Here is a 285683-nt window from a genome sequence, read left to right on the forward strand (position 1 = left end):
ACCTGGGGGTCGCCCTCTGGCACCACAGCAAGGATCTGACTCCCCAAGTAGCAGCGGGCCCCAAACAGGAAGCTGCGGGGAGAGTGGGCCAGGGGGAGAGGCCACTGGCAGCCACAGCAGCTTTGTTTCCCTTTCCCTCTGCTTGGGGGCGGGCTAGGGGCCTGGCACCCCTTCTATGTCCCCCTACCCCAGTCTGGTCCAGTGTATGTGCCACGCCCCTCTACGGGCTGTTTCAGTGAGCACCTACTGTGTGCCTGGCATGCTCAGCGCCGGTGCACGAGGAGGTGAGGGCCCGCCTTCAGTTCCAGCGGGAAAGAGCGCTGCACACAGGTGCCACCTCCACCCTGTTGCATGAAGTGTGGCTGCTGGCTTCTGTCTAGACACTCGAGGGGGTCTGGGGAGTGCAGATCTGTGCCTGCGGATGGTACCTGTGAATGTACGTTGCAGGCATGTGTGCAATCTGAGCGTGTGCCTGGGTTGCACATGTACGTTGACGCATGTATGTGAGCATCACATGTGATGCATGTATGTGTATCTTCATCTGTGTGCGAGCCTGTGTCTCTTGGGGAGTGATATGTATATAAGATGTATGTACATGTGTCCAGGTGTCTGTTAATGAACTTGCATGTGAGTGTGCATATCTAATGACATGCGTGAGCATGCATGTACCTATATGTACAGGTGGATCATACGCACACATGTGCACATATATGTGTCCCATGCCACATGTGCACAGGGATCATTACATATGTGAAGCTGGCTTTCCTGGTGTGTGCTAAGCCATGGTGGAGCAGGAAGGCAAAGGTCGCATCTCGGACAGTGGGTGTGAGGGGGCCCCAGTCTGCAGGGCTCCCCCAGTGTCCCAGCCAGTTCTTCCTCCCGGCCAGGCCCAGTGTAGGAATCCTCGGCCCTCCTCCGGGTTCTGGGAAGCCAGGGCTGTTTGGGGCTGAGCTGCCAGCTCGGGCTGTGGTGTAATCTGCCCGCCGAGCCCCTTCCGGAGCTGCGGGTTCCTCTGGGCGTGGGGAAGCTGCCCTCTTCAACCTCCCCTGCTTGTCTCAGTGCCTCCCAGAACTCAGGACACACCTCCTGGCCCTGTGGCCTCACCCACAGGAAGTACAGGTTGTGGGGGCAGGCCATGGGGGAGGTGTCACGCTGGGCGCCCCGCCCTGCACTGGTGGCCCGTTGACCTGCTGCACCGAGGGCCCCTCGCCGACAGCCCCAGGAACATCGCTTGGACCTGGGGCCCCGCGGCCACAACCATGTTTGGCCGGAAGCGCAGCGTGTCCTTTGGGGGCTTCGGATGGTGGGTGACAGGTTGGGGGTGGTTGACGGGATGGGGGCGACTAGCTGTGCAGTCTTGTTGAGCACTGTGGGTGCCTGTGGGTACAGGGACCTCAGGTTATGCCTGAACCCTGGGTGTGGGGGAGCACTTTTAGATGCCAGCTGATGGAGATGGAGGATCCTGGCAGGGGCATCAGACACTGTAAGTTTTCCTCACCGTCTGTTGGGTCTAATCTTCTAGGGAAGTTGGAAGGTTGGAGCTGGAACCAGTGTATGTGACTGGTTGAATGTGTGTGTGTGTGTGTGTGTGTGTGTGTGTGATGTGTTCCCATTTATGGGTAGGCACCTCTGTGATGATTGTGCATGTGTGTGCGTGCCTGAGACTGTGCGTGAAGTGTGCCTGTCTGAGTGTGAGGTGTGTGCCTGGCTGGGAGGGTGTGTCTATGCGTGAGCCCACGTGCACGCCCTTTGTTTCCGAGCAGGTGCCAGTCTGTACCTCTGGCGTTCTGTGCCTGTGTGTGTGCTTGTCTGTGCATGTGTTAACGCTCCTGTCTGTGTCTCCTTTGTGACGCGGTGGCAGAAGGAGCCTGTGGCCTGCTGACCTTGGGGCTGCCTCCCTCTCTGCAGGGGGTGAGCTGTGAGAGGAGGGGGCAGGCCTGAATCTCCAGGTCCCTCCCCTCTGTCCCTCAGCCTGGACAGCCAATCCTAGCTCTGTCCCAGCCTGAGCAGCTGCGTCTGTGCTAAGCCTATGGCCTGGTGCTCTGGGCCACCCCTTGCCTCTAAGTTACTGTCTGGGACAAGGAATAGGCTTTTTCCTCCGCAGGGGCCACAACATGGGGAGATGGAGGTCAAAGGCTTGTCTGGTCAGCAGCTGCTGGCAGCGTCTCCTCAGCTGGGGAGCAGGGTCTAGTGGTTTTCATTATCGGTTTCCTTTCAGCTTCTGGGCCTGGGGCGTTGTCAAAGCCACGTTCCCCATCTTGTAGAGAGGGTGGCCGGGGGTGTCCTGGTGTAGAAGCTGGTGGGCTAATGGGGGGCCCAAGAAGTGAGGGAGACCGGGAAGGAGGTCTGGGGGCTGGGAATAGAAGGGGTCTGTTCCTCTGGCTGGTTCCTTGACCCCATATGCACGCAGCTCTCCATTTCCCCTTTCTCCTCTCCGAAAGCCCTTCGCCTCCCATCCTCCGGCAGGAAGGCCTACGGGTGCTCTGTGTTTGGCAGATGAGGCCAGAGGATACGGAGCTGCCAGGAGTGGCCCAGTGTGGCCTGGTGCCTGCTCATGGCCCTTCCTGACACTCACACCAAGGGCTCCTATCCTGAGGCTGGGGTTTGTGCTCAGATCCCTAGTCTGCTTCCTGGTCAGGGGCAGTGTGCGAGGCTGGGCTGGGATCCATGTAGGGCTGGACCCCGGCAGTGACACGGTGTCCTCTGAGGCCCACCCTTCAATGGGGGGCCTGGAGCAGAGAGAGGGACTGTGCTTGGCACCGGGTAAGCGCTCAGGAGACGCTTACGGAATGACTAAGTCAGGCGTTTTGTCCTGTTGAGCTGGAGAGAATGGCAGGGCTTCCTGGTAGGCTTGGAGGTTTGGGGAGGGCTGTCAGCTGGGAGGGGATATCCATTGGTTGGGGGCTAATTTACAGCTTCGTGGAGCCTGGTCTACTGCAGACAGTGAGCGGAATCTCGGGGGTGGTTACTTGAAAAGCCCCTTTGAATGCCAGAGGTAGGCCAGGTGCTGGGAGTGAATGGGATGAGGAGAAGGTCCCGGGAGAACCTGGGGACTTTGGCTTCCGGGAAGGGAAACGTCCAGTGTCACAGCCACTGCCCTGTCTTCTGTCTCAGCCCTGCCAAGGCCATAGGCCCCGACCTCCGGGGCCCCGCCCCAGCGTGGGAACCCTGTGTGGGTCAGGCTGCTGGGAGGTGTGGATGTGGGCGGGACGGGGTGCTGGGACCCAGAGTGCGGGCGGGCGGTGAGGGGGTTGGGCTGAGAGGGTGCCACACCAGCAGTGCAGGTTTAGTGCTGACTCCACCCTGACTCGTGGAGGAACTCAGAGGGGACACTTCCCTTCTCTGGGTCTCAGTTTCTCCATGTGTAAGTGGGGCTCTCTGCCTTGCCCACAGCACAGGGTGTTGGAAGAATTAAAAGAGACTCCTTGAGAAAATGTAAAATGTAAGGGCTTATCGTTTGGGGTTACAATTGGGTTGCTCTGGGTTACAAATATTACTGCAGAATTTGGGGATCTGACTCCTCCTGGGTCCAACCTACCTTCCAATGGCGGGTTGAATGGGAGGGGAGGAGGGCCGGCATCCAGAGGGGGTTGGGGGCCAATGAGAGCTGGGGGACCAGTTGTGAAAGCCCCACGTGGGGGCCAGGAGGCACGTGGAGAAGAAGCTGGAGGGACCTGGGCCAGGAGCCGTGGGGTGTGGCTTGTTTTGCTGTTGGGAACTGACATCAAAAGTGCTGGGAGCCCTGACCGGTTTGGCTCAGTGGATAGAGCGTCGGCCTGTGGACTGAAGGGTCCCAGGTTCGATTCAGGTCAAGGGCATGTACCTTGGTTTCGGGCACATCCCCAGTAGGGAGTGTGCAGGAGTCAGCTGAATCGATGTTTCTCTCTCATCGATGTTTCTGACTCTCTATCCCTCTTCCTCTCCCTTCCTCTCTATAAAAAAATCAATAAAATATGTTTTTAAAAAAAGGTGCTGGGAAAACAAAGCTTTTGAGGAGTCTCAGGGGCCCTTCTGGAACACCCCAAAGTTATTCCCAGGTCAAGATTCTTACTTATAATTAAAACTAGAGGCCCGGTGCACGAAATTCGTAGCCTTAAGCGGGTGAGCTGGGCCAGGGTGTGTGGAAAGCTTTGCTTCTCCTGTTGCCGGCGGCAACCCTGGCCTACTCTCTCAAGCTCCATTCTGCGGCCATTTGTTTGAATTTGTTTACCTTCTATAATTGAAACTTTGTAGCTTGAGTGGAGGCTTAGGCCTGGCAAGGGCAGGCGGAAAGCTTGGCTTCCTCTGTTACCTAGGAAACCTTGCTCTTTGTGGCTGTAGCCATCTTGGTTTGGGTTAATTTGCATGCTCGCTCTGATTGGATGGTGGGCATGGCTTGTTGGTGTGTTGGAGGTATGGTCAATTTGCATATTTGTCTATTATTAGGTAGGATTTTAGGAAGTTTGTCAAAATATATCAAGAGGTTTAGACATTTGACTAAATAGGATCATAAGACATTATGAAGCAATCCTTAATCATCCATTTAACCAAAGTGGCAATGAAAGATTAAAAAAAAATACAGATGTTGACATAATTGTTAGCAAAACTTAGTTCTTACTATTGAGGAGATTCAGTGTTTTTTTTTTAAATAATCAAGGACCCAATTAAGACAACATAAAACAAATTATTTTGATAAAATACTGAATCTTTGCTCTCTAGGCAGAACATTTTTTCACAGTGTCAGTAGTAGACCAACAGTCCTTTTAGCAGAGAGAGAAAACCAAACTCTAACTTTGCTTCAGCTTACTTTTGATACCTTGCTTACCTTGGTTCACAGTGGCCTTTCCAGATAAGAAACGAAGGTTGCAAAATAAGAAGCTCAGGATATATGGGGACTTCGAGGAGAGAGGACTTAACCCCAAATCTATAGGTAGTGCAGGCGAAGTCTGATGGCAAGAACGTGGCTTAGCTTCTTAGTCTCAAGAGGACTTTTAACATTCATCCTGAACATTCCTGAAGAATTCCAGCAAAGCAGATTTAAAAGAGCCTATGTGGTTGACACTATTCTTGCTGGACTTAGACAAATAACCAGGCCAAGTTTATTGAAACTAGACTTATTTTGCAAATAAATTAGTCTGAATTTGGCTGTTTTTTGATAAAAATGAGTGTCATCTTAGAGAGAAAATGGTTTCAGTAGAAACTGTAATATACTTTGGTGGATATTAGGTTCTAGTGCTGTTCATTGTCTTTGCAGTTAAAAAATTTTTTTTTCTACCTGTAAGCTGGATTGGATCCTGAATTTTTCTAGTTTTCTTAAGTACTTGGCTGCAGCTCTCCAAACGAACATTTTCATTCTCCCATCCATTGGAAACATGGAACTAGCACTGCCTGTTTCCCAAGACCATGCAAGCTCAGGCGGGACAGTTTGATGTAGACGTCAGAGAAATCACCACAACAGCTCCACTCTGGACAGTCTTTGTTCCAGCTGCAAAAGATCACCAGAGACATTCTCACTGAGACCAGGAGGCTCTATCAGACTATGAATGTCACTCCATTGGAAGAGGATTACAGACAGACGTCTAGAAGTCTTGACTACCTGCTTTCAAACATAGAAACCAAGGTTACAGTCTGCTCCAATCATTGACCTTTGCTTTTCTTTTGTTTCCATAGAAATGCCTCTTATTATATACTAGAGGCCCGGTGCATGAAAATTCGTGCACTGGGGGCGGGGGGATGTCCCTCAGCCTGGCCTGTGCCCTCTCGCAGTTGGGGACCCCTCGGGGGATGTCCACCTGCCAGCTTAGGCCCACTTCCCCAGGGGATTGGGCCTAAGCTGGCAGCCAGACATCCCTCTGGCAGCCAGGGAGCCCTCGGGGGATGTCTGACCTGGGGAGCAGGCCTAAGCCATTAGTCGGACATTCTTCACACCGCTGTGCTGGCCAGCCATGAGCTGGCTTCTGGCTGAGCCGCGCTCCCCCTGTAGAAGTGCACTGACTACCAGGGGGCAGCTCCTGCATTGAGCGTCTGCCCCCCCGTCCCCAGTGGTCAGTGCACGTCACAGTGACTGGTTGTTCTGCCGTTAGGGTCAATTTGCATATTAGCCTTATATTATATAGGATTTGATTGCTTGCAAAAAAATTAAAAAAGGGTGCTGGGAGTTCACTCAGAGTGAAAGGATCCCTCCCCCACCTTGGTGCTGATTTGTGATTGCTGAGACCTCCCTTAAAAACTTTTAGGAGCACCCCATGCCTTTCCCCTCTGAACTTCACCACATGGCCCTGAGACCACTCCCCTACCCCTGATGGCCCCAGCAGTCAAGTATATGGGAAGAAGCTGTGGCAGTTCTGAGCTGGATGGACAGGGGTGGCTGAAGAACTTTCCAGGGTTTCAAGCATCTTGGAGGTGTGGTGATTTTGGCGGCACTGATGGTGTTACTGATGCGGTGGTGACATTGATGGTGATGGTGACATTGATGGTGATGGTGACATTGATGGTGATGGTGGTGACATTGATGGTGATGGTGACATTGATGGTGATGGTGGGTGGTGACATTGATGGTGATGATGGCACCAGTGTTGATGGTGATGGTGATACTGGTGGGGTGGTGACACAGATGGGGTGGTGACACTGATGGTGATGGTGGTGACACTGATGGTGATGATGGCACCAGTGTTGATGGTGAGGGTGACATTGATGGTGATGGTGACATTGATGATAATGGTGACACTGGTGGTGGTGGGGACACTGATGGTGACAGTAGTGGTTGTGACCCCTCAACAAGAGGAGACACCAGCAGTGGCAATCTTGCCTACCTTTCTGTCTCTGGAGAGAGAAAGGGGCCTCTTTTCCCAGCCATAAGGGCTGACATATGTAGGGGGTAAAAATAGAAGCTTAGCAGCGCTGCCTTGTCTTCCAGAGAGGCGCAGGCTGGGCGGAGGCGCTGGCTGCCAGGACAGTCTGCCGCAAACGTGATCTTCCCTGTGCTGAGCTCCTGGGCGTGACTGGGCCCACCTGCCCGCGCACCTGGAGCCTGCTGTCGGGTCTGTCCCAGCTGTGGGGCCTGTCTCCTTGGTTGGACTGGCAGTTCCCAGAGCAGGAGGGCCCTGGGTGCTGGAGGTACTGGGGGGGCCTGGCATCTTTTCAAAGCAGAATCCTAGGAAGTATCGATGTGTGGAATGTCCAGTTGCCAGGGACTGATGGATCTGGGTTTCAGAGTCTTCTTGTGGAATGGGGGCCGTGAAGGGAGAGGCTGCCCGAAGTGCTGACTATCCCTGGGTCTGGCGTCGGATACCTGGCTTCAGGCTGGGACATTGATTTCGCCCTTCTGAGCCTCAGTTTCCTGACCTCTAAAAGGGCGAGGATAACTGTACCCGCCTCAGGGTTCTGTGTGGCTCCAGCCCGCCCAGAGCTCACGGCCCTCCCTTCCGGGGCCGGAGGAGAGCTCCCCGCGGGAGCAGCTGTCCCTGCAGCGCCTTCGCTTTCGTCGGGCTGGTGGTTTGGACCTAGGGGGGAGCCTTCAGCCCTGGCACTGACCGAAGCCCTTGCTTTTCTCTTGGCAGGATCGACAAGACCATGCTGGCAAGCCTGAAGGTCAAGTAAGTAGCCACTTCCTGTTATGTAGAGGTCAGAGGGCAGACCAGAGCTCTGCTGGGGCCCTCGTTTCCCCGCAAGTTGTGGGAAACATGGGTGGGGCTGGTGCATTTGTCAGGTTCTGCTCCTCAGTCCGGGGGCTTCTGGACTGGAGGAGGCTGGTCAGGCCCTCGCTCCCTGGGGTATCTGGGGAGCAGATGCTGGAAAGGAAGCGGCGGCTGGAAAGGAAGCAGTGGTGGGACTGTGTTTAGCGCCGTGACTCTTAGCCTACAACTTAGGGGTGTAAGGAAGAGAAATGTATTTCCTCCCTCCTTAGTTTTTATGGAAAGCCCTACTCCCATAGGCTGTCTTTCTGGCATGCCCACCTACCTAAAACTGTGCTGTGTAATTCTAGGACACCATAAAACACCCCGGTGTGTGTGTGTGTGTGTGTGTGTGTGTGTGTGTGTGTGTGTGAGCTGTAGGTTATTGAGTCCTTTGGTACCAGATGGTGCCATGCTGGTCGGCCTGGCCCTGGGGCTCTCCGAGGCTCCCAACACCAGATTCTGGGACTGGGAATTATCTGCTCCGTTTACCATGCGTGTCTGCTTGTCTGTCTGGGAAGCCCTGAGCAGACACACCTCTCTGCTCGAACCTCCCACTGCTCTTCCTCACCGCTGTTGTTCCTTTTCTCTCCATATTTCTGGCCAGTCTTGTCTGTATCCTGTTCCTCTTTCCCCTTTGAGACTTAAACAAAAGTCACTTCCATCTGCACCCTTCCTTTGGGCCATGAGTACTGACCAGTCCCCTGCCCCCACGGGGTGAATTGAAAATGAGGGAAATTCTAGGAGGGAAAAACAGCATTGGTCACAAGCTCAAAATACTATCGTGCTGCACGGGAATTAGCTCACGCATGAAAACCCCCCCTTCGCGGCAGCTCCTTCTGCCTACAACTCCCCCATCTTAGCTGAAAGGTTTCCCAGGCCAGCCTGCCCCTGCCCTGCCGTTCAGTTGCCAGCACTGACTGTGTATCCCTTGGGTACAGGTCTCTGGGCAAAGCACAGCCAGTCTTGAGGGTTGGCATATGAAGTGGTAAAAAATGAGGCCTCCCACGCTGGTTTGTTTTGTTCAGAAAGGCGAGGGTGGGCAGTTAGGGCAGGGATGCATGGCAAACTGTTCCTGCCCTCGGAGAGCTTTTAGTCTCTTTGTAGCATTGACGTCAGAGGTGCAGTGGGAGCAGTCCTGGAAGACTGGCAGGAGGAGGTGGCTTCTTTAAAAAAATATTTTTTTTTATTTCAGAGAGGAAAGGAGAGGGAGAGACAGATAGAAACATCAATAATGAGAGAGAATCACTGATAGGCTGCCTCCTGCACACCCCACACTGGGGATCAAATCCGCAACCCAGGCATGTGCCCTGACCGGGAATCAAACCATGACTTCCTGGTTCATAGGTCAATGCTCAACCACTGAGCCATGCTGGCTGGGCAAGGAGGTGTCTTCTACTAGTAAAGCAACTTCTAAAGATGGGGCGGGACCATGGGCCCACCAGTGCATGTACATGGGATGCACATAGTACAGCCCCGTGTTCAGGGCCAGTCACTCTCAGGACTTCAGTTCCTGTATCCTTTGTCCAAAGGGCACAACAATGTTTGGCCTTCCTGGAGCTTCTTACCTGCCTATTGAGTGAGATATGAGCATGAAGTGGAGATACTAGGGGGTGTAGAGTGGTACCAGTCTATTTTGTGGTGCTGTCTTGTGACATCTTGTTCAATTTCACAAGCATATATCAAGGGCATGTTTGCTTTAACTGGTGAAGTTGATATATGTAATCTGGAAAGGAACTAGTTACAAGGCACAGTGAAGGGCTGGGGTCAAGGGCCATCGCTGAGATTGGGACCTCAGTGGGGTCTTTGGATACTTGGGGGACAGTCTGAGGGCTTAGGCCCTGGAGAGGTGGTGTTGAGATGGTTGTTTGAGACAGTGTGTAGGACCATGTTCCTACTGTACCTGGTTATGATTCTTTTGATTGCAAGAAACAAAACCTAGTTTAATCTGGTTAAGCAAAAGATGGAAATTTAAAAAAAGTATTTTTATTGATTTCAGAGAGGAAGGGAGAGGGAGAGAGAGATAGAAACATCAATGATGAGAGAGAATCATTGATTGGCTGCCCCCTACATGCCCCCTACTGGATATTGAGCCCGCAACCCAGGCATGTGCCCTTGATTGGAATCAAACCCGGGATCCTTCAGTCTGTAGGCCAACGCTCTATCCACTGAGCCAAACTGGCTAGGGCAAAGATGGAATTTATGGAAAAGATTCCAGGGTGCCTCAGGGAACCCAGGGGGAGGAGAGGGAGTCGAGGTTGGGAAGGGCTGAACGGGAACTAGAAACCCATCCTCATCAAATCCTAGCTGGCTTCTTTGCAGAAGTGGATAAACTGATCCTAAAATTCACATGGAAATTCAAGGATAATCTTGAAAAAGAATAATATGATTTTAAAATTTACTGCAAAGCTATAGTAATCAAGACAGTTTGGTACTGGCACAAGGATAGACATACAGATCAATAGAATAGAATTTCAAGTCCAGAAATAAACCCTCACATTTGTGGTCAATTGATTTTCAATGAGTGTACCATGACAATTCAATGGAGAAAAACAGTCTTTCCACACATGGTGTTGGGACAACTGATAGCCTCATGCAATAGAATGAAACGGAACCCTTCTCCCACACCATATACAAAAATGAACTCAAAATGGATCAAAAACCTAAATGTAAGAGCTAAAACTAAAAACCCTTAGCAGAAACATAGATAAAAATTGTTGTGACCTTAAATAAGCCATCGGTTTTTTTTTTAGATGTGACACCAAAAACACAAGCAACAACAATAATAACAGATCGATAAATTGAACTTCATTAAAATGAAGAACTTTTGTGTTATAAAGGACACCATTAAGAAAGTGAAAAGGCAACCCACAGAATGGGTGAAAATATTTGCAAATCACAGATAGGAGCTTGTACCTAAAATACATAAAGAACTCTTATAGCTCAGTAATTCCAAGGCAACCCAATTAAAAAACGGGCCAAGGATCTGAAGAGGCCCTTTCCCAAAGGAGATCTGCAGATGGACAGTGAGCACATGAAAAGATGCTCAACATCACCCGCCATCAGGGACACGCAAGTCAAAGCCACAGTGAGATGCTGCTTCACACCCACTCAAATGACTATAATAAAAAAGACATAATAACGAGGGCTGGCGAGGATGCGGAGAAATTGCCACCCTCACACGTTGCTGGTGGCAATATAAAGTGGTGCAGCTGCTTTGGAAAAACAATAAGGTAGTTTCTCAAAAGGTTAAACATAGGATTATCATCAGACCAGCAACTCCATTTTTAAATATAGATCCAAGAGAAATGAAAATGTATGCTCATGCAGAAACTTGTACACGAATGTTCATAGCAGCATTATTAAGAGTAGCCCACAGTGAAAATAGCCCAACTGTTCATCAGCAGATGAATGGATCAACAAAATATGGCACATCGATGCAATGGCATGTTATTTGGCCATAAGAAGGAATGAAGTACTGATACATGCTACAACATAGATGCGATGACTGTCATCCAGGACTGGCTGCCGTGGGACTGGGTGAGCACAGGGTTGGCTCAGTGCAGCCTGTCTCCAGCAATGGGAGGCCACAGTGTCGTGCACAGCCCCAATGATGGAGAGATCTAGAACCTCTGCCTTGTAGAAATGACATCTCTGAATAGAGAGAAAGCTTGTGATGGAGCCGAGAGGGGTCGGTCCTATTACTTCTTCCTCAGGAGAGGGGTGGAGAGGGCCGGGAGGAGCCGTCTTCCCCACAGCCTGGCTGGGCAGTATTTCAGCTGTCCTGTGGTGTGGCCAGAAGATGACACCACACAGTCACGCTTACTCTAGCTTTTAGATTCCACCAGCTCAGAATCCAGAATCCAGTTAGAAATGAGGTGACCACATAGGGCAGGAGCAGACCCCCTGGGGTCCCTGATGGCAGCTGCTGGAGCCATTGTGCACGCAGGATTGGGGAGCAGGGGTTGTTGTTGCTTCTAGAAAGCTCAGATCTCTTGCCATGTCATAGCCCTTTTACACTCAGGGCTTCCATTCCCATCCTATGAGAATGACGCAAAGATGATTACCTCTGCGGGCATCTGCTTCTCCTGGTTCTCTCGGTGTTGTTAGCAAGGTCACCTGCTCATGTTGGGGGGCGAGAGCAGAACCAGTGTTATGCATCAAGTCTGTGCATCCAGCTCTCCAGCCTTCTTTCCTTCTAGAAAGCCCATCCCTCCACAGTCTACTACTCAGTCCCAGTTTAATGGCTTTTTTTCATGTGCTGGTCGAGGGCCATGATCACCAGTCCATCTTCCACCAGCTCTTCGTTTACTGTGGATTACAAGGATCCTTGAGGCGCCACAAAGATGTTCTAGAACCTTCTGGGAATGCTCCATCTTACTCAACTCCTCTCTTATACACCTAGGACATGTGCTGAGAGTTTGCTGGGGTTGTTAAGGAGAGCTTGATTTTGGGGGTGGGTGGGAGGGGTGACAGGCTGAATCAGTTCAGCTCACATTTACCTGGCACCTACATTCCAAGCCCAGTGGCAGGTCCCAGGATTGTGGGGAAGCAAAGATGAAAAAGACAGTCTCTGCTATGAATCCTACACCCCCGCAGGGAGACAGACATGTAGACAGACAATCCCAATGGAATGTGACAGGTGCTCACAGAGATGTTCTCAGAGAGGGTGGAGGGGGCTTCCTGGAGTCTTGGCGCTGCCCGGCTGTCTCCAAGGGTGAGTGAGGTCAGGCCGGGGAAGAGAGGCACTCCCCAGCCGCAATGCGCCCAGGCAGCGGGGCAGGAGGGATCTGGGTGCGGTTACTATCATCAGACGGAGAGCGGGTTAGAGTGCCGGGACAGGAGGGGCTATGCCTAGGAGTGTAGGAGGGCTGTGTGGAGGCCTGGGCTGGCTTCTCGGGGGCCAGCGAAGGGTTTTAAGCGGGAGAACAATGTGGCCACATTTGAGTCTGGGAGCTCCCGGACTGCCCTTTGCCAACTCATTGGAGAGGTTGGCGGCCAGGGCAGGGGCTGTGGGCTTGGGGAGAGTGGACTGACTGGGAAGCTATCAGGGTGGTGGAGTCCCCAGCCTGGAGCTGGTTTGGGTGTGGGAGGTGAGGGCACGGGAGGTCAAGGTGAAGACTGTCGGGTTTCCCAGTGAGCCCTTGGTCCCATCTGCGGAGACTGAATATACAATCTCTGTTCCTTTTTTGCTACTGTCACCTCCTGTGTGGCTGGCTTAGATCCTGACCCTTATACCTACCTCTTCACCCCTCCCCCCCAGAAGGGGACAGAGGAGGGGACGCAGGCAGGCAGAGCTGGTGGGGGTCCTGGGCTCCGGCCCCGCCCTGCTCGGCTCCTGGAGTGCCTTTGGCAGGTGAGCCCCAGGTCAGTAGTGGCTGAACTTGAAACTGACAGCCGGCCAGACTGGGCCCTCGGGGAACCTACTTCCAGACACATTCTAGGTGGGGCCAAGGGGAAAGTCGGTTTCTGTCCCAAGTCTCAGGCCCTGGTCCACTGGTTTCTTAAGGATGGGCCTTGAGCCTGAGAACAGTGTTGGCGTGTGAAGGCGTGTGTAGGCATGTGGTATGCTTGCCTGTGCAGGTGGACATGAGCTTTGAGGGCCCATGTGGGTGATTGTGTGGTGCCTTTTTTGGCTTTAGTGAGTTCCTATGGTAACCACGAACATGTCTGTTTTGGGATCTGGAGTCCGCGGGGCGTGAGTGGCTACAGGGAGAAGCAAGGCGGGCGGGTGCTTAGCTGGCAGTTGGGCTGTGGCCTGATTTCATTGCCAGGCGCTGGGGAAGCACTGAGGGGCCACTGCCAGGCAGCAAGGGCTGCAAACTCCAGGGACTTGTGTGCTCCTGGCCCGCGTCCCAGCCCGTCCCCGACATGCCCAGGAAGCCCTGGTGAGTCCCTGTTCTGATTTCTTGATGGACACAGCTCCTGGGGTCTTCACCAGGTCTGGTGGGTATCTGCTGATGGGCAGGCAGGGAGCCAGCTGGCAGCTCTGCCCAGTAGGTGCTGGGCATTGGGCTCTTCCGAGATGGGCGTGGGACCGCGGGCCGGAGGCTCCGTTTACCCTGGGGCCCTGTGCGAGCGCCTCCCTGTGCCGCAGAGCTGAGTGGTACTTGTTGATCCCATGGGACAGGGCTGACTGTGTTCCTGTGGGAGACAAAGGCAGGGGTGCAGGAGAACAGCATGCGGGGGGCAGCCTGTGGCCTGCAGCCCGGGGTCAACGGTCCCTCAGCTCATCCAGCTCCCCACAGGAGCCCTTGTGGACCCCAGGTCTCTGGCCGTGCATCACCTTCTCCGCAGGTCTCACCAGGCCCAGAGGCCTGCTGGCCTCCCTGGATGGGAAGACTCAGGGGCCCGTGGAGAAGAGGCGCTGGATCTGGCCAGGGCTGGGAGGAATGGCTCCCGCTGGGCTTTGGGGAGCGGCTCAGACTCCCACATGGGCATCCCTTGTGCTTCCCGTTCACACGCTGCGGACCCCTGGGTGCGCTGGGCTCCGCCCGGCCCGTTTGGAGAGGCTCATGATTGGACAGGAGCCCCGGCAGCACTCGGAGGTGTCGGGAGGATGCTTGCTTTTATTCCTTCTTCCTGCTGCTCCTCTAGGGCTGGGAGCAGGGAGTGGGGAGGGGAGGGTCAGGAGGGGGTGCTGGGCATTGGGCCCCTTCTGAGATGGGTGTGGGACTGCGGGCAGGAGGCTCTGTTTTTCCTGGGGCCCAGCTGCTCCCTCTGCCTCTGGGGCCTTGGGACAGGGTGGGCAAGCCCAGTGGACATGAGGATGGGCAGCTAGAGGTCATGGGCCTCAACCTCCCTGTTCACAGATCAGCGCAGGAGACCCCAGGCGGGGACCGCCTCACTGAGAGGGCGCAGCACAGAGGCGGTGGGTGCGGGGTCAGGACCCGAGAGGCCGGCAGCTCTTGTCTCTGCAGCGCCTGCCCCTTCCTGCTCCCCGCAGTCCCCCATCTCCGCAGCCTCCTGGCTGAGCACCTCATCTTTTCTTCCGAAGACAGACTTGCTGTCTGCAAGGATCTGTCGGGCCCGAGCACCACCGTGGTGAGGCCCCGGGCGCTGGCCAGCCGCCTCGGTGCTCTGCTGAGCGCCACCTGCCTCACCAGGCCTTCCACTGAACCAGAGAAGCTGAACATTTGGAGTTTTAGCCGAATCTTGACAATTAACTCAAGAATGAAAAAAAAAACAAAGCCCTATGTGGCCTATCCCGCAGGCCCGGTCCGCCCCTGGGGTCGCCAGCGTGCCACCTTGCTCCCACGCGCCCGGCATCCCTCTTGGGTCCCCGTTCCCTCTCCCCCTGGCGACTCCCCAGTCCCTCTGCCCAGTCACCCCCCTCCCCTGGTGCTCTCGTCCCTCAGCTGCGGACTGGTCGCTTCCTGCTCTGTCCCCAGATTGGACTCACTCTCAGCGAACCCTTTCTCTCTTCCAAATCCAGTTCTTTCTCTGTCAGTGGGTTGCCATGGGGTTTGGCCCCCCTCCCGCCCTCCTCCCGGCTTAGGCCCGTTATCTCCTGCCCAGACGGTGACGAAGGCTGTCTCATTAGCCTCCCCCTCGGGGCTGGCCAGCTCTGACTAATTCATCATCCCCAGGCCGCGCTGGCTCTGCCCTCCGTGCTCCGAGGAGGCCCGACCTGCCGTGTCCACCGCAGACCTTGTTCGGGCTGATTCCCCACAGGCGCCACTCCCTGTCGGCGGGGGCTGCGCGGGCTTCGGTGGTGTTGGCTCCCCAGTGACTGCTCTTTCCGGCACTGGCATCACTCCCTGTCCTTGGTCCACACCAGATAGTGCGAGCCTCTCCCTCTGCCCCACGCAGCAGCTCCCACACCTTCCTGCCCCTGCTGTCACCCAGGAGGCTGTGTGCAAGGCCTGGTGCCCAGGTTGTACTCATTCCAGAACTGGAAGACAGAATGTCCGGGGTCGGACCAGCGTCTGTACCGCTTAAAGATCCCGTCCGCGTATGAGATGCCAGCAACCTCCCGCCTAGCAGTGATAATAAAAAATGTCTCCAGACATTGCCACTCCTGGGGGCAAATGTAGAAGCTCCCCCACCCCGCCGAGAACGGCTGAGAGCAGGCCAGGTTCACCTTGTCAGCGTTCTAAAATATGCCCAGAAGAAAGGGCCACCAGCCGTGAATCCATCTTAGTGGCCAGGCAGCCCATGTTGAAATCCTGACTCTACCAGCTGGGTGACCTTGGGCAAATTACTTGACCTCTCTGTGCCTCAGCACCACTCTAGTTTTTCTCTTTCTCTTCTTTATTTCTCCTAACTGTGTCTCCTCTTGACCTTTGGCTCCAGCTCGATGATGCGACTTGCTTTCTGGTACTTTGTTTTCTGGCACCTTTCAGCCTGGACATCTTTGCTTGTGCTGTTTCCGGGCGTGAAGTGCCTTTACTTCTTCCTCCTCCATCAGCACCCTGTGCCCAACCTTCCAGGGTCAGCCTAGAGGCTGCCTCCTCTATGAGCACCTCCTTCCCCCTGGGAACCAGGTGCTTCCTTCCTCAGGCTCCCGGGGCAGCTAGAACCTCGGGGCTCACGGTAGCTCTTCCTGCCTTGCGGTGTCCTTCTCCCCTGGGGGTCAGAGGCAGTGGGAGCCTCTGGGGTGCCCCGTCCAGGCTGCACCACTGTCTTGTTGTGCAGGTGAGGTGCTGACCCCTCCCTGCTTGGGCTGGGCTGTGAACCAGCAGGTTACCGCAGCGTCACCTTTCACCCCACGCCCAGCTCATTCTGAGAGGGTGGAGTGGGCGGAAATCCGTGCCTGGCAGGCCACAAAGCCACACAACTGACTTTCGGGGCCCTGCCCTGGGAGGTGCGTGTGACACGGCGGTCATGGCCACCTTGTTGGTTGTCTTGCCACTAGCAGATGCCATCAGGAATTGAGGAACTTGGGGCTCTGGACTCTCCCAGGCCCATTTATGGGCCCAAGAACAGGCCTCATAGGGACACAGGACAGCCCTGTCCTCACCCTGCCATGCTCAGTCCAGGCTGGCCCAGTGATTGACCCGCCCCCCCACCCCCCCTCCCTGCTGCAGTGCAGACCCACGCTGGGGACGCAGCTTCCTCGGGCCTGGGGGGGGCCAGGAAACCTGCGTGTTATCAGGGCCAGAGGGGGTACCTCTGAGGCAGCTGGGTTTGCAGCTGTTTGGGAACCAGTGACATTTAAAGCGCTCTCTCCCCACAGTACAGGTTCAGTGGTTGGGTTCATGTGGTCTGGGTGACCTCAGGCAAGTTACACATCCTCTCTGTGCCTCAGTTTTTCTATCTGGGGATAATAATAGTACCTACATGTAGATACCATTGTGAAGTTGGAAGGCGATAATCCAGGGGAAGCATGGAGCACAGTTCCCGGTACATAATGCTCGGTAAATGTTACCTGCCTTAATAGTTCTCATATTAGTTCATATTAGTAATAATAGTGCTGGGCTGTGTGGACACACATGTAACCACGTGACACAGCATGCCTGCAAGCATACCCACCCCCGGCACACTGGAACGATGGGCACCCAGACCCAGGCCTGCTGCTGAGCACAGACATGTGCAGGTGGTGGTATGACTGTAGGCGCACACGTGAACACACGGTTACTCGATAAACATATCAGAAGGGCAGACGTGTGTGTGTGTGTGTGTGTGTGTGAAGCCTGGTAGATATGGGCTTTTATTTTATTCACACTCTGACATTATTCCTAGAGTTAGCAGCACCTGGGCTGAGCTCTGGGAGCCCAAGGTGCCCCTTGTTTCCATAGCAACCACAATGCAGTAAAAATAGGAGGCAGAGGGAAGAGACTGGAAAGGCCTGAGCTGCTGGGAGGGGCGCCCCCGCCTGCCACGGCCTGTTTCCACATCCTGGGCAGACAGGCCCTCCCTCGTGTTGTTTGTTTGATTTTTACAACAACAACACGGCAAACCTCCGAGCACGGATGACTCAGAACCGACAGTTGTTAACATTCTGTTGCGTTTTCATCGAACCTTTAACAAATTGTGGTACAATATACATAACGTAAAATGTGCTTTTTAAACCATTTTTAAGCGTACCATTTAGCGGCATTAAGCCTATTTATAATATTGCACACCTGTCACCACTCTTCATTTCTAGAACTTTTTCATTATTCCTGAGTTTGTACCCATCAAACACTAGCTCCCATTTCTCCCACCTCAGCCCCGGCAACCACCGTTCTAGTTTCTGTTTCTGTGAATATGACTCTTCCAGGAACCTCAGATAAGTGGAATCATGCAGTATCTGCCCTTTTGTGACTGGCGTATTTCACTTAGCATAATGTCAAGGTTCGTCCATGTTGTAGCATATGTCAGAATGCCCTTCCTGTTTTTAAAATATATTTTTGTTGGTTTCAGAGAGGAAGCTTAGAGGGAGAGAGAGATAGACACATTAATGAGAATCATTGATCGGCTGCCTCCTGCACTCCTCCTACTGGGGACTGAGCCCACAACTCAGACATGTGCCCTGACCTGGAATCAAACCATGACCTCCTGATTCATAGGTCAACACTCAACCACTGAGCCACACGGGCTGGGCAGAATGTCCTTCCTTTTTAAGGTTGAATACAATTCCATGGTATGGACATACCACATTTGTTTATCCATTCATCTGCGGGTGGACACGATTTGCTCCCACCTTTGGCTGTTGTGAGTAATAATGCTATGAACGTGTGTGCACAAATACCTTTTTGAGACCCTGCTTTCAGTTCTTTTGGGTGTGTATATTCACAGAAGCTGAATTACTGGATCACATGGTAATTCTATATTTAACTTTTTGAGCCTTATTTTTAAACTAGAGGCCCGGTGCATGAAAATTCATGCACTGGAGGGGGGCGTCCCTCAGCCCGGCCTGTCCCCTCTCACAGTCCGGGAGCCCTCAGGGGCGGGAGGTGACCCAGCCATCAGGGGAAGGTGACGTCCCCATCACACCTCTGCTGCTGCCACTGCCAGCAGCACAAGCCTCGGCCGGCCCTGCTTACCTGAGCCTTGGGCGGCCCTGAGTGGCTAGGCAGCCGCCATCCGAGGCTTGCCTGCGCCTTGGGCTGGCCCTGGTGGCTGGGGGGCTGAGGGGACTGGGGAACTCCAGAGGCAGGCGCGTGGAGCAGCCGGGCCCGCCTGGGGACTGGGAGCCGCCATCTTGTGGCTGTGGGTGCTGCCATCTTTGAGGGCGTGGCAGTCAATTAGTATATTCCCTCCTTATTGGCTGTGGGCACCCTCATCTTTGAGGGCGGGATAGTCAATTAACATATTCCCTCCTTATTGACTGTGGGTGCCGCCATCTTTGCGACAGCGTGAGGGTCAATTAGCATATTCTCTCTTTATTAGATAGGGTAAAAGAAATAAAACATCATAAATTTAAGTTCCTGCAATCACTCCTTTTTGGCCCTATTACCCTGTCTCCCCATCCATGGAGGTACACAGGAATTGGTGTGTTTTCTCAGTCCATGTTTTCAGTACTTGTGCATGTACAGATAGGTGTCTAGAAACACTATCTAGCTCTCTGTGAGTATTAAAAATCCACATGCATGATGTCCTTTTGAATCTATGTGAGTGTCATGAGGGTGTTCTGGCATCAGACTGCTGGGGTTCAGGTCTAGGCTCTGCCACTTACCAGCTGTGAGACCTCAGGCAGGTTACTTAATGTCTCTGCACCTCAGTTTACTCATCTGTAAAATGGGAATAATAGTGATACCTGAAACCGTCTTGTGGGGTTATTTTGGGGACTGTGTAAGCTTACCTATGCCAAGCGTTAGAACAGCGTGGGGAAGGAGCGTGCACTCGACGTGAGAGTCGGTACCCTTACAGTCCTGCCTTTGTGCCCTCCATGTGGATTTTGGAATCTGTCCACGGTGTCGAGTTCCTTCTTTTTAATTGCCATGTAGCATTTATTTGTACAAACATATCACATTTCCCCCCTATTGCATCGCCTGTTGTTCCCATTTTCTTATATTGCAAACAGTGCTGTAGTGCAGGTCCCTCATGTGACCCTCTGCACATTTGCCCAGAGAGGTCACGTGGGGAGGGCCCGGGAGCCGGGGCTGTTGGGTCCCAGCTAGGCCAGATGCAGCCAAATTGCCCCTCAGAGACGGTTGACCATTTTTACTCCTGCCCGGGGTGTGTGATATTTAGTTTTCACATTGATTTGACTGGCCAGAGCACATGCTGTTTTATTCTTTAGTCCAAACTCTGAATAAGCGAATGAAAGACTCCTGGAGTCTCTCTCCACAGGCCCGGGGGATGTGTCTGTTCTCCTTTTTTCTGCCTGTATCGCGCGCATTTCCCCATATTGGTGCAGTCTTTTATCCCCCTTTTAAAAATAGCTTCTTTTTATGATTATAAAAATAGTGCATGCTCTCCGTGGAAGAGTTAGAAAATACGTACAAATATTGAAATGAAAAAAGTAAAAACCCATGGCTCACTGCCCAAATATGTCATCATTTTGATGTGTTTCTTTACAAGTGTTTTTTTTTTTTAGTTTCCTTTAAGAACTTACTATATAATGACATTTTCATCACCATTAAATATTCCTTAAAAACATGATTTGAAAAATTGTATATCATCATTACGATGTTCCGTAATTTATTTACCCATTGCTTTATTTTTAGATATTATGGCTGTTTATAATTTCAGACTATTAATAAATAATGCTGCAAAAAATCCTTGCATATAAATCTTTGTATGGACCTTTGATTATTGCTTTTGGCTACCACTAAAGATAAAATGTTTTCACATATTTATCTTTAAATTTTTTTGAGAAAATATTTCTTAATGACTCTTGCCTATTTTTCTATTGGGATGTTCATATTTTTCTTGTTGATTCATTAGAGCTCTCTTTTAATTAAAGCTGTGAAGCCTTTGCCATTTATCTTTTTATTTCCAAATAATCTTTCTCTTTACCCTTTGCCAATAAATTTGACTCTGTTGTTTTTTAATGCAAAGGTTTTACATTTTAAGAGAGTAAAACTGCCTGTCTTTTCATTTGTGACTTCTCTTGTTACTTTTATGCATAGAAAAGTCCTTTTCCACCCAGAAAGTTGATGATTTCCTATATATTCTTTTATTTATATTTTTAACAATTTCATTGCCTTTTCACATTTAACTCTCTAATCCATTTGGAATTTAGCTTGGAGGAAGATGAGAGATGAAATTATAATTTTATTTTTTTCCAAATAATCAGGCAGTTGTTCCAGCACTGCACTTTAATTTTCAATTTCTACCACTAAATTCTTACAGATCCAAAGATGTATGCCTGGGTTTCTGGTTGATTCCATTGACCTATCTGTGAATCTTGTAAAAGCTCAGGGGTAAAAAAGAGCACAGTTTGCCTAAGTATTGGATAAGGCCAGAGTCTCGGAAGAGTGAGGATTCAGGTTCAAGGGGTGGTGGCGGGCTTGTGGGTTGTGGTGATGGGCCTTGAAGGTCAGACTTCAGAGTGTGTGTTCAGTTCACTGGGGAGATGGTTGGAGGTTTTCTGTAGAGCTATGGAGGGACTCCATCTGAGCTCTATAGGAGGGCCACTGTGCTGCTAGGATAGACCCAACGGGGCCCTGTGGAGGTGGATGGACAAGGACCAGCAGCTGCTCAAGGGAGAGGTGAAGGTGGCTTCAAGTGTGGTGTGGAAGCAGACAGATGACCACAAGATGCTACAGGGTAGGATCTGTGAAATGTGGAAGCTGGCTGGACTTGGGTTGGAAGGAAAGGGGGAGCCAAGGCTTTGCAACTGGGTGACCCAGAAAATTGTTCTATCAATTAGGCCTTTTTATGTTGCAAAAACTTACACAATGATGGTTTAATCTATATATATAAAAGGCTAAGCGACTGGCTGGTAGGCATGACACGCACTGACCACCAGGGGGCAGACGCTTAACGCAGGAGCTGACGAGCAATGCAGCTTTGCAGAGTGCCCTCTCGCACTCCGGGACCCCTCGTGGGATGTCAGACTGCCAGTTTCCACCCAATCCCCGCAGGCCAGGCCGAGGGACCCCACCTGCCGGAGGGACCCCACTTACTCTGCAGACGCCCTTTGAGCCCTGTTGCTGCCCCAGGTGTGGCCAGCTGGGGAGGAACCATGGGAGATTGGCTCCAGGGCGTGTCCAGCCCGTCTCACCCAGTTCCGCCCCGCTGACCACCTTCTAATTAATTTCCTTTCAATGTGCACGATTCCATGCACCAGGCCTCTAGTATAAAGCTATATTGGGGAATAATAATTTTAGCAAACACTGCACGCTTCTTCTGCATAGCCACACTGTGTATAATGCTCTTATATGAATGATCTTTAAAAAATATATTTTTATTGATTTCAGACAGGAAGGGAAAGAGAGAGAGAGATAGAAACATCAACGATGACCGAGCCCACAACCCGAGCATGTGCCCTGACCAGGAATCGAACCATGAACTCCTGGTTCATAGGTCGATGCCCAACCACTGAGCCACACCAGTCGGACATTATATGCATGATCTTGATCCTTACCCAATCCCTGTGAGACAGGTGCTCTGATTCCTATTTCACAGATATGGAAAACTAGCCTCAGAGAGCTGTGGCAATCGGCAGTCCAGGCACCGAACCAGGTTTATCTGTCTCTAAACTCATGCTCGTGTCTGCAGGAAGGAAGCACAGAAAGGCCCTGGGTAGCTCTTCAGCCACGCGGCACCCCTGCTCTTCCAGGTCTGGGGTGTGCAGCATCCTAGAAGCATGTCTGGGATCTACTAGCAACTCCAGGATCCCAGTGCCTGTCGTCTGAAATAGCAGGTGCACATGGCTTCCCATTGCCTTTGCTGAGCGAGCTTGTATCCAGGGGCCCTAGAAGAGGATCTGATTAGTCAGGACTCTGTGGAAGTGGCCAGAACCCAGGTCAAACCAGCCTATGTGACGTGTCCCGGTTCTTATAACTGAGAGGTCCAGGGAGTTGGTCTGTCTGGCCTGAGGCATAGCTGGCTCCCACGATTCAAACAGTCCTCCAGACCAGTGCTGTCACGGTCACGTGTGTCAACGTAAGTAGAAATGAATTAAGATGAATTACAATTTACAATTCAGTTCCCCAGGCGCACTAGCCACCTTCCAAGTGCTATAGTCACATAGCTAGTGGCTACTGTGCTGGACAGCACAGCTACAGAACATTTCCATCATCAGTGAAAGTTTTGTTGGGCAGCTCTGGTCAAGATCGAAGGCCAGACACCCCTGGCGGTCTTCTAAGGCCGAACAAGTCCAGAGATTCTACCTGGTCTGTGACTTGTCACATGCGGCACAGATGGTCCCCAGGCCAGATGTCTGAGCTGCACAAATCCAGTGCCACTAGGTGGCGCTGAGGAGGCGGCCACGAGCGGGTATCTGGCAGCTGGGAGCTCGCACACTGGGCCTGTGAACAGAGAGAATTGGTGGACGCCCAGCTCAGTAAGTCGTGCGCCCTGGCTTCTCCTGCACCTGCACTCAGACACCTACCATCAGGTACATGCAGTCAGACATGACCCACACACCTGTCAGTCAGGGTCTCACACACACAGTCACATCCACTCGCACAAACACATTCCCCCCAAAAGGCACAAGCATGGCTGATGCCACATTCCCGATGACGGCAACAAAAAGGGCACTGGCCGTGCCACCTCACTGCATCCTCACAACCGTCCTGGGAAGTGGCTTCGATGTTCTTTCCCCTGCAAAAAGGAAGACACCAAGACTCAGGGCGGGGAAGTGACCTGCCCGGTCACACAGCCGGCTCGAGATGGAGCGGGATTCTGTGTTCAGAGAGGACACACAGGAGACCTATGCCTTAGGTGTTTTGGTCTCTCGCTCTGGGGCCTAAATTTCTTGGGGTGAACTGGGACCCAGGCTTTGTTTAGGGGAGCCCTAGCAATGTCTGCACGCCCCGCCTCCCACCTGGTGTGGGTTCAGGAATTTACAAGTGTCTGAGAAAGAAAAAAATTAGCATTATAATTCAGTCACAACACCGGCTTTTTCCTGATGTCACACAATCCACGCCTATTCAAGTGCAGATGTTGAGTATGTCCTATTGTGTCTGTTGTGGCGGAGCTGTGAGTGTACAGAAAAATGCGGGCTGACGGCCAGTTCTCAGGGCGCCGCACGCCGCACGCTCCCCTCTGGGGTAGCTGCCCAAAACTCTCGGCTCACATACCCATTGAGTCAAGGTCAAAAGAGGTGGCCCTGTTCCTGAATGGTTGTGTAATATGGAAGGCAGCTAGAAATAATGCAAAACAATGCTAGAGCCATTACCGACTAGACAGAACGGGGGAGCAGCAAAATGAATGGGAAATCGTGTATTGGTCACGGTTGTTGACTGAGTGGAAGTAAGGAGATTGTGCTCGAGAAGAGGAAGAGGAGGTGGGTGGAGATGCCTGTGGCTATTCTGAAAGGAACATCTGGAATCTCTGAAGGCTGCCTCTGTCCGGTGTCCAGTTTCACCTAAAAACGTATCAGGCTCCCCCCTTTTAAATGCAGGCTTATCACGCGTGTTTCTCTCACCTGTCCCCGCAGAGCCATTTTGAGCTCACAGTTTGGACGGGTGGGAGAGGAGGAGAGAGGAAGAAACTTTGCAGATATAACTGGGTCAGAATTGGAGTAGAGAAGGCAAGAACACAGGCTGGTCATGTCTTGGAGCTGTGAACACCAAGGTCTGATGCAGGAGACAGGAAGGTGTTTGCTCATCTAATGAATATTCACTGGGTGCCTGCCTGTGCCAGGCACTGTTTCAGGGGCTGGGAATCATGGCTCTGCCACTCAGTAATGAGGTTCCTTGGGCAAACCCCTGAACCTCTCTGAGCTCCTGTTTCACCATCTGGAAAGTGAAGATGATGCGAAGCCTTACCTTACAGGGATGTTTGAGGGTTGAATGAGCTCACACACGAAACACACTTAGCACGTCCTAGTGCTCACAACCGTGGCTCTTACTGAGAGTGGTTAAGTGACTCATGGCCTCGTCCCTGTGCCCCGAGAACTCCAGTCTCTGCGGGAGACAGATATCTCAAAGCCAATGCCAGTAGAGATATGGGACGAGCAGTGAATTCTTCCTGGTGGAATCAGGGAAGGCTTCCTGAAGGAGGCATTTGAAGGTTTAAAATAAATCCCCTAGGAGGGAAGGGCTGCAGGGGGCATTTCAGACTGAGGGAACGGCAAGAGCAAAGGCCCAGGGTAGGAAAATGTATGGAGCTGTTAGAGAAACAGTGAGACGGGTACCCAGGTACTGAGGCAAGAGAGGGGTCTGCTCAGGGAGAGTCTGGAATTGGTGCTGAGGAGGCGGTGGCTGCCTTGGCAGAGTGGGATGGGAGCCCCTGTCACCAAGGGACGTTGGAGTTCTGGGGATGGAGTAGGGAGGTGAAGAAATGGTTACTGCTGAGGAAGAGGGGGGTGGGGCACTGGGGCTGGAGGGGAGGGGAAGGCTGGGGCTGAAGGTGGAGTCCTCAGATGGGGAGTCTGACCCACGTGAGGAGTGGGAAAGGAGTCCTGTAGAAACTGGGGTTCGCCTGGAGGATTTGCAAAGCTGTCCCGTGGATCGCGGGGGAGTGTGGGAGGAAAACCCAGTTTGCAGGGGGAGGTCATGATTCTGGCCTTGAATACGGTGAGTTTGAAGAGCTTGTGGGTCCTCCCTGTGGATTTTGAAGTTGGGTTTTTGAGCTCCGAAGTGCTCAGCTGAATGAATATGGAATGGTTTATTCAACAGTGTTCATTGCCAACACCTGTTCTGGGTGCACGTCATACACAGTGGACCCTTCAGACCCGGTGGGGCCGCGTAGTACTTTCTAATGCGGGAGGCAGACTGGAGCAGAATAAAGAACCCAGGTGACCTCAGATAAGGCCCAGGCCCATGAAGGAAGCAGAATAGGGAGGTGATAAGGGGAGGGGAGCAGGGGGCTAGTTTAGGTGGGTGATCAGCAATAGCTTTGTGCATAGAGGTGACGTTTGAATGGAGACCCTGAAGGAAGGGAAGGAGCCGACCATGAGACACAGAGGCCGAGAGGCAGAAACAGGCTGGGCAGGTGTGAAGATGGGGAAGCAGGAGGGGTGGGGATGGGATGAGACAGGGCAGGCATGTCCCGGGTGGTGGGCAAGATGGGAACAGGGACGGTTCTGGCTCTGTACCAGCAGGTGGCACTGTTAGTCCAGGATTGCCCGCTCTGGGAGGCCAGGTGGGCGAGTGGAAGAGTGGGTGCCTTGACCTTGGGTTGTAACTTGGGGATGGGGGCTCCCACTGTCTGGGGAGATGAGGTCAATGCATGTGGGAGCCCGGGTCAGGGCTGGGCGAGAAGGTGACGATTTCCCGACTGTCTGGCTCCCTCTGCGGCGCCGTTTTCAGTGTTTCTTTGCTCATCTCCCCTCCAGCGGTGACTTTCTCGGTCTCCGTCCCTTCCCCCTCCCGTGGCTCCTGGTGCAGCTGGTTCCTGTCTCAAAGATTAATTACCTGCTTTCCGGATGTAGCGCTGACGGAGGGCCTGGTGAGTTAGGGTCAGGAAGATACTGTTATCTTTTTTTTTTTAAATCCTCATCCGAGGATATGTTTGTATTGATTTTAGAGGGAAAGGAAGGAGGGAGAGAGAAAGAGACAGAGAGATAGACAGAGAGAGAAACATCCATCTGTTGCCTCCCGCACGTGCCCCATCAGGGAATGAACCCGAAACCTAGGTATGTGCCCTGACCGGGAATAGAACCCACAACCTTTTGGTGCGCAGGACGACGCTCCAACCAACGGAACCACCCGGATACGGTTTTCTTATCTCTGCTGTCTACTCCTCCTCCTTCCTGGGGCTTCTCCAGGAAAGGCCGGGTTCTCCTAGTGACCCCAATCAGCAGAGAATACTGCTGGGGACCCCTCACTCCATGACCCCTTGGGTCTGCCTCCCAGGGCGATGCCCTGCTCACCTCTGGCACCTCCAGCAAGCAGCTCTGGCTGCTTGTCATCCCTGACGGTGGGGACGAGGGCTTTAATGAGAAGGGAGACCTGGACAGCAAAGCATATGGCACGAAACAGCCGAAGAGCTCACCACAGAAACTGTTATGAAAGCGTCATTTTTTTTTAATCTTTAAAAAAATATATTTTTATTGATTTCAGAGAGGAAGGGAGAGGGGGGAGAGAGAGAAACATCAATGATGAGAATCACCCATCCACCGCCTCCTGCACACCCCCACCGGGAATCGAGCCTGCAACCCGGTTGGGCATGTGCCCTGACCGGGAATTGAACCATGACCTCCTAGTTCATAGGTTGATGCTCAACCACTGAGCCACACGGCCTGGGCGGAAAGGGTCTTTTTTTCATTTAATAGAGAAGCATCTACCCTACCCCGGGTTTAGGACACGCCCTTGGAGTGATTTCTCCGTGGAGACTGAATGGCTGCAGCCTGGTGTTGACCCTGGCTGTCATCTGTCAGGGTTAAGGCTCTAGGTTGAGCGCAGTGGTGAAGAGCTTGGTCTCTCACAGCCTCCTCCTCCCAGGTGGGCAGTCTCCTGTGGCCAGCAATGCAAGTCCCTTCCTACCCTCCCTGGAGTAGCCACTCTTCAGAGTTTGGTACATATTTTTCAAGATATTTAAAAAATATTTTTATATGCATCTTAAGTAACCATAGATACCCACACACATAGACTTGGCTCATTCCTCCCAACCATTTATAGTGTCTAGCTGATGAACACATCCCACCTGCTTACCTGTGTCCCTCTACGCGTTTGTTTCTGGTGCTCTGTGCTCTATCGAGAGCGCCTCAGTGCACATCCTCATGCGTGTCTCTACACAGCTGCGTGCGTTCCTCTCGGCTTGAGTAAATCGTAGAGGTGCTATTGCTGGGTGATAGGGTAGGTGACTTTTTGTTTTAACGATACTGCTAAATCGCCCTCCAGTTTCTACACCCACCACGAGTAGGTGTGAACATTTTGCCAGTCTGACGGGGGGGGGGGGGGAACATCCTGTCTCTTTGTCGTGATTTCGTTTCCCTGGTTTCTCACCCTCTGGGTTTCTCCAGCTGTTCGTTGCCTGCACAGCCTCTGCCCACCCCGCACAGTCCCGGCAGCCAGTGGACTGCTACGCTGCACTCGCTGGGATCTTTGCAGGCTGGCCTTTGCTGAGAAGAACCTCAGCCTCTCCCTTTGCAGAAGCCCCAGGGGTCCAGAGGGCTTTATTGACTGGAGGGGTGGCCAGCGAGTCCATGATGAGGATGAATGCACGGACTCCTCCAGCCAAGTTCAGAGGGGCTGACCTTGGCCTTTCATCCTTTCACAGGCTCTGCCCTGAGCGTCCCTTGGGGGAAGCCACAGCTTGGAGCCCAAAGGCATTTCATTTGCTGATGGAACTGAGAGGCCTATTCTCCTGGGGCTAATCCAGGAGCATTGCCTGCCAATTTCAAACCCAAGGTCAACTTCCAAGGACTTGGTCCCCTGAGACAGTTACCATGGAGACAGTTACTGTCACCTACGCCCACCTTCTTGGAAAGGGCCTTAAGATAGAAAGGACCATCTCTTCTAAGCCTCTGCCTTCAACTCTTAACCCCTTCACTATAGTGTCCCAGCCACCTAAATGCCCATCCCACATCTCATGGATGCGCCAGCCCTCGCTTAACAGCCAGGAAAACAGACTAGGAAAGGGATGCGCTGAGAACGACTGGACCGAGGTGCTACAGGAGCTGGTTCTGCTGACTCTGGCCCAGGGCTCTTTGCACACCAGTCCGCTGTGGGTAGAATGCACGCATGCATGTGTCCACACACATGGTCACTGCACACATGCACATATGTATGTGTAGATTTCAGGGCAGGTACAGCCAAGGGTGATGTGTTTTTTCAACTTTTTATTTTGAAAATTACCCACCCGTGCAAAACTGAGAAGAACAGTACAATGAGCATCTGTATCCACCCAGGTTCTCCACTTACTAAGATTTGCCACAATTGTTCGCTCTCTTTCTCTGAATCATGATAGTCAAATAGAGAAAGGAAGTTTCAGACATCGATACTCCATACTAAATACTCAGCAGGTGACTACCAAAAATAATGTCATTTTCTGACATGACCATCACACTGGTATCACATATTAGATATTAATATTAATTTAGTACTATTACTTAATATGCACTCCATATTCATATGTTCCCCCAATTGAAATATGGGCTATATATTGGATTATATTACTGACATTATTAATGGCCACTCACTGTGCTTGATTGTCACATCTCTTTAGTCTCTTCACATACAGAACAGCAGACCTGGCGAAATTGTTTTGTAGACTGTCCCACATTTGGGATTTGTCTGAATGTCCCTTTTTAAAAAAAGTTTTCCTTGAAGAGTCCTTGATTTGACTGAAGAAAGACAAAATGAGTGACCCACATGCTGATAGCAAAGAGGAGGGGAGAAATTCCTGTTTTATCTGCGGGGTCAGATTTGTGCACCCTGCCCGCTCCTTGAGTAGGGTTGAGAGGTCTGTCCCCAACCTGTCACTCAAGGGGTGGGTCTTGTTGGTGATGGGGAAGCGGCTGCAGGGGTTCTTCCTGGGAAGGCGTCTTCATAGTCCCTTTGGGGGCTGCTCCCTCGGGCGAAGGAGTGGGGTGGCCTTTTCACTTGCTTGAAGCTGCTATTTTGTTCTTTCATGTGTTTTCTTGCCCATTGTGTAGAAATCGGGTGTGTTAATTAACTGGACTATTAGTGACAGAAATCTAACTCAAAAAGGCTTACGAAAAATAAAAGACAGCAAAAGAAGAGACAGTCAAGAAAACTTTCGTAATTGATGCGTTTAAGAAAAGTGACTTCTGTCCTAACCGGTTTGGCTCAGTGGATAGAGCGTCGGCCTGCGGAGTCAAGGGTCCCAGGTTCGATTCCGGTCAAGGGCATATACCTTGGTTGCGGGCACATCCCCAGTGGGGAGTGTGCAGGAGGCAGCTGATGGATGTTTCTAACTCTCTATCCCTCTCCCTTTCTCTCTGTAAAAAATTAATAAAATATATTAAAAAAAAGAAAAAATAAAGAAAAGTGGCTTCAGGAATGGCTGGATCAAGGTGCATCAGAAAATATCATCAGACAATGTTTGTTCCTGTGTCTTGGCTCTGCTTTCCTCTGCATTCACTTCACTCACAGGCATCTCATAAGACGGCCACTGACTTCAGAGACCCCAGGGGGTAGTAAACTTCTTTCAACGCCCGGTGCCAGCAAAAACTCTGGTGTTCATTCTGTTTGGACCAGCGAGGTTTTTATGCTCATCCCTGAAGCAGTCACGGTGGCCTGGACCACGTACTCACCCGAGAGCTCAGGATGGGGAGGCTGAGAGAGGGCCAGTCCCACTTGAACCACAGAACCCAACAGTGGTGTCAGGGTACTCCCAGGGGAAAGTCAAGATTTGTCAACCAGAAGAAGGGGCCTGAGTACTGAGCAGGCAGAAAAGTAGACTCCACTTCATCTGGAGACAGGCACGGCGAACCTCTGATTGGGCGAGTCATCTCCTGATCTCCTGAGGTCTCCAGTCTTCTTCATTTTGGATTTTGTGGGAGCCAGTGTCTATAGGGACCATATGTGTCTGGGTCCCGGCTCTGCTTCTTAGGAGCTGTGTAGAAGAGTTAACCTCTCTGGGTCTCAGTTTGCTCATCTAGCAAATGGGAATGTTACTTGTATTCCTGCCTTAGAGCTGTGAGTTTCCAGAGGAGTAAAGGTGTGGAAGTGCTTGCCACTGTGAAGTGCTGTACCGAGGGGGAGGGGGTGGTGCAAACTGCCCTCAGAATGCTTCCTCTGCTTCGGGGCGAGCAGGGCCTGCCCTCGGAGCTGCTCCTCCAACAGGCGGGATGGTGACCTGCACCAGGACAGGGGCCCCTCGGAAGGGGTACGGTGCTTCCTCCACAGCGGGCCACAGAATGGGGCAGAGCACTGTCCACAGGGGACCTCTGAGTCCTTTGCTCATTCTCTGAGCTTCAGAGGAGGAAGGGAAGAAGGGGGAAGTGCATGGACTGGTGCAAAGATTCCCAGACTGCACCTGGGAAAGGTGACGTCACTGGTTCAAGGACGCAGCATTGCCTGACACTGATCACCAAAGAAGCCATTCCCTGTTCAGTTCTCTCTCCGTGGCCCTCACCACCTCAAGAAGAACATCTCATCGGGCGCGAATGCGTCTTCAGCGCCTCTGGAACACCGGCTAGCCGTCCTGGTTCACCGAGCGTGGTCTCAGGCTCAGGGCCTGGGCAGGCAGCAGGGCCTGCTTCTGGAGTGCAATACCATTGTTTCATTTTCGTTATGCTTGCTTTAAAAAAGGTAGACAATTTTTCTTTCTTTTTTTTATTGTTTAGAGTATTACATATGTCTCCTTTTCCCCTGATTGACCCCCCCGCCCCCGCCAGCCATCGCCATCCCTGAGGGCAGGCCCCCACCGCCCAGTGTCTGTGCAAAGTAGACAGTTTTTAAAGGTCAGTTTTAGATTTGCAGGAAAATTGAGAAGACAGTACAGAGGAGTTCCCACCTACCCCGTAATCCAGTTCCCCTGTTATTGACATCTTGGATTAGTGTGGTACAGCGGCTGTAATTAACGAACCAATATTGATGTTATTTACGAAAGTTCCTAGTTTTTACAGGTTTTCTCAGTTTCCCCCCAATGTCCGTTTTCTGTTCTAGGACTTCCTTCTGGATCACACATTACATGTAGTTTTCACATGTCCTTAGGCCCCTCCTGGCTGTGGCAGTTTCTCAGACTGCTTGATTTTGATGACCTGGTAGCAGTTTCGAGGACAGTTCCGTGACAGTTTTGGCCAAGTGGGTGATGGGATGCCCTTCCAATGGGATGCGTCTGATGCTTCTCTCATGATTAGACGGGGGTTACCGGGTTTGGGGGAGATCACAGAGGTAAAGTGCCATTTCCATCACATAATATCAAAAGCACATGTGATCAATATGACCCATCACCATTGACCTTGGCCTCGATCACCTGACTAAGGCAGTATTTGTCAAGTGTCTCCACTGTAAACTTAGTCTTTGTTCCCCCGGTCCACACTGCACTCTTTGGAAGGAAGTCAGTATGCACGGCCCACACCCAAGGAGTAGGGCATTTATTATTTAAAAAAATATATATTTTATTGATTTTTTACAGCGAGGAATAGAGAGGGATAGAGAGTTAGAAACATCAATGAGAGAGAAACACCGATCAGCTGCCTCTTGCACACCTCCTAAAGGGGATGTGCCCATAACCAAGGCACATGCCCTTGACCGGAATTGAACCTGGGACCTTTCAGTCCGCAGGCCAACGCTCTTTACACTGAGCCAAACTAGTTAGGGCAGTAGGGCATTTATTATATTTAGTTTTATAGTTACTTTATTTGTGGGAAATGATTCTATCTATTTATGGTATTAATACAAAGTATTTTTTAAAAGTTGGTTGCTTTATAGAAGAGTATTAAGTCGCTAAAGGTAAGTACTATTCAGTGGTAAATTAAGTAATAAGTAAAGTGGTAGATGTTAGAGCAGTGGTCGGCAAACTCATTAGTCAACAGAGCCAAATATCAACAGTACAATGATTGAAATTTCTTTGGAGAGCCAAATTTTTTAAACTTAAACTTCTTCTAACGCCACTTCTTCAAAATAGACTCGCCCAGGCCGTGGTATTTTGTGGAAGAGCCACACTCAAGGGGCCAAAGAGCCGCATGTGGCTCGCGAGCCGCAGTTTGCTGACCACGGTGTTAGAGGAATGCTGGAGGCAGGTGGATATGGAGAATAAATGCACAGGCCTCGGGCTCACCTCCTGGCCTGTTCCCAAAGTCCCCTTAAGACAGGGAGCGGGAAGCAGGTGTATATTCCTGGGCAGTGACAGATGTGGCCCCTGGGAAGTTCCAAACAGCCCCAAAGAGCTGTGGCCACCCCAGGGATGGGCGTGACGACTCCCTGGACATGACCTTTCCGCTCCCTTTCTCCCCTGGTCCTCTTGATCTTGCAGCATTTCTCACAGACCAGCTCGGAGACCCGGGGTGGGGAGAGCCTGTGGCAGCCCCTGTGTGGGTGGCCTCTGAACAGGTCGAGGCCTCCAACCTCCCTACAAGCTCAAGGTCAGAAGGGCCCTTCACGAATGTTCACTCCACAGCCCACGTGTTGTTGGCATCTTGTGTTTATAGATGGAGCAGGGCCCTGTCTAGGTCAGCGGCCGGTCAGGGCCGATGCTGAACAAGCACACGCTTGGCCAACAGGTAGGGTTGGCCACACACCCTAAAATGTAAGTTACCTTCATTTTTATTTTATTTTTTAAATATATTTTTATTGATTTCAGAGAGGAAGGAAGAGAGAGAGAGAGAGAGAGAGAGAGAGAGAGAGAGAGAGAGAGAGAAAAGCAATAAGGATGAGAGATCTACTGGGGATCGAGCCTGCAACCTGAGCTTGTGCCCTGCCCAGGAATCGAACCGTGACTTCCTGGTTCATAGGTTGATGCTCAACCACTGAGCCATGCCAGCCGGGCCATTTTTCTTTTTGTAAATTCTTTTTTTTAAATGGAATTTATTGGGGTCACATTGGTTAAGCCAATGTGACTACAGGTTTCAAGCATATGTTACGATAAAAGATCATTTGCATGCTGTATTGTTTGCCCATTGCCCCAAGCAAAGACTCTTTCCCTCTCTATTCCCCCACCCCACTTTGCCCACCTCCACCTATCCCCACCCCCTCCTTCATTTTTCTAAAAATACTTAAAAAAAAATCCCTCTAGGGCCCTGGCCGTTTTGGCTCAGTGGCTAGAGCGTCGGCCTTCGGACTGAAGGGTCCCGGGTTATACTCCCAATTAATCCCCCGTGTAGACCTCCGCCCAGCATCCCGCTGCCCTTTGGGGCGGGCGGGCTGAGACGGTTTCTGCTCCAGGTTCTCCAAAGGCAGGACCCCTTGCTTGCCCAGCATCATGAAGAAAGCGTTCTCATAACGGACACGGGGCCACCTGAAGGTGACCGCCGGCCTTGCCTGGAGACAGCCTTACACCTTCTCCACGTGTCCCCAGCAGTGACAGGGTTGATGGATGGTGTTCGCACAAAGCTGGCTGCTGAGCCCAGCCCCCCCGTGACCTTGACACTGCTGGAATGTATGAAGAAGAAGGAATAATTGGGAAACTCTGGTCCTTCAGTTATTAGCTGTGACCCATCATTTGTGACCCGTCTTGCTTTGTGACTATGAGTGAGGGGGGCTGGGGCAGGAGAGAAAATGGGTGGAAGCCAAGAGTTTGTTAGGGTGGAAGGAAATCGGGTGCAGTTGCTGAAGCTGCTTTGGGGCTTGGCGTTTTCCCTAAGGGTGGAGGGGAGCTGCTCACCCAAGAGCTTAGATTACAACAAGAGTGATGCAGGCTAGACAGCTGGGAGAACTTCCCTGATTGAAAGCAGACCCAGTGAAAAGCTTGCAAATTGCAGACCAACAGCTGCTCAGCAGGAGGCGCAGAGCTGGGGAGTCTGTGCCCACCCGGTAGCTAAGCTTTGTGTTTGCCTTGGAGGTAAAAGGACCTGATGCTGGCGGGAAAGAGCCATTAATCCATCAGCAAGCGCAGCCGAGTGAAGGAAAGCCCTGGCGGCTAAGCACAAAGGCTTTGATTCTGCCCCCCAACAGGAGCAGCTTCCTCTGGAAAGGAGGTCCCACACATAGTTCTTTAGGGGCCTGTAGAAGCAAGAGATTAATTAGTTCAGACAACAGGAAAAAGAAAAAAACGAATTTCTCAGGAATCAGGTAGGTAGGGCTCCGACTTTTGAATGTTCTGCGTGACTAGGCTTGTGAGTGATCTGCTGTGCTTGGCAGCACACACACACACACACACACACACACTCACGCACGCACACATGCGCACACACATGCACACATTCACACACACATGCACACATGTGCATGCACACACACATGCACACTCGCGCACACACACACACACACACACTGTGCTGGAATGCGAGCACATCTCACTGGCCACACCGTGGGCATCTGGGTGTCAGTAAACGAGCCAGACACAGCAGGAGCTCAGTCTTTCTCACAACTCCTTTAAAAACGTTTTTAGGAGAATGTGGCGTTTATTCGATGGGACATCAAATAAAACCCACCCAGAGCTCCCTTTATCCCTACGGGCTCTCCTACCCCAAACCTCCGACAATCATTTCGCACCACAAGATGGCTAGCAAGGACTAAAACGGTGCCAAGCTCCCCAAAGTGACAGATGCTCAGCTTGAGGGCGATGACTGGGTCAGAGGACCCCGTTTCTGGAGGAGCCCACCCTTGCTGTCACAGCAGCAGGTCAGTACTGCAGCCCCCGGGACCAGAGGCTGATGTCAGGGACACCCTGAACATGGGATTGGCAGGCGCTGCTGGTCGAGGCCGACCGCTTACTCCCTCTGCACGTGTTTCCATTGCTTCACTGTCATCCTGCTGCTTGCTGCTCCGCTGGTGCTGGAGAGAACCGATGCGTGGAGACTTCTAGGCTGGGGGGCTTCTCCGAAAAAGAGGGGGAAGCAGCCAGGCTCCTTACACATGTAGGACTTGCCGGGGGACAATAGTAGATTGTCCAGAAAGCAGTGACAAAGGAGCAGCTTCCCCTCAAATAAGCATGGGGCCAGGTACTCTGTCATGCATGTTGATCCAGACACAGAGGCCAGAGCCTTATTGATGTGTGTGTGTGTGTGTGTGTGTGTGTGTGTGTGTGTGTGTGTGAGAGAGAGAGAGAGAGAGAGAGAGAGAGGGAGAGAGAGAGAGAGAGAGAGAGAGAGAAAATCAGCCACCCCTTCCACATGCCCCAACCAGGTAATATGCCCTGACTGGGAATTGAACCTGCAACCCTTTGGTGGGACAATGCTCCAACCAACAGAGGGCTCCATCCTTTTTTGAGGTAAGATTTACATACATTGAAATGCACACATCTTAATTGTACATCTTGGACGAATGGATCCCACCACCCTATCCTGATAGAGAACATTTCCATCCATCTCTCCAGAAAACCCCCCACAGCCACTGCTCTCATTTTTTGTGCCTCAGATGGTCTGGCTTAGAACTTTGTATAAATGGAATCATACAGTGAGTATATTTGGCATCCGGCTTCTTTCACTCAGCATCATGTTTTTGAAATTCAGCCATGTTGTTGCATGTGTCAGTATTTTGTTCCTTTTTGTTGCGGAGTGGCAGTCCATGGGGTGGATATATCACAGTTTGTTGATGGGCTGTCTCTTGGATAAATCTATGAACGTTTCCACACAAGTCTTGGTGTGGCCCGTGCATGCTCATTTCATCCTTGCAAGAGCTCTAGGAGGATGGCACTGTTCTTACCCCCATTTTATAGATGACAAAACTGAGGCTCAGAGAGGCTACATTTCTAGCCCGGGGCCACAGAGAAAGTAAAAGCTGGAGATGGGATTCTAGCCCAGGTTTGTCTGACTTCAGGGTCTTTTCGTTTTTGCTCTCTTACTAGTATCTCTGTACCACAGCTGATGGAGGCCAGTAGGTATAGGGACAAGTAGGTCCTCGCCTCAGTGGCCTGTTAGTTCATAACTCAGTTTTAGCTCAGTACAACAGGTGGTATTGATAATAATGGCGTGATTCACCAGGAAAAGGTTACAAAAGTAGGGAAGACATTTCAGAGAAATCTGTAGCCAAGGTCACGACAGTAAAAGCGAGCAAGCAAACAAGCAGAAGTTTTGCTACTTAAAGCGCTGCTGTCTGGAAATCTCACTTAGGTGTGATACGTCATCTCCCGAGGAGGCCAGGCACACAGGCACAGAAGGCATTAACTGGGCATATAAAATAGTATATAAATAATACATGCATGAGAAACCACTCTGTGTGTTTTTTTTTGTAGAGCCAAACAGAACGGATTTTTGGAGAGCCTGCCGGTTCTTGCTTTGAAAGATGTTGCTAAGCAATGTTGCTAATATTATGGAAAGACAGCTTCCCTCCCCACTTTTCCACTCGGCCCCAGAAACCCTAGAGCTGGAAGTGACTTGGTGGTAGCAGCAGCTGGGGAGGATTGGTAATCAGTGGGGAGGATTGGTAATCAGTGGGGAGGATTGGTAATCAGTGGTGTGGGGGCTGGTGGGACCCTGGGTCCTTGGCCCCTGACTCCCTTCAGGGACCCCTGGCAGCCTCCATGCAAAATTCACTTCTTCATGTTCATCAGAAACTTCACACCCAGAAAAACCCCTTTGACTATTTCTACTGTGGTAAAAATTATAGTCATGCCACTTAGATTCATGGATTCAAAATTCCACAAATGAACCCAAAGGAACTATTTTAAATACCCTCAGTAACCCAAGGAAGAGAGGAAGAACTCCTTTCTTCTCCCTCCAGCCCCCAGTTTGTAACCCCTGAAGGGGAAGCAGCGAAGTTCGGGTGGACATGCGTTGCAGGCTCAGGGTGCCACATGAAGTGCAGTCCACAGGCTGGACGCCTGCCATCGAGTGGGATCTGTGGGTTTCCTCGGGGCATGGCTTCCTTTCTCCCAGGACTCGGAAATGCCACACGAGTACACCAAGATGTCTTTCCAAAATCTGAGCCAGTTTCTCGCCAGAACTTCAGTTCCGTCTGATATGCGTGGCTGCGGTTCCCAAGCTTGGCTTTTAGGCCTCCCAGCCCAGCCTGGGCATGGCCTGATGCTGTCACTGAAAGACCCTGTTTTGGCGGGACAGACCCGTGTGGGGTGGTCGGCCTCTGAGAGAGGAGGTTAGGAGCCGGGAGGAGAGTCAACATGTTGGCAAAGACTCCTGTCGCTCTCTCTTTTCAAAATAGAAACGGCTTCCCTACCTCAAATGACCTTCTCAATGTTTCCCTTACTCACCCCCTCCCCCCTCTCTCCCTCCCGTGCTAGGTCTGTCCTTCCCTGCCCTCCCTCTCCCTCTCCCTCTCCCCCTTTCCTTTCTCCTTTTCCTCTTTTGGTGGTATTCCAGAAATGCAACTGTAATGTGGCCCAGCAGGGGGCGCTGATGTACCAGCCAAGCATGAAGGGCTGTCTTGGAAGCACAGGTGTGAGTGCTCTCTGCAGAAGTCAGAGCTGAGGGGGGCTGCTGAGTGATTCCTCCCAGCTGGTGTGTGTAATGGGTGCGTCTCCAAAGGCTTACGAGTCAGGATGCCCGCCTGTCCTGAGCAGGTCTAAGGTTATGTGTTTATAACCCTTGAATTACTCCAGAGTTTGTGTGATTCACGGATGGATGCAGGCGTCGTCCCTGCAGAAGGGGAGGGGTTAGGCATCTGAAGATCTCTTTCCCTCAAAGTTCCCACCCATTGGCTCCAAAGCCCCTCTTGCCCCACATCTACTCCCAGTCCATTTTGTAGGGACCTAGAGGCCCTGGGCGCCAGGTGGTGGTGGTGGTGGTGGTGGTGGTGGGGGAACAGGGAGGGAGCACGGCCCCAGGCTCACTCTGAGACTTAGGCTCCAGCAGTGGGGCCGATGCCCAGTTTCACACGGATGTGTCTCCCCGAGCCGGTTCCCAGGCACAGAAGGCCCTTTTCTTCAGGACCAAGCATGCGTGTCTGCCTGTCTCACCCCACTGGCCCCTTAGGACCGGGCTGTGCAGCTGTCTGCCCTGTGTTCATGATTAACTTCCCTGTCCCCCGCTCCACCTCCACTCCCACCCAGGCCCCCCGAGCCTTTGGGTTTCCCCAGATTGGGGCAGACACCCAGGCTGGCAGCTGCCTGGCACTTTGTTCTCAGGGACTGTGGGCTGGGGGGAGGAGGGCTGACATGGCCTTTGAGGTCCTGTGATCTGGGACACTGCTGGGATAAGCTCTGCCGGGGAGAAGACCTCACTCCCTGTGGTCTGAATGTGTCCACCCAGCTCAGTCCACCCCAAAGTGACCCCTGGAGGAGGCCTTAGAAGCCCTTTGAATCACTAACGTGAAAAGTGTTCCCTTGGGTTCTCTTTCAAACGTGATTTCTTCAAGGACCGCGTTTTTGTTTGGTGCAAGGGTGTGGCTAACAGCTAACACTTATCCATTTTTCTCTTTTAATGAAGGTGATTCAGGCTCAGGGTCTTTGCCAGGCAATAGCAGGGAGCTAACATGTAAGAAATTTGTATTTGTTTCCATGGTGTGAATGACAAGTGATAATGGATTTTCATTTAGGATAATAACAGTGTTTTCTTTTAAAATTAAGTAAAGAATGAGTTGATTTAGTTAAAGCAAAAGAATAAGTAAACATTATTCTATGGTGTTAAGACAAAAACTTGTGAAGGCGGTATGCAAATTGCCTCATTTTGGGGGAACAGCGGCTGGGCCACATGGCACAAGAGAGGTGGGAACGGGATGGTTTGTGGCTGTGTGTGTATTAGGCCCTGTTTGTTCTGGGTGAGGGTCATCTCCCATTACCCTAGCCCAGTGGTCGGCAAACTGCGGTGGCTCTCAAGCCTCGGTTTGCCGCTCTGTTGACCAATGAGTTAGCCGACCACTGGGATAGGGGCTTAATCACAAGGAACAACAACAGCCTGTAATTATTGGAATCGAGAGTCTAGGTCAGTGGTCGGCAAACTCATTAGTCAATGGAGCCGCAGTTTGCCGACCACTGCCCTAGTCTCTCGCACAAGCTGGTGGCTTCCTGATGGTTTGATGGATGTTGGTGGGATGGGCAAGTCCAGCATAGACAGCCATTACCTTCCCCGCTGCGGGTGGGTTCCTCTATGCCGTGGAGTTTCCTGTGTGGGTGTGGGCAGAAGGAAGCCTCTCCACCCGCAGGAAACTTCTGTCTCTTAGGGCCCCCGGAATCAGGTCAGGCTGTGGTCTTTTGGGGACAATCTTGTGTTCCCAGCCCATTAGGGCTGGAAATAATCGTGGTCACAGAGGAGCTGAGAGGGCCTGGGACCCCAGAACTACACTGAATCAAGTTACCTGCCTGGTGGAAAACATTTTCACCTTCATCCCAAGGTCCTGTTGCCCACTGATGCATTTGACTTAAAATATCTCCTAGACAGTGGGGGGGGGGGTGCGTAGGGCCACCCACACTCACCCACCTGGGGGAGAGCCAGGCCTTGCCCTGAGACAAGCTGCCTACCCTTGTGTGTGGATAAAACATACCCATCGCTGGGGCTAGACCTGTGGCCGGTGCCCCCGGCATCCTCCCTGCCATTGGGCTGAAGCAATCCGGGAGCTAACCGGTCAGTTCCGTGTACTGCTGGGCTGCCGGTGCCGGCTCTGCCCTCTTCCCCACTCAGGACAATCATTTCCCCATTCTTTTTCCAGACCGACTCTCAGGTCACTCCTGGTGTGGTCCTTGCAGCTGGCCTAGCTGCAATCCCAGGGGTGGGGCCTCGGTCACTCACTGTCGGGCTATAAGTAGATGTCCATGGCAACACTCGTGACCCCCCATGTCCAGGCAGGCTCAGGGGGGCTGAGGGCATTGTTCATGGATGCTTCGTAAATAAACCAGGCACATTTTGGCACCAACCCGGTGCTCCCGCTCCTCCACCCCAACTCCGATGCCAGCAAGAAGCTGTGCCCACATAGAAGTGGGGTTGAGGCCTCAGGCCTTTGAGTTTATCTGTAGCTCCTGTCACCTCTCCAGCAAGGCCCTCGTGCCTGTCTGGATTTTGTGTGCTTGCTTCAACACTAGACTTCATTAAAAAACAAAACAAGGCAAATTGCCTCGGGGACCTCCTTGGCCCCACCAGAGCTGTTTCCAAGGATGGACTAATTGTCTTGTTTTAATTCCCTCCAGCCCTCTCACGGGTTGTCTTTCCTAGGGGGGCTGGAGGGAGAAGCAAAGCCAGTGGATACGCTCAGGGTGATGGTAGGGGTGGTGGTGAGAGAGGGCAGCAAATGGAAGTGGGGCTTAGGAGCCACCTGAGTTCATAGCAGAGACCAGGCCAGGACCCTTTTCCCACGAACTGGCGTGACATTGGTGAGGATGAAGCCTGCACGCGGTGCGCAGGAGCAGGGGAAGAACCGGACCCAGAGTGTGTGCGGCGGTCAGCGCTAGCGCCAGGGATGCTGGTAGGGTGGGATGCTACCCCATCCCAACCCCTGCGTCTCCCTGGCAACCTGGGATGCGTGGCCCAAGTGTAGCCTCGGGAAAATTGACCATTGACCTTATGTTGTGTCAAACTCCCGGGGCCGGGAAAACAAATATTAACGGGGGACTGACCCCAGCCCACTAAGGCGCCCACGCTGGAGTGAGCCCCCCCCCCCCCCCCCCAGTCCTTTCCCGGACGAGGGGAGAGGGGAGAGGGGAGAGGGGAGAGGGGAGAGGGGAGAGGTAGCCTCCGCCTGAGTCAAAACGCCTGGGAGCCGCGGGCCAGGGAGGGCGGGCGCCCCTCTCTCCGCCGGGCCGCCGGGCCGCCGGGCTTGGGGCAGGGAGGCTGCGGCGGTGCCCGCGCGCGAAGGTAGTTTCGCTTGGACGGAGGACGCGCGTTTCCTCCCGGTGCCTGTGTTTTCTCCCTGTTTTTAAAGACGGTGACAGCATCGGAGAAGTATCCCGGCGGGCCGGGCTGGGAAAGGCGTCAGCCGCCTGCGCCTGGGGAGGGAGCCCGGCCCGGCCAGCGGGGGCGGGGAAGGGGTGCGCAGAGGTGGGGACGGAGAGGGAGAGGCGAGAGTAGGGCGGCAGCCCGGCGCGGGGTACGGGGCGAACGCGGGCGCCGAGACCCCGAGGGCGCCGAGCTCGAGCGGACCGCCTCCTGGTGCTGGCGGCCGGGCCGCGGGATCCGCTCGCAGCCGGGGCGCCCCGGGCCGAGCACGGGAGGCGGGGTCAGGGCGGGGTCCCGGCGCGGGCGGCGGGTCTGAGCGGGAGCCCCAGAGCCGCGCGTCCCGGCCGCGCCCCGAGCGAGCCTCGGAAATGCCCGCACCGGGGGAGCGGGCGCCGGCCACCCCGCGGGCCCCGAGGAGACGCTGAAGGTCGCCGGGAAGTGAGCGCCCAGTCACCTGACGCCGGGGCGCACCTAGGCGGGGCGGGGTCCATGCGAGGCGGGCGGCCGGGGGCCGGCAGCGGGCGGCGCGGAGCGCGCGGAGCCGGGCCGACGGGGGCGCGCGGCGGGCGGGCGAGGGCGCGGCCGGGCACCGGCGGCCTCGCCATGTCCCAGCCGGCGGGGAGGATGCATTGCCGGAAGGCGGGGATCCGCGCCGCCGTGGTGCTCATCGGACTCCTGCACAAATCCCGAAAACAGAATAAAGAGAAAAGGTAAAGCCTGGCCGCGCCACCTCCTCCTCCCCTCCGCTCCTGGGCTAAAACCCCGTTTTCTTTGGGGGCCGACTTTTCCCAGAAGGGCGTTTGGCTCCGAGTTGGATTGGAAAATGCCTTTACCCCAGCGCGGTCGGGGAAGCGAGTTCGGAGCGTGGCCCCGGACACCGGCTGTTAGGAGGAAGCCCAGGCAGGGCAGCTGGGGGGGCCCTCGGGGCTTCATCCCCAACAGACGGGCACCGGGTCCTCAGCCCCCGCTCCCGGCGTTTGCCGATGGGGCCCCCTGGCCGAAGCCTGCAGCGCGGGTAGCATTGATCCAACCCGGGCGACACAGTCCAGGACGCAGAGTGGCTCCAGGCGCTGGGGATGCCATTTGCTTCTCTGCAACTTGGCTGAGCCCGCGAGGTGCCCGCCAGGCCGCGGTCTGCTCGCTTTGAGGATGGTTCTGGTCGGCAAGGAGCAAGTTTGGAGGTTGCTTCAACCCCTCCCTCCTCCTTCCCCCTCCCCCAGGCCTCTCTGTCTTTGGGTTTTCCTGTCTTTAACTCTTCACTTTTCTTGGGGTTACTCTCCTGATTTTTTGCTCCTGGGTATTGAAAATCGTTCTCCCGGGTTATTTTAGAGTCGCAGCTGGACCACCTGTGAGACGAGGTGGGGGGTTTCCGGTGGGCCCAGGAGCTTCTGGGGGCAGCTTCCTCTCTCCTCTGCTAGGGTACAGGAGCCCCAAGCTTCCCCGGAATTGGGGGTTGTGGGCGCTGACTGTTCACAGAGATGTGTGGAATTGGGGTAACCTCTGGTGCCCCTGCTGGATCCTAATTTCCAGGGGCGTTTTGGAGTGGTCAGTGCTTTGCTCTGTATTAGACAAGGGTTAAGATAAGGACGGAGGAGCCGGAGACCAGAGACACCTGGGTGGTGACTGGGGCCCTGGGACTTGCCCCAGAGCTGTGTGTGCCTGGGGGAGGTGGCAGGCAAGGAACGGGAGGACTTGGAGAAACTGGCATGGGTGGTCCCTGTGGTTGTCTCCTCTCCCTCCTCTAACGCAGCCCTCCTGTAATGTGGTCCGGTGCAGTGCTTCCTGCAGCACAGGGTGAATGAATCTCCAGTAAAATGACTTCAGCTGATTAACCATGAAATGACATTGAGTCGCCTAGTGAGGAAGTTCTTCCCTTTTCAGTTCTCTGCAAATCCCTGTGATTTCTTCAAGGGGAAAGTTCCTGGCTGGTGCTAGTGTGGCTTTAACACTCTTTATTTTTGAATATGTTTTTATTGACTTTAGAGAGAGGGGAAGGGAGAGGGAGAGAAACATCTATAAGTGAGAGACACATTGACAGGCTGCCTCCTGCACAACCCCTGTTGGGGACTGAGCCACAACCCAAGCGTATGCCCTGACCCAGAATCGGCAGCCTCTTGGTGCATGGGACAACGTTCAACCAACTGAGCCGCACCAGCCAGGGCTGGCTTTAACACTTTATAAACACTTGCTAATCTCCTGTTTATAACAAAGCGCAGAACTCTGGCTCAGGGCCTTTCGAGGGCTGCTGGACACCCCGGGCCGAGCACTGGGGTGTGGGGTGGGGTGGCTCACTCCAGCGTGGGCGCCTTAGTGGGCTGGGGTCAGTCCCCCGTTAACATTTGTTTTCCCGGCCCCGGGAGTTTGACACAACCTAAGGTCAAGGGTCAATTTTCTCCGAGGCTACACTTTGGCCACGCGTCCCAGGTTGCCAGGGAGACGCAGGGGTTGGGATGGGGTAGCATCCCACCCTACCAGCATCCCGGGGTGCCCAGCAGTTCAGAATGGAAATGCTATGCAAATGCGATAGGAAATGGCAGGAATCCTGCAGGTGACCTAGGGGTGACTGCTATTGAGGACACACATGTCTAACAGAGAAGCTGCCGGTGAGACTCTGGAGTCCAGTCCAGGTCCGGGCCCCATTCTTCTCTAGATGTAGATTCTTTTCCATTCTCTGCCCTTCAGCCTTTTATCTGCAGAGATGGGATGAACAAGCCAATCCTCTAAAGTCAGGAGGATAGGGGATGGCTGTTCTGGGTCAACCTGGGCCCGTTTTGAGGAGTGAGAAGGAAGACGTACTTGATAGCAAGGCAGATGCATCGGACCAGTACCTGTCTCTGAGTATGGGATGTGTGGTTGGGGAGAGGGGCGGGGTAGTCCCTGCCTGGGAGCTAGAAGTGCTAGTCCTGTGATGTGATAGTATAGATTTAATCTCCCTGAGCCTCAGTTTCTGCATCCACACGAAGGGCTTTCGAGGCTCAAGTACTAAAGATAATGGGGGGGAAGATGCAGCTGAAAGGTAGGAAGGACCGCGTGAGGATGGAGGGGTTCATCAGGGCTGTTCTCTCTGGCCTGTGCCTCCAGAAACCAAGGTAAGATGTCTGATGGTGACAGCCCCACTAGTAGTCAAGACCAGCCAGGCAGGGCCCAGGAAGCTGCAGGCAGGCCTGGGTCTGGGTGGGAAGGACCTGGACAGAGGACGGGAAGGGATTGGTCTGAGTGAGGATGCCCCCGGCTCGTGGCGTCTTGTCCTTCCTCCTGGACGTACTGTGCTCTTTCCTGCAATGCAGCAGACATTGGTGACCCGCCCAGCCCCTGCCTTCATCCCATTCTGCTGTTGCTTCTGGCATTCTGATCGGTTTGGCCATGGACTTACCCTACCCGAGGGGAGCGAGTGATTGATTTCACGTTGGCGTTAAATGACCTTTGCCTCCCTTGCTGTAATCTGGAGTTTCTTTTTCTTTAAGCATCTGAGATCAGTTCAGTGCACACTATCGACCCTTCCTCTGCGGCCACCGGCCATGGGGAGCCTGGAGCAGGCTGCAGCTGATCTTAAGCACTCCCCAAACTCCACGCCAAGTGTGAAATTTGCTGAGTTCCTCCTTCCTTCCCCCTCTCTTTGCAGGGTCAGGTCAGACTAAGGCCCCTTCTTCATTTTCCCCAGAAGCTTGATCCATCGATCTTCCTGGCACCTCTAATTGACAGGCGTGTGCAGATAAAACTACTGGCTGTTGGCCATAAGGGATGAAATGGTCTGTGTGACTTGCAGTGACGGCCCACAGCCCTTGTCATCTTCCTGCTCTCCCTGGACCACCTAGAACTAGTGTCTGTTGGGGCAGGCAGCTGTGCCAGGGAGGATGGTAATGACACAGGTATCCCAATATGGGCCCAGAACCAGGACACTCCCAGGCACTCAAGAATTGGGCTCAAGGTTCCAGCTCAGTTTGAGCTCAGTTTGCCTCCTGGAGAAATGAGTGTGGTATGCATGGGCCTTGACGTGACAGCTCTCTTCAGGGCTTGTGGGAGAAGCTGGAGGTTCTGCTTCTTTCTGTCTTCTGGGGATGCCATCACCTGGGATCCTGAAAAAGCAATGGTGTGTTTGAGGGGATGGGATTCGGGCCTGGTCCTAAGGAGGCACCTGAATGAAGCTTTCCTTGGAAGCTGCTCTAATAGAGAGCTGCCTTACGGGCTTTGGTCTTCAGAGGCTGTTTTCTTACAGACAGGGCAGATCAGACCAGAGCACCCCTTGAGAAATGGCAGGAGTGGGTGGTGGGGCAAGGGGTGCCCTCTGGGGGGCAAAACTTGAGGCGGGAAGGAGTGAGGCAGGAACACAGTCCAAAAGTGTGTGCTCTGAAAGGTCGTAAAGTCAGCGTGGCCTCAGGTGTGGATTGGAGAGAGCCCAGTTAGCATAAACGAAAAAGAGCTCCAGTTCTCACTGGAGGTCGTTACTTTGGGATAACTCCCAACAAAGGGTTTATGAGGAAGAAAATAGGAATTCACTGATCATTCAGCACATCACTGCATGGCAAGCTCTGGAGGGCAGAACAGTGAATCCGATGAACCTGATTTCTCTGTTGTGGGTAGAATGTCTAGTGGGCTATTCCTGGGTAGGTTATTAGAAAAAGCTCATTCCTAGATTTAAAAAAAAAATGCACTTTTATTGCAGAAATTTTCAAGTGTGCATAAGAGGAGAGGGAGTAGTGTAATACAATACCCAGTTTGAAGTAAATCCCAGACATATCATTTCATTCTTAAATATTTCAGGATGGATCTCAAATATAATTCTTCTAAAAATATAACACTGCCATTATCCTACACCCGAAATTAACACTAATTTCTTAGTATCCTATTCAGTTAGTGTTCGGTTTTCCCCATTTGTCTCATAAAAGTTTGATTGGTGATTTTTCTCTTTATCTAGAAATGTTCTCTTCCAACCCGCCCCCCGCCGCCCTTATAATTGTTGAGGAAACTGAACTGTTGGTCTTAGTGAGTTTTCCACAGTCAGGATTCGGTGGGTGGTGTCTCCGCGTTCATTTAGCATATTCTTCTGTCCCTTGTGTTGCCCGTGATAGGTATTTAGTTTTAGAGGCTCTATCAGATGCGGTTTTTTGTTTTGTTTTGTCCCCTGCCTCCCCCACAAGACTGTGCTGTGGAGGTTGTCTAGTTGTGTGTTTTTGTGATGTTGGCAGCTGTCACTTGGTTTGTCCTTAGGGTTTGAAGGCTGGCACCAGTGGGGATATTCGCGTTCTCCCATGGGAGAGCCAGCGACAGCCCTGGGAGCTGGCTGGGTAAGGGGTCTGAGCCGGTCGGGTGTCCAGCAGCCCTGGCCTTGTCGTCCCAGAGTCCCGGGGCTGGAAGGGGCACAGAGCGGGAGCTGATCCACTCCCGGCCCCAGAACAGATGGCCGCTGTGTTCTTCAGAGGAGGTGGCCGGGTCCTGCCCTGAGTGCAGGGGCCTGTCACTCGCCCTCTTTTGTCTGAGGTTTGAATGCCACCCGGTTGGCTGTCATTGCTTTAAAGAACAAGCATCTCCCTTGAACCAGCTTTCCATGTTTAACGTCACCGAGAGTCTGAGGAGTTAGACTCAGAGTTAAGGGCCAGAGTTTATTTGATTCCTTTTGAGCCACTAGTTTTGTCTCTTCTTGGTGTCCTTGCTTCTTGTCCCCCTTATCTAGTCGCCTTATGGTGGCCAGAGTGGAGTTTTAAAAATTCAAATAAGATCAAGTCTCTCTCCTGCAGAAGGCTTTCCACTATACCTTACATGAAGGCCGGACTGGGCAGCTGGTCCTGCACCTACTGCCTGGTCCTCTGACCTTACCTCCCACCACTTTTCCTCTCCCGCTCTTTGATCACTCTGAAGCTGCTAAGGCCTTCTTTCTGTTTCTGGAACATGCCAAGCTCATTCCTGCCCCAGGCCCTTTGCACATGCTATTTACAGTGACTTAATTGATTTCTTCCTCGTCCTTGTGCTTACAAGTCAAATATCATCTGCTACAAAAGGACTCCTTTGGCCATCCAATCTGAGCAGCTCACTCCAGCCATTATTTCTTTACCCTGATTTATTTCCAACATGGCACTTACCCTTAACTGGCGTCATCTAGCTTTTATAATAAACAATTTATTGACTGTTCCATCCCCTAGAATGTGAGCTTTCTGAGAGCAGGGACTTTACCTTTTTCACCTCTTGGTTCCCGTTGCCCAGAATAGGAGGTGATCAGTAAATATCTGCTTAATGAATGAACGGGTCCTCAGGAGACTCACTGACTCCCCAGGCGAATTGTGCCCACTGCCTGTTACCCCGAGGCAAGCCTCTTAATACTGCAGTGCCCTCTGACACAGGGTTCTCGGCGCCCTTTGTCTGAGATTGGAGATGTTTTCCTTTCCCTCTCCTTCCTTTCTGGAAGAGATTTTGCAGGAAAATGCAACAGATCACTTGCACGCATGTTGCTCCAATGTTATCCCTCCAACTCCTTCCCTGCCTCTGTGTGGTTTGGGGACCCGTAGATGTGAGGCTGCAGGCTCAGTCCTGACCAACCTGAAGCTGGGGCTGGGCACCTGACTCTGGGTTCCTAGGTCTAGGGTCCTGGAGCTGCTGTCAAACAGGCAGAGGCAGATCCCTATCACTCGTGTCAAAGAGAGGCCAGTGGGTGTGTGAATTAGTGAACAGTCACCATTAGTGATTATACATTTTTTTTCTAAATGCAGCTTTCTCTCTGTGGAGCCAGTGTGGCGCACAGATGGCTGGTTACCAGGATGTTGCCAAATAGAGGGCTTGCCAGGCCTGCTCGGTTAAACCCACGGAAATCACTTCTGGGCGAACGGGGCTGCTGAAGGCGCTCAGGAAGTTTCTCAGTCATTTTAAGCAGATGACCCCCCCCCTCCCACCCCCCAAAACTGAGTTCCCTTGCCTCCCAAATCCATAAAAAGTAAACCAGGTGAGCAAGATGACTTCAGGTGGATAGGTGATTTTTATTTTAATAGCTATTTAAAAAAATGAATTCTGACAAGTGGCACTGGTTTTCCATGTACGACAGTTACATAACATTTTAAATAAAGTAAATGTGTTTAAATACAAATTGCATGTCAATGTAAAGAAAAGTGATAAGAAAAGTAGTAGGCACGGTACATGGATTTGGGAAAGATTGGGAAGACGGTGCGGAAATGCCTGCTGTTTAGGGAAGGGAGGGAGCACGTGTCTCATCTGTTAAAATGGCCCCTGTAGCACCAATGTCCTGGGGTTGTTGAGGAATGGCTGTAACAAGCTACACCTGTAAAGGCTTACTAGCTGCTAGGCCAGTGGTCGGCAAACTCATTAGTCAACAGAGCCAAATATCAACAGTACAACGATTGAAATTTCTTTTGAGAGCCAAATTTTTTAAACTTAAACTTCTTCTAATGCCACTTCTTCAAAATAGACTCACTCAGGCCGTGGTATTTTGTGGAAGAGCCACACTCAAGGGGCCAAAGAGCCACATGTGGCTCGCGAGCCGCGGTTTGCCGACCACGGCACTAGGCCCTGTGCTAAGGAAGGGCTTACATGCATATGTGTCTTAATTCTACCAGTTGTTATATTTTTATTTTCCAGACAAGAGACAGAGCCTCAGAGGCCGAGGAGTGGACTGGGGGCAGACTCAGAGGTGGAGGAGCAGGGGTTTTTAACCGGGTCTGTTGAGGTCCAGAAGTTATTCTCTTAACGGTTATGTTATTTGGATGCAGTGCCTGGCTTCTGAGAAGTGCTTGATACTTGAAGCAGAAGTGCTCCGGTTTTTATGAATGTATTGAAGTGTAACTTCCATATGGTTAAGTGCACAGTGAAGGGTACAGCTCAGTGAATTTCTACATATGTATCCACCGGTGCAGACACCACCCAGATGAAGATGCAGAACTTCCCGGCACCGGGCAGGCTCCCTCACGCCTCTCCACGGTCTGGGTGTAATCACTGTGGGTCAGGTCCGGCAGCTCTGACACCGTGATTAAGGGAAGAGCAGTCTGGGATTTCCTGAGTAGGGTTTCTGAGTGGGAAGTAGTTCAACCTTGAAGAGGTTGGTGTCAAAGAATCCATGCCGATGTATTTTTATTTTTTCTTAAGAACTTCATTTTATTATCATTTCTCCTATGCTACAACTCTTATAACACATTCCATTTAAAAAAATTATATTTAAAAAAATCTTTATTGTTGAAAGTATTATAGATGTCTCCCTCTCCTTACCCCCTACCCCCCAATTACCCCCTTCCACTCGGTTCCTGACTCACCCCAGGCCTTCACCACCCACTTGTCTCTGTCTATAGGTAATGCATCCTATATAATAAAAGTATGATATGCAGATTGTCCCCTTGGGAGTTCCACCGGGAGACTGCGAGTTCGATCGTTCACTATGATGTGTGCTGACTACCAGGGGGGCGGCACGGAACATGGCCGGCGACTAGTGGTGGCAGTGGTGGGGTGCTCAGGGAAGGACTCGGGGAGGCCGGGAGGTAGGGAACCTGATTGGCCCTGATCGTTGGCCAGGCCTAGGGACCCTACCCGTGCATGAATTTTGTGCACCGGGCCTCTAGTATATACATATAAGATCTTTGGTTAATCTCTTCCCAGCTCCCCTCCCCACTTCCGTCTGAAATTCGTCAGTCTGTTCCATGTTTCTATGCTTCTGATTCTATTTTATTCATCAGTTTATTTTGTTCATTTATTTTAATTTTTAGATTCAATTGTTGATAGATATGTATTTATCACCATTTTATTGTTCATATTTTTGATCCTCCTTCTCCTCCTTCTCCTTCCTCTTCTTCTTAAAGAATACCCTTTAACATATTTCATGTAATACTTGATTTGGTGGTGATGAAGTCCTTTAGCTTTTTCTTACCTGTGAAACTCTTTATCTGACCTTCAATTCTAAATGATAGCTTTGCTGGGTAGAGTAATCTTGGTTGTAGGTCCTTGCTTTTCATCACTTTGAATATTTCTTGCCACTCCCTTCTTGCCTGCAAAGTTTCTGTTGAGAAATCAGGTGACAGTTGTATGGGAGCTCCCTTGTAGGTAACTAACTGCTTTTTTTCTTGCTGCTTTTAAGATTCTCTTTGTCTTTAACCCTTGGCATTGTAATTATGATGTGTCTTGGTGTGGGCTTCTTTGGGTTCCTCATGTTTGGGACTCTCTGTACTTCCTGAATTTGTAAGTTTATTTCTTTCACCAGGTAGGGGGAGTTTTCTGTCATTATTTCTTTTTTTTTTTAATATATTTTATTGATTTTTTACAGAGAGGAAGAGAGAGGGATAGAGTCAGAAATATCGATGAGAGAGAAATATCAATCAGCTACCTCTTGCACACCCCCTACTGGGGATGTGCCCGCAACCAAGGTACATGCCCTTGACCGGAATCGAACCTGGGACCCTTGAGTCCGCAGGCCGACGCTCTATCCACTGAGCCAAACTGGTTTCGGCATGTCATTATTTCTTCAAGTAGGCTTTCATTATCTTGCTCTCTCTCTCTCTTCTCCTTCTGGCATCCCCATAATGCCAATGCTGGTATGCTTGAAGTTGTCCCAGAGGCTCCTTACACTCTCTTCATATTTTTGGATTCTTTTTTATTTTTTCTCTTCAGATTGGGTGTTTTTTGCTTCCTCATATTCCAAATCATTGATATGATTCTTGGAATCCTCTACTGTACTGTTGAATCTCGGTAAATTATTCTTTATTTCAGTTAGTGTATGCTTAATTTCTGACGGGTCCTTTTTCATGTTTTTGATGTTCTCACTAAGGTTCTTGAAATTCTCACTAAGATCTTTGAAAGTCTTACCAAGTCCCTTGAAGCTCCCATTAATATCCTTGAGAAACCTTCTAACTATTGTTTTGAATTCTGTATCTAGTAGTTTGGTTGTTTCCATTTCATCTAGTTCTCTCTCTGGAGGTTTCTTCTGTTCTTTCATTTGTGACATGTTTCTTTGTCTCCACATTTTGGCTGCTCCCCTGTGTTTGTTTCTATGTATTAGGTAGAGCTGCTTTGTCTCCTGGAATTGGTAGTGTAGCTTTGTGTAGTAGATGTCCTGTAGGGCCCAGTGGCTCAGCCTCTCCAGTCACCTGAGATGGGTCCTGTAGGTGCACCCCTGTGTGGGCTGTGTGCACAGTCTTGTTGTAGTTGAGCCTTGATTGCTGTTGGCATCACTGGGAGAAATTAACTCCAGGCCAATTGGCTGTGAAGACCAGCTGCGACTACAGTGGAAGAGCTGCTGTGCAGGAGACACCCTTAGGGAGAAGGACTTGCTTTAGTGGGGCTTTGGTGTTCACTAAGTCTGCCCCTTGAGTGTGTTGCTTGTGGATGTGTAGAGTTGTAATCTGGTATGGTCTGAAGCTGTCCACTGGATGCACCGGCTCTGGGGCCTCCCTGGAGATGCAAAGTCAGTCACTGCCTGGGGCCACCCGGCAGGAGCCATAGAGTGATCTGCAGATGGCTGCTACTTGTGTTGAGCTTGGAAGTACCCAGGTGAGGCGAAGCTGTGAAGCAAGGCAGGCTGGTGCTAGTGTAAGGTCTTGGGCCTCTTATTGATAGGTATGGGGCATGTTTGAGAGATTTTAAGAAAGTCTGAAGCCTGAGCCAGGACAGACTATTCATATGGAAAAGCAGTTGCAAACAGCTTGGATGGGGCTGCTAATTGGATGGGGAGCGGTCTCAGGGAATCACCAGGGTGGATTGAACAGTGTGGTCCATGCTGATGGAAACTCAGATATGGCTGCCAGTCAGTTCTGCAATGGGGGAGGTCTTAGCATAGGAACAATGACCCCTGTGAGCACCCCTGTCTGGGAGAAAGCTGCTCCAATGCCAGACAATCCAGTTCCTCACTATATATTCCTGGGTCTCCCCAAACCACTGCCCCAGCACTGGAGCTCAGAGAGAGTGAATCTAAGTAAGTTTGTGTGCTGGCCCTTTAAGAGGAACTGCCTGGGTCTCCAGCAGCCTCTCTGTCACTCAGCCACAATCCCTGTTGGTTTTTACAGCCCAAAGTTATGGGTACCTCTCTCCCCAGCTCTGGAACCCTGGGCTGGGGATCTGGTGTGGGGCTGGGACCCCTTGCTCCTCATTTGGGGGGGCGGCCAGAGCTGGGGGTCTGGTGTGGGGCTGGGACCCCTTGTTCCTCATTTGGGGGGGGCGGGCTTTGCAGTGGAGCTATCCCTCCTGACACCTGGGTGTCAGGCCAGCTTGTTCTGTGCCTCCACCCCTCCGACCAGTTTCAGTGTACTTTCTTCTTTAGTTCTCTAGTTGTAGGACTTCCATTTAGCCAGCTTTCAGGCGGTTCTGAATGATGGTTGTTCTGTATTTTAGTTGTAATTTTGATGTGGTTGTGGGAGACAGTGAGTACTCGCGTTTACCTACACCACCATCTTGGTTCCTTTCCCCGGAGCTCTTTTTGATAGAGTATTTGAAGGCTTCTCTGGCATGCAGATTTCTAGGGACGCGTGAGCTTGGTTTCACCTTCCCCTGTCCTTCCAGACACTCTCAGTGGGAACCGGGAGCTGATGCTGTGTTTATTCACTGCCCTTGGAGCAAGGGTGGGTTGAAAAATTGTCACTTGCTTTTAAGCTTATCAGTTATGAACACTGTTTTCATGCAAGCTGGAACTCCAGCCAAGTCCTTCCCAGAGCCCTTTGGGGGGTGGGCTGACCCAGCTGGGCCTCACAGTCCACTTCTGCAAAGGCAGGAGGGAGCAGGCCTCTTGACTGGAGCCGCCCCCTCCCCTGTTCTTCCCCTCCTCCCCCCTTCTTTGTGTTCCTTTACTGCAAAAAATTTTACAACCACACGGAATCACACTGAAAGTGAGTGGTGGAAAAAGGGCGCTGTGATTGTCCTAAGTGCTTCCAACTCTTAACAGGTCTCCCCGTTCCCCAAGGCACAACTCTCGCCTCCTTTACAGGACAGATGCCTCGTAAGGGTGCATTTTTCACTGTTATGAGCTCCAATACCATGCTGTGCTGTCTTAGAGAAGGGGGACAGCAGCACCCCTAGTCCCTGGGAGTTTGCAGTCTGCGGCGGAGGTCGGAATAGGCCCCTGCAGATTCGTGAAGCCTCTGCTCTGCCCCAGACCCTGTCCCAGGCGGCTGCGGAACAGCAGGGAACAGCACAGACACAAAGCCCTGCCCTTTGTTAGACCACACACGTTTCCCCCCCTTTACACTGATATTTTAAAATTGGAAGGTTCCACGCTGTGAATCTGGATTACAGTCTTTTCTTGAGAAATCAGAAGCTCTGGCAACACTGACTGGGCTTGCCTTTCTGCAGCATTCGTACCTGGCCACACCTGCGTCGCCTGCCCCGGCCCTGAGGGATGGGGCGTACAGTGTGAGAAGCAGGAGCGTCAGGGTTGGGGGGCTCTAGGTGTACCTGAACAGGGAGGCTGGAGGCCAGGCCCCAGCTCGGCATGTCCTCTGGGCTTCCTTGGTTTGGGGCAGGTCCACTGTGACTGGAAATACAGTGTCTGGGCAGTCTGGCTGGGGGTCCTGTGGGACCTGGGCTGCAGAATGGCCACAGTTAATTTGCTGTTAGATGTTCTCCCTCCTAATTACCCCCAAATAAAGTAACAGAACTGATGGGAGGCTGGGTATCACCGCAGGAAAACTCAGGAATCCCAAGGGAAGGGGCAGGGATGGGGATTTGTACTGAGCGCCACTGCTGAGTGGCGCTGGGCTGGCACTCAGACCTCACTCACCTCATTTCATTCTCTGCACGATGCTTACCGTCGTCATCTTCATCTTTCCTAGAGGAGAAAGCCGAGGTTCAAAGGGGTGACGCATGCAGTGTCACTCAGCTTCTGCAGCAGAGCTGGGACTCAAACCCAAACCTGTCTCTTCTTGTCTGTCTTGGTGCCCAATCTTATGCCTTTTCTCCCTTGCCCGTTACGGGGGGACGCTGGCTGAGTCACTTGACCTCTCTGCCCTTGACTTTCATTTATCTGTGAAGCGGACTGCCATGCAGTTCAGGTGTATTTTGAAATGCATACCAGGCGTATAAAAAAGCTCCAAAACATCAAGGACTGTGGTATCTTAGCATATTCTCATTTTATTTGTTTACTTACTTTTGTATTTACTTATGTTTTTATGTACTTATTTATTTCATTGGTTTTAGAGAGAGGAAGGGAGAGAGAGAGAGAGAGAAAGAGAGAGAGAGAGAGAGAGAGAGAGAGAGAGAGAGAGAGAAACATCTATGTGAGAAACATCAGTTGGTTGCCTCACCTCTGCACCCTGACTGGGGACCCAAGCTGCAACCTGGGTATGTGCCCTGACTGGCAAGTGAACCCGTGACCCGTGACCCTATGGCGCATGGGACGACGTTCCAGCCAACGGAGCCACACAGGCCAGGGCAGTATATTCTCAGTATTTTTTAAAAGAAGGCACTGCATGGGTCTCTTGGGCTTCTTTTGAATACTAGGCCTGAGCTGGGGGTACGGTGGCGCCTAGAGTGGGGGGAAGGGTCTGTCCTCCCAGGCTTCAGAGAAGCTGAAAGGTCTGGCTGCAATCCTCACTAATTAGAACAGAAATTCCCGCTTCCCGATGAGAACGGGAAGCTCTGGGCTGGAGCCTGGCTTACCCGTGCCATCTGTGTTTTAATAGAACATTTATTTTAATAAGCTGTCTCATCTGAGATGCAAAGGCAGAGGCCGTGTGTAAATCAGGAGGTCACGGAAACAGGCTTTGTGAAACCTGGATCTGCACATGTGCCGGGAAGGACTCTTGAGTGTGACATCAACAAAGGCTCGCAGTTCTGAGAGCCGAGAAGGTCCCCCAAGGGCACAGCCACCGATGCCGGTGTTTGGCGCAGGCGATGAGAGCAGGGACACCTGGCTCCCGCGTCTCAGTTCCCCTGGCCTCCCCAGGCCCCTCTCCACTTTCTGGAAATTGCTGTCCCCCCCGCCCCCGGCACGCGCCCTCTCTTTCTCCTCTCTAAATGCAAATGCAGGCAGCAGTCCTGCTTATTAAAGGGTTGTGTTCCAAATGTTCCTTCGTGCTGTTTCAATTCACTCCCATCAATATTTGTGGAGTGCCAGATGTGCACCAGGCCCCCGACAGCAGGGCCCGGGAGAGAAAAGGACGCGCCCTCTGCCTCACGCGGCCTGTGCTCCAGGAGTGACCAGGAGATGGTGGCTCCGGGACAGGAGCTGCCAGGGGCCCTGGATGTCCAAAGAGAGGAGGGACCACCCAAAGCCCCCTTTTCCCCGAGTTCATCCGGGACATTGAGGCAGTTAGACATGTGACTGCACTGGACTTCGTCTGGGAGGACAGGCTGGCCTGGCTCAGGGTTGGCCCTCAGCTCTGGGGCTGGAGAATGCCCCCCCCCCCCACCTCTTCTGTTGATGCTCAGTGGGGCCAGTTGCCCCTCAGCCCGGCAAGTCTGGATTTCTTGCACAGAGGTTATCGGCCATCTAGCCACAAGAGCCTGGCTGAGAGTGGTGCTGGCTCTCTGTGCTCCATCCCCCTGCTGGAGCCAAGGCCCAGCAGAGATCTCAGGGGTGTGAGAGGTAGGGCCCCCTAAATAGCAAGAATAAAACTGCGGATGGGTAGCCTGAAACCTCTTGGAAAAACCCAGGGAAGCAGCGCCATGTGCATGGTGTTCAACCGGTGGCCCTCAGTTTCCCTGTCTGTGAAATGGGACTAGGACTAACGAATGATTTTCGCTTGTTCTTTAATTGAATATTTATGTAAATAAAAATCTTACTCAGCAGTTCCACTCCTCGGTGTATATACCCCAAAGAACTGCAGGCAGGGACTTGAACAGATACCTGTACACCTGTGCTCACAGCAGCATGATTCACAACAGCCCGAAGTGGGAGCAACCGAGTGCCCGTCCGCAGACGAATGAGTAAACACAGTGCGGCATATGCAACGATGGGATGTTATTCAGCCACAGAATGGGATGGAATTCTGGTACAACATGGACGAACCTTGAACACACGGTGCTATGTGACCTAAGCCAGGCGCTAAAGGACAGATAGTGTATGATTCCACTTGAGTGCAGGTGCCTAGAAGATGTAAACCAGATAAGAGAGTTTTTCTCTGGTTGAAGAAAGGATGGGCAGGTAAGGATGGCTTTGTGTTTGACCATCACTCCAACACACAAGATGGCCGCCCCCATGTGGACACAGATGGCCGCCACAAGATGGCCTGCAGGGGAGGGCAGTTGGGGGCGACCGAAACAGATGCTTTTGGAGACAGTGCCTTGGGGATTCCAGGGAAGCCACAGCCTCTCTTCCCTAACAGCCTGAAGTTGAAGGTCCCCAAGGCCTCTGTCCTGCCCAAGCCCACTTCCCCCGCCGATCTTCATGTGTTGCTGGGGAAGGTGGGTCTAGGGAGCAGGTGCAGGAGGCCTGGGCCACCTCGTGTGAGCTCTCCTGTTAGGCCGACGTTTTCCTTTCCTGCAGCTGTGGGCTCCTGGACAGGCACATGCCGGTGCCTCTGGGGCTCTCCTCGGAGGCTCAGGAGACTGGTGGTGGGTGGGGTCTCCGGTGGGTGGGGATTTTGGAGGCTCAGCATGGGTTCCAGGAGGGGTGTGTAGAGAAGAGTTTTGGCTCCGGCTGATCTGTGGACATACACCAGAGCCCACCGCCTCGTGATGGAGGGCTTGGGTTTAGTGCACGCGATGTGGATGCCCTCAGCGACCTGCCAGCTGTCCCGGAGAGGAGCTGTGGCCACCCGGGGGGCACTGACCTCACAGAGCAGGTTTCGGGGGGAGCCATCCCTGTTGTCCTTGACCATGGCATGGGCTTAGAACCTTCCTCTCAGCATTCTCTGGGCTGCTTCTTGCCAATCTGATTTTTAAAGGAAATGTTTATTATGTTCAAAAAAGTCTATGTTCCTTGCAGAAAATTTGGAAAACACAGAAAAGTACAAAGACTAAAATAAAAATCATCTGTAATCCCAGATGGGGGTTTGCAGAGATAATCACTATTAACATTTAATAAGTTTTCTTCTGTGTTTTTTTCCCTACCCAAATACATACTCTCCCACACAATGTATTCACATCTGTACCTACATCTGTTTCTCTATAACAAAATTGGGGTTACACAATGTATTAGTCAGAACTCTGGGCGGCAAGTGACAGAAGCCCAGGTTGAATTAGCTAAGTGAAATAGGGGGATCTATTGACTGGCATAATCCCTCTGTGGAAAGGGGCAGGCATCAGGAACAGCTGGATCCAGGACCAGGAGCAGTTTCTCTTTCTCTCTGTCTACTGTATCTGTGTCTGATGGTATCGTCTTCATTCTCTTGGGTCATCTCTCCCCAGGATGTTGCCATCATGGTTGCAGACCCCTGTGGTCTTAACATGGTAACCTCATTTCCTCCAGAGGGAAAAAGCTCTTTTCTGTCAGCTCTAGTTAGACAGATCCCGAGGAGTTGTTCTGATTTCTGCATGAGTCCCTCCCTGTATAGGGTGGGGTGGGGAACTGGGATTGGCCCAGCCTGAGTCAGGGGCTCATTCCAGTGGCCAGTGTGGATATGGTGACGACAAGATTTCTTTCCAGGGGGGGACGGTAGGTCCCTAAAGTAAAGGGGGGGGTATTATTACCAGAGGGAGGGGTGAAAGTGAGTTGGGCAGGCAAAAACTACAGACAAAAAGCTGCTTTCCATTGTTTCCAGCCATGGGCTCATGGACAGGCGTATGCCAGTGCCTTCTGGGGCTAGCACAGTGTGTTGGGTGGGCATGTGGGTCCTCATTCTGGTACCAATTTAATGGGAGATCAATCGGTACCATCCCCTAAGCAGTACAATTTGGCAATACCTGTCACCATTTTGCATATTCCCTTCGACCCAGTGAACCATGTTTGGGAATTTATCCAGCATGTATATTTCTACACACATGGAGTGATGTAGATCAAGGTCATTCACCACAATATTATTTGAAACAGCAAAACATTGGAAACAACCAAATACCCATCAATAGAGAACTGATTACCTAAATTATTTCACATTCATGCACTGGACTATGTATTATGTTACTTAAAGAAAAGAATGGTGAACTTTCTATGTACTGATAGAAAGTTCTTTCAAGATATTTTGGGTGGCCCGGCCAGAATGGCTTAGTGGTTGAGCATCAACCCATGAACCAGGAGATCACAGTTCGATTCCCATTTAGGGCACATGCCTGGGTTGCAGGTTTGATCCCCAGTAGGGGGCGTGCAGGAGGCAGCTGATTGATGATTCTCATTAATGTTTCTCTCTCTCCCTCTCCATTCCTTTCTCTCTCAAGTCTTTAAAAACATTAAAAGATATTTTGGGCAAAGAAAGCTAGGTGAAGAATAGAATGTACAATATACTACCTTTTGTGTAAAAAAAGGGAAAAATAAGACTCCATCTTTGTATTGGGTTCTATTTGCATAAGGGAGCTGTAGAAGGATGTGTAAAAACCATTTCACATCCAGCTGGGATCTGGGCGGATTGGGAAAAGGGTAGGACGAAGCCTTTTCACTGAATAACTTCTGATAATTTTTTGGCTTTTGAACTACACTAATGTATTACTCATAAAAAAATGAACGGATCAGTTTCCATTTGGAGTGATGAAAAAGTGCTGGAATTAGGACTTCGGTGGTGGTGATTGTTGACCATTTAAAATTTATTTTATTTTATTATTTTTTTGTTTTGTTTCAATAAAAATTTTTATTTTTCAATTACAGTTTACATTCCATATTATTTTGTAATAGTTTCTGGTGTACAGTGTAATGGTTAGACAGTCATATACTTTGCAAAGTGTTTTCCCCCAATATTTCCAGTACTTATTTGGCACCATACATAGTTATTACAATATTATTGACTTTATATCCCTGTAACTATTTTGTAACTACCAATTTGAACTTCTTAATCCCATCATCTTTTTCACCCAGTCTCCCCACCCCCCTCCCTTCTGGCAGCTCAGTCTGTTCTCTGTCTCTATGAGTTTGTTTCCATTTTGTTTTGTTCTTTAGATTCCACATATAAGTGTAATCATGTGGTATTTGTCTTTCTCTGAATGACTTACTTCATTTAGCAAAATGCCCTCTAGGTCCATCCATGCTGTCACCAAAGGTTAGGGGTTCATTCTTCTTTATGGCTGAGTAATGTTCTATTGTATATGTATGTACCACAGCGTTTTTATCCACTTGTCTATGGATGAGCACTTGGGTTGCTTCCATATCTTGGACTAATAGTGGCATCGGGGTGCAGTGGCATCAGGGTGCATATATTTTTTTCGAATAAGTGTTTTGGGTTTCTTCAGATATATACCCAGAAGTGGAATGGCAAGGTCATAAGGCATTTTTTATTTTTTGAGGAACCTCCACACTGTTTTCCATCGTGGCTGCACCAACCTGCATTTCTATCAACAGTGCACGAGTGTTCTCTTTTCTTCCCATCCTCGCCAGTACTTGTTATTTGTTGATTTATCGATGATCACCATTCTGACAGGTGTGAGGTGATATTTTATTGTGGTTTTAACTTGCATTTCTCTGATGATTAGTGCCATTGAGCATCTTTCCATGTGTCTCTTGGCCGTCTGTATGTCCTCTTTGGGGATGTATCTGTTCAGGTTCTCTGCCCATTTTTTAATTAGCTTGTTTCTTTTTTTTTGGCGTTGCATTGTATGAGGTCTTTATAAATTTTGGATATTAACCCCTTATTAGATGCATCATTGGCAAATATCATTTTCTATCCAGTAGATTGTCTTTTTGTTTTGTTGATGGTTTCCTTTTGCTGTGCAAAAACTTTAAAAAATATATATTTGTATTGATTTCAGAGAGGAAGGGAGAGGATGAGAGAGATAGAAACATCAATGATGAGAGAGAATCATTGGTTGGCTGCCTCCTGCACACACCCTACTGGGGATTAAGCCTGCAACCAGGGCATGTGCCCTTGACCAGAATTGAACCTGGGACCCTTCAGTCCGCAGGCTGATGCTCTGTCCACTGAGCCAAACCAGCTACGGCTGTGCAAAAACTTTTTAGTTTGATATAGTCCCATTTGTTTATTTTTTCTTTTGTTTTCCTTGTCTAAGGAGATATATCAGGAAAAATATTACTATGAGAATATCAGAGATTTTACTGCTGCTTTTTTTTCTAGGAGTTTTATAGTTTTGAGTCTTACATTTAAGTCTTTATTTTGAGTTCATTCTTGTATATGGTGTAAGAAGGTGGTCTAGTTTCATTTTTTTTTTTGCATGTATCTGTCCAATTTTCCCAACACCATTTACTGAATAGACTGTCTTTACCCCATTATATGTTCTTGCCTCTTTTGTTAAGTATTAATTGACCACATATGTGTGGGCTTCTTTCTGGGTTCTGTATTCTGTTCCATTTATCTATAAGTCTGTTTTAATGCCAGTACCATGCTGTTTTGATTACTATAGCCTTATAGTATAGTTTGATATCAGGTAGTGTGATTCCTCTAACTTTGCTCTTCTTTTTCAAGATTGCTGCGGCTATTTGGGGTCTTTTGTGGTTTCTTATAAAATTTTAGATTATTTGTTTTAGTTTTGCGAATTACACCATTGTTATTTTGATGGAAATTGGGTTGAATTAGAGGTTGCTTTGGGTATAGATGGCTCTGTAGTAGTCTGTTGTATACTATATATGCCGTTCATCCCTCCAAGGACTCTTAGGTTGTTTCCATATCTTGATTATCCTATCTAATAATAGACAAATATGCAAATTGACCATACCTCTGACACACCCACAAGCCACGCCTACCATCCAATCAGAGCAAGCATGCAAATTAACCCAAACCAAGATGGCTACAGCCAGAGAAAGCAAGGTTTCCTAGGTAACAGAGGAAGCCAAGCTTTCCGCCTGCCCTTGCCAGGCCTAAGCCTCCACTCAAGCTACAAAGTTTCAATTATAGAAGGTAAACAAATTCAAACAAATGGCGGCAGAACGGAGCTTGAGAGAGCAGGCCAGGGTTGCCGCTGGCAACAGGGGAAGCAAAGCTTTCTGAACACCCTGGCCGGGCCCACCCGCTTAAGCAACAAAGTTTCAATTATAACCCCAACACAAATGGCTGCCGGCCTCAGAGGGAGTCCCAGGCTTGGCTCCGCTCCAGGCTACAAAGTTTCAATTGTAGAAGGAAAATAAATTCCAGATACCAGGGCCTCCTCTTGGGTTGCCAGGGGGCGTGGCCGGCCTGCAAACAACCACAGGCCCCTCGCTCAGGCCGCCCCACACCCCAAGGGAACCCCCACCTGATCTGGGACGCCCTTCAGGGCAAACCAGCTGGCCCCCACCCCTGTACCAGGCCTTTATCCTATCTAATAAAAGAGTAATATGCAGATTGATCATCACTGCAACACACAATATAGCTGCCCCCATGTGGTCCAAGATCCTGCCCCCATGTGGACACAAGATGGCCACCACAAGATGGCCAGCAGGAGAGGGCAGTTTAGAGGGACCAAGCCTGCAAGGGAGGGCAGTTGGAGGTGATCAACCCTGCAGGAGAGGGCAGTAAGGGGTGACCAGGCCAGCAGAGGAGGGAAGTTGGGGGCAAACAGGCTGGCAGCAGAGTGGTTAGGGGGTGATCAGGCTGGCAGGCAGAAGTGGTTAGGGGCAATCAGGAAGGCAGGCAGGCAAGCAGTTGGGAGCCAGCAGTCCTGGATTGTGAGAGGGATGTCCGACTGCCCACCGGGATCGGGCCTAAACGGGCAGTCGGACATCCCTCAAGGGGTCCCATATTGGAGAGGGTACAGGCTGGGCTGAGGGACAACCCCCCTCTGTGCATGAATTTCATGCACCGGGCCTCTAGTCATAAATAATGCTGCAATGAACACAGATGTGTATATATCTTTTCCAGTTAGTGTTTTTGTGTTCTTTGGGTTTCGGTGTTTACCAAAGAAGAAGGTTGGGGTGGGGGGATGGAGGGATGGTGAAATGGATAAAGGGGGGGTCTGTGTTTTTTAAAATTAAATTTATTGGGATGACATTGGTTAATAAGAGTTCAATTGTATGTTGATGGATAGAAACTAGACTTGGTGGTGAGCATTTATAGTATATACAGATGTCTAATTATAATGTTGTACACTTGAAACTTTATAATGTTAAAAACCAACGTTCTCAATTAAAAAATAAAAAAAAAGGTGAGGATTACCAAGGCTGCTCAAGTCAGGCTTTCTCCCCTCTTAGCTAGCTGGGACATTTGCACTTTAATGGAAAGTCTTGAAGACTAAAACATTCAAGACTCCAAGGGAGGAATGGTTGGAATTTCAGAAAAATTTATAATTCCACCTGGGGAAAATGAGGTCTTTTCTTGAGGAGAGTTAAACTTTTACCTTGTCTTCACCTGTAGCCCTAGATGGTTGAGTTGGAAGCATAAGAATGAATGACCTGCCCTAGCTGGTTTGGCTCAGTGGATAGAGCGTTGGCCTGCGGACTGAAGGGTCCCGGGTTCAATCCTGGTCAAGGGCACATACCCAGGTTGTGAGCTTGATCCCCAGTGTGGGGTGTGCAGAGGGGAGCCAATCAATGATTCTCTCTCATCATTGATGTTTCTAACTCTCTCTTCCTCTCCCTTCCTCTCTGAAATCAATAAAAATCTATAATAATAAAAGCGTAATATGCTAATTAGACCGGACAGCTGAACGACCTTCCAGACATCATTCTGGACATCCTTCCTGACGAAGCTATGGTGGCAGGGGCTGAGGCAGAGGCGGTTAGGGGTGATCAGGCAGGCAGGTGAGCAGTTAGGGGCAGTCAGGCAGGTAGGCGAGTGGTTAGGGGCGATCAGACAGGCAGGCAGAGGCAGTTAGGGGCGATCAGGCAGGCAGGCGAGCAGTTAGGGGCGATCAGGCAGGAGGTGAGTGAGCAGTTAGGAACCAGCAGTCCCAGATTGCGAGAGGGTGCAGGCCGGGCTGAGGGACCCCCCCCCCCTCTGTGCACAAATTTCGTGCACTGGGCCTCATCCTACCTAATAAAAAGGTAATATGCAAATTGACCGTACCAGCGCTACACCAACAAGCCACGCCCACCAGCCACGCCCACCAGGCAATCAGAGCAAGTATGCAAATTAACCCAACCAAGATGGCTACAGCCACAGAGAGCAAGGTTTCCCAGGTAACAGAGCAAGCCAAGCTTTCTGGGAGCTGTTGCAGGCCTAAGCCTCCATTCAAGCTACAGAGTTTCAATTATAGAAGGTAAACAAATTCAAACAGAAATGGGGGCAGAACGGAGCTTGAGAGAGCAAGCCAGGGTTGCTGGCGGCAACAGGGGAAGCAAAGCTTTCCGCACACCCTGTCCGGGCCCAGCCTCCACTTAAGGCTACAAAGTTTCAATTATAGAAGGTGAATTAACTGCCACAGAAATGGCTGCCGGCCGCAGAGGGAGCAGCAGGCTTGGCTCCGCTCCAGGCTACAAAGTTTCAATTGTAGAAGGAAAATAAATTCCAGATACCAGGGCCTCCCCTTGGGTTGCCAGGGGGCGTGGCTGGCCTGCAAACCACCACAGGCCCCTCGCTCAGGCTGCCCCACGCCTCAAGAGAACCCCCACCCTGATCTGGGACACCCTTCAGGGCAAACCAGCTGGCCCCCACTCCTGCACCAGGCCTCTATCCTATCTAATAAAAGAGTAATATGCAGATTGACCATCACTCCAACACACAATATGTCTGCCCCCATGTGGTCAAAGATCCTGCCCCCATGTGGACACAAGATGGCCACCACAAGATGGCCAGCAGGAGAGGGCAGTTGGGAGGCACCCGGCCTGCAAGGGAGGGCAGTTGAGAGGGACCAGGCCTGCAAGGGAGGGCAGTTGAGAGGGACCAGGCTTGCAAGGGAGGGCAGTTGGAGGTGATCAACCCTGCAGGAGAGGGCAGTTAGGGGTGACCAGGCCGGCAGAGGAGGGAAGTTGGGGGCAAACAGGCTGGCAGGGGAGCAGTTAAGCATCAACCAGGGTGGCAGCGGAGTGGTTAGGGGGTGATCAGGCTGGCAGGCAGAAGCGGTTAGGGGCAATCAGGAAGGCAGGCAGGCAGGCAAGCAGTTGGGAGCCAGCAGTCCTGGATTGTGAGAGGGATGTCCGACTGCCCGTTTAGGCCCAATCCCGTGGGATCGGGCCTAAACGGGCAGTCGGACATCCCTCCAGGGGTCTCAGATTGGAGAGGGTACAGGCTGGGCTGAGGGACAACCCCCCTTCGTTCACGAATTTCGTGCACCGGGCTTCTAGTATATATATATATGAGGCCTGCCTGATCATATATATAGAATGACCTGCTAATGGGATGGGGTGGACTAGGAGAAGGGAGGGATCCACATCTGAAGGTTTGAATTTAGAGAAAATGAGACATCCCTTGTAAAAAAAAACCAACAAGCTGTGGACCAATCAATAAAAAACCCCACCCCAACCTCCCTCAACCCCATGTTCACCTCCAGCTACTGCTCTCTCTGCTCCCCTTTACAGCAGAACTTCTAGAAACTGACCCAGCTTTGCTCCCCACCACGGCACAGTGGCTGCTCTGGTTTCCAAATTTAGTGGTTACCTTTCCTGCCCACAGCTCAGAGTTGTTTGACACAGCTTAATGCTTCCTCCTTCCTAAAACTCTTTATTTTGCTCATGAAGACTCACCTCCCGCCAGCTTTTCCTACATCTCCTGGCTAATCCATCTCCCTCTCATCCTCCTTCTCTGATTTCTATGTGTTGTGTCTGGGCCGCTTCCTCTTCTCTCTCTTCATCAGTGAGCTCCATTTGGCTGTCTGAAAGGCATTCTAAAGCGAGCATGCCCAAAGTGGAATTCTTGGTCTCTATTCCCCTCCCCATCAAACTGCCCAAACTCATCCCTCCTGTAGCTTCTCCCATCTCAGTTGCTTGGGCCAAAATTCTTGGTATCACCCTTGACTTCTCTATATTCTTACTCCCCACATCCAATCCATCAGCAAAGCCCATTGGCTCTGCCTTCCTACTGCATCTGGAGTTGGACCACTCCTCACCATCTCCATGACTGGCCATCTAGTGCGGCCCATCTTCAACTCTCATCTGGGTCATTGAGGTAGTCACCTTTCAACTGGCCTCCCTGCTGCCACTCTTTGCCTCCTTACAGCCTGTCTTCAATACCGCAGCTGGAAGGATCCTCTGAATCTAAAATCACATCTCTGTTCTGCTTTCAACCCTCCCTGCCATGGCCTCCTGTTTCCTTCAGTAAAAGACAAAGTTCTTACCGTGGCCCTAGACCCTCCAGGATCTGCCCCCTCCCTGTGATTTCTTTGCCTTTCAGCTCCTATTCTTTATCCTTTCCTCACTCTGCACCAGCCACACTGGGCCCTTTGCTGTTTGCTGCCCAACTAAGCTACGCTCATACCTCAGGACCTTTGCACTTGCTCTTCCTTCTACCTGGAATGTTTTTCTCCCAGAAACCCTCATCACTTGCTTCTTCACTGCCTTCAGGTCTTCCCTCAAATGTTACTTTCTCATTGAGGTCTCTGATGACCCTATTTAAATTAGCAAACTTTTCTCCACTTTATTTTTCTTCATTGCATTTGTCACCACTTGATATACATTCAAATAAAGCAAGTTTTGTATTCTTTTAAATATTATTTAAAGTTTCCTTTTTTACTTAACATTTTTATATTATTTAAAGTTTTTCTGTTATTAGGTATTTATTATCTCTTTTCCCCATTGGAATAGACGCTCCAGGAGGATAGGGGTTTTTGTTTGTTTTGTTCACTATTCTCTGTCTGTTGTCTAGAACAGTGCCTGGCACATACAAGATGCTTAGTTAAAATGTCTCGAATGGATGTATGAAATCTGGTCTTTATAGTGAAGGTAATGGGAAGTCTTATGTAGGGGGCTCATATGATCAGATTTGCATTTTTTTTGGGGGGGTTAATCTTCATCCAAGGACATTTTTCTATTGATTCTTAGGGAGAGTGGCAGGGAGGGGGAGAGACAGAAAGAGAGACACATTGATTGGTTGCCTCCTGCATGTGCCCCGAACAGGGCCAGGGATCGAGCCTGCAACCGAGGTAGCTGCTCTTGACCAGAATCGAACCCAGGACCCTTCACTCACCGGCTGACGCTCTATCCACTGAGCAAAACTGGCTAGGGCCAGATTTGCATTTTGAAGGGTCATTTTAGCTCCTGGGGGAGAAGGTGTTCCAGTGAGACAAGAGTGGGATTATGGAGATTGGCTGGGAGGATGTCAGTGGGAGATGGTGGAGTGGGGATGGGAGGGAGTGGTGGACCGGAGAGAAGTGTAGGAGGCAGAGGAAAGCATTGTTGATTATGAGAGCCGCGCTTCTCATGCTTGACCGTGCACACAGGTCACCTGGGCATCTTGTCGAAGTGCAGGCTCCCATGGGGGTCTGGGGTGGCCTGATAATTGCATCTTAAATGAGCCTCCAGGCGACACCCCTGCTGCTGGGCCATGGACACTCCTTGGGGCTGGATGGCAAGCGTAAGGCAGGGGGAGGAGTCAGGAGTGCTTGGTGCCTTTAATGGAGAGGCAGCGCCTGGGAGGAGGAACAGGTTGGGGGAAGTGATGGGGTTCCTTTTGGAGTTTGAGGTGCTGTGAGATCCCAAGGGGAGAGAGATGTCTAGTTGGCAGGGGTGTGTGAAGCTCAGAGCAGAGGCCTGAGCTGAAGATGGAAAAGGGGGAGGTGATATCACCCTGTGATGGTGGCAAATGCAGCTCTGGCGTGGGTGGGACTGGGTGGGGAGAGGGTGCATCCCGGGAGGTCAGGGCTGTGAGGACCCCAACCTGTCCTGAAGCTGTATTACTACCACGGCAGATCAAGGGAAGGACATTTGTTCAAGTCCTCGGCAGGACTTGGCCGCACCAGGCTCATTCGGCATGGCTATGGCCTTGCTGGTTTAACAGCCTGGAGAGTAGATTGAGGGGTGCAGTGGATGGATATGGGTTAGGAAGGGGGTGCCATTGTCCAGGTGAGAGATTGGGAGGTGATGGGGTGACAGTGGCAGTGGGATGGAGAGAACAGAATCGAATGGGGAGGTGGAGAGGACTTAGTGATGAGGGGAAGAGGGGCTCAGGCACCACTTATTCCCATCGTATCCCTAGAGGCTGGCACCTAGTGGGTGCTTTATAAACATCGCTGAATGAATGTCAGATTTTGAGAAGAGGGGGCTTTGAAGCTCTTCAGGCCCTTGCTGAGGGCCCCTCCCATGGCTGCTTCCTGATGGCACCCTTGGTCTTGGAGGGGCGGGGGAATGAGAGGCCTGGGCAGCCCTTCGGGTGGGGGAAGCTGCAGGTTACTCAGTGGGAGGATGGGCGGCAGAGCAGCCTCCTGCTCTGGACCGTGTCTGTCCTCTCTGATTTCAAGGTCACCATGTTGGATGGGGCTGGGAGCTGGAGAGATGACCTTTTGGGTGAGGATCTGAACTGGGCTGGGGAGGGGGCGGGGGACAGTCAGTGGCTAGACTGGCAGCTCTGAGGGCAGCAGGGCCTTTTCTGAGTTCCTAGGGCTTGGGGTAAAAGCACTTCCTGTCTGCGGGTGGAGCTGGGATGCCACATGCAACCCACAACCCCGGCAACCCCCCGCTGCTCCTCTGGGGGACGCCCAGGGAGCACTCAGAGGTTTCCTCTGAGTTTTCTGGCAGAATTCCAGGAGGACCCAGAAAGACCTGGCCCAGTCCTTCGTATGGTTCCACTGATGCTCCTGCCACAGGCCTTGGCTCTGGGTGGCCCCGAACTGCTGGGCTTTACCAGCTTGGCGGGGGTGGGGTGGGGGTGCGGGTTTAACTGATAGATTTTGGGGTCGATGGGGAGGGAAATGTCTCCAATCTAAAAGCTCTTCAAGACTTCCATTTTTCTCTTCTCCTCTCCACCCTGTCTTTTCTCTTTCCCCTTTCCTTCTCTGCCCTTGTTTCCTCCCCCTTTCCCTCCTTCCCGTTAAATCTGTAAAACAAACCTATTTAAAAAATCCCACTTATCTGTTCCGTCTGCAGCTGGGAGCAGGATAAAGCTGCTGCCTCCCTTGGGAGTTGGCTTTTGCGCTCGGGGCCTTAGTCAGCTCTGTTCCCGCGGCAGGTGGCGGAGAATCCCAGGGCGCTGCTGCGCGCGGCCTGGGGCCCCGTCAGCCAGGCCTCCGAGGCTCTGACCCAGATAGTCAGGAGGTAGCCCTTTCTCTACTTCCTGCTCAGGGCCTGTGGGGAGGATTTGCTGGAGGCCACATCCTCCCGCTGGCTTGGGTTCCTGGACTCCGGCGAGCCATGCAACAGCACCAGGTGCTACGCCAACAAGGTCATGGCCGTGTCCTCGCTCAGCCAGACAGGAATGGATTGTTCAGCACTGTTGGAGGTGCCGGGGGGATGTGAGGAGCACAGGCCGTGGTCCCTGGAAGCTTGGAGTGTGCACAGCAAGAGAGAACCATCCTCACGTGCGGGACCCTGATGGATCAGGAAGGCTAAGTGTAGTGAGCCCCATGCTCTGCTGGGGGGCACGGGATGTGTGCTATGGGAAGGCAGAGTGGGGGGACTCGGGGGGCTGCAGCCATCCCTTCATTCATTCTTCCCTCCACCCTTCCACTCATTCACTTCCACACAAGCGGGATAGCTTGGACCACACGGTCTTGCAGTCACAATTCTTGAGTTTGAGTTCTAGTCCCCCCGCCGCTAACTAGCTGTGCTTCCTTTGGCAAATCAGCCTTCCCCAAGCCTCAGCTGCCTCACCTACATGTAAGAAGGAAACATCACTCCCTGTCCGGACCATCTTCGCAGAGCTGTGGTGGCAGAGAAGGTGATAATAAACGTTTTTAGTGCAGATTGTTATTCAGTGTCAGGTCTTAACAGGCAGTTTTGAGGGCCTGCGGTGTATGCGTGCGGTGCTGGGCCCCACGCGCCATACGGAGCCGGAGCTGGAGCCGGCTGAGACAGTGCCTGCCCTCAGGGCGCTTGCAGCCTGGTCAGCAAATAGGCACATTTCTTGGAGAATCTGTCTAGAAGCTTCTGTTCATGCTTTCTCTTGGGGCACTGACCCCATACAGCCACCAACCTCTTCAATTCACTCAACAGATAGTTGCCCAGTGCCCTCAGGAGCAGCTCATGTGCGGGGGCCCGCGGTAGGCTGCCAAGGCTCCAGGTGCCCCCCCAGGACTTAAAGCTGCGCTTGGCTCCTCTGGCGGGAAGGCTTCGTGTCCTCCCGTCCCACCACACTCACTAAGTTCTGCGGCCAGGCCTCTAGGAGCCTCTTCATTGGCTGGTTTTCTGGCTGGCCTAGGAGTGGCCTCTTCCTGTTCCTGTTTGGTCTGACCCACTGGGGCAGGGAGGAGGTCTGGGAGGGGATGACAGAGGCCCTGGGCAGGGACCCTTAATTCTCAGAGGCCCCAGCTGCCTGGCTGCCTGCAGAGACGGACTTCCTCGTGCCTCCTGGGAGAATAATGCTGTGTCCATGGACAGAGCCTTCTAGCCTTATTGACATTGATGCATCATCTTGTCACTTAGTTGACCAGGGCAGCTGGAAATGATTCAGCGGGAAGCGAAACAGCAGCCTTTTCTAAGCCCGGTTCCCTGCGGCAGGTGCTGCGCCTGCTCCCCGGGGCTTTGCGTGCTCTGGTTTGATGGGCTGCATCAGAACAGCAGAAAGCAGGTGTGACAGGGCCCCTCCCCACTCCCAGTCCATTTCGCCAGATGCCTCTGGAATCTCTCTATTTTTTAAACCAATGAGTATAACTATTTACAATAAAATGTAAAAGTCAGAAATCGAATGATGGTCTCTCACTCAGTGTACCCTTTGAAACAACCCAGAATGGGGTATCTGTACTTAAAAGGATGTTTTGTAAGGCATTCAGCAAATGAAAAATAATTTTCTCAAAAAAACAAAAACAACAATAACAAAAAACCTCACCTCATGCCCTTTTCCAAGCAGCTTTGCTTTGGGACCTCAGGTTGGTCTAGGAGGGCACTCTCAGGCCTTTGAGCTTCACTTTTTCCGAGAGAGGGTTTAATAAATGATGCCAGTGACTCAGCTGCCAGCTCTCAGAGACCAGGACTGCTGGGTGGGGAGTGGGACTCACGCTGAGGCCTCCAAAGCAGGAGTGTGACAGAGAGGAGCCATCCACATGCTGCCATCCAGGGTCTCTTAGAGTCCCAGCTTTGACACTTACTTGCTGTGGGACCTTCCATAAGTCACATAACCTCTCTGAGCCTCAGTTTCTTCATCTGTAAAACGGGAGAATAATTCTGAATCATAGGGTTGTTGAGAAAATTAAATGAAATAATGCATGTAAAGAGCTTCACATAGTGCTTACTAAATATTAAGTTGTATTCTGATGATGATAACCTCTTACTATTAAAAGCCTAGGTGGTCCTCATGCTGTCATGCCGTCACAAGATGGCTGCGCGCACAGCAGGAGCAGCTGGGCTTGATGCAGCATGCACGACATATAGCCTGCCTAGGAGTCCTGCCTCCTCCCAGCTCTGCGCACGGCCAGGCATGGGGGGTCCCATGACTATGTGTGCGTGGCGTGGAGGAGGCGGGTCTGGCCAGTCCCCACGCAGCACGGAGGCCTGCAGCTCCAGCCTACCTCTTTGGGGCAATCCATCGAGGAGCCCTGGATGGGTGGGCAGGGCCTACATCTTTGGGGTGATTGATCGCAGGGCTCCCGCAACATGACAGGGCATAGGCTAGGCCTGGGGACCCCCCACGAATTTCGTGCACTGGGCCACTAGTATAATAATAAAAGCATAATATGCTAATTAGACTGGACATCCTTCTGGATGAAGCCGGGGCTGCGAGGGAAGCCCGGGACCCGGGTGCTGGTGCTGGCAGCCGGGGGGTGAGGGGGGGGTGGGAAAGAAGGCCTACTCTTGCACGAATTTCATGCATTGGGCCTCTAGTTAATGATAATGATGGAAGATACTTCTTTTATCTCTACTATCCTTGTCCAGAAGAGTAATGCAAGGCCAGGAGAAGAACCAGTTACCAGGGAAGGACATGAGTTGAGTAACAGATCAAACTGGTGGGGATTGGGTAAACTGTCTCAGATACTTGATCGGGGAGTTAAGGTCATTTAGAGCAACAGCCGAGAAGACCTAATTGCAGTGGAGATAAAGGCTTGCCCAGGACACTCTAACTTAGTCCCTGAGCTCTGAGCGTTTATGAGCTCCTCATCTGCTTATTCATTCTTCAGTTCATTCAGTGCCAGCAGCTCTGTTGGGAGCTGGGCCTGTGGGCAGGGTGTACATTGGAGTCCAGTGAAGGGGCCAAAACGGTGGCTCATCAAGGCCCTGTGTTCTCGCTGAGTCAGGAGGTGAGCCTGGCCCGGGGAATAGGTTCCTGCTCACCACTTGGAGATCTTGGTGATCCAGTGGTGCTCCAGGCTGCCAAGCCCTTTCCCCGAGCCTTCCAGCCATAGAATATGCTGCAAGAGTCATGCTCAGATTCTAGGATGCCGCTGCGGCTCTCACCGTGATCCTAGCCTTCCTCTCCTAATGACCCCGAGAAAGCAGCCAGTGCTGGGAGGAGGCAGGAGGTTTAACGCCGCTGGGTTTGGTTCACCTGCACTGGGCTCCGTAGGCGGGGTTGGAGCATGTTGTTGGTAAGATGAGATTGCAGTCCTGGTTCTTGGGGGCCGAGTCAGCTACGCTTAGTTGCTTGGTCACAGGTGGACCCCCGTGCCCTGGACATTTATCTCCCAAAGATGCAAGAATGAGGATGGGCCACGTGCCCTGTCTGCAAGGTAGCTCCAAGTATTTGTCTTTCCAAGGAGTGAAACAGATAGGGAGGAGCATTATTAATTGAATAGATCAGACATTATTATTCGAATAGATCAGACATTATTAATTGAACAGATCAGACATATTTGCCCTGAAGTGCTAAGATCTGAGCCTACAGAGACTGTCATTTAGTTTGAACTAATGATGAAAACCACTGATCTGGTGACAGAGTAATAACTTATTCAGAAGAGTTAAGACTTGAGAGGCAGAGTCTTGGAATAGGGTGGGGAGATGGCTTAGCTGGGCGACTGGTCCGCTCTGTGATAGGGTGACCCCCAGTGCTAACAGACTGTTGGGTGGTTTCTGAGCACGGATGGTTTCACACACCGCTGTGCTGGGCACTGTGAGGGGGCACTTCTTCTCCCCCAGGGCTTACTAGGAATTCAGCCAAGACCAGGGACCACTTTGTAAGCCATGTGTCCTTTCAGGAGCACCATTTTTTCGGTTCGATTCAATAGTTGATTTTTATTTATTACTAGGGGCCCAGTGCACGAATTCATGCACCTTGAAAGGAACTGTGGGCACAGAGGTGGGTCTTGGTCCATCCTCCATGCCCCTGCCTGTCCCCTCCCACCACTCCCCCGCCCGCCCCATCCCCTCCCCCCCTGTCTGCCGGCAGCCCTCCAACCGCTGCTGCTCCCATGCACTGATGGCGCTGGCCCCGCTTGCACCTGCTGACAGTGTGGAGTGATTGGGGCTGGTGCCAGCAGTGGGTACGAGCAGCGGCTGCTCCCCAGTCACCCCTCAAGAGCAGGGGAAGGTGGAGAATCTCTCAGGGGTGATCAGGGCCGGTGCCGGGCACTGTCAGGAGAAGGGGGAGGTGGAGAAGCCCCGAGGGGCAATTGAGGCCGGCAGCCACCGCTCGCACCTGCTGATGGCACCAAGAGATTGGGGCTGGTGCCAGGCACCAGCACTGGATGTGAATGGCAGCTCCAGCGTCGGCAGTGGGTGTGAGTGGGGCCAGCCCCGGCAGCAGGTGCAAGTGCCGGGTGGGACTGCGGCGTGTGGGAACAAAGAATTTTCCTTAACCACCATAGGCTCGCCCCGATGACAGTGACTGGTGCCCCGCCTCGGTCTGGTGTCCCTGCTCACCTGCTCCACCATCCCACCCTGGCCGATGCCTGCCATGTTCCGCGCTCTGCCGCCTGCTGCCAATGCCTACCATGTTCTGTGCGTGCCCCCTGGTGGTCAATGCACATCATAGCGATTGGTTGTTCGGTTGTTATGCTGTTCGGTCTATTTGCATATTAGCCTTTTATTATATAGGATGACTATCTAAATATTGTTTATTGTTGAGCCAAAGAGGGTGCTATAATTAGGTTTTCTTTTTTGTTTAACCTTCCCCGCTTTACTCCCCGAGTTAGTGATTAACTCATGTTCTTCCTATTAGCATAGTTTTCTATGTACCTATATTTTTCTATTTTTAAATTTATTTACCATAATTCCTTAATTTTTTTTCTGCCCAAAGCTTGCACCCATTAGATATCCTGTCAATTCCATTCTTTCCATGGGGAGATCTCACGTTCAGAGCTCGTTCTCCTCTACTGGGCTGTTGCTTTTGAATGCAAGAAAAGGTGCAGGGAGTAAAATTTTCTGAGCTCTTGCGTACTCTAGATAGTCTCTTCTACTCTCACACTTGGTTGATAGTTTGCCTGGGTATAAAATGTTAGGTTGAAAATAATTTTCTTTCAGAATTTTGAAGGTATTACATTATTGCCTACTAGATTCTAGAGTTGCTGTTGAAAAACCTAATGATCTGATGATTTATATTTCTTTGCTTATGGTGTGTATTTATATTTTCTCTCTGGAGTTGTTGAGCATTTTTCATTTACCCAGCTGTTCTGAAACTTGCTGACAATATTTGGAATACCTCTTTTGTCATTCATATGCTGGGTACTTGGTGGACCCAGACTCAGGTCTTTCAGTTCTGGGAAATGTTCTTGTACTGATTCTCTGATAATTTGCTCGGATTATGGTGAAACAACACCCATTTTATTGGTTGCCTTGGCAATGGATGGCTCATCTCTGCTTCATAATGTCTTCCTAGAACCTTTATTGGTTAGATATTGTATCCTCTGATGTTTTTATCTTCTCTGTTTCATTTTCCATATCTTTGTTTCTTGTTTTACTTTTGGGGAGACTTCCTCAGCTTAGTCTTTCAATCATATTTCTGTTTTCTAAGATCTCTCTCTTTCCTGACCAATCCATTTTTATAGTACTCTCTCTTTATGTCATGGACACAAAATGTTATCTCTCTGCAGGTTTTAATTTATAGTATTTTTGAAGTTTCCATTGGTTCCTTACATTGTCTGTTTTCTTCAGGTTCCTCTTGATGTCTGGACATCCTTAGCTGTCTCTCTGTACCCAAGAGCAAGGCACTAGATAGTGGATTGGGGACTCTGTGTGTTTGGGCAGGTGTGCCACCTGGGGCGTCCATGCAGGGTGATTGTTGGGTAGCAAGTTACCTTTCCATTGGAGGAATCCCGGTGTTGTCTTTTCTGACGGATTATTCAGTTTCTCATGGAGGTGAGGGTTGAGAGGTCATCTGGCTGGGGAAGGAGGGATAGGTTGGCGGGAGGGGGGGGGGGAATGGGGTGGTGGGTGTCCAAAGCCTAGTGTCTAAGTCTTAAGTATCAAGGATTCCCCCAGGTCTGTGGTCGGCAAACTGCGGCTTGCGAGCCACATGCGGCTCTTTGGCCCCTGGAGTGTGGCTCTTCCACAAAATACCACGGCCTGGGCGAGTCTATTTTGAGGAAGTGGCGTTAGAAGAAGTTTAAGTTTAAAAAATTTGGCTCTCAAAAGAAATGTCAATCGTTGTACTGTTGATATTTGGCTCTGTTGACTAATGAGTTTGCCGACCACTGCCCGAGTTCATCCATCCTGGTCTATCTTCCGGGTGCCTGTGATCTCGTGTAGGCTGAATTTTTCTTTCCACTACATTTGCTTTAGTCAGTTCACACTTTAAAAATAAAAAACCCCACACTATTCAGAGAAGCATAATAAATGCATGTGGTCAGTCTGATATGTTCATCATGGAAGTCTCAACAGGCTTAAGACGATACCTATTTCTTTCTCTGTCTCTATATCCATATTCATATGCATAGTTATAGATGTCGCTCCTAGGGAAGTGAGGGAGAACTACTTACAATTACTTTCTATTGTGATACATGTCATACATCCAAGCCACATCATAAAATAAGCACCCATGCACTTGCCATCCAGGTCAAGAAATACTAGCAGGCCGGGAAGATGCTGCCATTCTGTGCTTTTTGACTCCATAGTTTGGTGAGTTTGATTCTGATGCTGTCTGAGGCCGTGACCTTGGGAGCTGGCCGCCTTTGCTCGGGCCATGATGTAGCTCCCTCAAAGGAGACCAGGCAGTGCCAAGCAGAACCGCTGACCCCGTATCGGAAGCTGCTCGCGTGGCAGTTTCCAAGGGATGCGGCGCGTAAAGGGCTGGATGAGACGTGCACGTAGGTTAGTGGTGTCCTCAGTGCCGGGGAAATGGGGCCTCTGTACAGTGGGGTGACTCACCTGCCACCACCCCTAGGCACCCGCCCTTCCCTCAGCTTCCCCACTCCACTCCGTCCCGGCGGGGTCCTCTCTCTCTCACTTCTCCTTTCCAGTCCCCACTAAGCACTGCTGTTCCTTTCTGACTTTTCAGCCCTACCTGCCCCTCTCCCCCCGCCCCCCAGCCTCTCCTCCATTGGCCTCGCCTCCACCTTTGTTCTCCTCACCCCGTCTCTCTGTTTAGGCTTCCGTTCTCCTCGGATCCCACCTGCGTGTCCCAGGGGCCATGCAGTGTGACCAGAACGAATGAGTTATCAGCTGCCTCTTGCAAACCCAATTCTCCTTCGTCCGTGTCATGGTTGAAGCACTGATCATTCCGTTTTCACAAGTCTTTTCACGTGTTTAGCGCTCTCGTCCTCCTTTACCCTCAGTCACCAAGTGCTCTTCATCTTGCCTCTGAGATGCCTTATGGATCTGACCCTCTTGTTTCATATCCATGGCCTTAAGCACAGGCGGGCCCCTCCCATTCAGTCCTCCCTCCGCCTCCTCCCCTTCCTGTCCCTCTGTCCTCCCCTCTGCTGCCATGGAGCCCTCCAGCAAAGCCCCGCAGGTCAGCCAGCCCTGCCTTCGAAACCGGCTGCTCCCCTTTCCCACAGATACAGTCAGATTGCTTAGCGCCTGTTTCCCAAATTCCAGGCGTCAGCAGCCACCCTCACTGTTTCCACCACGTCTGTGTGCCACCTGTGCTAGTTACGTGCTAGTTTCCGTTAACTGGCTCCGTGTTCAAACCATGAATAAACTGGTTTTTGAAGGCCGTGTCACTACCATAAAAGGAAACTCAGAGTGGCCTTGTCACAAATGGAAGGTCGCTGTGGAAGATCAGTAAATAACTATTACAATCAAGACCACCCCAGATCACCTCGGCTGCCAGCCGGGCAGCATGCGCCCCGCTCTGGGCAAGTGTGGGGGGCGCCCCTCTCAGTGGGCTCCTCTCTTCCCCACCGGCAGTGCGCACAGAGGTGTGCATTGTGGACTGTGGGCCAGACTGCCTGGTCCAAGCTCTGCTCTGCTACTCTCCAGCGGTGGGAACTTGGGCAAGTAACTTAACTCTCGGAGTCTCAGTTTCCCTATCTGTAAAGTGGGATTAACGATACTCGCTGCAAAGGCTGTCATGAGTATTAAATGAGATAGGATATGGGGGTCACGTCAAAGAGTACCTAGGACATGTTAAGCCTTCAGGACTGTTTGCTAGTTTTCACTTCTTCCTGAGGGCCTACTAAGTGCCAGGGATGTTTCCTCTGCATCAGGGACATCAGCCGGTCTCCCCATCGGGCTCTTTGCCTCCCCTCCCCACCTGCTCCCCAGGCCTCTGCTGCTGTGCCCCTCCTCCTTCCCCCCTCCCTCCTTCCTTCCCTCCCTTCCTTCCTTTGTTAAACCTCACCCAAGGATATTTTTTCCATTTGATTTTTTTTAGAGGGAGAGGAAGGTGGTTGGGGAGAGAGAAACATTGAAGTGAGAGACACATTGATTGGTTGCCTCCCACCTGTGACTGGGGCTGGGGGTGAACTTGCAACCCAGGTATGTGCCCTTGACCAGCATCCAACCAGGGACCCTTCAGTGCATGGTTTGACACTCTAACCATTGAACAACACTGGCCAGGGCTCTCCCTTTCCTTTCTCTCTCCCAGGCAGCTGCTGGCCCTTCCCTCCAGGTCTAGCTCAGCTGTCCACTCCTCTGTATACCTTAGCTGATCCCCACAGAGACCTGGCCCTCCCTTCCCCGTATGCTCATGCACTTTATTCTGGACCCGCTCTAACCCATAACCCACAGGTCACGTTTGGGAAATGGGCTTTTCACGTGGGCGTGCTGTGCCTTTCACTTTTCCCGCCTTGATTGTCTTCTCAGATGCTTGCACGTGATAGAGGGGCCATCGCCCACGCCAGGGCACACAGCCCGCCTTGGTCTCCAGGAGCTAAAGCTTGGAGGACACGAGAAGGTGCTGTGTCCTCTGTACCTCCTGCCCTGGCCCTGGGGCCGGGCCGAGCTGGCTTTGTCATTGTGTCGGGAAGAGCCGTGGATTGGAGTCGGGGATCTCAGGGGTTGAGAGCCAGCTCGGGAATTTTTTTGACTTTGTGACCCTCAGGCCCACACTGAACCCCTCGGAGTCTCCGCGTACTCGTGTGTGAACAGCATCAGCCGGTTCTAACAGTTGTCTATTCAGGAAAGGCTTGTTTTCTTAGCAGTGTGGAGATTTGCCTCTGTGTGTGTGTGTGTGTGTGCTGTGTGTGTGTGAGTGTGTGTGTGTGTGTGAGTGTGTGTGTGTGTGTGTGTGTGTGTGTGTGTGTGTGTGGTGGTCCATCAGCTCTGAGACCCGATGCAGGAGGAGGCTTAGTCGTGCCACCCACGGGCCAGGGCTGGGTCACCCTGCTGTATCCTGGCTCCCCTTGGCGCCTGCCCTTTCTCCCACCCTTGGCCCAGTTTAGGGACTCAGGGCCTTCCAGGGAAGGGCAATGTCGTCCTCACCCGTCACACCCAGAGAGAAGCCAGCATGCCCTTTGAAGCTGCTGGGACGGAGTGTCGCCCAGGCCTCCCTTGGTCCCCCATGCAGCCACAGCTTGATGCCCAGGCCATGGCCTGGGGTGGTCAGCCACCTGGCACACCTCCTTTGCAGCCCTGGCCTCTGCCGTCAGTCCACTCCTTCCTGGGCACCCCTAGAGCCCTTGGGCCCCTGCCCCTTCCCTCCCCTCACACAGGGCCCTGGCGCTCAGGCTCTGGGTGGAAACCAGCGGTGCTTCCTAGTGTGACTGCTCTCGTCCCGCCCATCCTGCTGAGGTGGCCTGGGGTCTGCGCAGCGTGCCCGCCTCTCCAGCCTCAGCGTTCCTGTCTTTGGGATGGGGCTGTTGATGGTTTATACTGCTTGTCCCCAGGCTGCTGGTCTCTGTGTCCATGAGCTCTGGGGTTGGGTGTGCACGGTGGTGGGGGACAGGTTGCTGATTTGCATCCCCTGGGGAGTTTTGAATTATCGAAGGTCCAGGTGGGGCTCCGAGTCTCCACGATGCACTTTGAATATGCACGGGGATAGGATGTGACACCGAAGTCCACGGTGCCAGGTGCCGACAGGTGAGCCACACCCGCTCCTTCCCCCGGGGGTCTCCCAGGGGCACCGGAAGCTCTCCCTCCACCTGCTGGAGCCTCATTCCTGAATCCCGTCACCCCTCCCCTCCCTCCATCCCTCTGCCCGCTCTGCGGGGCTCGTGTTCCTCTCCCCGTCCACCTGGGCTCCCACACGGGGTGGACACTCATGTCTTGACCTCTGGGTCTCTTCGTTGGGGTTTGTGTATGTGCAGGACCTGGTGGCCCCCACACAATGGCTGTGCTCCCCTGTCCCTGCCTTCCAGGCTTAGGGTCCAAAGTATGTGGGCATCTGTGTCCCCCCAGATTAGAAGCCGTCCCTGCCTCCCCTCCACCCTCTGGCTGGCATTGTGCCTTGGCCCCTCCGTCATGCCCACTCCTTCCAGCTCACTTGACAGCAGCCGTGGCAACAGTAACAGTGGCGACCAGGCCTGCGTTTTTGCTGAGGACCTGGCACTGTGCTGAGCGGGTGACAGGCCTTCTCACACCACCTGGTCAGGTGCTGGTATTTTACAGGTGAGGAAGCTGAGGTGCAGAGAGGTGAAGTGGCTGATCAGGGTCACAGGGGTGGCGCTGGAATTCTAACCCAAGCCTGTTGGACCGTAAAGCCAGTGCTTTTGATCCATTGCACATACTGCCCACCTGCCTCCCTCGAGGCCCGAGCCTGGCCCTCTGCTCCAGCCTGCTGCCAGGGTGTCCTACACACATGGATGGAACTTCTGGAATGTTTCCCACTCATGGGGATGCCGCAGCACTGCTGGCTGGTAGAGTGACGGCTCCGTGATTGTGCACTGGGCCGTGGGTCTCTATAGGCAGCAAGGTGGATTCCTCTGGGCATGGGCCCTCAGCCCCCACCTAGCCTGGTCCACTCAGCCATCCCCCTGGCCCAGCTCGCCCAGTGAGCACATAATTCTCAATCATCACGAAAACTGTCTAAGACTCTCACATGGAGAAGCTGAGCACACTTTGCTGAGTCCTGTGCAGGAAAGTTGGAAGTTTATAGGAATTGTGAGTTACATGCCCATTCTGCAGAGGGGAAAGCTGAGGTTTTTACTAAGACTCTGAAGGTCCAGCTTGTCATAGTCCTGGCCTCTGATTTCCTTTTTCTACCAATTGTGTCAGTTTCATATGATGATTTTTCTTGAAGATCTTTGTTTTTCATACTGAAACCCAAGGGGTCCCGGATTGCAAGAGGGCACAGGCCAGGCCGAGGGACCCCACCGGTGCATGATAGGGGTTGGGGAGGACCAGACCCTAGCAACAAGCTAACCTACCGGTTGAAGCATCTGCCCCCTGATGGTCAGTGCACCTTATAGTGACTGGTCGACCGGTCAACTTGTCTGCCCCCTGGTGGTCAGTGCATGTCATAGCAAGTGGTTGAGTGGCCTTCGCATATTATTAGCATACTAGAGGCCCGGTGCACAACTTTGTGCACAGGTGGAGTCTCTTGGCCTGGCCAGTGATCGGGGCTGATTGGGGCCATCTTGCCCAGCCCCAGTCAGGGCCCATTGGGGCTGGCCGGCCATGGGGAGGGACCATAGGAGGTTGGCCGGCTGCTGGAGGTTGGCTGTGGGAGTGCACTGACTGCCAGAGGGCAGCTCCTGCATTGAGCATCTGCCCCCTGGTGATCAGTGCACGTCATAGCGACCAGTCAACCCGTCATAACAGTCGCTTAGGCTTTCATATATATAGATTACGCTTTGAGTCGTTGAACAGATGACCGGATGACTGGACACTTAGCATATTAGGCTTTTATTATATAGGATTATGTTAATGCTATTTTATTTCTTTTAAAAATTTTATTTATTGATTTTTACACACACACACACAGACATCAATAACAATTTGCTGTTGCACTTATTTATGCATTCATTGGTTGATTTTTGTATGTGCCCTGACTGGGATTGAACCCGCAACCTTAGTGTATCAGGATGACGCTCTAACCAACTGAGCTGCTTGGTCAGGGCAATGTTATTTCATTTCTTATTGTTTATGGTCTAGTTCAGTGGTCAGCAAACTCATTAGTCAACAGAGCCGCAGTTTGCCGACCACTGGTCTAGTTGGTTGTATAGGATGTAGAAATGTGCAGTTAGAACTCTAAAAATCTCTCCAAGGGGATGACTCTGCTGCATGCACTTAAGAGTGCTGGGAGCACTCTTTTCCCTCTTCATTCTTTCCTGCTTTCCATCCTTCCTTCATTCATTTTCATTGCGCTGCAGTTCACACATAAGATGTTGCTTTCAACAGGGGGAGTAGTAAGGAAACCCTACTCAGCATCTTAGGCATCGCCGTAAAGCAAGAACTTGCACACAGCCTGGCCCCGTGGGCACCACAGGATGCACGCCCCGTGGGCACCACAGGCTGCACACAGGCTGCACACAGCCTGGCCCCGTGGGCACCACAGGCTGCACACAGCCTGGCCCCGTGGGCACCACAGGCAGCTGGAGAAGAAGTTAAACAGCAGGATGACAGCAGTGGAGCTCGGTCAGCCCCTTCTTTCTCGTTCCTTTAAAAAATTGATATACAACTTATATATGTAATAAAATTCACCCTTTTAAGGTGGATAATTCAGCGGTTTTCAGTATATTCACAACATTGCACAACCGTCACCACTGTGTAGTTCTAGAACATTTTATCACCTCATGCTATACCCCAGACCCATGAGCGGTCACTGCTATTCCCTCCTCCCACAGCTCTGCACAACCACTAACTATTTTCTGTCTCCAGATTTGCCTGTTCTGGGCATTTCATATAAATGGAATCATATAACACGTGGCCCTTTGTGTCTGGCTTCTTTCACTTAAGTGTTCCGTTTTTGAGGTTCATCCGCGTTGTGACATGTCTCACTACTTCACTCCTTTTCACGGCTGAGTAATAGTCCCTCACGGGAAAGACCACACTTTGTTTATCCAGCCGTTGGTTAATGGGCGCTTGGGTTATTCTGCCTTTTGGCTGTTGTGAGGGATGTTTTCCATTCCTCTGGGTTTGGTTTTCCCCAGTAGCTCTTTGCAGTGGCCAGCTGTCTCCATTCCTCTGGCGTGGCTGTTTGGAAAGCGAGAGAAAGCAGAGCCCCGTGTGGTGGCTGGCGGGAGGCTGGTGTCGGGGGAGACACAGATGCCGACAAGGGGAGGGAGGGAGGGCTTACACCTGGCCCACAGCCATCTGGTGGTAGGTGGGTATTTCCCCTGTGGATTATTAACTGGCGGTTATGATCCCGAGAGTAGATCCCTGGGGCTAGAATTGGTGCTTAGTTGAGATGCCAGAAATGTTTTCAAAGACCTTTAAATGGTCCTGGACCCTTGATTCTCTCTCTACAAGGAGACCAGATCACCATTTTATGAGTCATGATAACAGTAAAGATGATGATGATGATGATAATAATAATGGTCTACATTTATATAGGACTTTATTTTTCATTTCATAGCCATTACTTTTAATGCCTTAGAACAGTGGTCGGCAAACTGCGGCTTGCGAGCCGTGGTTTGCCGCTCTGTTGACTAATGAGTTTGCCGACCACTGACCTAGACTCTCGATTCCAATAGTTACAGGCTGTTGTTGTTCCTTGTGATTAAGCCCCTATCTCAGTGGTCGGCAAACTCATTAGTCAAACTCGCGAGCTGCAGTTTGCCGACCACTGCCTTAGAACATTTTCACCCCCATCTGCAGATGAAGGAACTGGGACACAGAGAGGTGAGGTGACCAAGGTCACACACAGTGGGGTAGCAAGAAGAGCCAGACTTGAACCCAGGGATCTCTTGATTCGTGGTGTGGGGCATTTTCATAGAAATGTGTGAGGGGTGATGGCTGCAGGCTCTCAGATGGTCTGAGGCTGAGCCAACGGAGGCTGGAGGTGAGGACCCTGGATGCCTGGGTGCTGAAAGTGGGGTCCCCCCCCACCCCGGGGGCCTGTCCAGTTCCCTACAAACAGCCCATTTGGATGAATTGGCCTTTGGTTTTTCAGCTTCCCCTCCAGGCTCTTTGATCATTTCCTCCTGAGATTTGCATTTGGCCAAAGGTGGCTAGACCCTCATTTGGCTAAAGCCAGTTAGCACCTCCCCTGGCCTCCCTGACCCTCCCAGGATGGCCCAGGCTCCGGGGAAGGAACCCTGAGTACAGGAGCTGAGTGCCATGTGGCTCCAGGAGGGAGGCAGCTGAGTGGGCGGTGCCCTAGACCCCCTTAGGCAGGAGGAGGGCTCCTGTCCTGTCCATTCACACCTGCTCTTACCCCCCTTCTCTTAGCTGAGTGAATGATCTTCCTCTCCTCCTCGGCCTTCTCTCTGCCCTCCTTCCCCCTCCTCCACTCCCATCACCAGCCCCTCCTCCTGTGCATCCCTGTGTGGGTCCGGGACCCCGAGTCCTTAGAGCTGCGGGTGGGCATTTGGCTGTCTTGGTTGAAGGGGCAGTTTCCAATCTCACTGATAGATGTCAAGATCACTGTGGGCTACTAGAAAGATGTTACAAAGAATAGTGAGGGTCCCACCTCTGCTTATAATTTACTCTTATAAAAATTAGATCAGATTCAAGGTCACCCCTTGATAGACTCGTGTCACTCTCACCTACTCATGTGTGACGTTTGCCGGAGAAAGGGTTGGAATTGCATCGAGCACTGTAGTTCTTCTGTTTTATCTCAGTACCAGCCAGGAGCCGGGCCGGCTGGCCGTCCTTGGGAGGGTGGCTGACACTCGAATGTCCTTGGTTGTGGAGGCTGGGACAGGACGAGGTGGGGCCCAGCTGACGACAGCAGGGGTGCGAGGCTGAAGCAGGGATTTCATCCTCCTTGTTTTGGGTCCTCTGGTTACAAAGCCAAGGCTAGAGCCTGGGACTTGGGCAGTGTTTTTGTTTCCTAGGGCTGCCTAACCAAGTAGCATAAATGGGTGGTGGTGGTGGTGGTGGGGGGGGGGCGGGGAGTGTGAGGGCCTCGAAATAACAGACATTTATTGCCTTAGTTCTGGAGGCTAGAAGTCCAAAGTCAAGTGTCAGCAGGGCCAGGCTCCAAGCATCGCTTGGGAATTCCTTCTGGTGGGAGACACCCTGTGCTCCCACTTGATAGTCCTCACCACTCCCTGGAGGTTACTCCAGCGTCCAGGGCAGACAGGCTGGCGCAGGGGAGAGGGGCTCAGTCCAGGGAGGGTTTGGTACGGGGGCCCTTTGTCTGGGATGCAGGGACCTTGGAAAAGAATCGCATCTGCTCTGGTCTCATGGGAGTGGACATCGTGTGCCGTATGGACAGAACCATGTACACGAGCGTCCCCTGACCACTGGTGTAAAACCTGCCAGTATTGCCCTCCCCTAGAGTTTGTGTTTTTGGAGAGCCAGGGCAGCTATTGGTCAAGTTTGCCCACAAGCCATCTCCAGGGCAGTAGGCCAGAGGTCCTCAGCTAACCCCCAGTGTCCTATAGTCTCTGGTGTGTGTGTGTGTGTGTGGGGCGGGGGCTTGCCTCCCCTCCCCTCCCTGCCAGGCTCCCAGCCCCCAAGGGGAGCTGCCTTCCTCTGTCCTCACCTCAGGGGACCTGAGGGTGGTGCTCCTCATCCTTGATCATTCTTCCTCCCTTCCCTTTCCCCACCATGGCTCTCAGGGGTGCAGCCCCTAGAGGAGGGACCGTGGCTGCTTGGGAGAGGGCAGAGTGGCAGGAGGGGTGGGCCTGTGTGGACCCAGCTCTGTCAGGCCCACAGGCAGGTGAGGGCCGGAGTAGCCAGGCCGGATCCCATTGTGGAAGGGAAGGTTGGTGGTTCTGGCTGAGAGCTAGAAGAAGCTGCATTCATTTGTGTGTGTTTGTGTGTGTACACGTTCTGAGTCTTGGCCCTGCTGGTTCTTGAGCTAGCTATAGTCTGGATCAGGAGGGAGGAGACCCCCTCTCCAGCCATCAGAGTGAGGCCAAGGTCCAAGAAGAAGGAGGAGGAAAGCCCGGCCTCGTGGTTCAGTGGTTGAATGTAGACCTATGAACCAGGAGGTCATGGTTTGATTCCCGGTCAGGGCATATGCCCGGGTTTCGGACTCCATTCCCAGAAGGGTGCATGCAGGAGGCAGCCGATCAATGATTCTCTCTCATCATTGATGTTTCTCTCTCTCTCTCCCTCTCCCTTCCTCTCTGAAATCAATAAAAATATATTAAAAAAACACACACACACAAAGAAAGGAGGAGGAAGGCAGATGGAGGAGCAGAGGGCGAGTTGGCAGGATGAGGGTAAGGGGTCACCGGGAGCCTGTCCCAGCCAGATGTCCACGCAGCCTCCTTACCGTGCTTCCTGGAGGATAGGCCGCGGGGCAGGCAGGGGTTGTGTCAGGGTGCACAGGGCCCGGGGCACCTGGCCTGGCTTCTCTTAGCCTGGGCCTGTCTGGCTGAGAGGAGCCGGGACAGGGTGGTGGCTGGGCCCGGGACAAGGGTGTGCTCTGGGCAGAGGGCTGGGCTCTGCAGGGGTGGGCTTCTCTCATGAAGGAGGTTGGGGTTGGAGCTGTGACCCCCTTTGGCAGTACGTGGGCTGGAAAGAAGTGCAGAAGCATTCTCTCGAGCTGGCAGGGGGTGTTCCTTGGTCATTTAAGGGGGGACCAGGTGTTGGGCTGACCCAGCAGCTTCAGGCTGGGGCTCTGGAGAAGGAAGCCTTTGCAAAGTTGGGGCTTGGATGGTTCATCCTGATCGTTTTAGGCTCCTCGTACTGGTATCCTTGCCCTCCCTCCCGTCCCAGGATATAACTAGGGCACGACCAGGGCGCCAGAGTTTCTCGTCCGGGGACTCCCCTGGGTTCTGCCCAGCTGGCCATTGCATAACCGCTGCCCCGAAGCCTTATCCTACTGCAAACATTCTGCCTGGTGACCAGACTGTGCACTAGCTCCCTGGTCACTGGAAGGGCCAGATGGAAAGTGGAGGGTGTGCGAGAGCGGGGAACCTGTCGCAATCATGTTGTCATGGCGACACAACTCTGTTTAGCAGTCTCCCCATGGCCCTAGCCCACAGGGACTAAAATAAGTTTTACCTGCAGCTCACACAGCAGGCAGCCCCTCCTCCCAAGGCCAGCTGTCTGGCCGGTGTGTGTGTGTGTGTGTGTGTGTGTGTGTGTGTGTGTGTTTTGAGGGACAAAGGGGCCACAGAGAGGATGACTAGAAAATGTTCACCCCTCTCCCCTTCTTCTCCCACCCAGCCCCGATTCTGTATCTCTTTAGCCCCGTGGTTCTCAGCCTTCAGCGTGCGTCAGAACCACCTGGAGAGACGGTTAAAATACACATCCCGGGGCCCCGTCACCCGGGAGTCCGGGGTGCACCTGAGAATTTGCATGTCTCGCAAGTTCCTGCTGCTGGAGCAGGGACCACGCGTGGAGCGGCCCTGCTCTAGGTTTTACTCCATCCCAGTCAGGAGACGCACCCCACTCTGGGTTGCTCAGTGTGTGTTGGACTGTGCCCCCAAGCCCAGCGCTTTGGAGGAGAGGGGACGGTGCCGGCCCTCACTCACCTCTTCTGTGTTCTGTGGCCTCCTCACAGGAAGCAGGAGCTGGCCAACAGCTCGGATGTGCCCCTGCCGGACCGGTCGCTGTCCCCTCCTCTCACGGCACCTCCCACCATGAAGGTAAGAGGCTTAGAGCTGGGAAGTGGGGAGGGATGGGGAGGGGTGCAGCTTTGTTTCGGCACCCGGCCCGGCTGCGCGTGCCCAGTGAGGGCATGGGGTGCCCAGCCCCCTCTGGAAGCAGCGTTCACCTGAGCTCAGCAGCGCGGGAGGGAAGTGTGACTGAGACTCAGGGGTGTTAGGGTGAGGAAATAGACTGGGCTGAGTGGGGCTGGCAGGATGCTTGGTAATTAGTGAGAGGCCTTGTGGAACTGTGGGGTTCCGGAACAAGGGCCCCAGGCAAGAGTAAGTGGGAGAGGTTTAGAATGTAGCTGCAGGCTAGTGCCTTCAGGGGCTACTGCCCAGACGGGCTGCCAGGGCCTGGGGATGGGAAAGGAGGTCCCAGCCCATGGGACCCTCTTGGTTCTTTTTTTTCTTTAAGACATTTTAGATACGGTTTTTAAATTGATTTCAGAGAGGAAGGGAGAAGGAGAGAGAGATAGAAACATCAATGATGAGAATCATTGATCGGCTGCCTCCTGCCCGCAACCTGTGACCTCTTGGTTCATGGGTCAGTGCTCAACCACTGAGCCACACACTGGTCAGGCTTCTCCTGGTTCTTGAATGGAACTTGCACGCAGGTCTACCTGCCTCCGACTGGCCTTCTTGGGCTGGCCCTGTCACCCCAGTACTAGGAGAGTTGCCTTAGAGGTTCTGGGTAATTCTTTTCCTGTTCACATTTTATTCACAAGTCTCTCTCCTGGGAAACCACATCCCAGGTCCCCAGGCCCAGGCCCATCTCATTCCTGGAAAGGGGCTGAGGGGGCGGCACCCTCCCCCCACTATGCCCCTCCCCCTTTACCCTAGTTTCCCTTGGTGGCATGGCCACACACACCTGATGTGGCCCTCAGGGAGGAATTGGCTCAGGCAGTATCCCTGCCTAAGCAACGCACCGCCCTCCCTCCGCCTCTCCCTCCCTTGCATTTTGCCAGGTGAGGACTAGCTTTGAAGAAGTCATCGCTTCCTGAATCAGCTGAGGGGACATGTAGGCCAGCCTCCGTCTCTGTCCTGGAGCTCTGCTGTGAGGTGACTCACAGAGAAATAGTTAGGCTCTTCTCTTCCCTGTTCTGGAACTTGTAGTCTAGCCAGGGAGACAAGAGTTGAAAAAATAATTTTAAGAATGAAGGATGGATAGTTCGGTGTGATGATAATTAGGGCTGCTCTCTGTTGCACCCCCTCTTCCCTGACCTAATCTGTTGCAAAGTGATATCCCCAAAGAAAGCAAATAAAAATCCACCTTTCCATTATCATCCCATATTAAATGCCCACCATGCACAGAGCTGTGTGGTAAGCACTGAGGGACAATATCACTGAATGGCAGCCAGTGCCTGCCCTGGTTGGACTAGGATTCAGGAGTGGGTGGGGCATAGGGCTGACTGAGGACCTCTCTGCTCTCCTCCTTGTGGGGTGCCCTGGAGGGCACTGACAGCCAGAGCACCCTTCATCAGCCTAGTCGCAGTGCTGGCATCTGAGCCAGGGGCTGGGTGGCTTGTTTGCACGACGGATTGCTGAGAAGCCTATGGCCATTGTGAGGTTCAGCACGTTGGTCTGCAAGATGGGGTGTGGGGTGCTTGTCTCTACTCATGGATGGTGGGAGGGAGTGTGCAGGGAGAACGCTGAAAGTTTCCTAGGAGGAGTCACTGAGTCCTCTTGGCAGTCTTCAGTTGCTCACATACTCATGTAATTCATTCAACACCCAACATTTATTTGAATGTTGTATTAGTCAAGGGACAGAAACATAACTCACTTTGGCTTAAAAATAAATGGGAATTTATTGCCTTCGTAATGGCAAGTATAGACTCCAGGCATGGCTGCATCCATGACATCTGTCGCTTTCTTTGCTGAATTGGTTTCATTTTTTGTTAAACTCTGTCTCTGTGATGACAGGAATGTGACAGCTGCTCCTACTTGCTAAGTGAAGCGTCTCTTTTCCCCAGTAGTTCTAACAAAAGGCCCAGGGAGGAAGCTCATTGGCCTGGCTTAGGTCACATGTCTATCTCTGACCCAATCATTATAACCAGAGAGATGGAAGGCTCTGACTGGCTAGACTTGGCCTCATCTCCACCACCTAAACCCTAAGAACCAAGAGTGGGAGAGGGGTGGCTCCTCAAAGGAAAATTTAGGTGTTACTATGAGAAGAATGCTGACCACGTGACATTGTGGTCCTTGTTCTGGAACTTGTGGTCTAGCTAGGGAGACAAGAGTTGAAAAAATAATTTTAAGAATGAGGGGTGGACAGTTAGATGTGAATATTCCAAAGAAGTACAGCATAACGGGGGAACAATGTAAGGTCTGTGGAGGGGGAATCTAACCTCATCTTGGAGAGTGTCAGGGAGGGCTTCTTTGAGGAAATGATGTTTAAGCTGAACCCTGAGAGTTGAGTAGGAGTCAACTGAGGGTGGAGGAGGGTGTTCTAGATGCTTACTACTCGAAGTGAGGCCAGGAGACCACAAACACCTGCAGAATCTCAGGCCTCCCTCCAGGCCACTGAATCAGAATCTGCATTTTAGCACCATCCCCATTCATATGTACTTTACACTCAAGAAGCCCTGCTGTGGCCTCTGAAATGCTCTGGGGCAGGAGAGCCATGGCTTCTCCAACCAGAAGACCAGCATGGCCAGAGCATCCACAGTTAGGGAGGGAGGGTCAGACCCTTGGAAGTTCTGCTGAAGATATTGGGCTTCTTCCTACCGAAGGGCAATGAAATCATTGAAGGCTTTAGTCAGAGGAGTAAGATGATGGGAAAAATCACCGTGGTTGTTGTGTGGAGAGTGCACAGGAAGGAGCGGAGTGGAAAGTGGGAGATGAGTCCGGAGGCTTCTGCAGGAGTCAGGTGGCCTGACTCTGAAGGCCCTGTGCGGTTATTTGGGAACAGTCAGATCTCAGATTTCCTACGAGGTAGACTGATGAGATAGGAGGATCTGGGAGAGGTGGGATCAACTGGAGAGATGGTACAGCCATTCTCTGAGATGGAGTGACCCGGAAGGAAGGGTGAGGGCTTGGCTTCTAAGTGCTGAGTTGGACATGCTTGAGATACGAATGGGGATGTCAGTGAGTAGCTGGGTATTTGGGGGCCAGGTTTAGAAGGAGGATCTGGACTGGAGGTAAAAATCTGGTCATTTTCATAGAGATGGGATTGAAGCTTGGGGTGTAGGGGTGGTGGGGCAGTGAACTCTCCAGGGAGAGGATGGAGTAAGAAGATTCCTGGGATAGCACCTTGAGGGACTCAGGGCTGGTGTGGAGGAGGCTGCACACATGGTGGGAGGAGCATTCACAAAGGAGGGGTGGGTGGCGGCTGTGTCAGCTGCTCAGAGAGGCCAAGTACAATGTGTGGTGCACAGTGGCCTTTGGGCTTAGTGCTCAGGTTGCTGCTGCTGATGGAACTGAGAACGGTTGTGGGGAGGGAGGAGGGGTGGACACCAGACTGGGTGTGTGAGGAGCGAGTGGAGATGGTGCGGGAGCCAGAGGGTCTAGACAACGCTTGTGAGATGGGAGACCTGAGTGTGTGGAAATGCTGAAGGAGGGAGCAGGGTGTACGAAGATACAGGAGAGAGGGGGGCTGATGGAGAATTTGGAGCACAGGGAAGAAATTATTAGTTAACATTGATTCATGAAAAAAGTTATTTATGAACATCCGCTGGGTGCTGGACCTACTTTGCTCTGGCCAGCACAGGGTCCGGCCAGCTGTCAGGGGGTAAAGCTGGCCTGCGTGAGACCCCAGGCAGCCTCAGAACAGAGCAGCCACCTGCAGGGAAATCTTATTGACCCACCGTCAGAAGGCAGCCCTAACCCCGAGTGCTCGGTCCTTCTCCTCTTTGAACTCAGCTCAGGAATTTCCCAGCCTGTGACTTGACTGTCCAAAGCCCCAAGACCAAGGTCAAGGCTGGGAACTCAGAAAGATTCGAGGGGTTGCCCTGGAGACTCACCCTGGGTGAGGACCCTTCTGTGGTTGGCATTGGGAGGTCAGTGTGTGGTATACCTGGACTTAGGGGTCTCTTTGTGATTGTCATTTGGGCTTATTCTGTACCTAAGCTGTAGTTAGATGCCGGTCCATGGCTAGGACTTAAAAAAAAAATTCTCATCTGAGAGTATGTTTTTATTGATTTTAGAGAGAAAGAAAGGGAGAGCGAGAGAGAGAGAGTGAGAGCATGAGATAAATAAACAGATAGAGAAACAATGGTGTGTGAGAGAAGCATTTATTAGTTGTCTCCAACACTTGCCCCGACCAGGGATCGAACCTGCAATTTAGGTATGTGCCCTGACCGGGAATTAAACCCAAAACCTTTTGGTGTACAGGATGACACGCCAGGTAAGCCACACTGGCCAGGGCTGGACATTTTTCTCTTTGTGCAAAGCTAACTGATCCATGTGGGACTTCAAACCACCGCCCTCATTTACCTCACCAGCCTGCTCACCACAGAGGGAGGGTCCTTTGTGTGACTGCACTTACCAAGTTGGTTGCTGGTCGCGCGGAGCTTCTCTCCATTGAGTTCCTTGAGGCAGCAACTGTCCTGCTCTGCAGGCCCCCGTCCTGGCTGGGGAGGCTGGGTGGCAGCTGTTTGTGGTGTGTTGACCGTAGGGACATCCAGGTCAGAGGAGCGTCCACTTGATCTTCAATTTCTCTGGATTTTGCTTGAATCTTTTCCCAGCTGAGCCTCTGTGTCCACGTGATACTTCTCTAAATTAAGCTCATAGACATGGGTTCTTCAAGATGGGATAGAAGCCCCACCCTTCCCCATCAGTCTCACGTGGGATCATATGTGCAGACCGCGGTTCCCACAGCTATGAGGGCAGATCAGGCCTCCGACCTCCCGGGTTGTTATTTACAATGGAGTCTGAGACACCCGAGGTGGAGGCTGGACCGTCCCCAGGTCTCTGGCCCCGGGGGTTCTGGGTCATGGGGGAGGGTCTCACCTGGTTTCCTTGGCAGTGCAGGTGGGGCAGGGGTGGCAGGCATACCCCTTTGGTATTGATTAGCTTGGGAGCCGCAGAATGCCAGGGATGGACGAGCCATTTCTTTTATAGATAAACTGCATAGAAAATGATTCTATGGAGGTCCCACTGAGGATACTTGTGTTCCTACTGTAGCCAGCAGATTTAGTTAAACTCCGAGACCCGACTATCTTTGGTAAAGTGCTCTTTTCATCCCACCCCCTTCTTGTAGTTGCTTCTTCGGCTGGGGAGGGGCGGCAGGAGGAGCAGCTGGCCTCCCGCCCGAGAAGGCCCTCCCTCCCCCAGGCCACTGCCCCCCACTGCCATGCCTGCTGCAACTGGTCCCACGCATCCTGCCCCACCTCTTTGCTGTTTGTGTTTTTCAAGGGGATTTTTTTTTTTTTCTAATATGAAACTGAGAAAAAGCAACCAAAGAGATGCCGAGCAGATGGGCTGAATGAGAGCCCAGTTCCCAGCCAGAACTCAAACTGTGGCTGGCACAGGGTGGGCTGGGAGAGGGGCTGGGGCTGTCTCCCTGGGCATACTGTGGCTCCTTTCCAGGCCCGCATTTTTAATGATCTGGTTTTCATGCAAAAAGACCCAGATCAACAGGCATTTAGGGAGGGCTGGCTTTGTGTGCCCAGCATTGCGCTGGGTCCCAGGGGGTCACACCGAGGCCGCAGTCCTCACCCCTCAAAGAACCTGCTGTCTACAGGGGCCCTGAACTGAGCAGAAGAAACCATATGGCTCAGCATGTGACAAGCTCAAGTGTGTCACGTGGCTTCTCAGTGGGGCGGAGAGGAGTGAGGACAGCTTCATGGGGAGGCCGTGGGGGAGCGGGAAGGGGCTCTCATGGCAAGCACAGGGGGTTGGGCTAACCCCCCTGGGACTGACCTCACACAGCAACCGTCCAGGGCTTCATGAAGTGAAGGGGATGGGGCTGACCCCCCAGGTCATCCTAGAGCTCACAGTGCAGTGCGTTTTGTTGAGGGTGACAACACTGGGACTTGATGTGACCTTGATCTGAACCATCACACTGGCCTCTGGAGCCCCACGAGGCCTGGGCTGGCCAGGTCAGTTGGGAGGTGACCCTTGCTCAGTCTTCTCCATATCCTTTTGTGTAAGTTTGAGGGCCCCCACTCAGACCTCCTCCATCTCTCTGTGTGCAAGTCTGAGGGCGGCCCCCACTCAGACCTCCTCCATCTCTCTCTGTGCAATTCTGAGGGCAGCCCCCACTCAGACCTCCTCCATCTCTCTGTGTGCAAGTCTGAGGGCGGCCCTGCTCAGACCTCCTCCATCTCTCTGTGCCAGTCTGAGGGTGGCCCCCACTCAGACCTCCTCCATCTCTGTGTGCAAGTCTGAGGGCGGCCCTGCTCAGACCTCCTCCATCTCTCTGTGTGCAAGTCTGAGGGCGGCCCCCACTCAGACCTCCTCCATCTCTCTGTGCAAGTCTGAGGGCGGCCCCCCCCCCCCACTCAGACCTCCTCCATCTCTCTGTGCAAGTCTGAGGGCGGCCCTGCTCAGACCTCCTCCATCTCTCTGTGCAAGTCTGAGGGCGGCCCTGCTCAGATCTCAGAGGTGGGCCAGGCAGGTGGGCAGGTCTCCAGGTGCTAGGGAAGAATGCGGGTATCAGAGGGACCTTCTCGTCATTCCCAGCTGTCTGGTCTCCTCCTCCCACTCTTCCAGGCTCACCAGGGCCCACCAGCCAGTCTCTCCCCCTGGGCCTGGCCGGGGTTTCCTTTCCAGCTTGTAGCACAACCTCAGGCCCAAGCCCATCTCTTCCAAACTTTGCCCCGCGTTTCCCTCTTCTCTGCTGGGAAGAGTTGAGTGAGGGTGTCAGCCCCTCTCAGATGACCAAGTCTGTGTGAACAAGGTGCGGAGGGAGGCATTGGTGGGAAGGATGTTGGGAGCCTCTTGGGCGGGGGCAGAAAGGGCTCAAGGACACCAGCAGGAAGGTTTGGTTTTTCCTTTCTTGGAGAAAGCCCTGGAAGGGGACAGGAGAGGGCAAATATTTGTTCCCCTCATCACCACCGCTGCAGGAAGGTTAGCTGGCTCTCTTGTTGATGCTCTGCGGGCCCTGGGAGCGCCGTCTCCGGTCTCCACACAGACCCATGTCTGTCGCCCGCCCAGAGGCCATCTCAGGAGCCACTTCCAGGAGTGTTTTGATTTCAGAGGCCAGAGGACGGGGGAGCCCACGGGCAGTGCAGACGTGAGGAAGGGCTCACCTGGTCTGCACCTGCCGGGCTGCCCCTTGGCAGCACCAAGACCGCGGAGATGCCTGTGTGTGCACCACCTGCATGGCTCCACCCCTCATGTGTGCACAGCTGCACGTGTGTATATTGCCCCTGATTTTGTTCATGTGTTAAGGTCAACTAGCTTACACTTCTTGCAAATCTGGCTACACTTTCGCTGTAGCCAGATTTTAAAAAGTTGAGATACATTGAAATGCATAAATCTTAACTGTATACTTTTAATTAAATATTTTTTAAAAATTCTCACTTGAGGGTATTTTTTCATTGATTTTTAGAGAGAGTGGGTCGGGGAGAGACACACACAGAGAGAAACATCGACGTGAGAGGGACACATTGATTGGTTGCCTCCTGCACACGCCCTGACCAGGGCCCAGGCCGGGGAGGAGCCTGCAACCAAGGTACATGCCCTGGACTGGAATTGAACCTGGGACCCTTCAGTCCACAGGCCGATGCTCTATCCACTGAGCCAAACCGGCTAGGGCTGTATGCTTTTATTAAAGGGTACACCCATGCGACTCACACTCTGATTTAACTCAGATATAGGACATATCTGCCACCCGACAAAGTTCCTCATGTCCCTTCACAGTCAATCCCTCCAACCCACTACCTCCCAAGCAACGAGTGTTCTGTTTTTTCTCACCGTGAATTGGTTTTGCCTGTTCTAGAACTCAATTTAAAAGGAATCATGTAGCGTGTACTCCTTGTGTTCAGCTCAGCACCATTTCTGTGAGATTTGCCCATGCTGCTGAGCATGTCAGCAGTGTGTTCCTTTGCCTGAACACACCACAGTTTGCTTATTCTCCTATTGAGGGACACTCGTGTTGTTTTCAGTCTTTGGCTACTATGAACATTCTGGTATAGGTTTTATTGTTTTGTTTTGGACATGTGTTTTCATTTCTCTTAGGTAAGTACCTAAAGTAAAACGGCTGGGTCAAATGCTGGGCGAGTGTTTAACGATATGAAACCAAACGTTTTGCCAGATGGTGGTACTATTTTACATTCCTACTGCTCCACATCCTCACCAACATTTGCCATTGTCAAGTTATTTAATTTTAGCCACTTGAGTGGGTGTGTAGGAGTATTTCACTTCGGTTTTAATTTGCATTTTGCTAATATTGTCAATCACTTCTTCGTATGCTTGTTGACCATTCTTATAGTTCCTTTTGCCCCTCATCCTCCTTGAAAACTGGGTTGTTTGTCTTCTTGTAGGCATTCTTTACCTCTTCTGGATACAAATTAATTTCTTTTTTTAACAGTGTCTTTGATGAGCAGAAGTTTCAATTTTGATGATGTCTAATTTATGGATTTTTAAAAATTTTATGTTTATAGCTTTCTGTTTCCTAAGAAATCTTTGCTTAGTCCATATCACAAATATTATCATGTTTTCTTCTAGAAGCCTTATCAGTTTAGCTATAGGTCTAAGATCCATGTCAATTTAATTTAGTTGTGTACAGCCCAGTAAAGGGGTCTAGGTCTATTTAGTCCATGTGGACATCCAGTTGTTGAAAAGATGTTGAGTTGCTTCGGTATCTTAGTCAAAAATCCATTGGCTGTATGTATCCAAGTGCACCCATGTCTCTCTAAGCCGTGGTGTTTCTCCAGATCAGGGATAGCCAACAGGTGACACGTGTGCTGTCACCCTCCCTTCTGCCCCGTGGCAGGTGTTAGTAATCGATCACGGCACTCGTTCCCATGAGCGTAGACGTGGGTCAGAAGCCTCTCCCACAGAGCGCTGCAGGCAGCGAGGCCAGCCACTTGGCGCTGACATTGGAGAAGAATTACTTCTGGCATCTCTGATTGAAATTGTCAGAAGAGGGTAAGTTATTTGCTCAAGATTCCAGAGCTGGTGATGCAGAGCCAGGATCTGGAGTCAGGTCTGTCTGTGTGGCTCCGAAGCCTGTGCTGTCCTATTCGCTACTCCAGACCACCCTGCAAGAATCCCTTGAGCATGTTACTTACCCCCCTGACCTCCACTTTCTTCACCTGTGGATTAGGGACAGTGGTGTGAGGAGGAGGGAGGAATCCAGGAAGTAGCCAGTGGAGTGACTACATGTAGTAGGTGCTCAGTAAGTCATTATGATAATTATGATGGTGGTGATGTGATGTGGTTCTTACCCCTGCGAAATAGTTAGGGCTTTTCTCTAGGGAACTGGGAGCCACCAGCACATGAGAGTCCCTCGCCTGCTTCCATGTAGCCTTGCGCCCCTGGCCTTTGGAGCTGGAGGCCCCACAGGGGAGCCTTGCTTCCTAGAAATTGCTAATGAAGCCCACGCCCAGGCCTAGGCATCTGCCCATCTGGTCCTTATTCCTTCTCTCCTTTGTGTTGGGGAACAGGCCAGCTGGGCTTTCAGAATGCTCTCTCTGGGAACTCTCTTCCTCTCTCCTTTATCCTCTAGCCCCGTGGCCGGCAAACTGCAGCTTGCGAGCCACATGCGGCTCTTTGGCCCCTTGAGTGTGGCTCTTCCACAAAATACCACGGCCTGGGCGAGTCTATTTTGAAGAAGTGGCGTTAGAAGAAGTTTAAGTTTAAAAAATTTGGCTCTCAAAAGAAATTTCAATTGTTGTACTGTTGATATTTGGCTCTGTGGACTAATGAGTTTGCCGACCACTGCTCTAGCCTGTCACCCTTTCCTTCTGACAGGCCACACGGAGGCCAATCCAGTCCCTTTGACCTGGATCGATCCCTTTGAGGCTCTTTCTCAATGTCGAGTAGTTAACAACACAGTTTCTGGGGCCAGTTTGCCTGGGCCGAAGGCTTGATCACTTTCTGGCTGTGTAAGTGCTCTCTGCCTCAGTTTCCTCGTTTGTAGAATAGGAATGTAAGAGAACCTGCCTCATATGGTTGCAATGGGGACTAATTGAAATGATGCAAGTTTGTCACTTGAAACAGAGGCACGTAGCAGGTGCAGCAGAAATTTTAGTCATCGCTCCTCCAGAGAACAGCAGTGCTTACAGGGAAAGTCTGGAAGGAAGTACACCGGTTTTTCTGCTGCGAAGGTAGTTTCTCCCCAGGACTCCTTGATTTCCTGCCCGGCCGGGGTCCTCACGGCTGAAGAGTCTCTCCAGGTCCAATGAACAAACACTGAGATTGCGTTTTGTGTGAGTGGCCGCACCTGAGCCCTGTGTGTTAGACCCCAAACTCTGCCTGAGAAACTGGGGTGACAGTGGGGGTATTGGCAAAAGGCTGGAAACAAAGGTCCTGCACCGCAAACTCGGACAGACCTGGGGAGGGCTCCTCGCCGGGGGAGCGTCCCTCCGGTATCATGTTCTGGGTTCCTGCGGTGAGGCTGCCCTGAGCCAATCAGGGCTCACAGTCCAGGCGGTCCCCAGAGGGACAGGAACACCCTGCAAGGCCAGGTTCCTCGTAAAGGATTTGGAAATTGGACGGAGTGGAGACCTGGACAGTTCAAGGGTATGGAGAGTCCCACGGTTGGCCTGAGACTGTGTTTCATTTTTTAAAATTTCTTATTTTTTAAAAAATACATTTTTGTTGATTTCAGAGAGGAAGGAAGAGGGAGAGAGAGAGAGAAACATCAGTGATGAGAGAGAATCATCGATAGGCTGCCTCCTGCTCCCTTCTTGCCCCCCATTGGGGATCGAGCCTGCAAACCGGGCATGTGCCCTGACCTGGAAGTGAACCTCCTGGGCTAGACTGTGTTTTATGAACTGTTTGTCCCCATCACAAGTTTCCTTCCTCATTCCTTTGGCCTGCGGCTACTGTTGAAACGAGTCTATGTTTCTAGACAGACACTGACCTTGTGCCCTGATAGAGCACTTGGCGTTCAGGGTGTCTCCTTGGGGCTGCTCCCCACGCTTCTCTGGCCCTAGTTGTGCCACCTGCCTTTGAAGGCCTGACCAGCTGCCCTCCGCTCACTCAGCCCCTGGCTCTATGGCTTCCTGCTTGTTTGGGGTCATGCTTTTCCTGATGGATGGTGGTGGGTCTGGGGCACAGGGGCCTGGGCCTGGGCCTGGCCCTGGGATTTAGGAACCAACTGTGAGACATCGTGCAGTTCAGTCATCTCAGTTTCTTCATTTGTAGAACTGAGCCCGCCCTTTGAGGTGGCTTTGAGGATTATAGGAGGAAGCAGGTGGGCAAGGGCTTCGGAAAGCACCGGGCACATACGGTATTACATATTGGTGTGTGATGGACGCTAGTGGTTATTCTCATGGGCTCTGAGCTCAATGCCTGTGGCATTGGTTCATTGGTTAACCCACTCGCCTGTTCCAGCTGCCGCGACTCTGCACTGAGACCCACTCAGGAGGGGTGTTCTGCCAGACGTCCCTCCTGACACTCAAGCCCAGTGTGTCTGTTGCCTTGGGGGACAATAGGTGGGGGGTCCTGTGTTTGCTCCTGAAGGGATACTGAGCCCCAGTACCTACCTCCAGTTGTCCTTTTCCCCTCGGACCCCTGGCAGATTCCCTGCTCGGTGTGGAGATGGAGTTTCAGGCCGTGGGTTTGCATTTATTTCCTGGGGCTGCTGTAACAACTTGACACAAACTTGTGGCCTAAGACAACAGGCATTTATTCTCTCACAGTTCTGGTGGCTAGAAGTCCAAAATCAGGGTGTCGGCTGGGCCGTGTTCCCTCCAAAGGCACTAGAGGAGGAGGGTCCTTGCTTGCTTCTTCCAGCTTTTGGTGACTCGAGGCATTCCTTTAGCCTGGGGGCTCCCCTCTCTCCTCCATCCTCACACGGCCTCCTCTTCTCCCTGGCATCTCTGCTCTGTGGGTCTCTTACAAGGATTTAGGGCCCATCTGGATCCACCTGGGTCTCATCTCAAGGTCCTTAACTTAATTATATCTGCAAAGACCCTTTTTCCAAATCAGGTCACACTCGAAGGTTCCTGGGCAGGGACATACTTTTTTTGGGGGGGGAGAGGGGGTCACCATTTAACTCACTCTAGGTCTGGGCTGTCCCCTTCAGGAGGTCCTGGGGAGCTTGGTGAGGCCCAGAAGCCGTGCCAGCACCCCCTGACCCTGGTGTGGTTGGGTGTCATGCAAGTGAGACTGCAGGGGCGTGTTGGATGGGACAGGGCACTGCAGGGGCGTGTTGGATGGGACAGGGCTCGGCAGGGGCAGGGCTGGGAGGATCTGGCCCAGGGCGGCCCTGGCTCACATCCCAACGGGACAGGGCGTGCTCTTTCCATCCTTGCTGTCGCAGGGCCTGGTGCAGAAGGCCACACAGTTGGTGATTCCTAAACACTTTGTGGTTGGTGCTTAGTAAATGCTCATAGTAGGTGATTTATGAATCCTCACTGATGGCTCCAACCTTGAGAATGTGGCATTGAACAAAAAGCCCAGTATTTTCTTAGAGAATGTTTATAAGACTTTTTTTTGAAATAAAATGGTATATTGCTTATTATAAAAAATTCAAGCAATTGTAAAGCACAGAGAAAGTAAAAAAAACACATCACACACCCTAATAATAATTCTACCACCCAGACATATTCATCCTTACCATTTGCTAAGCGTCCAGACATCTTGGCATCATACACAGATACAGACATAAATAAATGGGATCGCACTGCTTGTGTTCTTTATAATAAAAATAGTTAAATTCAATTTTACTTGCATTTAACCAGGAAAGAAAAAAACCTGGCGGCTCAGAAGGGATTGCTGAAGTTCAGCTAAATGTTTCCTCTCTGTAAGAGATATTAATTCCTATAAGAGTCCTCTGAAGATGAGCTGAAAGATTAAAAAGAATAATTTTGAGGGTGGAAATGTTAATTTTTATACTAAATTATTTCAAGCTTATACATAGTGAGTGGGTGGCTCCCCGATTTGAAATATGAGGACCAGTGGCTTTGAAGGGGCGCTGGTGCAGTCTGACTCGTCCCCTCGGAGGGCATGACTGCTGCTACGGAGGCGAGGTGCACTGCTCTGCCCTCACCAGGAGGCTGGGCTGATGGGCTCCGCACCTCCAGCCTCATGGACAGAACGTTCCAGAGCCCGGGCTCAATTAACGGGAGATCAAGCTGAGCGCTGCTGGGGGAGTTGCGAGTGTGAATAGGTCTGTTAGCAAACGACACGGGCTGAGCTGCTCTGCTTTGGCAGGAGGACGGAGAAGTGTGTGAAATGTCAGATGTGAATGTGATGGCTGGTTGGCTCTAAGTGGGAAGCCAGAAGGGAGGGTGAGTGAGGCGAGGAGAGGGAAGAAGGGACAGAGTAGAAGCAGGGAGGGCGAAGAGGGAAGGAAGGGGTTTCGAGGTGAGGTGGGAGGTGAGGTGGAGGAGAGAGGTGTGCCTCATCGAGGATCACTAGCTGGTGGGCCCTCTTTGTCCCCAGATGAGCTTGTTTGGCCAACAGTTCATTTCCCTACTATGGGGAAGGGCGAGTTCTCTCCAGCTCCTATTGTGCCTGCTATCCTTCCTGAGTCCTACAGGCGTCTGGGTTAGGACCTTGGCCAGATGCCCTGCTGCTGTTTCTAGAGCTCTCCCTTCCCAAGGGCTGGGTGTAGTGGTGGCCGAGCTCAGAGGAGACCAGATGGCGTCTCACCCCAGGGACGCGGTGGGGGTCGGGATGATTGAGACTCCGGCTGGGTTCCCTCACGGCTCCTTGGCCTCACCCTCCCGTGGATGTATGATGGGGTCCAAGACAACATTTGAGTGTCCCTTTGGGGTGGGTATTCCGTGCTTGGGAGGGCTGGGCTGTGGGAGGCAGGAGGCAGGGTCTGTGGGTTATTTCTCTTCATCTCCTCACGCTGGTGACCCTTTATTGAACCGGGGAGGTATGATCTCTACTCTTGGAGGGTCTGATGGCTACGAGGAGGCAGAGCCCCAGAAATCACACTCTGAGAGTGACCCAAGGTGGGACATGACCTCCCCTGAGTGCTCCCAGGGTCCCTGCTGGGAGGTGGAGGCAAGGGTGGCCTGGGTAAGTGTGAGAAGGCAGGAAACCCGGGCACGATGCTCTTCCTATCACTTCACCATGAGGGGTGGATCCTGGGGTCCGGGTGCCCTGAGTGAGTCTCTTAAACACCAGGAGAGTGAAGCAGGAAGCAGGTCAGGAACCATGGTCAGCTCTGAGGAGCAGGAAGGTGGGACTTCAGAGCCTGGGAGGGTCCCGTAAGGGTCAGGGCTGGGCCTGTCACCCGGAGAGCAGGGCTGAGCTGGGGATCCAGAGCCTGGGGGAACCTGAGGGCAGTGCTGGCAGCAGAGGTGGGAACTGGGAAGCCAGGCCCCCCAGGTCCTCCGTCCAGCCTGAGTTGTCATGGACGGGCAGTGTCCCGAGTCCTGTTGGTCCTTTACACCCGGAGGGCAGCCTTTCTCCTTTCTGCATGAGTCCTGCACCCGGGGGAGGTCCGGCGTCCACACCTGGTCTCTTGAAGATTAGCAGAGCGCTTTAAGGCAGCTATCAAAATGTCAAAGTAAAGTTCACCCCAGACGGAGGAGGTGCCACAGAGCATTTCAGCTTGGAGGAGCGGGGGAAGGTTACCCCGTCAGAGGCATGGAGCAGAGTGTCCGAGTTCCTTTCTCCCCACAAAGTCCTACTGGACTTGCATCTGTTAGGAGGTCTGTCTTAGTTTCTTTTTTATTTTTATTTTACTGATTTTTTAAAATGGATTTTTTTAGAGAGAGAGAGGAAGGGAGATGGAGAGACAGATAGAAACATCAATGAAAGAGAAACATAATCATTGATCAGGAGCTGCCTCCTGCACACCCCCTGCTAGGAATCGAACCTGCAACTCTGGCCTGTGCCCTTACAGGGACTCCAACCCGTGACCTCTCCATGAACAGGACAGTGCCAAACCAACTGAGCCACAGGGCACGTGTCCATGAGTTCGTTCTCTTTCCTTCCTTCCTTCCTTGTTTGTTTGTTTGTTTTTTCTCAATTCCTCCACCTCCCTATTGCCCCTAAAATGGGGGATTTTCCCCCAGCACATAGAAGGCCTTTCTTCTATGGGATTCCATGGTTCTGCCGCTGATTCTCTGGCTGCCTTGCTTTATTCCTTTGTGAACTCATCACCATTCTATGATTCCAGAGGTCCTGCCCCTGACCATGGGGTTTAAAGGGTAGGCATGTTGCATGTCCCTACGCTTTTCCACAGAGGAAAGAAGGCCACAACCCACACTGTCAGTCTGGAGCTGAGATTTGGCCTTGGTTTTGTCACCTTAGGCAGCAACTTGCTGATCCCTCACCAGGTGGAAATATAACCCCTCATTGAGGAAAGATAAAGAGATGAGCTTCGCTCAGCCCTGATGTGAAGTTGTCCAGTCTCTTCTGGAAAGGAGGTGCCATTGCCCGCCTCAATCACATGTTGTCCTCTTCCTCCCATCTAACCTGAGTCTTTCTTGCGGCGCTTCCAGCCTCCTGGCTCTCAGTTTGGCTGGCAGGGAAACCGCAAAGCTGCCCCCCAGGTCAATAATGGCACCTGATCCCAGTGATCTGCTTCTGTCTCATCCTAACAGTGCCACCACTTCCGTCCCCAGAACCACCCTCTGCTTCTTCCCGTCAGCGTGCAGTCTGTCGTGTGGGTCTAGGGCCGTGGTCAGCAAACTGGCTTGCGAGCCACATGCGGCTCTTTGGCCCCTTGAGTGTGGCTCTTCCACAAAAATACCACGGCCTGGGCGAGTCTATTTTGAAGAAGTGGCGTTAGAAGAAGTTTAAATTTAAAAAATTTGGCTCTCAAAAGAAATTTCAATCATTGTACTGTTGATATTTGGCTCTGTTGACTAATGAATTTGCCGACCACTCTAGGGTCACCTGGGGGTGAGGTGGGAAGGCCCGTGGGAGGGGAGGGAGGGGCTACTATACTGACACTGGTTGTGCCTGGATAATGCTCCCCAGGTGACCTGCCTGGCACAGAAAGTCCCCCTCCTGGTCCCTCAGGTCCGATAGCGTTGCCTGGCTACCAGGCAGCCGGCGAGGCTCTGGCAGGGAAAGTAAACAGGGACACATGTTTACCATTCAGTATTGCCGGGTAGGCAAACACCCAGCAGGGCTTCCAGCCCCCCGATAATCTCGAATTCTCCTTGCTCCATTAGTGTGGGGGGCTCTGCACCCAGACCCAGATGGTCTCTTCTGGGAATTGGCTGTCAGCTGTTGTGAGGGACGGGGAGGGGGTGGGTGAGTTACAGCCTCAGCCCCATGGGGACTGTTACCATGGTCATCTGGGCAAGACTCCCGAGCCACCCTGAGCCTGGCCTGCTCTCCTCAGCTGATGGGCCTTTGAGGGCACTGGGCTCTGGTGCAGCTCAGATGTTGCCTTGGACTGCAGAGACCCTGGGAAGGTGCGCACTGCCCGGGGCGCCCAGCACAGGGGAGGAGTGGGGCTGAAATTGGCCACCCGCTGGCCAACAGAGTGTCCCGGGAGGGCCTGTATCTGGCCAGCAGGTTGGTTACCTGAGGGGTGCCCTTTGCGAACTCACACCAAGGCACTTTGTAGGCTCGCCTCGGTTCTGCTAAAGGGAAACTCATGAAGTTGGTTGAGTCCCGAAGACCACGCGTGGGATGCTGAGTGTCATGGCTTGTCCCACTGCCTCTCGAGGGAGAGCAGGGGTCCACCAGGTGTGGGAGAACTCTCTGTCTGGGGCGGGGAAGCAGGCCAGTCTCCCCTTAGCCGAAGGCGCACACACGGCTGCCTGGGGTAGCGCCCGGCACTCGGTGGTGGAGGTCATGGGATGGAGTCCCAGGAAGGTCACTCCTGTCCGGGGTCATGTGACCATGATGGGTGGTGAGCAGCCAGTGAGGTTGACTGTCCTCCCTGCATGTGCTTCGTGCTCACTTCCCTTCTCCCCGATCCTGTAGCCTCCCTCCTTCTCCCCAAATCTCCTCACTCAGAGGCACAGCTAGGATGCCACCTCCCCCATGAAGCCCTCCCTAAGCTCCTCTAGCAAAAATGGAAGGAGAGAGGCCAGATTGGAGGCTGTTGCTCTAGTCTGGACAAACAGTGCGGGGGACTTGGACCTGGCAGGTAGACAGTGGAGATGGACAGACATGGATGGATTCAGGTTGTGTATTGAGGAAGCCAGGACAGCAGGTGTACCTATGGGTTGGACATGGGAAGTGAGGGGAAGGGAGGAATCTAGATGTCTAATCGTCCCAGATGGTACTTGAGCAGTGGATGGGTTTTGTTCCCATTTTCCTGAGATGGAGAAGCCTGGAAAGGTTTGGGGAGGAAGTTCAGGGGCTCTCTTTTGGATGCACCGAGTTTGAGAAACTCATGAGACGGTGAAGTGGAAAATCAGACACGCATCTGGAGATGCTGATGTGGAGGTCCAAGGAGAGGCCAAGGTTGGAGATACGCACGTGGGGGGATCAGCACAGAAACGGTATTACATCCGGAGGGGTGGGCGGGTAGCATGGGAGGACAGCGGAGACAGGGATGGGAGGAAGGGGAGTCTAAGGGGGCTGAAGGCAGACCAGGAGAGCGGGGCTGCTGTGGAGCCCAGAGGAGGGAACGCGGCAAGAAGGAGGTGTGGTGCTGAACGTTCTCCTTGGGTTTGGCAGCTTGGAGGTCATGGGTGACTTTGAGAAGAGCATTTCAGGGGAGCTGTGGGGCCAGATGGATCGGCTGGTGGGGGCAGGAAGACCGGCGCTCAGTGCGTGCAGAACCCCACAGAGCTGACCAGAGCGGCCAAGTAAGTGCAGGAAGACTGACGCTCCATCCTCTCCCTGTGGAGGTGGGGTCGCCATATGCAAGGCGAGGCTCTCCCCCTGGCGGCTGGGACCCAGGACTGCCTGCCGCTGGCTCCTCGCACAGTCCGGACACGCTGTTTCCCAGGGCAGAACAGATCTAGGCCGCCTGACGGTTCTAGGAGAGGATGGCTGTGAGGGCGAGTGCCCAGCCTGAGTCTCTCACAGGTTCAGCCAAAATCAGGATGCCCCTTCCCGCTCCAGGAGACATGTCCCGTCCTTTAGGCCCGAGAGAGCAGGGATATGATTTCACTTCCTGGTGGCTCTTCCAGGCTGGCCACTCCCACGGCTCCAGGCCACCCTTCCCTTTGGATAGCCGTGTGGCCAATTTAGTGAAGATGGGGCTGTGCCCTGCGGTCCGGGCATATCACCTGCTCTTGGGCGGCTGAAAGAGCCCTGGCAGTGTGTCTGGGCCGTAAGGAGCCAGGGCGCTCTTTAGATAGGCCTGCTTTGTGGTCATCTGTCCACATTGCAGAGGATGGCACAGCGCCCCAGCTGCGTGTCTGCACCTCCGTGTGGCTCAGCAGGCCCCCAGGTGGCTGATACCATCAATACTAGATGATCGGCTGAGAGGTTGGGCGAGGGGGACTAGGAGAGGCCACAAGCCCACCAGCTGCTGGCTAAGTCAGCTGGGCAGACTCAGGGGTCAGGTTGCCAGGAGCTGGGGCCTCACCACTCTGTCCACAGCTAACTCACCCCTCAGGGGCCCCTGGAGACCTCCTCAGGGGAGACCAGGCCTACGTGGGGGCTGTGCAGCCTCCTCGGTCAGAGTGAGCGCTCCTGCTGGGCTGCACACTCCCAGCACAGCAGGCTCATCTGCGGGCCGGTCCTGCCCAGATGCAGTCCTGGGAGGTGGCGCCGGCCTCTGAGCCCGGCGCTAGCACTGCTTCAAACACTCACGCGAGGCGTGGAGCTCTTTTGGTGGAAAAGGAAGTGGATGGTGAGAAAGAGGCTGAGGTTTCTAATTTCATCTTTCTTGCCTCTATTTGCCTCCTTTGCCTCTTTTGAGGAGGGGACCATTGGGCAGGCACATTGTAAGCGGCAACAGATGATTACTATTTACTACAGCAGGAGGGGTGTGCACTGGGTCTTGGGGTCCATAAACCTCCCTGAAGCCTGGGTATGTGTGTGTGTGGGTGAATGTGAATGTTGGGGAGCTCTTCATGTACCACCCGTGTGTTTGGTTGTTTCCCTGGGGGTGGGGGCCGCAGGATGCTGCGTTGGTGTGAATGCATTTGCAGCCAAATGCGTCCTGCAGCCCGAACAGCTGGGCCTGGGGGAGGGGCAGCCCATGGGCCCTACCCCAAACCTTGCCAGGACCTGCATTTGCCCCAGCACCCCATTCACCAGCCCCAGCTGGCAAAAGGGGGCAGGGCAATCGTGGTATTTGACACACGGTTTATGGGGAAGAAAGCTGTTCAGCATCAACACCCCCACGTGGTTGTATATGTATAATTAGGCTGTTGGAGCTTGGGGAGTGACTGTTAGAACCACTGGGACCAAAGCATTTATTTAGGTAATCATTAACTAGAAGACGGGGAAGGCAAAGAACATGCAATTTGCAGACATCCCCCTTCCCGCAGGTTAGCCTGAAATGAACCGCCCCGAAGGTGTTCCTCCTGCCGTCTCCCTCTGGGGAGGAGAAGGCTGGGGTCTTTTAGGGGCTGCCAGAGCCGAGGTGGGGTGGCATCTCTCAGGGCCACTGGTAACCCCCAAAGTTACCAATTTCCCATGACTTTCTTTTCCCTTTGCTCAGCCAAGCCCCGTGGCACAAAAACACACATTGATTGACTGACTCAGTTCTCAGTCCAGCGCCTCTGGTGAGCTGATTGTAACAGTCAGTCTCGGTGGTAAGCGAGGGACTGGTTCCAGCGAACTCCCAGTGATCTGTCCGGGGTGGAAGGGTGTTAACAGGAAGAGCCCAGGCAATTGAAACTCTGGCTTAAAGAATCTCCAAACCTTGCTTTTGCCACCGACGGACAGCGTGGCGTGGGCTGGGGGGTGGGGAGCTCTTTTCCCTCCTCACCTTGGAGCAGAGGTGGTGCAGCATCTCCTAGGCCGGAGGGTGCTGGCGTCGCCAAGCGCCGGGCAGTCAATGGCCTGCGGCTGCTCATAGGCACCCAGTGGTCCCTCTGGGGTGACGGCTCAGCCTCCTGCATACCCTATGATGAGTGTGGAAACTGAGGCACAGAGGTAGGAGAGGCCCATCGGGAAGGGGGGTTGGTAGGTGGTCTATGCCTGGGTATGTGGCGCTTCCTGCTTTAGACATGGTGTGAGCGCGCGTCCTCACTCACCGACTTTCCCCGGCAGCCCTGGAGTGAGTTGGGTGGTGAGAATGGCGTGAATCGTTATTTTGGAGATGAGAGAACTGAGCTCCGGCCACAGCCGAGTGGCTGGCAGGATGAGGACAGCCTCTGGAGTGGCAGCTGGCTGGTTCCTGGTTCCTGCCAGGACGCTCCACTCTGCCTGGAGGGCAGTGGTTCTCCCGTGGGCAGGGGGAGCTGGCGGTAGGACTGCTGGGCAGCGGGACAGCTGCCGAGATAAAGGACGGGAGCAAGGCCTTGGGGGAGGGGGCAGGTTCCACGTTCGCTCTGTGATGGGTTCTCTCCGGAGCTTCCTCAGCCTCCCTTCTCTCCCAGGTACGAGTCAAAGCCAGGATGCGGGGAGGCGGCTAATTGGTACCCGGTCCACAGAGCCTGTTCCTGGAACCGACTTGGTGGAGGGAGAGGTGCAGAGGTGGTGGCGGGCTCAGGAGGCTTCTGCTGCCCCAGCTGCAAACCCAGAGTCCGGGCTGCTGGGCCTGGCGGCGCCGTCCACTGCGGGAGCCAGCAGGGCAGTGGGCAGGACTGAGTGAGGAGAGCGGGAGCCAGCAGGGCAGTGGGCAGGACTGAGTGAGGAGAGCGGGAGCCAGCAGGGCAGTGGGCAGGACTGAGTGAGGAGAGCGGGAGCCAGCAGGGCAGTGGGCAGGACTGAGTGAGGAGAGCGGGAGCCAGCAGGGCAGTGGGCAGGACTGAGTGAGGAGAGCGGGAGCCAGCAGGGCAGTGGGCAGGACTGAGTGAGGAGAGCGGGAGCCAGCAGGGCAGTGGGCAGGACTGAGTGAGGAGAGCGGGAGCCAGCAGGGCAGTGGGCAGGACTGAGTGAGGAGAGCGGGAGAGGGGAAGGCGGTGATGTGAGAGGGTAAGTTAGAGGGTAAGTTGGACAGTGCCCTGGTCTGTGCAGGAACCTTGCCTGGGGAACAAAGACCACCCGAGTGAGAGAGGGAAGGAGCCATTTCTGACACCCAGCCAGACACTCGCCTGCCAGCGCCAGGAGCAGGTGACCCCGCGTCGGGGACAGGAGCCTCAGGGAAGCGGAGGTTTCTGGAGGCTGACACTGCCGTGTGTGTCTCTCCCCTCAGTCTCGGGGCCGCTTTACCTCTTATTCCTCAGGAGAGGCACAGGCAGGGGGCCTGCGCTTCTTGCCTGGGCCCAAGTGTGGCCACGGGTGAGACGAAAGCCAGACTGGCCCCTCCCCACTCTCCTGCCTCCGGCCTTTGTCCAGCTGCTGCCTCCCCTGAGCCTGAACCCCCAGGTCAGCCTGCTGCAGGCCTGTAAGGTTGGCTTCACATACCCCGATGAGATGCACAGAGCTGTCTTTAGACTCCCCCACTGTGAGGTGCAGACCGGAGGCCGAGCCCGTGTGTTGGGAAGACTGGACGTTTCAGGCCACAGACGGGAACAGAACTGGGCGCTCTGCCAATTGCACCCTGAAGCCTGGCTTAGGGAGCCTCCACGGTGTAGACACCGCGGTTCCTCAACCAGTGCTGGGCCAGGGACACGTGTCACGCCCTGTTCCGAGGTCGGGACAACGTGGGAGCAGGTTGTTTCCTAGAAAATGGGGCTGGATTGCCCCAGGGCCGCCACGTTCTCACAGCACCCCCTGCAAACACCATGGGGCTCCCGGCCTCACTCATAACCGCGGATGGTGTCCACTGTCCACTGTCCACCTTCTTCCGGTTTGCGCTTCAGGCTGATACGGTGCTTTACAGTTCACAAAACACCTCCTGGAACTCTTCTGGTTCTCACAGCCACCCTGGAAGAGAAGGAGTATTTTGCCCACTTTATAGATGAGAAAACCGAGTCTTAGATACATGCAGTACTCTCCTGAGCCGGCGGGTAAGATGCAAACTGGAGGCTTGGGATCCCAAGTTCGCGCGTTCTTTCTATTGCTCCAAGAAGTACTAGTAATTGCCGAGTGCAGATAATTACTGAGTGTCTACTGCTGTTTCTCATGGCGTGTAGGACACCTCCTCCCTCTCATGTAACATCTCTGAAGTCGGGCTGTGTTTCACTGGTAATAGCAGCCGTTGCCTGTGATTGGCGGTGTTTTTGCTTTGTTAGTGGTACCTAACGTAGTGTGCATCTTACAATGGATGTCATTTTATTTATTTATTTATTTATTTTTTGATTGATTTCAAAGAGGAAGGGAGAAGGAGAGAGAGATAGAAACATCAGTGATGAGAGAGTATCATTGATCGGCTGCCTCCTGCATGCCCCCTACTGGGGATTGAGCCTGCAATCCGAGCATGTGGCCTTGACCGGAATCGAACCCGGGACTTTCCAGTCTGCAGGCTATCCACTGAGCCAAACCAGCGAGGGCTGGATGTCATTTTAGATCCATGAAACTCGGTGTGTGTGAACTGGGTGTGTGCAGATGTAGCTGCTGCCTGTCAGGGGTTTTCAGTCTAGAGCGAAGATCACAGTTCCAGCCATTGACAGAACACAGACGATGTATGAACCCAAACCAGGCCCAGTGCCCTGGGAATTCTGGCTGCGGGGACTCCGAAGGACGTTCGGGGGATGGGTGGGGTTTGGACCCTGCGCACCCCGCTTCTTGTGCATCAGCCAGCTGATGGGAGGGACAGGCCCAGTTCCCGTTCATGTGGCTGTTGGGCGTGTGGACGCTGGAGGCTGTCTGCATCGCCGATGCTGCCTGTTGACCTAGTTCTTGAACGCTCAGCCTCGGTTTCCACAGCTGTCCAGCGGGGATGACAGTCGTGACTGCCTCCTGTGAGGAACAGCTAAGAGAACACATGGGAGGGACTTAGTCAAGGGCCTGGCACATATGGCGAGAGCTCCGTTAGTGCCAGTTACTCCCAGCGTGACATTCTAGAAACTCGGCAGAGCCGGCCCACCTTCGTTGATCAGCTGCTGTCCTTGTGTTGGGTGTGCTCACGTTTGTCACCTCATTTCATTTTCAGAAGCACCTGGGAAGGTGAGGGATGGTGCTTGTAATTTTACAAATGACGGGAACGGGGCCCCCGCCCCCCCAGCAGGTTGGTGGCCAGGCTCCCAGCGTTGGATGATGCCTGTCTGTCCGACTCCCAGGCCCGCGCTCTTTTGACTGGAGCACAGCTGCTGCTGAAATTACAGGCGAGAAGGAAACCCTGCTGATCCCGGGCCTTGCTTCAGGCAGGGGATATCATAATCCAATCATTACCCTCGGCGGGCCTTCCTAACAGTGGGTTTTCTGCTGTCGGAGGGAGGGAGGTCTCATTCAGCAGCACGGGAGGCTAATTTGACAGAGGGGAGATTTGCTCAGGCCTTCCCCTCCCTCCCCGCCGCTGCCCGTGGAAAGCGGGCAGTTTTGCCTCAGCAGAATGGCCGTTTGTCTCCCTGACCCTCATTCCTTCTTTTGTGCTTGGCTGTGGTCTGGCCTCCCTCTCCCTGGCCTGTGGGCTCCCCCTGTTTTCGGTCCTGCTACCACTGCTGCTTGTGACCCTGCCACGGGCCGTGAGTGTCTGTCCTGCCTGTGAGTTTAACACAGGCAAACACATACCTTCTCTCCCTATTCTCTCCCCTCTTCCTCTCCTTTCTCTCAGAACGATCCTCTTTTCCCCCTAGAACACGTGGCTCTGCGATTAACAGGCTGTGTGAGCGTAAGCAGGTCAGTTAACCTCTCTGAGCTTCATGCCCCACCTCCTCCCCAAATGGATAGTCCTCAGAGTCCAATGGGAGGCACTGGGAATGAATCCTGGGCCTGGGTATTGGCTTTCCCACTCTGTATCCTTCGATGCAGGACTTGGTTGTCTTGTACCCTCTGTGGCCTTAGCTGCGAAACGGGGAGAGTAACCGTTTTCTGGAGCGTCTTCTTCTCAGTACAGCCAGTGCCTAACTCCTGTGTGTCCCTGCGCTCCTTATCCCCACTCCTCCTCTTCCCCTGGGTTATAATGGTTTAGTTCTCTGATTGTCTTCGTCCCCAGGTGGAAGTCAGTTCCTTCGTTCGGTTATTCATTCAGCAAGTTCTTACTCAGTACCTACCTATGTGCCGGGAGCAAAGGTTTCTGATGAAGTGCGGGAAAACAGACAAAAGAGATGACAATACAAAGAGATCAATGATTTGACAGGGCACCTGTAGGATGCTATGGAAGTACAACCTGGGGGAGGGGTGGAGGCCAGGAAGGCTTCCTAGAGGAGGTGATCTTCAAGCTGAGGCCTACAGGAGTCAGACCAATAAAGGGGAGTGGGTAGCAGGAGGGGGGCTGAGACTGGTCTTTGTTGGGTCTCCAGCCCCAAGCCAGTGCCTGGACCAGGGGGGATCAGTAGATTCGTTTCCTGTCTCTTTCCTTCCTCACTGCCTCTGAGTGCATTCCTGCACAGAGGCAGGGGCTTGGACCACAAGGCTTCCTGGGCCCTGGGGTGCTGTGGACAAGGGGGTGCAGCAGAAGTGTTCTGGATATGGCATGTCCTGGGGAGCGGGCTGCAGGAGTGGGCATGGCGGGTGTGAGGGGCCCCTGCTAAATGACCCACTGGCTCTGAGCGGGAATGCAGGTGAGCCAGAGCAAGTGTGGGAGGGGTCAAAGTGGATGTTGAGGATGCAGGAGCCTTATCCTGAGAGAAGGGCTTATCCAGGACAGCCCAGCTGGGCCCCTGCCCACCCCTTGACTGCATCCCTTCTCCCAATGTGATCTTTTTTATTAGAAAATTTTTTTTGAGAGAGAGAGAAGGGAGAGCTGTTGTATTGTAAATCAGTGAGTTTAACAGAAGGCATCTTATTAAGCCGAATTAATTTGGAGTCTTTTATTACGCTAGCGGGCTCAGAGGAATATTGCTTCTCAAATTCTGGGCCCCTACATGGAGGAAGTCTTTCCTTTTTATACTTTTTCCCGTTCTTTGTCTCCTAAATTTGGAAGGAGACTTCCGGACCTTCTGAGAAAGAAGCCCTGTGTGCTGGGAAGGGGCCATGAGACCATATCTCAAGGCCTGGCGTGGTGCCAGCACTGACAACTCTGTCTGGGGTATGGTTTATGGCCTCTCTGGAATGGGAGTAGTCTTATTTTCCTATTATTTAAGCAAGCATACATATTTATAGAAGCCAAGAATAGCTGAGTTAAAATTGCAAACCGCAGTTTTTATACCAGATGAAGGTTACTATGCTTCAGAGGGAGAGTGATAGAAACATCAATGATGAGAGAGAATCATTGATTGGTTGCCTCCTGCATGCCCCCGACTGGGGATCGAGCCCAAGACCCAGGCATGTGCCCTTGACCGGGAATCAAACCGTGACCTCCTCATTCATGGGTCAACACTCAACCACTGAGTCACTCCTGCCGGCCATGCTGCCTTTTTTTGAGGGATTTAAAAAGTTCAATTTTTCCCCTTCTGAGTTGGGCAGATTGCTCTCCTCTCAAAGCTGGGACAGGTCCGAGAGCAAGTGCTGTGTTTATCAGTGTTGGAAAGAGACTCGGGGGCCTGGCCCCTCACTCCCCACACTTGTGCTCCTGTTGACAGCACGGCTCTTGAGCGCCTCTGGGCCCTGAGCCTCAGATGCTGTGCGAGTCTCCCCACGCCATGCACCAGGGGTCCTCAAACTTTTTAAACAGGGGGCCAGTTCACTGTCCCTCAGAGAGAAGGAGGGGAGTCGGAGAGTGCGGCGCACATTCCACACATGCGCACTGCGGGCCCGGGACCAGTCGGCTGCTAAGCAGGACAGGCAGCGGCGGCAAAAACACCCGGCAGGCCGGATAAATGTCCTCGGCGGGCCGTAGTTTGAGGACCCCTGCCATGCACTTTCCTCCTTTTTAATTTTCCTTGTGGGGTGGCCACAGGGCATGAGACTGCTCTCTTTTTAAAAGAACATAAAAAAAATTTTTTTTTAAGCCAAAGTAATACAATGCAATGATTAAAAACCCAAACCCAGGCTGTTCACTACGGCTCTGCCCTCGACCCCCTCCCCAAGCTTCACCCGCAAAGGAACCACTGTTTCAGTCTCTCTTCAAACCTTTGAGTGAGACATTATAGGCTCCGTGAGGCCCGCGTGAATGCACCAGCTTTCTTTCTTTTAGTGCTTTGCCTTTATTCTCCTTACACATAGGGCTCCCAACTCTCAGATGGGAAAACTGAGGACCCATGCACGTGGGTCTGCCTTGAGTCCCACGACACATTAGGTACTGGGCCCACAACACGTTAGACACTTGTACTGTCTTCAGGTCTTGTGCTGTCCTGGGCTCCAGTCCTGCCTGCCTCCGGCATCCCGTGGGCCAGGAGTGTTGGGAACACATCCAAGGTAAGGATGGAAGGGCGGACTGCTTCTGCACCCTGACTCTCCTCGGCCCCCAAATGAGTCTCTTTTACCACCTGCTGACATGGTGCCTCTTCCCATGGAGGGACCTCTTGCCTTATAACATACAACGTGTGGTGACTTCACCAGCCCTGGGCTCCCCAGAAACACAACATTGGCCAAGGAAGGGTCAAAGGTCAGGGCTAGTCAATGTGGCATAACAGCTCCGGGCGGACACCCAAATCCTGTAGTTCCTTGTTTGATCTTAAGGAAGTTGTTCAACGTCAGCAGCAGCAGCAGCAGCTGGGGTGGTAGCAGCCACACCTACAGTGGTGCCCAGGCAGGCAGGCAGGCAGGGCCCCCCGACGCGCAGGGCACAGGCCCCGGTGGAAGATGATGGATTTCTTAAAGAACCTGTTGGTGAGTGTCCCGGGCTGTGGAGGAGTGTGGGTCTGGGGCCCCCCCTGCCTGGCGTGGTGGGTGGCGGTGGAGCCAGGGCCCCTCCTGCTGTCCCTGGCAGGGAGCCCCTGGTGGCTGGTGGCTTATCATGGGGGCAGGAAGCTGCCTGTCACGCAGGGGAAGGAGGAACAGACATCAGGTCCAGAGAGGACTGTGTGTGGAGGGGGACCTGGGAGGCCATGGCACAGGGTCAGGGGCGAGGGCCTCTCCCTGGCCTGGAGAACTGAGGTGGGGGTCCTGGCACGGGACGGGGCAGGGCTCCCCTCTGCGCTCCTCTGGCAGGGCTTCTCGGCGCTGTGCCAGGGCCTGAGGGGACCCGCAGCCAGATGCAGGCTGTGCGCAGGGAGTGGGGGGGTGCCAAGGCGAGAGAGGGAGGGACTCGGCAGCTGGGCTTCCGCCTGGCTGCAAACACTCGGAGCTGGTCCGGCCAGCCCTGTGGGGATGTGTGGTGCCCGGCGTGGCCCTGGCAGGGGACTCTGTCCCGTCTCAGAGCCTCGGGGCTGTGTGGTTAGTGTGACACTCGGGGTTGGTATGTGTGATGTTCCTGGCTGGCCTGGAGAGTCAGCATACTTTGCTGAGCAAGACTGTGCCAGGAGGCTCTGTGGGTCCCTGGTTTCAGCTCCTCCAGGCCCTGTGTGTCCCTCCCGGAGACCACGGGGGCCCGGGCTGACGGGGCCAGGTCAGGACTGCAGGCTCTTCCTCATTCCCGGACCTGCCTGCTGCAGCCGGGCGTGGGCTGGCCCTTCCCTTCTTCCTCCCTTTGCTGTGTTGTCCTGCTTTCTCCAGGGGAGCTCAGCATGACAGGTTAGGGGTGAGTGTGGGGGGTGACAGGGCACTTGTTCGGGGTTGGGCCAAGGAGTTCCCCAATCTCAGGCTGTGTCACCACTGGCTCCAGGACAGGGAGAGCCTGGTGTCCGCTCACCAAAAAGAAATGGCCTGACCCTGGTACACTGCAGGGTCTTAACTTGGGGACTGATGGCACCTGATTTATCTTTCAGAAAGACCATGTGGCTGTTGTGTGGGTAGTTGGTGTAGTGTGGAGGCCAGGAGCCCAGTGATGGCCACATGGTCCCCGTGAGGGACAGTGAGAGATGGTGGGGCAGGGGAGCTGCTGAGAAGTGCTCAGACTTGGGATATATATAGATATATATATATCTTAATCCTCACCTGAGGGTATGTTTTATTGATTTTTAGAGAGAGAGGAAGGGAGAGAGAGAGAAACATTGATGTGAGAGAGAAACATCCATCAGTTGCCTCCTGTATGCTCTCCAACTGGGGATTGAACCCACAATCTAGGTATGTGCCCTGACCGGGAATTGAACCTGAAATCTTTTGGTGTATGGGATGGTGCTCCAACCAACTGAGCCACCCGGCCAGGGCAGTCTTGGGATGTATTTTGACGGTAGACTTGCAGGTGGGTTGGAAGTGGGGGATGAGGATGGAGAAATCAGTGATGACCCTTAGGGTTTTGTCCTGCGTGTCAGGGTGGCTGGAGGATGGGAGATGGGGGTGGAGGAAGGTGTTTGAGGGAAAAAGTTAGGGGGCCTTCTGTTGGGCTTCGCTGAATCTGAGGTGCCTGTCAGACATGCATGTGAACTCAGATCGACCTGGACTTGAACCTGGCTTCTGCCTTTTCCGTGTTCGCTGCGGACAGTTGCTTAACCACGCTGGCCCTGCCACTCTCTAACCCCCTCCCTGGGCTCTTGTGAGGCTTTGGGGGTGGCATTTGTGAAGTGCTCGACTCAGTGCCCATCACGGGTACCCAACAGAGGATACCTGGGGCTTCCTAAAGCTTTGCTTCTATCATCCCATTTTCTAACTCGGAAACATTCAGTCGCTCCCTATTGAAGAGGTGAGCTTGGAACTTGTGTCTTGTGGGTTGATTTGGCTCATGGATGTATTTTGTCTGGTCCACATAGAGATCTTTAAACAGTTGGATTGGTTATCAATGTATAAGAATTGGGAGCGTTCACATTCAAATTTGGATTTCTGAAAAGTTGAAAAGTTTGTCTTGAAAAGTTGAAAACTCTGGTTACATCGAGCTTGTATTTCTGCTTGCAGCCCGGCACCAGATAAGCAGCAGCTTCCCCTTTAAGAAGGGGGCGTGTGCTCTTCAGTTCACCATTGTTTCACTCCCCCACTCTTAGGTCATCTTTGTTGTTGAGCTGAAATTTACAGAACATAAAATCAATCACTTTAAAGTGAACAGTTCAGTGGCACCTAGTACAGTCACCAAGTTGTGCAACCACCATTTTCTCTAGTTCAAAAATATTTTTATTACCCTCCCATAAAACTCCCTTAAGCAGTTACTCTTCCTTCTCCCCTCCTTCCGGCCGCTACAGCCAGTAAGCTGCTTTCTGTATCTGTGGACTTACCTAGCCAGGATATTTCGTAGAAGTGGAATCATACCATACAGGGTGGTGCAAAAGTAGGTTTACCGTCGTTCATATGGGAAATAATACAATAACTAATAAATAATAATACAAGAATAAACTCTGTGCTTTGCATACTCATAATTGTAAACCTACCTTGGCCCCGCCCTGTATGTAACCATTTGGTATCTTTCACTTAAGCATAATGTTTTTGAGGTTCATTCACATTCTAGCATGTATCAATACTTTATTCCTTTTCTTTTTTTTTTTTTAAATTTTTACCTGAGGCTATTTTTCCATTGATTTTAAGAGAGAGTGGAAAGGAGGGGGAGTGACACACAGAGAGAAACATCAATGTGAGAGAGATACACCGATTGGTTGTTTCCTGAATGGTCCATGAGAACAGGCCTTGACCAGGGCCGGGGCTGCAACCGAGGTAAGTACCCTTGACTGCAGTTGAACCTGGGACCTTTCAGTCCTCGGGCCAACACTCTATTCACTGAGGCAAAATGGTTAGGGCACTTCATTCCTTTTTATGGCTATACTAGAGGCCTGATGCACGAAATTCGTGCAAGAGTAGGCCTTCCTTCCCCCAGCTGCTGACACCGGCTTCCCTCTGGCACCCAGGACCCCGGCTTCCCTCGCAGCCCCGGCTTCGTCAGGAAGGTCGTCCAGTCTAATTAGCATATTACGCTTCATTATTATAGATGATACTCCATTGTGTGGATATACCACAGCTTGTTTTTCTATCCATCCATTGATGGACATTCAGTATGTTTCCACGTTTTGACAAGTGTGAATAGTGCTGCTTTTCAGCGTGTAAGTGAACAACATTTGTGTACAAGTATTTGTTTGAGTTCCTGTTTTCAGTTCTTTTGGGTATCTACCTAGGAGTGGAATTGCTGGGTGATATGGCAACTCTATGTTTAACTTACTGAGGAACCGTCAAGTGTTTTCCACAGCAGCTACACCATTTTACATTTCCACCAGCAATGCATAAGGGTTGCAATTTTTCCACATTCACAGCAGCACCTGTTATTTTCTGTTTTGTTTTTGTAACCCTCACCTGAGGATATTTTTCCCATTGATCTTTAGAGACAGAGAGTGGAGGGGAGGAGAGAGAGAGAGAGAAATATTGATGTGAAAGAGACACAGCGAGTGGTTGCCTCCCGCAAGTGCCCGGACCGGGGCCGGGTCTGCTGGCTGATCCTCTAACCACTGAGCAACTTGCCCGGGCTATTTTCTGTTTTCTGGTTATAGCCATTCTAGAGGGCATGATGTGGTATCTCACATGGTTTTATTTTGCATTTCCAAGCCACTAATGATGTTGAACATCTTTTCATGTGCTTATTATCTGTTTGTATATTTTTGGAGAAATGTCTATCAAATTGTTTGTCTTTTTGCTGTAAGACTTCTTTATATATTCTGGATTGTAGTCTTTTATCAGATGTATGGTTTGGGAATATTTTCTCCTATTCTAGTGGTTGTCTTTTTACTTTCTTGATAATGTCCATTTCTTTGATGAAGTCCAATTTAGCTGTATTTTTGTTGTTTGTTTCTTGTGGCGTCATATCTGAATCCATTGCCAAATCCAAGGCTGTGAAGATTTACTCCTAAATTGTCTTCTAAGAGTTTTATAGTTTTAGCTCTTAAAGGTTAGGTCGCTGTTTCACTTTAAGGAACTTTTTGTATATGGTGGGAGGTGTAGGGGTCCAACTTCTTCCCTCTGCACAAGGATTTCCAGTTTCTCCAACACCACTTACTGTTAGGAGGTTTTTGATGGCTAAGTCAATCTTTACGTATTATCCCTTCCCTCCTGTATGTTATTTGCCTGGTACCTGTAGTCATTTGCATTTTAAAATCCTGTCTTAGAGATTTAAACATAAGACTTTTGAATTTTTAAGATGTCTTACAAAAACCCAGTCATCCTTCCATTCTTCCTCCTGTGTCTGAATACAGCTCATTGTTGGAGCACCCGTTGCGGGAAGGGTTGGCTGTCCAGGGTGAGGGGTACAGTCTGTTGCCAGAGAACAGACTGTACTTACTGGCAGGGACACTGGCCTGCCCATGCCTGGGACTCAGCCTCCACTGTGTGCTCCATCCTCATCTTGCTGGGCAGAGTTAAGCATTCGGTCATGCATTTAGCAAGCGTTTCTTGAGCATCTACTATGTACCAGGTGGTTCTAGGCCCAGGGATACAGCAGTGGACAAAATAAAGAGCCTGCCCTGGAGGATCTTGCGTTCTTTGCCTTCTTGGGGGGAATAACCCCGATGTTTTCCAAAGGCCTTGGCAGCCAGACCGGAGACCAAGCTGGCCCTCATCCTGCCCGCCCTGAGGATGGGGCGCTGAGCCAGCAGCAGAGCCCAGGCAGTGCGGTGTGCACCGTGGTTAGGCAGCTGTAAGACTTACCGGATGTGGCTCCCAATGGGGTATGTGTTGTGAGTTTCTAGCTCCCCTAGCTTTCCAAAAAACTCTCCAGAAATCCTTTCCGTGTGATGTCTTCCTTCTCCGTGGGGATGAGAAACTTGCTCTGAACCCCATTTTCCTCCTCCCCTAATCGCTGCGCAGCCCACATCTCCATCCCGTTTTCCTGGGACCTGTGTGGGGTGAAGACACCTTGTCCTCCATCCTCGTCTCTTTAGTGTTTCTCCTTGCTGTTGACATGCCTTTGCCCCTCGTGTGTGTCCTGGGTTCGGGTGGGCAGGGATAGGAGGCAGTGGCTCCCGTGCAGGAGCCTGGTCTGTGTGGGCTGCTATGCCAGGCTCTGCAGACTGGCTCACGTTACCCCACCACAGCCCCGTGGTCTCCCTGTTAGCCCTGCTCCAAGGTGTCCTGTGCTGTGAGCGGTGGTGGGTGGCAGTGGGTGCCACTTCTCCAATTAGGGTCAGGGAGGAGGGGTGTGGGGGCCTATTGGTGGGGGCCTCCTGGGCTTGGATGCAACAAGGAGGAAAGAACAGGGAAGGCCGTGACCATGGGTAGAGCTGCTGTGGACCAGAGGGAGGCAGGCTGGGCCGTTCCTGCCACGGGAAGGGCACGGGGTGGAGATGGGGGAGGCAGTGGCTCTGCTGTACTGGAACATGCCATTGCTTCTGCTCCTTCACCAGCTGGGCAGGGGCCAGTGCCAGAGAGCAAGTAGGGGCATCGGGAAGATTTCTCAAGACTGGCCTTGCGATGCTTGCGCTCTTCTGCTCCTGCTACCTCGGACCTCCTCCAGCATCCTCCCCGCCAAGGACTCGCTTTGCCCTTCCAAGGGGAGGCCGGGCAGTTTCTATATCGGGAGGTGTGGACGACAGGGGTTGAATCCGAACTGAACCCCCGGGGACCAGCCTGCAATTTCCTTGGCTGGGCGCTAGCTCTGTGCGATTATTTCACAGCCTACTTGACTACTGGCTGTTAAAGAGGAGCCCATGGGGGAATGCTGGCCGGGGTTCTGAGTTGAGTGGCAACAGCTGTTGCTAATAATACATTAGACAGCTGAGTGGATGCTGCTATTGATGAGGAGGCCGGATTACATTTCCCTGAGACAACCCAGTGCCTGGCTTCCTGATGGAGGGGGAATTCCCTTCAAAGCGTGCCCCGGGCAGGGCTCCACTCTGTCCTAAAGGGCTTGTGGAACCACACAAGTGAGTCAGTGAGCATCTATTGAGTGCCTGCTGTGTGCCCTGGGCTGTGTGCAGCAATTTCAGGGGGTGTGGACCAGGGTGGGTCCGAGTGGCCAGAGCCACTGTTCCAGGCTGGCCTGAGTCACCCTGCTTCTGGGTGGAAAAGGAGACTTGCTCTGTGCCAAGGCTGGAAAGTTCAACCAGTCCCCGAGCAGCAGAGCCAGCCTGGCTGAGGTCAGGTTGCCACGGGCCGATTTCTGCTCCCTGGCACTGTCCTGGCACCAGTGGCCCATCCAGTGCGTCACTCGGGGCTGAGGCTGAATCACGGTCCTTCTCTCTCACCAGCTGTGCCAGCCCCTGGAGCATCTCATTTTCATTCGGGAAACACAGACCCATTTTAATACTCATTTAAACACCCGTTTCTGGGAAAACCAATGATGTCAAGAAAAGCCAAGTGTTCCAAATCAGGAAAAATGAACCTGAAACTCCTCGCCGGTCCCCGACAGGACAGGGCTTTTTGCAGAGCGAGCTCTCCAGTAGTTCCTTCTGCTATTTCCTGAGCGCTGGCTGTGCACCAGGCCTTGGCCGGAACGTCTTGTCCACGCTCTCACTTCAGCCTCACCTGAGCCCTGAAAGGCAGGGGTGACACCTCCCGTTTCCAGGTGAGGGGACTGCGATTGAGTAACTTGCCACATGCCCCACAGCTGGGCAGTAGCCGGTGGCCACTCCCAGACCTGGCTTTGACCACTGGACTCTACTGCATCCTGTATCTACTGTACCCAGACCTCAGTAGCTCTCCACTGCCTTCCAGGTTAAGCCTGCATTTCTGGCATTCTCTCAGGAACTCCCAGGCCTAGACTCCAGCCCTTCTTTCCCGTCTGATCTTCAGGCTGTTGACCGAGAGGCCTCAGTCCATCCAGATTGATCCAAGTTCATCCAGTTCACATCATGATTCTCCACCTTCCCCCCCTTTGCCCACGCAGTTGCCACTGCCTGCAATACCCTCTCCACCTCTCTGTCAAGTGATCTGTTTATTCTTTAAGGTCTGCCTGGGATTCCACCTTTTGCAAGAAGCTTCCCTTGATGTGGTGGTTTTAAAATATGTCCATGAAGCCAGGCTGGCGTGGCTCAGTGGCTAAGCGTCGACCTATGAACCAGGAGGTCACAGTTTGTTTCCCGGTCAGGGCACAGGCCCGGGTTGTGGGCTCAATCCCTAGTGTGGGGCATGCAGGAGGAAGCCGATCAATGATACTCTCTCATCATTGATATTTCTGTTGCTCTTGCCCTCTCCCTTCCTCTCTGAAGTCAATACAAATACATTAAAAAAATAAAAGATGTCCATGAATATTGTTCTGCTAAGTGAGATCATGCCATATAATCTCACTTATATGTGGAATCTGATGAACAAAATAAACTGATGAATAAAATAGAACCAGAGGCATGGATACATGGAGCAGACTGACAGGTGTTGGGAGGGGGGGCAGGAGGGGAGGGACTGCATAAAAGAAGGTGAAGGGATTAGCTGGCATCCTTATTGGAACCAGCGGAGAAACCCTGAGCTGGAACTACACAACTAAGCCACTTCGGAAGTCCTGACCCACAGAAATTGTTTTGAGTCACTAAGTTTTGGAGTCATTTGTTACACAGCAATAGAGAACTAATACACTTGACCACTCAGCCAGAAGTGCTTTTTGCCCCTGGACCACTGGTCATCTGTAAAATAACCCTGGGTACTTTGTCTCGTAACTAAGATCAAGTACCCTGGAAATTGGGCCCTGGCCTAGTATTTCCAGCATCCAGTCCATGCTTTGCAGGGGCTTATTAGGTTAGGTTAACTGATTAACCCAGTGGTCAGCAAACTCATTAGTCAACAGAGCCAAATAGCAACAGAACAACAATTGAAATTTCTTTTGAGAACCGAAAACCGACTTCTGCGCATGGGCCATGAAGTTTCAATCGCACTGTACGTGCGCGCCCGTACGTGGTATTTTGTGGAAGAGCCACACTCAAGGGGCCAAAGAGCCGCAGGTGGCTCGTGAGCCGCAGTTTGCCGACCACTGGATTAACCAATACAAGGGCATTGTCTAAGAATACACCTGAAATATTGCTTGATTGCCAGTTGGCACGGATAACAGAGTGACGGAATTTGGGGGTGATTCAGGAGAGCCTTGCAGTCTATACTACACCAAGCCAAGGTCAGACCTGGACACGAGTTGGCCTGAATCCAGGGACTTCCTTTGGGCACCAAAGGCTGTCCTTGTGTCTCTGAACACACCCTGTCATGAAAGTGGCGGAAGGGCCTATAGCAGGAGGTGGGGGAAGCAAAAAGGAAAAGTTTATCCTTAACCTGTAATTCATTTCGGCATGTACCCTTCAAGATCTATTTCTCTGGATGACTCATGTGTATATTTACATGCAGATATAGCTATATCTATCTATCATCCATGTATCTATGTATCCATGAATCTATCTCTATCCATTCATCCAAATAGGTTTTTTACATTTAATTAAAAAAAATGGGATCATGCTCTAGACTATTTTTTTCACTTAGCCACACGTTGTAAATATTTGTGCTAACAGAATCAGCACCGATCTCCTGTCATAGTATTTGATTGTATGAGCTTACTCCCATGCAGTATTATTCTTTCCCTCACTGGTGGATACTTTGGCTGTTTGTGCCTTTTTTTTTGTGTGCCTATAAACGATGTTGTGACAAATATTCTTGTATACATATCCTTGTGTAGTTGCTCGAATATTGCTGTAGAGTACATTCCTAGAGTGGATTTATTGGACCAAAATATGCGAACGTTCTAGACTTTGGGCTCACAGTGCCCATTTGCCCTTCAGAAAGGTTGTGCCAGGTGCACATGTACCTATTGCCCCTGTGTCCTTAGCTCCATATCCTTGCTGGCACTGGGTTTTCTCCTTAATCTTGGCCAATCTGATAGATGGAAGATGCTATCTTATCTTAATTTCTTTAATAACCAGGAGGGTTGGGCATGTTCCTTGTGTTTCTTGGTCATTTTATCTTTCTCCTTGAGCAACTTGTTCATGTCCTTTGCACATTTTTTGTTTCCCTTACAAAACCAGTACTTGATTCCTTTTTATGGCTAAGTACGATTCCATTGTATGGATCTGCAGTATTTGTTTAATCATGAGTTGGTGGGCGTTTGGGTTGCTTCCACTTGTTGGATATTATGAATGTTGCTGCTGTGAACATTGGTGTACAAGTTTCGTGTAGACATATGTTTTTATTTTTCTTGGGGGTATATTGCCCAGGAGTGGAGTTGCTAGGTCAAATGGTGAGTCTTTGCTTAACTTTGTGAGGAACTGCCAAACTGTTTTCCACAGTGGCTGTACCATTTTATATTCCCACCAACAGTATACGAGGGTTCTAATTTCCCTTTTTTCTTGCCAATACTTATTGTTGTCTTTTTGGTTATAGCCATTCCAGTGGGTGTAAAGTGGTCTCCCATTGTGGTTTTGTTTTGTATTTCCCAGTGATTATTGATGTTGAGCATCTTTGCATGTTCTTGTTGTCTTTTTGTATAACTTCCTTGGAGAAATATATTCTAGATACAAATCTCTTATCAGACATATGACCTGCAAATATTTTCTCCTATTCTGTGGATTGTCCATTGAAGTACAAACACTCTTCATTTTGGTGAAGTCTAATATGTTGTTCTTTTTTAAAACAATGTACATGCACACATGGGGCTTCCAGACCCTGCAACCTGAACTGCTGGTGGGTCAGAGACACTCTGCCTCTGTCAGGTCAGCTTCGGCCTGGGAGGGGCCATCTGGAGCCTGCCGCAGGGCTGGGTCTCCCCAGGTCACTTCACGAGGGACCCTCCCATGGTGGTTCTCTCCTGAGGACTCTGAGGGCAGCCGGGCTCCAGGTGGTCCTGGCCATTGATGCCTGCAGAGGAAGGGAGAACGTTTGGATGCTCTAGCTCTGCACGGAGAAGTGACAAGGACACACTTGGTCCTCCTGATCTCTGCTTTCTGGTTTTTCCTCTCTGTCTGGGCACTCATGAACTCATGGCTTGCCAGGGCCCAGGGTTCAGACAAGAAAATGTGGCTGTTTCCACAGAATGGGAAGTGGGGAAACCCGTGTTTATTTTGTTAGGCTAGAACTTTCAGCCCCTCACATCTTCATCCCACTTCCTCCTTCTCCTTTTTGACTCACCTGGAGTTGACAAAGGTGGTGCCCAAGTAGGATAATTATTTGGACTTACGTAGTTTGAGATTTTTAAAACAGCCCATCCGGGCCCCCGGAGGATGCCGTTTAGTGGCTTCCAGGTTGTGCTTCTCCAGCTGCAGGCACGGGGCAGCCACAGGCAGGGACGGCATATCCAGGGCCCAGGCCCCACCGCTGCCCTGGCCAGGGTGGCTCTGCTTCTATTGCCTTTAAAAAAAAAAATCTTCGCCCTAACTGGTTTGGCTCAGTGGATAGAGCGTCGGTCTGTGAACTCAAGGGTCCCAGGTTCGATTCCGGTCAAGGGCATGTACCTTGGTTGTGAGCACATCCCCAGTAGGGGGTGTGCAGGAGGCAGCTGATTGATATTTCTCTCTCATCGATGTTTCTAGCTCTCTATCCCTCTCCCTTCCTCTCTGTAAAAAATAAATAAAATATATTAAAAAAAAATCCTCACCCAAGAAGTGAAAATATTTTTTCCCATTGATTTTTAGAGAGGGAGTGGAAGGGAGGGGGAGGGAGAGAGAAAGTGGGGGAAGAGAAAAACATTCATGTGAGAGAGACACATCAATTGGTTGCTTCCTGCATGTGCCCTATTTGGGTGCAGGAATCGAACCTGCAACCCAGGTGACGCGCCTTTGATGAACCTGAGACCCTCTGGTGCGCAGGCCAGTGCTCTAACCATTGAGCAACCTCTATTTCTTTTCTGTATTAGAGTTCCAAGTGAGATTTTGTATAAGGAGATGGAAGGGCTGTGTTGGCAAAGCAGTTGGACAACTGCTCGTGGTGGACACCTTGGCCCCACTGTTGGGTTGTAAACATCCCGAACACGAACCCTGCCGGAGGCCGACTCCCGTGGTTCCCTGGGGAACTCGGATTTTCCCAGAGGCCCCCACGCTCCTCTCTGCTGACAGAGACAGAGTGGCTGCTCTCCCCGTGGCACTTGCCAGCCTCCATGTTTAATCTTTCCTTTTGTTGTATGGGGTGTTCTGGCCCTGCAGCTCTGCGAAGGCAAAATCAAATTACCTTCCCTCTTGATCCAAATACATTTTGTCTCCGGGAAAGCCCTGGGCTAAGGAAGCTTTTAGACGGTCCGTGAGGCGGTTTTCTCAGCAGACCTCCTGGCTCACACCCCACCTTTCTCTCCCCTCTTTGTGTCTTTCAGTCGGCGGAGTTCTTCGAGATGCTGGAGAAAATGCAGGTGAGCATCCATCCCCAAGGGGGAGAGCCGAGCCCTGGGGGACGGGGGTGCTGCAGCGACCTCGGGGGACACCGCACCAGGCAGAACCCACGGGCAGAACGTGGGCGCCTTGGAGGGAGGGGCAGAGAAGAGGGAACTCACCGTCCCAATGGCCCGGACAACCCGAGGCCATTTCCACACTGAGCGGCACAGTGGCTTCCGGGCCGGCTCCTGCCGAAGACCAGGGAGAAGATAAAAAACAGAAACCCCAGCAGAGTGGATGGACGGGCTGCCATCGGCCCCACGGATGTGGGGAGAGTTTGAGAGATGCTCCTGGAATGGGCCGGAAAGAAAGCCCCTTCGTGGGGGCCTCATTCTGTGTCTGGGAGGCAGAGCGGAGGGCGAGAGACAGACCTGAGTTCAAACTCTGCATCTAACGCTGGCTTGCCAAATTCCTCCCCCTTTCTAACCGCTCGCTCCTGTTTTTTGTCTACTAACAGACGCGTTCTCCCCTCACTCTGACACCAAATGTGTGGTTGTGTTCCCCCCACCAGACAATGTTGTGAGCCAGCTGGGTTCCACGCCGTTCTGACACTGTCTCCCTGGAGGTAGTGTCAGCTCCCACAGGGCACTCAGATGCCAGTCCAAGTCCAGGTTGCCACCTGGCTTCTGACCGGTGCACCGGCTATAAGTAGGAGGTCCCTACGACCCCCTTTTCCAGTTCAATGAATTTGCTGGAGTGGCTCTCAGAACCCAGGAAAAACGGTTTACTTACCAGATTGCCAGTTTATGGTAAGAAGGATGCAACTCAGGAGCAGCCAGCTGGAAGAGAAGCATAGGCAAGGCCTGTGGGAAGAGCCCGGAGCGGCCATGCCCTCTGAATGCCCCAATCTCCAAACCTCCACGGGCCCACCAACCCCAGACGCTCCCCAAGCCCCATCCTTTTGGGTTTTATGGAGGCTTCATTACTTAGGCATGATGGATAAAATCACCGGCTGTGGGTGATTGTTTCAGCCTCCAGCTTCTCTCCCCTCCCCCTCGAGTGGGAGTGGCTGGTGGGTTCCCCTGTCAATCAGCTCCCATCCTTAGGAAAGTCCCAGAAGTCACCCCATTAACATAAACTCACTAACACAAACTCATGGGGAACACTCCTTTCGCCTTTATGGCTCTGGAGCTGTTGCAGGAACCAAGGACGAAAGACCAGACCCTAGAACAAAACTGCTCCCAAGTTCTCTCATTGCTCTTGTCACTTAGGAAATTCCAAGGGTTTTAGGAGTTCCGTGCCAGGAACGGGATAAAGGCCAAAATACATATCCTATCTAATAATAGACAAATATGCAAATTTACCATACCTCCGACACACCCACAAGCCACGCCCACAAGCCACACCCACCATCCAATCAGAGCGAGTATGCAAATTAACCCAGACCAAGATGGCTACAGCCACAGAGAGCAAGGTTTCCTAGGTAACAGAGGAAGCCAAGCTTTCTGCCTGTCCTTGCCAGGCCTAAGCCTCCACTCAAGCTACAAAGTTGCAATTATAGAAGGTAAACAAATTCAAACAAATGGCGGCAGAATGGAGCTTGAGAGAGCAGGCCAGGGTTGCCGCCGGCAACAGGGGAAGCAAAGCTTTCTGCACACCCTGGCTGGGCTCACCCGCTTAAGGCAACAAAGTTTCAATTATAACCCCAACACAAATGGCTGCCAGCCTCGGAGGGAGCCCCAGGCTTGGCTCCGCTCCAGGCTACAAAGTTTCAATTGTAGAAGGAAAATAAATTCCAGATACCAGGGCCTCTGCTTGCGTTGCCAGGGGGCGTGGCCGGCCTGCAAACCACCACAGGCCCCTTGCTCAGGCCGCCCCACGCCTCAAGGGAACCCCCACCTGATCCGGGACGCCCTTCAGGGCAAACCAGCTGGCCCCCACCCCTGTACCAGGCCTCTATCCTATCTAATAAAAGAGTAATATGCAGATTGATCATCACTGCAACACACAATATAGCTGCCCCCATGTGGTCAAAGATCCTGCCCCCATGTGGACACAAGATGGCCACCACAGATGGCCAGCAGGAGAGGGCAGTTGGGAGGCACCCGGCCTGCAAGGGAGGGCAGTTGAGAAGGATCAGGCCTGCAAGGGAGGGCAGTTGAGAGGGACCAGGCCTGCAAGGGAGGGCAGTTGAGAGGGACCAGGCCTGCAAGGGAGGGCAGTTGAGAGGTGATCAACCCTGAAGGAGAGGGCAGTTAGGAGTGACCAGGCCGGCAGAGGAGGGAAGTTGGGGGCAAACAGGCTGGCAGGGGAGCAGTTAGGCATCAACCAGGCTGGCAGCAGAGTGGTTAGGGGGTGATCAGGCTGGCAGGCAGAAGCGGTTAGGGGCAATCAGGAAGGCAGGCAGGCAGGCAAGCAGTTGGGAGCCAGCAGTCCTGGATTGTGAGAGGGATGTCCGACTGCCCGTTTAGGCCCGATCCCAGTGGGATCGGGCCTAAACGGGCAGTCGGACATCCCTCGAGGGGTCCCAGATTGGAGAGGGTACAGGCTGGGCTGAGGGACAACCCCCCTCCGTGCACGAATTTCGTGCACCGGGCCTCTAGTTTCTTATAATAAATCACTGTCACAGCCTCCATAAAGATAGAAGAACGAAAATGTCCACTTGCATCGTTTCTGGGATGAAACGAGATAATTTTTGTAAATACTTGATGGGCAGTGCATAGAATCAGTGTTTCGGTTGGGGGCCTTTGTAATTGCTCATCACCAGGGGGTCGGGCTCTCAGGAATATGGGGAGAGGTCCAGAAGGTATAATTGATGCAGGTGGAAAGAGTGGCAAGAACACACTGATAATAGCGCATATATTTTAAGCACTGGTCTGGGGTAAGAGATTGACAGGTGTTATCTCATTTCTTCTTGACAAGGCCGCCAGGAGGCAGGTATGTTGTTGTTATCACCACCATTCCCATTTCACAGGTGAGAAAACTGAGGCACAGAGATATTAAATAAAACACTCAAGGGCTCATGGCTAGCAAGTAGCTCCCGAGCCAGAAGGCATAGTCATTCTGTCATGCTTCTTACCTGAAGTAGATGCTCCAGGCGCAAGGAAGGAAGGGTCTATAGGAATGGTCTGGAATAGGAGGGAAGGCACGCAGGGTGCCCACTGCCGTCCTGAGACGCAGGCGGAGCTTCTGAGAGGGCTGCTGCTGTGAGCGAGCCAGGTCCTCCCCGGAAAGCAGGTCTCCCTAAGGATGGGGAAGAGGAGGGTTGGTTTGAGAGAAAAATATTCGTAGTGGTTGTGTCATTACCACGAGCAAGTTATTAACACCCGCCTCTGTGCCCAGCAGAGTGTGGACTCCCAGCTAACTTAATATATATTTATACGCATTTAGGGGACTTGGAACCAGGTGGCGGGCACAGGGATGGCAGGTGCCTTGACAGCGAGTGCCTATATAACGGAGCGCTCCGTCCGCTGGAGGAAAGCCGGGTCTCACCCGAGCCCATGGAGTGGTGGCAGTCTGGGCAGCTGGCAGGGCGTCCGCAGCGCACCCTGCCTTCTCTCTGGTTTCTCCACGACCGCCCATCCCTCGCCCCCAGGGAGCAGCCCGTTTCTCTGTTCGAGCGCATGATTCAGCCCTGCGTAACCGGCCTTGTGCTGTCCTGTTGTTTGGAGGCCGTGGGCTGGACCTCTTAGCTCGATCGGGAGCCTCTGCAGGGCGGGTGTCTGGCTGTGGCTCCCCCGGTGTCCTCACGGCAGCCCACCCCAGGGGCGGTTGCCGACTCCGTGTCAGTGGAGACTTCGGGGTTTAGATCAGACTTCAGTGTTTAGGTCCCGACCCTGTGCCCACTGGGCCCCAGCCTCTGAGGGGCCGGGGTTTCCAGCTCCTCTGTGTGTAGGAAACCCACGTGGGGATTCTGCCCCTGAGTGTGGGTGCCATCTGGCCTCGAGCTGCAGTGTGGGCCTGAAGCTCAGCAGGCAGGTGCCCGGGCCCTCTGTGAGTTGTGAGGAGCAGAAACTAAGACCCAGGACTCCTGACCCCAGTCCTGGCGGCTAGGAATGTGAAGAAGGGCACAGGTCCTGTGCAGCACAGTTTTGGGTCCCCTCCGTGCTGGGTTCAAGTTCTAACGCTGACAGGCTGAAGCGGGGTGACCTTGGTCAAGCCGTCCGACCCCCCTGAGTCCCAGTTTCTTCACGGGGGAGCGGGGGGGGGGGGGAAGGAGAGATCATGAGGGGAGGGGACAGCAGTGGCTGTGTCCAGGCGGAGGGGAGGGGACAGGAGGAGGTTTGTTCTCTGGCCCAGGGGCTGTTCCCAGGCTGGGATGACTCATGCAGGACACACAAAACAAACTTCTGACGTCAGGCCCTTCCCCACCCGCCCAGTTTGCCTCCCTGGACAGGGTCTGCAGGCCACCCAGGTGGTTTCCTGCCTGTGTGGGGAGAGGAGCACCTGCCCAGTGGGAGGGGCCCCCCACCCACCTGACCAGGGCCGCAGGGTGACTCAGCCCAGCGCGGCCGGAGGAGCCGCCGTCTAAGTCTGCCCAGTGAGCAGGAACCCTGAGCCCGTGGGCTCGGCGATTTGGTCATGCACTTGGTGGACGGATGGCCCGGCTTCAAAGCCAGGCCCTTCCACGCACTGACGGTGTGGCATCCGGCAGGCAGCTTCCGCCCTGGGCCTCGGTTTCCTCTTTGGTAAAAAGGTGCTGAGGGCTTCGGAGGGGCTGGCGGAGGGAGTGCGTCTTATGACGAGGCAGCAGCTGCTTCCCGACCCTCTTCTCTCCTGGTTGTCCCGCCGATGATGTGGATTGACTCACGTGCCTGTGGGAACGCCCTGTGCTCTCCGCCCACAAAACCCAGTTAAGTGGGAACTGGACCGTAAGGTCTAGGCACTGTCCCCGCAGGGAGTCTTCCCGATGCCTGCAGGGGAGCCGTTTAACCCAGGCCCCGCCGTGGTGTCTGCTCCTTGCAGGGACACACCTTGGAGGGGGCGGGCGGGTGTGAGAATCCTCGTTTCACAGAGGAAACTACAGAAGGCTTAGCATTGTGAAGCGTCACTAATAGCAGGGCAGTGGCAGGATGAGGACCAGGCTGAGGCCACCTGCCTGCCGCCCGTGGGCCCTCCCACCAGGGAGGGGGTGGAGCTGGTGTGGCATGAGGTGCAGAGTCCGGGCTCTGACCCCCACAGACGTGGGTTCCCTTTCTGCCCCTCACTTCATCCTCTGGGAGACGGCGGGGGGGGGGGGGCGATATTTCAACACCATGATGATGATACTGCCTACCTCGTGGATAGCAGTAAGTCATAGCCTTTACTATATACCGTCACTCTTCCACGGGCTTAACCTGTTCTCCACATTTTACCGTCACCACCATCGTAGGTGCCCTTGCTGTTCCCATTTGACAGCTGGGAACACTGAGCCACAGAGAGGTTTTGTGACTTGCCCGAGGTCATAAGGTCATAAGTGACAGTGTTGGGATTTAAACCCTGGTGATCTGGCTGAGTCCAGGCTCTTCACCCCCTGCCCCGCTGCCTCGAACAGGCTGCTGTGAGGTCTGAGTGTGACGAGGTGTGTGACTTGCAAGGGCCCAGCGCGTGGCAGCCCTTTGCTGTTATGGCCACTGACCCCCGGCTAAGGCGGGTGCTCCCGAGGGACTCCTCCGTGCCATCTCTATTTTGTGACCCTTGCTTGTCCATGGATCCTCTTCTCCTTGTTTCTGCAGGGGATCAAGCTTGAAGAGCAGAAGCCGGGACCCCAGAAGAACAAGGTGGGCTGGGTGGGCGAGGTGGCAGCCAGGTGGGCCCCGTGAGGGGGCCAGGTGAGAGCAAGGCAGGGGGAGCGGCCAGCATGCTGGGGTCCGCTGTCTTACTCCATCGAACTCTGGTTTTCACCAGGAGCCACTGAAGTGGCTGCACCTTGTTGACTAGGGCACGGGGAGCAGGAAGCGAGGCCTTTAGGCAGCTGCAGAGCAGGCTGGGGTGGAGGCCTCGGGGGAGACCCCAGGCTTGCAGTGTGTCCTGGCTCCCGCACACCTGCTCCTGTGAGCGAACCGCACAGTGTGTAGGGGTGGCAGGCCCTGCTCCAGGCTCCCGCAGGCAGTCAGCTCTCGGCTTCGGGGTCTGTTTCCAAGGCCCAGGAGTGCAGTTTATCCCCCGGAGGTCAGCCCCCTTCCCCGGGAAGAGGGGGGGGGGGACCAGGCCCATCTCCCTGTGGGAGCCTCCTGGGAGAGCAGCTCGTGTCAGGATGCGTGTGAGGTCCAGCGCCTTGTGTCCTGCGTCTTCCTTCCTCTGCACTGCATCTTCCGCTGGCCCCTTTGCACTCAGGTTCTGTCCGTTCGGGGAAGAACTCGAGAGAAGCCAGAGCCCAAGCTGCCTCTAGGCTGTTCACCCGCCGATGCGCCCGAAGCCCTGGTGCAGCCCGCCAGGCCCCCAACACCTCCCCCGAGGCCTGGGGGAGGGAAGGGAAATAGTGACCAAGCTTCACGGGCCGTGCTGGGACTCACGGTGGCATTGTGTGTTTGTCTTGCAGGACGACTATATCCCGTACCCCAGCATCGACGAGGTAGGAGCCCCCTGGATCCTGTCTCGGGGGCAAGGCTGGGGGAGCTGATGGTGATGATGGTGATGGTCTCTCTGCCGCCCCATGGTGGGGAGAGCCTTGGGACTTGAGGGCCTGAGACCTTTCCCATTTGTGACTTCAGCTTTTTAAAAAAAAATCAGCCCTCCCTGGTTTGGCTCAGTGGATAGAGTGTCAGACTGCGGACTGAAGGGTCCCAGGTTCGATTCCGGTCAAGGGCATATGCCTGGGTTGCAGGCTCCATCCCCAGTTGGGGGCATGCAGGAGGCAGCTGATCAATGATTCTCTCTTATCATGGATGTTTTTATCTCTCTCTCCCTTCCCCTTCCTCTCTGAAATCAATTAAAAAAAATATTAAAAAAAGACAAAGAAATAAAAATAAATCAGGAGTGCCGAAGTTGGAGATATTGTGGGTCTTGGAGGAGGGGTTCATGTTACTACCTTTGGATTTATATATGGGGGTCCCCCTGTGGAGTAGCTCAGATTTGGGGGGGATACCATTGGTGCCCCTCCACTCCCCCTGCAGACCAGGGCAGGCTGCAGGGCAAGACTCTCCCTTTGCCTCCAGGTTGTGGAGAAGGGAGGCCCGTACCCCCTGATCGTCCTGCCCCAGTTTGGGGGCTACTGGATCGAGGACCCGGAGAACGTGGGCACGCCGACCTCGCTGGGCAGCAGCATCTGTGAGGAGGAGGAAGAGGACAGCCTCAGCCCCAGCACCTTTGGCTACAAGCTCGAGTGCAAGAGTGAAGCCCGGGCCTACCGCAGGCACTTCCTGGGCAAGGTGAGCCAGGCCTGGGTGAACGCGGCTGCCGGGAGGGGGGTCTGCCTGGGGAACCCAGCGTCCCTCCCCAGTGCCCCCCTCTCTGCCCTCCCCCTCCCTCGCTGCCTGCCTCTGTCCTCCTCGGAGAGGCCTGCCTGGCTCTGCTCCTGGGCAGGGGGCAGGGGTGTGCAGGAGCCCAGGGCGCTCAGTGTGGTGGGTCCTTGTGGGGACCACCACAGGGAGGCGGTGGAATAGGTAGTGTTTGGGGGTGAAGGAGGGTGGAAGGAGAAAACACATTCTCACTCCTTGGAAGTCTCCGTGTCCATGTAAATAGTACAAATCCCTCGTGGCCTCACTCAGCCGGGCCCGTGTGCTTGTGCTGGGATGTGCTCTGAGCCTCTGATTGCTTAACCGGGACAGTTCCGTTTCTTTAAATATATCCCGCCCTTCAGCCTTGCCAGGTTCCAGAAGTCCCGAGGGCAGGCTCCGGGTAGTCTCCGGCTGGCCCGTCAGCTTTGCCGAGTCTCCCGGGAGGAGATGGATCAGGAGCCCCCTGTCTCCCCGCCTTGTTAAAATGCAGATTCCAGGCCCCGCCCTAATACAGCAGGCTGGGTGCGCCCCCTGAGCCGGGTGAGACCCACTGTCCAGCCATCTCCCGGCTCCGCGTGGTGGAGGTGCCAGGCCCTGCCCCTTCCTTATTCTCACAAATCGCCTGAACCGGCAGGGCCTGCTCCCTGGGGCTGGGAGTGGACTCAGTGTCTTGTGGGGAAGCACTTGAGCTTCATCAAGGCGTGTGTGGGTTTGAATCCTGGATCTGCCGCCTACTAGCTGTGTGACCCTGGAGAGTGACTTAACCGCCCTGCACATGTTTTCTCCATCTGACGTGGGAGCTGCCCCCATAAAGTTGTGGTGTGGGTTAAAGGAGATAATGGGCACTAAGCAGTTAGCCCAGTGCCTGGCACAGACAGCCTGAAGATTTGGTCATTGGAGCCAATTCTGTGATCCTCCTCCTCCTCCTCCTCCTCTTCCTCCTCCTCCTCCTCCTCCTCCTCCTCCTCCTCCTCCTTCTCCTCCTCCTCCTCCTCCCTCTCTTTCTCTTCCTCCCCATCTATAGCAGCCACAGCTGGCGCATCCTGCTCTTCCTCCTTGCTGTGGGGCTTCTCACTCCTGGTGAAGGAGGTGATTTGGGGGGCTGTGCCTGGAAGGTCCCCCTCCTCCCTGCTAACACCCGATTTCTGCTTCTAGGATCATCTAAACTTTTACTGTACCGGCAGCAGTTTGGGGAACCTGCTCCTGTCCATCAAGTGCGAGGAGGTGGAGGGCATTGAGTACCTTCGGATTATTCTCAGGTGGGGCTGCTGCACGGTTGGAGGCCACACCCCTAGTGGTGGGGACCCGAAATACCAGTCTGACCAGTCCTGTGTGTGTGTGTGTGTGTGTGTGTGTGTGTGTGTGTGTGTGTGTTGGGGGGTGAGGTGGGGGGGGTGGGGGCGGGGATGGGGGAGACAGACCTGGCTATGTTCTATGTTCGGGTTGCCAGGCAGGAAGGCCAGGTGTTTTTGCCAGCTGACTGACTGTGGGAGTCGGAGTGGCATCCTGGTCTCAAGGTCAGGTGGACCTTACCCTCACCCGCCTGTCTCTGGCTGTGAGGAAGGCGGAAAGGGAAAATAGCGATGGCTCATTTTGCAGAGACACGGTCCCACGTGGTCCTGGGAGAGGGTTTGCCGGGACTCCGCCCACGGCATGCATCCAGTCGGGAACTATAGACCCCAAAGCATCAGCGTGCATGCTGGGTCCTCAGGATGTGGTGGTGGCCAGAACGGGAGCACCGGTTTACAGCTAAGCCAGGACCTCTCTGGAACCGGTTTCTGTTCGGTAACGGTTCAACTAACCTGTCCCGTGGAACCTGCTTTGTACCAGGAGCTGTGACAGGGGCTTGGGCTGCAGTGGTGCCTGAGCGTGGTCCCTCCTCTCTAAAGGCTGCGGTCTAGTGGGAGAGAAGAACGGGATTTCAGTGTGTGGCACGGGTGCTGTGTCAGTGACAGGCACAGGCTGCTGTGGAGCACAGCGAGTCCGTCTCACTCCTCTCTGTCCCTGGGCCGGTGGGGAAGCCGGGACGGCCAGTGTGAAGGCTGAGGCCGGTGCTTGGCAGGGAGCTGTGCACCTGTCAGGCTCCCGATCCCTACTTGTTGAATCAAATTGGAAGTCCTTGAAGGAAAAGAACAATAACAGTTGGAAAAAAGGAGTAACCTTTTTTTCTGCCTAAATTTTGAGATAAATATGGGAGGGGACAGGGACACAGAGCCCTGCTATGGGAGAGTTGGGGCGGAACCAGGAAGTTGTTAGCAAAAATCAAAGGAGAGCATCCGGCCTGTCCATTGGTGATGCTGCAGAGAAGCTGGGGGAGACGTGGAGGCGGTGCTGCAGGCGGCCAGCAGCCCGCGGACAGGAAGGCTGCTGAGCTGAAGGATACTGCTGCATTCGAAGCTAAAGGAGAGCCTGGTGCGGCAAGAAGGGAGTCGTCAGGGCTGAAAAAGCAAGAAAAAGAAGAAGGAAAGGAAGACGAGGAAGAAGAAAAGAATGATGAGGAGGAAGAAGATGAAGAAGATGAAGATGATGAAGAAGCTGGTTCTAGCACAATTTTTTTTCTTGTCTATAAAGAAATTTAACCTCCTGTACACAACTCACTCCTTTTAAAGAAAAAAAAAATTGAGAAGTAAGGCTGTGAAAGATTTGTTTTTAAACTGTACAATGTCTTTTTTTTTGTATAGTTAATGCACTACCCAATGTATCTTTAGGTAGCCCTGCCCTGGTGCTATTTTCCTTCTTTCTTTTCTAAAATATGTTTTTATTGATTTTAGAGTGAGAGGAAGGGAGAGGGAGAGAGAGAGAGAAACATTGATTGGCTGCCTCCTGCATGCCCACTATCGGGGATTGAGCCTGTAACCCGGGCATGTGTCCTGACCGGGACCTCTCGCTACATGGGACAATGCACAACCAACTGAGCCACACCAGCCAGGGCCCTGGTGGTGGTTTCCATAGCCACCAGCCTTGCCTAGTGCACTATGGGAGTCCTAAATTGGCATGGAAACTTAAAGTGGGTTCTTGTTGATGCCCAGCTCTAATTAGTTATATATGGGGATGACCGTTTTTCATCTTAAGTTGTTGCTAATGCAGCTTATGCGAAATAGTTGTTCTGTTAACTGAATACCATTCTGTAATTGCAAAAAAACAATTGCAGCTTTTAAAAAAATATATATTTTTATTGATTTCAGAGAGGAAGGGAGAGGGAGAGAGAGAGAGAGACATCAGTGATGGGAAAGAAGCATTCATCGGCTGCCTCCTGCACACCCCCAACTGGGGATCCAGCCCACAACCTGGGCATGTGCCCTGGCCAGGAATTGAACTGTGATCTCCTGGTTCATAGGTCAACACTCAACCCCTGAGCCACACCAGCTGGGCACTTGCAGCTATTTTGTTGACATTCTGAATGCTTCTAAGTAAATGCAATTTTTTAAATTAAAACAAAAGGAAGTCTTCCTCCCTCCCTCCCTCCCTCCTTCCTTCCCTCCCTCCCTCCCTCCCTCCCTCCCTCTCTCTCTCTCTCTCTCTCTCTCTCTTTCTCTCTCTCTCTCTCTTTCTTTCTTTCTTTCTTTTCTTTTCTTTTCTTTTCTTTTCTTTTCTTTTCTTTTCTTTTCTTTTCTTTTCTTTTCTTTTCTTTTCTTTTCTTTCGAGGTTCACCTGGCTAAAAATTTGTAAAGCAGGAAGAATTAGTTAACTCTCTGGAGCCAATTTTCTGAGGGAGTAATATCTGAACCCTCATGTCCAAACAGGATTTTGAGGTAGGTGAACCTCTGTAAAGAAAATTACTTTCTTTCTTCATAAAAATCAGACCCAGATTGGGCAGGATCTCTGAGTAAGATGACAGTTGAACATAAGGGTCTAACCTCCTTTTTCTACTACTGTATCCTATCTGAAATGTTGCATCAAATGAAAACTAGAGGAAGATGTTAGGAATGTAACATGCTGATTTTTTTTTGTAATCTGTGGGGCAGTTAGGACTATAATGTAGGTGAGATTGAGAGCTGGACCCCCGTTCCCCTTCCTTAGAAAGCAGTGTAATGTGGAAATACTGAGACTGGAGATTCTGGGGGCGTCCCATACTTTTCAGAAGTGAAGGTGAGTCCTGGCACAGTCGGAGTCTTTCCACATGGGATCACTTTTGTTGTTTTGAGCCAACAGCATTGAAGTCATTGCCATGGGAGCCCAAGGACAAGCTCAGATGTGGCTCCCACAGACAGCCAGTGGGTAGGGTGGTGGAGAGAAGCCATATACCTGTTAGGGGTGGGACAGTCCATGATGTGCTTGGAGTGATGGGCAGGCCTAAAAATTGGAAACCAGACATAAAAAATTGGCCCCATGGCTTAGCGGTGTTAGCAGACACAAAGAAGAAATTATGCAGAGATGAAATTTCCCCACTGGTGGTGGCTCCTGTCTCAGCTTCTTCCTTGTTCCTTGTAGGCTTCTGGATTATTTAATTGATGTCTTATAACAACCAGCTCTTCAGCCTAAAATCTGAGAAGAATATCTTAACAGCCTCTGTATGTGCCATGAGAGTAGCCAAGAAGAACCCACCCACAATTTGGAAACAAATAACAAACCAGAATCAATTTCTTCCTTTTCAAGTTCACATATGAAGAAGAAGGAAGAGAAGGAGAAAAAGAAGATCCCCACAAATCAGTGAAAGAAAAGTTTCTGCATCTAAAAATGCATAACCTAGCCCTGGCTGGTGTGGCTCACTCAGTTGGATGGAGTGTTGTCCCATACACCAAAGGGTGGTGGGTTCGATTCCTAGGTTGTGTGTTCGGTGTGGGGCAACCGATCGATGTTTCTTTCTCACATCATTGTGTTTTTTTTTCTCTCTCCCCCTTTCTCTTTCTAAAACACACACGCACCCAATTAAAAAAATTAAAAGAGCATAGCCTAGCATTCAGAAGGTAGGGCAATAATAGTGTTTTAGAAAGGATTTATTACAGAAAGCCAAGTAAAATTTAGTTATCTGTTAACTTTGTATTTTCAGCGAACTTCTTGAAAAAATAAGCTGTATGAAAGAAAAGACAAAAGATAAAGGAAGGCAACAAGAATGAGACAAAAGGTTTGCTGCTGAAATGAAGGAAATAATATAAGTAAGCTAAAAATGGCCCCAAAGAATTTTCAATGGAGTTAGAAGCAGTAAAGAACAAAATCTATGCTGAGCCTTTTTATTGTTAACAGTATATATTATGATATAGTGTGTATATATATATGTATGTATACATATATATATATACACACATATATATACATATATATGTATATATATAATGATTAAACTATGCAGAAATTCACAGAATACGATTATAGTGGTAGATTAAAACACACTTCTTATCACTTACAGATAACACAACTTATCACTTACAGATAGGAAATGAGAGGATTTGGATAATCTCAGTATTATTTATGTGAATTATATATATTGATCTTTATTTGTATCTAACTATATTTAACTATCAAACTTGGACCCTTGGAGATTTCTGCTGCTTTTCAAGTGCCTATGGAATATCCACACATTGATTGTAAGGAGATCAGTGGTTTTCTGTGAATGTGCTGCAACAGTCATCTTGGAGAAAAGCGAAAAACAAAAAACAAAACTCAGACTTCTAGGCTCAGACCATTTAAAAGATAATAAAGCCCAGCCAGTGTGGTTCAGTGGTTGAGGATTGACCCATGAACTAAAAGGCCCTGGTTCGAGTTCCGGTCAGGGCACATGCCTGGGTTGCGGGCTCGAATCCCAGTAGGAAATGTGCAGGGGGCAGCCGAATGTTTCCATCTCTTTATCCCTCTGCCTGCCTCTCTCTTTCAAAAATAAAACACACACATGTTTTTTTAAAATGACAATAAAAATTTAAACATGCACATACATATATAGTATATTTGAATATAAATATGTAAGACATATATAGACATAAATAACATATTCCTATTCCTTTTTTATTTCTAGAATTCTATAGAACATTGTTCTGTAACTTACTTCTCTTTATATATTTAGAGTTCTTTCTATATTAGTACATGAAGAAGCTAGCTTGTTAATTCCTTTTACTGCTGCATAGTATTCCATTACATGGACATGAAATAATTTATTTAATAGATCCCCTATTAATGGCCATTGTCAGTATTTTGGTATCACAAATAATGCTGCAACGAATAATCTGGTACAAATTGTGTGGTTTAAAATAATTTCTCAGAAATGAGTTGGCTGGGTCAAAACATAAATGCATTAGTGTTTTAATAGATATTGCCAAATAGCCTTCTGTAGGAGGTCTATAAACTTGAACCTTTACCAGTAATGCATCAGAGTACTTATTTTTCCAAAGCCTCTCCAACAGAATATTTTGTCAAGCACTTGGATTTTTGCCAATCTGATAAGCAAAAATAGTATGTTAATGTAGTTTAAATTTACAACAATTTTACTGAATTATGTTGGGCATCTCTTCATATATTTAAGAAACACATGTATTTATTTTCTGTACAGTGTGTTTATAACCTTTTTTGCTTCTTTTAAAAATGGAATTGTTAATCCAAATTTCTATTTTTAAAAATCTTTCAGGTAATTCTTGATAGCATGTGGATCTAAGGAACCAATCTCTTGAGGCACAAAGTAAATCTGTATAAATTTCAAAAGCAGATACTTTGCCAAACATATTTGCTTTATAATTTGATACATTGTAGCTATTCAACAATAGTTGCTGCTATTATTATCATCAGTATTATTACCTAAATGGAATAAGAGGAAGGAATTAAGAAAGATTAAGGCCAACAAATAAGTTAGAAATAAAATGAGCACAAGACTTGATGTAAAAATCTAGGCTACAGATTTATATGTAGTGTAGAAAAAGATATACTTCATTTGGAAGAAAACAACAACAAAATAGGTAACTAGCTAGTCAAATATAGATAAACATAAAATAAAAATCTACAAGATTAGGCATTAGGAAAGGCATATAACCACAGATGTGAAGAAGATTAAAAAATTACTAATAGATGTTATATTCAATCCACATTATTATAGTGGGAATTTTATTTGAAACAGATGCCTTTCTAGGAAAGCATGCTAATTTAACACTAGATTAGAAACCTGAACAATAACTATGTAATAAATGGAAAGGTTTGCAAGGAATTCTCTCTCCAAAAGTTTCTGGGTCTGGCTGGTTTGCATGTAGTTGTTTTAAGCTCACAAGGAACAGATTTCAGGCTGGCTGCTTAAATTGCTCAAGAGAAACAAATATGAAAGCTTCCCAATTAATTTAACAATGCTTAAGAAATTCTACGAACAATATTAGACCAATGAATGGAAAAAAGAAAGGAAGGAAAATAGGGCCCAATATTCCTTATGAATATAGAAGTAAAGATTCTAAATAAAATACCAATTCTAGCAACTCAAATCTAAGCAGTCTATTAACAGAATAGTTCACTGTAGCCAAGAAAGAGTTACTTTAGGAATGCAGAAATGGTTGATATTAGGAAATTATTTATCCGCTCAGTGTTTGTTTAACCAAAGCATAACAATACATGCCAGACTTTCTCTAGGGAGAGGGACACGTGAGGAATAAGCTCTTGTTACCTGGCTATAGGAAGCATTCCGTTCCCATTACATAGTCTTTTTCCTTCTTCTTACTCATCTTCTCCTATGGACATGGATTATTATTGGCTTGGGAGGATGATCCAAAGATAGATGGTCTGGGAGAAGTGAAAGAAGTTCCGAAGAGCTTGAGTGTGGAGTGTGTGCATACAGGTGTATATACAGGTGTGAATGTGTGTAAGGTTGAATGGTCATGCTGGAAAGATTAAAAAAAAAAAGGCTAAATCATGTATAAACTCTGTCTAGGAACTTAGATTTTAATCCTATGAGCAAATAGGAGAGCTCCTGAAAAGAACATCATGACCAGACTTGCACTGTGGAATGAACGCTGGCTAGAGTAAGGAGGATGGCTTGAAGGGAAGGCAAAGCCAGCAAGCAGCAGGCAGATGAGTCAGGAGGCTGCCTTGATGAGTCAGGTGATGAGTCAGGTGATTGCCATATATTATGAATGGTGCCTCAAGAGCTGTGCTATCCAATGGCCCTGATGGAAACTGGAACCAGGATGCCTTGCACTGAGGATAGAGAAAAATGGGGGGAAATTTCCAAAATACCCAGGGAAAACGCACATTATGAAAGAGCCAAAAATATCAGCAATGAGAGATGGATTTAATCCAATGAAATGTAAAGAATGGTACTCTTTCAAAATGACTTAAATATATTTAAGATTCTTAGAAGATCAAGAATAGCATCTATAAAAGGGATACCGAATTATGATACAATGAATGCATAGAAATGAATCAAGAATGGTTATACATGGGCATAAAAAGGAAACAATCGCAATTATTGGAAATAAATGTTGAAGTAAAAACACTTAATACGTTGGGTAAATTCTAGTCTTTTAACAGTCAAAGTGAACCTGTGAATTAGAATTCATCAAGAAATTCAACAAGAGCACAGTACAGATATAGTGATAAAGTATATGAAAAAGAAGATATATGGATAATAGACTGAGAGCCCCCAGCATTTGTCTTAAAGGAGTTCCAGGAGAAAAGAATGGAGAAGCCTGGAGAAGAACTATCCGAGGAGAGCATGGCTGAGAATACTTCAGAACTGAAGAAAGAAGGCACACCTGTGGTGCTGGACAAGATTTTAAAACAAAACAATACTTCCAGACACTGAAGTGAAATGTTAGAACATCGAAGACAAAGAGACGCCCTGGCACGTGCGGCTCAGTTGGTTGGGAGTTGCCCATCCACTGAAAGGTTGCTCATTCCATTCCCGGTCAGGGCACATACCTGGTTGTGGGCTCGATAAAAAAAAAACAACAAAATACAAAAAACAACAACAAAAAAGAGAAAAATTTAAAGCGATCTAAGAATCGGGACATTATCTGTGAAGTAATGACAAGCAGGCTGAGAGCAGACTTCTTATCAGCCACGGCACAATTTCTTATCAGCAATGGGACAATATTTTGAAAATATTGAAGGAAAGAAAGAAAGAATCCCTTTAACTTAAAATTCTATACCCAGAAAAACTATTTGCAAAGACGAAATAAAACTGTGTTTAGACATAAAAAAATGGAAGGGAGTGGTGTACCACTTACGCACTCTCCCTGAAAGAATTACTAAAGGGTGTGCATCAGCCAGAAGAAAAGAGAAACAAAAAGAAAAGATGCAATTAAAAAGTGACAAGAAATAGGTTAACTATGTTGATAAATTTAATTACTGACTGGAAAAAAGAAGTAATGTATTTGTGTGTGTTTAAGGAGGCTTGAGCTAAATTTATAAACAAAAGTAGAGGGGCAATGGGATGGGAAGGGTTCAGTAGTTACTGTTACCCTTCTCTCCTCAAGAGAGATACGTCAAATAAGTTTAGAGTTTGTTGGAAAAGTATATAAATATGTGTATTAGAAGTTATAGAAATACAATCTATAGCAGAGCGACAAAAAGCATTTAAAAAACTCTATTAAACTGGCGACAGGAAAGGAGAAAAAAAGGGGGGGAAAACCATAGGATAATAGAAAACACCAAATAATAAAAGTTGCAATACATTAGTAATCACAATAGGTATAAATAGATTAAAATAGCCTATGAAAATATCAGACTATCAGATGGAACTAAAAACACAGCTCTATTCTGCTTGCAAAAGACATACCTAAAGAAAAACAATGTGAAAAGATTTAAGATGAAGAAATGGAAAAAGATATGCTGGGAAAATACCCACCGAGAAAGGATGGCATAACAATTTGAATATCAGACAAAACAGAATTCCAGGAAAAGAGCGTTCGTAGGGTAAGAGGAGCACTCCTTGGTAACCTGGGAGCATCTCTCCCCACTCTTGAAGCTCCCTGCGGTGCGGAGGGAGCACTTTGTGCAACTCCGCTGGCTCTCTCCGCCCTCTCTGTCAGGCGCATCTGGGAGCAAGAACTTGACACGTGCAGCTGTGTTCTTCCCCTTTCCCGCTTGGAGCTAGCTGCCGCCAGGGCCTCCCTCTGCTCCCCTGGACTGCAAGTCCCCCCTGAGCAGACCCCACGCGAGGAGGCTTGCCCCTGCCCAGCACTGGCTGTGACGGTGGGTAATTCTGGAGTTTAGTCAGAAGATTCATTTCATCTTCACGCTACCCTGCGTGCTTCCTCTTGGCCTTTATCAGTAACAAAGGAGTTATTTTGACTCCCGACTGCCTTACTGTTAATTTTTTGTTTGTTTCTGAATGTGTTCATCACCTGGGCAAGGAAAGATGCCCTTCACGGGAACCTCGGGGTCCTCAGCCTATGTGATGGTAAAGAGAACAGTCCACCCAGAAGAGCTAACAGTCCTGAACGTGTAAACCTGTTCTTAGTAACATAGTCTTGAATTTAAAAAGCCCAAAAACTGTTAGGAATATAAGGAGAAGTAGACAAATCCTCGTTTATAATGGGAGGTTTCAGTAACATCTCTCATATACCAATGGACAAGCAGACAAAAAATTGTGAGGCTATAGAAGATTTGAACAATACAATGAACAAATTTGATCTCGTAACACACTTTCCTGAACTCAACAAAAGAAAAAAGTACATTCTTTTCAAACCCATATAGAACATGAAAAAAAGTCCATGAATTAAGTCAATACATTTCAAGTAATATCATACCGATTATGTTCCATGAATATAAAAAATTTAGAAATCAACAGTTAAAATACTGAAGAAAAACAGTCATACATTTGGAGAGCTAAGGAAAAATCCTTTTAAATTACTCATGGGCTAAAGGGAAAATCTCAAAAGAACTGACAAAATATTTAGACCTAAATGACAATGAAAATACTACTTATCAATGTGTGGTATACAAACGAAAATGGAGAAAGATGTATAGTTTTAAATGCATTCATGAAAACGAAGAAAGATTAAATGTGTAAGTGTCCAGGTCAAGAAGTTAGGAAAAGAATAGGAAAAACCCCCAAAGAAAACAGAAGGAAGGAAATAAAGAAAAGAACAAGCTAGCAAAGTAGAAAGCAAAATAACAAAGAAATAGAGACAATCAACAAAACTGAAAACTATCTACCTGAAAAGATGAATAGATAACCCCCGAGGGAGGGCTGACGAAGGAAAAACAGAAAATACACAGATGGTATTACAGCATGAAGGAAGGGACCCAACTGCAAATAGAGATGAAGGGCAAAGAGAGCCCCAAACAACTTTTTATCAATGCATTGGATGATAATTTTATAGAAAAATATAAATTACCAAAATTGATCCAATAAGGAATAGGAAACCTAAATATTCACCATTAAATAATGGAATTGGTAGCCCAGGGATCCCCCCCACAAAAAAGAGGCCCAGAGATTTCACACATGATTTCTAGCACACCTTTAAGAATCAGAAGATCTCTGTGGTATACAAACTCTTACACACGATGAGAAGCTCTCCAGCAATTTTATGAGGCTGGAATAACACCCTGGTATCAAAGCCTGACAAGGGAAGCACAGGAAAAAAAAAAAATAGGCCAGTGTTGCTATTGAACATAGATGGGAAACCATAAATAAAATATTAGCAAATTAAATTTAGCATGATATGAAAAAATAATACGCACGCAAGTGGAATTTTACCCTTGGAATGAAAAGATGGCTCAACAGAAATGTAATCCACTAGTTTTTACAGATTAAAAACCCTATAATTATCTCAGCAGATGCAGGAAAGCATTCAGTAAAATTCAGCACACTCATAATGTGCTAAATGAATTGGGAACAGGATAAATTTAGAGTCTTATGGTAAATCCCTTTATAAAGCAACTTTCATCCCATTTATATTTTGAGTAAATCCAGATTTTCAGATATTAGTTTCTTTTTATAAAGGTTCAGTTGCATGTGAGAACCTAAATATATCCAGAAGCTGCACCCAGTGCTTTGGGAGAACACAAAAACCCACAAAGAAACCAAAAAATAATGGTGACCTTGAAGGTGACTCTTTGGCTTTTCCCATATTTTGGTTTTGGACAGTTTTACCAGGCAGGCCCTTTAAGTGTCCACTCCCCTCATCCCCTCCCGCATGAGGTACCTCCGTAGCATTTCATTTTCCCACCACTTGAGTGTGGTGCTCGGTGGGTTGGGTGGAATGAGGCAGATCTGACCCTGGGAGACGGGAAGCAAGTGTCCCTGCCTTGAGGTTGGGCGTGATCTCAGCCACCTTCCTCACTGACCCCACTGCTTGTGGACACGTCTCCTTTTGCAGGTCCAAAGTGAAGACGGTGCATGAACGGATCCCCTTGGCTGGACTGAGCAAGCTGCCCAGCATCCCTCAGATTGCAAAGGTAAAAGCCAAGCCCCGAGCGAAGGTGGCTTCCTCTTTTAGCCCAGGGCTGGCCTCTGGGCTGGGGGTGCAGGCTTGTTCTGGGTGGCTTTACCCTTGGGTAAAGCCCTTGACTGCATGGATGGGGTTGGCAGACACCTCTGTCTTCCCTACACCCTTCCTTGTCTCATCCTCAGTATAATCCGGGGTCTCGGCCCCCAAGTTCATAGCCAGTTCAGGAGACAGGAGACGTGGAAAGAGAGGGCTGGGTGTGGAGAGTAGGACTTCAGAGGAGGAAGAGGAGGGGTGGCCAGGGAGCCTCCACAGCTGAGGAGAGTTGGGCTTAGGAATGGCTGGGCTGTTGATTCAAATGGAGGACCCCTCAGGCAGGAGCCACCAGCTGGCGGGTGGGGGTGGCGGTGGGGGTGGGGGTGGGGCGGGAGGAAGGGGGAGAGAGGGGGGCGGGGTTGTGTCTCCTCTGGGATCCCGGGAACTTGGGAGCAGAATCAGCCAGTGGGATGAGAAGGATGGTCAGCTGAATTGGGCTGGCCCCGCACTTAGGGAGCGGGAATGCTGGGCGGAATTGAGCCCAATGCCTTCGGTGGCCTCACTTCATCAGGAACCCAGGAAGTTAGTTCACTTTCCTGGCCACTGGATAGTGAGCAGCAGAGCCCGGATCCAACGCCAGGCCTCCCGACACCCACCCAGGCCTTGGCCTCCCCTGCTCTTTCCCCAGTGGGCAGGGGAGCCCAGATGCTCTCCAGATGTGGTCCCTGAACTGTGTGTTCTCTTTCCCTGCTCAGGCGTTCTGTGATGACGCAGTGGGACTGAAATTCAGCCCTGTCCTGTACCCCAAGGTGAGACGTCGCCCGTCCCCTCCCCCAGGGCTCCGCAGCTGGGCAGGGATTTGTACACCAGGGGCTCTGTGGGAATCCTCTGCATCTTGGTGGGGGTTTGTGCGATCTCTGTGATAAACCTCCACGTCTCCCTTCTCCCGGCTCATCCCTCACAAACTGGCCACGCCTGGGTCTCCGGCTCCAGATGTCCCCAGCTGTGTGCAGGTGGCCGAGGGCTAGCTGAGTGGCAGCTTCTCCACCTCCCACCTCCCCTGCTCCTGCAGCCCTGAGTCGGCGCTGGGGGGTGTTGCACCTCGAACTGGGGATGGAGGCTGGTGCAGACCTGGTCAGCCATCACAGGGGAGGGAGGGGGGCAGAAGGCAGAACCCCACTAAAAAGGAAGAGGCCAGACTGCAGCTCCTCATTGCCAGTGTTACCGCAGCTCTGAGGCCTTACAAGCCCCCGCTCGGCCCCACATCATAAACCGGCTGGTTCTAGTTATTAGTTTCCTTAGGACTGTCCTAATCTTCACCCCGGTTCTGATGTGGGCATGGGGGCGGAGGGAGGAGCAATAATAACACAGCAAACCAACAACCCACCGAAGAACCATTATGGCGGGACAGGACTTCCATCACCCACAGACGGTGAATTGCGTTAGATTGGCCGCAGGAAGAGCCCCCGTGCGCCCACTGCTGCTGTGTGAGCCGGCGGGGTCTGGAGAGAGGCGGGGTGCAGGGCTGAGCTGAGCCTGCACTGCGGTCAGCGCTGAGGCCCCTGGGCTTGCTGGGGCTGGTTCGGTCCATGCCCGAGTCCCAGTTCTGACAGCCAGGAAGCACGAGCTGAAATGTTTGGCGGGGAAGAGAGGCACTACCCCGGCTGGACATCCAGAACCCTCTGGAACAGACACCTTAAATGTTCACGAGTGGGCAGGTCACTCTGCTTATCCCTGTGCAGCTGGCTGAGCTAAAGACGGGCCCTCTCTGCGCAGAGAAGGCGCCAGAGCCCTTCTCTCAGGCACCTCTGCCTAGCGCTCTGAGCATCCATAGGCACTTACCAGTGATACGCTGCGCCCCACTGAGCACTGTCCGTCACTCCAGACGCCCTTCTTTTTATAATTAAAGCTGAATTAGTGAGGTTTAACCAAACACGGAAACCCCACCATAAAGGCCCAAATTAACTACAAGTTGGGCAGTTTTTGCTGTCAGATCATATCCACGGAGAGAGCCTGATGACGCCCATTTGCATGGCTCTCTCTGTCACTTGGAAGGCCTCCTGCTCTGGTAGCAGTGGAGGAGCAGCTGGGTGTTCATGGTTTCTGTATTTGAAGGCCGGCTTAGTCCGGCTGGGAGGTTACTCCGGCTGGTGTGTGTGTGTGTGTTTAAAATTCACAGAGTTTAGAATGTTCCTTGGAAGGTCTCCATGGCCGGGTGCCTCTTCTCTGGCAGGGCAGCTGCTCTGCTCCTCTGAGTCATCCCAGCAGCGAGTGGGCGGCTCCCTGCGGGTCGGCCAGAGGTGCTCCGAGTGTCCGTTTCCCAGGCGGCTGCGGGCCTCCCAGAGACATGCAATGTGTGGCAACCTATCACGGGCCTCGTAGTGCGGCCAGACAAGTCGCGCCCGGTTTGTTTCTCCCGTAGCATGACACGAGGTTGGATCCCTCCTTTTTATTGCAAAGTGTATCCCAATAGCATCCAAATCTTCCCTCCCCCACTGGGCGGGGTCCACTCTAAGCTTTCTGGGGGATTACATTGAGGCTGATGAGGATGAGGATGATGATGATGATGATGGCAGCTGCTCTGTGCGCAGCACTTTAAGTGCTGGATCTGATTGAACCTTTACAACCACACATCTCCATATCATGGATGGGGAAACCGAGGCCCAGAGAAGTTACGTGGCTCACTCGGATCTGTGAATGTAAAAGCAGCAGATTCACAGTGGGAGTTTGGCGTTTCGGACCCTCAGATACCAACTCTTGGAAGCGCAATGGAAAGTCAGACAGAACCAGTGGTCAGGTTTCTCTGCCCTCTGCAGATTGTGTTCGGGTATGTCACTCCTAACGGGGGGGGGGCTCTGTGTAGACCTCACACTTACAGATAAAGGGGATTACAGTTCGGCCGGAGCAGTGCCTTGTCCAAATCACCTGCTGATTACAGGTGGGAGGCGAGCTGGGGTCACCCTCCCTTACCAGTTTTGGGGGCCTGGCCTCACTTTTCACACCACAGGTAACACACTGGGGTAAAGTCAGTTCCCTGAGTCCTGCTGGACCCCCTGTGCGCCCAGGCCGTGGCTGGCACATCTGGATGGGAATGGAATCAGTGATCCAGAAGTTTGGCCACGACTGGGGAACGCTCAGGTGGTGAGACGTAGCTAAGAGCTTTGGAGGTCCATCCTGACCGCCTACTTCTGACTTCACCCTCTCTCCCCTTCTACGTGTGGATGTCTCCTGTCAGGGGGCACACTCTCCACTGAAATGGGTGCTTCCCCCTCCATTTCCCTCCAAATTAATAAACAATCTGATTTTTCTTCCCACATTTTTCAGGCCTCCCACATGATTGTGTCCTATGATGAGCATGATGTCAAGAACACATTCAAATTTGGGGTCATTTATCAAAAAGCCAAGCAGGTAAGCACCACGAATCCATACTGGTCACTATATCCTGTGGGTTCTCACTGGGGACTCTTTATTTCTTCCCCCAAGTACCTGTATCATGTTCTTAAATATTGTGAATACAACGATTTTAAGTATGAGTTAGACTGGAGGTGGCCGAATTGCCACGGTAGGCTACTCCTCACACAGAGGCCCGCAAAGCCTTTAAGTGGCAATGCAGTTTTCCATGCAGCAAATTCTAAATCTTCCCGGCTGCCTTAGCTTATCTGTTGGTCACAAGAAAAATCAGACTGGGCAGAGGGAATGGATTAGCCCAAGCGGCTCCCTTTGCCCACCGTCCTCCCAGCTGGGAATAGCTTTCTCTCCCCAGACTTCAGTAGTGCGGGAGCCAATTGTGGGCATTTGTTCCCAAATTTGTGTTCAGCGACGTCCTGTTTGTAGCTGGAATCCAGCTATGGTGGAAGCGTTTGCACCACGGTAATTGGCAGACACCAGGGCTTCTGTTCCCCAGTTTGGAGAACTGGTTGTTAAAAAATTTACCTGTACACCCACTGCTCCCCCTCCGCTGTCTCTTTTAGCTTTGTAGTTAGTTACCGGTAGTGTTTCTCAAAATGTGTTCCATGAGACAGTCTGGTGAAGTACTCTGTCAACAAATGACATGGAGTGGGGTTTGGTTGTATAGAAACATTTTAAAGGCTCTCAGAACCCCCATTTTAAGAACTCCTTATAACTTTGCCGAATCTTTATTAACATCTTGAGAAGTAGCCTGCTGAACAGGATAATGATTCCTCACCTCTGTTTTATGAAAGAAGGTTCCACACTCATTTTATCTTTGTATCATCCGAGATCCTAGCATGGGACTTTGTGTAATTACACTCATAATGTTTTGTTATGTGAATTAATGAACGAATAAAAGCTTTTGGCCCTGCTTATGGTAGCTCAACAGTACCTTTCACTATTATCCGTGGAGTTGTTTTTTTTCCATGTGTGGCTGGCTACATAATAGCTGACTTCCTTGTCTGAAGATATTAGACCACAAGAGACATGTGTTCGCTTAAAAACACTCTAATTAAGTGAAGAGTTTAGGAGCTGCAAAACCAACACAGATAAATCATGTAGTTGAAGGGAGATTATTCAGGTAGCTGCTCTGATTGTTTTCACATATTGCATTTTTATTTTGTACAGCTCTGGCTCATGTAACCCACCTAATTAAAGCTCTTAGCTTGTGAAATTTACCAAAGCAGATCTCATAAAGTGATTACAATCCAATGTTCCAGCAAAGTTATAATTGCTGAACATTAACCATCCACCTCCGAGCAGGAGTCTGTCTGTTGTTTATGTACCTGATGCTGTGGAGGCAAGGTGGGGGCGCGCAGGGAGATGTCTTTTTTTTTTTTTTTAAACTTGGCAGATTGTTGTTCTGCAAACCTACAGCCTGGGGACATTTAATGTGAACATTTGTTGCATGAAAGCCCTGTGCTGGTCTTAGGGTATAAACAAATATCTAACTCTTCTGTTTGTCAGGCACTGTGCTAAGCATTGTGGGGGATACAAGTGATGAGTAAGACCCCCTCCCTGAGTGCATGGTCAAGCTCAAGGCCAGTACAAAATAAAGATAATGCTAATGCCAGGCTGGGTGTCAATCTGGAGAGAGCTCTAGCTGGATGGTTTTCCCAGAAGGAGATGCTGTTGCCTGGAGCTAGTTGTTCTCCCACACTCGGCCTCATAACCTGGGGCCAATGGGATGCTGGGCCTTAGTTGGGATGCCTTCCTGGCATGCTGTGAACGTTTCCTGTGCAGGGCTAGATGGTAAATATTTTAGACTTCCTGGGCTATGCTGTCTCTGTTGTAGCCACTCAGCCCTGCCTCTGTAGTGCAAAGGCAGCCAAAGGCAATATGTAAATGAGTTGGCCTGATTGTGTTCCAATAAAATTTTATTTATAAAAACAGGCAGCAGGCCAGACTTGGCCCACAGGGCATAGTTTGCAGGCCTCTGCTAGAGAGCGGTGTGTCCCAAACTTCAGACATTCACCAACCATACTCAGTATCGTCTGTTCCACTGTATGGCACTGTTACAGTTTTTATCACACCTCTACTATCAATTGCTTAATATTTTCTTTAAAAGTTTTTTCAACTGAAATGCATTTATTATTATTATTTAATATGTTTTTATTGGTTTCAGAGAGGAAGGGAGAGGGAGAGAGAGATAGAAACATCGATGATGAGAGCGAATCGTTGATTGACTGCCTCCTGTATGCCCCCTAATGGGGATTGAACCCACAATTCCGGTATATGCCCTGCCCAGGGATCGAACTGTGACCTCCTGGTTCATAGGTTGACGCTCTACCACTGAGCCATGCCGGCCCGGCTGAAATGCATTTATTTTTAAAGGAAATTTTTATATTGATACTCTAATTGGAACATCAGTATAGTTTTACATGAAATGAAGGTGGTTCTAAACAGAAATACTGTAAAAATTAAAAGTTACTGAAATCTAACTAGATTCTGTTACCTGTTGAAGGCTTGGAACCTGGGGCTGGCTCTTTTTTGTTTAATGCACGCGCTAAGCAGGTGTTAAAGAACACCTGTTGGAGGCTTTCTCCTTCAGGCGGTTGTGCAGCCTGGAGTGTCTGCGTCATCTGAGGCTGCTCATGGCCGTCTGTGGATGCTTGCGGAGCCCTAGCTGTTGGCAGATCCTGCCACTGTGGGAGAGCCTGTGGATTGGTGGGCCACTCAGTGTTTTAAGCTGTCACAATTGTAGAGCCTACTACTGTTTTTAGCTTTGCCTTCTATTTAAAAACTTTATTAAACTTCTGATTTTTAGATATTTGTAGATTTACATGTAGTTGTAAGAAATTATATAGAGAGATCTGTGTACCCTTTACCCAGTTTCCCCCAGCGGTAATCCTATATAATAAAGAGCTAATATGCTAATTAGACCAAGGACTGAATGACTTTCCTGAATGACCTTATGGAACGACCTTCCGGAACAACCTTCCAGAACGACCAGTGGGTGGGGGGTGGGGCTGCGAGGCAACAGGGGCTGCAAGGGCCAAGGCAGCCGGGGCTGCAAGGGCCTACTCTTGCATGATTTTTGTGCATTGGGCCTCTAGTGTCTTATAAAACTAACTAGAGGCCCAGTGCACGAAATTTGTGCACAGGGGGGGGGGGTGCTGTGTGTGTGTGTCCTTCAGCCCAGCCTGCACCCTCTCCAATCTGGGACATCCCTCTCACAATCCAGGACTGCTGGCTCCCAACCGTTCGCCTGCCTGCCTGCCAGATTGCCCCTAACCACTTCTGCCTGCCAGCCTGATCACCCCCTAACCACTCCCCTGCTAGCCTGATTGATGCCTAACTGCTCCCCTGCCGTGCTGATTGCCCCTAACTGCCCTCCCCTGCTGGCCCAGTTACCCCTAACTTCCCTCCCCTGCAGGCCTGGTTCCCCCAAACTGCCCTCCCCTGCAGGCCTGGTCCCCCTCAACTGCCCTCCCCTGCAGGCCTGGTTGCCCCCAACTGCCCTTCCCTGAAACCCTGGTCCCACCCAATTGCCCTCCCCTGCAGGCCTGGGTGCCCCCCAACTGTCCTCCCCTGCAGGCCTGGTTACCCCTAATTGCACTCCCCTGTAGGTCTGATCTCCCCCAACTGCTCTCCCTTGCAGGCCTGGTCCCTCCCAACTGCCCTCCCCTGCTGGCCATCTTGTGGTGGCCATCTTGTGTCCACATGGGGGCAGCCATCTTGTGTGTTGGAGTGATGGTCAATTTGCATATTACTTCTTTATTATATAGGATAGAGGCCTGGTGCACAGATTCGCGCGCTGGTGACGTCCCTTGGCCTGGCCTGTGGGGATCGGGCCGAAACTGGCTCTCGGACATCCCCCGAAGGGTCCTGGATTGCGAGAGGGTGCAGACCAGGCTGAGGGACCCCACCGGCACACCGGGCCTCTAGTATGCATATAAGATCTTTGGTTAATCTCTTCCTACCCTTCCCCTTCCCCCTTTCCCTCTGAGATTCATCAGTCTGTTCCATATTTCCATGCCTGTGGTTTCCGCTCCTATATTGAGCGTCTGCTCCCTGGTGGTCAGTGCGGGTCATAGCTACCAGCCAGCCGGTCGCTTAGGCTTTTTTATACAATATCACAGCCATGCAATCATAGGTCTTATTCTATTCTGACTTCCCCAATTTTATAAGTACTCATCTGGGGTGTGTGTGTGTGTGTGTGTGTGTGTGTGTGTGTGTGTGTTTCATCTATATAATTTTATCACATGTTTAGGTTATACAGTCAAGATACAGAATTCCATTGCCCTCTTTGCTTTTAGCACATCTTGTGTTTTCTTTTTGTAACCACGCTCCCTTCCCCCTCCAGTCCCTAACTCTTGGCAACTACTAATCTGTTCTCCTATTTCTAAAACTTTGTCATTTCAAAAATGTTTTCTGATTGCATCGTACAGTATATAAAGTTTTGGGATTGGCTCTTTTCCACTTGGTGAAGTTCATCCAAGTGTTGCAGCATGTCAAGAATTTATTCTTTTTTATGGCTGACTAGTATTCCATGGTGTGGGTATACCACAGTCTGTTTAACCATTCACCCAGTGACCAAAAGCTGGGTTGTTTCCAGGTTTTGGCTATTCTGAATAAAGATGCTCTGAACATTTGCAGACAGGTTTGTATGAGCGTAAGTTTTTACTTTTGTGGGATAAATGTCCGGGGTACAATTGCTGGGTCATATGGTACCTATATGCTTAGTTCTGTAAGAAACTGCCAAACTATTTTTGAGAGCGGTTGCTCCATTTTGCATTCCTACCAGCAATGTTTGATTGGTCTGTGATTTCCACATCCTTGGCAGCATTGGGTGTTGTTAGTATTTTTTTATTTTGGCTGTTCTGATAGATGTGCAGTGATACCTCATTATATTTATATCTTATTATTATTATTTTAATTTGCATTAAAATAATGCAAATTATCTCTAATGGCTGATAATGTTGAACATTTTTTCACGTGCTTATTTGCCATCTGTATATCCTCTTGGGTGAAATGATTGTCCTGTCTTTTGACTATTTTATTTTTTAAAATTTTTATTAGCATAGTAATAGAAATGTCAAAAGGAAAGTTAATCACAGTAGATCGTTATCCTTAAAATAAAAAGCAGAAGCAAGAAGAGGATGCTATTTACAGCCACAATCTTCTGTATCTCTGAACAGTACAGAAAGATTCCAAGAGAAAGATTAAGATGGCTGACTGTTGATTATATTCTAATTGGGTTATTTTTTACTGTTGAGTTAAAATTAAAAAAAAAAAATTAAACCTTTATTGAAGTATAACACAGATACCATATAGTTCACAGTGGTATGTGGATTATCTACACTAATAAAAGAGTAACATGCAAATTGACTGTACCTTCACGATGCCCACCAGCCAATCAGGAGTGGGTATGCAAATTAACCCAACAAAGATGGCAGGTTAATTTGCATATGCTGGCGCTGAGCGGCCGGGGGTGGAGCAGGATGCTTGTGGCATTGCCATGGCAACAACGCAGGCGTTCGGCACCACCCTTGGCCACTCCGGGCCTCTTGGCAGTGTGGGAAGGCAGAAAGGCGGCTCTGGGCCAGAGCAAAAAGGCGACTCCAGCCGGAGCGAAGGTGGTGCCGGCAGCCAGGGGAAGGAAGGCCCATTCTTGCACGAATCTTCATGCATTGGGCCTCTAGTATCTAAATAAAGTGTACAGTTCAGTTGAATATTCACAGAATTATGCAACTATCACCACTATCTAACTCCAGAACTTTTCCATCAACCCCAAAGAAAGTCTACATTCATTAGCAGTCACTCTCCATCACCACTCTCTCTACCTCCTGTTAACCACAAACCGACTTTCTGTCTCTATGGGTTTCCTGGTCTGGACATCTATATATATAAAAGCCTAAGCGAGTGTTACGACTGGTCGGCCGAATGACCGATTGACCGATGGCTATGACATGCACTGACCACCAGGGGACAGATGCTCAATGCAGGAGCTGCCCCCTGGTGGTCAGTGCGCTCCCACAGCCAACCTCCCTCGGTCCCTTCCCTAGCTGACTGGCTCTGATCGGCCTCGATTGCCCGCCAGGCCGAGGGATCCCACCTGTGCATGAATTCGTGCACCAGGCCTCTAGTTTCATATAAATGGAATCATAACACGTGGCCTTTTGTGTCTGCGTCTGTCACTTAGCATAATGTTTTCAAGATTCATCCATGTGCTAGCATGAATCAGCACTTTACGCCTTTTTGTGGCTGAAGGATATTCCATTGTATGGACATACCACATGTTTATTCATTTGTCAGCCGGTGGACATTTCAGTTGTTTCCATTTTGGGGCTCCTATGAAGCATGCTGCTATTAACATTCCAGTGCAAGTTTTTGTATGGACTTACGTTTTTATGTCTCTTGGATGTAACTCTTAGGAGTGGAATTGTGGGTCTTAATGGTAACTCTTTGTTCAGACTTTGGAGGAACTGCCAGACTTTCCAAAGTGAGAGCTCCATTTATATTCCCCCCAGCGGCGTATGCGGATTCTGATCCTTCTACACCCTCACCAACACTTTCCTTTCCTTTTGGTTCTAGCCATCAGTGCGTGTAAAGTGGTATCTCCTTGTGGTTTTGATTACTATTGAGTTTTAAGAGTTCTTTATATATTCTAGGTTGGCGTCCTTGGTCAGAAGTCCAGCTATCAGTTTTTCACTTACGGATTGGTTCTTGGCACCATGTCTAAGAGCTCTTTGCTTCAGCTTTGTTTTTTGGTGTATGGGAGGATGCTCAATTAACTGAGCCACACCAGCCAGGGCTTTTTAGCTTTGCTTTTTGTACTGACCAGCAGCTTGTGTTTGAAGAGAAAGTCCTCCTTAACCAGCCCCCCAAATCCAGGTCTGTGAGTGAGCCCCCGTCCTTCCTCCAGGCTAGGACAGAGCCACTGGATGGCGCTTGTGGTGGGGGACGGGGAGAAAGAGAGAAAGGGACCAGTAACTGGACAACCACGTTCCTTCCTTTGGCACCAAGGAGGCTGTTTCTAACCCCTGCCCCCGGCCTGTTTGTCTTCCAGACCCTGGAGGAGGAGCTGTTTGGGAACAACGAGGAGAGCCCAGCTTTCAGGGAGTTCTTGGACCTGCTGGGGGACACGATCACCCTGCAGGACTTCAAAGGGTAGGTGTTAGCCATGTGATGGCTGCAGCCGCACGGATGAGGACTTGGAGGAAGGGCAAGGGGCGACAGCTGAGTTTCAGGGAGGGCATGTGAGAGTTAAAAACATACACAAGAGCCCAGCCGGCGAGGCTCAGTGGTTGAGCATCGACCTGTGAACCAGGAGGTCATGGTTCAATTCCTAGCAGGGCACATGCCCGGGTTGTGGGCTCGATCCCCAGTGGGAGCCGTGCAGGAGGCAGCCGATCAATGATTCTTTCTCATCATTGATGTTTCTATCTCTCCCTCTCTCTTCCTCTCTGAAATCAATAAAAATATATTAACCTCCTCCCCCCCCCCCCCCACACACACACAGGAAACACGGGGTTGTTTTTCAGCAAACCATCAGCACTCCTTTCTAAGGGAACAGAAGCCCAGGGGCTAATCAAGGATGGCAGGTTATCTGAAAGGCGTTGACATCCGGCCTAGGATGCATGATGAAACTGCTCCACCTCAGATGCGCCTTCCTAATTACATTTGGCTCAGACTGAGAGCTTAATGAATCCACCTTCCCTATCACTCACCTGCCAGCATTCAGGGAAGAGAGCTGTTTGGGGGAAATGATCCATTTTAGATAATACACAGAAAGAATGGATAACTAAGAATTGGTAGAAAGAAATACAGTAGCCCACACTCCTAGCCCCCTCCCCCTGGCAGGAATCTATGCAACCGTCTGTGGTTCTCCAAGTGGACAGAAAGAATATGGGAGCTCTTGCTTGGAAAACTCTGGCCTTTGGTTTTCCTTGGCAAAGGCCACCTTTGGGCGGGACCTTCAGACCTGGCCGGACTGTGCTGTGTGTCATGGCCGGCACGTGGCAGCCCTCCGAATCCCCCACTCCAGCAGCCACGTTAGTAGGATCTCCCAACGTGTGTGATAACCCCCAGGCCTGTCAGGTACTAGGTGTTCTGTGACCCCTTTCTTCCTCTGCTTCCTTCTCTCCTCTTCCTTCTCTTCTCTTTCTTCCCTCCTCTTCCTTCACCTCCCCCCCCCCCCTTTCTCCATCCTCCTTTCCTTCAAGGTCACCACTGTCCGGAGTCAGTCTCACATGGGTTACAGTTCCGCCTCCATTACTTGGTAGCTGTATGACTTTGGACACGTGACGTAACCTCTGCAAGCCTCAGTTTCCTCACCTGTAAAAGGGAAATAAAGACAGTGCTGACCCCACAGGTTGCTGGGGGTTAAGGTAGATAATCCCGTGAAGCACATAAGCTGGTGCTGAGCACAGAGGACCCACCGGTGGTCATTGTCACTGTGGCTCTACCACCTCCATTGACCCTGAGGTGCCATCTTTGTAAGGTGCATCCAGAGTTCACAGATCGTAAAATGCGAAAGGATGTGTCTTAGAATAGATGCAATAAAGTCTATTAAAACCAGGAAGGACCCCAGAGGTCATGTCGTCCTATCCCTTTATTTTTAAAATTTACTTATTTATGTGTTTATTTTTGTTAATCTTCACCCGAGGATAGTTTTTCCACTGACTTTTAGAGAGGGTGGAAGGGGAGGGAGACACACACACACACACACACACACACACACACACATACACACACACAGAGAGAGAAAGAGAGAGAGAGAGAGATATATGAGAGAGACACATCGATTGGTTGCCTCCCACACGTGCCCCAATGGGGTTGGGGATCAAACCAGCAACCCAGGTACATGTCCTTGACCGGGAAATGAACCCGAGGCCCTCCGGTGCACAGGCCAATGCTCTAACCACCAAGCCATGCCGGCCAAGGCCTACCCCTTCATTTTATGGAGAAAGGAAACGGGCCCAGAGAGATGGGGTGAGATGCCAAGGCCCTGTGCTGACTTAGGGGCAGAAGCAGGTCTAGAACCTGGAGTGCCTGACCCCGGCCCAGCGTGCTTTCTGCCATGCCGGCTGAGCACATTTCCTGGATGGTATTGCAGAGCCTGGGGGGACTGATGTGCAGGGTCTATTTGATTTCATCTTCTTAAAGGAACCTGTATCTTCCTCTTCATGCTGAAGAGTGTGATCCACGGCTAGCAGCCCGTTTCCATAAAGGAAGAGGGGGCAGCTGCCAGAAGCCACCCAGTTCCTTAGCTCCTTTCCTGCCTGTGGGGAGAGAGCAGGAGAGGGGGCCTCCCTGGGTACCTCCAGGCTGGGTGCTGCCGTGTGGGGTCCGGTCCCCACATGGGACGCTGGCTGGGCAGAAGTCAGGCACCTGTCACCTCTTCAGGCTGCCTCTGGAGGCTCCTCTGGGGCTCACCACCACCCAGCAGGATGGCCGGTTTCCTGGGCTTTGGGCCGAGGACTTGGACGTGGCCTTGCAGAGAGCGTAGGCTGGTGCCCCGCCTTAGGGGCTACTGGCACCCAGGAGAGCACTTGTCTGGGATTTGTGTGTGGACGACCTCCCTTCCCACATGACTTACGCTATGCAGGGGACGCAGCCAAAGCTTGGAATTTGTCTTTGTCTTTTCAGTGTGGGTTTATGGGCGAACGCCAGGGCTCGTCTGCTCGGAAGGGCAGATCTGCCTGCTCGCCCCGCATCGCAGTCTCTCAGCCAACTCTCCACGCCCCTCATCCCTTCACCTGCCCCATGTGTTTAGGGAAAGCTGCGCCGAGTTGCCCACTAACCCCCGCTCTCTCTCCCCGTGGCACTTGCCCCGATTTTGTGCTGACAGTTTCCGAGGAGGCCTGGACGTGACCCACGGACAGACGGGGGTGGAGTCGGTGTACACGATATTTCGGGACAGGGAGATCATGTTTCACGTCTCCACAAAGCTGCCCTTTACCGAGGGAGACGCCCAGCAGGTAACCTGGGTCGGGAGGGATCCGGGAGCCTGGGGCGTGCGAGGTGAGAGTCTTCTTCTGGTCCCATCTACCTGAGGGACTGCACCGCCCCCCCCCTTTTCATAATCAGGAGGCCAGTCTGTTCAGCGGTGCTCTGCCCCTCACAGCCTGTTCTGTCGCATTATCTCACCAACGCCGACGTGCGACAGGACAGCAGGGCTGTGGTTATCCCGCTCTGACCAGGGAGGCACTGCAGCTCGGCGTGGTCCAAAGACTGTGTCCCAGTTGCTGGGGGCAGAGCTGGGAGCAGAGCCCAGGGGCCCTGGTCACGTGGGGGGTGGTGAAGAGTCGTGACGGGGTCTGCAGATGGCAGCTTGACGCCAGCTCTGCACTTCGGGGTATGTGATTCTCGTGGGCAAGCGGTTGATCTCGTGGCCTCATGGTTCACATCTGTAAAATGGGGATAGCGCCATGTATGTCCGAGCGTTGTTGTGGGGATCCACATGGTTCTGAATGTAGGACTCAGAATGATGCCTGGCGTGTGGCAGCCTTCCTCCCGAACAGCTGTTCGCTACCCAGCCCCCTTGTGCCCCGCTTCCTGCCCCAGTGACTTAAAGCTGGTTAGTGCACGAGACACCTCCCACCCAGCTTTTCTAGTCTCACAGCCTCCTCCCTCAGCACACCTGCCTAAGTTGTTAGGTAGAGGAAGTTGGAATTCAGCCCCTCCCTCAACCAGAGAACCTGGGGGAGACCTCGCTCCCAGGGTTTTCCTGCTCGCCCTCCCCGTTGCGGCTCTGACGGCTGTGTGTCCCCTGGGCGGGCCTGGCTTTTTCCCTGTTGAGCCCCGAAACCAGCAGCTGATCGCTGGCTGCTGCACCATTTCCCCGTCCCGCTCTTTGCCTTTCCAGTCTCTAGGAGAATAAGCAAGGAAGGCAGGCCTTTCGCCAGACGCCGACCCATCCATCTCTGAGCAGGGGACGGGGCGGGAGCACAGATGCAATACTGTAAACGGTGCTCGGCTTCTATGGAAAAAAAAAAAAAAAAAGGAAATTGGCAAACGGGACTGTGATTTGGCTCTAAAAGAACGACTGAATGTTCCAGAAACAAATGGGACAGGATTCCTTTGTATCCAAAGCAGGTTTTCGCTCTGTGTTTCACCTCGGTCTCTGTCCCCTCACGGCCCCTCCCGCCACCCAGCCTGTGGCTGAGGGCCCTTCTCCGCCCGCTTTCAGCCTCACCTGTGTTAAGTGGGAAGTTGGTCGAGACTGGCTGTTGGCAGGGACTGAATAAACACCACGTTTCTCTTCCCAAGAAACGAGATGGTGTGTGGAGAATAAGTGAGAGAATGTGTGTAGAAGTGCCCCGCACTGGGCTCAGTATATAAAACAGTTGCTCAGTAAACATGAAACTCAAAGTGACGCATAGGGCCTGCATGCAGTAGGTGCTTAAAAAAGGAACAAATGCACAGGCAAGCACCTCGCCAGCACTTGGTGCACTGGAGGGCCTTGTCATTGGAAATCATGCGTGTGGATAGCCCAGCCTGGCTCCTGACGCCCAGCAGGTGCGTGGTGATTGAGGTCACCTGTGAAAGCACCTGGCACAGTTTGCGGTACTGAGTCAGGGTTGGATTTCTCTCCCCCATGACCTCCACTAAGCCATGTTGCCCCTGTTTCTCTAAGCATGGTTCTGCTCCCCTCTGGTGTAGAATGATCTGCCGCCTCATCCCTGCTCACCCACATTCCCATCAGTTGTCCCCCCACTACCTCCTCTTCCAGGAAGCCTTCTCAGATTACCCTCAGGGCTCTGACTTTGCCCTCCTCCCTGCCCCCTGCCCCCTGCCCCCCACAGCGGCAGGCATTTGTGTGCAGGAGCTGACTTACCGCTCGCGGGCTGGTGGCCTTGTTCCTGTTTTCAAGTAGCTTCACCTGTGTTTGTGTTTCTCCTGGCTCAGTTGCAGGCTCTCCCAGGGCAAAACCTGAGCCTCAACTTTTAACTCTTCTCCCCGAGTCCCGAGTGTGAGCTCTGCACACCCTAGAGTTCAGCGAGATGCCTGCTGGTCTCTACCTAACAACTTGGACAACTTCCCCACTTTTCCCTTTTTGATGGGCTTCCAAAGATGAAATGAAAAGCTCCCCGGAGAGCTAGGTCTCCGGGTTCCAGGGCTTATGTATAAAGATAGCAGAACGAGGCATTTCCTGTATAGATCTCTTCTGCTTTCAGGATGTTCCCAACTGGCTTGTAACAATGGGACGCTTTTTGTTTAGCTCCAGAGAAAGAGACACATTGGGAATGACATTGTGGCCATCATCTTCCAAGAAGAAAACACACCGTTCGTCCCAGATATGATTGCCTCCAACTTTCTACACGCCTACATCGTGGTGCAGGCCGAGGGCCCGGGCACGGACACCCCGGCCTACAAGGTGAGGAGGACGTCTCCTGGGAGGGCGCGGTGGCCGGGGCACCTGGGCCTCACTGACGGATTCAGTGATACCAGGAAATAGCAGTCCCCGGTGGGTCCTCGAGCTGGTCTCCAAGATGTCACTCCTGGCTGTGGTGTGACTGGTTTCCCGCGGCTCTCAGGTTTCTGAGATTTGGGGGCTAGACGCTGAGTGGAGGGCACCCACCCTCTGAGGTCATCTCATCCATCCGGTTCTCTCCAGGCTCAACCCCATCTCACCTAAGGGTCGAGAAGCCCGGATGCTCCTATTTGGAATCTGGTCACGCCATTGGCAGAGCCAGAGGGGAGGAGGAAAACAGAGGGAGGACTGTCGGGATGGGGAAAGGAAGAGGGTGGCAACAAAGAAAAGAAAGAAAAGAGGTGTTCGTGGTGAGAAGGGTGGGGCGCAGGGGCCTGGGAGACCTGGCCCCCGGGGGGCCCCTCTGGTTTAGCTGTTCTGGAATAAATGCTCGATCTTAATTTGAAGACTGCCAGGGGATGGATAATGAGTACGTGGGTCTCAGCCCCCTGACCAATAAGCAATCTTCCAGACGAGCTCAAAATCCTCCTGGATGCCGGTGAGCCCACCGCCTCAGCAGCCCTCACACGGCCCTCTGGTGGCTGAATCACTAACTGTCCCCTCCGCTTCTCCGCCAGAAATAATCCCAGCCCCTTGGGCATCAGTTTCTCCGAGTCACAGTGTTGGGGGGCATGAGACCCCAGGGAGACAGACTGAAGCAGGGTTTCTAAGTGGATGTTATATAGCCTTTGGACGCCCTGCAGATCCGTGCAGAACGTTGAGTGTATGGGCTTCTTTGCGTGTTCTCTGCCTTTCCTAGGGAGAGAGGCCACACGCAGCTCAGGTTCTCAGAGGACCGCCCGCTCCCCACAATGTAGGAGCCGCTGTTGTAGGGAGAGGGAGGGGCTGATGGGACACTCGGAGGCCCGGAAACGTTTCCTGTGTCATAACTTGGGCCAGAGCTGGTTCTGGGGGTTTACGAAGCCCTAGCGCCTCGTGGCCGTCTGCATGAAGTACCCATTTTGCTGGAAGTTTTGGGGAAAAGAAAATGATGTTATATACTTGCTATTATCAGCACAAAGCCAGATGGAGTAAGTGCAGAATTCACATCAACTTTAAATCCAAGTATGAGGCTTCAAAAAGAAACCCCCAAACCAACCAACCAACCAATACACAGCCAAACAAGCCCCACCCCGCTCTCCTGTGGAGGAGAGCCGATCTCTTCCGTGCCCACGTCCATGTTCGTGGCCTCCTGCCACTGAGCGGCTTTAGCCGAAAAGTGAGAGCAGCCGTGGTTTGGGCATTTCCCCGAAGGCGCACTGGCTTTGACCGAAATGGGCGCCTAGCTGCTGGATTTGTTGGTGGTGGAAGCAGACTTGATTCACTCAGTGCCTACTGTGTGCCAGGCGTGGGCACATGCAAGTGACGTTCAGAACCAGCCTTCAGGGAAGAGAGAGAAGAGCTACTGCTTGGGATCCCCAAACAAAGGTGTGTGGTGGGCAAGAGGCGGGGCGGGGGCGGGGTGGAGTGGGGACGCGGCTCCCAGACCCAGCCATGCAGTTCAATGCATACTCGCGGTTCGTCTGCTGGGCCTCTGCTGGCCGAATGGGCCCTCTGGTGGACACAGAATTTTTAAAATTTCTGATAGGATGTGGAGCTCCGCTAACTGGCTTCTCCACTTTCCCAAGAGCTTAGCAGCGTGGGACAATACAGAGAAAAATCACAGGCCCCCAAATCGGCACCCCACCTCCAGCTTTGATGCTAGAAGTCTTTACCCAGTCTTCCCCGCCACAGTCGGCGGTCCAGGTAGAAGCGCTTTCCTGAGAGCGGTGGCGAGAAGCCGGGAAGCAGGGCACACAGGAAGAGCCGGGCTGGCCCGGGATGTGGGGCCCTGTGCTCCCCCTGTCAGGAGAGCGCGGAGGTTGGAGGGCACGATCTGTGAATGGGGCCAGGGAGGCAGGGGGCAGGGAGGGAGACCAGCCTTCCAAGGTGCTCCCCAAACCTCCGTGAACCCCCGGTGATGAGCAGACTGAGGAGGAGCTGGTCAGGTCCCTTAGGCGGTCCAGGGTGGAACGAGACCTTAGCTGACGCTTGCAGGCTTAGGGGCGATGGAAAAGCAGGGTGAGTGAGGTTTCCCTGGGGCTCAGCAGCGCCTGGGGGAGCCCCCACGGGGGAGGACAAACAAGAGGAAAGGAGGGGAGGGTGGGGTGGGAACGTGCAGGGAAGGGCTGAGGCCTAGAGTCTCGGAGCCTGGGGTTCTGGTCCTCTGCCTGTGACCTTGGCCAGTCCCCGCTCCCTCTGGGCCTCTGATTCTGTCTGTGTGAGATGAGGAGGTTGGGCTAGACAACCTCAGCGTTCCTTCCAGCCCTGATGTGGTCGGAAGGGGAAGCGGGGAAGTTGAGAAACAGGTGTGTGTGTGAGATGGATGAGGAGTGGTCTGGGGGAACTCTGCAGCACCTCAGGTGCCCTTTACTAGGTGCATTTCGTAGGGAAACGGTGGAGGCGCCATGTCCAGGTCGGCCTGTGGTCGTCGACACTGAGCCGTCGGAGCAGGCGCGAACTTGGCTCCCAAACCCGGGTGCGCGTGAAATGTCACATGGGGTTGTTCTTCAGACACAAATTTGGACCCCATCCTGCCAGGTTGGAAGGGAATCCCAGCCGAGCCATCATCAGGACTCCCTCCCTCCTCTTCCCGCCTGAGCCACCCTGTGCCAGGCCCCCGAAGGCCTGCACAGGCCTCAGGAGTCTTACGTGACGCCGATCCTTGGAGAGGGGTCTGGGTGTGCCCCCTTCCCCTCCCTGCCGTCCATCCCTCCAGCGACCTGGGGGTTCTCTGAGGTTTCCGGCCCCACGTGGGCGCGAGCCTGCGAGGTTCCCACCTCCTGGCGCATCCTCGTTCCTCACAGGCCCCTGGCCTCCGTCCGCTTTCCAGCCTCAAAGAGTCTCTTCCCCTGAGTAACCGGCCGCCTCTGAGCCCTGCTGGGCCCCTGCTGGGCGGCCTGCACGGAACTGAGAAAACAGGAAGGTGGGGCTTCTGCTTTCAGCCCAGCAACCCAACCGTCCCCAAGAGGCGGGAACAACAAAGGCCCGCGCTCTGCTGGAAAGGGGTCAGGAGAGGGAGCACCGTGGGGATGGAGAGGAATGGCCGCACGGGAAGGGTCCTGTCCCCTCCTTTCTGACGCGGCTGCTGCGGTGGACTTGTCTCTCTGCACACTTGGTGGATTTCAGAACACCCGTGAAGCCATTTGCCCAGTCAGCACAGCTCACGCTGCTGCACGCCTGAGAGGGGGTGTCCAGGTGGGAAGAGGAAGGGCTAGGCCTGGCCTCCGGCCTTGCCCCAGCCGGCAGCCTGTCAGGAGCCTTCCCACCACCCCCTCCCCAGGTTCTGGCTCTGTGGGTGGCATTCTTGACTTGTGCCATGGCGCCTGGTGGGTGGTGGTGGGGAACTGTGTTTGGCAGCTGGAACCAGCCAGAAGTCACGTCAGCAGCCCTTACCCCGGTTCCTCACTGTGGTCGCTGCCATGTGGGCCCTGCAGACAGCTTTGAACTTGATACTGACCAGCCCTCCCCACTCCCTTCCCCTGCAGACCCTGGCCGGGCCTTTCCTTGGCCGGGCTCTGAGCTGCCTGCTCACCCTGTCTGGCCGACTCTCAGCATCTGCCCTACTTCACCGGCCAGCAGCTGGCGGTGGGCCAGGGCCGCGCTCACGTCAGAGCCGCCCGCCTGGGGAGGGGAGAGGGCAGATCTCCAGAGAGGCCTGCAGCCTCGTGGGCCGAGAACGGGTGAAACCAGGGCACCTCCGTGCAGAGGGGAGATGGAGGTGTGGGGCCTGTGCCAGGCCTGGGGGACCCCACACCGAACATCTTGGGGCTCTCACTCCATTAACGCATGCCTCGCCAGGCTGGCCAGAGGTACACACGCACCCAGAGCCTGGTACCCCCTCTGCAGCACGCAGCACACCTTGATGTCCTCCACCCCCACTTCCCAGCCCGGGCCCCGCGCTGTTGGTTCAGGCCTCACCCTGACTGCCTGACCCTGTGCGGGGCTCAAGGCTTCCAGACGCTCACCCGCCCACCGCACAGGGGCTCTCAGGAGCTCACAGCTGCAGATCCCTGGCTCGCCTCGGTGCTGCTGCTGCAGGCGTGGGGTGGAGCCCGTGCAATTGGTATTTCTTGCTTAAGCACTTGAAGTGTGGGCAGGCTGGGAGCCAGTGTTGTGGGAAGAACCCCAGAGCAGGGTCTGGATTCTCTGTTCCCCTCGGTGGCGAATCACCTGTGGGCCTTTGGGGGAGGGTCTCTCGTGTCTCCGGGCATCTGTTTCCTCATCAGTGAAAGGGCTAAGAATTCTCCCCGTGCCTCTCCCGTGGGCTGAACATCCCAGTCAGTGCGGTCAGGAGGCGAGGCGTCCTGAGCGCTTGCACTGCGTTAGAGTTCGGGTCCCAGGCTCTGTCCACTCATCTTGCCAGGCTCACGTCTGGCCTCCAGTGGTGCAGAGGAGCATGTAGATAGTTCCATGCCATCCAGCCCTCTCCTAGGAACTCTGCCACGCTGGCCATGGCTCCCAGGGCAAGGGGAGGAGGGGCGAGATCTGCCGTGGGAAGGGCTGCCCCGGGGCCCGGGCACGGCACGTGGATCTCTTCCCGCCTGGCCCACACCGAGGCTCTGTTGCAGGTCTCAGTCACCGCGCGGGAAGACGTGCCTGCCTTTGGCCCACCTCTGCCCAGCCCCCCTGTTTTCCAGAAGGTAGGACACTCTCCTCCTGCCCCTCTCATATCCAAGCTCCAGGTTCCCATGCCTGAACGGCAGGGGTGGCAGTGGGGCGGGACCTGGGCGGGGACATTAGCCGGGCCTTTATTCGGCATGGTTGGGTGCCTTTACTTGGGGTCTCCCCCATCTCTGCTCCTGCTGCCAGCCTGGCCTAGCACAGGGTCTCGTTCAGGGTGTTTGAATTTCGGCTGAAAGAAGCGTTTTTTTGTGTTTTTTTTTTACCAGGAGCAGGGGGCAGAAGTCGCCTCCAGGCACGGGAATGCCACTGTGGTGTGGAGGGTTGGTTTCCCAGGACCCGGGGAGCTGGTTCCCATGTTGGCATCGTAGCAGCTGGGCTTGGCCTGGGCTAGATGCGATCCAGTGTCTGAAGGGACTTTTTCAGGGGTGCCCCTAGACCCCCCGTTCTGCCTGCCCGTGGCGAGGCTGGGAGAGTCCCAGAGCGTCTTGTCTTCCAGGGCCCCGAGTTCAGGGAGTTTCTACTCACCAAGCTCACCAACGCAGAGAACGCCTGCTGCAAGTCGGACAAGTTCGCGAAGCTGGAGGTGAGAACGAGGTTTCTGAGGTCTTCCTTCTGCCCTCCTGTTAGTGAGCCAGACTCTGCCGGGGTCTGTTCCTGGGGGCTGTTCAAGGGGGGAGAGCGTCGTCTTTGCCCCTCGAAGTCGTCAGTCCTGTGTTGATATGGTAACTCTTCTTGTGGAAACTAAGTCCAAATTTCAGGTCTAGTCAGCCATTTACCAATTGTTTCTTGAGCACCTACTGTGTGCCAGGATCCGTTCTGTTTCCTGGGACATGGGCCTAAATGCGACTCAGTTTCTGCCCATTTAGAGTTCACAGGCTGGTGGGAGGGGCCATTACTAGAGGTATGATACAGTTTGCCAGCCCTGAGCCCTGATGGAGGCCAGCATGGGGGCTGTGACTTAGGATAGTGACTGCCTCTGCCTATGGGGGTCTAGGGAGTATTCAGGGAAGGCTTCCTGGAGGAGGTGGCCCTTCAGCTGCTGAATCTGGGTATCTGATGAGCCGTTTGCCAGGAGGAAAGAGTGGGGAGGGCTATTCCAGGCATGGGAACAGCATGAGCAAAGGAGAATCAGGGCAGAATCAGAGCATGACTTGGTGAGGGGGTTCCTGAGGGTTTGATGTGGCCTGAGGGAAGGACTCATGTGGGGCATGGGATGGTGGGGACTCAGCTGGAGATGTAGGTTGGGTCATATCAAGAAGGGATTTGAGCTAGAGGGGATGGGCCCTATTAAAGGACTTAGGCGGGAGAGTGGTGTTTGCTTTGCATATTAGATGATCATTCTGACAGTGGTGGGGAGGGTAGATTGAAAGGGAGGAGGGCGGGAAGGGTGGCCAGTTAGAAGCTATGAGAGGAGTTCAAGAGAGACGATGGCAACTTGCTTACCCCAGGCACAGGAGGGAAGGATTTGGGGAAGACGCGATGGACTTCTGTATTCAGGGTGGGGGGAAGTGGATTGGTGGGGTGGCTCTTAGGCCTTCAGCTGGACTCGTTGCTGACAGGGGACCACTGGGAGGTAGCTGGGCCAGGGATTGCAGATCTGGAGGTGCCTGCGCAGGCTGGGTTACTGAAAGGGCCAGCCCCGGTCTGGGTGCATGGCGCCCCCTGGAGGTTGTATGGATGGCTCTGGAGGAACATCTGGATGGAGAGGAGCAGTGGGCAGTGGTATATGGATGTGGGGCTTGGGGTAGAGATCTGGGCCGGGCCAGGAGTCAGGTAGAGCTGGGAGGGTGGGGCGGGGTGGGGCGGCCCAGCGAGAAGGGGCAGAGGGAAGAGAGCAGAGGGCTGGGCATGGAGCTGTAGTGTCAGTTGCGACATTTGTGAGCGTGGAGCCCAGCCTGGCTTGAGGTCCACACCGTCACCAAGATGCACTTGGCCTGAAGAGCAGCCCTCAGCCAGGCATCTGGAGCCCCCTCTGCTCTCAGTGCCCGCTCCACAATCTCCACCCTCCTCCCTCCCAGGACCGGACGCGGGCCGCCCTCTTGGACAACCTTCACGATGAGCTCCATGCCCACACACAGGCCATGCTGGGACTCGGCCCGGAAGAGGACAAGTTTGAGAACGGGGGCCACGGGGGGTTCCTGGAGTCCTTCAAGGTACGGGCACAAGGGCGGCTGCCGGTTGCTGTGGCCGGGAGGGTCGGGACAAACGAGGGAAGAGGTCCAAGATCCACGTGATCCTGACCCCAGAGCCCAGGGCCAGCCAGACGTGGCAGGACCAGCAGGGGCACTGCAGGGGTTGGCAGAGGACAGGGGCATCAGGAAGTGTGAGTGGTTGGAGCAGCCAACAGTCTTGACCTGGGTCCTCTCCTCCTGGCCTGGAGTCTGACAAGTGGGGCCGGGGGAAGAGTTAGCAGGAGAGGAGCCAGTGCAAACCAAGGACACTCCTGCTCCCACCTGCCTCCTTCTGTGGTCAGGGCGCCCGGGGCAGAATGGCGGGAGCAGGGACACAGGTCTTCGCTGTCTTCAGCAGCTGGTGTGGGGTTCCGCAAGGATTTCTCCAGCTGCCAGGGAACCCGAGGACCTGGCCAGGGCCAGTGTGATGGCGTTAGAGGCAAGTCCCTGTGGACTTTGCAAAGGGAAGAACTTTCTAACCAGAATGAGCTGCTAAAATAAGTAGTGAGCTCCCTGTCCATGGGAGTATTCAAGTGGAGTTGGGACAGCCGCTTTGCTGGCCGGGCATAAAGAAGACTCATTGTCATGTGCTTGCCAAGTGCGTGCTGGTCCGCACAGCACTTACATCCGGCATCTGATCTGAGCCTGGCTGTACCCTTTCCGCTTAGCACGGGCCTTGTTACTTCCACTCCCACACAAGGGGACAGGATGGGAGGCCACAGGGCTGCTCGGAACCTTACACCCACTGCCCGGCCGGCGTGGCTCAGTGGTTGAGTGTTGACCCACGAACCAGGAGGTCAAGGTTCGATTCCTGGTCAGGAGGGCACATGCCCAGTTTGCGGGCTCGATCCCCAGTAGGGGGCGTGCAGGAGGCAGCCTATCGATGATCCTCTCTTACCATGGATGTTTCTATCTCTCTCTCCCTCTCTCTTCCTCTCTGAAATCAATAAAAACATATTAAAAAAACCCCCCACAAAAAAACCTTACACCCGCTCAGAGGTAAAGCCTTGTTTCAAACCGGGTTTTCTGGTTCTTAATCAATGTTCTGCTGATTGCCCGCGGCAGGATGATTTATAAAGCTACCGTTTTGGGGACCGTGCGTGGGGTTGGGGTTGGGCCTGCCTGTGTTAGAATCCCAGCCGTGTGATCCTGGGCACAGTCTTTCAAGTCTCTGAGCTACATTAACAGCACAGGGATGATCGACGGGACCTGCGTCTTGGCGTTGTTGGGAGAATTCATGGAAATAGTCCGAAGAGGTCGCATGGCCCGGAATACAGTCAATGCCCGGTGAACGTGTGCCCTGTACAGTGAAAGCTTAACACCCGCCATCCCTCTAAGCTCTCACGCTGCTCCCTGTGCCCTGTGCAGGGCTGGGGTTAGGGGTAGAATCACTGATACCCAGTTTCAATAATTAGGAGTGTCATTTTGCACGTGAGGAAACGGAGACCCGAAGAAACAGAATCATTTGTCCCAAGTCACCACCCAACAGGTTCGGGAGTCGAAGCTGTGTCTGGCAGATTCTGAAGCGTGTGTTCCCAAGTGCCACATGACACCGCCGCTGGGTCCCAACTCAATTAAGATTCCACCCACTAGCCCGGCCCGGGCAAGCCTGGGGTCTGCCCCCCTGCCAGGCAGCGGCACAGAGCGCAGGGCAGGGCCTGCTGGCCCCAAGGGCCAGCTGCCGAGATTCCTCACGCGGGCGCGGGCAGGAGCCGACTGCGTGTCCGGGCTGGTGGGAGATTCCTGGGACATCTGTCTCAGCCCTGATGGACAGTGGCGGCCAGGGTGAAACAGGAGGAATTGAGACCCAGAGGAAAGGGGGGTGGGGGAGGAGAGGAGCGGGGGAGGAGAGGGAGCCGGGGCAGCTAGCCGGGCAGAGGGAGGGGTGAATGGGAGACCAGGTAACTAGGAACACCTCTGCGGGCCCCGCCCACATCCTGGCAAGCTTGTCAGATGCTCCCGGCTCCATAGCCGATGTAATTTGTACATGACTCGAGCTGTCGCTGACTGCAGACACCTAGTGATTTGTTGCTTTCCGTTTTGCAGGTTTCTCTCTGCCTTTTGGAGTTAACTATAGTTTTTTTTCAGTTTTCAAATATTTCTATAACCTGGGAACTCCTGCAGGCCGTGGGCACCGTGCCCACCGTGCCCAGCGGACTAAACGGCCCGGCAGCGACCTCAGGTTGCGGATCTAAAGGACAGTGACCCGAGGCCATTTCCCAGTCCCCTGCCTCTGGGCCGACTCCAGCGGCTTGCCTACGGGGTTTCCCAGAGAGGGAGATCTTCAGGCCTTGCCCATTCCTTGTCTCTGATCCAGTAATCCAGGGAAGCTTTCTCTTCAACCCTCACTCCTTCCACCTGTGGGCTGCGGACAGTCCCTGCTACCTTCGGCTTCCATGCCCGTGTCCGAGGGGCACTGTGAGGTGAGGGAGGGGCCGTCACGGCAGTCGCGCAGAGCACACCTTCCGGGCTCTGCGGGATGTGAGTAGCTGTTTCCTCCTCATGTCGGGACACGAGCTCTTTGCCCGTGCGTTCCATCACGGCCTTCGGTGGGTGTCCCAGGCTGTGGTCTGCCCCAGCTCAGGAAACCGTCTTCCGTTTCCCTGTTTCTTCCCAGGCACCTTGGACGGTGCAGTGGCGTCAGAATTATTGGCATTCCTCTTGGCCAGGCGTCCTCATACTACGGCCCGCGGGCCACATGCGGGTGTTTTTGCCGTTTTGTTTTTTTACTTCAAAATAAGATATGTGCAGTGTGCATAGGAATTTGTTCATAGTTTTTTTTAAACTATAGTCCGGCCCTCCAACGGTCTGAGGGACAGTGAACTGGCCCCCTGTTTAAAAAGTTTGAGAACCCCTGCTCTTGGCGTTCTGTCTGGACCGCCACGAAGTCCTTGTAAAAGTGGTGCATGAAGCGATTCCGGGAGGAGAAGCTCCTGCTGTCTCCTCGCTGTCACAGTTCTCGTCCCACAGGTGCACAGAAACATAATCCAGACGTCCCAGGGCTCACAGCGACCCCAGTCACCCATCCCTGCCTCTGTGGCTGCTCCCCCTCCCCTACAGCCCAGGGACCCTTTGTCCCTCATCTAGAAGCAGACCGGTCGCTGCCCCAGGCTGTGCTCCTGGCTCCTCACACCACTTAGAGTAGCTCTCCTCCTCTCCACGCCCGGCTTCCGTTCACTGGCTGTCGCTTAGTGTTTCTCCCACGAGAAACGGAACAGTTGGTTCATGGACGCCTAGACCTGAGGAGCTTGGGGATATTCTCGGGAATCCTCCAGTTCTACAAACACGTACACATTTTGCATTTTTACGTAGCAGATGATATAAAAAATGCATTTCCATTTGAGATTAAACTTTGGCAGCGAGACTCACCATTGAAAGACACGAGTAAGTAGGCAGGGGCCAATGCAGCCGGGCGCCCCGGGGCTGGGGGTCTGTGGACACAGTCTTGCAAGAATAGTTTTATGTTAAAAACATGTATATTAGTTATTGTTGACAATGTTACAGATGTCCCTCATTCCTTCCCCCATCGCCCTCCTCCTCCTCCACCCAGAATCGTTTTCTTTTCCAAGCAGCTGGGTATTACTCACATTTGAAAAATATTGATCTCTGAACTGTTGTTCTCAAATGCCGTGCTCAGCCACTGCCCGCTGTTGAAGTTTCTGTTGGTCCCTCAAAGTGGAAAGGCAAAGGGATGCTACTTGATGTATCAAAAGCACGTGGGAGCCACATTTTGAGAAACCCTGAGTAGCCCCACCCTCTGATGACCTCATGCAGAAGGGGCCCTGAGGGCCAGAGGAGGGGGTCACCACCATCTCCAGAACTGGGACAGCCGAGAGCAGGAGTGTTGGGTGAATGTCTCCCGCCTCTGAGGGGCTGGCAGCCGATGCACTGGTCTGCTCTGACCCCTAGTGGCCGGAGCGCCACTCTGCAAGTAGCTCCGGCAAAGTGCCCGCCGGCTGGGGCAGCTCACGGATTGGAGCTCTGGTCTGTCTGACAGGAGACATGGAGGGATATTTCCTACTCCCATCAGCCTTCCTCCTTTATTTGTGCTGCCAAAGGGGCAGAAGACCCTGCTTTGGACCTCAGATTCTTCCGATTAGGGGGCCGTCACAGCCGGCAAGAAATTAGCATCTTTCTCTCCGCCGGCCCTGCCTCTGTTGCTTACTTGGTAATGTGTTCCCCTTAGTGTTATCCTTGTGCATTGGGTCCCCCTAGTTGAATTTGTTAGATTGAAACAACTCACAAAAGCCATTTGTAAAGAAGCGGGGTTTGGGGTAGGCCCGGAGGAGACAGGCTCCCTCTGTGACACCAGCTGGTGTGACACACGCAGACATGCGGGAGTGACTCCATCCCTCTTTCCTCACTCCCCTCAAGGTCTGCTGAGGGCTGGGAAACCGAGGCGACTCAGGGTGGGGGACAGAACTAGAGGCGATTAGCTTGGAGGAGAGCATCTGAGGACAGGTAGGGATAGTTGTGTGAAGCATGGAACACACTAGTCCATGGCGCCAACATCTGGAAATGGTACAATTTCAGCTTGGTGTGCAGAAGATCTTTTCAAAGGCCAGGGTGCTCACCCACGAAGGCAGTGAGCAGCCCGTCCCCGGGAAGATGCAAGCGGAGAGGACATGAACTGTGGCCTGGATGTGCAAGGCCTGAGTGGGAGAGGGGCCGGGTGGTCCCCGGAGACCTCCTGCCGCCCCGGCAAAGGCTTCACGGGCCTGTCCTCTTCTCTCCTGCCTCCCTCTGTCCACATCGCCGCCCTCTGTCCTCTTCTTCGCCCTGTACCTGACTCTCCTGACCGATTGGAAAAGGCTGGTGTGTCCAGCTCAACCTCAGATTGACATGTGACATACTTTAGACCATGTCACTGTATGATTTTGTCCAAATGGAGCATCATTGTAGGGTTTCAAGGGAACCATCACCTCTCTTTTCCCATCCCTAGGAGTGGGCAGGAGAGATGACCTTGAGTAAGCAGGTGTCACGCCAGGGATTGGTCCTCCAGCGTGTCATGCTCACGTGGGGACCAGCACCACGCTATACAGGGGAGGAGACTGTCTCAGAGAGGCTCACACACCGTGCTGGGGAGCACCGGGAGTCAAGCCCCGCACATCCCTGCAGCCACTGTGTCCTCAGACTTACCTCACTGACTCAGCAGCGCCACGGGCCTTCGAGGAGACGAGTCCTCCTTGATGTCAGGGAGGCCGAAATCACTGGGTTTCTCATCACCCTCAGTCCATCAGCCAGTGGAATTACATGTTCAAGCTGGGCTGGTTCTTGGGACCCTATGGTCTGGAGCCCAGGGTCCTGGGTTTGGTCCTGGTTCCATCTCTTACCTTTGGTGTGACCTCGCAGTCAGTTGCGTTTCAGGACCTTTTCTCTGTGCCTGTCCTCTCTGCGTCCCAGAGCTGGGAGGATGCAATAAGATGACGTGTGTGACGCTCCGTGGACCAGCTGCCGTCACGCAGGGCTCCTTTGATCTCCTCTGCAGAGAGACAGTGAGAAAGCATCCGAACACAAATGAGTCATTGACATGTCACAGTTGATGACGATGGTGGTGGCAGCACACACGAGGCACCAACGGAATGGGATGAGGTTGAGTTGATGGAGCACGTGACTCATTTAAGGAAACTCTGTTTATCCAAGGACACCTCCGAGGGGTGCCACGCCTTCCCTGCCTTCAGCTTTCCCACGGGCACACGTCTGACTGATCTTTGGGTGGTGGAATGAAGAGAAGGTGCTGGCTGTTTATCCATGTTGCTAGGTGACGCTCTTCTGTGGTCTAGAAAGAGAGAGTTGATGTCCCTCGAGGGGGCGTCTTCGGCTCAGACAGGCCGGGCCAGATGAATGCCATCAGGGACACACGGCTGGTGGGCTCCCTGCCTCGTTTGAGGGGAGCTCGCCTCCAGGACCATCATCTTTGCAAATGGCCCTCCTTCCTGAGGCACCTTCCTCCCCAGGATAGAGAGGCAGGCAGGGTGCGGTCCTCGGCCACTCCTGAGCTTGGCGAATTCCCGACCTTGGGGAGAGCTCCCGGGGGACCTGCGATTTGGGTTGGGAGCAGCATCCCCGCTGCTTTCTTGGGACGACCTTTCCGTAGACTCAGTGCTTCAAGGGAGGGAAGGGCGGCCGTTCCACGTAGGTGGACACGTGGAGCGTGTAAGCAGACACATGTGGTTCACGCGTGGGTGTGAACCAGGCGAGGGTGGGGGCAGTGTCCCACCTTTGTCCTTCTGCATCGGTTTTCTGAAGCCCAGGTTCCGAGAACTCCCCGCCTCCGCTGACTCACGCAATGAGGAAGATCCACTAGCTCACTTACCCGGAAGGCCCTGGTGGCTCGGGGCTCCGCGTGGTCAGTGGCAGGCAGGTTCCATCCCCTTGCCCCTCTGCCACCCCATCTCGTCAGCTTCGCCCGGAGGCTTGGCCCCGCACAGCCCCACGGCGGCGGCACGGTCCTAGGTGCAGAGGTATCACACCTCTTTTGGGGATCGCTGAGGAGATCTTTCCTCGGAGCCCCCAGGGACGTCCCCTCGTGTCCCACTGGTAAGGGCATGGATGACGTGACTGCCTGAGAGGGTCATGGTTTACTCCTTTGTCCTGTGGAGGAAGAGGGGACGTTGGGCCAGACAGTGGCTCTGCCAGCAAGGAACATGGGGGGATGGCACTTGTATGTGAGCCACTAGTAATGTCTGCATCCGTGAGTCTTTGCATGTGGCTCTGAGGCCGGGAGGCCTGGACAGCTGGTTAACACAGTGGCTCTGGGCCTTTTCCAGTGCCCTAAGTTTAGGGATGTCTTGTTTCCCTGCTGACTGTACACTCCTTGGAGGCAGGCGCCATCTCTCCTACGTCTTTGACTCCCCTCCTGCAATTCTCCCAGTTTCTGGCAGTGCTGGGCACACAGGAAGCACATGACAAATGCTTGCTATTAACAAGAGGAGTGGCCACATTGACTGGGTACTTAGTATGTGCCGGGTGCTCTGCTAAGAGCTTTATATGTGTGGCCACCTGGCCGCACTATCGAGGGACTGAATGACCGGTCAAAGGGAAATGATGTGGGGTGTGGGGGATCCTGGAGAGAAACCTCCCTTCCTAGAACTCCTGTCGTCTTTGAAGGCCTTCAGAACCAGGGAGCATCGTCCACATGGTGGGTGGAAGCCTCTAGGACTTCCCGTGTCAGGAAATCCTCCCTCGGGTCCAGGTGGGATCTGTCTGCCTCACTCTAACCTTGGGTCAGGCTCCAGAACAACGCAGGCGGCCTGCAGAGCCCTGCCGAGCAGTCCGAGAGCAGCCGGCACCTCCCAGCGCTCTCCCTGCCGTGGGCGCAGCAATCTGCATTTTAACTGTTCTCGTCCTTGCGGGCACTGGGACCGGTGACTGTCCTGGTTGTCCCCTCCTGGGCACTGCGCTGTGTACAGATGGGCCCTTCGTTCTTTGGTGGCCCTAAGTGGGCACAGGGCTCCACGCGGCCTGAGCAGCTCCGGGCCCTCTGAGGCCTCCAGCCTGGAGTCTGAGAGTGCATGTCCTGTGTCGGCGGCGGCACCAGCTGCGGGCTCATCGTTAGCCGCTGCGAGTGTGGTGTGGCTCAGTGTACGGACTCGGGAGTGCTCTGGCCACAGTGCACCAACTGCAAACATATACCAGGTTGTACCAGGCACACTTTGGGGTGACAGCAGAAGGGATACCCAGTGTTTAAATATAGGAGGACGCTTAGTTTTCTGCTGCTTGGACCGTGTCATTCCTGATTTGCAGATGAGGAAGCTCAGGCTTGGGAAGCCCTCCAAGCCTCACTTTCCTTCCCTGTAACAACCTTTGTCCACCTAACAGGGCATCTGGGGCTCTGACCCCTCAGACTCCTCTGTCCAGTGTCCTCCCTCGCCTCTGCCTGCAGAGCGCCACGTGCCCAGAGCCTGTGAAAGCCCTCTGCAGACTGTAGTGATTAGCATGTGGGCCTCCGAGAGAGGGAGAGGGAGGGAGAGGGGGAGAGGGAGGGGGAGGGGGAGGGAGAAGAGCCTGGGGTGTGTCTGCAGATCCCACTGAGGCAGCGGGGTCATCTGGAGAGGCCTGGCTCCAACTCTCAGGCCCCCCTCGCCTGCTGTCCCCACAGAGGGCCATCCGCGTGCGCAGCCACTCCATGGAGACCATGGTGACCAGCCAGAAGAAGCCGCACGCCGGGGGCCTCCCCGGCAGCCTCAGCGGGGGCATCTCCCACAACAGCGTGGAGGTCACCAAGACCACCTTCTCGGTGAGTGTCTGCAGGCCCTGGGTCCCCCAGGCCTTGGTGGGGGGAGGGGTGTGTGCACCCAGGTTTGGGCCAGGTGATCAGCAGGGCGAGCTGGATGATGGGGAGGGAGACTGAGGCTGCCTAGGGGCGATCCCCCACCCCCCGCTTGAATTGAGAGCCCCCAGCCAGGCAGCACTGGGTGCTGGCCCAGACCGGAGCCCGCCTGTTGTCCTGCTCTCTGAGTTTCCTTGACACCTGGGCCTCCTCAGGACCAGCCCTGCGCAGTGGTCCTGGGCCCTGGGACCGTGAGAGGGCCCTGCCTTCGTTATTACTAATGACACGTAGCTGCCCCCTGCCTGCTCTGCCCCAGGCACTGAGCGAAGTAACTCCTGGGTCCCTGTGACAGCTGTCTGAGGGAGGTGCTGAGTGCTCTCCATTGCACATGGCGGAAGGGGAGGCCCCGAGGGGTTAGGTAACTTGCTGGAGGTCACCCAGCTAAGCCGAAGAACTGGGATTTGCGTGTAGGTTGCCCAGATCCCAAGTCTCTGCTCTTAATCACTGTGTGTACAGTTCTAAGAAAAGAGAGCCCGGCCGGTCCGGGGGTTTGGGTCTGGTCAGCTTGCCCCAGGAGCTGGCCAGGTGAGGGGACCAGAGTCCCTCCTTTTATAAAGCAAAGTGGCTTTGAATTTGTGCACATTGGGGTTTTCTTGTTCTTTTTGTAATAGCAGAACATACCCACCACGACACTGACAACTGGTATTGTAAACGACGTGTATAATGCCTTTGATTTACCAAACAGTGTTTTCATAGCTGTTACCTTGTTCCTCCCAGAGGGTCTGTGAAGGGAGCAGGGCAGGGCAGTTACCTCCAATCTGTGGGTGACTGAGGCCCAGAGAATTCTTCCACTTGCCCATATTGCACCGCGGGCGAATGGCAAACTTTGGGGCCTGCCCGGCTTAGAGGCCCAGGGGGCTCCCATCCCCCCTTGTCATTCTGCCACCCTCCTCCGTCCATCGACCCCCGCACGGGGCAGAAGCAGAGCCACATGCCTGGCAGCCCCCTCTGCCTGTGGGTGCGTGTGGACCGCATGCTGGTCCTGCCGGGGATTTGCTACGTGACCCTGACCCAATTCCCTCGCCCCTCCATCCTCCACGTCCTCCTCGGCAAAGCGAGCAGTTGGACCAGGGCACTCCCAGGACTCTCTCAGCTTGTGGTTCCCAGTCTGTGACCCCCTCAGTCATCCTGTGCTCTCAGTACCTGGGGTTCTCCTTAGGGTGGCCCTGACCCCAGGTTCCTCCGAGAATTCTGTTCTAGCGGATTACCTGTCGTGTTTCTGGGGGTCTCTCCAGACCAGTTGTGGGGGTGGGAGGTGGTGCACATGCTCTCTGTAGACCAGGAAGGGGGTGAAGGGAAGGAGACCTGGTTTGGGGAGTGAGCGCTCATTTTGGTGGTCGCATTGGCAGCCTCCGGTGGCGGCGGCAACTGCGAAGAACCAGTCCCGGAGCCCCATCAAGCGGCGGTCGGGGCTCTTCCCCCGGCTGCACACGGGCTCTGAAGGCCAAGGGGACAGCCGGACACGGTGGTGAGTGTCCAGCGGGGCGTGGGTGGGCTCCCTCCGGAGGGCTGCCGCAGCTTCAGCTTCAAGCGATGGCTTCCTTCTAACCCTGGTCCCACGTCAGGCGCCCACGTCCCCCGTCACTCATTCAGTGCTTCGTCCCCCACGTCCACTGTCACTCATTCAGTGCTTCGTCCCCTATGTCCCCGTCACTCATTCAGTGCTTCGTCCCCCATGTCCCCGTCTCTCATTCAGTGCTTCGTCCCCCATGTCCCCGTCACTCATTCAGTGCTTCGTCCCCCACGTCCCCCGTCACTCATTCAGTGCTTCGTCCCCCATGTCCCCGTCACTCATTCAGTGCTTCGTCCCCCATGTCCCCGTCACTCATTCAGTGCTTCGTCCCCCACGTCCCCCGTCACTCATTCAGTGCTTCGTCCCCCATGTCCCCCGTCACTCATTCAGTGCTTCGTCCCCCATGTCCCCCGTCACTCATTCAGTGCTTCGTCCCCCATGTCCCCCGTCACTCATTCAGTGCTTCGTCTCCCATGTCCCCCGTCACTCATTCAGTGCTTCGTCCCCCATGTCCCCCGTCACTCATTCAGTGCTTCGTCCCCCATGTCCCCCGTCTCTCATTCAGTGCTTCGTCCCCCATGTCCCCGTCACTCATTCAGTGCTTCGTCCCCCACGTCCCCCGTCACTCATTCAGTGCTTCGTCCCCCACGTCCCCCGTCACTCATTCAGTGCTTCGTCCCCCATGTCCCCCGTCACTCATTCAGTGCTTCGTCCCCTATGTCCCCGTCACTCATTCAGTGCTTCGTCCCCTATGTCCCCGTCACTCATTCAGTGCTTCGTCCCCTATGTCCCCGTCACTCATTCAGTGCTTCGTCCCCCATGTCCCCCGTCACTCATTCAGTGCTTCGTCCCCTATGTCCCCGTCACTCATTCAGTGCTTCGTCCCCCATGTCCCCCGTCACTCATTCAGTGCTTCGTCCCCTATGTCCCCGTCACTCATTCAGTGCTTCACCCCCTATGTCCCCGTCACTCATTCAGTGCTTCGTCCCCTATGTCCCCGTCACTCATTCAGTGCTTCGTCCCCCACGTCCCCGTCACTCATTCAGTGCTTCACCCCCTATGTCCCCGTCACTCATTCAGTGCTTCGTCCCCCACGTCCCCCGTCACTCATTCAGTGCTTCGTCCCCTATGTCCCCGTCACTCATTCAGTGCTTCGTCCCTCACGTCCCCCGTCACTCATTCAGTGCTTCGTCCCCTATGTCCCCGTCACTCATTCAGTGCTTCGTCCCCTATGTCCCCGTCACTCATTCAGTGCTTCGTCCCCCGTCACTCATTCAGTGCTTCGTCCCCCATGTCCCCCGTCACTCATTCAGTGCTTCACCCCCCATGTCCCCGTCACTCATTCAGTGCTTCGTCCCCCATGTCCCCCGTCACTCATTCAGTGCTTCACCCCCCATGTCCCCGTCACTCATTCAGTGCTTCGTTCCCCATGTCCCCCGTCACTCATTCAGTGCTTCGTCCCCCATGTCCCCCGTCACTCATTCAGTGCTTCGTCCCCCATGTCCCCCGTCACTCATTCAGTGCTTCATCCCCCATGTCCCCCGTCACTCATTCAGTGCTTCGTCCCCCATGTCCCCCGTCACTCATTCAGTGCTTCGTCCCCCATGTCCCCCGTCACTCATTCAGTGCTTCACCCCCCATGTCCCCGTCACTCATTCAGTGCTTCGTCCCCCACGTCCCCTGTCACTCATTCAGTGCTTCACCCCCTATGTCCCCCGTCACTCATTCAGTGCTTCGTCCCCCACGTCCCCCGTCACTCATTCAGTGCTTCACCCCCCATGTCCCCGTCACTCATTCAGTGCTTCATCCCCCATGTCCCCCGTCACTCATTCAGTGCTTCGTCCCCCATGTCCCCGTCACTCATTCAGTGCTTCGTCCCCCATGTCCCTGTCACTCATTCAGTGCTTCGTCCCCTATGTCCCCATCACTCATTCAGTGCTTCGTCCCCCATGTCCCTGTCACTCATTCAGTGCTTCGTCCCCTATGTCCCCGTCACTCATTCAGTGCTTCGTCCCCCATGTCCCCCGTCACTCATTCAGTGCTTCACCCCCCATGTCCCCGTCACTCATTCAGTGCTTCGTCCCCCACGTCCCCCGTCACTCATTCAGTGCTTCGTCCCCCACGTCCCCCGTCATTCCCTCCCTCCCTTCCTCCCTTCCTTTCTTCTTTAGAATTTTTTTTTATTGTTTATTTCGGATGTCCCCCATTTCTCCCCCCTTTGCCCCCTCCATCCTGCCCCTCCCCCTCCCACCCTTTCCCATACTGCTGGCTGTGTCCATGCCTGTGCACATATGCGTATAGGTTCTTTGGTTAATCTCTTCCCACCCGCCCGCTCCCTCTGAGATCTCTCAGTCTGTTCCACGTCTCCATGTCGGTTTGTTCGTCAGTTTATTCTGTTCATTAGATCCCCCGTGTAAGTGAGATCATGGGATAGTTGCCTCTTTCTGACTGGCTTATTTTAGCATAAAACAAAGGGAAAAGTAAACAGATGGGACTACATGAAACTGAAAAGCTTCTGCACAGCAAAAGAAACCACCCTCAAAATGAAGGGGAACCCACTGTATGGGAGAACATATTGTCCAATGAACATCTGATAAGGGGTTAATTTCCAAAAATATGTACAGAACTCATACAGCTCAACCACTCCCATATCCCACTTACCCCATCCTTGCTAATTGTCTCTCTGATCCTTTAGTCAGGGAGCCCACCTGGTGTTTAATTCGGCAGTCAGCATCCCTCCGGTGCCGGGCGCGTGGGGGCTCAGTGCTCAGCCAGGAGCTCCAAAGACACAACCTGCCCTCCAGGAGCTTACAGTCTCTAGAAGGAAAGGGAGGCAGGCAGGTTGACCTCCCCGTATACAGGTGTCTTCCTGTAGCCCTGGCGGCGGCGCCAGCCCCGGGCGTGGGCAGGCAGGACGAGGGCGGTGATGGAGGAGGAGGATGAAGAGCTCTGATTGGAAGCTGTGTGTGAATGAGTCCTTGTGGCCCACTCAGTAGGGAGACCCAGAGCTCTGAGTGCTCAGAATTGCTGGTCCTGAGCTTGGGAGAGAGGTGGTGTCTGAAGGAGAGGTGGGAGTCACTGGGAGGGGAGGGGGAGAGGAGGGGGAGGTGGTGCTTAAGATGAATCAATGAATACGCTCGCCCAAGGGGGTGTGGATAATGCCTGGGGAACACCAGCACTTAAGGGCAAGGGGAGAAAGGAGGCAGAGCCAGTGAAAAAGACCAGGAAGGAAGGGGAGCGAGGAAGAAGAGAGCCTGGGGAGGGGCGACCCTCAGAAGCCAGGGCAGGAGGCCTTGCAGGAGGGAGGTCCGCGTGGCAGCCGAGCAGAGAAGTCTGGCACAGTGACCCCAGCCCCTGCCGGGGTGGACAATGAGGAGGCCCCTGGTGACCTCGTTAGAAGTACATCGGCACTTCCTGCCTCCAGGATGGTTATAATACGAAAGACAAGAAGGAAGTGCTGGCAAGGACGTAGGGAAATCGGAACCTCGTGCCTGGCTGGTGGGAATGTGAACTGGCGAGGCTGCTTTGGAGAACAGCCTGGCAGCTCAGAGGGTTAACCGTGGAGTTGCCATCAGGCCCAGCAATTCCCCGCCAGGCGCACACCCAAGGGCAAGAACACACGTGTCCGCATAAGCACCGGCACACGGATGTCCGTGGCAGCATTGTCATAGTAGCCCCAAGCGGAAACGATCCACATGCCCACCCAAAAAATGAAGTGTTGTCTTGCAATAAAAAGGAGTGAAGTGTGACGGGCACATGCTGCAACACAGATGAGCCTTTAAAACACTAGCTGAGTGAAGGAAGCCATTCACAAAAAGGCCACACCGTGTTGTATGGCTCCATTCACATGCAATGTCCAGAATAGGCAAATCCATGGGGACAGGAAGTAGATTCTGTCAGGGGCTGGGGCGGGGGAGGGAGGAATGGGAGTGGTTGCGAGTGGGTCTGGGGTTTCTTTGAGGGAGGGTAGAAATGTTCTAAAATTAGATGGTGGTCATGGTTGTGAATATACGAAAAACCATTGAATCGCACAGTTTAAGTGAGTGAGTTGTATGTGGATTGTATGTCCATGAAGCTGTCATGAAAATAAAAGTACATTAGGGACAGGGCCCCAACAGTGGGCACCGAGCAACTGCTGGGCAGCGTTTGTGACCTCAGTTAAACTGCAGAAGGAAAGCCGTGGCCCTGGCTGGGAGTAGCCTGTTTCCCCAGAAGCCCTTCCCAGCTCTCAGCACACGCATCCGGGGAGCCATTTTGTAGTCTGTGTGAAGGGCGTCCCTGGCGTTCTGCAGCCGAGGCCCTGCCGGGGCCCCGCGGGGTGCGTGTGCGCTGGCTGTGATGGTGGATGGCCCAGACCTCACTCCATTCCCTCTGTGGCCTGCCCTTGACCTAGAGCTCTGCCAGCTGGGATGGACTTGGACTCGGGGGCATCAAGCCGGGCTTCCTGCCTGGTAGCTCTGGACTCTCACCCAGGAGCCTGCAGGGGACCTTGGCAAAGCAGAAAACCCTGTTGTCTGATGGGGGCATGGGTGGGATAGATGTCCTATCTATCGGGGATGCTGTGACCCCACAGGCCCCCCTGGTGCAGTGTCGGGCCTGGGTGAGGTGGGAGTGGGGACCCGGCTCACCCCTCTTCATCCTCATCTCCTCAGTGACAGTGCATCCAGCAACCCCAAGGCTGTGGACGGCGGGCACTCTTCGCAGGAGATAAAGTCTGAGACCTCGTCCAACCCCAGCTCTCCGGAGATCTGCCCCAGCAAGGAGAAGTAAGAGTGAGGCTGGGGAGGCTGGCTCTAGCCCCGCGGGCCCTGGAATAGGTCTCTGCGCTGGCATCTCCCGCTTTGGGGACTCCCTGGAACGCACAGGCCAGCAGGCGGGGCCATGGGGAGCCACTCAGTCTCTGCGGGGCCTGCCCTGCCCTCGGCCCCCGCGTGTGACCGGGGCCGCCTTCCCGCCCGCTGCAGGCCCTTCATGAAGTTGAAGGAGAACGGCCGGGCCAACATCTCCCGCTCCTCCTCCAGCACCAGCAGCTTCAGCAGCACGGCCGGGGAGGGCGAGGCCATGGAGGAGTGTGACAGTGGGGTAGGTGCGGCCTGGCCAACCTGGGCAGTGGGGAGGCACCTGGGCCCACCGCTCTGTGTGTTACAATAGCTCCTGGGGGCAGAGCCTTTAAAACACTAGCTGAGTGAAGGAAGCCATTCACAAAAAGGCCACACCATGTTGTATGGCTCCATTCACATGAAATGTCCAGACTCCGGGGGGAGCGGGGAGTATGGAAACAAGAGGTGGCCCACCCAGCCATCTCCACCCTCTGGGAGCGGTGGTTTGGGGTCTCTCTGGGGTGACAGAGGAGCAGCAGCAGCAGAGGGTCAGAGGTCAGGCTGAGCGTGTCCTTGCCGTGGGGTTCTTGGCTGGAGAGGAGAGGGCTCAGTGCTGCCTGGGTGTGGTCAGGGGCCCTGCCTGGACTGGAGGGGAGCCAGGGCTGGAGGCAGCGGGAGGAAAGAGCGTGTCCACGTGGGCAGTGGGAGGCCGGGGCTGCCCGGGTCAGTGAGGGTGGGCCCACCGCGCTCACCCGGCCTCTCTCCCCAGAGCAGCCAGCCGTCCACAACCTCGCCCTTCAAGCAGGAGGTGTTTGTCTACAGCTCGTCCCCAAGCAGCGAGAGCCCCAGCCTAGGGGCAGCCACCACCCCCATCATCATGAGCCGGAGTCCGACAGGTCGGTGTGCACCACGTGGTGTGCGCCACGCGGCCAGGGCAGGGGCTGGGCCCTGAGCACTGTTTGTGGGGCGCCAGCCCCAGGCGTCCGGAACTGGCCGGTCTGGGTCCAGCCCCAGTGTGAGGCCTTGAGCTCTGCTCCCTCACTGCGTCTGCGCATCAGCCTTCGGGGCCTGTTCTTGTCCTCTCGTTACTCACGGGGACCGAGCTCAGAGAGGAGTTGGGACTGTTGAGAGTCGAAAGCTGAGGTTCTTTCCATGGACCTCTCGCTCTTCCCCATCTCTGACTCAGGGCCCCCCATCACAGGGATGGTCCTCAAAATGCAAGGGTACCAGGTGGGGAGAGCGTTGCAGGTGGAGGGGACAGCACATGAGAGGCCGTCATCTGGAACCACACGTGGGTCAGGGGGGCTGGAGTTCACAATGGTGACAGGGGACAGGTGAGAGGAGACTGTGGTTAGGGGACAGGGCCAGGGGGATAGGGGACAGGTGAGAGAGGAGACAGTGTTAGGGGACAGGGCCAGGGTGATGGGGGACAGGTGAGAGAGGGGACAGTGGTTAGGGGACAGGGTCAGGGGGATAGGGGACAGGTGAGAGAGGAGACAGTGGTTAGGGGACAGGGCCAGGGTGATGGGGGACAGGTGAGAGAGGGGACAGTGGTTAGGGGACAGGGCCAGGGGACAGGGGACAGGTGAGAGAGGAGACAGTGTTAGGGGACAGGGCCAGGGTGATGGGGGACAGGTGAGAGAGGAGACCATGGTTAGGGGACAGGGCCAGGGTGACAGGGGACATGTGAGAGGAGACAGTGGTTAGGGGACAGGGCCAGGGGAACAGGGGACAGGTGAGAGAGGAGACAGTGCTTAGGGGATAGGGCCAGGGTGATGGGGGACAGGTGAGAGAGGAGACCGTGGTTAGGGGACAGGGCCAGGGGGACAGGGGACAGGTGAGAGGAGACAGTGGTTAGGGGCCAGGGCCAGGGGAACAGGGGACAGGTGAGAGAGGAGACAGTGCTTAGGGGACAGGGCCAGGGTGATAGGGGACAGGTGAGAGAGGAGACCGTGGTTAGGGGACAGGGCCAGGGGGACAGGGGACAGGTGAGAGAGGAGACAGTGGTTAGGGGACAGAGCCAGGGGGACAGGGGACAGGTGAGAGAGGAGACAGTGGTTAGGGGACAGGGCTAGGGGGACAGGGGACAGGTGAGAGAGGGGACCGTGGTTAGGGGACAGGGCCAGGGTGATGGGGGACAGGTGAGAGGGGACCGTGGTTAGGGGACAGGGCCAGGGGGACAGGGGACAGGTGAGAGAGGGGGCCGTGGTTAGGGGACAGGGCCGGGGAACAGGGGACAGGTGAGAGAGGGGACCGTGGTTAGGGGACAGGGCCAGGGGGACAGGGGACAGGTGAGAGAGGGGACCGTGGTTAGGGGACAGGGCCAGGGCTGCCCCTGGTGAGGATTTGGGCTCTGTCCTGCAGGCAGTGGAAGCCATGGGAAGGTCTTAAGCAGAGAAGTGCCATCTGGGGTTGAGAAAGACCATTTTGTGGCTGCAGCTGGCCCAGGAGGGAGGACTGGTGGGAGCAGGTGCAGGGGGAAGATCCACGAGGGTCACAGTGAGTGGTGAGGGGTGATGGGCCATGGATTGTGGGGTGATAGAGCATTGGATTCGAGAGATGCCAAGGAGGTAAATCTTCGGGGCTCAGTAGCGGGGGCTTCAGGGAGAGCAAGGAGTCTGGGCCTTTGGGGTTCTGGGATCCCTGCAGTGGGACAGAGTAGGAGGAGCCAGCTCTGGGGAGAGGGTGAAGGTTGGCACCTGAGAGGCATGTCGGTAGACGTGCCTGGTAGGCATGATGGGCTCTGTGGGTGCCCAGAAGTCAGAGGCTTGGTCCCGCCCTCCAGGAGGACAGCACGGTGGGGTGGGGGCAAGCACAGGACCCTGGGTCCACCACTGACGAGCAATGTGACATTGGACACGTTCCTCAGCCTTCCCATGCCTCCAATACCGGAAGAATATTTACTCAGTTTTTTGTGCTATTCACAATGCTATAGGCACATACACTTTCACATTGAGTTTATATTACTAATACTAGAGGCCCGGTGCATGAATTCATGCACGGGTGGGGTCCTTCTGGGTGGCCTGCAGGGATAGGGTTGAAACCCGCAGTCCAGCACTGCCTGCAGCTCCTACCTGCCGCTCCCGCTCATCCCGGCCCCACTGTGCCTGCCGCTGGCTCACGCCCAGTCAGTTCCGATCAGGAGAAGTTGCCGTAGCAGCACTCACCAGCCATGAGCCCTGTCCCTGGTGCCCTCCCAAGGGGAGTGGCCGACAGGATTGAGCTGAAACTGGCTCTTGGACATTTCCCGAAGGGTCCTGGATTGTGAGAGGGCATAGGCCAGGCTGAGGGACCCCACTGATGCATGATTGGGCTGGGGAGGGACCGAGGGAGGGCGCCAGGGTGTGTCCTGCCCATCTCCCTCAGTCCTGATCTGCCGGACCTCAGCAGCAAGCTAACATACCGGTTGGAGCATCTGCCCCCTGGTGGTCAGTGCATGTAATAGAGACTGGTCGACCAGTTGACTGTCTGCCTCCTGGTAGTCAGTACACATCATAGTGAGCGGTTGAGCAACCTTCCCATATTATTAGCGTATTATGCTTTGATTGGTTATTTGGTTGTTCTGCCATTTGGTCTATTTGCATATTAACCTTTTATTATATTAGGATTCTCTCCATTAGTTTCTGAAGTCTCAACGACAAAACAGCAGATCAAGTTGATTTGTAGCATTTGCTGATCTCAAGCCACCAATGTGACTGACGTAACCTTAAAAGAATAAGGAGTGGTAAAATGTAGTGAAATAACGAGGAAGCGATGGCTTTTGAATATTTATTACCTTTGATGAATATCACTTAATTATAAGCTTATAATTAATTTTTTAAAATGAATCCTCACTGGAGGATATTTTTTCCATTGATATTTTTTAGAGAGAGTGGAAAGGAGGGAGGAAGAGAGAGAGAGGGAGAGGAACATTGATGTGAGAGAAATACATTGATTGGTTGCCTCCTGCATATGCCCCAAACTAGGGCTGGGGATCGAACCTGCAACCCAGGTACATGCCATTGACCAGGAATCGCTCAGGCTGCCACTCTAACCACTGAGCACACCGTCCAGGGCTAAGCTTGTGACTGCGTGTGTAACAACCAGCTCACAACATTTGTAAAAATGTAAGGGTTGGCTCTTGTGAATGGGTGCGTCCGCTAGAGTGTCTCGTGGAGGGGAGCGCCCCTTCTGGCCTCCCTGCCCAGTTCCCAGCAGCCCGTGACCGCCACAGCCCCACCCTCTCCATGGGCATTCTTCTTTTTCCTAGATGCCAAAGGCAGAAATTCCCCGAGGTCAAACCTGAAATTCCGCTTTGATAAGCTCAGCCATGCGAGCTCCAGTGCGGTAAGGATCTAGGGGTGTGGGGGTGGCAGGGGGAGCCTCCCGCATCCCACATTCCAACCTCCTCCCAGCCAGCCTTCCTTCCCGGGGCCCGTCACAGCGGGGGGAGGAACCTCTGGTCCCATCTGGGGGTGAGGCTGTTGGTCCCGCGTGTGCAGGCAGCAGCCAGGGGGTCGCCAGCCACCTCTGCCCTACGTCCTGTGTTAGAGCCACACCCTCGGACACACACAGATGTGAGTTGTGAATGGTTGGCTCCTGGGGTCTCGGGTCCCTTCCGAGGTCACCGGAGAGCGGAGAGCTGGGCGGACAGAAGGTGCAGTCGGCAGGGGTTATGTTGCCTAGTTTTATAAAAACTCTCGCCTGGATTTTTCTTAAAACAGGGTCACTAATGCGAAAGAGGAGACCTTCGCCTGTCAAAGGTGGGTCAAGTGTTTGTCCTGCTGTGGCCATGGGGCCTGCTGATCCGACACTGTCCTGAGACCCTGCCTGCTGGGGAGGGTAGTCGCCTCTTCTGAAGCCTCTGGGATGGGGCCCAGGATGGGAGGAAGGCGGGTGGCCTCGGTGTGGATGGAAGGGTTGTTTGGGTCTGGGCCGGACTCACTGAGTTGGTCCCCTTGCCCCAGAGGAGCCTGGCTGGGGCAGTCGCCCAGAGCGGCTTCCTCTCCTGGAGGGAGAGGCGTCCGTTTGCCCCTGCCTTTCTGCCATCAGCGGCCTTTCCCAGGGCCCTGGGCTGAGCTCTCCTCCCCGAGTGCCCAGAGATGCCTCAGCACCCTAAACACTGCGCTGCGCGGCGCCCCGAGGGAGGACCCTGCTGGCAGCCACAGCCAGTCGGGGGTGGGCAGGAATGTGTGGTTTTCAGCAGATCGGGCCTGGGCCCAGCTCCCCGCAAGGCCCGAATGTGGCTGGTGAATTAGCAGAGACCCTCTGATTTCCCCCCTGCTACGGGGCTGCAGGGCTGAGAGTCACAGTTGGAACCAGGGGGAGGGGCAGAGCTGAGCCCATTTGCACAAACCTGAGCTGTAAAAAAGCAGGTGAGCTGGGGGTGCCGGCACACTCACTCCCATCCTGCACTGCAGACCCTGTTCACCAGGTTCCTGTCGATGCCCACCTGCTCGGCTGTCTGACGCCGGGCACCCTGTGTGGGCCCCTCCTGTCCCAGCATATCCATGGGCTATGGCCGTGGGCACACGTGTCTGCCCTTCCTTCCTTCACCCAGTGTTTGATCGCCTCCCTCCTTCTTGTCTCCTCCAGGGAAGCCCCGATTCTGTCTTGGAGAAGGCTCCTATCCTAGCAGTTTGGGGGTGCCATTCACTACTCTGACCGTCACAGGCCTGTTGCTCCATCGGCCACCTGCCCACCAGACCAGCTACCTGTCCCAGTGCCCCGACCGGCACAGCCCTGCCCGCTCCTTTGCCAAGACACCCTGCGAGCACCTCCCCCTCTCTGGACGAGGCCTCATGCCTCCAGGCCAGCCTGCTCCTGACCCCCCATGTGCTGTGTGTCTGGGTCATTTGTTACCTTGTTTTTGTCTGCAGCAGCCAGTGTTGGGTGAGCGGGGGTCTGGGTACTGGGGACTCAGAGAGCCGAGAGGCAGAGCCTGGTGGGGGTGGGGGGAGCAGAGGCCCAGAGGGGACTGCGCCTGGGGAGGGGCAGCGCCGGGTCCTGACAGGGGGGCATTTTGGGTGCTGGAAGGAGCACTTTTCCAGGAGCCGAATCTGTAGCTCCTTGAAGATGGCCTGGTAGAAGTCGGCTCTGTCGCTCCCACATTTCTGGAGCTCCCAACATCTGTTTGCTTCTGTGCTAGGAGCTTCTTCCGCACCTGCTGACAGCTGCCGGGGCCTCTGTCCCTGCTGCCCGGGCATGGCCCGGTGAAGCTGCCACAGGGCTGGGCGTGTGGGAGCGGGCGCCACACACTTCCTCGCGGCCTCATTCACACAGGCTCCCGGGTGGTTGCTGTGGGAGAGGCCGGAGCCAGTCTCTCCCTTTGAGCAGATGCTTTTCCCACGAAGGGGTGGGTGCCAGGAGAGGAGGAGCTGGGAGGGAGCGAGGCAGTGAGCGCCTGGGCCTGGGCTGGAGACCCTGAGACCCAGGCCAGGCCAGGGTCCCTGTCCCAGCTGGTGGCGGAGGTTTGTAGGTTGGTGGGGAGTCACTTCAACCCACCTCCTGGTGAGAGCGGGGAGGTGAGGTGGGAGGACTCGGGTGCGGTCAGGCCTTGGCGAGGGGGGAGAACTCAGGCGAGGGGAAGGGGCGGCCTCCTTCTGCTGCGTTTATGTTCTGGCGTCTGTGGGAGACCCAGTGCTGCCTGGGGGCTGTGCCCTTGGGCTGTCGGGCTCGATCTCCGCACCCCCCTCCCCCAGTCTCCTCTTCCCCTTTCCCACTGTGGGTCTACAGGCAGCTGTCACACCGGAGGGATTCCTGCAGCCTGGGCCCCGGCTGGTGCAGTTGAGACACCGCCTGCCAGGGCCCCTCAGCCAGAGCCACCTCCCCGGGGGTGAGCCAGCGTGCTCTCTGCGGGCAGCCCCCTCCTGGCTGCTCCCCACCCCGAGTCTTCGTTGGTTTCTGGGTGTCCTCCAGGTAAAACGGAGTCTGAAGAGCAGACCCTTGGAGGTGCGGCGGTTTCCAGTGCACCTGGGCCCTCTGGGACACGGGCGGCCAGGGCTTTAACGAGCAGCTGACAAGGGTCTCCAACCCAGTGCTCTATTTGCATGGGATCTGGGCCTATTCCCGAGTCAAGGCATAGAAACGTCACACCTGCTTTTGTGACCACCTCCCCGTTGCTTTTGCAGTGAGAGCAAAACCTCGGTCCTTCGTCCCCCACTCAGGTGGACCCTGTGGGACCCCGTTTGCAGGCCGCTGGGCCTCTCCCCTCGCACTGTCTGGGAAATGTGTTTACTTAAAGTCCTAGCCCCGTGGAATTTATTCTAGTTAGAAGGTCAACAAACGTCCGCGTGGCGTTGATTAAACGATCCCGCAGCGGCACCCGCTGCTGTGACGGGGCCTGCAGGTCCTGGCGGCGTCCTGTTGGCTGGGTTTCGGAAGGAACTTGGAAGGCCGAACTGCATTTCTTTAAAAACAACCCCAGGCTCTGGCTTGCTTCTCTGGAGAGCTGGTATTTGCAGCTGCTGGCTGGTGGTGCTGTGTTCGTGGTCTGCGGGGTCCTCTGGGGTTTCCAGGTGGTCCCCACTCTGTCCTGCTTGGGAACCTCATACCCACCTCCCCCCACCGTTCGCCCCCCACCCTCCCTGCAGGCCCCACCTCCCGGGAGGGCCTTGCTCCTGCCTCTGAGCCCGGGGCCAGGGTGGCTGGGCGTGTCCTGGAAGCCGAGAGGCACAGGTCTGCCCCAAGAATGACAGGCCTGAGCAGTGGCTCTATCCTCTGCTAACGGGGATGCCTGGGAAGGATCTGAAAGGTCCCTCCCTCTGTGTCTGCATCACCATCTTTAGCAAGTCCATCCTGTAGCTTCCAGAATGTTCATGGCCAGGGCGAGGGGGAGAGGAGAGGAGAAGCAAGACCCGCAGTCGCCCCCCCTCCCTCGGGACCACGGGGCAGGCAGCTTGCGTGCCTGGACAGTGTCCTTGCATCCGCTCTGGCCTCAGATGTCTTTCCTTTTATTGCTGCGCCCAGTCTTGGGGCTCATAGATGTGCTGAAGCCTCATGGGTCCCTGTGACTAGACTCGTCCCGATGGTGCTCATGCTGGTACCCGAGGGGCTCTGTGTGTGGCCCCCCCGACAGAGGCGAAGTGTTTCCCGCTCGCGCCTCTGGCTGCGGGAACCGCCTGGCTCACGGAGGAACCCAGGTGCCTCTGCTCAGATGATGCTTAAAAACAGAGGCAGGAAGAGCTTCTGCGAGGTCTCAGCTGGAGTTTCTGTCAGGAGTGGAACACGGTGTTTCCTGAAAACGATCCTGTGGTTCAGCCTTGCCGGGAGCATCTTGCTGTCCACGCCTCCCGGGCTTCTTTTAGCATCGAATCCAGCCAGGCCATGGTCCAGAGGACAAGCCTCCGCCCCCGGGAGGGGAGCGTAACTTGCTGGAGGCCACATAACCAGCCAGCGGCAAAGCTGGGCTGAGAACCCGCAGCCCAGGCCCTTGCCTACGTGGCTGGCGCAGCGAGTGGCTGCGTGTGCTGGGGCCCTGAGTGTGGGAGCCGGTGAGCTGGGCCCTGGGCCCTGGCTGGGGGCTGTGAGCCGCCCAGGGTGCGGGTGGGGCTGTTCATCGGGAGGGATATTCGCTGGGACTTTTCAGTGAGGGCCCTGGGGCTCTGGGTGCAGCTTTGGGCCCCGAAGACGAGGCGGGAAGAGAGATTTCAGTGGCTTGTTCCTCAGTGACATCGGCCCTTCAACTCTGGCGTGTAAGGGAGGTGGAGGCCAGGGCGTAGACGCAGTTATCCGACCCTCAGTTTCCCCCTTTTCAGTTAAAAAAAAAAAACAACCCTTGATTCTCCCTGATCCTTAAACCACGGTGGTTAGTAAAAACGTAGACGCAGGTGGCCAGGCGGGACGGGAGGGAGCCTGCTTCAGTTTCTCGCCCTGACGGTTTAAGGTGCCAATGCAAACACTACCTTCTTCATTCAGTCGTGAGGTGCCAGAGGCAGGTCTGTGGTGGGGGATGGTTGGGGTTCAGGCAGATCTTAGGGCCGCAGGTGTCTGGCAGGGACCTGGCCGCTCAGGACCCCACGGCTCCTCCCAGCCTCTGGCTACCCCTCCCTCAAGGGCAAGGGTGGGTCAGAGGGGTTTGCCAAGCCTGTTCCGCAGCTTGCCGGGGCCGGTTGGGACATTCTCTACAAGCTCTGATATCTGTTTCATCATGAGCCCTTTGCCCAAACCCACATGCCCCCACTTTTAGCTGGCCCTGGGCCCCTGGGGAAGGAAGGAGACAGCCCCCAGCAGGGCCAAGGACGGGGAGCCCTGCCTAGGGAGAGGTGCTGGGGCAGCGGCTCTGCTCTGTGCCTTACCAGCCCCGGGGAGAGGGTGTTTGGCGGGAAGGCTGGAACTTCAACGCTGTTGTCTTTGATCCTGTGACATTTCCGCTGGGCAGGGTCAGTCCCCCCTTGCCGCTCCTTCGCATGTGCGCCAACGCTCCCCTTCCACACCCGGCCCGGGGAGGCTGCCGTCCCGTGTGAGCGCTTTGCCCGAGGGGTGCAGCTTGGACCTGAGGCCCCCCCCCCGTGGTGGTGACTTCCCTTCCTTCCCTCTTCGTGAGGGGGTGACTTGTGGACCCTGACTGCCTATGTCATGTAAATAGTGTACATTTAATTTATTGCTATGGTAGCACATTGTATTTGTTAATGTATAAAACAAATTCTAAAAGGTTGACAAATGTATATTTTGTTGCTTAAATGTGTCTTTGCAGAAATTGACAATAAATAACATATTTTGTGTCCATCAGTGTTCAGACTTCTTTGCTTGGGGCCCCACCCCCGAGCGAGCGTCGCCTTTTAGCTCACCAGAGGTTGAATACTGGCAGCCCCCCCCCCCCGGGCCATGGGGGGCCCCCCCGCAGACGTGTTACTTTAGCCTAAAAAGTGTTTTAAAATTTCCCAATGAGTTGCTGATGTTTAAAAAACTGACTACAGCCCGGTCGGCATGGCTCAGTGTTTGAGCGTCAACCTATGAACCAGGAGGTCACCGTTTGATTGCCGGTCAGGGCGCGTGCCTGAGTTGTGGGCTCCATCCTCAGTGTGGGGCACGCAGGGGGCAGCCCATCAGTGATTCTCTCTCATCATTGATGTTTCTCTTTCTCTCCCTCTCCCTTCCTCTGTGAAATCAACAAACATATATTAAAAAAAAACCAAACAAAATACTGACTACAAACATTTTTTGAAAACCTAGAAAATCACAGAAACTTCCCGCTTCTGTTACAAACCCGATGCGGCATCCGCGCCCGTGGAGTGGCAGGGATTGCTCAGAGCTTACAGAGGCGCCTCGGGGGGGCCTGCGCACCGCAGTCCCCTCGGTTACACCTGGAGCATCTCACCCTTTCCTGCTATTGCTCGGCCTGGCCCAGGGGGGCGTCTGAGTTGGAGACCCCTGCCAGTCACCGGTTTGTCCTCAGCCTGGGGTTTTCTCCTTCTGCCCACTTCCTCTCCGGAGTCCCAGTTTATTTCTCCAGGGATTCTTTCATGATTAAGTGCCCTCCCTCCTATCCCCTTTGACTCACGAATGGCCACACCACACTCTTACATAGATACACTTTGTTTTATAATGTTTGGATGTGTGTGTGTGTGTGTGTGTGTGTGTGTGTGTGTGTGTGTGTTTTCCTTTAAGAAATCTGAAGGCAAGGAACAGGCCTTCATTTATTGGGACTTGGTTGTGTGATCTGGGACAAATTTTTTAACCTCTTGGATTTGCATTTTCTTTTATGTGTAATTGGAAAAACCATATAAAAGGGAAGCACGAGGAGAGAAGTGAGTTTATAATTGGGAAAGAGCTTTGAAAAAAAACTGGCAAGTGTTATTCAAGCGCCTGAGGTTCCATGATGATTGCTATTGTAATAACTGGAACAGCAGCTGACATGTATTAACTGTTACCACGAGCTTAAGTGCTTTAGATATTCAGCCAGTTTTCCTGTAACACGACATATTAGTTCCTAAAAAATCACAACACTATGCAAAGTTGTGCAAGTGGGAAAAATAGAGCGAGGGACATAACACAAACGTTGTCAATGACACATAAAAATAAAAATTCATTCATTAGCCCTGGCCCGTATGGCTCAGTTGGTTGGAGCATCCTCCTGTACACCTAAAGGTTGCCGGTTCGATTCCCTATCATGGCACATACCTGGGTTGTGGGTTTGATACCCGGTTGGGGTGCGTACGGGAGGCAACTGACCAATGTTCCTCTCACAGCTCTCTCTCTCTCTCTCTCTCTCTCTCTCTCTCTCTCTCTTCCTCTCTCTCTAAAAATCAATGGACATATCCTTGGGTGAGGATTAAAAAAATTCATGGTTGGTGAAGGCCTGGGGCGGGGGACAGAGGGGGGCTGGAGGGGGTCCATGAGGGAAAAAGGGGGACATAAGTAATTCTTTCAACAATGAAGATGAAAAGAACAAACAAAAAACTTGCTTTTAGATTTGGAAGTTGCATTTCTGAAAATTATCAAGTAGATTCTATTGTAATTCAAATAAAGCAGCATTGCTAATTAAGAAAATTCATTCACTACTGAGTGGAAACGGTAGCACAGTTGTACACGTTAGAGGATTAAGAAATATATAAACTCTACAATAAGCACGCATTCTTACTGTGAGCCAGACCTGAAGTTTGATTGTGAAGGCCGGTGTTGGAAGGGTTGCCGCGTGTGAGTTACCGGGGACAGCAGTAATGCCAGATGTGGAGGGGTGTGGCTCACAGCTCATGGTGTGCCCTGAGGCTGGTGGGTGTTGGAGCTGTGCCATGTGGGCTGTGTGTTCCTATGCAGCTCGATTTAGCTGGGGGCGGTTTTCCGTGCACCCAGTATTCTCATGGCGGGCTGCACATTCAAACATGCAGTTTGTGTTATGTTTTCTTCTAATATATCAACGGCATTGGACCAAACTGCCATTTTCAAAACAAGTATTTGAGCAGAACTGACTGTATTATCTCACTTAGTCATCCGAACAGCCCATTAAAGTGTGTGTTATTGTCTCCAGGTCGTTTAAAGAACCAGAATCAAATTTCAGTTTGGAATGCAAGTTTGGTGCGGGTTTCCCTGGATGTGCGGACCTCAGTACGAAGGTGTGTTCCGGACTGGGGTTCCGGATCACCGGGACGGACCCGGTAAAGTGCATCCGGCCCTCTGGTTCCTCTGCCCGGCTCGGAGCCGCAGTTCGGGAACCACGTCGGCAGTGTCCTGGCCGCTGTGGTCACACCACGTCATGTGGAGCCGCCGTGGTCACTCCCACGTCATGTGGAGCCGCCGTGGTCACTCCCACATCACGTGGGGCCGCTGTGATCACTCCCACGTCATGTGGAGCCGCCGTGATCACTCCCGTCATGTGGGGCCACTGTGATCACTCCCACGTCATGTGGGGCCTGTGGTCACTCCCACATCACGTGGGGCCGCCGTGGTCACTCCCATGTCACGTGGGGCCGCCGTGGTCACTCCCACGTCACGTGGGGCCGCCGTGGTCACTCCCATGTCATGTGGAGCCGCCGTGGTCACTCCCACATCATGTGGGGCCGCCGTGGTCACTCCCACATCATGTGGGGCCGCCGTGGTCACTCCCACGTCATGTGGGGCCCCGTGATCACTCCCACGTCATGTGGGGCCGCCGTGGTCACACCACGTCATGTGGGGCCGCCGTGGTCACACCACGTCATGTGGGGCCTGTGGTCACTCCCACGTCATGTGGGGCCGCCGTGGTCACTCCCACGTCACGTGGGGCCGCTGTGGTCACACCCACGTCATGTGGGGCCGCCGTGGTAACTCCCACATCATGTGGAGCCGCCGTGGTCACTCCCACGTCATGTGGGGCCGCCGTGGTCACTCCCACGTCATGTGGGGCCTGTGGTCACTCCCACGTCATGTGGGGCCGCCGTGGTCACACCACGTCATGTGGGGCCGCCGTGGTCACACGACGTCATGTGGGGCCGCCGTGATCACCCCCACGTCATGTGGGGCCGCTGTGGTCACTCCGTCATGTGGGGCCGCCGTGGTCACTCCCACGTCATGTGGGGCCGCCGTGGTCACACGACGTCATGTGGGGCCGCCGTGATCACCCCCACGTCATGTGGGGCCGCTGTGGTCACTCCGTCATGTGGGGCCGCCGTGGTCACTCCCACGTCATGTGGGGCCCCGTGGTCACTCCCACGTCATGTGGGGCCTGTGGTCACTCCCACGTCATGTGGGGCCGCCGTGGTCACTCCCACGTCATGTGGGGCCTGTGGTCACTCCCACGTCATGTGGGGCCTCCCCCGAGCCTGTGGTCTGAGGCTTCCTATTTCTCAGCTTTTAGGTTCCATCTGCGGAGTCCCCACGGCTGCAAGTGAAGCTGCATCTTTTACACAAACATCCAGGCCCGTCTGCACCCCGTGGGTTGTCTGCTTCCTGGGTTCATGCCCTCTTCCCAGACGCGGGGGATCGCTGATTCCACGGAGCTCTGTGGAGGGAGACTGTTCCCTGTCCGTGTGGGAAGGGCTGTCGGGGGCAGGGATGACTCCAGCCGGGCCAGCTACAGGTCCTCCGACCAGGGGCGGGGCACCTCTTTTCTGCTGAGGGCCATGTGGATATTTACAACATCATTCTCGGGCCACACAAAACTACCAACTTAGAAAGTGGCCAGCTATATCTGGTCAAACATTTAATTAACTCACCCCTAGTGCCTTGGAAGGGCCGGACCAAATGACTTCTCCGGCCTTGTGCAGCCTGTGAGCGGGACGTCCCCCACCCTCGCTAAACCTTCAGCTGGGCCTGTTCAGTCCCTTTAAACCTTCAGATTCTCAGCAAGCTCACCCGGGTCTGTTCAGGTGTCCTCCACTAGATGGGGCACTCTGTCAAGTTAGGGGCTCGGTCTTCAGACTCCTGCCACCTGTTCGCCCACCTCGGTGTCCAGCAGCTCGCAGCCCTCATCAGATATCCTGGGCCATCACTCCGCCTCCCCATGGGGAGATGCCGGCCTGCAGCTGCTGGGCCGGGCTCGGCTTGGCTTCCATCTCACTCTCCAAGTGCCTGCTGCACTCAGTGGTGCTGCCAGCCAACCCGCCTTTGCCCCTGGGTAGCTGGCTCCAATACCACTACCGCAGTCCAGTTCTCTAACTTTGCAGTAGCAGCCAGTTATTAAAACAGGGCCATTTCAGATCACTCAGTCCTGTTCGTTTTAAACGTCAGCTCACATCCAGTTCTAGCATCCCCACCAACCTTCTGGGGCAGGTTAGCCTGTTGGGCCCAGGGGCCTGTGTGTGGCAAGGACCCCCTCCTTGACCTAATCTCTGAGCCCCCTTTTTCAGCTAGGTGTCATCTTTGGCCCGTCATCGGCCTGCCCAGCCCAGTTTTAGCAAAGCATCCCATTAAACTGGTTTATCAAGAATCTTCCCCACTCATTGCCTTTGATATCCAACCAAGTTGCCCTTCCCCAGCCTTTGATACATAACCAAGTTCCTCATAGTAATTTTCCATCCAATCACTCACCCTGCCTGCTGGCTAGAACTCCCCATTTGTTCCTGTTGTATGTGGATCTGCGGTCAATCTCGCTCCCCTATTGCAATAGTCTTCAATACAGTCCTTCTTGCCTGTTGAACTCATTGGGTGCAGATTTTGACTGGTGGCTGCTTCCCCCGCCCCCTATGTCCAAGCCCCTCCTCCCTCTGCACAGTGTTAGGTGGGGAAGAGAGAGGCCAAGAGGCCTCCCGTTTGGGGACTGCCTCTGAAAGACCTCCGTACTAGTCTGAGTACCCTGAGAAGCAGACACCCAGAGGGGAATAAGGAATGTATTAGAGGAAGGACCTGTGAGAGGAAATGGGGACGGAGCTGGAAAAGGCTGGAGAGCCCTCAGACTGATGCAGGTCTGACCCTGGTGAAGGAGAGATGGGAGAACCATGGTGGGATGGAGGCATCCTATATAATAAAGAGGTAATATGCAAATTGACCCTCACACCCTCACACAAGATGGCCGCCCCTATGTGGTCAAAGATGGCCGCCATAAGATGGACAGCAGGAGAGCTTAGTTGTGGGCGACCAGGCCGGCAGGGGAGGGTAGTTAAGGGTGACCAGGCCTGCAGGGAAGGACAGTTGGGAGGGACCAGGCCAGCAGGGGAGGGCACTTAGGGGTGACCAGGCCTGCAGGGGAAGGTAGTTAGGGGTAACCAGGCCAGCAGGGGCGGGCAGTTGAGGGCAATCAGGCTGGCAGGGGAGCAGTTAGGTGTTGATCAGGCTGGCAGGGGAGTGGTTAGGGGGTGATCAGGCTGTCAGGCAGGCAAGTGGTTGGGAGCCAGCAGTCCCGGATTGTTAGGGGTCCCATACCTGGAGAACCTTTGTAGAAGGCCATCCCCAACTTCAGAGCAGCCCTCTCCACTCTTAGAACAGGATGCTGCTCCCAGCTGTGGAGGGGGCCTTCTCCTCTAGCAGCTCAGCCGCAGGGCACATAGGAATCCCTGGAGGATGTTAACATGCAGATTCCAGAGACTAGAACTCACTGGACTGGGCGGGCCCCGGGGCCTGTATCTCACCAAGCACAGGAGGGGTTCTGCTGTGGCCTTTCCCTTTGGGAACCACTGATCCAGGGTGCAGGCTCTGTGCGAGCCTCTCTCCTGCTACAGTGTCTCCGGCCCAGTGAGGAAGCGGTGGGGGAGGTGAGGGTGCAGGGGGGTTGAAAGATGCCGGCCCCCCACCTCAGGGACTGTCATAATCATTGTCACACAAATGTCTGTCCCGGCGAGACACAAGATCTTGCAGGAAAATGAAAGGGAGTCGCCAGAGAGAACAGAATAGAGAAATATGCATCCAACAAAGCTTGTAAGGAGTGGTTTCAGGGGAGAACGGACTATGGCTGCGTGGAGGACATTACAGGGCAGCCTGTAATAGGAACATTGGGAGAGAAGATGAGCACCATGCAGGAAGCAGAAGGAATTCGGTGAAAAAGGAAAATCAGATACTGAGAGAATCAAAAGTTAAATGGAAATTTAAAATTGAAAACAGCTAGAGCCCCTTTTTTTCAAATCAAAACAAATGATCAGATGCGAGATGGGACATGAGACTGCAGAAACCTACCTGCCATCTAGGAATGAAATCGCTGCCGGGAAGAGCTGAAGACGCCCAGGATGAAGTGTGCCCGACACTAATGATGTTAAAGGCGAATGAATCTCATAACTCCGGCAGGCGGAGAACGTGGTTGATGAATTGACTCCATCAAATGGACGAATAACATGACACAGCCCCTATGAAAGAAGGAATAAGAAGAACTGCAACATAAATGGGCCCACATGAGAACATACACATGAATGACGGGGTAGATGCAGCAAGACTGTACTATGGGAAGGTGTGTTTATGAGAAAGAGGGTAGAGAACTTGCTCAAATTATTGGATCAGATGAATTTTAGTAATCTTCTGCAAGACATTATATTTAAGAAACTTAAATATAAGACTGACAAGGAAGTCTTTATTATACCTTTGCTCTAAAATATCAATCGGCAGGTTTTACAAGAATTTATCACTAATAAGGAATCTCAGAAAATGTCCAGGAAAAATGGACAAGGAGGCCCAGATGGAATCCAGCTACTAAGAGTGCAATAATGAATATAATGGAAAAAGATTTTAACTTCTTTAATTATACAATTTTCCCCTAGGGAAGAAAGTTTCCCCAAACTGCCAAGGTTAAAATTCCAGCAGATACAAACAATTACAAACTATTACAAGGACTCAGCGATGATAAAATTATCTAAGATTTTAATTCAGTGACTTGTTGCCAGCTTGTATTGATTAGGCTGACTTTGTGGCAGGGCTTGAAGTCAGCTCGAGCTAGTTTGAGCTGACAGAAAAGGAGGCATTCATTCAAAAGAGACAGCGGTGTCTTCTAGAATCAAAGGGCAGGGGTGCCGCTGAGCCCCCGGAAGGACAGCAAAGGTCCTATCTTGCCTCCGCTTTCAGCTTTTCTCTGTGCTTCTCCGTATTTCTTTTCTTTCTATTGGGTGGTTGGTCCTTTCCTTACGGGTTTGAGATAATTTTTTGTTTACCTTTATTCTCGCCCTGAAGACCAGCTGAGCTGGTCTCAGCACCAAGTTTTCCCTTCAGGCCTAGACTGTGAAATGGATCCAGTGGTTTCCCCTTGTCAACTGGCACCATGCTCAGCTTTGCCAGTAGAGGGCGCAAGAGCCATGTTTCCCTTGTCAACTGGCACCATGTTCAGCTTTGCCAGTAGAGGGCGCAAGAGGCACGTTGCAGGAGAAGGGTTTTGTTTCTGGTTCTGTGCTTGCTGGGCAAACTCTGGGACACAGGCGCATGCGTGGGGCTCAGGTCTGGCTCCTGCAGCCTGGGCAGCGCATCCAATCCCAGGTTCCTGCAGCTCTTTCAGTGACCGGCTCCTGCGGTGCCCGACAGCCAGCAGCCCCCGGGGGACAGCTGCTTCTCTGGGCAGCAACTTCTTCCTGAGCCCAGTTGGTCAGTAACCTCGGAGTTCACTGGGTGAAATCTGATAGTTAGACAAGGGGGTGGGGGCTGAGGAGCCAGTGAAACGAGGTTCAGGTGGAGCAGAAGGAACTGTGTTCCCCTAGTAGGGATGAGATGCTCATGGGGTGCAGGTTGGGACCAAGGCTGGGATGGGGTCCGTGCACGTCAGGGTCCAGAGGAAATGGAGGAGAAAAAGAAGCCCACGGAGGACAGGACCACAGGAGGCAGAAGCAGAGAGGGGAGGGGTCAACCACACGGAAAAGGAATGAAGCCCGAGGTGGGACCCCGAGCCCAACAGAGCATTTAGATACCCCCCCACGCTTCCAGCAGCACCGAGTTAATCTCCAGCATCAACGGCAGGGTTGAGTCTCCAGACAAAATAACATCTGAATGATTTGGTATGACCCTACTGGGCTTGAACAAGGTCCCCTGTGGGCTGACCAGACCATAAAGCAAGAGCTGCGTGAAATGGGCTGGGGAAGGTCCCAGGCATGAGCCTGAGTAGGATGGTGAGTGTGAGCAGAGAAACACAGCCCTGTCCTGGACCCGGGTGGAAACCTTATGAGGCCATCCGTGGGCGAGAGAAAGAGGGACTAGGAGCCAGGCTCAGGTTTATGAGAAGAGAAACACCTGCCCCGGATCTCAGGCTGTTGGGTGCAAGGGAGCTGGGATCCTTGGGTTGTCTGTTATTGGGGATTATTTGTCTTTTGTGTCTCCCTGCTCTCTGGAACCAAAAGTCTAGACCACATTTAAATAAAGAGAACATCCTGTAGCCTAAAGGTGGTTATCTCCCCAATACTCTGGATCCAAAGCCAGAGAAATGGGACAGTGCTGCCCTCACGTCACAGAATTACCAAAACACCCAGGAAGTGCCCATGGCTCACACGGGTGCCCACAAACCACCATTATCTACTGATCTGGGAGCAAGTTCCCTATTGTTATTCGCTAAGTGGAGCTAGCCAAGGCCCCTGTCGACTGGGCCAAGTGCGGAGCTGAGGCTTGTGCCTTGGAGGTCACCATCATTCCCCCAGACGGAGAGGGGATGGGGATCTTTGTGGATCAGTCCCTGACCCAGGTAAGGGCAGGTCTCATCACCAGGGCAAGGAGAGTGGGGGTCTCAGGCTTGGGGTTAGGAGAATCTTCAAGGATTTGGCAGGGACAGCCACTCTACCTTGAGGTTGGGTGCACAGTGGGTCTACAGCAATCTGGGGCCTGACAGTTCACTGAGTCCAGAGAGAGAGAAGACAAGGAGGAGAGGGAGGGTCATGTCCTCAGTTACAACTGAGGATGTTCCTCATGGGTTGTCACAGGGAGCCTGCAGAGCAACGGGGAAGTTCTGGTCCCGTCTTCTTGCTGCAGAAGAGGACCTCTGGGTGAAGTCTCAGCCCCATGGGAGGCAGAGCCGAGACTGGGCCCAGGCTCCTAAATCCTCTCCCATCCCTGCTTCCCCTGCTCCTGCAGACAGCAGGCATGCTGGGCCCTGAGAACCCCACCTGGTGCAGACTTCCTGGAGCCGAGGAGGCAGCGTTGAGGAGAAGAAATGAGTGTGCAGTGCATCTGGGCAAAGACTGGTCCCTTTATAAGGCTCAGCCTGGACCACTGTCTCACTCAGGTGGGTGGGACACACCTAGGCGTGTGTTCAGCATTTCCTGGTAAAATCCCATGCAACCTCCAAGTGACAACACCTAGAATTGTCTCCTGTCCCAAAATTGAATGCGGCTGGCGGGGAGGGTGGGGGGGAGAAAGGGGTGCAGTGGGATGCATCATAACAGGACAGGAATTTTGGAATAGAAACTGGGTTTCTGGACAAAAAGAGGGTGGGACTCTGAAGGCAGCATGCTCTGTTGACTCATCCCCAGTTGTCCTGCAGGTTTTTTCTGACAGCTGGCAGTAACTCCTCCCACGGTCAATGAGCCTTTGAATGTGCCAGGAATCACGGTACCTGCCGTCTAACATCCCTCCTTGACCTTCACAGCCTTATGCGATGGAGCTGTTATCCTCATGTTGAGGAGGGAACGGAGATTTCATTTCCATGTAAGCCCTGGTGTAGCTTTTGGATTTTGTACCATGTCAAAATGCTTACAATAAGTCATTAATTTTTGTATTTAAGTTTTCCTTTTGTTCAATCTTGGCCCCCGTTTCAGAGTCTGAGCTATGAGCTATTTCTAATCCTCAACTCCAGGAATCTAAACATCATTGATCTGTTGATGTTGAAGTCCTTCTCTTACTTTATTCATCCTTTTATTTTCCTCATATCTCCATTCCCATTCAACCCCCCACCCAAAAGCAGTTTACTTTTCTGTTTACTTTTACGCATTATTGCAAATGTAGATAGTTGTATTGGTGTATGTGCTACTTATTATTTGTGTTTGGTATAGCTCAAACACGGGGAAAAATACGAAAAGCACTATGTACTGTCCAATGAATTACCTCTGCGCCTGGGACTGTCGCCCGGGTCAATGAACAGAACATTATGGACGTCTCTCCGGCTACTGTCACCCTCTCTCTTTCCATAACTGCCATCTGAACTTTTATGATAAGGCTCTCTCTTTATTTTCTTTGTATTTTACCAAGAACTAAAAGGTAGCCTGGCCGGAGTGGTTGAGCATTGACCTATGAACCAGGAGGTCATGGTTCGATTCCGGGTCAGGCACATGCCTGGGTTGCAGGCTTGATCCCCTGTGTCTAGTGTGCAGGAGGCAGCCGATAAATGATTCTCTCTCATCGATGATGCTTCGATCTCTCTCTCCCTCTCCCTTCCTCTCTGAAATCAATACAAATATATTTCAATAAAAAAGAACTAAAAGGCACTCAGACAATGTGGGAAGAAAACAAAAGCAAATGGAGAAGATGCCCATCAGGGAGAGGTGGCTCCATCAGCCCCTGTCACCCTCTTTAAAGACACAGAGGGGTGGTGTGCAGGCCTCTGCTGTGATCTCACTCTCTTAAAGGACAAAGGGCACAGGTGAACCCTAATCCTGGTGTGCGCTGATGTCCTCTGGGAAGCCCCATCTTGGTTTGAAGTGGAGTGTAATGAGTCCTGCCCACTCTGCAGTTCAGCATTGCCTGCCACGCAGTGGTCTGTGAAGACGGCCAAGAGGGGTGGGATGCAGCAGGCGCCTGGCGTCCCTCTAGGGGTCAACTCTTCCCATCCTCAAGCCCAACCCTGGAATTGGGGGAAGAGAGCACCACTGAGTTATCTCCCTTTCCAGGGGAGCGAGGACGTCGCTGCTAGTGGGCCACCAACGTCCTTGGTTAAAACTCAGGTTGGCTGCATGAGGAATAGAGAGCATAAGTAAGTACCCAAACGCCATGAATCCCATTAACGAGGTTCCTAGATTAGTTACTTCATAGAGACAAGACACGTGGTTATCAGGGGCTGGGAGGAGCAGGGCAAGGCGGAGTTATTGTTCAATGGATATAGTTACAATTTATAAGATGCATTTTACTTATTTATTTAAATATATTTTTATTGATTTCAGAGAGGAAGGGAGAGGGAGAGAGAGATAGAAACGTCAATGATGAGAGAGAATCATTGATTGGCTGCCTCCTACTGGAATTGAGCCCCAGGCACGTGCCCTGACCAGAATCAAACCGTGACCTCCTGGTTCATAGGTCAGTGCTCAACTGTCATCTGTGATTTTTCCCTAAAGAAGAATGTCAGAGCTAAAGTGTGATGGGAGATCGCCCAACCTGCCTCTGCATTAACATGGAGAGAGGCCAAAACACAAACACGAACAACAACAACAACAACAACAACAACAAACCGTGGCTGATGCCTCGAGAGGAAAAGCAGTGCAGGTGGCCGCGCTCACTCACTGAGCTTCCTTTCTCTTGGGGGTCCTGGATCTGCGGTTCCTGGCTGACGTGGTTGCTTTCTTATGGCTGCACTGAAACTATTTACTAAATTGGATCCAGCTTTTCTCTATGTTTTATTGAAATAATCGGTCTTCTGCAGAAATCTACCATAGCCAGAGCAGGCCTACTGGCAGTACTCAGAGTTCCAGGAACTCTTGGTACTGCTGGGAAGGATGTATTCGTCCAGCTAAGAACACAGGTAAACCGTGTCCCAGACATTCTACTCTAGAGTACAGGCTCCAAGGACATTTTCACAGAGCCACAGGGACCAGATAATTATGTTTGTTTTGTGTAGAACAAAGCATGTGTGGTGGTAGGGACTTGGAGGTAATATGGAGGGTTAACGGTGGGGAGCAAAATATGGTGGCTTCACATCACAGAGCAAAAGCGGCACAGAGGTAATCAACTAGATGTACGTGGAGCAGCAGGGATGCCAGCGGCTGCTCCTCTCCACATTTGAAGGCTGCTTTGTTGGATTGCACGAGGCAGGGGTCCCATCCTCTGCTACGTGATTCCCACAGAACCTGGTTGGCTCACTTGGACTGCGTTCATTTAGCTTTTTAAATTTTAAATCATTTTATTGATTTCAGAGAGGAAGGGAGAGGGAGAGAGATAGAAACATCAATGATGAGAGAGAATAACATTGATCAGCTGTCTCCTGCACGCCCTACACTGGGAATTGAGCCTGCAACCTGGGACTGGGAATCAGACCAGGAATTGAACCGTGACCTCCTGGTTCATATGTTGACACTTCCACACCAGCCGGGCTAGTTTTTAATAGTTCAGTAGGACAATGAAAAATTTTTTTTATTTTAAGAATAAAAATACGAAGCAAAGAAATCAAAGACTTCACTTGAGATTCAGCAATTGACTCTGAAATTGAGGACCGTGGGCAATAAAAGGAAGCTCTGAATGAAAAGTAGCAATTATTTTACCCCATAATATTGAGGCAAATGGAAGCAGAGCACGGAAGCTTACACTGTGCTGAATCCTGTGACATTCAGTTTGGAGCAACCATGAGATGTTACCTTACACGTAGTTCCAACACGTATTCTCTGGGATCTGACAACCCTTCCCTGGGCGAGGATGGTGGCAAGGTGTGGGGAGCAATCTGGGTGTGGATCAAACCCAGCAGCTCTTTTGGGATGTTCTGCCCTCCCCCCGCCCCCCCCCCCCCCCACACACACACTGTTCCCTTTGCACTCTTTCCACCTGCAGAACTGAGCTCACCTTTCAGGACCCCATTCTACAGCCACCTGTTCTGTGAGGCCCTATGAATCTCCCGAATGGTTTTTATTGCTTCCCACAGAACCCCATGACAGCTTTGCATCACTATTTTCAACGCCTGTATTGTTCTGATAATATTGATGTATTGCCCTCCCACAACCGGGCAAGGAACTGCCTGAGGAGCAGGGTTCTGGCACATGACAGACTCTCACTGAGTACTCATCGGATGAATGAAAAGGCAAATCACAAGAAAATGTGATTAGAGGCCCTGGCCCAGTAGCTCTGTTGGTTAGAGCATCATCCCAATACACCAAGTTTGCAGGTTCGATCCCCAGTCAGGTCACATACTGGAATCAACCAATGAGTGTACAAGTAAGTGGAACAATTGATTGATGTCTCTCTCTCTCTCTCTCTCTCTCTCTCTCTCTCTCTCTCTCTCTCTCTCTCTCTCTCCCCCCTCTAAAAATCAATCAATAAATCTAAAAAATGGGAATAGAACTTAACAACTTGTCCCAGGGTCAGGAGTTCTGAGCTCCAGTCACAGCTCCACCATAACTCTCTGTGTGACTCAGGGGAGAGACTCATTTCATCTTGTCTTGGTTTAGCAGAGTGTCAACGAGGAAAAAGAATCATTCCCCACAGGATACTCAACTCAGTCACATGAGATAAAGGGTGTAAAAGTGCCCATCAAATGTAGTGAGGTAATAGTACCTCATCTAAAGTTGAGGAAATCAGTGGAAGACAGGTTAGCAATTTGCAAAGGTTGGAACCAGCATGGGTGTTCACTGAGAATCAGGGGACCTTCCTTGTGGTCAACACTGTCACCAACAACCTTCATAGTATTGAGCAAGTCCATTTTTCTCTGGGCCTCGGTTGTGTTACCATAAGTTATAGGTTGGGAATAGATTATCCCCGAAGAGCCATCTGCTTTAAGGATGTGACATTCTTGAGACCGAGGACAATGGGACTCTGGGTGGAACTGACTGATGTGCATTGGGGCAGGGACCCTTTATGTCACGAATGTCCTTAGGAATCCATATTTCATTTGACTTCATCTCCCACTGGGGATGTGCCCGCAACCAAGGTACATGCCCTTGACTGGAATTGAACCTGGGACCCTTGAGTCCGCCGGCCGACACTTCATCCAATGAGCCAAACCGGTCAGGGCCAGACTTTCCCTTTTTAACGCCCATCTCCACGTGTCCATGTTGTCCAGACAATCCTTACTCACGGTCTCCCACTCTTACACATCATCGTGATTAGTAGGGATGCTTTTCCCAAGAGGACATGGGGTTCAAGGTACCAAGTCTGTTGCTTTGCCCTTTGCTGCCCCGAGGACCACATCCCCATAGACCCTCCCGGTCAGGAGCTGGGGCCTCGCTGGGCTGCACAACATACCAGGAGGGGGACAGGTTATCACTGCTGTGGCCCACTGGGAGGGGAAACAGCCTCAGGTCCCCCATCAAGCCCCACCTGGCAGGGGGTGCAGCCTCAGGTCCCCTGGCCCGGTGTTGGGTTGGGGGTGCGGCCTCAAGTTCCCAGGCCCCACTTTGAGGGCGTGACTACCATTTGCATATGAGCTCTTTATTATAAACTGAGTGGCCATATTATTATGATCTCTGAACGCATAATAACCTGGCCACTCAGTGTATATCCTATATAATAAAAGGCTAATATGTAAATTGTCCCCTTGATCAGGAGTTTGACCAGCAGGCAGGCCGGCCAACCGCTCATGTCCCTTCCCCCTGGCCAGGCTGGCCAGACCCCACCCATGCATGAATTCATGCACCAGGCCTCTAATATATAAATATTAGGCAGCAAGCAGAAGAGCCCCCAGCAGGAGTCCTTATGGTCATTACCTTCAGGGGAGTGGGTGAAAGTTGGGACAGTGCAACAGTCCTCAGACAGGTCAGGAGACTCAGATAATGGGCCCCCTTGGGCTGCAGCGTGCTTTGGTCCATCCCTCTGTCCATACCTCTCTGGTCGCCAAGGAGGTCTCACCTCCCCACTCTGCTCCCCGTCAGTGAGTGGGGCTTGTCCTCCCCCAGCCAGGGCGATGGCGCCAAGCTGATGGAGCGACAGGTGGATTACTGGACAGCAGCCCAGCCCATGGCAGTCCAGGAAGAGAGACTCGAAGAAGAAAGACCTGTCTACCGCCAACAACACCCTCAAGTGCTCCTCCCACTCTCTCCAGGTCAGCAGGCTGCCCAGCAGTGGAGGGGCCACAGCAACACCCACCATCCATGACAGGGCTCACCAAGGAGAAGAAGAAGAAGGTGCTGTTTTTGCCCAAGAAAACCAAGGACAAGGTCATGGAGTCCAAAAGCCAGTGCCTGGAGGGCATAGGCTGCCTGGTCTGCAGGGCCAGCACCAGCAGAACAGGCTGCGGGTCCTCATCAAAGGTGTGGTGTGGAATGACGTGAAGTTCTTCCAGCTGGCAGCCCAGGGTCCTCCCACGGCCAGCACTTCCCCGTCTGCATCTCCAGACGCTCCGACTCCACCTTCCAGCCCTGCCTGTGGCCCTGCTGACGCCAAGCACAGGAGGGCCCAGCTGCTTTTCTGTGAACGTTTCAGTTTAGTACAGAGACCGATCCTGGAAACACAAAGAGAAACCTTCGTAAGTACAAATGTGCTCACAACCCGGAAACTAAAGTGGTGGCCCACAGTGGGAGCACCCAGCTGCTCTGCTGATTACCCAGAACTCTCTGGTGGTGGGAGGTCAGGCGGGCAGTGCTGAGCTGGAGAATCATGAGAGGTGAGTTTGGCCTCAGGACCCCTAACACTCCCAGCGAGAAGGGCTCTCACCTTCTCCACCTGCCCTTCCTGGAAGCCAGGACTCTGCCCCCACAGGACCCAGAGCTGGTGGTCAGATGCCAAGGGCTGGCCTCCCAATGGGGGCGTCCTGAGCAGAACATAGAGGCCAATCAGCCCAGCCCTGGGCCCCAGCTGCCAACCAGCCAAGTGGCCCCAGTACCACCCATTCATGGTTCCCTAAAAAAATACCTGTATGGTGCAGACCCCAGGCACACGGACTAGACAAACTGTTGGAACACCAGCTGCCTGCTTCCTGAGCAGAAACTCCACTTTTCCCCTCATCATTCTGTGTTATTTCAGAACATTTGTACCACCCAACAGGTGTGGGACCATCTATTTACCCGGTGAGCACCCTGCCCCTCCACAGCACAGTGGTCCCTCTGCCATCTGCTGCTGTGAGTCTTCAGGTCACTTCGTGTCTCTGAGTGCTTGTGCCTCTAAACACGGGATGAGCCTAGGATCAAGCTCACAGGTTTATTGTAGAGACTCAGTGGGGGCCTCCCTGGAAAGTGCTCTCTGGATGCCTGGACAGTGGAGAGGTCTGCTGGTCGGGCTGTGGTTGAGCTCATTGGGCATTTTCTCTTCCTCGTGACAAAGCCTCTACCTCATTTGTGATTCTCCATGAGGCCTTGGGTTAAGCTCCTTTCTCCTTAGATACAGAGATTAGAGATTCTATGAGGGGTCCGTGTCCTGGGTGAAGCCAGAACCAAAAATCCCAGAAGTGAGCAATGCGACTCCATGCTAAGTTTATTCTTGGCTAAAAGAATACAGAAAAAGTGTGAAAAAATTCTAAAATACTAGACAGTGTCAGCACTGTGTAGTGGATGAGGGAGAGCATGTTAAAGAGCTTATCTTGCTGAGGAAAATATAGACACATGTAAGAAACCACAGGGATACATTTAAGTAAATGTGTTTTAAGTTAAGGGAAAGCATCATGTCTTGCAAAATAGAATGCATTAATTTTAACCTCCTTTAAGAAATAGGACCTATTAAATGAGAAGCAATAAATGATTTTCTAAAAATCAGAAGAAAATTTGACAAATGGAAGTAATTGTTTGTTTTGTTATACATATTATATCAGCACCTAACAGATAATACCCAGTCTTTTACACAAAAATAAATCATTACCACCTACTATGTCACATAGGAAGTCTCAATAAATTCCAAAGAAGAAATATATGTTTGTTCTCCATTGACATGTTCATGAACCATAATATATGATGCATATATGTTCTCTAACATAATGTACTAAGATAAGAAGTTAATAATAAAGGATGGCTTTAAAATTCCCACATATCTGGACACTTAAGAAGGTATAACTGAAGCTGAAGTGAAATATATTCTACATAAACCCTGAGTTCAAAGGAAATCATGAGTGAGATAATGGAATACTGAGAACTAAAACACAATAAAGAAAAGCTGCAGATCAAAAGCAGCCTTAAAAGAGAGTTTTAGTTTTAAATAGACTTCTAAGGAAAGAATTACATCTGTGAAGTGAGATCTATGTATCCAAATAGTAAATTAGAGAGAGCTACAGAGTGACCTTGAAGAAACAAGGAAGGGGAAAACATAATGGCAGAAATCAGTAAAACAAAGAATTTCAAAATAGCCTTCAACTAACTGGGGAACTGCTTCTCTAGAAATATTGGTAAAATAAACAGATTTCTAGCCATTCTGACCAAGAAACAGAGAAAAGCGCTGAGCACATAGTTCCAACGAGTTAGGTGAAATGACCGATTCCTGGAAGGAAACAAACTACACAACCTTCCTCAGACGAAAGTGACGCCCTGACTAGTCTATTACAGGGATGGAATTTGTAGTCACAGCATTCTAATGAAGGGCTTCCGGGCCCAGGTGGTTTCACTGGGGAATTAAACGGAATAAATGAACAGACACTTCACTGAAGAGGCTATGACATGTCACATGCGCACTTGAAAAGTTCAACATCATAAGCCATTAGGAAAAGGTTAATTAAACCACAAGAAGACTAACTAAAATAAAGGACGGTGATAACAGTCGATGCTGGTGAGGATGTGGAGAAACTCACTCATTCGGGGCTGGTGGGAATGTAGACTGGTACAGCCACTGGGGAAAGCAGTTTGTTTCTTATAAAACTAAACATGCAACTACCACACAAGCCAGCAATTGCACTCCTGGGCACTTATCCCAGAGAAATCGAAACTTTCATCCACTCAAAAACCTGAGCACAAATGTCTATAGGAGCTCTGTCTTAAAACTTGCAAGCTTTCTCTGAAATCCCATGTTAGGATTAATATCTAGAGTTTGTAAGAAACGTCTGTCACATAAAAAATGGGTAGAGTATATGAAAAGGGAATTTCGTAAAGGGAAACACAAAACGTTAACAAGCTATGAAGAGACGTTAAATTCACTTGTAATCAGAGAAGTAATGAGGCTCTCTTTACACCAATCTGCATGACAGATGAAAGTGTGATGATGGGAAGTGTTTGTGAGGCTATGGGACAAATGGAAACATCATGGACTGATGGGACTGTAAACTGGTTCAGGCATCCAGGTGACCATCTATAAGTACTTAGCAATTTTAAAATTAAATATGCTCTTATATTTGAATATTCACATATATAATTGTGCTAACTCCAAAGAGCATGAAGAATCACTGTAGAAGAACCTATAACATAGGCCTCTCATTCTCAAGCTTGAACTGATCACTTTTTGAATAACATTTCCTCGGCTGGGCCACAGGGGAAAAAGCAGGCCTTCTGTGTCAAAATATAGCCCCTCAGAGTCCAAGAGCATGAACCTGGTTCTGCAGGTCAGCATCACTGGGTGGGAATGGACCACTGGAAATATTTGCTAGGATAGATAGCAAAGAGACAGCTGGAGAAGTGGGTTCCCACACCTTATCCTGTCAATTCATCTCAGAAACATTAACCTTTTTATGAGTATTTCCCCCCTGACATAAACATCCTCCCGCGAAGTTAATGGTATTGTATATGAACAGCATGGCTAACAAACTCATGTGACATGATGAAACGTGGCAAAGTGCTGGGATGGAGCCTAAAAAAGAGAATGGATCGTCTGTGTACTTCCTTCTGTTGTCATTTGCAAGTACAATGATAACATAGGAAAAACAAAAAGTATCACTATAGGTGTACCTATAGCCACATAAATAGTTTTTGTAATATTTAAAGTGTGAATACTATGTATTAAATGTAAAAGAATAAAATATAAGTAGAATAAATTATGATCACCTGTGTTACTACTGAATCTTAAAATGCTGCCATTCCTGTGTGTCTTTAAGTAGAACATTAGGGTGACAGTTGGGAGACCGTTGAACTCCTGATTCCATCCCAGTTTTTCTGTCCCCAGAGCTAGTTACTATCATCCACTTTGTGCTTGTCCTTAAGTAGGTTTCTATAATTTTACTCGAAAGTTGTGTCCACAGTTACATTTAGTGTTGATTTTTCACTCAAATCATGCTTTATGAGATTTGTCCACGTTGCTACACATACTCCAGTCCACTACTTTTACTGCTTTACTAGGTATTTACTATGATTACTTTATTCTCCTGTTGAAGGACATTTAGGTTATCTCTAGTTTTCCACCATCATAAACAATGCTGAAATGGACTTCTTATATTCTTCTTCATGGGCACGTGAATGAAGGTTCTCTAGAGTATGTTGCTAAGAATGAATTTCTAGCAGGAAAGCCATGCCCACCTTAGGTTTTCCTAGTGGGTGCAACTTCACTGGCTGGTTCAGCCATCCCCGCCTCCCAGCTGCTTGGATGTTGGCTGCTCATGGCTCCTGACAGCCCTTTCCCTGTCCAGAAGGGGTAGGCACTTCCCCTCCACTGCCCTGGGATGTAGGCTCAGCCAGAGGCCAGTGATGACTGGCACTGGGTAGACAAGCCTGGCTCCCTCCCTCCAATGGGACTCATTCAATGGGTACAATTCCTGTTCCAGATCCCCTCTCAAGACCAGGCTGAATGTAATGTGCTGAGTCCACATCTCTGCTCACCTCCCTCCATCTTCTCCTTCTGAGGTCACTCCTTCACTAAACTCTGTCCCAGTTCCCAGAAGTCACTGCTTCCAGGGAGCTTGGCCCAAGATGACTAATATTGCCAAAGTCTCTCCAAAAGGGCTGCACCAATGTCCACAGTTAGGAGAGGCTTGAAGGCTGAGAAAGAGGAAGCCTTTCCAAGAGATGAGGTGGGCGAGGGGGAGAAGGCAAAGGCTCTGAGATGAAGAGCTTTGTGAATTCCACAAACTCAGTGAAAGCCAGTATGGCTGACGTTTGGGGAGCAGAGGAAAGAGGACACTGATTGAGGTTGGAGATGTATGTAGGAGCTGACAAGTAGACCTCATAGGATAGTTTCCTTTTTTCTTTTAATGGTAATGGGAAATTCTTTAAATGCTTTGAGGAAGAAATTGATAGGGTTTGATTTAGACTAAGAAAATTCAAGGGTCCCAGGTTTGATTCCAGTCAAGGGCACATCCCCATTAGGCGGTGTGCAGGAGGCAGCTGGACGATGTTTCTAACTCTATCCCTCTCCCTTCCTCTCCGTAAAAAATCAATAAAATATATTTTTAAAAAATAAATAAAGTTTTCCCCTCAACAACTGAGCAGCTGTCCCAGTGCTATTTACTGCCAAAGGGCCTCCATAATGATCCACTCAGTCCCACGTGTGCTCGGCCCTGTTCCTGATGTCGCTGCCCTGCTCCAGTGGCCTGCTCACTCCAGCACTCGTTCCGCACTGCTTGAGAATCCTGTCTATTCGACAGAGCAAGTCCCCTTCTTGTATTCTTTTCATCTGTTTCCTAATTTGTTTGCATATTTATTTGAGATAAAATTTAGAATATTTTTTTGTTTCCCCAAAATCCTGCTATGATTTTTACTTCAAATAAGTAAATTTTAGATTAATTCAGGTGGATATGTGCCTTTGCCATATTTTACCTTTCTATCCAGAAATTAGTAAGTCCGTGCACTTATGATTAAAGGGAGAAATAGAGCATTGGCAGGCCCTGGGCAATTCCTGTTAACATCTTACTGCTTTAGATTATTTTGTTGATGTCACACTTTGTATTTCCACCTAATGGTTGTTTACATACATACCCTATATAATAAAGAGCTAATATGCTAATTAGTCTGAACAGTCTGGATGACATTCTGAATGAAGCCTGGGCTGCGAGGGCCAGCCGGTGCTGTGAGCAGCTGCGAGAGCCAAGCTCCTTGCATGAATTTTGTGCATTGGGCCTCTAGTATATTTATAATAGTAATGGGCAATATATATTGAGTGCCCACCACATGCCAAGTCTTTATGTTAAGCACTTTATTACTCAATTTTATTCTTGCAACTCATCTTTCACGTGAAAAGAACAAGCCTTAATGAACTCAGCTAAGATGCCTGAGGTTCTAATGCAAGTGGCAGTGCCATTCTTCTCACTAAAATTTTTTTAGTTAATCCTCACCGAAGGATAAGTTTCCTCTTTTTTAGAGAGAGTGGGAGGGAGGGAGGAAGACAGAGAGAGAGAGAAACATCGATGTGAGAAAGAGAGACATTGATTGGCTACCTACTTCGCTTGCTCAGACCAGGGCCAAGGATCTAGCCTGGAACTGAGGTATGTACCCTTGACTGGAATCAAACCCAAGACCCTCCTATCCCCAGGCTCCCAACTATTACTGGCTCACAGCTCTGTCTCTTTCTCTCACTCTCCAGCTGCTCTAATTTAATTGAACACATCCAGAATTTTCTTCTGGTCACTTGTATAAAGAATCTTATTAAACTCACTGAAGTCACATGTCCACATCCAGGCTTCCTCACTGTGGCCAGGCCAGTGAGATGTGCTGATACCTCCACTCTGGGGCCCTGAACCACACACCCCAGAACCAGGTGGATGTGGAAATTGGCAGCTGTTAGAAAGGAGGAAATGGAAGTCATGTCCACCACAGGCCATTGTCAATTAAAATATTGACTTCTGGTTTCTACTCTGACATTTAACAGCTTGGAAGTCCTTACTCATATCCTTACAAGAAGGAAAACGATGAACAATTCAAAAGACTGGAATTCTTTTTAGATCCACCAGATCATTGAAGTCACATGGCTATGAAATTAACCTTTGCTGCTGTAAACCACTGAGATTCAGGGCTCTGTTAACACAATACAACAGCACTAGCTCTTGTGTGTGTGCGCGCGCAGAAGTAAAGCAGACACCGAGGAAGAAAAAAGCGTTTGGAGGCACGTTTGCTTTGTGGCATTCCTCCTCCTACTTGATAGCTACTCCCCGTCATGAGCCTGAACATCCCTAAGAAGCACTTGCTGCAATAACCCATTGTGCAGGCAGGGGAGAGACAGGCCCTGACAGGTACAGTGACTTATCCAGGATCAAGAAGAGGTAAGAATGAGGGATTGAGTCTGAGCCCAGGTCTGTCTCCTCAAATCTGGGGCCCTGGCTGCAGCCAGACCTTGTAGGGGCTGTGGAGAGGGTGTGTTGGTGTCACTGTGTGCACTGTTGGTTTTCCATGGAGAAGGTGGGTGAGCTGTCAGCAGCCCACAGGACTATCTATAGCGGTTATTAGGTGAGGGGAGGTGGAGGGGGCCATCCCAGGAAGTGAGGTCACTTCCTAATAGAACTTGGAACCCCAGTAACCAGGCACCCACTTTCTAGCAACTGCCCAACCGCCACTCACTTGGAAAGAGACGGTTGACAGTTCAAGATGTTCTCTTGTTGTGTTCCCAGTTATCGGGGCTCTGGTTCCCGGAGACCCTGCAGTGAGAGTTGTTCCAGACTCTGTAGACGGTTCAACACTCGTGCCCGACACCTCTGGCCGTTTTCCCGAAGATCCCGTCAGGTAAGAGAAGGTGGCCTGGGTCAGACCCATTCACGCAGGACAGCCTCCTCTGTGGGCCATCCCTGAGCAGCTCACATCCCCTCCCCTTCATGTGGTGGGAAAAGGGACCTAAAGGGAGAACCCCAGGGCAGGAACAGCTTTTGGGGCAGTGGATCACCTAGAGGTCCTGCTGTGATCACACCCCAGGGCAGGGCAGGGCAGGCAGTTGGAGATGGGCTTCCAGAGGGATCCCTTATCTGTGCCAATGGGAGTCCTAGCCCTCAGGCTGTCACGCCTTTTCCTCACCATTGAAAGTCTCAACAGAACACATTGTGTGTATGTGTGTCTGGAGTGGAGGTTCACAGGGGTCACAGAACCAGCACAACAGGGCTCTGAGTCTTTCCCCTGGTGACTGGGAACTGTCTTTACAGAGCTCCGCACAGGAGAATGGACCGGAGCCGACAGATGGGATCCTCAACTCCATGCCCCTGCAGGAGGCACAGGTGCCTCATACCTCCTCCAGCGTGCAGCATGGCCGCAGGGTGAGTATAGGTGCCCAGTGGACCCAGACTTCTGAACCCCTGGGAGTCACCAGGACCTGGGTTCCAGAAGGCATCTTGCTACTCCCCTGAGATCCCTTCTAGTTTCCAGTTTCCAAAGGAATCTGCGTCTCCAACTCCTCCAGGCCAGGAGCTGGCGCCTCCCTGGGCTGCACATTGTACCAGGACAGGGATGGTTTATCACGGAGATCTAGGTCTTCATTGCTATGGGACCTGGACCTTATAACCTCTGTTGCCATGACAATGGTGCCACCCTGAACGCACTACATGCCCTAATATCCAGATTCTCTACCACAGGAAAAGCCTCTGTGTGTCATATTACATTGGGATGTTTTGTCAGAAATCACACGGGTGACACTGTTAATAAAGCATATGCTGTCTGTCCTCTGCTAAGAAAATGACCTAAGATACTAATGTGTTTCATATTCCTCACCTCCAATTCTACTTTTCCTGCCAAGAACCTTTTCTCTTATCAATGTGAAAAACTTTCAAAGCTGTGAAAAAGTTTTGTGTGTTTATTTGAGCCAAAGTGTCGACTATTGCCAGGGGGCAAAAATGTCAATGGGTTGAGAGAAAGCACGGGAGAATGACAATTTTGCGCCTTATTTTACACATTACAAGCAAAGTGCAGACTTATGTGGGTTATGTGAACTCCATGGGTGATAGATTAGGGAGAGAGGGGAAAGCAAAGTTTGGAAATTCTGTGATTGTATAAACAGTAAAATGATATGCACATACTACTTTCCACAGGTGGATGTAGGATAGCTTCAAGTCAACAATGAACTCAATAACAACGAAGGAATTTGTGATCTCCACAGGGCACCTAGTGGTGCCTGTACATGAGTTGTGCAAAATAAGAAAGATTCCTTTGATAATCCAAAGATATGTTATCATAGATGCCAAAAGGCTGTACATAGACTCTGTTAAGGTAAAGATTGACATTTGTCCGGGAAGATGCCAGACTACGACATGACTACCACCATGAGCTCCTTTGAGTTAGTGTTTTAATTTCAGACCATCCTTTGTAGTTACTTATGGTGTCTGAGTTTGCAAGGCCTCCACACAGGACTTCCCTGACCTAGTCAGGTTAGCATATGGATCCTTTTTTTTGTCCACACATCCTCCTTTTGTTCATAAATCAATATACACTATGCATTGTTTATCAGTGTTAGTGCTTTGTCTTGCTGAACAATGGATCATTGGGGATGAGGCAAGATCTTAAATAAACTTAAATGCCATTCAATGTGGAATTTTTATTATTATTCAAAATAAACAGCAGGTGAATGGGAGGACATGACATCCTATATGTACTTGTTACAAAATATTCTGGATCAATTTTAAATTTTGAGCTACCATGAGCAGAGTCCTTTTGCTGCTTGTATTAAGTTTTGGTATTTTGCATCTAGTATAACATTTACAACCAGGAACAAAAGCAACAGCATTAAAGCAGTAACAACGTTTAGGAATAGAAAATGTCTAGTGCTAGACTGAGGGGGATAAGCATCCCAGCCAACCAAAAAACCCTTTGCATGCATTATCATAATTGTTCATTACGCTAAGTATGGGTTTTTCTTCTTCATCCACTGTCCCTTGTACTTATGATATGTTTGGCCAGATGAACTAAGACTCTCTACTCTTTCATTATCATAATTGATCATCAGAATGTCATTGTCTAGTAGGTGGGAAAAATTAGCAGGTATCCAAATTCAACTTTTCATGTGTAATAAGGGGGGGGGGGGCGGGCTGGGGAGACAGATATTGTTTCCATTAGGAAACCATAGAAGGGTAATAACAATATAAAAATCCGTTGATGTAATTCAATCAATAACAATTAAGAGATAGAAGAATAAGGTTTGAGCAGCAGTAATTTGTGAGCATTCAGACCTTGTTGACTTCTTGGGCTAGCTGTCAGCCCCCATGGCCAGTGGTTTCTCATCCTTGAAAAGTCTTCAATCTCCATGGTGGGTAGAGGCCAGAGACAGATGTCCATTTGTGGCTAGGCTTCTGATAAGGTAACGTCCTTTTTAACATGTTGGAGAGAGCCTTTAATTAATTTCTTTATCAATAAACAAAAATCTCCTGATTGTAAGTTTTGGTCTTTAAAGTCTTTTTCTCTTGGGAGTACTGTAAAATGAATGTCACAAATTTATCAGGCCTATAACCTTCTTAGAGAGTTATTGATAGTAATGTAGAATGTCTTCTTTTAGTTTCCTTTATATTTGGAAAACAAAAAGATTTAAAAATCAGCAGTATTTTAAACAGAGTCATAACAACAATAATCATCTTCACTTCATTTAGTTCCATACCCTTATTTTTTGTTTATCCTGATTATTTGCCAGTATTTTCATGAATTCAGTTATTCCTTAGAATTCTATACTTCTTCATTCAGTCCAAAGATGTGACCTGCTTAGAAACCTGTAATTTAGAGTAAGTCAGAGTCTTTTTCATGGATTTTTCTAAAGATGTAACATATTTGAAAATTCATTAGAATAAAACAATAACTACCTATGAATGACAAAATGAAGTGTCATGGTTACAGTTTTTATTGTAATGCAATAGATAAAAAACTTTGCTTTTTTTGTAAACTATAACATCTCATGCAATAATTTTTAGAAAATTATAATTAATATAAAATGACAGAGAATAATATGAAAATATATAAGTATATGTATATATTTGGATTCAATACACAATTTCAATATAAAATGAACAAATAATATGTAAGATTTTAAAACATTGTTCATGGCTTCTTGTATTGAGCATTGGGTATAATTCATAAACTTCCAATATTTGCACCACAAATACTTTGAGTCCCATTGCCAGACGCCCTCACAGGGAACCATCCCTCTTGGCTGGCCTGGTGTCGCTGACACCAAGACCCGTGTTATACCTGAGAGTTTCCTATTTGAACTTTTCTTTGAATCTTTCTATGTTCCTTCCTAGGGCAGGTTGAAATTTTTAGAACATCCATTTTAATAAAAATATATGTACACAAATAGCACAGTTGTATTTATATATTTTTAATTTGGCAAAGCTTTGCAGATAATTTCAATCATATTAAGTAGTCTTAAATTAGTTAAATACGTTTCTTTAATAAGGAGACAGAATAAATCCTTGAGGTATTCCAAGGCCCATTGGAATTAACTCAAAGTCATCTTTTGTTTAAAATGTCTCTTAAAATGGGAACTTTAGGAAGGTTGTCAAATATACGTATGCAAAAGATTATACCATGTATGTTTTGTAAATCTAAGTAAAGCAAACACAGGCTTATGGTAGTAACTCCAAAAGACATTAATCATACTTAAAAAACAGTTTTAATATTAAATATTTTGTGCAGACTAGAGAATTTGCCTTAATTTCCATATGAATTTAATATTTTTAGGTCAATAAAAGATTGTATCCTAATAATGCCATCTGGAGGCTGAAAATTCACCACACATATCACATGGATAAACACATATCACGTAAAGACTATACACATAATTCGAATTACTGTTTTTGCAGAGAAAATACAAGAATATTTTTATATAAAACTTTCACAAAAGTTTATAGCCTATACCTCCTTATACAAACCTTTCCTCAACTTTCACAAACCTTCTTACCCATTCAGAAATAACTATCCTTAGAGAAACTTGCATTTTTCTTTTCCTTCAAATATGACTCCCCATACCTCAAGCCTTCTATTATCACAACTATATAATTTCTTCCAACGTAACTGGAACTTTTAACTCTTAGGAGCCTTAATTTCCAATGATAAGCACGGAAGTGAACAACCTGCACTCCTTAGATTGACGTTAATGAACATATTTTAACCACACTGTCACGTTCAAGACATACACCTTCAACAAAGCACAAAATATTACATCAACAGCCCCAAATGCATTTTACAAACCTTTTGTAATAAAAAACCCAAAAGCAGGTGGACTTAAGACTTGTCTAGCAACCAAAGTTTCAGTATTTCATGTTATTTCAAAATATCTAGCTATTCAATAACTTTCATTAAAACTTACTAAGTTAGAAAGAAATAGTTGAAATAAGCTAAAGTGATTTGTGTAGGTGGATAAGGTAATTTTTTTTCTATTGGTATAAGACATATTTTCTAGAGATTTGTATTTTAAAAAATGGCCTAGACAAGAGGTCTTGGTGAACTCAGGTATTTCTACTTCAAAGTTTCTGGGACTTTGGTTGCATAAAGCCAATTATCTACAAGCTTCTGAAATGAATAGGGGAGGTTCGAGGAAGGTAAAAGGCGTTGGCGGGCTTTGAATTGTTTCTGGAGCCAAACCTCCGGCCCCTTGAAATCTTCATTTGTAAAACAAGGTTAGTCATTTTCAATACCTCAGGGACTGGGTTGCCACCCAAATGTTGGCAAGGGACTGACAAAACCATTCACCCAGTTTTGGAATGTTTCTTTCTATTTGGGTACATTTTTCTAGTTTCCAGAAAGCACATACCTCTGAGAGGTATAAAGGCTTTCAGGTATATGAAACCTCTGTCAGTCTCCCATGGGAATGGCAAAACAGGTCCTAGCTGCAAGATTGTCTTGAAATTAATGGTGCGAAACCTCTCTGTCACCCACTTTATATTGGGACCAGGTAGGTGGGGTAACAAAAGAAGGTTGGATTCTTCCTTGAGGGACTCAGGGTCATGTTTCTCCGGTTTGGTGAATATATACTCCAAAAGAGGACTCTCAAGTCACTGTAGGGTTTTTCCCCCGTCTATATAGAGACATAAGAGCAAGCCAAGTGTTACAGGCATCTCGGCACGTGTCTGGGCTGTTTGGGGCCATTCTGAGTAGGGTGGGTACCCTGTGAAGCCATCTCCCAGGCTCTCCTGGAAGATAATAATGAAGAAAAGCTGATTAGCAAACATTTGGTCAGTCTCAAGCTTAGTTTCCTCCTGGAAGGTTCCTTTAAAATCACTGGTTCAGTATCTCGTTCACTTATTCTAAATATATAATTACTCTGGAAAAAGCGTATGTAAGCATCACTGATACATTATAAATAATAATAAAAAAAAACCTCCACTCATTTAACAGGTGAATTGGGGAAGATTTGATAAGCAATCCATATATATATATATATATATATATATATATATATATATATATATATATATATATTCCCATAACATTCCCTAGTTGGAAGGAAACAGGTTTTTATTAAAAAACAGACATTTGTAGGGAAGCTTTTTCCAATGGTGAAAGCAATTAATTGGGCTCGGTTAAGAACAAATAAAGCAGCCTTAGTATATACAGGGTACTTAATGGCTTCTCCCCTCACCCTTTTTAAAAAATAGATTTTTATTGGTTTCAGAGAGGAAGGGAGAGAGAGAGAGAAACATCAATGATGAGAGAGAATCATCCATTGGCTGACTCTTGCACGTCCCCTACTGGGGATAGAGCCCACAACCTGGGCATGTGCCCTGGACAAGAATCAAACCTGGGACCCTTCAGTCCGCAGGCCAATACTCTATCCCCTGAGCCAAACTGGCTAGAGCAGTGGCTTCCCTTTTAGTGATAATTTAAAATTCTCCCAAAGTATCAGTGAGAAGGTGAAACATACTTGGAGCAACCCTATGCTTGCTTGTGTTTGTTTACTTTTTCCAAATCCTACTTCAGTTTCCTATCATTCTTAAAGAGGGCAGACTTCTCTACAGGAGTTATCTTACAACCTTATTTAGTAATTCTGTTGCTGTGCTCCCAGAAATCAGGAGTATATATATTGGAATAGGTTAGAATAGCCAGGAGTACATGTTCTAACAGTTAAATTTCTCTGTGAACCAATCAGGGCCATAGAGAAAATCGGGAACAATTTCTGGATCCTCCCTGGCTGAGAGCAGCTTTTCTCCAAAGGGAGCTGTTGGAATCTTATTCTCATTTTTCCTTAAGTCAGTAGGGAATGGTAGTGGAGGAGACAGAAGGGGAATGCAGAAGGGAAGGGAAGGAACATGTCTAAACAAGGAAGCTCAGAGAGCAAAAGATGTAGTGGATATGCTATAGAAGGGGGAAAATGGGGTGTTAGCATTTATTAGCTTCAGGAGAGTTCAGAGATAAACTCTGAAATTTCTTTTTTTAAAAATAAATCTTTATTGTTCAGATTATTACAGTTGTTCCTCCCCACCCCCCGCATAGCTCCCTTCCACTCAGTTCCCACCCCACCCCATGCGCTTACCCCCTCCATTGTCCTCATGCATAGGTGTAAGCTTTTTGTCCAATCTCTTCCCGCACCACCCACACCTCCGTTCCCCTTGAGAATTGTCAGTCCACTCTTTTTCTATGCCCCTGATTCTATTATATTCACCAGTTTATTCTGTTCTTCAGATTTTGTATTCACTTGATTGTTAGATTCACTTGTTGATGTGTATTTGTTGTCACTTTGTTGTTCATAATTTTTATCTTTATCTTTTTCTTTCCCTTCTTAGAGAATACCCTTCAGCATTTCATATAATACTGGTTTGGTAGTGATGAACTCCTTTAGTTTTTTCTTGTCTGTGAAGCTCTTTATATGAACTTCAATTCTGAATGATAGCTTTGCTGGGTAGAGTAATCTTGGTTGTAGGTTCTTGCTATTCATCACTTTGCATATTTCTTGCCACTCCCTTCTGGCCTGCATAGTTTCTGTTGAGAAATCAGCTGACAGTCATATTGGTACTCCCTTGTAGGTAACTAACTTTTTTTTCTCTTGCTGCTTTTAAGATTTTCTCTTTGTCTTTTGCCCTTGGCATTTTAATTATGATGTGTCTTGGTGTGGTCCTCTTTAGATTCTTCTTGTTTGAGGTTCTCTGCGCTTCCTGGACTTGTAAGTCTATTTCTTTCACCAGGTAGGGGAAGTTTTCTGTCATTATTTTTTTCAAATAATTTTCAATAGCTCGCTCTCTCTCTTCTTCTGGCACCCTCATAATTCAGATGTTGGTATGATTGAAGTTGTCCCAGAGGCTCCTTACACTCTCTTCATAGTTTTGGATTCTTTTTTCATTTTGCTTTTCCAGTTGGGTATTTTGCTTCTTCATATTTCACATTTTTGACTTGATTCTTGGGATCCTCTAGTCTGCTGTTGGATCTCTGTATATTATTCTTTATTTCAGTCAGTGTATACTTGATTTCTGATTGGTCCTTTTCCATATCCTCGAGGGTCTCACTAAATTTCTCAGAGGTTTCTAGAAGATTCTTGAGTAACATTATAAATGTGGTTTTGAAATCTATATCCAGTATTTTGCTTTCATCCATTTCTTTCATTTGTGACTTGTTCCACATTTTGGCTGCTTGCCTGTGTTTGTTTCTATGTACTAGGTAGCTGCTAAGTCTCCTTGAGTTGATAGAATGGCCTTGTGTGTTATTGTCCTATAGGGCCCAGTGGTTCAGCCTCCCCAGTGACCCGAGGTGGACACTCTTGGTGCACCCCATTTTGGGTTGTTTGCACAGTCTTGTTGTAGTTAACCCTTGATTGCTATTGATATCACTGGGAGGAATTGAGCTCCAGGCCCATTGGCTTTGATGACCGGTTGTGTCTACACTGGAAGATGTGTTGCACAGGAGACACCCTTATGGAGTAGGACTTGCTTTAGTGAGGCTTTGGTGCTCACTGAGTCTGCTCTTTGAGTGTGTCTCTTTTTGGATGTGAAGAGTTGTAATCCAGTATGGTCTCACTCTGACCACTGGGTACACTGGCTATTGGATCTCCAAGGAGGTGCAAGGTCAGTCATTGTTTGGGGCTGCCCAGCAGGAGCTACAGAGACATCTGCAGATTCCTCCTGTTTGTATGGGGTTTGGATATGCCCAGAAGAGGCCCAGCTGTGACGCAAGGCCTCTGCTGCTGCCAAATTGTGGGCCTTCTTTTGGAATCTCTGACCCAGCTGCAGTTTATTTTAGGCAAAAGGACAGGCCATTCATATGCAAAAGCTGATGCGCACAGCTTGGATGGGGTTTTAAATATGGTGGGGCGGGGTCTCTGAGAATCACCAGGACAGAGCAAACAGCAATGGCTGCCCTGAACCAGAAAAGTCCCAGGTTCTCTGGGTTCTGACCACTTCCTCCTCCCCCCCTCCGGTGCATGAACCATGAACGCTGCGAGCACCTCTAAGAGTAAGCTGTCCTTGAGTTCCTGTCCTGATGCCAGACAGTCCAGTTTCACCCTGTATGTGCCTGGATTCCCCAGAGTCTCGCCCTGAACTGGAGTTCAGAGCAAGCAGGAGCTTTTATCTCCAGGTTTAAAGAGCCGCACATCCAGGTGACAGCACTTTCCAAGCCTCCGCACCTCTTACTGGTCTCAATGCACTTTCTTCACCTCTTCTAGTTGTGGAACTTCCACTAGGCCAGCTTTCCCGCGTTTCTGGGTGGTAGTTTTTCTGCCACTTAGTTGTGGTTGTGAGAGGCAGCAAGTATAGGTGACTACCTATGCCGCCATCTTAATTTCTGATTAATTTCTTTTTTAAGGAGAGTTTATTGGTGCTCCTCCTTAGAGTTTTCTAATTTCAAAACCAAGATATGCATCCTATTCATTCAATCAGTTTAATTTTCAGGCTGTCATTTTTCTATTTTTTTTTCCTTGGAAATATTAACTTAGGCATGCAAAGACAACTCTATATTGGTCACTTTATAGTTGATAATTTCTAGATAAGTCTTCCCATTTCTGTAAGGCACTTGCAAGTCAAGGCTCCCTATCAGTGATATTAATGAGGGCTGGAGTCTGGGAGTTCCCAGCTGTGGAGGCACAACTTCCCATGTTAACTAGAGATGTGTTTGCTGCTGTTGTTTTTATTGTTTTTAGTGTCTCAGCATATTTTCGAGGGTGCGATGTAGGGGGTTGAAGTGTGTTGCTTTATAGGTTGAGCTTCACGTTGCTCTCTCCCCTAGAGTCTCATTCGACCTTCTTATGTGCCTCGGTTTCTCTCCCTGCTGTGTGAAACAACCAGAAGGGATACCAGTGCAGGTTCACCAAACCTGATTAGTGCTCCCCCTGAAGAGCCAGGTAGTTTAGTTACAGTTGTGTGGGAATTTCCCTCTGGGGCTCCTGCATGTGATGAGGAATGACCTCTGACACATCTGCAATATCCTCAGTTGTCTAAGAACACCTAAGATTCGGGCAGCAAGGAGAATGTGCCGCTTCAAGATCTTCTGAGCTGAAGAAGATAAGCTCTCATTTTTACAGCCAAGGTTTTCCCCCCACACTCTCAAAAGGCAATTCCAATAGAAAAGCCAGAACCAGGCCCATTTTTCCTCCTGTCTCTCCTTAGCCTGGGATGTGTAAACCATTAACCTTAGTTCCACCAAGAGTATTCAAAAATACGCCTCAAATAAAGTCAGCAGCACAAGCAAGGGAAGATCCTGGGTCCAAGAGACAATTCACACAAGTTCACCCGACGGGCAGGGAACCGGTGGGTCAATGGGCCCTTTGCTGCATCCCAGCACCAGGTGTAGGTCTGCAGGGTGGTGCTGGGCGAGCTTTTCTGAGATCCTGCTGTATTGTGCCAAGTAAATGTCAATGTAAGAAGCAGTCAAAACTGTGAACAATTATTGAAATTTTATCTGAGCCAAACTGTCAATTGCCTTGAAGCAAAATTTCAATGGATTGAAATAATGCTCTGGAGAATGGCAGTTTTCACCTTATTTTAGATATTACAGTCAAAAGTGGGTTGCATGAAATCCATTGTTGATAGATTGCATAAAAAGTAAAATGATAGACACATCCTTCTTTCCCATAGGTGGATATAGGATAGAACAGCCAATAATGAACTCAATACCAATGAGGGGATTTGTGGTCTCCGCAGAGCACAGAGTGTCCAGAACAAGGAAAATTCCTTTGACATTCTAAAGCTATGTTCTTGTATTCCAAAAGACAATAGGCAGGTTCAGTGAAGGTAAAGATTGACCTTTTTTTAGAGAACATTCCAGCCTAGGACATAGCGACCCACTATAAACTGCTTTGAGTTAAAAAGTTTTAACTTTAGGACATCCTTTGTGACAACTTTAGGTCTCTGAGTTTAAAAGACCACCACCCAGGCCTTCCCTGACCTAATCACAGGTTAGCGAGTGGCCACTTTTTATGTCTCCACACTCGATCACTTATGTCCCACCTCTTGTCACCAATCATGTCCCTCCTCTGTCCCACCACAGGAGGAAAAACCATCAACCCTGAGTAGGAAAAGGACCGGTAAGGTGCCAGCAGCTGCAGCTTCCTCACGAAATGTGGGCCTGGCCAGCACATCCACAGTGCTCAAAACACAGGCACCCCAGAAGCTGTTCGCCACCTGGGTGGTGGACTACTCCAGCCCCACCTCCGTGCCCAGGTGGTGCAGTCTCACTTTAAAGAAGCTAGTGATCTTCAAGAAGCTGGCAAAGGACCTCAAGTTTGTCGTGATTTCCCTGAAGATGCAGGACTGCAAGGGCATCCTTAGGTCCCAAGAGATTGTGCTGCCCTCCAGTAGACCAGTGCAGACCGACCTGGCGCTGACCTTCTCCCTGCAGTACTCCCACTTCCTCAAGGGAGAAGGCAACGAACTACAGGTCATGCTGGAGCAGAGGAAGCTGTATAAGAACAGGGCCGTCCTGGAGTACAAGACACTGGCCAAGGGCACCATCCACATGGCTGAGGTCATGCAGCAAAACCCCAAGTGTGGCCAGATGCTGAGCCTCTACAGCAGTGTCAAGGAGTCCTCCACCAAGGTGGCCGAAATCTGGATCTCCTCCCTGTGCAGTCAGCCCATCGAACCCGAGGACGGTGTCAGGCAGGCCAGCCCGAAGGCCAAGTCTGCAGGTAACTACACCGAGGGGCAGGATGAGAGCTCCTTTTCTGATCGGGAGGCCAGCTGCAGTAGAAAGCACAGACAGGACCTGCACAAGGTTGACTTTGAGAAGGAGAAGCCAAAGAAGCAGCGGCGATCAATACGAGGAAACGTGAAGCGAAAAGTCCTGGCGCTGTTTCACAGGTCCAAAGTGTCAGAGAGGGGCCGTCGGTGTGACATGATGGGGAACCCCAGGAAAAGTGACCCATACATGGAGGATGATGAGAGCGTCCTCAGCGTCCCCAGTCCCAAGCTCAGGCCATACTTCGAAGGCCTGTCAGACTCCAGCTCGCAGACGGAGATGTGGGGCAGCCACAGTGACAGGACCCAAACGGAGCCTCTGAGTCTGGCCCACATGCCGGAGAAGACATGGGCCCTGGGCGCCAAGCAGCCAAGTGACACTGAAAATGCATTTGTGGCCTACAGCACACCCACCAGCAAGGTGGACAAGATCCGGATGACCTGCCTGTCCGGGCCGCCCATCGACCACGAGGACAGAGCCAGGCAATCCAGTCCCAAGGCTGAGTCCTCGGATACCTACTATGAGTGCAAGTGTGAGGACTTCTTCTCACAGCTGGAGGCCAGCTCCAATGACACCCACAGGCAGGACCAGGAGGAGGATGACTTCAATGAGGGGAATCCGGAAGTCAGAAGAAGGACCATGACCGGGCAACAGACCTACCATGAGAAAGTCCTGTTATGGCTGCACACAGTCCAAGTGTTGGAGGAGGTCCTGGACCCTGAGCAGGACCCTGGCGAGCATGTTCTGGAGGTGGAGGAAGACCTGGACCTCCTGTATGACATGCTGGAGAACCCCAGTGACAGTGGCCCCGACATTGAGGATGATGACAGCGTCCTCAGCACCCCCACACCTAAGCTCAGGCCATACTTCGAAAGCCTGTCTTGCGTGCCAGACATGAAGGACAATCACAGCGTCCTCAGCAGCCCCAGGCCCAAACTGAGGCCATGCATGGAGGGCCTGTCAGACTCCAGCTTGCAGATGGAGATGCGGGGCCTCCACAGCACCAGGATCCGAAAGGAGCCTCTGAGTCTGGCCCATCTGCCTGGGAACACGTGTGCCCCGGGAGGCAAGCAGCCAAGCCACAGTGACTCCAAATTTGTGGCCTACAGCACACCCACCACTAAGGTGGACAAGATCCAGATGGCCTCCCCGTCCAGCCAGCAAATGGATCATGAGGCCAGTGCCAGGCAGGCCAGCACCACGGCCCTGACCTCGCCTAACGACTCTGTGGGCCCGTCTGAGAGCTTCTTCTTTCAGCAGGCGGCCAGCTACAGTGCCGCCCACAGGCAGTCCCAGGAGCATAACTTTGAGGAAGGGAACCTGATAGTAAGAAGAAGGTGCATGCCCTGGCAACAGAATTACCACCAGAAAGCTGTGGCATCTATTCTCAAGGCCAAAGTGTCGGAGGAGGTCATGTCCTCAGAACAGGCCCTGGTGAGGCATGTCCCCAAAGTGGAGAAGGCCCTGGACCGTCGTCGGTATGACATTGTGGAGAGTTCCAGCGAGAGTAGCCTAGACATGGAGGACGATATCAGCGTCCCCAGCACCCCAAAGCCCAAGCTCAGGCGATACTTTGACAGCATGTCAAGTCTTAGTGGCTCTGACTCAAAGGCTCACAGAATTCGCTCCCCTAGGAAGCAGCTGGAGGACAGTGGGGAGGCAGAGTCCTCTGCCCGGCGTTGGTTCACCAGGAAGCTGCCATCCATAGTGCGGTTCACCAAGTCTCTAGTCATCCCCTCCAGCAGGTCCAAGAGGAAGCAGGCTGGCCACCAAGGATGTAACACATCCGTGAATGAATGGTTCAACAGATGGGACAACGAGGACCCAGAACCACAGAGCCAGCGGCAGATCCCTAGGAAGCCTGTGTGTGACCAGCTAAACAACATCCTCATTTCCCACGACAAGCTGCCTGAGAACATCATCCTGGTCAACACCTCAGACTGGCCGGGCCAGTTACTTTCGGACATCCTGCAGGGGCACACGCTGCCCATGGTGTGCACTTGTTCCACAGATGACGTCCAGGAGGCCTTCAGCATCATCATCTCCTGGATGCAGAGATACTGCACCTGCACTTCCCAGGCCCTGACACCTGTGAAGATCGCGGTGGCAGGAGCACAGCCCTACTTCAGCGCTGTGCTGGGGGTCTTCGTGGAGCAGCTGTCCTACCAGCCACCCCAATGGCTGGACTACATGCGCTTCCTGGTCATCCCGCTGGGTTCCCACCCCTTGGCCAGCTACCTGGGCTCCATGGATTGCCGCTACCATAACTTCTTCCAGGACCTGTATTGGTCGGACATGTTCAACAACCTGGATTCTCTGAACATCTTACAGGACACACAGGACGTTGTGTCGAGAATCACAGAGTATGTCGTGGGGGCCAATTGTGTCTACCTGCTGCCCATCGCAGAGGCCATGCTCATGTCTAAGCAACAGCGCCCTGACGAGAAGTCCTCCAAGAAGCTCATTCCCTTTGTGGGGGCAGTGATGGTTGGAAGAGTGGAACCATCTTCAGCCATGTCAGGAGACTCAGATTATGCGGCCTCCTCATCCAACACCCTCTTCCCCCCGTCAATGAGTGGGGGCCTGTCCTCCCCCAGCCAGAGTGTCCATGCAGAGATGATGGAACTGCAGGTGGATTACTGGACGGCAGCCCAGCCAATAGACACGAAGAGAGTAGCGGAGAGGAAAGACCTGCCTACCGCCAAGAACACACTCAAGTGCTTCTTCCAGTCTGTCCAGGTCAGCAGGCTGCCCAGCAGTGATGAGGCCACAGCAACACCCGCCATGTGCATGAAAGTGGTCACCAAGGAGAAGAAGAAGAAGAAGGCGCCCAAGAAAACCAAGGACGAAGATGTTGAGTCCAAAAGCCAGTGCATCAATGGCATCAGTCGCCTGGTTTGCAAGGCCAAGCACCAGCAGAACATGCTGCCGGTCATCATTGACGATGTGGAGTGGAACGACGTGACATTCCTCCAGCTGGCAGCCCAGTGGTCATCCCACGTCAAGCACTTCCCCATCTGCATCTTCGGACACTCCAATTCCACCTTCTAGCCCTGCCCCTCCCCCTGCCCCTCACCCTGCCTTGGCCAAGCCCAGAAGGGCCCAGCTGCTTTTCTGTGAACAGTTCAGTTTACTACAGACACACACCCTGGAAACCCAAAAAGAAACCGTTTGGGGTTCGAATGCGCTCACAGCCTGGAACTTAATGGGGTTGCCCCTCACTGGGAGCTCCTCACTGGAGGGAAGTGTTGAGCTGGAGAATCATGGGCGATGTGTTTTGGCCTCAGGATGCCCAACATTCCCAGCGAGAAGGTTCTGGCCTTGAAGACCTGCCCTTCCTGGAAGCCAGGACTCTGCTTCCCTGGAAGCCAGCTCCAGCCTGTATGCAGCCTCAGAGCTGGGTGGCAAGAGGTCAAGGGCTGGCCTCTGATTGTGGGCATCTGAGCCCTACCACGTGGAGGTCAGTCAGCCCAACCTTAGGATCCAGCTGCCAGCCAGCCAACTGGCCACAGAACCACATACTCGGGGTTCCCAATGAGCTTCAGCCTCACAGGGAGAGAAAAAGACCTGTATGGTGCACATCGCCCTGGCACACTGGCTAGACAAAGTGGTCGAATTCCTGAACAGTGAACCCATCTTTGTTCCTGTCTGATACTACAGAACATTGCTACCACCCAACAGCTGTGGGACCAATTATTTACCAGGTGAGCCCCTCCCCCTTCAGAGCACATGGTCACCAGGCCACATGTTGGCTGTTTGCCTTCAGGTCACTGCACTCTCTGAGTGTTTGTTCCTCTGAACCCTCGGTGAACCCCGGAGCCAGCTCATAGGGCTATTGTAGGGACTGGCTGGGTCCTCCTGGTAAGTTTTCCTGGGTGCCTAGACAGTGGAGAGGTCTGCTAGAGGGGCTGTGATTGAGCCAATTGGCCATTTTCTCTTCCTCTTGAGGAAGCCTCTGCCAAATTTGTGATTCTCTTTGGGACCTTGGGCTAAGCTCTTTTCTCATTTCATAAAGAGATTGGAGATCATATTAGGGTTCCCTGTCCCAGGTGAATCCAGATCAGAGATGCCAGGGGTGAGCAGTGGGGTCCCAGGGTGACCCAGCTATCTGAGATGGGGCTGGTTTGGGCTCATTCATTCAGCAAATATATTAGAAGCCCAGCCATGTACAGACACATCTCTAGGCACAGAGCATAATCCAGCACACATAGCAGACCCCAAGCCTGCACTCCAGAACTTCTTTCTTGTTGGGAGCAATTCAGTCACACTAGGCTACACAGGCTCGTAGTGTCCACAGGACTGCCGATGTGACGTCCTCCTGGCCTCCTCTCCCTATGGCTGCATCTTCCCGTATTGTGAAGAGGAAGGTGAACCTCTGTTCCAGCAGAAAACGTGAGTCCGTTTTGGGTCAGAGCCGGGAGGGGAGTATGGGGAGTGTGAATTCAAGGTGCTGGCAGAACCCTGGATCCCACTCATGGTGGGATTTCTGCAAGAGGGCGGAGGTCTGAGGGCTTCTCCTAGAAAAAAGGACACGAGTCAGAGAGCTCTGCATGTAGATATGGGTGGTGTGGGCAAGTAGTGGGAGCTCAGTGAGAGAGTCAGCCCCTCAGAAAATTCATACCCTTCTGCTCCTAATCCCAGCCCTTCCTGCACCCCTATCCTGGGACCTTGCTCACCAATCTGGTATAACCTCCTCAGTGGCAGCTTGGCAGGTGTACCCCACCCTGTGGGAGGTGAATTTCAGTGGGAGGCAAAGAACCACATGGGACAGCTAGTGAATTATGCAGCATGTAGGATCAAGAGCTAAAGTATGAGGTCATAGGAAGGCCCTGAGGTTCGCTTGTTCGCTCATTGGTCAGTATTCCTGAAACTCGTACTCTGTGCCAATGGGTGACATGAACAGGGTGGACACCAGCCCTCTCAGTCCTAATGGGAGGGGACAGGGACACTGAAAGAGCATATCAGGTTCCCTTGAAGAAGGGGACAGGTGGTTCCCTCATTGATCCAGAGCTGTCAGTTAGGAGTGCTTTTTGCCAGCCCCTCCTGAGTGACCAGGCGCGTCTCTGTCAGGACTTCCAGGTTGAAGGTGAACAAGGAGTAGGTCTGGCTTCTGGATGGGCAGGAGCAGGAGGCAAAGGATCTCTGGGAGGGCCATGTGGAAGGAACGTGCACACCTCAGACTCTGCTGCCTACCTCTCTCTCTCCCCAGGGCCATCTCCTGCATCCTGGGCATCTGGCTGGACCAGTACCTCCGGAATTTCCTAGCCTGATGATGCTGTTGGCCTCCATAGAGCTCAACTTTCCAGTCCCTGACCTGCCAAACCAGGCCCAGTGGCTCCATTCATGGTGGAGCACTTGAGCCCACTGAGGCCGAGAAAGAAGGAGGCGGAGGCTTCCGGGGGTGGTGTGGGTGAGTGTGCCTTTGGAAGGCACACAAAAGGCAGTGAGGGTGGTAACATGTCCTCTTCTTGGATCTGCAGAACCAGCTCCAGAGCAACATCAGGAAAACCCTCCAGAGGCAACGCCACCCTAGTGACCTTTCCAGAGCCAGAGCCGGACCCAGGCCCAGCTGTCACTGAACTTCAAGAGGCAGAAGAACCACCTGCAGCATCTCACCCAACTCCTGCGAGGCCAGATCCCGGGCCACAGCACGTGTCAGCTGCCATGGCAGAGAGAGCACCCCCACCCCCAATTAGATGCAGTGTTAAATGTTTATTGTTCATGTTATATATATTTATAATTGTACTGTAGTTTTTATGATATTTAATAACATAGAGTGTATTGTAGAAAACATTTAATGAAATACTCACAAATATAACCTTAATTTAGATTCTATAAAATTTAACCCTATTAACCCTCAGAACTTTGAGCAAGTCTGTTTTTCTGGACCCTGACCCACTCAGGGAGAACTGTCCTCACCTTCTCCACCTGCCCTTCCTGGAGCCAGGACTCTGCTTCCCAGGGAGCTGGCTCCCCACTGTGCCCAGACTCAGAGCTGGCTGGCCAGAGGCCAAGGGCTGGCCTCCCATGGGGGCATCCTGAGCCCAACATGGAGGCCAGTAGGCTCAGCCCTGGGCCTCCATGTTGACCCCAACACCACTCTCTCAGGCTTCCAAATAAACTTGACCCTCACAGGGCTGAGAATGTATACTGCAGGCTGCCCAGGAACAGTGACTTGATAAACTGATCAAAACCTTGGTGCCCAGCTTCCTGGGTAGCGTCCCCACATTCGTCCCCACCCACCCTTCTGTGTTCATACAGAACCTTTGCTACTAACCAACGTGGGTGGGACCAACCATGTAGCATGTGAGCCCTGCCCCTCCACAGCACAGTGGTCACTCAGCCACCTGCTTGCTGTGAGTCTTCAGGTCACTGTATCTCTCTGAGTGTTTGGTTCTCTAACCATGGGGAGAACCTAGGCCCAGCCTCATAGGGTTATTGTAGGGACTCGGGAGGAGGGCTTCCTCCTGGGAAAAGGCCCTCTGGGTGCCTGGACACTGGAGAGGCATGCTGGAGGGGCTATGGTTGTTCTCATTAGCCATTTTGTCTTCTTCTTAACAAGGTTTCTGCCTTATTTGTGATTCTCCTCAGGCCTTAGGTTAAGCTATTTTCTTTTGTGATAAAGAGATTGGAGATTCCATTAGGCGTCCCTGTCCTGGGTGTAGCCAGATTAGAAATCCCAGGGGTGGGCAGGGGGACCCCAGGATCACCCAGCTATCTGAGATGGGGCTGGTTTGGGCTCATTCATTCAGCAAATGCCCTGCCCCCAGGACTGCACTCCAGCGCTTCCTTCTAGTCAGGAGGGATTCAGTCACACTGGGCTGAACAGGCAGGTAGCGTCAACAGGATAGTCATGTGACTTCTTCCTCAAAGTATCGCCGCATCTTCTCATATTTTGAAGTAGAATGTGGATCTCTGGACCAGCAGAAAAAGTGAATGGGCTTTGGATCAGAGACTTCAGGGGAGTATGGGGACTGTGACTTGGAGAAGGTGGCAACACCCTGAATCCCACATATGGTGGGATTTCTGTAAGATGGCAGAGGTTTGAGGGCTTCTGCTAGAAAAAAGGGAGGGAGTCAAAGAGAGCTGTGCATGTGGATTTGGGAAGTGTTGGGGAGTGGGGAGGGGTGTGGCTGGACCACACAGAGAAGAGCTCCCAGAGTCTGGGCTTAGGCAGGAGCACAGAGCCGCTCAGGTCAGTGCCCATGGCCTGCAGTGTGGAGGACTTCCTGGGGTGGGGGTTTGAACTGGGACTTCAGTGATGGAGATGGGAGGCTCCCTTCCTTGGAAGGCACACAAAAGGCAGTCATGGTGTAACATGTTCTCTTCCAGGATCTACAGAAGCAGCTCCAGAGCAAGATCAAGAAACACCTACAGAGGAAACGCCAACTCTGCTGCCCTCTCCTGAGCCAGAGCAGGCTCCAGGCACAGCTGTCACTGCACTTCCAGATGTGGACCCACCTGCAGCTTGTGAGCAGCTCACCTCAGCTCCTAGGAGGCCTGTGGTCCCAGGTCTTGAACCACAGTGTGTGTCAGCTGCCATGGCAGATGGGGCTCCCACAACCCCTTTATATACAGTTTGAAAATATTTGTGTTTATTTTGCATATGGTTACAATGTTACTGTATTTTTTCTCATACTATTTAGTAACCTACAGTCTATTTTAAAGAAAATGTAATGAAATACTCTTAAATATAAATTTAATTTAGATTCTATAAAATTTAACTCCATAAACCTTCGTAGCCTTGTGCAAGTCTTTCTTCTGTGCCTCCATGGTGTTACTATGCGTCATAGGTTGGGAATAATTAGTGTCTCAGGAGCCATCTGCTCTATGAATAGGACATTCTTGAGGCCCAGGACAATGGAACTTTGGGTGAAACTGACCGATGAGTATTGGGGTAGGGACCCTTTACATTAGGGTTGCCCCTGAGAACCCACATTTCCTTTGACTTCATCTCCCACCAGCACATGGACAAAGCGTGGTCTTTAGCACCCCCTGTCTTCCACTTTGCAGAATGCTGTAGGGTTTAACCTGCAGCAAACAGTTCCTGAACACTGACTGCCACCTGCACCTGGACAGAAACTCCGCCCTGCTCCACACACACTGAACAGCTCTCTGAGCCTCTCCTCTGTTGGCCCATAGCACTGAAGAGGGGCAGGGAATGTCCTAGGGCCCAGGGTCCACACTCACCTCCTCCACATGCACCGCTTCCAAATCTCCTTTGGGGTCAGAGCCTCTCTGTGCCCTCAGCCCCTGAGCTCTGGTTCAGCTGGGCTTTTTCCTGAGGCTCTTCGGTCTCACCAGAGCCCAGTGGCCATTCTTTCTCACTCCTCGTGGCTGAACAAGGTTGTGGGTGCAGCCTGTTGTCTCCCTTTACACCAGTCCTCTTTGCACTCCAAGCCACCCTGGAGAGAAGGGACTAACACCCTTCTAGGCACCTTGCCCTGGAAAAAGCTGCAATGTGTCAGGACTAATGGGAATAAGCTTTGGACCAGGCACATTCCATGCCCTCAAGATAAGCACCTCTCTGGGCTGACACGGGTATTAAGGAAATTCTAGTGGGATGTGAGGAGTCCTACGGTTGACCTGGTTCCATAAGCATTGAGAACATGAGCCCCTCTGGGGATCATACACAAGGCCCTTTAGGATGGGTTTCCAAAAGCAAACCAGAAGATGAATAAGGATCTGACTACTCACTTTATCCTGATTATTCATGTGCCATGGCAAATGAGGGAATCATTATGAGATTAAACAAAGGCTGGATTAAAGAGGCCATGGGTCATTTTACATTTAGGATTGCTGGTAACAGTAGATGGGAGGGACCAGAATTTGAAGAAATACATTTTAACAAAAAAAATGGTTTTAGATAAGTTCTGTGGGCTGGAACTGCTAAGTACTAGACACCAGTGGTGCTAACGTCTTTTCCATCACCATTCTCGTTGGAATACAGATATATGAGGATAATTATGTCATGTGGTTCTCATAGCACAAGTGGGCTTAGGGTGACAAGAAGAGGACATTTCTTTATGGAGAAGTATTGTGTGTCCACTTTCAAAGAGAGTCCCTAAAGAGAACTTGCCATTTCTAATCTGTGGAGATATAGGATATTAATCAGTCAAGCCAGGCATTGAGAGACATTTCAGGGAGAGGAAAGAATTAGAAAACGGAATTGAGTCAGGATACAATAAGGGATGTAGGGGTGGGGTTTCAAGTACTGGGATCATCAGGAGCTTGGTTCCCAGGGCAGGAACAGAGATGGCTGAGCAGAGAACAAGTCAGACACCAGCTCTGGGAGCCCTGGCATGATGGTTCCTAGCAGTGACCAGCAGTCCTGGTGAGGAGGAAGGAGAGAAGGGACGCAGATGTTCCTGAGTTTGAGAGCAGGTGGGATGAGAAGGGGAAGGGAATGGGTAATAGTAAGGGGACAGTGAGGTGTAGGCGGGGAGAAGTCAGACATGCCCTAAATGATGACAAGCTGCAGAGTACGGTGAGGACAGGATGTCCCTGAAGTGCAGGGAGGTGATGGTCTCAGCACTGAGGTGCTAATGAGACAGTGAAGTAGGAGGTGGAGGCGGCAACCTCATGGACAAGTACCGAGTTTCCTGCAGGTGGGACAGAAGGAGATTTTGGAGACAGTTGCCTACTTTGTCCCTAAAGAATGTGGCCAGATTGAGGGGTTAGTAGGAGACTGTGGCAGGAGGTAGGAGTGACATACCAGGATGATGGGGTTTCAAGGAGGGAGGCTTCTGAAGCTACAGAAGCATGTCGGGAGGTGGCCCTGTGTATACAGGTGAGTGCTGACTGGCCTGCTGGCACCACGGAGACACCCCCACCTGTGGGGAGAGCCAGCGCTGCTCAGGTAGCCCCTGTGTCCTGCTTGTTTCTGAAATCCTCAGCTCTGAGCAACCTTTATGACCTTGAAAAGTCCAACGGTGATGACATGACCCTTCCGATGACAGATAAAGGGACCGGCCATTTCGGATGCTCAGCATGAGCTCTCCACTCTTCCTCAGTGCCCTCTCCTCCCTGCTCCCCTTTAGTCCTGTCTGCTCAGTGGGAACCCCAAGGTTGTCTGGAATCCAGGCCTAGCTTTACTCCTCACATTTGGAGCACCATCATCAAGTGGTTTCCCCAGGCCCCCAGCTCCTGGCTTTTAACAAACCATTGTGAGGATCAGCTCAGCTAACAGGGTGACTCTCTCACCTCCAGAGGGACAGCCACACCGTCTTAAATACACACAGATGCACACTGAGAGGACACAGCTCAGGAGCCTAGGACACAGGAGTAGCGTTCTAGGCCTCTCGGCACAGCTGAGTGTCTCATACCCAGTGCCCACGTGTCCCCAATGACCTCCACGGAGCCCCTGCTTCACTGGTGCCCTCTCCCCTCTGTCCTCAGCGTCATGCTGGGGCAGAATCTGGCAGGCGTGAGGCGCCGTGTTGATACCTGGGCTCCTGCTCCCTCACTGAAGTCCCCGGATTCTCAGATGCGGACCTGCTCACCCCTGGGACCTGGCACGTGGCTGTACTAGGGAGCAGGGGCAGCTGTGGACAAAAGGCCCTGCTGAGAGAGAGGGTCACTTATGCTGGAGGCCAGAGGGAGCGTACCCTGCTGGCACCTTCCTGGGTAAATCCCCCCTGCAAATCCCACAATGAGACTCGCCCAGAAGTGGCAGTTTTGACAGCAAATGTAGGCAAAGAAAAGCAGCAAAGAGGCCATATCTGGGAGAGGAGACACTTTATTGATACTCTGCGTCTCTGGAGGCCTCGGGGTGAGCTGGGCTGACTGGCTTTTCCAAAAGGGTGCCCCTCCGTGGCTCTGATGGTGGCAGTACATGGCTGTGCCCCAACCAAGGACAGAAACTCAGAACACTGAACATGTCTTCATTCTTGTCCCTTTCCTCAAATATGGGACAAGTCATTTTCTTAGAACAGCCCCATATCTAAGCTTAGGGTGACAGGGTGATGGGCCTAGTTCCTCTGGGTCATGAAAGGGGCAAACAGGGCAGTTGACAGTGAGCAGAATTTCAGGTTCCAATAGGGAGGGAGAGGGGCCAAGTCAGAACAGCCTCGTTTCTCTGTGGAAAGAGCAGGTGCTGAGCTGAGGGTGGGTGGGCGGGGTGATGGTGACTGCCACAGACTTCAGGTTATGGGACAGTTGCTGAGCCTGGAGGTGAAGCCCCTTCAATCACACAGGCTTTTCTTCCCATAAGTACTAAGATGCCTGCTGTGCCCCTGCTAGGCCTTGGGGATTGCATCAGTGAAAAAACTGACCTGCAGGTTCCTATCTCAGAAGACACACTTGTAGGGGGTATAGACCTCGCACAGTCACACACCTCTAACCAGACATGTGCAAGCAGCCAGCCTGGTGCTGCTGAGATCTCCTGCCGGTCACTGTCCTCAGGTCTCCCAGGATTCAGAGTCTGTTCCATGATTTTATGAGTGGACCACTTGCTGCCCAAGATCCCAATCACCAAGATGGAGGTACATGATTGACAGATGTCTCTGATACATCACATGTAAGGTCAAAGACACTTTACAGAGAAAGATCTTTATACATGGCTGCAGGGAGAGAGGTAGGGATAGAGGTGCACACACGGTGGGACACATGATTGTACATGTCTGTGTCACAGGTGACAGCTGCCAGGCAGTGGATCATCTTATTTTTGTTACTTAGAGGGGATTTACATTAGCTTCCATATTAAATTGAAGAAAGAAAATCAAATGAATATTCCTTAGAGAAATCCTGAAGTTCATGAAGCATCTTCTGAAGAAGGCGAACTTGTCTAAGTTGGAAGTGGGTCAAGGTCATTGTCATGAGCTGCAAGTGCACTGCCCTCCAGTGGACGAGTGAGACATGGCACACGTGTTGTGGGGCTCATGGTTCTGTCAGCAATAGAAGCAGACACCAAACTGAGCCTTTGCCTGGGCTTGCCTTTAGACCAAAATAAAATCGATTAGAGTCAATATTTTGGGGTGCCTTCTAGTAGAAGTCATTGTCCTGTCATTTCACACTAGGAAGACACATGCTTTGTCCCAGGTCTGGCATTTCAGGGAGTCTGCATTGAGCTCCTGAGTCAGGCCCTGGGTTCCAGGAGAGAAAAGGCAGACAAGGTCCCAGCCCTTGGACTCCAGGGCGGGGGCAGGGAAGTTTGGGGACAATGGGCCTACATCACAGTGCCATATGTCTGGTTGAAAAAAATAGTACAAAAACCAAAGCATGTTGATGGAAGGCTTCTGATTAAACAATAAACAGTTTAGAAGATTAGAATATTACCCTCAACCTATTTGCAAATTTTCATCTACATTCAAATACAAAGTTATTCCAAATATGGGGTCACCCTATATTCCCACTCCCCGTTCATTTAACATGAATATTATCCCTGCACTTTAATACTTTTGACCCATGATTGCATGGCTGCATAGCTCCTCTTATGATACACTGCACGTAACTGACCTGCTGCCCACCTTCTGGACAACCACATCTTGTTTGCTTCTGAAAGTGCAGTTCGTCTGCTGTGAGCTCCAGGTAGCTTCCACATGTGGAATATTCACTAACCTTCCAGAGCACACGCACCCTATTCTTTTCCCTTAAAATGCCGGCACCTCTTGTCTTACCTCCTTCTTTAGATCAGAAGCTCATTCTAGGCCAAGGTGCTGCTTAATCAGATCTCCATCCAGCTCTTAGCACAGCGCTTGGCATACGGTGAACCCTCAGTAAAGAGGTGAATAGCACCTTAGTACTAAATGAGTTACTCACGGTGGCAGAGAACTTTAATTGTTCATCAAATCCATTCACCCAACTTTGGGCGCACAGCTGGATGGCACATGAGCTGCCGTTGTCAGTGGGAGAGGACAGGGGCTGATGAATGCCATGGCAGGCCTGGCGGATACAATCCCCCAGCATGCACTTCTTTGTGACCTGTCCCCTCAGGCTGATGGAAGTACATGGGGGTGAGGTGGTAGGGAGGAAGAATGCCCATGATGGAAGAACTTTGGGTTTCTGAGTGACCACAGAAGGATGGATCTCTCCAATTTGAGCATCCTCCCCCCACACTAGCACTGGTATGTGGGAAAATATATAGTGACACACTATGGAAATTTTGGGGGATTTTTCTGTAATCCAGCATAAGTTAATCCCCCCCTCTCTCAGTAATGATCTTGGGTAGGATTAGAAGAAAAGCAGACACAGAGGAGGTGACAACAGGAGGGAGAGGAGGTTGGAGGCACTACCTCCATGTGACAGTCCTCCTCCTAATTTCCAGCTACTCCCCACATGAGCCTGAACAGCCCCACGAAGCACTTGCTGCATAACCCATTGTGCAGGCAGGAGAGAGACGGGCCCTGACAGGCACCATGACTTATCCAGGATCCAGAAGACGTAAGAATGAGGGGTTGAGTCTGAGCCCAGGTCTGTCTCCTCAAATCTGGGACCTTGGCTGCAACCAGAAGTTCTAAGGTGCTGGGGAGAGGGGTGTGTTGGTGCCACTGTGTATAGATCAGGTGTTTTACGGAAAAGAGGGGTCCACAGACAGCACCCACAGGACTATTTGCATAGCTGTCATGAGATGAGGGGACTGAGGCAAGACAATCCCAGGTACTGAGGTCACTATCCAATAGAACTTGGACACCCTGTAACCAGGCACCCACCTCTAGCCCCACAGGCAGCTCACTTGCCACGAGGCATTTGCCAGTGCAAGATGTTCCCTTGCTGTGTTCCCGGTGATTGGTGCTCTTGCTTCCGGAGACCCCACATTGAGAGCTTTTTCAGTCGGTGTAGGCGTTGGTTCAACCCTCGTCCCCGACGTTGCTGGCTATCTTCAAAAATATGGCCTCAGGTAACATAAGGTGGCCGGAGTCAGACCAGTCCTGGCTAGGCCACCTCTGTGGGCCATCCCTGTGCAGCCCACATACCCCCGGGACAGAAAGAAGTTGCTGGGTCTCGGATAACCTAGCAGTCCTGTCACGGTCACACCCTGGACAGGGCAGGCAGATGGAGGCAGATGGGCTTCCAGAGGGGTCCCTTATCTGTGCCAATGGGAGTCCTAGGCCCTCAGGCTGTCATGCCTGTTCCTCACCAGTAGAGGTGTCAGCAGATCACACTGTGTGTGTGTGTGTGTGTGTGTGTGTGTGTGTGTGTGTGTGTTTGTCCTGAATGGAGGGTCACAGGGGTCACAGAACCAGCAAAACAGGACTCTGAGGCTTTCTCCTGGTGACTGGGAACTGTCTTTACAGAGCTCCGCACAGGAGAATGGACCGGAGCCAACAGATGGGGTCCTCAACTCCATGCCCCTGCAGGAGGCACAGGTGCCCCATCCCTCCTCACGCATGAAGCACGGCCGCAGGGTGAGTGTCGCAGCTGGGTTGACCCAGACTCCAGGACCTCTTGCAGTCAAAGAGGCCCTCAGGTTTGAGAAGGCTCCCTTCTACTCCCCAGAGATCTCTCCCAGATTCCAATTTCCAAAGGAATCTGTGTCCACATCTCCTCCCAACCCACTCTCAATGTCTATCCCCTTTTAGATAAGATGAAAGTCACTGTCCACAAAGTTTTGGAAATATCAGAAGGGAGACTTTGTACCCTTTCACTTTATGCTCAGTCACGAGTATTTTTGCATTTTTCTACAGACTTTCCTTTTGTTATATATATATATATATATATATATATATATATATATATATTTTTTTTTTTTAATTCAGAGAGAGGAAGGTAGAGGGAGAAAGATAGAAACATCAATGATGAGAGAGAAACTTCCCGTGGCTGTCTCCTGTACTCCCCCTCCTGGGGATCAGGCCTGCAATCCGAGCATGTGCCCTTGACCGGAATTGAACACAAGACCCTTCAGTCCGCAGGCCAATGTGCTATCCACTGAGCCAAACCAGCTAGAGCCAGACTTTCCCTTTCGAATGCCCATTTCCACGTGTCCAAGTTGTCCTGACAATCCTTACACACCTTCTCCCACTCTTACACATCATGGTAATTAGTGGGGATGCTTTTCCCAAAAGGAGGTGGAGCTCAAGGTACCAAGTCTGTTGCTTTACCCTTTGCTGCCTTGGGGACCACATCCCCATAGATCCTCCCGGTCAGGAGCTGGGGTCTCCCTGGGCTGCACAACATACCAGGAAGGGGACATGTTATCAGGGCTGGCGATCCATCTCTTCACTGCTGTGGGACCTGGACGTGATCCCCTCCTGTTGCCATGTCAACGGTGCTGCCCTGAACACGCCACTTTTCCTAATATCCAGATGCTCTCACCCCAGAAAAACCTCTATGTTCTCATCTTAGAATGAGATGTTTTGTCAGAAATCCCAGGACTGATGCTGTTAATACAGGGAGGTGATGTCCATTCTCTGCTAAGAAATAACCTAAGGTACTAATGTGTTTCATCATTCCTCACCTATAATTCCTGCAAGTATCTTTTTCATGTCAATGTAAGAAATTTTCAAACCTGTGAAGAATTTTTGTGAGTTTATTTGAGCCAAAGTGTCACCAATTTCCAGGAAACAAAATCTCAACGGATGGAGATAATGCTCTGGAGAATGGCAGCTTTGCACCTTATTTTATACATTAAAATTCAAACAGGAGACCTACGTGGGTCCCATGAAATCCTCTGGTGATAGATTAGGGAGCCAGGAGAAAGCAAAGTGGGGAAAACTCTGAGGTTGGAGGAACAGTAAAATGGTAGACACGTACTTCTTTCACTTGGGTGTGTGCAGGGTAGTTAACAGTCAACAACGAACCCAATAACAATGAGGGGATGTGTGGTCTCTGCAGAGAGCAGAGCGGTGCCTGTGCTTGGAGGGGTCTGAAAAAAGGAAAATTACGTTGACATTCCGAGGATATGTTATTCTAGATGCACAAAGAAAATAGACTCAGTTAAGGTAAAGATTGACCCCAGTCAGGGAAGATGCAGGCCTAGGATGTGACTGCCCACCATAAACTGCTTTTATTTTAGTTTAAAAGTTTTCATTTCAGACCATCCTTTGTGGTCACTTTAGGTCTCTGAGTTTGCGAGGCCGCCAGGTTAGCACATGGTCCCTATGGTCTCTCCTGCCCCACCTATTGCCACCAATCACTGAGTGCCTGGGGGTTCAGTCTGAGCTGCAGCCCCCAACCCACCTGGCAGTTTATGAGCTGCCTCTGATGGCATGTGCCCCCTCTCCCAACACAGGGTAAAAGTAAGACCTCTATGGGGCCTGCAGCTACAGCTTCATCACCATCTGCTGGCCTAGACAGCATGCCAGCTGCATGCAAAAAACTGGTGCCTATGAACCTCTTTGGAGCCTGGGAGGTGGACTACTCCAACCCCACCTGCGTGCCCAGGCTATGCAGCCTCACCTTGACCAAGCTGCTGATTCGCAAGGAGCTGGCCAAGGAGTTGACCTCCTTAGTCATTGCCGTGAGGATTAAGGACGCAAAGTTCGTCCTCAGGTCTGATGAGATTGTGCTGCCTCCCAGGAGACGAGTGAAGACCGACCTGGCACTGACCTTCTCCCTGCAGTACCCCCACTCCATCAAAAGGGAAGGCAACAAGCTGCAGATCATGCTGCAGAAGAAGCTGCTTCTTGAAAACCAGACCATCCTGGGTTACCAGACGCTGGCCATGGGCACCATCGACATGGCTGAGGTGATGCAGCGAGCCTGTGAGGATGGCCAGGTTTTGAGCCTCTACACCACCATCAGGGAGGCATCTACCCACGTAGCCGAAGTCACCATCTCTTCACTGTCCAGCCAGTCCATTGACCTCATTCACAGCTCCCAGGAGGCCAAATCCAGGGTTCATTACTCTGAAATAGAATATGAAACCATCTCTGAACAGCAGGTCAGCCATGATCCCGGGCACAGGCAGAACCAGGATGAGGAGGACTTCAAAGTGGAAGAACCCAAGAAGCAGCAGGAAGAAAGAGTAAGTCCGCCATGCAAGGCCAGGCAACAAGATGCCAACAAGAAAGTTGGGGCGTGGCTGTGCCAGGTCCAAATGTGGAAGAAAGACCTGGACCTGGGGGAGGCGTCTTTGGAGAATGTCCCTGAGGTGGAGAAGGACATAGATAACCTTTATGATTCTTTAGAAAAGTTTATTGACAGCGGCCCATGAGAGTGTCCCGAGCACCATCCTCTCATAGATACAGTTACTCTCACTACAATTCCCAGCCCCCGATGCCAATGAAGATCGTGGTGGCAGGGGCACAGCACCACTTCAGCGCTGTGCTGTGGGTCTTAAGAGCAGCGCCTTGAGCAGCCCTCATTGGTCCGAGGAGCAGCGGCTGCCTGAGCAGCCTGCCCCAGACCTAGGAGAAACAGCCACACTAGTAGACTGCCCATTTCCGAAGAGCACAGCCGTGCGCAGGCTGCACTGGTACGAGGAGCAGCAGCCACAGGCAGCCTGCACCTGTCCAACGAGCAGCAGCTATATGAGCAGCCTGCCCCCAGCAGAGATGTAGCAACCGCAGGTACAGCTCACACCCCACCAAGTAGCAGCTGCCATGCAAGCAGCCCACCCCCTGTCCAAAGAGCAGCAGCTATGTGAGCAGCCAGCCACCTTACCAGGAACAACAGCGTCACGAGCAGCCCACCCTGGTCCAAAGAGCAGCAGCCACCTGAGCAGACCACCCATGTTTGAAGAGGAGCAACAACCTAGCAGCAGCCACGCAAGCAGCCCATCCCCTGTCCAAGCAGCAGCAGCTTTATGAGCAGCCCGCCAATGTAGAAGGAACAGCAGCACTACGAGCAGCCTGCACTGGTCTGAGGTGCAGCAGCCAGATAGCAGAACGCCCATGTCCAATGAGCGTCAGCCCTCCGCAGCCCGCACTGGTCCAAAGAGCAGCAGCCGCCAGAGCAGGCCGCACTGATCCGAGGAGCAGCAGCCACCTGAGCAGACCACCCATGTTTGAAGAGGAGCAACAACCTAGCAGCAGCCACGCAAGCAGCCCATCCCCTGTCCAAGGAACAGCAGCATTGTGAGCAGCCCACCCCCCCCCCCCCCATGAGAAACAGTAGTGCCACAAGCAGCCCGCCTCCATTCAAGGAGAAGCAGCTGCCAGAGAAGCCCGCTCTGGACCGAGGAGCAGCAGCCATGCAAGCAGCCCATCTCCTGTCCAAGTGGCAGCAGCTGTATGAGCAGCCCGCCCCAGAACTAGGACATAAGCACTGAGAGCAGCCCGCACTGGTCTGAGGAGCAGAGGCACACCAGCAGATCACAGATGTCTGAAGAGCGGAAGCCCTTACTGGTCTGAGGAGCAGCAGCCACACAGCCTGCGCCTGTTCGAGAAGCAGCAGCTGGGTGAGCTGCCCACCCTCATCCCAGGAGCAGCAGCCACAGGTACAGCTCACTCCTGCCGGAGGTGCAGCAGCAGGGCAAGCAGCCCATCCCCTGTCCAAAGAGCAGCAGCTATGTGAGCAGCCAGGCACCTTACCAGGAACAGCAGCGTCATGAGCAGCCCACCCTGGTCCAACGAGCAGCAGGCGCCAGAGCAGGCCGCACTGATCCGAGGAGTAGCAGCCACCCGAGCAGACCACCCATGTTTGAAGAGGAGCAACAACCTAGCAGCAGCCACGCAAGCAGCCCATCCCCTGTCCAAGGAACAGCAGCTTTGTGAGCAGCCCACCCCCCATATGAGGAACAGCAGTTCTCATTCAAGGAGAAGGAGCCACCCGAGAAGCCCGCCCTGGAACAAGGAGCAGCAGTCACATAGCAGACCGCCCATGTCCAAAGAGCGTCAACCCCGCGCAGCATTCACTGGTCCGAGGAGCAGCAGCCACACTCAGCCTGCACCTGTCCAACAAATAGCAGCTGGTGAGCAGCCCGCCCCCGTCTGAGGAGCAGCAGCTGCAGGTACAGCTCACTTCCGCCTGAGGAGGAGCAGCCCCTCAAGCAGCCCACCCCCTGTCCAAGGAACAGCAGTGCCACAAGCAGCCCGCCTCCATTCCAGGAGAAGCAGCCGCCCCAGAAGCCCGCCCTGGACCGAGTAGCAGCAGCCTCATGAGCAGACCGCCCACATCTGAGGAGCAGCAATGATGCGCGGCCCCCACTGGTCTGAGGAGCAGCAGCCACAGACAGCCTGCATCTGGTCCAGGAGCAGCAGCTGGGTGACCTGCCCGCCCTCATCAGCAGAGCAACAGCCACACATACAGCTCAAACCCGCCCCCCCCCCCCCCCCTCCCGCCAAGCAGCCACCAAGCAGCCCATCCCCTGTCCAAAGAGCAGCAGCTATGTGAGCAGCCAGCCGCCTTACCAGGAACAGAATGGTCGCGAGCCGCCTGCACTGGTCTGAAGAGCAGCAGCCGCCAGAGCAGCCTGCACTGGTCCAAGGAGCAGCAGCTGCCGAGCAGATCGCCCATGTTTGAAGAGTGTCAACCCTGCGCAGCCCGCACTGCTCTGAGGAGCAGCAGTCACACGCAGCCTGCACCTGTCCGAGGAGCAGCAGCTGGGTGGGTTCCCCAGCCACCCTTCTGTGTTCATACAGAACATGTGCTACTAACCAACGTGGTGGGACCAACCATGTCCCAGGTGAGTCCTGCCCCTCCACAGCACAGTGGTCACTCAGCCACCTGCTTGCTGTGAGTCTTCAGGTCACTGCATCTCTCTGAGTGTTTGATTCTCTGAACATGGGGAGAGCCTAGGCCCAGCTTCCTAGGGTGATTGTAGGGACTCGGGTGGAGGGAGAGGTGGGTTCTCCCTAGAAAGTGTTGTCTGGGTGCCTGGACAGTGGAGAGTGAGCTGGAGGGGCTGTGGTTGTGCTAACTGGTCATTTTCTCTTCCTCTTGATGAAGCCTCTGCCTCATTTGTGATTTTCATCCGGGCCTTGGGCTAAACTCTTTTCTCATTTGATAAAGAGATTGGAGAGTCCATTAGGGGTCCCTCTCCTGGGTGAAGACAGGTTAGAAATCCCAGTGGTGAGCATTGGGGCCCCAAGGTCACCCAGCTATCTGATTAGGGCTCATTCATTCAGCAAATATGAGAAGCCCTGCCAGGTACAGACACGTCTCTAGGCACTGAGCATAATCCAGTGCACAGAGCAGACCCCAAGCCTGCACTGCAGAGCTTCCTGCTAGTCGGGAGCGATTCAGTCACACTAGGCCAGTGGTCGGCAAACTCTTTAGTCAACAGAGCCAAATATCAACAGTACAATGATTGAAATTTCTTTTGAGAGCCAAATTTTTTAAACTTCTAACGCCACTTCTTCAAAATAGACTTTCCCAGGCCGAAAACCGACTTCTGCGCATGGGCCACGAAGTTTCAATTGCACTGTACGTGTAAATATCACCCGCACATGGTATTTTGTGGAAGATCCATACTCAAGGGGCCAAAGAGCCGCGTGTGGCTCATGAGCCACTGTTTTCTGACCACTGCACTGGGCTGCACAGGCAGGTAGTGTCCACAGGAGAGTTGATGTGACATCCTTCTGGCCTCCTTGATGTATCGCTGCATCTTCCCATGTTTTGAAGAGGAGGGTGGACCTCTGGACCAGCACAAAACATGAGTGGGCTTGGAATCAGGGCGTTGAGGGCAGTATGGGGCTGTGATTTGGAGAAGCTGGCAAAACCCTGGATCCCACATATGGTGGAATTTCTGCAAGAGGACTGAGGTCTGAGGGCTTCTAGAAAAAAGGGAAAGAGTCAAAGAGAGCTGTACATGTGGATTTGGTGGTGTGGGCGAGTGGGGATGGGATCGGGCTGGACCACACAGAGAAGAGCCCCCAGAGGCTGGGCTTAGGCAGGAGCACAGAGCCGCTCAGGTCAGTGCCCATGGCCTGCAGTCAGGAGGACTTCCCGGGGTGGGGGCTTGAACTGGGACTTCAGTGATGGAGATGGGAGGTTCCCTTCCTTGGAAGGCACACGAAGGACAGTCATGGTGTAACATGTTCTCTTCCTGGATCTACAGAAGCAACTCAAAGCAAGATGAAGAAACACCTAAAGAGGAAACGCCAACTCTGGTGCCCTCTCCTGAGCTCCAGGCACGGCTGTCACTGAACTTCCAGACACGGAACCACCTGCAGCTTGTGAGCAACTTGCCTCAGCTCCTGCGAGGCCTGTGGTCCCAGGTCCTGGGCGGCAGCCTGTGTCAGCTGCCACGGCAGAGAGGGCTTCCCCTCCCCAATAATAGCAGTTTTCAAAATGTTTGTGTTTATCTTACATATACTTTGAATTTTACTGTGTTTTTCTTATACTACTGAGTAAAATAGAATGTATTTTCAATAAAACTTAATAAATACTATTAAAAATAAAGTTAATTTAAATTATATAACATTTATCTCTGTGATCCTTCAAAGTGTCAATTTCAATGTCATTAAGCAGATTCACCATTTCTGGTAACCATCACATCACATCACATCACAGTCCCTCTCAGAATATGTCTCTCAGCCCCTGACAGTCCCTCATCTCTCTGTGTGTCTATGGATTTACGTACCTTGGGTGTTCATTGAACTGAAATCACTTCACATGCCGCCTTTCATATCTGACAACATAATTGATGAGAAGACAAGACTGAATTTGATTTGGTTTGAATAAAATTAAGTTTTATTAAGAGGGAAAATCCCCAAGAGTCAAAGATTATATGTAAAAAAAGAGGCCCCAATATTAAATATTTACATTACCTTGGGGTATGGAGCACTTTGAGAATTATGATATGAGTGGTCAGAAACCATAGGGAAATGCCTGGGTCTCTGAGACACCTTTAAAATCTTTCTTTTCTTGGACAGGCAGCGTTTAACCATTTCTAGTGTGCAGAGTATAAAAATATAAACTCAGATGTTTCCCTTAGTTAACATGTATTAAGTATTAAAAATGTGTTTTTAAAGTTTTTGATAAATGAATTTTGTTTTTTTTAAAATATGTTTTATTGATTTTAGAGAGAGAGGAACGGAGAGGGGTAGTGAGATGGAAACATTGATAAGAGAGACATGGATCAGCTGCCTCCTGCACACCGCCTCCTGGGAATCGAGTCAGCAACCTGGGCATGTGACCTGACCTGGAATGGAATCAGCAAACTCAGTGCACAGGAAGATGCCCAACCAACTGAGTCACACTGGCCAGGGCTTCCTTCGCAACTTTTTTGTACTCAGTTCTACAGCCCCCCGGCCCCCCCGCCCCCTCCCCCTGCTCCCCTTCCCTCTGACACCTGCCAGTCTGTTCTCTATCTAGGAGTCTGTTTCTATTTTGTTTGTTTGTTTTATACTGTCCATTAGATTCCACATATGAATGAAGTCATATAATACTTGTGTTTCTCTAACTGGCTTACTTCACTCCGCATAATGCTCTTCTGGTCCAAACATGCCATTGCAAAGGGTAAGATTTCCTTCTTTTTTACAGCCGCATAGTGTTCCATTGTGTCAATGTACACAGCTTTTTATCCACTCATCTACCGATGGACCCTTGGGCTGCTTCCAAATCACGGCTCTCGCAAATAACACTGCAATGAAGATACAGGTGCATATATTCTTTCGAATTAGCATTTCAGGTTTCTTTGAATATATTCCCAGAAGTAAAATCGCTGGGTCATAAGGCAGTTCCATTTTTAATATTTTAAGGTAACTCCACACTGTTTTCTGCACCTATCTGCATTTACACCAACAGTGCACAAGGGTTCCATTTTCTCCACACCCTCACCAGCGGTGTTTGTTGATTTATTGATGGTAGTCATTTTGACAGGTGCAAGGTGATACCACATTGTGGTTTTAATGTGCATTTCTCTAATGATTAGTGAGACTGAGGATCTTTTCATATGTCTATTGGCCATTTTTATGTTCTCTTTGGAGAAGTGTCCATTCAAGTCTTCTGCCCATTTTTAAATCGGATTGTTGTGTGTTTTTGTTTGTTGGGTTTTTTGTTTGTTTGGTGTTGAGTTGGATAAGTTCTTTATAAAGTTTGGATATTAACCCTTTATCAGATGTATCATTGGTGAATATTTTCTCCAATTCAGTAGGTTTTTTTTTTCATTTTGTTGATGGTTTCCTCTGTTGTGCATAATTTTTTTTAGTATGATGTAGTTCCATTTGTCTATTTTTTATTTTGTTTCCCTTGCCTGAGGAGATAGATCAGAAAAAAATATTGCTAAGACAAATGTTAGTGTGCTTACTGCTTATGTTTTCTTAAAAATTTGTTTTTATCGATTTTTAGAAACAGAGGAAGGGACAGAGAGATATATAAACATCAATGAGAGAGAAACTTAGGTCGGCTGCCTCTTGTACCCCCTTACTTGGGATTAAGCCCACAACCCAGGCATGTGACCTGATCTGGAATCAACCTTTGATGCCTGGGGCAACCCTCAAATCCACTCAGCCAACCGGCCAGGCTGCTTACAGCTTCTTCTACGGGTTTTATAGTTTCACCTCTTACATTTATGTCTTTAATTCATTTTCAGTTTATTCTAGTATATGGTTTAAGAAAGTGGTCTAGTTCCCCTTTTTAAAATGTATTTGTCCAAATTTCCCAACACCATTTATTAAATGGACTGTCTCTACCCCATTCTTGCCTTTGTTAAATATTAATTGACCATATAGGTGTGGGTTTGTTTCTGGACTCTCTATTCTGTTCCACTGATTTAGGGTTTTGTTTTTATGCCAGTGCCATGCTCTTTTGATGAACATAACCTTGTAGAATAGTTTGCTATCAGGTAGCCTGATACCTCTAACTTTGTTCTTCTTTCTAAAGACTGTTGTGCCTATTTGGCATCTTTTGTGCTTCCATATACATTTTTGGATTCTTTGTTTTAGTTCTGTGAAAATGCTATAGATAGGCATTACGTTGAATCTATAGATTGGTTTGGGTAATATGACAATTGTAATGGTGTTAATTTCTTTCTAACTATGACTACCATATATGCTTTTATTTATTTTTATCTTCTTCAATTTCTCTATTCAAAGACTAATAATTTTCTGAATATTGGTCCTTTATCTCCTTGATAGCCTTGCTACTCAAAATGTGGTTTTCACACCACCAACATCAATATCATTTGTGAGCCTCTTGGCTGTGCAAGGGATAGGGAAGATATTGGTGAAAGGCTGCAAAATTTAGTTCTGCAAGATGAATAATTTCTGAAGATTGAACATCACTATGTCTATAGTTAACAATACTGTTTATATACTTGTTATTTCACACACACACACACACACACACACACACACACACACACAGGAGAAAATGGTAACTGTGCTTTATTTTAATGGTTGCCAAAATTTTTGCTTCATAACTTTAAGGCAATAAGTGTTTATAATTTCACATTTTTGTAGAAAAAATATACTGGGTTACTTAACATTGTAAGCTCTTTGCCATCCAATATTGACCTTACTTGCTAATATTTTTATAATTAATCCACTTTCTATGACCACATGATTGAGTTCTGATGAGCTAGCATAAAAGTCTGCACAGACTTTTCAAATTATTAATATTGGAAAACACATTCATCTTTGTGAAGTTATTTTATAACTTGTACATTTTTCTTTACTTCATGGAGGAAAGCTGTTTTATCTTTATTTTTGATATATTTTTATATTTTAATTTATTTCAGAGAGGAAGGGAGAGGAAAAGAGAAATAGAAACATCAGTGATGAGAAAAAGTCATTGATCTGCTGCCTCTTGTGCACCACACACTGGGGATTGAGCCCACAAACGAGGCATGTGCCTTGACCGGGAATTGAACCTTGACCTCCTGGTTCATAGGTTGATGTTCAACCACTGAGCCATGCCAGCCAGGCGATAATAGCTGTTTTGAAAGCCTTCTCTGGTAAGTCTAACATCTAATTCCCCTCGTGGGTGTCTCCACTGAACGTCTTTTCTCTTGAGAATGGCTCCTGTTTCCTAGTTTCTTTATATGTCTAATAACTTTTATTGATTCCTGGACATTGTGAATATTGTATTATGGAAACTGGGCTATGTTATATTTTTCATAAAATGTTAGGGTTTTGTTTGTTTACTTGTTTCAAAAGGCATATAACTTGGCTGAAATCAAACTAGAAACTCTTTCTCTTAGGGAACAGCTCAAATCTCAGTTTAATTCTTTATCCTTTGCTGGAACCTGTTCCACACATGAAGTTAATTCGGGGGTCATTAAAATGAGAAAACTCGGGGTAGGAGAATTAAAAAAACTTGTGCAGGTCCACGTAGCTCAAATTCAGTCCCAGGTTATCTGAAGCCAAACTTTAAATAACTTGCAATCTTTTGTCACCATGCTATACCTCTCTAGATCAGGACTGTGGAAAAAAAGGTAAAGGGGTCTTTATGAAGCATAGTAACCTCCATCTTGTACAAAACCGCTGTTTGAATTCTCTACTATTGTTAGATAGTCCATTGTTCTGCAAACTGTCCTTTTTAGACAGTCTCTTATTCTATAAAATAATGTTTTAGTTTGAATAACAGAAAAATATAAACTTAACTGTCTGACCTTGCAAGCTAGCCATCTAACATAATGGACTAATACTGATAATAATTCCCATATTCTTATGCCAAATGTTCTTTATGTATCCAAGATTAAAAACTGTCTGTAACAATAACTCACACAGAGCCCTTTGTAAAATCTGCAAAGAAGTTCGAAAGGTATAAATACGAAAAACTTCCTGTATGTGTTGCTCAGAGATTTGGAAGAGACACCTCCCTCTGGGTCGCGTGCGCAATAAACGACTCCTAATTAATTGGCTCATTAAGGCATCTTGTATCTCACTCGCTGGTTTATGATACAACATTTGGAGATGCTAATATGGTCACATGGAGGAAACATGAGTTGGATTCGAGCGCTCTTCATGTTGTACCTCTCCAGTTCTAAGAAAAAGGAAGTGATATAGAAAGAAGGACTCAGCACAGATAATATTTCTAGCTCCAGCAACTGCATTTGCTTTCTTCCCTACTTCTGTCCCTTTAGCTATGCCCATTGCCATTCTACTCTGTCAGTAAATTCTGAGTATCAGATAGCAATGCTCCAAGTCATGTTACATGTTGTTCTTATAAAATCAGTTCACTCTATTCTGTTTGCTCATGAAAGAAAAAAAAAATTAAACTAGATTTTTTAAAACATGGAGCTATGTGGTTATTTTGTTTAGTAAAATGGAATAATATATTGAAAACATTAGATTACTGACTTAAGTGTATCTCATGCCAGCACTTCTAGAATACACAAGAAATTGGCCACTGTCCCTAGGAGACCCAAGAATAACCCGCATGCCCAAGTCATCCACATTCTGTGCTTCTTTATTCTCTGCATCCTTGAGTAGATGACCTTAAGGCAGAGGGGTAATTATGTGACCATTTCTCCAGAAGAAAAGAAGAGATTTCATTTACTGGTGTCATTTTAGCTTCCACCTGCCCCATTGATCTGTTCTTGAAGCATCTGCAAGGATAGGATTCAGGTTGCAGGCACCTGCCTTGATAATGCCCAGTTTCTTACCTCTGTTCTCCCTAGCCCAAAGGAGGTATATATAGTACAAGTGGGGCTGCACCAACAGAGCCTCAACCTGGGCTAGGATTATCATGTTGAGAAGAAGACAAGATGGTAAGGTATTCTCTGAGCCAACAGTGGCTCACCTCATCTGGCCCTGGTAGTGTGCTAAAGGCCTCCACTTAAGCCCCCCTGAAAAATACCAAGAAAATATCACAAGGCTAAGTGAATTGACCAAAACACCTTAGCTGTTTTTCCGGTGAATAGATTGCTAGGATCCATGGAGTCATACAGGTACCTTAGACAGATCCCTAATGTATTAGTCTCTCTTGGACCAGCTCACAGCAGGGACACCACACTGTGTTCTCAATCCTCTTGGGTTTGGGGTACTCCATAGAATTAATTATCTCTAATTTGCCAAGTCTTAAGATTGGCCCAACCCATAACTAAGAATAGAAGAATCTCAATTCTAAGAGTATTGGTGAAATTAAAAGAAGACGTTTCTCATGGGTTTTCTGAACAAGTACAAGGGGCAGGCATTAGCAGCAAATTCTGAAAGAAACAGGGATGCTATGTGGCTGCTCCTAGGCTCTGTGTGGTGTTCTGTGAATGTAGTTTCCCAGGATGATATATGCTGGCATGATCATAATCTTAACCAGAGCTCTTGTCCTTTTTTCCTCAGAATGGACAAAAATAAGAACCCCCTCTAATACTGTGAGGCAAAAGGAGAAATTTGAACAGGTGCAGTGATGGCAAGAATCATTATTCAACATATTCAGAGCATGAAACAAATTTCCTTTTGATGCCTTAAAATGGAGTTCCTGTCATCTTCTTCTGACCATCCACTGTGTGAGAGATGTATGTGAGGCAAACAGAAGCCTTCCAGTAACACCCGCAGCAATTGGCACGAACAACCAGGTAAGGACTAAGAGAGAAGACACATGACTCTATTTTGCTTATTTTTTCTCTCTTCTTTTCCCTTGCCCATTCTACCCTGTGGATACTTAGGAGCCCATCTTGCACAAGTAGTCCTATACCAACAATGGGCTGCTTCAGTGACCTAAGGAGGTAGAGTCCCATGTCCATAAAATCGTACAGACAATGAGAGTCATGTGCTGTAAAGAGACCAGGGCACAGGAATCAACAATGACTTCTCTTCAGATAATTCAACGCTGATCCCTGTCACTCAAACACCAGCCTTTGCAGGAGACACACATGACCTCACACACACACATGCACAAACACATGAACCGACACACTCAGGCTCCCCACACCGCATAAAGAGATTAAAAGGATGTGGCTTCAATCAAGCAAATGTGTCTGCTATTACGGAATCTCTAGAAAAGAGAGGCTGCATTATTCTGCACTGTTTTTCATTTTATACATTTTATGAGCCCATGGTTTGTTTTAGGGGAATGGTTTCCATAATTTATTTTTCAATAAGTAGTACATTCACATGGCTTAAACCTCTTACTATAGTTTATACCTAAAACTAATATAATCAATATAAAATTGTTTACCAAACTATTTAAAAACAAAACAAAAAATGAGAGAAAAAAATGTACTATAGGTACACATGAAAATCTCCCTCCTACATCTGTGTCTCATCCAACCAGTCCCCAAATCTCTCACAAGTAATCACTGCTGCTGGCTTTCTGTTTAATTTTTCAGAGATTTGTATCAAACATACTAGTCAACAAAATATATATCATTTGAGGAGGTGGGATTAAAATATTTATATTTGGACCAATTATAGGAATAGAAGCTTCAGACATCTTCTGATCACTCAGTCTTCTCCCTACACACACCTTATTCCCTCTGATTTTAACCCTATAACTTTTACTTCTTTCCTCTGGATGTTTCTTTCTTCAAAGTGAGAAACATGAGTTCTCTAAATTTCATTTCCATTTTCAAACATGAACCTGAGTCCAGAAAGTATCCTAACTAAATTCACCAAAAATTATAAGCAACATGAAATTTGTGTGTTAAAACAGCAGAGCTAATATAAAATGTAAGAATAAATTTGTTTTGAGAGGTTAAGAGAATTTTCATTTATAACAAGCCTGGAAAATGCCCACTGACCCCATTCGAAAAGGAAGGGCACTGCATTGAATGAGTTTTATGTTTTGATGAAGTACTTGGTATTCATGAGGCAAGAGCTGGCCTAAAAGTTGGGACTAAACTTTAACAAATGGAGAAAGAAAAAGGAAGTAAGGTCTCTCTGTGACTCAGGGAGCTAAGAGAAAAGCTGGTGGGGGGATTAGGGCTGAGGTTCCTATGTCTGCTGAGCCAGAAATGGTCAAGAGACGAGATTGAGGGGAGTGGAGATTATGAAGCCTTTTTATCTTCCCTAGTCAGTAGACCTTCTGTCCTGAGTGAGGGAGAGGTGAGGGTGGGCTCTGGGCAGTGGAAAAGGCAACGGCTGTTGGGCCAGGAAACTACAGAAGTGATTATACTCATAAGGGGGTTTTGAGAAAGGTCAACCAATGCAGCCATGTACTGAACCCCACTAATCCATCCACTAACACCTAGAGCTATGTCTATGGGGTATGGAGAATGCAAAGTTTAATAAACAGAGGACCTGAGTAGTGCGGGGACCCTTGGGAGAAAGTGGTGGGAAAGCCATCTATTATAATCACATTTTGGCTAATTGCACACAATCTGGTGATCTTGGGGACTCTAGCTGCTAGCAGACAAGGTGTGGTGATTATGGAGACCATGAAGAAGTTGGAGAGCACAAATCTTGGAATTAAACAATTGAGACTAGATACATTTCTTCCCCTGCTGGCTGTGACTTAGTGTTATTTATTCATTTTTCTATTGGGCAGGGTATCCTTTACTTATTCATTACATTATTAATTACTCTTAAGAATATTAATTCTTTCTATAATGTATGTTGAAAGCATCTTCCCACATTTTTGTTTGCCTTTTACTTTGTGTATGATGTTTTCCTTGAAAAGGAGAAAATTTTAATTTAATTTGATGAAACCAATTTTTCCACCTTTATTGTTGTATCCTTTTTTTTGTCATTAGAAAGGACACACTTGTCCTGAGATCAAATAGCTATAGTACTATAATTTCTTCTGCTTACTTTATAATTATATCTGTAGATACAATGCTTTAGATACCTGAAATTTATTCAGTAAACACTGTGGGGTATGAATCTAAATTAATTTCCCCCAAAGTGTTAACTAGCTTGTCTCTAGCAACATTTGTTCAATCCCTCTTCCTTTTTTCCACAACGTGGCAATGCCACCTTCAGCAAACCAAAATCTGTTGTATATTGTGTTCTATTCCTGGATTTCCTATTTTTGCCTTTGGTGGTTTTTTTTTAATAAGAAGGGAGCAGCATGCAACAGTCCCTGGTGTATCCACATACAAGAGGAAACCAGTTTGGTGAGAGATACCCATGGTCAGTGAGGGAATAAGACACTAGATGCCATTATTATCTGGTAACTAGTGATTTTACTGGATGCAACTGGGGCATGTTCTTTGGAGGGAAAAAGGTAGCAGAGGGAAAACTAATTCTGTGGGTTAATCCCTCAGCTGAAACACTTTTCCATTCCCAGAATGTCACCTGGAAAGACTGCATTTGCTTTGTTTGACATCTTTATGTCTCTGTAACCAGGTTTTCAACATATTCCCATGGCCAGGACTCCATTAACTCAAAGCTATAGTATGTGAGAAACTAGTAACAAAAAAGTGCAGGCTGTTTTGACTTGCATCTCTCAGATGATTATTGACTTTGAGCATTTTTTCATATGCCCTTTGGCCTTCTGTATGTCCACTTTGGAGAAGTGTCTATTTAAGTCTTTTGCCCATTTTTTAATTGGATTGTTTGGCTTCCGTTTGTTAAGTTGTATGAGTTCCCTATAAATTTTGGAAGCAGGGGGAAGAGATCAACCAATGAACTTATATGTGTATATACATAACCCATAGACACAGACTATAGGGTGATGAAGGTCTAAGGATATGAGGGGGGTGGAGAGGGCAGTTGGGAAAAAAAGGGGACATGTGTAATACTTTCAACAATAAAGATTTTTTTAAAAAAGGTTCGGCTGTTTCCTCTGCCTGGTATTACCTCTACCCAATTTTACTTTCTATTCTTTGGGTTTATTTATTCACAAGCTGGATACTCACAGAGTATCTATGTTGCACCAGGCTCAGGGCTAATGCTACATTCCAAAGATGAACAAGATAGGCATTTTCTCTGCCTACCCTCAGTGGTGCTCACACCAGTGAGAGTGTGAAGGACAAGGGCAAGTTGATGATCACAATGCAGAGTGGCACATGCTCTGATTGGGAAGGCGCAGGAGCAAGGTGGGGGCGGGGGCATGAACCTGAGTTTGCGGTAAGAGTTTAAACAGGGAAGGATTCCTAGAAGAAGTGACATCTAAGCTGAGATCTGAAATTTAGCTAGAGAGATGAATGAGAGGAAATAATATGGGTAGAGAGTTAGGATGGACTAATGTCATAATGGCCACATGAATACCACAACAGTTATGCCAACAAACACCTCCAGGTTAGCCACAAAACATATGTATTGGATTAATGATTATATAATGAAGTTTAAAGACAACACCTCTTTTCCATTACGATCAAATCTTTTCTTTCCATTGGCACCGAGTACAGGCATTTGCAAAAATTTCATTAAAGTACATGAAACTTCCATTGTTGTAGGTCCCAACCAGTTAAACATTGGAGATGTCATATGGTTCCATCTCAGATTAGAAGATCAACATTGGCATATTGCATAATTTTCAGAGTTCATAACGCAGGACTTATCAAACTCATTCAATTGTCCCAACTTTCTGCTTACAGACAAATGGGATGGGAAAACCTGACCAGCGTCTCAGAATTTTTCCTCCTGGGGCTCCCTGCACAGCCAGAGCAACAGGAGGTCCTCTTTGGGCTGTTCCTGTCCATGTACCTGATCACAGTGGCAGGCAACCTCCTCATCATTCTGGCCATCATCGCTGACGCCCAACTTCACACTCCCATGTATTTCTTCCTGGTCAACCTCTCCCTTGCAGACACCTGCTTTGTGTCCACCACAGTCCCCAAGATGCTGGCAAACATATGGATCCAGAATCAGGTCATCTCATATGCGGGGTGTCTATCACAACTATATTTTTTTATGCTGTTTGGGATGCTGGAGGCATTCCTCTTAGCAGTCATGGCCTATGACCGCTATGTGGCCATATGCCACCCACTCCATTACATCATGGTCATGAGCCCTGGGCTCTGTGTCTTCCTCGTGTCTGCATCTTGGATCATGACTGCCCTCAGCTCCCTTTTACACACACTCTTGATGAACAGCCTGTCCTTCTGTGCAGACCACGAGATCCCACACTTCTTTTGTGACATCAACCCCCTTCTGAGTCTGTCCTGCACTGAACCCTTCATCAACGAGCTGGTGATCTTCACCATTGGCAGCCTCACAGGTCTGGTTTGCGTGCTTTGCCTGGTTATCTCTTACACGTACATTTTCTCCACCATCCTGAAGATCCCCTCAGCTCAGGGGAAGAGGAAAGCCTTTTCTACCTGCAGTTCTCACCTGTCTGTGGTCTCTCTATTCTTTGGGACATCCTTTTGTGTTTATTTCAGTTCCCCCTCAACCCGCTCAGCACAGAAGGGAGCTGTTGCTTCGGTGATGTACACCGTGGTCACCCCGATGCTAAATCCCTTTATCTACAGTTTGAGGAACAGAGACATCAGGTCTTCCCTGAGAAAGGTAATCTGGTTTAGGAAAATGCACCCCCCTCAGTGGTAGTGACTTCACCTCCAATATGGGGGTCTCCACCCAATTGCACTCCCCACAAGGAAGCAGTGAGGGGCAAGAGAGGGAGAGAAGGTGGAGACCTCACTTCTAGGACCTGTGATTTGAATTGGAAATATTCATGCCTAAGCTATAGGAGTGCGTCAGAACAAACCCATTATCTTTGGCTTAAGTTCTTAAAATCGTAATGTTCTAAAATCAAAGCCACCCAGATTTATAATATAATAAATGATGTGCTTGAATACTTTGAAACAACATGGGACCACTCAGGACAAAAATAAGGGATTGTCTTGTTGTACTGTTGTATGTGGCCAACATAACTTTCCCATCACTGTGACCTTGATGACTTGGGTTCCACCCATAATGTTTTGCACTGGGACTCTCCATGTCTGTGCCCCCATGCTGAAAGAATAGAAACTGGGACTTGGAAGGACTTGATGAGTATTTAGATAGACCTACTGCAATATTTTGCTAAGCATCCAAGACCCCACTCCTCTTAACATCTTCAATTTCACGTGAAAACTTAATTTTTATTTTTGGGAAAACTTTCCCAAGTTAATTTCATCTTTGCAGTCCCAATGCTTACCACTTGGCATGATGCCTGACATCGTTAATATGTACTGTACACCACTGGCATGATTGTAAACATAAAGCTAGGGGCCAGGAAAGAGTGGTTTTATGGACACTTCATCATTTCTTACCTGAATGATTGATACCCCTCCTAGAAGTTCTCAGTCTCCAGTCCTCGCCATTCCGTCTATTCTGAATTGGCTACAGCACCATGACGCCCACCCTGTTGGAGGTCTCCAGTAGCCTCATACTGCCGGCAGAATAAAGTGCACACTACTCTTTCTGGCAGTCAGGTCCACCTTTACATGTGGTCCACAGTTACCTGGCTCTGTCCTATGTTTCTCCCAAGATCATCTCAGGCCAACATCTTCATCATACGTTGATTGAAGTTGATGGTTACCAAAAAGCTATGTCAGTAAAAGTTGGGGAAAATATATGTACAATAAGGTATACCATAACCAATTAGATTCTGTAAGAAAATTAAAAGCTACTACTATGTGCTATTTTTCACTCGTGTCTATTTCCCTTTAAGTATATGGTTCCATGCTGCAGTGACATAGGCTACAATTACTGCAGATAATCTCTCTCCAGTGGAAGTCAGTTGTTGATAGCCAGCTCACCTGCTCCCTGTTTACCTTAAAGTAAGCTCACCTGCTACCTTCTTACAATAAAAGGTAGCAGAGTGGTAGACAGCGTGGCTCAAGAGTTAGACTGAAGCATGTTCAATTCTGGGCTTTGCCACTTGTAAGCTGTGTGACCCTGGGATATTACTTAACCTTTCAAAGCAAGTACAACCTACCTTACTGTGTTGTCAAGACATTTGAGTAATAAATGTAAAGCATTCTCTGTGATGAAGTAGATATGCATGGAAGCATGTAAAGGGTTACTTCATAGTATGTAGTATCTTTTCAATGAGTTAGCTATTGTGGTGGAAGTCCCTGTTAAAATTAAAGCTGAGCAGCAGCAGATAATGCGAATTCACTTGAAAAGCTGCTGATAAGAAATTGCTTCTAACCTGCACTGTGAAACTAGAAGGGATCCTGGGCTTTATTAATTCTTTTGGAGAACATTGTGGGAGTTAATGCTGGACCATCCACTTACCAGGATTCAGATGCTGGGAAGATTTTAGTCTATCTTTGGAACCATGCCTACTGGGTGTGTAAGTTTAAAGTAAAAATGTACCTACTTCACTTGAAATACACCACTTGGCACTACTCCATATTCCCTCCTCTTTGATTGACAGATGTGCATATTTTGCTGTTTAAATTAATATTCACTAATATTTTTAGTTATACCTTTTAAGTTAAGTTACATGTTATTCTTTCATATTTATATTTTGTTAAATAAATGTCCCTGTATCAACAGTTTACATATTTGTCATAGTTATACTTTTTGAGGTGTGCCAATAACCCTTATACCATAGTTTTGTCAAAGAGTGCCCTACTGTACTGCTTGAGGATTAATTCAAAATTTTTAATATTAAAAAGTAACATTTTGACAAGCATTAGTTTTGCATAGATATATTCTTTTAGCCCACTTTCTTAAAAACAAGTATGTCACATATAGTTATGGATAGTTATTTTTAGTTTAATAAATCTTTATTGTTCAGATTATTACAATTGTTCCTCTATCCCTCCCCCAATAGCTCCCCTCCACCCAGTTCCCACCCCACCTACTCCCCTTAAATCCCCCCCAACTGTCCTCCTTCATAGGTGTATGATTTTTGTCCAGTCTCTTCCAGCACCCCCCAAACCCCTTTCCCCCTGAGAATTGTCAGTCCACTCCCTTTCTATGCCCCTGATTCTATTATATTCACCAGTTTATTTTCTTCACATTTTTATTCACTTGATTTTTAGATTCACTTGTTGATAGATATGTATTTGTTGTTCATAATTTTTATCTTTACCTTTTTCTTCTTCTTCTTCTTCTTAAAGAATACCTTTCAGCATTTTATATTATACTGGTTTGGTGGTGACGAACTCCTTTAGCTTTTTCTTATATGTGAAGCTCTTTATCTGACCTTCAATTCTTAATGATAGCTTTGCTGGGTAGAGTAATCTTGGTTGTAGGTTCTTGCTATTCATCACTTGGAATATTTATTGCCACGCCCATCTGGCCTGCATAGTTTCTGTTGAGAAATCAGCTGACAATCGTATGGGTGCTCCCTTGTGGGTAATTAACTGTTTTTCTCTTGCTGCTTTTAATATTCTCTCTTTGTCTTTTGCTCTTGGCATTTTATTTTTATTTTTTAAATATATTTTATTGACTTTTTACAGAGAGGAAGGGAAAGGGATAGATAGTTAGAAACATCAATGAGAGAGAAACATCGATCAGCTGCCTCCTGCACACCCCCTACCAGGGATGTGCCCGCAACCAAGGTACGTGCTCTTGACCAGAATCAAACCTGGGACCTTTCAGTCGATAGGCTGATGATCTATCCACTGAGCCAAACCAGTTTCGGCTGCTCTTGGCATTTTAATTATGATGTGTCTTGGTGTGGTCCTCTTTGGATTCCTTTTGTTTGGGATTCTGTGCACTTCCTGGACTTGTAAGTCTATTTCTTTCAGCAGGTGGGGGAAGTTTTCAGTCATTATTTCTTCAAATAGGTTTTCAGTATCTTGCTCTCTCTCTTCTTCTGGCACCCCATAATTAGGATATTGGTATGCTTGAAGTTGTCCCAGAGGCTCCTTACACTACCTTCATATTTTTGGATTCTTTTTTCTTTTTGCTTTTCTGGTTGAGTGTTTTTTGCTTCTTTGTTTTTCAAATCTTTGACTTGATTCTTGCAATACTCTAGTCTGCTGTTAGATCTCTGTATAATATTTTTTATTTCAGTCAGTGTATGCTTAATTTCTAGTTGGTCCTTTTTCATATCCTCGAGGATCTCGCTAAATTTATTGGCCTTTTCTAGGAAATTATTGAAAAACCTTATAACCGTAGTTTGAACTCTATATCCAGTCTTTTGTTTTCCTCCATTTCTTTCATTTGTGATCTTTTCTTTGTCTTCGCATTTTCACTGCTTCCCTGAGTTGGTAGAGTAGCTTTGTGTGCTAGGTGTCCTATAGGGACCAGTGGCTCAGCCTCCCAGTTACCTGAAGTGGACACTCTTGGTGCACCCCTTTGTGGGCTCTGTGCACAGTCTTATTGTAGTTAAGTCTTGATTGTTGTTGGTATCACTGGGAGGGATTGACCTCCAGGCCAATTGGCTGTGAGGATCAGCTGTGTCTACGCTGGGAGAACTTCTGTGCTGGAGACACCCTTATGAGACAAGGATTGCAAAAGCCTCTGTGCTCAGCTTGGATGTGGCAGAGTCCCAGAGCAGATCAGACAGCCTTGGTTTCCTGTCAGCACTGTCCTATGAGGCCCCTGGGTCTCAGTGTCCCTCGGTAATCTCTGCAAGCACCTCTGAGAGAAAGCCGCCCTCAGGTTTTGCCCACTGCCAGACAGTGAGGTTTCTCCCTGAATGAGTCTGGGTCCCCAGAGTCTTTCCCGGAACTGGATTTCAGCACAGTCGGGAGCCCCTGTCTCCCTCCTGCTTGAGAAAGCCAGCTGTGCACTCAGCTGCCAGTCCTCTCCGCGCGCCTCTGTACCTCAGCCTTTTGCAGCTCCTCTGAGTCTCAATGTGCTTTTCTCTTTCCTTTTAGTTGTAGAATTTCCACTCTGCCAGCTTTCCTGTGATTCTGGATGATGTCCGTTTTGTCTTTTATTTTATTTTTATTTTTTTTATTTTTTATTTTTAAAAAAATATATTTTATTGATTTTTTACAGAGAGGAAAGGAGAGGGATAGAGAACTAGAAACATCGATGAGAGAGAAACATCGACCAGCTGCCTCCTGCACAGCCCCCACCGGGGATGTGCCCGCAACCAATGTACATGCCCTTGACCGGAATCGAACCTGGGGCCCTTCAGTCCGCAGACCGACGCTCTATCCACTGAGCCAAACCGGTTTCGGCCCGTTTTGTCTTTTAGTTGTAGTTTTGAAATTGTTGTGCGAGGCAGTAGGTTAGGTGTTTACCTATGCCGCCATCTTGGTTTTTCCAGTTATGGATAGTTTTAAAGCTCATGTTCTATATTGCCAAATTGTTATCATGTCATAACTATTTCCCCAATGTTGCATCAATATTGTTTCATATTGTTATTCATTTTACATGCAGAAAATTTACTAGCATTTTATTATATTTATTTAATAAACATAACATAATATAATTATTGGTAAGAGTAATTATATTCCAGAAGCATTGAAAACTGAAAATTATTTCTATCATCTAGGGTTACAGCAAATTTATATATTGTTAATACCCACCAGAGCATTTAAAAATAGAAATATTTGTAAATTAAGTATATGGTGACCTCATCACAAGTTTGAAAAAGCATTTTTTATTTTTTATAAAAATTATATATACAGGGTGTTCCAAAAAAGTATACACACTTTAACAGCTGATAGATCAATTTTGAAAATGAAATGTATGTTAATAAGCACTGCTTTTATAGTTAAAGTGTATGTGTACATTTTTTAGGACACCCTATATTTAAGGTATAAAATGTAATTGAGATATATACATATGCAAAGTAAAATCATAGCCAGCCAAATTAATTAACATATCAATCTCCTCACATAATTACCTGTTTTTCTAGTGAGAGCACATGAAATCTACTCCTTTAGCAAATTGTCAGTATTCAACACTATTATTTATTGCAGGCATCCTGCTGTACATTAGATACCTAGAACTTATTTATCCTACATAACTGGGATTTTGAAACCTTTGACTAACATCTCTCTATTATACTCCCCTCCCTGCCCTGGTGACCACCATTCTATCCCCTGCTTCTATGCATTTAACATTTTTAAATCTCATATAAATAAGATCATGCAGTCTGGCTTATTTTACTTAGCATACTATCCTCAAGATTTATCCATATTGTCACAAATGGCAGAATTTCCTTCTTTTTAAAGGCTGAAATATATTCTAAGGTACATATATACTACACTTTCTTTATCCATTCATCCTCTCATAGACACTTGGGTTCTTTCAATATCTTGGCTGTTGTGAACAATGTTGCAATGAACATGGGAGTTTCTTGAGGCATTGATTTTATTTCCTTTGAAATAAAAGGGATTGCTGGATCATATGGTAGTCCAATTTTTAAATTATTGAGAAACACCCATACTATTTTCCATAATGACTAGACCACCAACAGAGAATGAGGGTTTCTTTTCTTCCAGATTCTTGCCAACATTTATTATTTTTGTCTTTTTTATAATAGCCATCCTAACATGTAAAGTGATATTTCATAGAGGTTTTTATTTGTGTTTCCATGATGATTAGTGATTTTGAGAATCTTTTATATGCCTAATGGCTGTTTGTATATTTTTCATTGGAAAAATGGCTATTCAGACCCATTATCCGGTTTATGGTATTTTTTTTTTAATCCTCACCTGAGGATATGCTTTGAGGGATGAAGGGAAATAGAGATAGAAATAGAGGTAGAGATAGGGATAAGGATAGGGATGGGGGGGAGGGAGAGAGAGAGAGAGAGAGAGAGAGAGAGAACATCAATGTGAGAGAGAAATATCGATTGGTTGCCTTCTGTATACTCCCTGACTAGGAAACAAATCCACAACCCAGGTATGTGCCCAGACCGGGAATCAAGCCGGCAATCGAACTGGCAACCCTCTGTGCACAGGATGATACTCACCCAACTGAACCACTCCAGCCAGGCCCTTTACCTGTTTATTTTAACTGGGTAGTTTATTTTTTGCTATTGGATGAGGCTCCCTTGCGGCCCATGGACGGACTTCTTGATGGAGTTTGTGATGCAGTAAGATCCGAATACCTTCAATGCTCTCCAAGAGTCCCAGCTGCTGCTCTCCTAACCTCTTCTCATCCCCTGTCATGCAGCTCATGCATGATTCAGTACTCTGGATGGGGTGAGAGAGAAATGGACTTGTGTGGCAGCTTCCCACAGAGCTGGGGAAGCCAGTCACTCATTCAAACACTCTCATTTCCAGTCCCACTCCCTGATACCGCGGGAGAAATCATGAGCCTAGAAGGTCTCTCTCGGCACTGAGCTGTGCTGCTTTGAAGAAGGATTGATGTGGATGAAGTCAGACTATTCCTCTTACCCTCTCCAATGCATCTAAACTCATTGTGTTTGGTTTCAATAATGTGCTAGAACTTTTCCACTGAAATCTGGACTTCCAAAAATGATTTCTCATCTATGGATGACTGTCCAAGACACTGACCTCCAAGGATCCCAGACTATGGCTCAGAGGGGCCACTGGTGAGAGGGGTTTACAGACCATGGCATGGTCCACAACCAGGAACATGGTCTTTAAGCCTATTACCTGGAGCAAGGACAGGTATTGGCCTATGATGCTGGATCCCACAGCTTGCACAAAGGCCTTTGTTTGTGAATGGATGGCAAATTGTGCTGTAGAAAGAAGTATGAGCAAAGGATATATTTTTTAGCCATTTTGTTGAAGTCCTCTGGTAGAAAAACAGGGAAAAGAGTTAATGGAATGTTACATAAGAGGATATACTTATGGAGAATAACTATATGAAAAGATGGTTGGTTCATTGGTCATCATGGAAATGAAAAGTAAAACCACAATAAGGTATTACTATACATCCAATAAAAAGTTCAAATGAAAAGAATGGAAAAATAGCAAATATAATAAGAATGTGGAGCAACTGGAATTCTTATAAAATGCTAGAGGTTGGGCCAGTAAGTACCTCTGGAAATAATCCTATATAATAAAAGCCTAATATGCTAAGTGTCCAGTCAACTTGTTGGCCATTCAACCAATCAAAGTGTAATATACTAACGTTATGCTGAGGCCACTCAACTGCTCACTATTACGTGCACTGACCACCAGGGGGAAGACAGTTGACCGGTCAACCAGTCACTATGATATGCACTGACCACCAGGGGGCAGATGCTCCGACCAATAGGTTAACTTGTTGCTGGGGTCTGGGTGATCGGGACTGAGTGAAATGGGCCAGACACTCCCTGGAGCCCTCCCACAGTCTCTCCCTGATCCCGATCATGCACCAGTGGGCTCCCTCAGCCTGGCCTGCACCCTCTTGCAATCAGGGACCCCTCCAGAGATGTCAGAGAGCCAGTTTCAGCCCAATCCTGCAGGCCAGGCCAAGGGACCCCACTGGTGCACAAATTCATGCACCAGACCTCTAGTTAGATATAATTATTTTGTATATATATCCTATCTAATAATAGACAAATATGCAAATTGACCATACCTCCGACACGCCCACAAGCCACGCCCACCATACAATCAGAGTGAGTATGCAAATTAACCCAAACCAAGATGGCTACAGTCACAGAGAGCAAGGTTTCCTAGGTAACAGAGGAAGCCAAGCTTTCCACCTGCCCTTGCCAGGCCTAAGCCTCCACTCAAGCTACAACGTTTCAATTATAGAAGGTAAACAAATTCAAACAAATGGCGGCAGGATGGAGCTTGAGAGAGCAGGCCAGGGTTGCCGCCAGCAACAGGGGAAGCAAAGTTTTCCGCACACCCTGGCCAGGCCCACCTGCTTAAGGCAACAAAGTTTCAATTATAACCCCAACACAAATGGCTGCCAGCCTCGGAGGGAGCCCCAGGCTTGGCTCCGCTCCAGGCTACAAAGTTTCAATTGTAGAAGGAAAATAAATTCCAGATACCAGGGCCTCCGCTTGGGTTGCCAGGGGGTGAGGCCGGCCTGCAAACCACCACAGGCCCCTCGCTCAGGCCGCCCCACGCCCCAAGGGAACCCCCACCTGATCCGGGATGCCCTTCAGGGCAAACCAGCTGGCCCCCACCCCTGTACCAGGCCTCTATCCTATCTAATAAAAGAGTAATATGCAGATTGATCATCACTGCAACACAAAATATAGCTGCCCCCATGTGGTCAAAGATCCTGCCCCCATGTGGACACAAGATGGCCACCACAAGATGGCCAGCAGGAGAGGGCAGTTGGGAGGCACCCGGCCTGCAAGGGAGGGCAGTTGGGAGGCACCTGGCCTGCAAGGGAGGGCAGTTGGAGGTGATCAACCCTGCAGGAGAGGGCAGTTAGGGGTGACCAGGCCGGCAGAGGAGGGAAGTTGGGGGCAAACAGGCTGACAGCAGAGTGGTTAGAGGGTGATCAGGCTGGCAGGAAGAAGCGGTTAGGGGCAATCAGGAAGGCAGGCAGGCAAGCAGTTGGGAGCCAGCAGTCCTGGATTGTGAGAGGGATGTCCGACTGCCCATTTAGGGATCCGACTGCCCACCGGGATCGGGCCTAAACGGGCAGTCGGACATCTCTCGAGGGGTCCCATATTGGAGAGGGTACAGGCTGGGCTGAGGGACAACCCCCCCCCCCCCGTGCACGAATTTCGTACACCGGGCCTCTAGTGTGTGTATATATATATATATATATATATATATATATATATATATATGAAAAAGTATTATGAAAAAATTGTTTAGCAGTATGTACTAAAACTAGATATAGACTTGCCCTATTATCCAGAAATTCCCCTCTTACAGATTGATGCCCAACAGCAATGTGTAGTGCACTATGCATAACAGCCAATAATGGAAACCAGACATGCCCATCAATGATAGTATGGACTTTCAATGTTATAGTCACACAACAGAACACTATATAGCAATGAAAACGAACAATCTGAAACCCCATACAACAATATAGATGAAAAATCACATATATACAGGGAGTGAAAGAAGCAAACGATAAAAAAGTTCAAAGGTAAACTCCCATTTAAATAAAGTTAGGAAGTGGGTAAAACTAATTGATGCTATTGGGAGTCAGGGGAGCGACTGCCCTGCAGGAGCCGTGTCCAGAGGAGAACCTGAGAGGATCTGTGCAGGGCTGGGATGTGTTTCTCATCTGACTGCTGGCGACTCTTGTTTGTTTCGTTTCTAAAAAGTCCTGCCAAAATTTTCAGACTTGGCTCTATATCCAAAAAGTTATATGTGAGCATCATTGTTTTTCAATCTGATTATTATATGATCCAGAGTTCAGGTATGCTTTCCTCTGCTGTTTTTGCTTTTAGAATCCTATTTTCCGTGTCTGCTTCGCTGGGTTTGGGCTAAATATTGTGCTTAAAAGCTATTAAGAAAATAATTGGAGGTCTAAGATGGCATTATTTCCCTCCAAATATGACTTGTTTCCAATGGCTTTGACTTAGTACTCAGGGTTGCTAGCAATCGGGAATCATCCTAACCCAGATTTAGTGCTTGAGATTTTTCCAGTCCCCCATAGATGCAAAGCCAGGAGGCAGCATTTCTGTGAAGTCTTCTTTAATTACAGCTTGCTCTTATTCCTACAGCACCTCCAGGATGGCTGGCCAACATGGAATTGGTTCACTCCTTATAAACAACTCATTTCCAAAGACTTTTGTTAATAGATACCAACATTGGAGCAATTCTCTAGGTTCATCTCAACAAGCTGCCTTGGGACTGCCTCCACGAGGCCTCTCCAAAACTGACTAATAGGCCTGATGTGGCTCCAGCTCAGCCCCTTTCTCATGAACCTGGTTTCAAGGGCTCAGTTCTCAGAGTCCCTGGGATCCTCAGAGCGTCCACAGCCTTGCACTCTCCTCCTTCTATGCTGGCACTGAAGATCCAGGCACTAATCCCTCCTTCCCAATATCAGCCAACAGGATGAATCACCAAATCCTATTAAGAAACAATGCCTTGCAATCCTTGGTGTCCTGACAATTTTCATCCTGTGAAGAAGGAAAGGGGAGCAGCAGAACCAGGCAACTTTGAGGCCAGCACAGAGTGGGTAAGGTCTGGACATCTCAGACATTCTCCTCTATCCTCCTGTCCCCGCCCCTCGCTTCCCCTCCATCTCTCCTTCTCCATCTCCACTTTCTTATCCTCTCTCTTCTTCATTTTCTCTATCTCACAAAGATACATACTTTAAAAATCTTCATATAATCTACCTTCTGAGTAGTGTTTAAAGGTAATATAAAACAATCCCTCCAATCTTTTTAACATTCTATAGTTTTTAATTTGCTATCAAACACAAAAGGCTTTAAGGGTGAGATGAGGAGGCTCCAGGAGGTTGTGGGTCCTCCCGAAGGTCATGCATGGGGAGCAACCCAGGAGGTAAGGAAGGAAAGTTGTCTAATGCTGGGTTTGGAGCCCTTTCCCATACTGTCCTAGGCTTTCCCCTCTCCATCCAGCCACACTGCAGAGAGTTTTGTGTCTCCAAAGGCAACTGACCACACAAATGCATAGAACCCACTGACTCTTACAGACTAGGAGCAGCGGTTCCCAAAGTGTACCTTCAGAATCAACAGCTGGTTTAAAAAAAATTCCTTCTCAAAACTTAAGGGGACCAGAAAATGGGCTTTTTGCATATGATTCTGATGTGCACTAAATTGTGGAGATGCCTGGTTGAGGACTAGAAAGTAGAGGTATCCATTCCTTTTGACATCTTCTGACTATCCCCACCCCTCTTACCTGTCTCCCACCTTCTCTCCTGTCAGGCAGATGTCCCACAAGGCCCTGCATTCAGGCAACAGGCTGTGGAGGGAAGTCATTGCTGATGAGGTCTGAGGGGGTGGACGACCTTTCTTTCCATGGCAGAAACAAGGTGGTTGCTGGGTGTGCTCAGGGATGGGGTCATTCAGGGAGTCACTGGGTGCTCTTTTCCATCCTCAGGCCAATGTGGGTCTTGGAGTGGTCTCTGGAATGAACCCATCAGTTCCCCTTTCTCATTAAAACTATTTGCTTTTCTAACAAATCTCTTTATCTTAACATCTCACTTAAGTACTGTGAGTAATAAATGAGCTCATTCGTGGGGTAGAACATAGGAGAATTATGTAATGAAACCAGATTTGGGAAACTGTATATATCAAAAGTCTCTAGAGCTTGTCCAAAGGGTTACTCCTGTTTTAACTCAAATGCAAAGGACCACCACATGGTCACTTTGTCATTTGGAATCTCAATGTTAAAAGTGAAATGAAGCAACACCTACCCCCACTAAATGCTTGAATCGAGTCTGCAGTGAACACTCACATAGCTATTTCCTTCAGCCTGTTCCAATGCCTTCTGTGATGGGGAACTCACTTCCCCATTCCTGGGAAACAGTGTGGCTCCTCTTTCTCTCTCTCTTTTATTTGCCAGCTCCTGACCTGGCCAATCCACATCTCTTTGTGTGGGAAGTCCATAATGGTAAGTTTCCTCACTCTTCTCTCTCTCCTGTAGATAGCACCAAGGGGGGCAGGCAACCACAAGCAGTCTCTACCTGGCCATTCTGGCTCATTCCCTGCAGACACAGGAGGGCTGAGGCTGCTTCTGTCTGAGTGGGAGGCAGAGCCAGGCCCAGGATGGAGACAATACTGGGCCCCCTGATCCCTCCTTGTCCTCAAAGCAGGGTTTCCTACTTTAGGGGTTTGGGAGATAGAAACTTTGAGAAATGATAAATAATAGGACTCTTTAAATCCCCATCACAGCTCATCCCACTTACAAGGTCAATGGAGTTTCTCACACTGTCGTGCCAAATGTCAGTCATGATTCCACTATATTTCTTTAGTTCACAGTCTTATTTTTCACCCACAAGCATATAAGTATATAACTTCTTTGGTTTATCGCTTCTCATCCTTCCAACCCCACATCAAGGTATGTTTTCTCTTTTTCTAAGAGGCAAACAGATCCTCCTTTTGCTAGATTCAGGTTTGCAGCTGTTCTGTCAGTGCTGGGCTAACACAAAGCAAACACCTCACTCACACCTCCTGGTCTAAGCCTTCTTGCTGCCACCAAATAGCTTGGTGACATTGGGCAGATCCCTTCAGTTGAGATCCTCAGTTAAGTACTGAGAGAAATAGATAACCTCATTCATGCTGTAGAACCATAGGAGAATAATATGGGTAACAAATAATAGATATAGAAGCTGTATCCACAAAAAAAGTCTCTTGATTCTGTGCTGAGAGATAACTCCCATTTTTCACTCAAATATCAAAAGACCATCATGTGGTTACTGTCTAATTTGGAATCTCCAGGTCAGCCCACCATATCATAATGTCTTCTGTGATGGGGACTTTATTTTCTCTACTCCACCACCCCCTTCACTGGCACAGCACTTACGTCTTTAGGAAAATAGTGTGGCTCTTCCTTCTCTCTCTCTCTCTTTTATTTTCCAGCTCTTGACCTGGTCACTGCACATGTCTTTGTGTGGTAAGTCTATAATGATAAGTTTCCTCACTCTTCTCTCTTTCCTGTAGACAGCAACAGGTGGCCAACCACAAGCAGTCTCCCCCAGGCCATTCTGGCTCATTCCCTGCAGACACAGGAGGGCCGAGGCTGCTTCTGTCTGAGTGGGAGGCAGAGCCAGGCCCAGGATGGAGACAAGACTGGGCCCCCTGATCCCTCCTTGTCTTCAAAGCAGGGTTTTCTACTTGAGGGGTTTGAGGTAGAAAGTCTTGAGGTAGATTTCCTACACTAGGAAATCTTGCTGCTACTTCAAATTAATCGTGTTCCCAGTTGAATTTCAGTACAGGCTCCACACCTCCATGGCACACTGGCAGATTCTCTAAACTGCATTTTTATTGTACTATTGCTTATTCGTGTAGGTTCTTGGGCTTTTGTGACTCTTCCCCATCCCTTCATCTTGTATGCATGGAATGCATGGCATTCTATACAGTTCAAGTTCTCCCTCATTTCTTGATCCCTATGCTGTGCCTGGCTCTGTGCCAGGTCCTGGGATACAGGAATGAAAATGATATTGTGCCTGCTCTCAAGGCTCTCACACTCTTGAAGTATGTGTGTGTGTGTATGTGTGTGTGTGTGTGTGTGTGTGTGTGTGTGTGTGTGTGTTGGGGGGAGTGGGGGGGTAGGGGTGGGGGAGGTTACCTGACTTTTAACCAAATTGTGGAGGGGATCAATCATTAAAATACATAAAGACCAAAATAAGACAAAGGCTGAAGTAGTACCTCGGGGCAAAGTTGATGTGACCAGGAGGAAATGCTTGAGTCAGATAAGGGCTCTTACCAGACTGATAATGGGAAAGCAGAGTGGAGAAGTACATTTGGTGAAAGAACAGCCGGTCAGCAGAACGGAGGGGAAGCATTTTGTGACCTTGTGGAAAGTGCTGGAATAAAGGGTGTAAGACCAGAGGAGCAGGAGATTCACTGTGGATGGGGCATCCTGAGGCCTTGACCACCTGGCCACAAACCTGGGCTGCTCTGGAGGAGATGGGGAGCTCAGCTGCTGTAGGGAAGACAGGTGATCAGATCTGTAATCTAGAAAGCACACCTTGTGCAGCAAGGAGCGTGCTCAGCCAGTGCCGCATACTTTGCATGAATTTGCTCCTTTCCTTCTCACAGTGACAGAGAGGAGTAGATCCTACTAGGATCGCAGAAGCATAATTAGTATTTTTTCTATTTTACTAGGTAAGAAGAAATTGTTTGTTGTTGTTGTTTTATTTTTAAATATAGTTTTATTGATTTGAGAGAGGAAGGGAGAGGGAGAGAGAGATAGAAACATCAATGATGAGAGGGAATCATTGATTGACTGCCTGCTGCATGCCCCCCTCCCCCCTCCCATGCCTCTGGGGATCAAGCCCCACAACCTGGGCATATGCTCTTGACCGGAATCAAACCCAGGACCCTTCAGTCCACAACCTGATGCGTTATCCACTGAGCCAAACCAGCTAGGACAGAAATTGTTTTTAACATAACAATGATCATGAACACACATATAAGTGGAATACATACTGACTTAAAATGGCTTCACTGTGTGCTTTCCTTGTATCTCTAATGGAGGAAGTTTGAGTTGCTGTGTGTGTGTGTGTGTGTGTGTGTGTGTGTGTGTGTGTGTGTTAACAAGACCCTGATAAACATCTTATACATACACACATCTATGTTTCTGTCTTATTATAGTTTAAGATAAATCCCAAAACTGTGTTTGCTTTCTCTCTGTGATGCTCTTTACCCAGGGCTTGACAAGACTGGCTGTTTTGTCCTTCAAGTCTCAACTGAAAAGACACCAAAATATATCCAGTGGTTATCTATCTATGAATTTAAGATCAGCTATATTTTCTTTTTTAAATTAAAAGTTTTTATTACATATGCCTTGTTTTCAAAAGAATAGAGGAACAAGTTATTTTTTCATTTTTATTTCAGCTTTATTGAGGTATGATTGACATATAAAATTATAATATATTTAAACTGTCATCACAATACATTATTTTAATCTCTAGTACATTTGAAATGCTTTTGTTAAGATACAAAAATTAAACTGTTTCCCAAAATAATTAGTTTGTCCCAAAGCCATTCAGCACATAATGCAACCTTTACCTGTTACCATAATTATCCACTAACTTCCACATGTAGTTGGCTCTTTTGCTGATGTGTCTGTCCAGTTCTATGAAACTGTTCGCTCCAGCACCAGGGCCACACTGTTGTAGAGTCCTTAACATTTGGCAGAGAAAGTGTCCCCTTATTAGTCTTCCTCATTTTCCTAGTTTACTTTCATGCTTACTTTTCGATGAAATTTAGATTATCTTTTGTTTCTTAACAAGCCTCTGAGAACATCAACTTTGCATAGGTTAATAGTTGAACATGCACCTTTGCAATGTTTCATCCTTCTATTTGGAATCTTGGAATGTCTAACCATTTATTAAAATTTCACTTTATGCTTCTCTGGAGACTTTGAAGATCCTGCCTGATTCTTGTTAACATTGTAATGCATATGTTTGGTAATGATGTAGATGGGATTGCTTCACATTGTATTTTGACCTTATTATTCTTGATTATTGTTTACATGTAACAAGAACAGCCAATATTTATTAAGCGCTCACTGCATGCAACCTCTTTGTGTTAACTCTTTATTACTTATTTTAGTCACACTTGACCCATTTTTTTCAAGTGAATAAATGCAGTCTTAAAGAGCTCAGGTAACTTGTCTAAGATATCACAACTAGTCAATGGCTGCATTCACACTTGAATTCCACAGGTCCAATTGCATGCTCTTTTGTTCCTTTAATTACTTATTTAGTTTTTAATTTTTTAATTGCAGTTTATATTCAATATTATTCTGTATTAGTTTTAATGTGCAGCACAGTGGCTAGAAAATTATGTACTTTACAGAGTGGTCCCTCCAATGTTTCAAGTACCCATCTGGCCCCATACATAGTTATTACAAAACTAGAGGCCCAATGCATGAATTTGTGCACGGGTGGGGTCCCTTGGCCTGACCAGCGATCGAGGCCTATTGGGGGGCCAGCTGGGTGGAGGGGCCGCAGGAGATTGGCCAGCTGCAGGAGGTTGGCTGTGAGAGCTCACTGATCACCAATGGGCAGCTCCTGCATTGAGCATCTGCCCCCTGGTGGTCAGTGCACATCATAGCAACTGGTCAACTGGTCATTTGGTCCTAACAGTCGCTTAGGCATATATATATTTGACTATATTCCCTATGCTGTAATCTATATCTCTGTGACTATTCTGTAAATGCTAATGTGTACTTCTTTTTTTAAGATTCTCTTATTGATTTTCAGAGCCAGGAAGGGAGAGTGTAAGAGAGAAACATTGATTGGCTGCCTCCTGCATACCCCTTCCTAGGGATCAAGGCTGGAATGTGCCCTGATCAGCAATTGAACTGGCCACCTTTCAGTGCATGGGAGGATTCCCAGCCTGAGCCACACCTGCCAGGGTACTTCATAATCCCTTCACCTTTTCTTAATCACTGCACTATACAACTTACTGTGAGCACCATTCCTTTGAGATCTATTCATTGTGGGAATGGCCACATTATTGGAATCCCTTTTTATTTCAAACAAGAGGTCCAGTGCACAAAATTCATGCATGGGTAGGGTCCCTAGGCCTGGCTGGTGATCAGGGCCAATCAGGACCTTCCAGCTGCCGACCTGGGCCTCCCTTCCCCAGCTGCTGCTGTCGACCAGGGCCTTCCTTTGTTCCCCACCACCCCCTGATGGTCAGTGCATGTCCCACCCCCTGGTGGTCAGTGCACATCATAATGAGCGATCAGTCTCCCAGTCTAACTCCCACCGGGACAATTTGAATATTAGGCTTTTATATATATAGATGGCATTTCAGTTGATTGTCTTAAGTTTACCAGATATATCATTCTATCAGCAAATAAGGATAATTTTTCTTTTCCCATCCAATATTTTTACTGTTTCCCTTTTGTCCAATTGCATAATATCCATTGCCCATAATATTCATTTAAAAAATCTATATACTACCATACTTTAACATACAAATCTTTAAGTATTTTAAAAGTATTATTAGATGATAGGATTTTAAATAAGACAAGGCATTGTTTCTATACTGAGTATGCTGGAATGATTAAGTTGCAGACAGCTTTCTTTGTTATTACTTTGTTACTTATGTTTTAAAAATTTTGCCTAAGACATTTTTAATGCTAAAAACATAGATGATTTTGCTTATCTGAATGTCCTTAATCAACTCAGTACACTTAGTAAATGTTTGTTGGTGCTAATGTTGCAGACAATTGGGGAAATGCATGGAGGCAACCAGAGTGGGGTCTCAGATTTCATGATCCTGAGGATCTCAGAGAGTCCTGAAGACCAGCAGGTCCTGTTTTGGATGTTCCTGTTCATGTACCTGGTCACTGTGGTAGGAAATGGGCTCATCATCCTAGCCATTGGTTCTGATGTGCACCTGCACACTCCCATGTACTTATCCTTGGCCAACCTCTCCTTCACCGACCTCTTCTTTGTCACTAACACAGTCCCCAAGATCCTGGTGAACCTTCAGTCCCTGAACAAAGCCATTTCTTACACAGGATGTCTGACACAACTCCACTTCCTGGTCTTCTTGGTGACCCTGGATAACTTCATCCTAGCAACAATGGCATATGACCACTACATGGTCATCTGCCATCCCCTTCACTATGTCACAGCCATGAGCCTTAGGCTCTGTATTTTGCTCTTCTCTTTCTGTTGGGTGATCTCTTTTCTTTATGTTTCTTCCTCACCCTCCTCATGAGCAGGGTGACCTTCTGTGGATCTCAAAAGATCCCCTACATCTTCTGTGAGATGTATGTCTTGCTGAGGCTTGCATGTTCCAACACCCAAGTCATTCACACAGGGCAGATGGTCTTGGGCTGCTTCTTCTTCTTTACCTCCTTAGGGATCATAATTATGTCCTATGCCTGGATTGTCAGATCCATCCTCCAAATACCATCAGCCTCTAGCAAGTACAAAGCCTTCTCCACATGTGCCTCCAATCTAGCTGTGGTCACCCTCTTCTATGGAACACTTTGTATGGTATATCTAAAGGATCAGTGGCCACAGTGATGTATGCTGTGGTCACCCCCATGATGAACCCTTTTATCTACAGCTTGAGGAACAAGGACATGCATGCAGCTCTGCGAATACTCCTCCTAGTCAAAGCCTACTGGATATTGACATAAGGATAATTTTGAATAGGACATTAAAGTGAAGACTTGGAATATCCTCTACCATGTGCAGGGCATTATCCTATGTGGGTTACAGGAGTGATTAAGACATAGTTTCAGCTCAGAATGATCTCATATATCTGTGATGGAAAAAAAAAAGACATGTATGTGTAACCCAAAGTACCCCAGACCTCACCAGCATTGGCAATAAGTAAAGTCTCACCAACACTAATATTAGAAGTTTTCAGGATCAAATCCTTCCATTTGCCTGACCAAAGGACCACAGTATCATCTGCATATAACTGGATATATCCAGTTATAGCCTAGGGAGGTCACTTGTGTCCTCTAACACCCATACACTCATGGTCCTGAGCTCTGACTGGCCTTCTCTAAGGTGCCCACTGCTTATAAGCCATTTGGAGGAGACACCTTGCACTACCCTCATTGTAAGTGTTCAGAGCATTGTAAGTGTTCTGCCCAGCTCCTGACATTCTGGTAGGCAAAGCTCCCAGTACTTCAATCTGACCCAGAGTATCTCTGGACAAAAACCCTCCAATTCAGGTAAAATGAAGAAAAGTTCTCTCCTTTGTTCTGGGTTCATTTTTGTCTCTTGGGCCTTAAACTATACTGACTGTGCCTTTCTCCTTCTTATAGTTTCCTGTCAAAGACCCTATCCCTGGACAGCCCATCCTATTTTCTATTACTGTGGCTCCTCACTCCACTGCCCTTGCAAGCACTCCATTCTTCACTCAAAACAAAACTCTTAAGAATATCAACACACATTCCTGAACAGGAGTAGTGGTGAGTGCAAGGACAGAAAAAAGGCCTTTATTTTTCTTTGCTGTGACCTTCCACAATTTATGAGAAGCACCTGCTAATTAAACCCTACAATTATTAGCTCCTCTGATTCAAATAGCCCCTCTGTTCAAACTGCAGGGCAATGTAAGCTATTCTCAAGGCTACATTCCTGCATACACCTCCTTCCTGCTGTTTTTACAACTCAGGGATAATTCCCACCAAGAAGTCTCTAGTTAGTAGAATGTTCCCTTCCTTCCTCCCCTTCAAACAAGCCTCTTTTGGACTCTTTATAACGTTTACTCTAGGCATCTTCCTAGAACATTTGCCAAGACTATCTCCTGAAAAACAAACTTACCTTTAACCCCAAATACTCCTCCCTCCTTGTCACCTAGCATCAGGAGCCATTACCCTTTAAAAGGGGAAGCTGCTTTTTGTTTCCTGCCATGTATTAATTATCAGTACTTTGCCCTTTCCCTCTGTGAAATGTAAAATAAACTTCATCTCTTCTTTTAGCTGTGAATTCTTTCACAGCCTGTGTCACTGGCCAAAACCCTACCAGTGAATGGAGTAGGCAGGGAGAAGGTAAATGGGAGATCCAATCTCTACTTAGGTTCAACCTGCTCTGTAATATGCAATGGCTCAAAAGGGGACAGTAACTGATGAGAAGATGAGTCATTGGGTGGTGGCGATTTGGAAGAGAGCAATTCTTTACAAATGAGTCAGGGGAGCCAGCTCTGAACTAGACTTTAGGACAGTTGAACTGATCAGAGGTTCATATCATTCCATTGACAATGACTGAATGCCTATTAAGGGCCTCTAATTGGGTTACAAATGTGAATTATATCACTATGGATGGGAAGAAGACCACTTTAATGTCAGGTTATGGTCTGGGCAGGAGGGTTGGGAGCATAAAGTAGGAAAGCCAAGCCTGCCTTGTCAGTGATGGAGGATTCAGGGAAGTCTTCCTTAAAGTGGTGACAGCTGAGCTAAGATTAACGCATGCTGATGAGTCAAGCAGGAAAAGTGGCCAGGGGAAAATAAGATCACTCCCAGAGGGAGGAAGCATGGTGTAGAGGGGATACTCCCATTGGCTGTGGACAGCTCTCCCCATCCCTAGAGTGTTTGTGGAAGTCACCTCACCAGTCTAAGCATCCTTTTCTTCTCTGTAAACTTTGGAAAATAGCATTGTGTAAATTGGGAGGGGGTAGCTGTGAGGACTAGATGAGAGAATGTACAAGAGCAGAGGGTGTGACCCATAGTCAGTGTAGTTGTTATTATGCAGAACAACTGGACAAAAAGGCAGCGAGTTGTAAACACCTTGATGCATACAAGGACTGTCCCAGCTGAGTGTAACTGGTGACCAAGCCGGAGCAAGCCTGTGTCTGAGGAGGACATAGTGGAGTACAGGCCACCAATGCCTTGTTGAAGAGCTTGGAATATATTGTGTAGGCTAGGAGATACCATTGAATGTTTACTATTTTAAAGTTTTATTATTTTTATTAAACCAACAATACGGATTACTGTAGAAATATTCAAGTAAAAATAAGCCAAAAACAATTAGCTGTATTTAAATTTTAAATTTTGATCTTGGCTAAACATATATTTTTTCAGAATGAATTCAAATTGTTTTAAAAATTGTTTTGATTTTTTACACAATAATGTCTACGTTGGTAAATACTCAGCTATGTTACTATCTAATGCCTATGCAGTATTTCAGTGTGCAATTCAATAAATATATCAGAATTCATTTAACATGCTTCCCAATATTCAGTAATTAGTTGCTTACAGTATTTTTTCCAATTGTTTGCAACAGTGTGGTAATGAATGTCTTTGTTTTGTTAGATTACATGATTGTTTCCTTAAGCGAAATTGATGAAGTGAACTTGCTGGACCAAAAGTTTTTATTGTTCAGAGCTTTGGTACATTTTTCAAAAACAAACTTCTACAAATCCAGCCCTACACTTTCACCAGGAGAGAGACACAAGCTGTGATTTTTGTTTTGTTTGGGCTTATTTGCCTGCTGAGGTTCAGAAAGGAGAAAAAGCTGTAGGAACTCTCAAGTGCAATAGACAAAAGCAAAAGTAACATTATTCATTTTTAGCAACATAGTGCTAGTTAACATTCTACTAAAAATAGGGGTATTTTTTCTCTCTTTCATATCATCAGGAAAATAGCTGCCTGGAAGTTAATTCAACGTTCCAACATACACTCAGAAATGGGAGCAGTCCTTTGTGAACTGTCTCCCGGCTATTACAGGCTAACTGCTCTGTCTCTTTCTCTCACTCTCCCGCTGCTCTAATTTAATTGATAACATCCAGAATTTTTTCCTTGTCACTAGTATAAAGAATCTCATTAAACTCACTGAAGTCACATGTCCACATACAACCATCATCACTGTGGCCAGGCCAGTGAGATGTGCTGATTCCTCCCCCCTCTGGGGCCCTGAACCACACTCCGCAGAACCACCTGGATGTGGAAATTGGCAGCTGTTAGAAAGGGGGAAATAGAAGTCATGTCCACCACAGGCCATTGTCAAATAAAAATATTGACTTCTGGTTTCCACTCTGACATATAAGAGCTTGGAAGTTCTTACTCTCATCTTTACAATAAGAAAAAAGATAAACAATCCAAAAAACAGAAACTCTTTCAGATCATTGAAGTCACATGGCTATGAAATTAACCTTTGCTGCTGCATGTTAGAGAGTGGGAATTTTTGAGCATGCTTTCTCCTATTCGACTTGGCCATAAATCCCAGCTGCAACTAACAAAATAGCCTTACAAGATAGATCACTGTCAACTTTCCTGATAACGGGATGCAGTTACTTACTCCACCAGGCGCCAGGACCCTGTAAATGACATGTTGACATAACCTAAGAAAAACTACTTTGTTTTAAATTGTTTGCTCTGCAAAAACAAGAGGTAGTGAATGGGTTTAAGTATGGTCGGACACAAAGGGTCGGGGCTGCTCTCTGGGCTTTCGGCGTGGAGAGAGAGCAGTCAGACAGCCGGTTATTAAAAGGCTCCCTAAATTTTAATTTGGTCTGGACTCCAGTGGTCATTTACTCGCGTTCGCTCCACAACACTGCAAACCACTGAGATTTAGGGCTCTGTTAACACAATACAATCTAGCCTATCTTCCTGATAAGGTGGAAAACATCTTTACCACACAAAGTGAGACACAAGATCAAAGAGCATGATAAGAAAAAAACAGATTTGATCACATAAAAATGTAACACATCTATTTGGCAAAACACAAATCACATTGGAACAAATAGCAAGCTAGAGAAAACATTTGCAAGTGTCATGGCAAAAAAAAATGATATTCTAACAATTGAAATTTTCTAACAAAGAATCCAATGAAAAGGAGCACAAAAGCTCTCAAACTGCAATGCCAAAAGAAGAAATTTGCTTACAAATATTTGAAAAGTGTGCCTCAGTTGTGTGAAGCATCTCTCTCCCTCTCCCCCGCCTCTCTCTTCCTCCTGTCCCCTCTCTCTACATGTCCTCAGGTGAGGAGTTAAAAACATTTTTAAGTATATATAGCCATTTCTCAACCTTCTGATCGTAAAAATTAAAGATATTTATTTATAGCAACTGTTGACGGTACTATCATAACCTAGTGGATGTACAAATTAGTGCAAAAGTTTTGTTAAGTAAGAGGACAGTATATAGGTGTGTTCATGTATATCTCATAGTTTATATTTGCATTTTAAAAATCTCTCAACGTGTTTCCTAGGAATGAATCCTAGGTAAATAATTATAGAAATTTGGAAAGATCTCTTTGTAAAGATAGTCATCACAGCACTGTTTGTTATTGAAAATAACTGGAAACCCACATTATAGCAATAGAAGTTGGATTAAGTGAATAAGGTTTATGCATACAATGCTATATTGTGCTACCATTAAAACAGAAAAAGGATGATTCTAGTCTTTGTCATGTAAAAGGTTATATTCCATAATGTGTGGGGAAAATAAAAAGCAGTTCACAGAACAGTAATGGTTCTCAGGATGTGGAATATGCATGCCATATATGTGTAAAATCTCTGGAGGAATAAACATAAGGTTCTTAAAAGAGTTAATTCTGAATAATGGCCTTTGTGGTACACTGACACTTGGATCCAAATGTCAAAAGACACTTGTCTTTTTACTTCCTACTTGACCAAATTTTATAGTCTGAATGTTTCCACTATCAGATATAACATTTCTAAATACTAGTTAACTAGAGATATTTACAATTGGGGGATGCAAAGAGTGAAATGCAGAGGAAATATACTTGTTAACGAACCTCTTTGGTCTTGGAGGAGAGGTAGAACATAGGAAACAATTTCCAAGGAAAGCACCCTTAAGAATTAGGATGAATGTTCAGGGGGAAGCATGCCAAAGCCTGGGGGGTAATAGATTACCCTTTGGGGTAATAGGTAAGATGAGTCAGCGGGGCAGTACTAAATGCTCAGAGGCTAATGAAGTGGTGAAAATGGTAGTGGTAATGCTCCTGAAATATTGTCTGGGTTCCGCCCTAGGAAACAGTTCATCCAGAATATTGTAAGCAAAGGTAGTTAAATGTGAAGAACCATGGAGAGATGATCTGCTCCCGGGTCCTTATGGAGTAGGTAGAAACAAGCCCGCCCACAGAAAGGAAGTCTCCAAGGTCACAGAGCAGTGGTTACAGCCCTTATGCCTGGTTTTCCTTCACGAGAATGTTGCCTGTGAGCGAGCTCATTCTCTCCAAACCCACAGTGTCTGCAGGACCAAGAGTCAGGAAGGCGACACACTTCCCCTCTGCTCATTAGACTGTATGGGCAGGCACTGCCCGCAAAGGCAGGAGGCTGGTGACTCGGATGGACCAGGGGGGCTGTGCAGGATAAGCCCACACCAAACACATCTTCCCTCTCTCTCCCCATCCGTCAGTCCTCCCCTGACTTTCTAAGATTGTCAGCTAGCCAGAGGAAGGACTTCCCAGACAACTTTGCATCATTATTCCTATGGTAAAACTTAAACATTTTTTTTTCCTTCTGAAAAGGTAAAAACAATAACAATAATATCAAATGTGTTATTTATTACATGGCCACAGTATGAATTTTGTCCTTATCTCCCATCCCTGCTCATTCTGCATTTTCTCCACGTCCATCTTTGACCTCAACATTTCTTAGTCATCTTGCTTGATGCTCCTAATTCTCCCATCTTTTCTCATCTCCCATTTTCTCATGTCCTTTCCTTATTTTCTATCCTTCTGTCTGGGTTCAGCCCTAGGAAGCAGTTCATCCCCTTTGCTCACCATCCTGTCTCATCCCTCCCTATATCCTCACATCTCATCCTCCTGCCTCCACACCCAATTCTGTCCCACTGCCCACTCTCATGTCTTTTTCCCCATCCCCTTTCAGCTCATTCTCCCAGTTCCTTGGCTCCAAGAAGAGATCACAGAGCAGATGAGCTCCAGGTGTAACCATGGGACAGTTTTAGGAGTGATACAGATGAGGGACATCACAGTAGAAATGCCAGGACAGGGTAAGTAGCCTTTGAATGGAGGCTGGAGAAGAGACCCAAATCAGGAATGGATGAGCTGAGGCTGGATGAACACCAAGAAGGGGAAATTATCTGGGGTGGAACTGCACTTTTGTACTACTCCTGAAAGTACCTCCAGAAAGAAGCATCACTCCCAGGGACTACATCGTGGATATTTTCTGAACTAGGAGGTTTGGGAGAGAAAAGTAAGAGTTTAGAGGAGAAGGTTATGTTGGACATTCTACATCGAAAATTCTAGGGATTTGGTTGGAGAATAAATGCTTTACTCTTTCAAAGGCTTTACCATATATGTGAGGAAGATGTCTCAATAAGAGAGAAAAATAGGGCAGAGGATGGAGATGAAGCATACTTTTTTGACCTGAAGATATGTCATTTATGTGTTAATGTAGCTTTTATTTAATAGGCGATTTTCCTCTCTAGTCTTTACCTGTCCCCTAGATATCGTACAGGGTTTTTATGTTAGTCAAGAAAAGGAACTGATTTTCTTAGAGGTGAAAGGTGAACAGAATAGATTATTCCTTGGCACTGGTTTAAAACAGCTTTTTGCACCCAGATCTAGAAGGAATATCACATTTCCCATGAAAAGAAAACTTCACAGTTCTATTCTTGGCGATTAGGGCTCTGATTGAGCAAATAATTCTTCTTTGCTGCCCCAGAACTACCTGGCTTCCAAAGCGGCAACTCTTCATGGAAAGTGAGCATAGCCAAAACAAAGGTAGCAACTTGCCAGGGGGACGTGCTGGGCATATCATAACCTCATATCCCCTTATCTACTTGTCTTTCTCTATAGCACGAATCATGACGTGATCTATCATATATGCTGCTTATTTATTTCATTTCTTTGCTTTTCCTTCATTAGAAAGTGAACTGCAAGATTAAAAACATAAAAGAAAAAAAGAATGTGAGTTGCATGAGAGTGGAGACTTTTGTCTATTTTGTTCACCTGTGCCCTAGAGAAGCATTTGCATCATAGAAGCAATTCAATAAATATTATTGTATGAATAAATTATGTAGGGTTTCTTTCCAGGACAAACACAGCACATAAAATTTTCCAACATGAGGATCTATTAATGAATCATTCATAATCATTTCACCAGGTTCCTGACTTCAAGGGAAATTTTCCTCAACCCAAAAAAGGCAGAAAAGGAGAGGCCCTGTCACCCGTCAGGTCAACAACCACCTCCCCACAAATACCCGCCACAGGGCACCCTGCACATCAGGGTTTCTAAGGCTGTAGATAAGGGGGTTCAGCATGGGGTTGATAACTGTGTTGAAAATCCCAACCCCTTTATCCTTGTCTGAAGCCTCCTCTGTACCCAGACGCATGTAGTTGAAGATACCAGTTCCATAGAAGAGGCAAACCACAGTGAGATGGGAGCCACATGTGAAGAAGGCTTTCTTCCTGCCCTCCACTGAGCGGATTCGTAGAACTGCAGCTGCCACGTGGACATAGGAGGTGACAATGAGAGTCAACGGTGTACCTGCCATTATGAAACCAACAGCAAAGAGCAGCAGCTCATTGAGTTGGGTGTTGGAGCAAGAGAGCGGGAAGAGCTGTGGCAGGTCACAGTAGAAGTGATTGACCTCATTGGGACCACAGAAGTTGAGTGTAGTTAGGGCAATAGTGTGGATCAGCGCATTGGTGAGGGCACAGGCCCAAGACACAGCCACCAATATCCACTGCACTGAATGGCTCATGCGGGCGCTGTAGGTGAGGGGCTGGCAGATGGCCAGGAATCGGTCATAGGCCATGGCTGTCAACAGGAAACAGTCCACACCAGCCAGAAGGTAGAAGAAAAATAGTTGGGAGAGGCAGGCTCCATAGGAAATTGTACGCTTGTGGGACAGGAGGCGACCCAACATTGCAGGAACAGTGACGGTGATACATCCAACATCTAGAACTGATAGGTTCCCCAGGAAGAAGTACATGGGGGTATGGAGTTTAGGCTCCACGAAGATGGCAGCCAGGATGCTGAGGTTGCCCCCAACTGTGAGCAGGTAGGCAAAGAGGAAAAGTACAAAGACCAGAGACTGCAACTTCTCTGTTTCAATGAGGCCCAGCAGAATGAACTCAGTAACAACAGTCCCATTGGTCACAGCTTCTGGATCCATGAGTCCTGTGAGGAAATGTCCCAGGCATTGAAGCATCAGTCCACCTAATGTATTTACTCAACATAAATGTTTTGAAGGACCTATGTTCACAACTCCCTGGTTAAGTTCCCAGTGCTCCAGCTGATGATTTCTCACTCCCCACTACCTAACTCACTGACCTCCCACCACCTCACAGCCTCTATCCTACTCTCAGCTGAGATGCCCCAAACCTCCATCACCTATCCCTCCCATACTCTCTTTATTGAAAGGGCCAGAATACTTGGGAAAATACATTAAGAAAAAAGCAGGCTTTCTCTTTGATGTACTAAGATTAAGATGGAATTTTCCCCATTTTACTCTGAGGGAGTAGCCCAATCCAATAAGCATATTTCAAAATAAAAACTAATGATATTTCTAGTAAAACTATAGGCCATTTAATAATATAATCTAGGTTTCCAAGCTTTTATAAATAGTGAAGATGAAGCAAAGATATGGCAAAAATCATGGAAATGAACCCCATGATTGTGGACATCAGAGACTCTAGCCAAGTATATTTCCCCAAGTTAAGGGACATACTCTAAAATATAAATTCAAAATCCCCCAGTCAATAAATTGCCAGTATTCTTGTTGTTAATTAGATTTTGAATAACAGCTTAATTTTAAATGATTTGTTCTTTTTATGGTATCTGCTACCTGCCTCTGAAATGAAAATTGCAACATGACCTATGGGTGGCTGCTGCTAGGGGCAGTTAGTTTTCTGCATTGCACAGCCACTACCCTCCACTTGTCCTTGCCTCGGGCATGGTATATTGACCAATAGCTCTAAGGAGAGGTCCCCACATGAAGCAAGCACATACGTAGAGCCAGATGGAGCTAAGTTCTTCAGCTTGTATAATAAACTCCTGGTCAAAATATATTTATGTGCCTTTACTGCCCATGAAATAAGCAGAGCTAGAGCTTCACTAAGAGTGATGTTATTCCCTGGCAGAGACCACACTGGCATCAGAGGATGGAGTCTGTCTGGTGACTGTAACCAAAGGGAAAGTGTGATGAGGACCTGAGCTCACATGGATAAAAAGTTGGATGCGGTGAACTCTAAAATAGTCTTAAAATTCCAAGCGCACATACTTTGTGAGATTGGGAGTGGGGTCATCCTAAGGGGTAATCACCTTTTCTAAAACTGATAATTAATAAGTACTTTACAAATTGACAAATCAATAGATGCATAACAGCTTGTAACATATATTATATTAAAGAATAATTAACTACTCTCCATTTCCCCTTTTGAATCCATTTTAACACAAGCATTAGATTATGACCTGTGATTTGTTACCTCTTTACTCATGCTGTTTTCTCTACCTGGAACGGTTTCCCTCCAACTCCACATGGCCAAGTGTATGAAGATTTGACTCAAATACTGGCTGCTGAATGAATTCCTTTTTTAAAAAAAAGTCTCCATCTCAAAAGGATCCCTAACTCTCTCCCTCTCTCTTCTCTTCTCTTCTCTTCTCTTCTCTTCTCTTCTCTTCTCTTCTCTTCTCTTCTCTTCTCTTCTCTTCTCTTCTCTTCTCTTCTCTTCTCTTCTCTTCTCTTCTCTTCTCTTCTCTTCTCTCTCTCTCTCTCTCTCTCTCTCTCTCTCTCTCTCTCTCCATCTCGCTCTCTCAGCTACCACAATACATTATTTCATGGAACTTATTGCTGTTTACCTTCTAGCTAAGTCACTTCTCTAAAAAGCATATCTGCCCTACTTCTCTGGAGACTGATTCAGTTTTCCAATAGCAGTACTTACCACAATGCTTCACAATAGTAGGTACTCAATATTTCTTAAATAAATAAATGATGGTTCCAGTGTTTATAGGATATCAGAGAAGGAGGGCTCTCAAATGAGCTGGAGTTGTCATGGAAGACTTTGTGACATATTGAATTTCCTAGAGAGTTTTATGCATTAGTCTGATGGAGGGGAGGGGAGGGGCAAGTGCAGGATGCAAGGTTGCTGCAGGGACTAACTACTGCTTTCCTTAGTTTTGATGGAACAGGTAGGAAATATAGCAATTCACACACTGATGAGTTTATTTTCGTGTAAATCATCCAAAAGAATAAGGCTCTTAGGAAGGTGAAACCTTCCAGACAAGTAAGTTATAGTCAGGGATAGAAGAACAACAAAACAGCTGCTGCCAACCCTCAGGTGGCCAGAGGTACAACTTACCTGAAATCAGTGGGATTCTGAGATGACCTCCAATCATCCAGTGACATCCAGAAGGTCTTACAGGGTCACCATGATGCCCTACATGAGGAGCCCTCCTGTGTGACCACTCTCGGGGCCTTGTAATGAGCCCCAGGTTCTCCTCACCACGCTAAGACAGCTCCCTACTCTGGACCTCCACCAGTTCCTCCCAGTGATGAAAAGGCTCCACAAGGCCTGCGACTGGAGTGAAGGTTCTAGGCTGCCTGAGGAAGTCGTCCTGGGCAGTGAACTAGGCTCAGGGAGCCCCTTCACGCTGTCCCCTAAGAGTAACAGAGAGCCGGTGGCTTCATCCAGGAAAGGGGGGCATGGGCAAAGGGGCCAGAGAGG

General features: G+C 50.5%; 5 protein-coding genes across 8 annotated transcripts; 4 read left to right on the plus strand and 1 right to left on the minus strand.

The window, feature by feature from the left end:
• The first annotated feature begins 41102 nt into the window (after positions 1–41102).
• On the plus strand, positions 41103–190770 carry RAP1GAP2 (RAP1 GTPase activating protein 2). Of its 4 annotated transcripts, none has more exons than XR_013815056.1 (24): positions 41103–41684; positions 85734–85818; positions 124007–124042; positions 129719–129763; positions 130525–130557; positions 131141–131353; positions 132578–132681; positions 143653–143731; positions 144513–144566; positions 147082–147165; positions 154220–154320; positions 157004–157133; positions 159377–159532; positions 164239–164310; positions 164790–164876; positions 166312–166446; positions 174566–174703; positions 176146–176264; positions 180962–181075; positions 181274–181391; positions 181904–182025; positions 185379–185455; positions 185833–185871; positions 186704–190770. XR_013815056.1 is itself a non-coding variant. In XM_079797866.1 (24 exons), exons 1-23 carry the CDS (start codon positions 41464–41466, stop codon positions 185839–185841), a joined length of 2337 nt encoding a protein of 778 aa, XP_079653992.1. In that variant the 5' UTR covers positions 41103–41463; the 3' UTR covers positions 185842–185871; positions 186704–190770. The 4 variants fall into 4 exon arrangements, 2 of the variants coding, with proteins under 2 accessions (XP_079653992.1, XP_079653993.1); XM_079797866.1 differs by having other exon boundaries at positions 181899–182025; XR_013815057.1 differs by lacking the exon at positions 181904–182025.
• Positions 190771–224037: 33267 nt separating this feature from the next.
• On the plus strand, positions 224038–227649 carry LOC307115466 (phosphofurin acidic cluster sorting protein 2-like; the record flags this gene model as incomplete). Its single annotated transcript, XM_079798675.1, has 1 exon — positions 224038–227649. The coding sequence occupies exon 1, from the start codon at positions 224164–224166 to the stop codon at positions 227647–227649; it is 3486 nt and encodes a 1161-aa protein (XP_079654801.1). The 5' UTR covers positions 224038–224163.
• A 28136-nt stretch (positions 227650–255785) lies between these two features.
• OR1G1 (olfactory receptor family 1 subfamily G member 1) lies at positions 255786–256733 on the plus strand (the record flags this gene model as incomplete). Its single annotated transcript, XM_079797994.1, has 1 exon — positions 255786–256733. The coding sequence occupies one exon, from the start codon at positions 255786–255788 to the stop codon at positions 256731–256733; it is 948 nt and encodes a 315-aa protein (XP_079654120.1).
• A 17044-nt stretch (positions 256734–273777) lies between these two features.
• Positions 273778–274714, plus strand: LOC307114416 (olfactory receptor 1D2-like; the record flags this gene model as incomplete). The annotated part of the gene is given in 3 exon segments (XM_079796800.1): positions 273778–274261; positions 274264–274581; positions 274584–274714. Coding segments are annotated over 3 exon segments (933 nt in total).
• A 7470-nt stretch (positions 274715–282184) lies between these two features.
• Positions 282185–283132, minus strand: LOC307114519 (olfactory receptor 3A2; the record flags this gene model as incomplete). The annotated part of the gene is made up of 1 exon (XM_079797033.1): positions 282185–283132. One exon carries the CDS (start codon positions 283130–283132, stop codon positions 282185–282187), a length of 948 nt encoding a protein of 315 aa, XP_079653159.1.
• Positions 283133–285683: the final 2551 nt, after the last annotated feature.

Source organism: Cnephaeus nilssonii (assembly GCF_951640355.1).
Source record: "Cnephaeus nilssonii genome assembly, chromosome: 19".
Classification (NCBI taxonomy): Eukaryota; Metazoa; Chordata; class Mammalia; order Chiroptera; family Vespertilionidae; genus Cnephaeus; species Cnephaeus nilssonii.

Coding starts and splice junctions, on each gene's coding strand:
- RAP1GAP2 (XM_079797866.1), top strand. CDS start 41,464: ATGCGAGGCGGGCGGCCGGGGGCCGGCAGCGGGCGGCGCGGAGCGCGC. Junction 143,732..144,512: donor GCATCCCTCAGATTGCAAAG/GTAAAAGCCAAG, acceptor TTCCCTGCTCAG/GCGTTCTGTGATGACGCAGT. Junction 147,166..154,219: donor TTTATCAAAAAGCCAAGCAG/GTAAGCACCACG, acceptor TTTGTCTTCCAG/ACCCTGGAGGAGGAGCTGTT.